At 37.9% G+C, this 232,783-nt stretch overlaps 3 protein-coding genes across 16 annotated transcripts in view; 2 read left to right on the top strand and 1 right to left on the bottom strand.

Annotated features, from left to right (window-relative positions):
• The first annotated feature begins 14,956 nt into the window (after positions 1-14,956).
• On the top strand, positions 14,957-177,651 carry PKHD1L1 (PKHD1 like 1). Its single transcript, XM_032858464.1, has 78 exons — positions 14,957-15,029; positions 16,929-17,018; positions 26,681-26,825; positions 27,793-27,901; positions 28,929-28,986; positions 30,133-30,226; positions 33,119-33,172; positions 33,779-33,852; positions 34,927-34,969; positions 39,226-39,296; positions 40,507-40,617; positions 43,996-44,085; positions 45,946-46,214; positions 47,693-47,784; positions 49,761-49,920; positions 50,229-50,364; positions 51,127-51,270; positions 52,887-53,044; positions 54,108-54,221; positions 54,949-55,098; positions 56,104-56,228; positions 59,593-59,756; positions 61,143-61,315; positions 66,449-66,596; positions 67,146-67,300; positions 69,453-69,575; positions 70,477-70,582; positions 73,299-73,409; positions 74,512-74,676; positions 75,864-75,985; positions 77,621-77,753; positions 78,252-78,447; positions 80,158-80,300; positions 81,179-81,283; positions 81,958-82,146; positions 82,915-83,085; positions 83,604-83,827; positions 84,834-85,818; positions 88,094-88,342; positions 89,046-89,195; positions 90,985-91,159; positions 92,138-92,294; positions 93,130-93,286; positions 94,544-94,623; positions 95,678-95,807; positions 96,825-96,954; positions 100,939-101,180; positions 102,212-102,348; positions 104,667-105,696; positions 106,201-106,392; positions 112,392-112,543; positions 113,454-113,613; positions 114,160-114,331; positions 117,777-117,865; positions 118,441-118,589; positions 120,655-120,784; positions 122,102-122,220; positions 122,896-123,025; positions 129,955-130,128; positions 133,460-133,563; positions 135,067-135,196; positions 136,206-136,327; positions 137,901-137,991; positions 141,195-141,343; positions 141,426-141,548; positions 142,133-142,244; positions 142,325-142,441; positions 146,135-146,300; positions 149,759-149,991; positions 150,177-150,344; positions 152,874-153,031; positions 155,116-155,251; positions 158,063-158,407; positions 162,051-162,202; positions 162,611-162,757; positions 163,294-163,447; positions 167,160-167,402; positions 177,440-177,651. The coding sequence occupies exons 1-78, from the start codon at positions 14,957-14,959 to the stop codon at positions 177,448-177,450; spliced, it is 12,738 nt and encodes a 4,245-aa protein (XP_032714355.1). The 3' UTR covers positions 177,451-177,651.
• Positions 177,652-184,720: 7,069 nt separating this feature from the next.
• On the top strand, positions 184,721-202,535 carry EBAG9 (estrogen receptor binding site associated antigen 9). Of its 2 annotated transcripts, none has more exons than XM_032858462.1 (7): positions 184,721-184,928; positions 189,585-189,682; positions 192,734-192,812; positions 193,546-193,704; positions 195,422-195,529; positions 199,372-199,463; positions 202,394-202,535. In XM_032858462.1, exons 2-7 carry the CDS (start codon positions 189,600-189,602, stop codon positions 202,512-202,514), a joined length of 642 nt encoding a protein of 213 aa, XP_032714353.1. In that variant the 5' UTR covers positions 184,721-184,928; positions 189,585-189,599; the 3' UTR covers positions 202,515-202,535. The 2 variants fall into 2 exon arrangements, with proteins under 2 accessions (XP_032714353.1, XP_032714354.1); XM_032858463.1 differs by lacking the exon at positions 184,721-184,928 and adding an exon at positions 185,487-185,503.
• Positions 202,536-212,304: 9,769 nt separating this feature from the next.
• Positions 212,305-232,783, bottom strand: part of SYBU (syntabulin) — a 110,539-nt gene continuing 90,060 nt past the window's right edge. For all 13 annotated transcript variants that reach the window (XM_032858456.1, XM_032858454.1, XM_032858457.1 and 10 more), the window contains 4 exons: positions 223,639-223,741; positions 217,296-217,499; positions 215,681-215,830; positions 212,305-214,163 (listed from right to left, as the gene is read on the bottom strand). In XM_032858456.1, coding sequence (XP_032714347.1) covers positions 213,059-214,163; positions 215,681-215,830; positions 217,296-217,499; positions 223,639-223,741 — 1,562 coding nt within the window. In that variant the 3' untranslated portion in view covers positions 212,305-213,058. The remainder of the gene's footprint in view (positions 214,164-215,680; positions 215,831-217,295; positions 217,500-223,638; positions 223,742-232,783) is intronic.

The following is a 232,783-nucleotide window of genomic DNA, read 5'->3' as shown; positions in this document are numbered from 1 at the left end:
AAGGAGACCACCTTAAATGGTGCGTCAGAAATGTTAAGAACAATAGTCCTTAATTTATAGTTCTGTATGTGAAAACAAACCAAAAATTGGTCATGAAGCTTAAAGAGAAAATGGAAATAAGAAAATATTTTGAAATGGAGCAAAAGAAAGTTGAATTGAAAATCTAACAACTGAAAGTACGAAAGAATATAGTTTTAAAGTGATAGTGTCAAAAACTGCCCACCTCTACGTCCACTACCTCTAGGTTTTTTTGACTGCTTGGAATAGTCTTGTTTGCATCTAGAACTATTGGTATTTCTCAAATAAACCAACTTCTTGGCTCCCATCATTGATTTATGTAAACGAGGAACATTCTTCAAAGGTCTTGCACCATCCCACGCTCAATGTCAGGAATTAAACAAAATACTGTCACACAACTGCACTGGGCGAGTAAAATACTAACTAAGATGACTATAAGCTTCTCTTGTTTAGGATTAAAGAAGACCCAACTGAATTATTTATGTAATCACTTTGCTTTGGTGTTACGAGTGTATCATTTGGTTGAACAGTGCCAAGCTAGGCCTGGGTGATGCTGGGGATTGGTAATTGGATACGGGACTTTTCATAACTTGATAAAAGACTCCATCTAACTCAAGAGAATTGTGACAGCTGCTCAGTAGCTGATGTTGGAAATGATCCAGTGCGCCTGTGTGTGTGTGCTTTAACCCTTCTTGTAAATGGCTATCTCATATTACTCAATGACTTCATAAAACCCTTCATATTACCATCAGAAACCACACAAAAGTCATTGGATGAATCTACCAAGAAAACTAACAGGTCCAGGCAGGCAATTAGAGTTCTTACTTCATCTATGACACTGAATTATCAGGTAAGACCAACTCTGCTGCGTAATAGGTCTGATAATTTTATATGGCAATGAAAATAAGTACAAATCTTTAATACTATTAAGATGATCATAAAAGCAATGTGGATTAGACTTACTCCTAGGAAAAACTAGATATATGTGGTTATTTACTATTTGTTTTCTAGATTTATATAGATAGATGAATTACACCTTATGTGGAAAATAGCTGCTTTTATTTTTCAGGAATTCCTATATAATATTAATTACCATGATAATATCTACAAGAATGAAGATAACCAACATATCTTGGTTGGAATAGAATACATCTATAACAGCACTTGGCAGGGAGGGTTGAAATTATTGTCGTCAGTTTTACCCTCATGCTTCTATGACACAGACTGTATACCATTTATCTTTCGATCCTAAGTGCCTAACAGAATAAATTCTCGATAACTTCTTTTCAAGAAATGAATAAATAAATGCAACAGAGAATGAAATTTAGCACGTGCCTGTTTATTCCAGACTTCAAATTGTATTTGGTTGTTCTGCTGCTCAGCCACCAGAGGGCACTTGAAGCCCGTATTTTGGTTCTACCTGGAGCTAACTGAAGTGTGTAATTTCAACAGGCTTAATTCCAATTCAAGCCCGATTTTTAGAGATGAAAGTGTTACTGAATTAAAATTTATATTTTTAAATTATTTTTATTAACATATAATGTATTACTTGCCCCAGGGGTACAGGTCTGTGAGTCATCAGGCTTACACATTTCACAGCACTCACCATAGCACATACCCTCCCCAATGTACATCACCCAACCACCCTATGCCTATTCCCCCCACCCCCAGCAACCCTCAGTTTGTTTTGTGAGATTGAGTCTGCTATGGTTTGTCTCCCTAATGCGAGGATCTCAGAATGTGCTTCTGGTATAAATTAAGATAAAGCTACTCTGAGATGTGTTATTTTACTGGTATCATTTTCTGAAGCCAATTCAGTATTTCTGGAAGCAATTTGATTAAAATAGCATATGTCATGACCGAAATAGTTCTATTTCAGCTATTTTGTTAAAAAAAAAAAAGAAGCATAGTAAATTTTTAATAAAAAGTGAAAGAAAATTTCCAGTGTCTTATTTCCCTGTCATCCTGTTCCCCTTTTATAGAGTTCTTTTAGAAGGAAATAATGCTCATATTTTCCTTTTTCATAGTATGTCAGTGTTTAAAAAAGGAAAGTATAAATAGAACATTATAGAGTGCCAAAACCCTGTAGACCTTCAATGAATGTTGGCTTATGTTGACAATGGTAAAGAATGTCAGTTAATGAAGGCAGATAGATTCTGCACTCAGAGTGCACTATTGTTCATAAAATAACTTTATGTGAAGGAACTGGTGCCAGTACTCACCACATTCATAAATGCTTTGGCTCCGTGCCTGGAATCACCAGAATTGAGTGCTAATTCATGGCTTCCAGTTACTGCATACCTCCTTAATCTAAAATTATTTGTTGAGGGCACATCTTTGAGAGTTTCTCCTTTTTAGGCAGCAACTTATATCAAAATTGCCCTTTGACAAAACAAGAGGCGTAATGTAGAGTAACTGAAATAGAGATGTCCATTAAACCCGGCAGGTGTGCAGACGATCTGGGTAGTGATGTACACCGGGTAATCTGAGGAGCATTCAGTTCAGCTACTCCGGTCTGGGAGTGCGCACTCTGGTTCTCTTCTCGGAGCTATCGCTGAGGGGCTTAAGGATTTCATTGGTCACAAGTTCTACCTGACAGTCGCCTACCAACAACTCGATTCCTTTCTGCTGGGGATGCTGAGAAGATGATGAAGTATGAGACTCATGAGTGCTCTTCTAGGAGGTGTAACATAAAGTCAAAATTATGGTAAAGGACTTTACAAGTCCTTATGTATAATATATGCTGTACTTCCAGCAATGGTGCTCATGAAACAGTTTTGTATATAGCATCTCTCTCCCGCATCTTATCTCAAGCGAAACGTTGGGCTTTCAGCAGACCTGTAGAGTGAAAAAGCACAGGTGTATTCACCGATCAGCCGCCTTTCCAATGTTCCTGACCCAATTCTTTTGTGTTACAGAGACTTTGTAGAGACCTCCACTCACCTAACCACCCTTGTATCATTACCCTCACTCTCTTCATGTTCTCTTTCCCTTTTTACCCATGTAGAGTTGAGGGTTTAATCATTCGAACTCCCTTACAATTACACTCCAATCACACACTGTCCTGCTTAAATGTAACAACCCTGAGAGCTTACTCCCTGCATCATCTGATCACCTGAACTTTGTTGAAGAAAATTACTCAAAATTTTGATAAGTCCCATTCTAAAATAACAATTACAACATTCTGAAAGACAGTTAACCTGGACTTATCAAAAATGTTAATGTCATGGGGACACCTGGGTAGCTCAGTCATTTAAGCCTTCAGCTCAGGTCATGATCCCAGGGTCGTGGGATAGAGTCCCACACAAGGCTCCCCACTCAGCGGGGAGCCTGCTTCTTCCCCTGCCTACCACTCTCCCTCTTTGTGCTCTCTCTCTCTGACAAATAAATATATAAAGTCTTTAAAAAAATGTTAATATCATGAAAGAATAAAAGACTAAAAAAATTAAAAAGGGAAAAAAGGAAAGAAATGAAGTTCAAGAACTGTTTTATGTTAAAAAGAGAACAAAGAGATATTTGTCTTTTTTTTAAGATTTTATTTATTTGACAGACAGAGATCATAAGTAGGCAGAGAGGCAGGCAGAGAGAGAGGAGGAAGCAGGCTCCCCGCTGAGCAGAGAGCCCGATGCGGGGCTTGATCCCAGGACCCTGGGACCACAACCTGAGCCAAAAGCAGAGGCTTTAATCCACTGAGCCACCGAGGCACCCCAAGATATTTGTCTTTAAAGGAATATGTCAGTCTTGATGAATAAAACGATAAAGAATATTATTAGGAGGCTCAGAAAATTATAAATATTGGCTATAGTATCAGTGTTTTAAATTTGCTGAGTGTTACACGTGTATTCACAAAGAATGACTTTATTCACGTTGATGTGTTCAGGAAATGAAGTGTTAAATAGTAACTAACTTTCAAACAGTTCGACAACAACAAAAACGCTTATACTTAATAAGGAGAAAGAGAGAATGATAAAGAATGTGAATCTAAGGGAAGGGTATACTTATCACAGACAGACTCGAAATTTTTCAAAATAAAAATTTAGGGGCATCTGGGTGGCTCAGTTGGTTAAGCCTCTGCCTTCAGCACAGGTCATGGTCTCAGGGTCCTGGGATTGAGCCCCGCATCACATCGGGCTCTCTACTCAGCAGGGAGCCTGCTTCCCTTCCTTTCTGTGCCTTCCTCTCTGCCTACTTGTGATCTCTCTGTGTCAAATAAATAAGTAAAATCTTAAAAAAAAAAAAAAAAGTAAAGGAAATAATGGTCGCAAATCTGAAAAGAACGCTTTGGACTGCCCCAGAATGCTACTACACCTCCCTCGTACACATTTTCCACCTCCCAAAATGCCCGTTTCACCCAGTCTCCCACACTAACAACACTGCTTCATGCTTTACCAAGGAACAGCAGCAATCGGGTAAGAACCCAGCATCATCCCATCACCAAACCTTATCAGCCTTCTTGAATCTGGACCCAGACTTCTGAAAGCCTTTCCTCCACTTGTGCTCTGAATCCCAGAACTCTCTCTTTCTCAGTAATTTCTCTCCTGAGATTATTCCACTTCTAGACTTTTCCATCAGAAGTGTCTCCCTGTTTTGCATCAGCCCTGACAGCAGTTATGTGGCCTGGTATCTTGCATCTTTTATTAAAAAAAAAAAAAAAAAAAAAAAAAGTCTTGGTCACAGCTCTCCCCCAAGGAACAGCCCCATTTCTTTGCTCCCATTCAAAGCAAGGAAAGCTTCTAAACTGAGTCGTCTATAGGTACTGTGTCCACTTCTTCTCTCCCAACTCGCTCACTCAACTTGGGGTTATGGAAACTGCCATTCCACTGAAGCTATTCATGTCAAGGTCAAGAGAAAGAACTACCTTCATAACCTCTTGGCAGCATTGGTAACAAATAACCACTCTCCTTCCTCAGACACATTCTTCTCTTGATTCTCATGTTGTGACACTATCCTACTTTTCTCTTAACTCATGGCTGCTTGCTGCCTCTGAGGATGCTAACGTCTCTTCTTCTAGACCTTGAACTTCTCAAATCCCCATCATGTGACTGAGCTCTTCTCTGTCTCAGGGGTCCCTGACTGTTTTGTGTTGCTTTGGCACTCACGTGAAGCCTATCAATTCTTTCTAATAATAATATATTTAAGACAAAATAAAATTATTCGAGTTACACAGGAAACTATATTAAAATATAAATATATTTCAAAATATATGTATGATATTCATCTTAACACAAAAATAAGGCAAGCATTTCAAATACAAGTAAGCTTAAAATCCTATCTTATTTTCGAAATAGCAATTTCAAATTTTTGTTTTAATGGTTGCAAGTACTGAAAATACTGATTAGTTAAGACACTTTTTTTTTTTTTTTTTGCAAATGGAATTAAAGTTTCTTTAGCTCACTTTGCAAGGCCAGGAAAGCTTGTTTCAAAGAACATCAGGATTCTCAAAGGCTTTTTGAGTTAAATTTCAACTATAATAAGATTTGGTCCTAAGATCAAAGATCATGGTCTTGGACAATACCTTCAATAGAGTTTATATCAGAAAGAAAAGGATTGTGGATCTGTGGTTCAGCTTTAATACTATCAGGATAAAAGTAACTTCTGAAAGAATCCTCAATAGTTTCCAATTGTCCATAGATTTCTCTTTTTGAAGAAATCGACAGTCATCTGAGGATGAAGCACCTTCTCCAGCATTTCAAAGTCTGGCATTTCTCACTAGCTGCTAATCCTAGAAACCTTATAATTTTTTTTATAGTAGAAGCCACATTGGACTTGAAAGCTTTATCTATTCATATGGTTAAAAATAACTGCCAGGTGAGCCAACTCATAGATAAATCATTTTTTTTTTCAAAGTGTTCCAAACATGAAGTTTCTTTTCTTTTAGAGAAATTAAAGCCAGCCATCCTTAATTCAGACAAGCATTTAAGTCTTGTTCTCGGGGAAAGTCAGTGAACTCTTTGGTAAAGATGTACCTCATATATATTTTTTAAAAATTAAATTAAATTAAAAATTTTTTCAGTGATCCATAATTCATTGTTTATGCACCACACCCAGTGCTCCATGCAGTACATGCCTCCTATAACACCCACCATTGGGCTCACCCAACCCCCACCCCCCTCCTCTCCAAAACCCTCAGTTTGTTTCTCAGAGTCCACAGTCTCTCATGGTTTGTCTCCCCCTCTGATTTCCCCCAATTCACTTCTCCTCTCCATCTCCCAATGTCCTCTGTGTTATTCCTTATGCTTCACAAATAAGCAAAACTATATGATAATTGACTCTCTCTGCTTGACTTATTGTACCTCATATTCTGATCCCTTTTCTTGACAATTTTTTAGATTCAATTTTTCAGAATAATTATCAGAGGATAATGTTGATGACTTTTATACATATTGGCAAAACTTCTCTTGAAACTGTAAGAATATTCTTAATTCCTAGCACATGTCTGTGTTAAAAAACAAAGTGATGACATCATGACGTGCTTCTTTTTTCATTAAGGCAAGAATACTGAATGTATTACCAAGTATTACCATGCTTCCCCCCGCCCCCGATTGAAGTTTTGTTTGGAAAAATAATCTTTACAAGAAAACAGAACAATAAAACTTTTCACAACTTTAAACCTGTCAACGGTCTTGGTCAGTTTCAAAAGAGACTCACAGGATAAGAATTCTTCCAACCACATACTCCAGGGGAACACTGAGGTTGTCAACTCCTCCACTGCTTGTTTCAAAATTTTACGATATTTTTATAATTCTACCCTGAATGAAAACATTTGACACAAGAACCTCTCCTGGATTTCTGTTGGTTTGCAACCTTGGGAGCTTCCAGATAAAATATGAAACTAGCCCCTGCACATGGAGGGGGAAGAGAAGGAAAAAAGAAGCAGGTCAGTCCAGATTAGTAGGTGGAAGTTTTTTTGTTTGTTTTTTTGTTTGTTTGTTTTTTGTTTTTGTTTTTGTTTTTTGCAGGTGGAAGTTTTAATAAGCAAGGGAACTTATATAGGAAGCTTGTCTTGGGCATCAGCAGAACAAGATTTCTGTACTATCTGCCAGAATCTTAAACGTTTATATAGAGATCTTAACTGGGTTCAGTCATGTATGCCATCCAGATGGTCTCAACAACACTCCACTCTTTCAAGGCTGCGTCCCTGTTCCCATTGTTCGCACTGTTCAAGGACACAGAAATGGTGGGCAGAGTGTACATTCCAAGGTCAGGGGAGGGTGTGAGGAGCCTCCAATGCCTGAGTCTAGCTCATGGGTCAACTGGTGGCCACAACCTCTCCATCACCTGCTGCAACAATTTCCTCTGTTCCACTTCAAAAACCAACCTGAACATTTTCAGTGAATATGGCTGAATTAGAGTCTCTCTCATTTTATAGGACATTAGAAAAAATAATTTTGTTAAATGGAAATTCCATTTTGGAAGTATCCTAGCTTTTTATCTTGAGATTTTTTGCATGAAGAAACTGCTATTTGTAAGAACTTTTACAAATAAAAACACTGGTGGCATGATCCATGAAAGAACTAATTGATGAATAGGACTTCATTCAAATTTAAAATTTCTGCTCTGCAAAAAATGCTGTCAAGAAATTCAAAAGAGAAGCTACAGACTGGGAAAAAATATTTGCACAAGGTATATCTGATTAAGGACTGTTATGCAAATATACAGAGTTTCTTAAACTCAACAATAAGAAACCAAACAACCCAATTAAAACATGGGCCAAAGACCCCACCAAAGAAGAAATATAAATGGCAAATAAGCATATGAAAAGTTGCTCCACGTCATTATTTCATCAGGGATATGCAAATAAATGAGATGCCATGATACATGCATTAGAATGGCCAAAATCTAGAACACGTCAAATGCTGGGGGAGATGTGGAGAAAGAGGAACCATCTTCATTCATCCCTGGTAAGAATGCAAAATGGTACCGTTACTTTGGAAGATAATTTGATGGTTTCTTACAAAACTAAACATACTCTACACCATGCACTCTAGTAATTAAACTCCTTGGTATTTATCCAAATGAGCTAAAAAGTATATTCACATAAAAAATGCATATGGAAATTTATAGGAATTTTACTCACAATTGCCAAAACTTAGAAGCAAACCAAGATGTCCTTCAGTAGGTGGATAGAAAAATACCCTGTGGTACATCCAGACAATGGAATATTATTCTGCGCTAGGAAGAAACGAGATATTTAGCGTATTAAAACTTAAAAGCATACTACTAAGTGAAACTTAAATGAATATTACTAAGTGAAAGAAACCAATTCAGAAAAGCTACATACTATATGATTCCAAATATATGATACTCCGGAAAAGAAAAACATTATGGAGACAGTAAAAAGATCAGGGTTGCCAGAGATTGTGGAGAAGGAGAGATGAATGGAGCAGCATAGAGGATTTTTAGGACAACAAAACTAGTCTTTTAAAAAAAAAAATTTATTTAAATTCAACTTAGTTATTAGTTTCAGGGCTAGAATTTAGTGATTCATCAGTTGCATATAATTCCCAGTGCTTGCTACATCAAGTGTCCTCCTTAATGCCCATAACCCCATTACTCCATGCCCCACCCACCTCTCCTCCAGCAACACTCTGTTTCCTAGAGTTAAGAGTCCCCTACAGTTTGCCTCCCTTCCTGTTTTTACCTTATTTTATTTTTCCTTCCCTTCCCTTAAATTCCATATATGAGTGAAATCATACTGTATTTGTCTTTCTCTGATTAATTTCACTTGGCATAATACCCTCTAGTTCCATCCACATCATTGCAAATGGCAAGATTTCATTCTTTTTGATGGCTGAATAATATTCCATTGTGTGTGAGTGTGTGTGTGTGTGTGTGTGTGTTTACAATTTTATTTATTTGAGAGAGAGACAGAGAGAGTATGAGCAGGGGGAGGGGCAGGCAGACTCCCTGCTGAGTGTGAAGGCTATCAATGGGCTTAATCCCAGGACCTTGAGATCATAATCTGAGCTGAAGTCAGATGCTTAAACTGACTGAGCCATCCAGGCACCCCATGACAGCGAAACTAGTTTTATGAAATTTTAACAGTGTATACATGTTGTTAAAAATTTGTCCAAGCCCACAGAATGTACAACATCAAGAGTGAACCCTAAATTATGGACTTTGGATGATAATGTGTCAATGTAAGTACATCAGTTAAAACAAATGTACCACTCTGGTGGGGGATGATGAGAATGGGGAAGTCTCTGCATATGTGATGTTGTGTTAATTCCTTTAAGTAGTGATGAGCATAAATGATGTTTCAAGATATCTCCTGCAATTATAATCTTATATGAAGATATCTATGATTTCCATTAATATCACAGATACCAACAACACTACTGTGGTTTGTTGTCTACTTTAGTAATTGAAGGGGATGCAAAATGAAGCTATAATTTTTTTCCCCATCTAAGTTCGTAAACATCTGCCCTCCTGAGATCTTAGCCAGTCTATGGTTTCAATTTCATCTATACACTGCTGAATAATTCCACATTTTATTTGTTTACTTAACTTGACATTTATACTCAGTCTCTAAGAATAGTTAGTGTTTATTGAGGGCTTAGTACATGCTAGGCACTATTATAAGTACTTTGCATTTACTAAGTAATTTACTTCCCCAAACACTATCCAGTAATGTTCTATTCTCATTTTACATAAAAAGAAACCTGAGGCACAAAGATGTTAAGTTGTTGGTCCAAGGTTTCCCCATTGCTGAGTGGCAGGGTGAAGCATGGGACACTGGAAGTCTGCCTCCAAAGCTCGTGCGCTTAGCCTGTAAGCAACCCTTCTCCTAATCAGCTGCTCACACTCAGGTTGGACAAATAAGGTGTCTGGATCATCTACTTCCAACTGTTTCTCCTCCAGGCTTTGCATATTGTAGTAAATGATGCACGATTCACCTAAGCATTAACGCCTCAAAGCTAAGGTGTCCTAGATTTCCCTTGCCTCATCACTAACCTATATCCAGGCATCTGCCCATTTCTTAACAATTCCAGTACTTCCTTTCTAATTCCATCCTCATCACCTCTAGTCAAGATGGCTACAACAGCATCCTAACCTGTCTTGTGTCCATTCTTGTCCCCAATTTAATCCCTTACCAAGAGTGCACTCTTGATGCACTCTTCCAAATCTACTCTTTCCACATTTTCACCAGCAGCTAATTTTCCATATCTAGATGTTGAGGACCAAACTCTTGCAGTTTTGTTGGCCCCCTCTTTTCCCTCTTACTTTGTCAGCAAATCCTATCAACTTAGTTCTCAAATATACACAGAACCTGACCTCTTTGCACTACCAACACTGTTACCATCCGGGTCCAAGATGCCATTATTTTTGCCTGGATTATTTGCATTTATCTCTGAATTGATCTCCCTGCATTGGCTCTTGCCCTAGTGCAGCAAAATAGCATCTGGGTATGTCTTTGAAAACATAAATTAGATCGTGTCATATTTCAGCTTAATATTCTACAATGGATTCCCATCTCACTCAGAGTCAAATACATGATCCTGCATGATCGGCCCCTCCTTACATTACTTCTCTGACTTCATATCTTATACCACACCAAACACACTCCCTCCTCCTGGCATTGGCAATTATTCTGAAATGCTTGGAATGCTCTTCTCCCAGATGTCCATGTGGCTAGTAATTCTCTTTAAACCTTTAGATCTTTACTCAAAATTCACCTTCCCTGTGACAACTTCCTGGTCCTCCTATATAAAACTACATCACACTCAATCCCAACCCCCCCCCCCCCGCCGCCCCGTCCACATACACGGGATATTCTTCCTTGCTTATTTGTCTCTCCCCAGCATGTATCACTATCTAACGTTTTTTATATTTCACTCACTTATCTTGTTTTTTGACTCTCTCCACTAAGAATGTAAGTTCTGTGAAGACAGATTTAAAAAAAAATTACTGCCCTATTCCTACTGCCTACATATTGAAAACTTGTTGAAGGCATAGGAAGAGAACAAACCTATTCTTGTGGGTACCTCCTTTTGTTCATCGTCTCTCACAATTAGGTCTAGAGTCAAAATCAGGCTCCAATACACAGATCATTTTCCAAGTTAAGTGAATTCACAAGTGAAGCCTTTATGCCTTTTAGCTCTGCAAGAGTTCTTACTCTTTATCACTTTCTAATTGCTCTTATTTCTTTTTTTTAATCAATTGATTCTTTAAGAGTTTATTTTTTTACTTGAGAGAGAAAGAGAAGGAGAGCACATGCACACCAGGGGGTGGGCAGAGGCAGACTCCCCACTGAGCAGGGATCCTGACATGGGGCTTGATCCCGGGACACTGGGATCATGACCTGAGCCAAAGACAGATGCTTAACCAACTGAACCACCCAGGTCCCCTTCCAATTACTTTTAAATAGAAGGATTGACAAATTTATCATCTGTCTCTTTTTTCATCATCAAGGCAAGCAGGACCAGGCAAAATAAAAATGGGGATTCCCTCATTCAAAAATTACTAAAGATTTTTCAATGATGCCAGCAGAGCATGAAACAAAGTATGGGGTCTATGAGACCACACGTGTCATATGCCCATGATGCTCGCCCTATAGTGGGCTTTTGTTAGAGCTGGATTTTTTTTTTTTTTTTTTAACTTACAGAAGCATGGACTTTAGTGATCAGGAGTTGCCTTTTCATGCCCATGGTCCATGATGAATCTGTATTATAAAGGTCTAAATATTCTAAAGACTAATATAATTTAAACCTTTAGTTATGTAAGCTACATAATCACTTTTTCTGGTTCCAAGTTGACTTTTTGGTTATACAAATTTCTACCTAGTTATAATTATTTGTCACATTATCCCTTCCACTTATTTAATAATCTAAGGTAAAAATACCACTGGTGGGATCTTTTGCTAGACATTGATTTATCATATAAGTAAGCACTTTTAATAGGAGAAATGTTAAAGATGCTCATTCATTCAAGAGTTGAGTAAAAATCTATATATGCAAATTACAGTGCTTGGCTTTTTAAGACATTTAGGTATATGACAGGAAAGTAGGCATTTTGCTGAAAGCCAGTTAGCCAAATGATCAATTTACTGAATGACCAATTTGACAAATTTGCCAAATTAGATGAATGTAATTTAACAGCTTGAACAAGTTGGTGAAATATATAGAAAAATTATACACACATTTTAATATTGACTATCATAATTGGATTATGGATTATACATGGATATGTGTATACTATATATATATATATATATATATATATATACTTGTTTCATACTTACATATATACATTTATTCATACATAGAGAGTTAACTTGTTATATATGCATATTATATGAAACGTATATAAGTTACACCTCAGTGTAAGCACTGGGTGGCTCAGTCCGTTACATACATATAAGAAGACTAGCTCTAAAGGAAGTAAAGATATCTGAAAGGGACTATTATAATCTAGAAGGGACCATATGGTTAGTATGAATTAAATAGAAAGATGAAATAGGACACGTGGGAGGAATCATATTATATACTAAATATTGTGTGACATTTTCTGGTTGGTATACTCTGAGGATTTTGTAAAAGAATCTTAAAAATATTAAAGCTTTGGCAAAACAGTAATCAATATACAATGGTTCCTTATCACTTATGAATATATCTAAAATGTAGAACAGTCTTCCTCTCTGTTATAAATAACATGGATTACTTCGACAGCAAAATCTGCCTATTTTAATGGTTCCTGATTGAAAACCACTCCAGGGGGTGCCTGGGTGGCTCAGAGGGTTCAGCCTTTGTCTTCTTCATGGTCTCAGGGTCCTGGGATCGAGCCCCACATCGGGCTCTCTAATGAGCAGGGAACCTGCTTCCCCCCCTCTCTCTCTCTGCCTGCCTCTCTGCCTACTTGTCATCTCTGTCTGTCAAATAAATAAATAAAATCTTAAAAAAAATAAAATAAAATAAGCCACTCCGGTATATGACATGGGACAGTTTTTCACCTACTTCTGATTTATTTCATAATACCTTTGAATGACATTTCCTACCTTTTTAATACTAAAAACATTTAAAATATTTTAGTATTATCTCACCTATTCTTCACACTCTGTTGTAATTTATAAATTCAAAAGCATCTGAAAAAAATCAGAATTTTGAATTAAATTGCACTTAAATTACTTTTTAATGAAATCATCCAAAATTTAATTTAGGTCAACTTAATTTAATCCTAATTTGAAAGCATCAGAAAAAAATCAAAATTAACCAATAATTCTAATTTTTATTCCCACATTACTTGGTTTTTGATATTGAAATACATACTTCTACACATTTCACAGCTAATAACTTGAATATTTTTGTTAATGCTGCTAACTAATTCTTGGTAAAGTTGCTAATTATTGCAAGACAACATTGCAGTCTTTACATTTAGTAATGTGGCAAAGAGTTAATCAACAAATTGGCATTCAACTAGCTGATTTTCTGCTAAGTGACCTACTTCCGGATGGAGGAGGAAAGGATGAGTAAAAGCTGCAGGAATAACAATTCTCAGGAAGATGTAAGAGAAAAATATGAGATAGAAGTGATGGGAGAGGGACGCCTGGGTGGCTCAGTTGGTTAAGCAGCTGCCTTCGGCTCAGGTCATGATCCCAGCGTCCTGGGATCGAGTCCCACATCGGGCTCCTTGCTCGGCAGGGAGCCTGCTTCTCCCTCTGCCTCTGCCTGCCATTCTGTCTGCCTGTGCTCGCTCTCTCTCCCTCTCTCTCTCTGGCAAATAAATAAATAAAATCTTTAAAAAAAAAAAAAAAAGAAGTGATGGGAGAGGTAGGAAGGCACCCAAGCCTCTTGAGAGGAATGGAATTTCAAGAAAGATGTTTAGGTGTCATATGCTGCAAAGGGTTCCAAGAGTAAGAAGGTCAGTGGTGCCTTGCAGGCACGTTTTCAGTAGGGTGGTGACAGGGGCAGTGAATTTGTAGAAAATTATGAGATGAATGTAATTAACCGAATCTAACAACAACAAACATTAACCCCCAATGAGACAGATAGAAACTCTTTAAGAGCGAGGATCTAATTGTATTAGTGTAGAGCTCTCTCTTCTATTTCTTCTCTCTTCCCTCCCAGCTAGAGTAGTCTGATTTGGTAAACACAGGATGCTGAGTTAAATGTGAATTTCAAAAAGACAACGAATCATTTTTAGTACAAGGATATCCCAAGCATTGCGAACCCTCCCTCGAAGTGTGCTAGATTGGGGACCATGGAGGGGATAAGAGCACTGACTGCTGGAGTCCTCACTTGCACGTAGACATAGGGCTGTGGGTAAGTTACCCAAACTTCCCGCGCCTCAGGCTCCAGGTTGGAACAACCGGGATAGTAACAGTCATCGTAAGGAGTAGTAACAGTAACAGCTCTTTGGGGATTATTGTGAGTTGACGTCTCTACAGCACGGGGCGTGGCGTTTGGGACAGGCAGAGAAATTGATACATGTAAGAACGGTTGTCAATGAAAGGCACAGCACTAATTCATATGAACGTGAGGGGGGAAAACGTGTGGGGTTTGTGTATTGAACGGACCTGTAGGTCCACCTGGGGATAGTTAATAGCCAAACCACGCAGGCAAATGAACGTATGTAGGCCTAGAATTTTAAAAAGGGGAGGCGCCGGGATTCACGGAAAACCTGCCCATTGATCCCTCTTACCAAAAGGAGCGGAGACATTACCCTCACCGGGACAGCCTTGAGACGTCAGCACCCAGGTCTAGGTGTGGAGGTCTCACGAACACAGGTTCGGTTCTCCAGGGCTGGGGTGGCTGTATGTGCCAGCAAATCGCAGAGGTGCCGCGGGACAGGCCGGGGCGGGGCGGGCCCCGGGTGGCGGAGTCCGCCTGCGCGCGTGGGAAGAGTCGCCAGCGCGAGCGAGTCGCGGTCCCGGAGCGGAGCCGGGCGCTGGCGGTGGCAGCGAGCGAGCGGCGCGCGCAGACTCTGTGCGACGGACGCGGCGATGGGACACCTGTGGCTCTTGGGAACCTGGGGCCTCTGGGGGCTGCTCCTAAGCGCCACGGACCCACGCGCAGGTAATTCATCCGGGGCTCCAGGGAGCAAGCAGAAGTCCGTGCAGACGCAACCCTGGCTTTCCCGGGCCGCGGGAGAGGAGGGACTGCCCGGCACCAGCTCTGCGTCAAGGCTGCGGGTGCGGTGGCTTGGCCATCCTGGGGACCTGGGACCCGGGACCTGCGAGGCAGGCCTAAGGGACAGGAAGGCAGGCAGACAGACACACACACACAGAAGAAAAGAAGAGGAGAAGGAAGGGAAGGGAAGGGAAGGGAAGGGAAGGGAAAAGAGGGATTGCTCTTAAGTCGTAAGAGTTACTGCTTGAATTATGGAACCGCACCGCCCCCACCCACAAGGGGCTCAGTTGAAAAAGACACTGAAACTTGGCTGGGGGTGGAGATAGGGGGCACAATCCGAGTCCTCTCTCTTCTCTTCTTGGGTGTCTTTCCCCCACCGAAGGGAGGGCAGTGTCCCCCAGTAGGACAAGAATGGGTGTCTGTGCCTGGTGTCAGTCACTTTAAGGGGCAGCTGCCCTCTGCCTTCAAAGTAATACCCAGGAGAGGGTTGGAAGAGCCTGATAAGATAAGAAATTGGAGTTGTCCGTGGAGATAAGGGAGGATGAACCTGAGATAGGTGGAGAGCAGCACGGTCTTGGAGATAGGATCCAGAGCCCTCTTTGGAGTTTCCTGCTCTTGGCTGTGGGTTGCTGGAAGTTATGAACGTGCCTGAAGCAGAATCAGCCTTGGAGCTCTTGGCAAAGTCAGACCCGTGACATTTGAAGTCCATGCTAAACTTTTTGCCAGCAGGAATGACCTGTATGATTATAATTTCTTTAACCTTTTCTCACACATCTACTTGAAATAGTAATTTCTATAGCTTTTCTTTTTGTCCACTTCAATTTTTCCTATTTCGAGAATTGTTACTGGATCTAATAATACAGATATGTACAGTTGAATAACCCTTTTAGCCACTGTGTATCTTTGAGTTGTTTAAAAGCATACTTACAGTTCAGAGAAGCAGCTCGCTTACCCCTGTATTTTGCATAGGCACCTACCTCCCTCTTTCTAGAGCTCTTTTTCTCTCTCCCATAGTTGGTCCAATCTAGCTATTCATATTTGCCCTCCAAGATGCTTCAGGGACAACCCTTCTTTCTAGAAGTCAGAAGGACATGAGCAGTGTAGTTGAAGTGCCCCTTCTTGGTCACCCATGGCCCCTCTGCTCTCCTGTCACGCTGTACTGTCTAAGCTAAGGTTTTGGGAGGTTGAGACTGTTAACACATTTTTATATCCCCAGGACACTTACACCATTCAGTGAATGAATTGGTAACCATTAAAGTAAGAACTTACTATAATCAGGAGGCTAAAAAGATCCCAGAAATTATCTTTCCTGAAGTCTTAGTCCATCACAGAAAACAATTTCTTCTTAAAGTACACCATTAGATTTTGTGCCTGGACTATACTCTTCATTTTCATTTATTCTTTGCATTTCTTATGTGCTTTTATGATGAATGACTTATTTCTCCACGGTGTTATTTCTCCAGCGTTGTCGGCTGCTGTGTGGGCTGCCAGCTGTAGTTAGTTACAGATCTGCAGTTAGTTGAGCACTATATGAAATTAAGGGTTTAATAAATGTTTTATAATATGATAATTAAGAATGGTGAAAATGATCATGGGTTATTACCACCCTTTGTGGCACCTCAGGTAGTGCTTTGCTTCAAGCCAATGAGTATTAATTAAGTGAATGACTTATTTCCCTGTCAAGTCATTGGTTAGTAGTAGAACCACAAGTAAAATATGAGCGTATTTACTTTCAGTCCTATCACCTTCATGATGTTTTTCTTATAACATTGTAAGATGTGATACCAAATTTGATGCTTGAAGTTCTTGATGCTTTTATCTTTACTGTGTTTTAATATCTTTCAGATGGCTCTAAGATAATTCCCAAAGTCACAGAAATAATACCTAAATATGGCAGCATAAATGGAGCAACAAGACTGACTATCAAAGGAGAAGGTATGGTTGCTTTTTCTTTTCTTTCTTCTTTTTTTAAGTCAAGATTGAGGTTCTTGTTGTTGTTTTTTTTTAAGATTTTATTTATTTATTTATTTGACAGAAAGAGACATCACAAGTAGGCAGAGAGGCAGGCAGAGAAAGAGGCAAAAGCAGACTCCCTGCTGAGCAGAGAGCCTGATGTGGGGCTCAATCCCAGGAACCTGAGATCATGACCTGAGCCGAAGGCAGAGGCTTAACCCAATGAGCCACCCAGGCACCCCAAGGTTGAGGTATTTTAAAGACTATTTCACATTTCACACTTATGGTTAAAAAACAAAGAAATTGGAGTTGATTTGTACTCTCTCACCCCTGCATTTTTTAAACTAATTTTTAATGGTTAAAAAACAAAAAAAAATCCGTAAGAGTTATTTCTCCATTTGGTGAGAGTTAGTAAAATTCTACCCCTTTGACAGCTAACAAAATCCCCAAGAGTCTCTACGAATTTGATCATCTGAGTTCATATTATAATTACTTGCTTAATTTAACTCCCAAGATCTGGATTATAATACCTGAACTGAAAGAAACATCTTTAACCCAACTTTGCAATTATTTGTTTTGTTCCTTATGGGTCTAATAACATTTAATTTATCTTTATATCAAATATAACATTTGGAGGGCCTTGGAGGTAGAAAGTTTAATAAGAGGAAATGATGGAGAAATAGAATGTCAATGAAGTCAGAAAGGCAGTTGAATGCAAAACTTTGGATCTCTTCTGCTGCCACTCTGTCCTTACCAAATGCTTCCTCAGAGCATGGGTTATGTATGACTGTTTCTCCTTGCCTGGTCTTGGGAGGAAACATAGTAGAAAAGCAGTGAATTTTTTTTTTTAAGATTTTATTTATTTATTTATTTGACAGAGATCACAAGTAGGCAGAGAGGCAGGCAGAGCGAGAGCGAGAGAGAGAGCGAGAGAGAGAGAGAGGGAAGCAGGCTCCCTGCCGAGCAGAGAGCCCAATGAGGGACTCGATCCCAGGACCCCTGAGATCATGACCCGAGCCGAAGGCAGGGGCTTAACCCACCGAGCTACCCAGGCACCCAACCAGTGAATTTATTTAATGAGCAACTCTTCCTAAGATTAAATACAAATATGTGGTTCTTTTAGCACCTAGGTCTTCGCAATCTTAAGAATAGTATTCAGTGTATGAATGAAGTTTTTGGAGTTAGAATCGACAGAGCAAGATATTTAAGTATTCTGTCAGATATATGGAAATGTCTTTCAGTACTTCCAAGTAACATTTCTGCTAAATTCAATCTCTCAGTGATACACTTTAAATGGTTTATGCCTCTAAATTGTGAAGAATATATTTTGGATTAAAGTTTGGTTGTCTTTATTTTTGTTGTATAAACACCCAAAGGCAACGTATTGTTAAAGACTATTTTAAAAGTGTCTTTATCCATGGTTCCCTTATATTGTAAATGTTGTTAAGATAATATGCTTTGAAAGCTATTAGGTTTTGTTTTTTTTTTTTTTTTTTTTAATTTTTTTTTTTTTTTTTTGACAGACAGAGATCAAAAGGGGGGGGGGGGGGGCAGGCTCCCTGCTGAGCAGAGAGCACAATGAGGGGCTTGATCCCAGGACCCTGGGATCATGACCTGAGCCGAAGGCAGAGGCTTTAACCCACTGAGCCATCCAGGCACCCCATGAAAGCTATTAGGTTTTTAACAGAGTTTTAAAAGCCGTGAGAGAAATGCCCCAATTAAAACAAAACAAAACAACCACTCAGCTATTTCTTCCTGTCTCCCACCTAAACTCCTTCAGATCCAGGAGCCATGGCTTGAGTTTAAGTACACAGACCCTGATGGCCTTTGGTTATAAATACAAAACAAAACATTCTCTTCTTAAGGCATTTTGGAGAACCCCCTTATGAATTTAACCCTAACCTTTGCTCTTTCATGGACTCTCTGAGTCACGGTGTATCCTGTGTCACTGGTGTCATGGTGAATTTCCAGTTTTCCCATCCATCTCAATTTCTGAATGCTCTTGACAGAGCATCATAGAATAGTTAAATCCTATTGGAATGGCAGATACCTGCATCCCCGCTGTGTTGACTTCCCTCTTCTTGCCTTAACCATATACTGTAGGTGACTAAAAATGTGTTAGCACCTGTCTTTCTCAGAAACTGAATTTAATACTATTTTATATAGGTTTTCAGGGCTCATGATATATAGAGAATGTGTATAGAGCAATGTAATGAATTTGCAAAACACACCAGACCTCCAAAACTCCATGAATGTGCTACTTGAACAAAATTTATTTGGAGGAACTGTATTCACATAATCAGATACATCAGTGCTGTCTCTGACCCATACTTCATGTTTAGAATTGCATGCAGAGCTAATTTATTAATCACACAAGAATATTTTCTACATGGAACTGTAACTGCCGGATGATTATTTAAGTGTTGGTCCCATAGGACTATAAAAATGTTTTATTTTTATAAAAGTCAAGATGAAAAAATTAAATGATAAAGAAATATTTGACTTAGAAAGTGAGTTCTCTGAGATTCCACTCTCTAGAAAGAACTAGTGTTCGTATTTTGGTGTATCCACATGGGTTTTCCATTTCCACATATTGTATTCACTTTTACAGGCCAAAATTTGCTAGTGCATTACTTTGTTCTAAAGGCTGTGCTTCAGGAGCCAAAGATACATAATTTTACAGTTATGATGCCCAAGTAAAGTGTTTTGAGCACTTTATTTCCATGATCATGGAAATAATTGTCTCCAACTAAGAGGACTGATTTAATGAGGAGTATTATCATTTTGATGATTAGTTCAGGAGTGTTTCTAAATTTATACCTGTATTTCTCAATTGTCTTTCTTAATAGTTCCCTTTACTGAAAAAAATCAGTAAGATGGAAGGAGTAGAATTTTACTTTTGGCTTTTTTCCCCTAGATATTTCCCTATTACACATACTTCTGTCTAACTGAAGCGTTGAGTTATGTAGTTTTTGTAATGTTTTGGGAAACCCAGGGACTTTGGTCCAGTCTGACTGGCTTTCGGTTCTGTCCTTGCCCCTTCCCACTCTGTGACTGGGGCAGGTTACTCCCCTAAGCCTCAGCTTCCTCATCAGTAAAGTAGGGTATTAATTCCTACCTGTTGGGGCTGTTGTGATGATCGAAAAGGATGATGTATCTAAGGTACCCATAGATACTATCTGTTTCATAAATTAGAGTTTTTTTATTTTTATTATTTTGTTTTATTTTTATCATTATCCTGCACTTATGTTATAAGTTTGGTTTCATTCTTTAGGAATCATCCTTCACCACACTGTACTTTTCCTTTTCATTGTTTTGCTGTTATAACTTTTCGAGTTGGTTTGTACTCTCTTACCCCCTGCATTTTTTTAACTAGAGAAATCCAAACAGCCCCATGTGGTATATGGTGACCGCCGCTTCAACAACACACATTTTCCATGATAGCAGCCCAGGCTGCTATCAGGAGAACCAGGTTTAGCGTGCCTGGCAAGTCTTGTCTCCAGTTTTTCTGCAAAAGAAAAAAAAGTACATCAATATGCCAGGAATTTCCATCTGAAAGCCTCAAACTTTTCTGTATCCAGGGTACACCCAACCCTTCCTGTAATCTTTGTCCCTTGGAGTACTTCCAGAGCTATCCTCTTTATACCCAATTTTTTATTTAGAATTATATTTTATTTTGAAATTCTTTTAGGAAGTGATTCCTTTGTGTGGCTTTTTAACTCTTTGGAATTAGCTAACAAATCAGAAATATTTCTATAGTTTTTTTTAAGCAATATTTGTAATGAGAATATTTACAAATCCTATTGATTTGGCTCATGTTTTCACTTCAGGGAGATAGGTCTATATATTTGACATAAGTATGTAAAAAATATGTATGAATATATGCCATTAAATATATGTATGTGACATTAAAAATATATATGGCATTAAAACAAAGCCAAAAACAATATCATCTTTTGTTGGTTTAATTTTTTTTCAATTGTATTTGTCTCAGGAGTGCTGAAATGCAGATCTGTGTTACCGTATCAATTTTGTGACATGTGCCTAAGAGGAAAATAAATACATGTATCACATCCTGAGCCACCCCACAAGTAAAACTTTCCATACTTTAGTTAGTTGCCAGCAGCCCTCTGTGTATTTCAAACTCAACATGAACACCAAAGATAAGCACAAGTTGGCAAAAGGAAAAGGCAGTAACTTGCTTACTTACAAGTAACTTGCTTTTCTGTGTTTTCCTGTATCTTTTCAAAATTCCATTTTAGCAGTAACTGCTGTCCTAGAATCAAAACTTCAGATCCAATGCAAGTGTCTTTCACATGTCAAATTGATGCTTATATTTGTACTTTAGCCTGTATTAGATGAGCTCTGTTTGGTTACGGTTTAAGCTTAGAGGCGGAAGTGGTGTTTATTAAAATCCCTACCCTTTGTTGAGTTTCTGCTTACTTTTTCTACCTATCAGGGATAGGAGAAGCGCTAAGAACATGGGTCTGGGACGCCTGGGTGGCTCAGTGGGTTAAGCCTCTGCCTTCAGCTCAGGTCATGATCTCAGAGTTCTGGGATAGAGTCCCACATCGGGCTCTCTGCTTGGCAGGGAGCCTGCTTCCTCCTCTCTCTCTCTCTCTACTCTCTCTCTCTCTCTGTGCCTACTCATGATCTCTCTCTGTCAAATAAATAAAATCTTAAAAAAAAAAAAGAACATGGGTCTTGAGGAACTTATATAAGGCAATGGCTAATAGCTTTATAATGTATGTTTTTAAATATTGCTTATCTCTGAATATCACAGGTGCCCAGTTGACATCGCCAACCTGAATTCAAATCCTAGCCATAACACTTATTAGTTCTGTGTTATTTTTAAAAAGGGATATCAACACTGAACTTAAATTTCAGGATTTTTGTGACCAATACTAAGAGCAAATATCAACCTAGCTCTTAACATATGAGCCAAGCACTATGTTATGCAATATATATAATCCTCATTTCCTCTTCCTGACAATCCAATAAGTAGGTGATTATGGTCATTTTCCATTTTATTTTATTTTATCTTATTTTATTTGAGAGAGAGAGAGTGAGAGAGAGCACAAGCAGGGGGAGTGTTGAGCAGGGACTCAATCCCAGTACCCTGGGATCATGACCTGAACCAAAGGCAGATGCTCAACCGAATGACCCACACAGGTGCCCCCTGGTCATTTTTCTGATGAGAAGATAAAAATGAGAGAGTTCATCTCTAAAATTTGAGTGCCTGAAGTCATACAGCAAGGATGTGCAGGAGTGGGATGCGAATCCAGGACATTAGGGTTCCTTTAAAGAGCACCATCCCAAAGAAGCAGCTTTATGAAAGCTAGAGTTTTAGGGGCGTTGGCATTTGGTGAACATCTGGCACCATGAAGTCCTTAAACTAGGCAATATTTGTGTTTTTAATGGACCTTTTTAGAACGCTGAAAATGTTCAATAATTTAAAAAGCAGTCACACCACAGATGTCTACTGACCCCAATTCAGCCACTTCAGCTAATAAAGATTATTTTTTAAAAAAATTTTTTTAAAGATTTTATTTATTTGACAGACAGAGATCACAAGTAGGCAGAGAGGCAGGCAGAGAGAGAGAGAGGGGAGGAAGCAGGCTTCCCACTGAGCAGAGAACCCGATGCAGGGCTCGATCCTAGGCAGAGGCTTTAACCCACTGAGCCACCCAGGTGTCCCTAATAAAGGTTATTTAATATGAGCCTATAAGGTAGGAGTGATTGCTTTCTGAATCATACTGCAAAACTACTTGACAATATGTTTTTTCTAATATAAATAATATATATACATTGAATTTAGAGTTAAATGTACATCTCTGAGTTTAACATTTTTTCTGGCTTACTGATTTTAAATTGTACTGTGGAACAATGTGGACTGTAGGTAATTAAGTGCTGAAATTCAAATAACTTATGAATTTATATTGATAACCTGGATGCAAAGGAAAAAATTTCATAACTTCAAAAATATTGTTAGTCATCAATTTGGCAATAGTGATGTTTTACTGTTAAGCACTTGCAGTATTTAGAGAAAAGTAACATTTAAAAATGCACATGCTTTTAGAACTCAGAATTTAGGAATTTTAGATTTTGAAGTGATCGAGGCAAAAATTGTTTCTTTACTAACTTCACTTTATTCTAGAAAATATTATAACATCTACAACTTCATAGATTTACTCTGCATATTAGAATACTATTAAGTATCTTTTAAACATTTTTATTAGGAGAATATTTAGTTATAGGGTTTAATCAATAGAATAGTATCCAATTAATCTTAACCATGGATTTTATTTCTTGGGTTTATTTTGAAATTGAATGTTGTTCTAGCAATATAAAATACTTTTATGTGGCATAAAATTACTTAATGGATATTTAACTACTTCCAAATCTAGTTTTGAATTTTCAGGTATTTATAGTAAGATTAAAATAATTTTCATCAATTAAAAAATAATTTTCTGCTCTGTTTCACATCCTCTGTTTCTCTGGTTCTGTCGAATCACACCCATTAGCATGCAAACACACTACTATTTCACCAACCTGAAAAAAAACAAGAGCTTTTTTCCTCTTGCTCCACACCCCTTCTACCTTCCACCCATGCCTCTGCTTCCATTGATAGTAAAATGCCCCCCAAAGGGACCAGTATTTGTTCCTTTCACTGGTTATCCTCCAATCTTCTCTTGACCCCATGTCAATCATGTATCCATTGCTCACTGTTGTCTATACTCTCAGAGCAGTTTATACTCTTTGTCTATACTCTCAGAGCAGCAGCTAGTGACTCTTGGCAAGTGTAAGTCACACCATGCCATGCCTCTGTTTGGGAAGTCTCCAGTGCTCCCTAATTCATAAAAATAATCTGAATGCCCTCAATTTTTGGTCTCATCTCTTACCACTCTCCTCACACATATTTCTCTAACCATGCTTGCTAAATCTTGAATCCAAAAATATGCTCCCACCACAGGGCCTGGAAGAGCATGTTCCCTCTATCTAAAATGTACTTGCCATAGGTATTCTCCGGGCTTACTCCTTCCAGAACGTTTCCTTGACCATTTATGTCACATGCCTCCTCTATCCCAGGAATAGGGTTGGGAAATCAGAAACAAGAAAGTCCTGAAAAGAGGCATGTGAAGGTGGTATGAGCACATGGTATGAACACATACCATGCAGGTCTATGTCTCAAGTTAATTCCTGCAAGAGAGGATCCCCCACAGAGGAAACAGAAACACCACGTTGATTGAATGACTCATTCAGGGGCTTCTCTCTTTGGCTACCTCAGAGCTTGTACAGTGGGCTCAGGAACAGAGGGGCCATGGGGTGAAAGCTGTGCAGGTTAACACCATGGACTTCCTTTCTCCAAGGCTAAGCTACCCACTGCAGTTGCTGATCTCTGGCCTGATCAACACTGAGCCCTCAGGAGGGGCCATTCCCCAAGAAGTATACCAGTTGCTAAGGGACAAATTGACTGCATCACTCTACTTCTCTCATGGAAAGAACAGAGATACATTATTGCTGGAACAGGTACTCCGGATACAGATTTTGCCTTCTCCATCCACAATGCCCCTGCCAGCCCCATCTTCCGAGAGCTCCCAGAGTCTGAGTTACTGCCAGAAGCATCTATAAAATAGTTTCTCAGAACAAGAAATGCAGTTCACAGAGAAAAAGTTGTGATTATGGGCACACGACCACGAAATCTGTGTTACTCTGAAACACATGGCCTAGTAGAATGATGGAATGGTCTATAAGAGACAAACCTAAGATCCCAGCTTGGGAACAACATCCTGTGGGATAGGATGCTGGCCTCTATCATATGCCATATGCCTTCATCCCATGGCAGATACATGCTCCTGTGTCCCGACAGACAGAGCACATGGAGCTGGAAAGGAACGGTTTCTCTCACTCATTATCACTCCCAGTGATCTGCAAACTGCATATGTGCTTTCTGCCCTTGCTGTTTTAGATTCTGCTGGATTTGGGGTCTGAGTTTCCAGTGAGAGAATGCTTTGGCCAGGGATCCCTATATGACTTCCAGTGAACGGGAGCTACCACTATGAACTGATCACTTTGAATTCATCAAACATAATTAGTAGCCTACCAGAGATAATCAGTTCTGATGATCATGAAGAGAGAGGGTTGCTTTACCTAATGGAGATAGGGAAGAATATGTCTGAAATTCAGGGTATTCATGAGGGAATCTCTTGGCTTCCATGTCCAGTGGAAGCAATTATAGCACAAATAGGCAATTGTAGCAACCAGAACTTAACAAGGGTAAAGCAGCAACCAAGGGTCCAGACCTTCAGGATGAAGGCTAGTGTCACTCCCTCAACTTAAGTGCTGGCAAAGGAAGTCTACAATGGGTGGTAAAGAGGGGCTATAGTGACTATTCATTATAGCCTCAGGAGCAATTGTATCTTGTACTAACTCTCTTGTATTAAATCTTTAGCAGAGCTTTTGGCTGGTTACCACCTTGGAGACTTGATAATGAATTATATTTAAAATATGGGGCCAGGGGCTGCCTGGGTAGCTCAGTGGGTTAAAGCCTCTGCCTTCAGCTCAGGTCATGATCCCAGGGTCCTGGGATTGAGCCCCACATTGGGCTCTCTGCTCAACAGGGAGCCTACTTTCCCCTCTCTCTCTCTCTGCCTCTCTGCCAACTTGTGATCTCTATCTGTCAAATAAATAGTCTTTAAAATGTGGGGCCAGAGCATGTCCATATGGTGCAGTGAGTTGCCTCTAAGAGAAGCCTTTTATACTCAGCTTCACAGTCTTTTGTTCTCACCTCGAATTCTAATCACAGCCATGACAGATAGTCCTCCCAAGACTGTGACCCAGTCTGTGCTCGCAGCTCTTGCCTTCTGTTCCCATAGCACATCTATGTCTACCGTCCCAGGGCTTCACTGATGCAGTGACTTGGGACATTGAAACCCCTATGGTGTATGGACGACATGTGTGTAGTCTGAAAGTTCAGGAGAAGCTATTTCCCCTGGAGAAACCTCAGTTAACCTCTTGGACAGGATTTGATGAAGAAAGGTTTGATTCTTTGATTCTGAGAGGTAGTCCATATTTTCCTTGGAAGTTTCCAGCAAGGTTGTGCTCCAGCTGTGCTCACAGCCCAGGTTGTCTTTCTTTAGGTCTTACTCTCTTTTGCCCCAAAGGGGTCACCACTCAAATAAACCATATGCTTGCAAGTCCTCACCTCAGATTTTGCTTTATAGGAACTCAAGGGAAAGATCCCATCTCTTATACTGTTCTCCTCATCTCTCTTTTCAGTCCATCTGTCCCCTTTTTTTCATAGTAGTTATCCTCAGCAGACATAGAGTCTGATGTGGAGGGAGGAGAGAGTATTTTCTCCAGCCCTTCACACCCTACCTCTGGAATATAAGCGATTTAATTCTGTGCCTGGCAAATAATAGGTTCTCAAACATTACTTTTGTGAATAAATGAATTGAAGGTGAATTTTTATGCTTCCAAAAAGGATTACAATCATAGGGATAAATACAAAATAGGTTAACTGCTAACTTATTTACTTACTAATATTCCTTATTATTTATTGATGATTCAGTACCAAATGACAATTGTTAGATCTTTGAAAAGAGAATTCTTTTAATAATAATTCAGTGTTTTTACTTTTCCAGGTTTTGCTCAAGCAAACCAGTTTAACTATGGAGTTGATAATGCTGAGTTGGGAAACAGTGTGCAATTAGTTTCTTCTTTCCGATCGATTTCTTGTGATGTAGAAAAAGATTCAAGTCATTCAACTCAAATTACATGCTATACTAGGTATGTTTTATAGTATGTTTAATAAGAGCATTTTTATCATGCACAGATTAGTATTATATAGTTTTTTATATACTCTGGCTATTATATTTTCTGATGATCAGCTGTTTTTTGTTTCATGATGTTTAGACTATCTTATAGCTTTATTTCATTCATTTGTAATCCTCTTTCCATGTATTGGCACAATAAAATAAACTCCATATCCTTTTCCAGGTTATTAGAGCTATTATCTTATCATTATTGATCTATTTCAGAAGACAAATGGCTACTATTAAATTGTAATGATGCTCCTCAAAATATCAAAATTGTGCTTTCCTGTCCAGTTTGATTAATTTCCTTCAAAATCTTGACATATTCATTAAGATTAAAGATGATCATTTTGTATAGTGACATTTCAAGTTCTTTACTATCAGTCCAGAATAATGTTTGTTATTAACAACTTATGGGAAAAATTAATCATTTTAAATGGTAATTTTTAATAATAAAACAGGTAGCACATATTCCAGAGGATTTCATCTTTATCAAGCTTATTGGCTCTTTCAGCAGCAAAAGCTCTCTTAGAGAGAAATTTAATCAGAATTTAAAAAAAAAAACAACAACAAAGCATAACATGACTGTACCAAGGTGATGTATTACTGTTTTAAGTGATTCTTCCTACCTTTGTTATTGTATTTGTTTTCCTTTTCAGTAAGCACCAGTGCACTTAGAATAAGCATTTGCCTGCGGTCCATGATGTTAGAATCTGCAATACAGAGTTCAGGATGGAGATCCTCCATAATTTAGAATGAAACTCTTTTAATTTAGAATTCTAATAATATAGAATGGAATTTAGCTGTACATTGATTAGAACTTTAGACACTTTTTTTTTTTTTCAAAATGACTTGTAGTCTGGTGCAGTATTTTTCCTTAATAGTATACATTAAATAAAAGGGTCATTGCATTCCTTACATGTTCTTCATTTGTTTTGCAGAGCAATGCCAGAAGATTCCTACACTGTGAGAGTCAGCGTGGATGGGGTTCCTATTACAGAAAGTAATACCTGCAGAGGTCGCGTCAAGAGCTGGGAATGCACCTTCAATGTATATGGGATCTCCTCTTTAACTTTTGGATGATTGGTCTTGTGCTTGCTTTCTTGCTGAACTGGCCTTTTATTTTTTAATTTTACAGATTGTTATCTATTTCCACATTAAAAAATATACTAGCATGTAGCAAAGGATAACTTCACTCAGTTTTAATCATCTTCTGTGGCAGTGGAATCTCTTTTCTCATATCTTATTTGTTTCCCTCTTTAAATTTATTATTGACTTAAACTTTTATACATTACATTTTTTTCTTGCTCACATTATTTTTTCTCTTTCTCTATTTCTACTCTGAGTTTAATTTTCCTTTTCTTATCTTCATCACACTCACCTTCATTTTAAATAGAATCATAACTCTTTTTCCTTTCTTTATAATTTCTAATGCAATGAGATAAAATATGACTGCACATAGCATTGAAGTCATTCAAAATATAGTTATCCTATATGTAGATATTTACAGTAACACATTTCTTCTAAGGACCATCCCATGTATTTTAAAAATTATGTCTGTCTATCAAAAGTATTAGAGTTTCCATCACCCTCATGGGCTCCCTGGGATTCTCCTCTTTCCCTATTCCCATTTGGTGTCACAATTCTTAAGAATTTTTCCTGCATTGCTCTAGAAAATTATCATTAGCTTCATTACTAAAGCTTACTTTGATGGACTTTTTCCAGGTTTTGTTTCTGTTTTGCAATGTGCTTTGTTAATTTTTCTTCATAGGCTTAAATAAAAGAAGGCCTTCTGTAATTTTATTCCTTCAAATTCCTGCTACCAGAGAGCCTTATTACTAGAGTTTGACATATGCTGCTAACAAAGGAAGATTGACTATTAAAGTTCTGAACTAAAAACACTGACAGAGAATTTTTAGTGGATAAGGAAAAGATCTTGAATAAGCAGAATAATAATATTCTAAACTTTATTTTTATATGTAAAAAGAGGTATTTTGACAGTTATATTATAGAATTATTTGAATATAAATAATGTAAGAACCAGAGATATTAGCTTATTGACAGTATTATTTTACAGGCAAGAAGTTTCAGAACCCCAATGATAATGAGCATCACACCTTTATCTGGAACTCCAGGTCTGTTATATGACAGCTGATATAATATCTTTTTTGGTTTGTGGTCATTAATTTAATTTTAAGTATATAAAATTAGTATATCTGATAATTTATAAATAACATATTTCTGATTGTATAGTAACTCCCAATATTATTTCAAAAAAGGATTTTCAGTGGTTATATCTGAATCTGCTATAAAGTATTTTACTATCCCCCTATTGGACATTTAGCTGGCTTCCACTTCATTATAATTATAATTATAGCAGTTTACAATCCCAAAAGGAATATGTGAGAATGCCCTTTTCTATACCCTTGACAATTTTAGGGACTAATTTTTTCAGGCATTTATATGAAAAATGTAGTAGCTTATTTCTAATTTTTCTAATTCTTAAAATTTATACAATTAAAAAAATTATACAATTAAATTTACTTATTTATATATATTTATTGACCCTTTGTATTTCTTCTTTTATAATTACTTGTTTATCTCCTTGGTTTTAACTTAATGCTAGTCAATTTTTTTCATATTAAGTTATAAGAATTCTTTATATTTTAAAGATATTAATGATTTGTATGTCATATATGTTGGAAATATATTCTTAACTTACCATTTGCTTTTAAATTTTATTAATGGATTTACCTGTCATTCAGACATTTTAAAATTTTTATATTAAATTAATCTATAGATTTTAATTATTGTTATTTCTTCCTTCATTTTTATAGTATAGAAGACCATACCATCCCAATTATATAAGTATTATATAAATTTATACTTAGTTACAAGAGTTTTTATTGTTTTATTTTTATATTTAATTTTTATTTCTCCTAGGATTTATTCACTTTTTGGGTATAAAGTAAAGTGGGATCTTATTTGTTTTTTCAAATATATCTTTCATGACCCAAGCAATATTTATTGAATAATTCATTGTTTTCCATGAAAAACTTCTTTAATTTACAAATACTTATAAATATCGCTTTAATACTATACGTACTCATGTTTTATTGTGTTTGTTAGAATGTTCAGCACAGTGTTAAATGATAGTGATGAACATGGGATATAAGTGTCTGGATCCTGGTTTCATTAGGAATACCTCTAATGTTTTGGTATTAAGTGTTGGGTGTATGGGTAGGTAATCTTATACAGAACTTTTTGTTTTTTTGTTTTAGGCACATTAGTAACTATCCAAGGCAGAATCTTCACTGATGTCTATGGAAGTAATACTGCATTAAGCTCAAATGGGAAAAATGTTAGGATTTTGAGGTAAATTTTTGATGTGGAAACGTATTCTTATCACTCAGGTGGGGTATGGTATTCCACAAACAATGGGCTCAATGATATTAAACATCACTACAGTGTGAGGGGATTAATCAGTGTATTTTCAGCCATATTATAGGAAGAAAAGGAGACTATTGGATGATTCATTGACATGGAAGCAGTGAGCAATGTGCCTTTCTTTTTTGGTCTGGCATAATTCTTTCGTTTTCTGTGACAGATTTTATTAATAGAAGGCACATGGAGACAAGCGCAATAGTAATTGAGTTAGTTATAGAATTTTATTACAGAATAACTTTGTTACTAATCTACCTCATTTTGCATATATATGTAACTATGTAGCCTAGAGGTCCATAGCTTAGTCAAGATCTGAGAACCAGAATCTCCTGATATGCAATTTGGCCTTTTTTCTTCTACTGTAGTTATGTGTGGGAGAGTGCTGAATTTAAAATGGTCAGTAACTTACTAACAGCCTCAGGGTTGAACACTGGTTCCTCCATTTACCAACTATGGATTAGACAGTAACAATGGCTAGTTACCTCATATCAAAAGATAATTGTCCACATTTTGGATTGGAAGCTAGCTTGGTCACTCATCTTTCTGTAGCATAGGTGTGGTTTTCTGAGTGCTGTCTTGAAAGACTGACAGCTGTGTTCATTCCCCATAGAAGGAAGTACAGAATCAGCTTTCAGAAGGCTCCATGCATATTAAATACAGGTGTAAAATGCATAAATAGATAAATTAGCTAACAGTTCATACAACAATTAGAGAATTTTTCTAACTACTAAAAAGGTGATATATATGTATATGTAAACACACATACACATATATAATTTTGTAAACCAAGTAATTTGGAAGGTTTTACTAAATGAAATCAAGGTAATTTAGGTGGCATTCTATGAGGTAGCACTCAATTAAATCATATTTGTATGCACCTATAATACTGTGGAAATGTTTGTATTGATTCCTTACATATAGTAAGTACTAAATAGAGAAACAAATGTTAGCATAAATAAAGATTTTGTTTGCCTCCATATGGTTGAATTTTACGAATGGTTTATATTCCACTTCTTAGATGGGGTTTTCTAAGTCATCCTTTTCTATAATAATGCTAAGAAATAGGAAGCTTAATCTTTAAGGACATTTCTCCCCACCCCCACTGTAACTGAAATTTACTTCTGTACAAAGAAATGCACAGAAATTATTTGATAAAGTCAAGAATTGAAGTCAGCAGGGACCTCAGAGTTCAGGCTACCTGGCCCATGTACTCTGAAACCTTGAGATACTATATATAAATGCACAAAAATTTTCACACACCTATTAATGTGAGAGGCAAAGACCTTAGAACTGTGTCTATCCCATTTCTACCATCTTAATTGTGACACTAGGCATTTTGGGCATTTCACTGGGCCTGAATCCCATTAGCAGGGAGCAATGGGCCATGTACTGGGCAGGAAGCAGGAAGTCAGGGACCCAGAGTGTTCAAGCTGCTTCTGCTTCTCACACATCTCGTCAAGTCAGCCTCATTTCCAAACCCAGACCAGGTACAAATTATAGAGGACATGCAAATACCAAAGGGTTTGGTGCCCACTAAAGAGATTTTGGTCTAAAAGATAAGATAAGAAAAACAACAACAACAACAAAATATATATATATATTTGGCCAGATACACACATATATACATGGCAAAATAGTGTAGTATTGCCATTGACAAGCAAACCCAGACCACTGTGGGGCTTATGGGGTGTGGGTAAGAGCACCGCTGGAGCCCAGCTGTCCAGGTTTGAATTCCTGCTCTATTCCTTTCTGCCTATAGGCTTGAACAAGCAACTTAACCTTCTTGCCTCAGTTTTTCATCTATGAAATGGAAGGGTAAAATGGTTGTAAGGATTAAACATAGTAAGTGCCATTGTTAGCTGCTAAATTTATTATTTAGGTGCAAGAAAGCAGGAGTTTAGAAGGAGGCTATGAATCCATAAATTTCTATAATGGGTACAGTAATTCAGTGTACTTGCATCACAAACCTAATGTAATAATAAATGAAAGGATTTGTGCATACACGTTTATTAAAACATTTAAAGTTCTCTGCAAGTGAAGTCCTTACTTTTTGGGAGTTCAGGTTTGTATCTGCAGTTACTTTGAATCTGGGATTTGTTGGCTCAGAAGCCAACAAATTTGTTGTTGTTTATTCTGAGTGTGACGAAGAGGACAGGACCTGTGGGTCCCACCTGCAAGCTTTCAATGGCATCAGGTTCTAACACCCCTAAAGCAGTAGCAGGCCTGGTCACATGGGGAAGTACAAAGGCAGTATTTCTCTGCAGCCCTATCCTGCCTCTTCTCAGCTTCAGATTTCTGTTTCAAAGGCACTAAGGATATTAGTTGCTCTCTTCATCCTAATTACTCTGTGGGGCTTGGCTATGGCCCTCCTTTAATTCCTGCCTATCGTTTGAAACTTACTGTGTGTTACAAAACACAAAACTGTTTTGTATTTGAGTTAATTGATCTGCAAGTGGAAGGGTCCACATTATCTATTTCCACATTGTCTCTTCCTGTGGTATTATCACTTTCTAACACACCAAATATCCTATGATTATCATACCTATTATCAGGTCTCCTCCTCCCCCACCACCTCCCCCACTCCCGGCTTAGAATGTCAGTCCCACAAGGGCAGGATTTTGTTTTCTTCCCTGATATGTGCCAGTATCTACAGCAGAGACTGCAACATAATAGGTAATATAATAGGTGTTTGTTGAATGAATGCATGATAGATAATAAGTGATTGAGAGAAAAATATAAGGTGAGTGAACTTGGTGGGAAGAAAGCATTTTGAAATGATTTACTAAACATAACTTCATCTTTCCCAATAAAATATTTATACAGAGTTTATGTTGGAGGAATGCCCTGTGAGCTTCTCATACCACAGTCTGATAATTTGTAAGTCACTCAAATAATTTTCTTTAGAAAATAAATAGAAGATATAAACATACCAGTTTAAGTAGTAATGTCTAGCAATACTGTATAGCTGAATCCTTTAAAATACAGTATAAATTATAATGTTTTATACAGTAAGTTAGTAATCATTTATATAGTTAGATGTAACCTGATATCCCCTATTGTCTCCAGTAGAATACAATATGAACTGTTATTTAGATTATTATGTTTTGAGATATTTTGAGAAATATCTTTATCACATAAATTGTTTCACTTGGTATTATTTAAAAGTATCTAAGAGGAATATCAATGGTGATAGCCAAATTAACTACAAAATATTTAATGATAAAAGGGAGCTTTATGCAAGTATCTCCAACCGAGGCTGGGAAATATTTCATTTCACAGAAATTTTTGTTGTAGAGACAGTTTCTAACCTGATACATGTTCAAAGTCCGTAAGGTGCTTTTAAGGAAAACAGTAATTTACTTACTTAATTTATTTATTTGCCAATAAATGCATCTTTGTTTTATAAATACTTAAGAAGGGAAACAGTATTTTAGAACTGTAGTGTCAATATAAACTTTAAAATTAACATATATATTTTATTAGGTACGGTCTAAAATTAGATCATCCAAATGGAGACATGGGTTCTATGGTTTGTAAGACGACTGGAACTTACATTGGTAAATGTTGATCACCATTCTTCGTAATTCTCAGAAATGCCTGACTCTGTTTCCTTGTTTTGTATTCTCTTAGACCTCCCCTGCACCTTTATCCCTTTCTTTAAAATTAACATTTCCTCTTTACCTTGGCTTCTTTTCAGTTTCATGTAAGCATGTATAAATCACTTTTTTCCTAAAGTTTACATTTAAGGTAAGCTTCTTCAAATTTCTTTTCTTCTCCTTTTTCTTTTTATTCTTCTGTCATCCAGAAAATTCCATTTACTAATTTAGCTGTTTTCCCTGTAGCTTTAATTTTATGTTGTTTCTTCCCCCTTGCTCTGTGTACTCCAGGCACTTAGACCTTATAGTCCTTTTTTTTTTCCCCAGTGTTATGTTGACATACATCATCATATGAGTTTAAGTCATATAACATGATGGCTTCATTTACGTATATTGTGGAAGGATTCCCGCAATAGGTTCGGCTAGCATCCATCATAATCTTTTAGTTCTAGAATGGAATTCATTTTATTTTGTCTCAGAGCTTTGTAAGCCTCCCACCCTGAGAATTGCAGAAAAAAATGTCATGTCGTCGAAAAAGCATTCCCTGATGCCCTGCCTTCCACTCTCCAAGTTCCCTCTCCTTTTCTTTGATAGCTTTATCATGGTTTTTAGTTCTCTCTATCACTGCTCTTGACTGACTGAATCCCTCTCCCCGCCATGCTCAGTTAGGAAAAGAGCAATCTTGTGCTCACCCTGCATGGCCCAACCCTCCAGCAGAGTGTCTCCTCCGATTAAGTAGCTGTTGAAAGAATGAAAGAAATTTGAGGGCAGATGGTTATGTATATGTTGTTTTTATAATTCTTCATTCATTATTATATTTCATCAAGTTTTTCTAGTTATAGCCCTGAGACATCTTAGTATGTGTATTTTAAAATGCCAGACACTTGTTTCAGATAGTTCATTGTCTTTAATAAATGGTTGTATAATTATAGTTTTAATTTTAAGTTTCTTTGCTTTTAAATCATCTTTATAATACATAGTTCTTGTTCTCCTGTGATTGGGAGTTTAATTAATTGTGTATTTAATTAATTCCAGGTCATCACAATGTCAGCTTCATCTTGGATAGTGATTATGGAAGGTGGGTCATTTTGTAAATAATAATTTCCATAATGGATTCAACTGGGTAAATAAAATAAAAGTATATGTTTACTTTGTGCTATAGATCCAGAGATTAAAAAACTAATCACTTGCTTCCCCCAAATTAACATTTAAGGGGTCTATCACTCCCTTTCTCTACTTTGTGCCTCAGACACAGCCTTTCAACTGTTGGGAACTTTAGCATTACCTAAACAACAAATCAATCTTTGATTGTGATATTGAAAGGGTTCTTTTTATGTCTTACAGCTCTTCTAACTTAATTGTCATTCTTTTGATAACCAAATAGTTCAGTTTTGATTTGAACTAATGTAAGAATAAATTAAATCCCATGATTAATACCTGGTGAAAATGTTCATTTAAAGTATCAAGACATATGGAGTGATGAAAGATAGTAGTTACAGCTCACAATTGTCCTCTAGGCACCATATGTTAATAACTTCTATTCACAATTTTTTAATAAAGCTAGAAATTGGTTCCAGATATCCTACATCCTAATTTCACTAAGAGAGATTACCATATGTTTAAGAAATACCAGAATATGCAAATCTCAACACATGTTGCAAACCTCCTATCATAGATAATCATATTACAGAACATTTCATGAGAGGCATGGTGCTAAGCACTTCATGTATATTGTCTGGTTGAAGACTCCCAAAGATTCTATAAAGTTGAGTGTTATCATCCCCCCTGTGTTGCACACCGGGAAAAGTGTGATTCAGGAAAGTTGAATAATTTGCCCATGGATATTCAGCTAGTTGGAAGAAGTGCTGGTGTGTGAACACACACAGCCGAGCTCCAGACCCTGAGCATTGCGTTCCAGGGCTCTGCCAAGGTGATGAAGTTTTAGAATATAAGTGAGATTCAGTGCGATGAGGTCCGGAGCTGATGACCAAGAAAGAGTTCTTGAGACATCTTTGGTGCAGAGTGGTGGTTTATTAAAGCATGGGGACAGGACCCATGGGAGGAAGAGCTGCTACCCCGGGGTTGTGAGGAGTGGTCCATTACATATTTGCAAGTTGGGAGGGGGTCAGGAATAGCATAAGCCTCTAAGGAATTTTGGAAGCAAGGTTTGCAGGATCTTGAGGGGCTAGCTGTTGCTGGCAAAAGGTCATTTATTATCATCTAATAAAACCTTAGTCATGAGACCCTTCAGATATATATATCGGTGGGCCATACACTTGGGGATGATTGCCAGCACGTATCTTGGAGGGCTGAGAGATAAAGGAAGTTTCCAAAGCAATGTTTATATGTTAAAGTAGACCCACAGGATCCTGGCTGGGGGTGAGAGGTAGTCAGACTAGGATTGCTTTTTGCTCTTAGCAAAATATTAAGGTGAAGGTAGTTGAGTGCCTAGAGGAATGTCACTCTGCCTGTTTCAAGGACTTGTCAGTGGGCTCTAGAGAGGAAGGAAATTTAGTAACTTTTCTTCTGCCTCTGTTTCCCACATCAGAGGATCTCAGCTGTAGAACCACATCTCCTTACTACTTAACATCCTGACACAGGATTCTTTAAGCATGGTAGGATTACCGCCCTTTTCTGTGCATTTGCGAATGTATGGGGGGGTATTTGTTGGCTTTTCCTGGGCAGGACCGAGATGCTCCAAACCTAAATGAATTATTCTGCCCAAAAATGTGATAGCGTGTCCCCATGAGAAAATGAGCTGATTAATAGAAATCCAAATAAATCACAATATTTAGCCATCCAACACTAATATATCTGTAGTAGATCAATGATAGGATATGTCTGTGGATTTTTTGTGTTTGTTTCTGAAGAGATATAAATGATTAGAAAAGATTGAAAAAGATTAAAAAGATTGAGAAGAATGGTAATATTACAATCAAAGTAGATGTTATTCCTGGTTAATGTTCACGGACTGCAAAAGAAGGATGATACTTGGTCCCTGTGTGCATGCAGCTGCTATTGGGGTGGTGAGCCCAAATCCATCATCATTGTATTTGAGGATCTTCTGGTTCCAGACACCTAGAGGCAATAGGTTATAACAAAATGATGACTGGGTTGCACACTTTCTTATAGACCAATGTAGACTGGACCAAAAAAACATGAAGAATATTATAACTCAAGGGCAAACCATTGTGGATGGTATGTAAATGGTATTAAGATTCATCTTTGTGATTTATATGGGGCAAATGACTTAGAGTCTCATGATTTACCAGTTATTTTCTGCAAGGATCCGACCTACATGCATACAACTTGATACGAATAAGGCAATAGGATTTTGTTGAAAATATTAGAAAATCATGTTAGAAGCAATAGTTATTGAGTTTTAAATGATTTCCTGAACTACATATACTTTTTATTTTTAATGCTCTCATTGTCATTCTTCTTCAGGTGAAAAAGATGAATTCTTAGTTCTGAGTCTGTATGAAAGGTACTAATTACCAAATCCATCATATATTTCTCAAAGAAATAATTATCCAAAAATAGGTTTGAGCAATCAAGCTTGAATGTGATTGATAAGTATATATAAATCAATGTGTTGCATTCACATGCCGTGAAACTTTCCGTTTTAAAAAGCCAGGAAACTTGCACACAATATAGGTAAAAATATAGCTTAAAATAGCTGGTTCTGTGATCTTGACTTATAATTCTTTTTCTTAAAGCCAGTGGCTGTTCTTTTGTATTAATGTCTCAGAACTGAGGAAACTGTGTTTCTATATAAAACAATCTTAGGAATGTGAGATAACTGTTAAAAATATGGCATTTACTACTTAAAAGTCTAGTTTCATGATTACATGGCATTTAAAAAAATGTTAAATCATTCTTTAAATTAAAAAAATCTATATTATACAAATTTCAGAAGCGTTCCTGAATATCAAATGAACCAATTAAAGGCCATTGTGGCTCCCATTCTGTATTTCTTTTAATAGCTAACCTTCTCTCCTCAATTACCCCAAGTTCAAACAACAGCTGTTCCAAACTGATAAGGTTCAGATGAGGCTGCCTTAATTGAGAAATGCCTAGTCATTATCAATGAATTAGTGAAAATCACCTCAGTGTCATACCAAATAAATTACATTCAAATTTTATTTCAGGAGGCAATTTTCCCACCAACTTGAGAAGCAGGGTTAATTTTTCAGATGCAGAATCTGACCACAGACAATATTGCTGGAGCTGGCATCATTTCAGATCTCTGAGAAATCAACTGAAAGGCTTGTAACATACCAATATAAATCCAGTATGAACTTCTTAAGTAACTAATTTAGCATGCAGGATTTCCAGAGACTCTTTAGTCTTGCAAATGCACGTTGTAGTGGTTGGGTTAGATTTATAGGAATTTACTGTTGGTCTCAACCACGAGATCTGCATTATCCTTTTAAATTCCAGTTCAGTATGTTATAAATATAATGAATGGACTTTGAGTCTTAACATTTGAATTTCTTAACTTCTCTATTATGAATTTCATTGAGGTAATTAAGGAAACGGCATTTAATTTCCAGGTTCGGATTCCTTCCCTTTCTTGCTCTCCAGGCTATGAAGTGCACGTCTACATCCATCAAAAAATATGAATAGGTTCTGTATTTATTGAGGGTGATTTAACTCTGGTGGATTATTGTTAACCTGCTTTCATTCATCGTGCTCTCATGCAGATTAGTGGCAGGAGAAAACTGTGTAAGACACAGGTGAGGAGCCAGGGTTCAGGACTCCAACTGCCTGGCTTCAAGTTCTATTTCTGCCACTTACTCTCTTTGTGATCTTGAGTAAGATAAATAGATTCTCTGAGCTGTACCTACCTCATGGGGCTGATGTAAGGGTAAAATGGTATAATAAATTAAAAGCTTTAAAAAATCTTAGGTTAGAAGCTTAAGAACTTTGCATGATATTTAAGTGTTCAGTAATGTTAGTTATTCTGATGTTAAATGGATTATAAGAGAGGAGAGAGGAGGGTAGTTAACACAAACGCCTTCAGGAAGGGGAATCCTGCTTTTTTTCTATTAATATGAATTCTTTATTGAGGTATAATTTGCATATAATAACATTGTAATTTAAGTGTGCAGTTCAGTAAGGTCTGACCAATGAATATTTGAATATCTGTATACTTGTATATTTGTGTAACCAGTAACTGTATCAAGATGTAGAACATTTTTATCTGCCCAAAATGTTCTGTCCAGCTCCTTTGCAAATTATGACATGATTTATACCACTAAAAAATAACATTTTCCTGAAATAAAGTTCATTTATAAAGTAAGGATTTTTACTTTTTTTTTTTTTACACAGGAGTTTCCCACAAAAAATGGCGTATTTTGTTTCTTCTCTAAATAAAATTTCAATGTTTCAAACATATGCAGGTATGTGAACCCTCTCACTCTATGTGTGTGTGTGTGTGTATGTGTATATGACGGAGAAAGAAAAAGAATGAGACAGAGAGACGTGTGTAATTTATTTCATCAACAATGACAATAAGGACTTAAGGCATAGTATATTATTTTATGTACTGCTAGGAAAGGAGAAACACATAAGATGGAGAGTCTAATAGGAAGCTCTGACATTAAGCTAGGACCCAGAAAACTATATTTTTAATATAAGGCTGATTGAGAAACCAGCTCATCACTCCAAAAGAGACAGAAGGGAAACTTGCATGTCTCCACTTGGGCCATTGGTGGAGGGAGGGAAAAAAATATCTCCACTGTCAATTTAAACTACAAGGCAGTGCTCTCTCAGATTTATAGCCTCACTGTGGTCCAAAAGAATACTCAAGTAGATTATTATTTATTTTAACTTACAGAGATCTAAGGTTGGCAGACTCCTCCGAGAGTGTGGGAAGCAAACACAAATCCTCCTGGAAGAATTACACTTCATTCTAGGTCAGGAGTGATGGAGTGGTACATTCAGATTTCAAATGTGAAAACAAGTGTCTTGGAATCAATCAAATAGGATATATCCTGGCTTTTTCTATTCAATGTAAAAGCCGTGTGTAAAAATACATAGACCTTTGATAGATAGAAGTAATAAGAATAAATTTTAATAGAATCTACCATGTATCATGCCTGGGGCTATTTTACTAATATATCTAAAACTTTTATATATGAAACCAGAAGACTTCTAGTCATAGTTAATGTATTACTATAGGAGGAAAGTATAAAATGTTGGCCCAGAAAGAGAAGAAAGATTTGTTCTTTAAGAGCATAGGGGAGAAGAGGAGAAGAGGCTGTTCTCCTGCCTTCCTGTTTTCTTTTGGAATCAAACATCTATCCTTAGCCCAGATTTTCCTTAATTCCTGTGTCCTCCATTACCAGTGTCTCTTTAGTACCAGTCACCACTAAAACCTGGTTCCCCTGAGCTGTAAGGCTTTGTAAAAGCCATGTTAACTGTCCTCTTTGCAGGATTGCATCAGAGACAAAATTGAAACACCCAGTTCATTCATTTGGTCAATCCACTACCTATGCTGTGCTATGTGTTAAGACTAGGTAATTTGGAAAATTCATAAAAATTAAGCATTGACTTGATGTGTAATATTCATGACATTTTATTTAATGTGCTTCTCCTCCCTCTCTGCAGAGGTCACTATGCTCTCCCCTTCACGAGGAAGCATTCAAGGTGGCACTGTGCTAACGATAAGTGGACGATTCTTTGATCAGACAGATTTCCCTGTCAGAGTTCTCATTGGAGGTATTTTATATGACTTTTAATATGTTACATTATAAGAACAAATCCTGGCTTTTATTTAATAATTTGTAAAAAGAATAATAGTCTTTTTTCAGTTAATGTCTTAAATTTAAGACTGCGTATTTTCATGTGGGCATTTGCTTCCAGGGAATGATACTTTTCCAGTGAGGGCCTGACATGACCACAACTTGGGTTCTGAGGTCATCATCAAAAAGCATTGTCTGGTAACAACTTGGCTAGCTTCCACAAATTCCTCGCCACACGTTGAGACACACGTACCCTTTATTTAACAAACTTATAAATGCCCTTCTTGAACTGTTGTTAATTCTCAATGGCTTGGTTAGTTAGGAGAAAATTTAAAGTATTTGGGGATACTCTTCTCATCCCCTTTTCATTTATTGTGACTTGTCTGGACATCATCAGGAATTACCGATGATATTGGCCTTGAAAAGAGCATTAATTGAGGTGTTCCGTTTTTACAAATGTGAATAGGGCTTGGTTCTCTGGTTATGTATCATTTTTATGTATGTAGATCTTTTCAAGGTAGGGAGCTGTGCGGCTCAAAAAGGAATGGAGGATGAATATAATAGTGGGAATCTTCCCACTCAGTCATAATGACCTTCTCTACCTTGAGCCAAGGACTCCGTGTTGGCCAGGCAACTGGACACATATTTTTTCTGATATAACCTTCTGCTTAGGTACTTTCTAATTTTAAGGAACCTGCCCATGAGCCTGCAAAAATGTGATTTCAAGAGAAGAAATTAATAATAAAGTAATTTCATCTAATATTTATACAATATATATCTCTTCTTGGCCTTTTGGCTAAGATCAAGTGTAACATTATTTTTTTAAGATTCTATTTATTTATTTGACAGACAGATCACAAGTAGGCAGAGATGCAGACAGAGGGAGAGGGGGAAGCAGGCTCCCTGCTGATGTGGGACTCAATCCCAGGACCCTGGGATCATGACCTGAGCCGAAGGCAGCAGCTTAACCAACTGAGCCACCTAGGTGCCCTCAAGTGTAACATTTATACAATATCTTTCCTATCCTGTGGATCCTTGCTGGTCACCTGCATAAATATTAAAACCTAGGCAGTAAGATTTTTAAATATCATATATGTTTTCTGAAATTTTAAATATAAATGTTTCAAATATTAAAATAGTGGCATAAAATCTCTTTATATGCTGTATTTTATGATATTGTGATAGTTGATATGCAAATACAACATGTTACTTTTGTGTCTTTCATTGCTATCAAATGTGACAAGTTTCGAGATTTTGAGTCCTCAGTAATTTCTTTATTAAATTTTCATTACTTTTTTCAAGGTTTTTTCGTTAATTTTAAATTCTAACTAATTTATTGGAGTATAATTACATATAGTAAACAGGGTGTATTTTATTTTTTTCTTCAAGTTTTTATTTAAATTCCAGCTAGTTAACATACAGTTTAATATTAGCTGCAGGTGTACGATACGACGATTCAGCACTTCCATACCACACCCAGTGCTCATCACAACAAGTGCACTCTTTAATCCTCATCACTTATTTAACACGTCTCCCCACCTCCTCTCTGGTAACCTGTCAGTTGTTTTCTATAGGTAAGAGTCTGTTTCTTGGTTTGCCTCACATTTTTCCCCCCTTTGTTTCTTAAATTCTACATATGAGTGAAATCATATGGTATTTTTCTTTCTCTGCCTGACTTACTTTGCATAGCTTAATACTCTCTCTCTCCATCCATGTCATCACAAATGGCAAGATTTCATTCTTTTTTTGTGGCTTTTATATATACTCGATCTTCTTTATCCATTCATCAGTTGATGGACACTTGGGCTCTTTCCACAATTTGGCTATTGTTGATAATGCTGCTAATTGGGGTGCATGTATTCCTTTAAATTAGTATTTTTGTATTCTTTGGTTAAATACCTAATAGTGTAATTGCTGGATAATAGACTAATTCTATTTTCAACTTTTTGAGGAACGTCCATATTGTCTTCCACATTGGATGTACCAGTTTGCATTCCTACCAACAGTGTAAGAACGTGCCCCTTTCTGCACATCCAATACAACACCTGTTGTTTCTTGTGTCATAGATTTTAGCCATTCTGACTGGTGTGAGGTGATATCTCATTGAAGTTTTGACTTGTATTTATTGATGATCAGTGATATTGAACATCTTTTCACATGTCTCTTGGCCATCTGTATGTCTTCTTTGGAAAAATATCCACTCATTTGCCCATTTTTTAAAAAGATTTTATTTATTTGACACAGAGAGAGAGAGAGAGAGATCACAAGTAGGCAGAGAGGCAGGCAGAGAGAGAGGGGGAAGCAGGCTCCCTGTTTAGGAGAGAGCCCAATGCGGGGTTCGATCCCAGGACACAGAGATCATGACCTGAGCTGAAGGCAGAGGCTTAACCCACTGAGCCATCCAGACACCCCTCATTTGCCCATTTTTTAATTAGATTATTCATTTTGGGGGTATTGAGGAATCCTCAATTAATTTCTTGAAAATAATGATTTGTCTATGGATCTTCCTTTGCTCCAAACAAAATGGGCTAAGTTGGTTTAATTTACTGTTTAAATGCATTGTTTTCTACCTTAATTATCTTGCATTCACAAAACATACAAAGTCGTGACAGGTAATGTTGAAGTAAGTTTTCCGAGCTACCGAACAAAACTTGGCAAAGATACCTTCCTCCATTTGCTACCCTTTGCCTCACTTTGCATCTGTGGGCTGTGATTCCCATTTCAGTAAATACTTAAGGCATTGATGGTGAGGGATATATGGAAGCCTAAAACCTAGACTCTTCACTCCATTTTAATTGTATTTTTATATAAGTGTCATCATTCTTGTTTAGAACCTTACTGTTTTGATTTCAGTCTGCCTCTGAAAAATACCATCTACACATTATTATCTCTGTTGTTTTCATTTGAAGACCTTGGACTAAAGCACCATCTTATTTATTTATTTATTTTACCTAAGAGGGCTGGGATCATCTGCTTTTGCAAAATTTTGAACATCATGGACTTATTTCAGCAACTTTTCTGTAGGGAAAAGAATATAAGACTTTACTCTGAACTCAGAAGTGAAATCTTTTACAGTGACATAGTTTTATCAAGTTTTTTATTTTGTTTCTCAGAAATCACAAAATTTCGTAACTCAGACTTGTGATGTGTTGCCAGGAGAACGTTGCCGTGTAAAAGTACGACAGTTAACAAGTGATAAGCTTTTATGCAGAACACAGAAAGGAAACGAAGAAACCCTGGCTTTGCTTCTTGCTTGTGCAACTTGATTTTCATCAGAAAGTACTTCCAGATAAGCTGATCGTGATTTGCATTCTGGAGCTCTGTAGTAATACCTCTGTACCTTGCTTCTCTCTAGGTCAAGCCTGTGATATTTTGAATGTCACAGAAAATAGCATAAGCTGCAAGACACCGCCTAAGCCTGAGGTTCTCAGAACTGTCTATCCAGGTAAATTACCAGAAGAGAGAATGGCCATTTCTACATTTACATAAGAAGACACACCCCATTAGTCTTTTAGTCCTTTGGGGCTGCTGTAACAGAACACCACAGACTGGGTAGCTTATAAACAACAAACACATATAGATCTTACAGTTCTGGAGCCTGGGAAGTCCCAGATCGCGATACCAGAAGATTAGGTGTTTGGTGAGGACGTGCTTCCTCCTAGATTGGCACCTTCTCGGGGCTACAGAGCTTTGTCGGGCCTCTTTTATAAGCCCTCATTCATGAGGGCTCCACTCTCGTGACCTAAGCACCTCCCAGGGGCCCTACCTGCTAATAACATCACATTAGCATTAGGCTTCAACATCTGAGTGTAGAGGGGATACAAATATTCAGCCCATAACAATTAGTAATAAAAAAATATTTGAACTTTTTAGAATTTGTAGTGAGAATGGTAAAAATTTCTTCCTGGTTTTTCTCCTTACACTTTCTGGATCAGGGAGTGTTTGTATTAAAATAGCTGCCTCAAAACTCCAGCATGGAAATAAACTCAGGCTGAATTCCCGAAATACCCTCCTGGAAACAGCCCTCCTCTGTTGAATGAGTTTGATGGGAACTTTATTTCAGGTTAAATGAGATTACTGAATGATGGTGCAGGCTACATGGACATTTTATAAATGCCTTTTTGTGCTTAAAACACAAATGGCAGAGGTTACATCCTTACTTGTTTAGAATATTTTAAGGGTGATAACAGGGGATGAGAGAAATGGAACTCAAAATTCTTTCCAGATTTTGGCCCGTGGCCCGTGGCCCATGGTAAGCGCTTGACATCTGTAGTGATGCCACTCACTGAGAGGCTGTGCATGGGTTTGAGGGTGTGTATCTCATATCTTGTTCACACACTGAAATTGGTTTATGGTTACACTACTGGTTGGGATTTGAAGCCAAGTAAATTATGTTTATCAACCTCTTAAATTTCCTTGTTTTGAATGACATTAGGGAAACAATGCCCAGTTTAAGACACTATTTTGATAATCACAATTGGTGACTTCAGTGAAAGTTGTATTTATCAGAGAACATTGCTGCTGCCGAAGTTTGAGGTGTTCAAGCTTTTCTCCAAAGAAACTTACCTGAAGAGGAGCCATCATCTAGGTCCAGCCCCTCGGACCAGCTTAGCGCTGCTGGAAGAAGACATGAGTCTGATTGTTGTAGTTTAGGGAAGAAAAAAAAAGTGAGATGGCTCCCTTATGATTAGGAAAAAACTTAAATCAGAGTTTATGTAGGTTCACTTTAATGGGAATGTTCTAATTCTCTCCAAGAAGGAGATGGAATCATAGAACAGAAGTAATGTTAAAAAGAAGAAGAAGAACAAATACTGACAAAAATCTTAAAGCCAACACTGTCCATTCTTGGATTAGTTGCAAACCATTAATTGGGTTACTTTCGTTAGAGAGTAATCAGGCAAAGTTTTTGAAATCAAATGGCCTGAATCATAAGGTTTTGAGATTTAACTATATAAAGCAATGTCGGTCATATCAGAGGTAAGAGTTAACATATTATCTTGTGTAAAGTACTTAGTAGTATCTAATCCCCATTGCAACCATGCAAATAATAATATTACTCCCATTTTTTAATAAATGTAGAAACTGAGCTGCAAATATATGAAATAATAATAAATTGTATGCTCTCTTAACAGCACTCTATGCTAGAGGTGCAGATACATGGAGGGTATGAGTCATTGTTTTGTTGACAAGCATGCTCCAAGAACGTGAATAGCATAGAATATCTATAACCACTATGCAAGTAGAAGGCCACTGAGACACCACATCAACATTCTGATGAAAGTATTCTTTTTTTTGTTATATTCAGGTGGGAGAGGTCTAAAGCTTGAGGTATGGAACAATAGTCGACCAGCGCGTCTTGAAGAGATACTTGAGTACAACGAAGAAACACCAGGGTACATGGGGGCCAGTTGGGTAGATTCAGCTTCCTATCTTTGGCCCATGGAGCAAGACACATTTGTTGCACGCTTCAGTGGATTTTTGGTGGCTCCGGACTCTGACGTCTACAGATTCTACATCAAAGGCGATGACCGTTATGCTATTTATTTCAGCCAAACTGGACATCCAAAAGATAAGGTAGGGAAGCTACAGAAAATTAATTACTATTATAAAAACAATAGGACAACCTTTATATGTAGCTCACTTTTGAGATATATTTTCATGTGGTTGGGTTCTTGGCTATTTTAACATGTGTAATATGAACTCTAAAGTCACCATAGAAAACCATGGCCTTAAAAAAAAAAAAAAAACACTTTCCTGTATCTATGTTTTCTCTAGGAAGGAAAAAATACATATATTTCCTTTAAAGATTATTTTATTTTTTTTAAAGATTTTATTTATTTATTTGACAGCGATCACAAGTAGGCAGAGAGGCAAGCAGAGAGAGAGAGAGAGGAGGAAGCAGGCTCTCTGCTGAGCAGAGAGCCCGACATGGGTCTCGATCCCAGGACCCCGGGATCACAACTGGAGCCGAAGGCAGAGGCTTTAACCCACTGAGCCACCCAGGCACCTCTAAAGATTATTTTAATTATGGAAGAGTTTTAATCATATGTAAGAAATTTGGAAAAGAGTAAACATAGTTCACTCTTCTACTAGATCTCTTTCACTATTATGTGGTTATGAGACCGAAGTCCATCATTTCTTTTTGTGTCTTTTTTATTTTTTATATAAATAACATCATACATCCAATTTCATAGTCATTTTGGTCACATATTAGTATTTCCGTATTTTATTAAATGATTTTCACAATACAATTTTTGATGACTGAATAGTTTAATTATTTATTTATTATTATTACTAAACCTGAATAACGTTATGCATACTGATAAGTTTTTAGCTTACTTCTGACTTTTTATGACCACAAATTTTACTCGAACATTTGTGTTCATTAAATTGTTCTGCCTAATTATTTCTTTGGGAGAGTTTTGCAAATGTGAAGTCAGCAAATCAAATCAAAAATACATTTTATGACTCAGCGTATATGGCAAGATCACCTCCCAAATGGGAGGAACAAGTTTAAGTTGCTGCCTGTAATATATGAATTCTAATTTTACTGTAGCTTTTCAGCATGTTTCCTCCAAGGATGGTATTATCATTCCTGGTGGGAAGCCCAGAGTTTTCTCATTCTAGCATGCAGACCCATTTAGTGATCTGTAGCATCTTTCAGATCCACTTTTAGTGACTTCATTTGGATTAAATCCCTTAAAACTCTCCACAGAGCAAAAGGGTATTTCATTTAACAATAACAATGGTATGCATCTTTCTATTTTCTATTGCGGTTCTAATTGTGAAAAACTGTAGCTTGTGTGTATTCATGGTATAGTGGTGCTGGTGTTAGATAACGTTGGAAGGTATGAAGTGGGCTTTGATGATTTTTAAAAACTTCATTTCACCATGGCTAATAGATCTTAGAAGAAAAATATGGTAGTTTCATAGTTTTCTATTTATAAAAGTTCTAGGATTGACAAATAAGTGAAAAATAAAGCTGAAAAGATCTAATAATAAATTCTCCTCTCTCTCTCTTTCTCTCTCCTTGTCTTTCTTTTTGGGATAAGGTGAGGATTGCATATCATTCTTCCAATGCCAATGGTTATTTTTCCAGTCCAACACAAAGATCAGATGACATTCATCTTCAGCAAGGAAAAGAGTAAGATTTTTTTTTCATTAAACTATTATGTGGTATTTAAAAACTGTAAGTTTATATCTAAAAATATTTTCAGTTGGCTTTATTGGTGGAAGTGATATTAGTTTATTGGCTTAATATATAATTCATCATTTTTTATAATTTTATTAAATATAATTTCTATATTTTCAAAAATATTGACCTCCAACCAACCTGGGAAATTTGCTATCTAAATTATCCCTATTGCAGAAATTATAATTTTGTGAAATTTACTTAATCCTGTTCTTAGTTTCCTACTAGGACCTTTCTGTCAATCTAGCTAGAGGGTTAGGATCAAAGTTCCCTGAAAGAAATCATACTCCGTGTTCTCACTGAAATCTTAGTACTAATGACATGAGGAAAGCATCCCATTCCCTTTCTCTTCTTCCTCCTACTATCAATTCTTTATATACTTAAAACTTAAACTTTGTTTTTTTAACCAGGATCACTGGGTCAGCAAGGGTAAGTGGAGTACCTAATTAATCCCTATTGCTATTAAGTGTTAATGTACCTTCAGGCTTTGCCCTCCCCTTGGAAAATGCATTCAGTTTACCTGCTTGGCAGGAGCACAGAGTCACATGAAAGTGACTCGTAATACATCTGCTGTCTGATATCTGTCCTTCCATGAGGTAGCTTGCAATTTATACACCGACACTTAAAATGATGACTGTGGATAAGCCACTCTAGCTGGCTTATTGCACAGTGGTCCCTGGGACCTTTCCAAAGGGAGCTCGTTTGCCAAATTCATCCTACTCAGATAATAAAGCCCCATTTCTAGGTATATATCTTTTCGGTCACCCTGTTCTACTTTGAATCATACCTCAGTTACTAACTTTTAAATAATCTTTCAATCTTTACAACTCTCTTAGTGTCTGTTATTCATATGAACAAAGAGAATGATAATATATATTTTACAGTATTTTGTGAAGGTTAAATATAATAATGTCTGCCAAGTGCTCAGTTCAGTGTCTCGTACATAGAAAGTACCTAATGAATATTGTAAGCTGCTAATAAGGATACAGAATTGAATAGTTCTTTGAGGTCTGCTTCTTAGTGTTGCCCACCTTGATCTGGCAGAGCTGGCCAACAGGTCCTCAAGGGCAGCGAAGAGCCTGATGTAATCCTCCAATATCAGTTCTAGGAGGAGGATGACCCAGAGCCCCATCATCCTAGAAGGATGAGAGGTGGTACATGGCCCTCATTCAGAGTCAATCATGAATTGTGAATACTTATCTTCACATACAAGGTTATCTGTTGAATGATGCCAGGCAATTTAGAGGAACTCCCAGCTGGCCTCTCCAAAGATGGGAGCAGTGGTGACATTGGTAGAGATTTAGGTAGGTAACCAATAGCTTTTCATCGCCTGTATCAGCTGGTCAAGGAAGGCCTTATCCTGGGTAGGCAGCTGGATGATCCAGCTTGTTGGAGGACCAGAGTCAATATAACTAATAACAGTTTCCTGAAATTATGTTTTATTTCCCAAGTTATAAGTGGAGCCATTATTGAAGGAACTAGAAAGAAACTTCCATCCCTGACACATTTAACCACTCTGATAAAAATACGTGATACATCTAAGTCTGCCTGTCATTTTCTTGTACATATGAAAGTATTTACACTCCACATGCCCTCTGTGTTTTATGCCAGGGAGTTTGCATTACAATGTAAATATAATTTTGTTTTAAGCTCCTTGAGGATAAGGAGTAGTATGTTTTTCAATAAATATTTACTGACAAAACTGAATGAATTAATCATGAATGGGGACAATTCTGTATCTTTCATGTAGATATCCTACACAATTCATTTTATTTTAACAAACCACTATGAAACTTTAATATTTAAAATCAGAGATACTATAAACAATAAAATAAAATCAGGAATACTACAATATAAATCATTTAGTAGGCTGGTGTTTTATATAGTGTTGAAATGTTATTCATTGGAGACAATTTCATACTTTCTAGATATTACCTTGAAATCTTGCTGCAAGAGTATATACTGAATGCCTTCGTTGATGTTGGCCTGTACCAGTATAAAAATGTCTATACGGAGCAACAGACAGAAGACGCAGTGAATGAAGAACAAGTTATCAGATCCCAGTCGACAATTGTCCAGGAAGTACAGGTTTGCTATGATGATAGATGTGCTTCGTGGAAAGTAAATGTTCAAAGATAGGAGCTCTATTTGCTTATTAATTTTACTCAGAAATATACTGTTTGGGGACAAGGCAGTCATGGAAGATTATTGACTTTGTGGCTTGGAGAATCTGTATTAAAATTCAAGAGGCTGTTATTGGATTAAGAGTGAACTTTAAAATATTTTATCATTTACAGTAAAATAGAGCAATCCAGAGGCATTGAGTAGTTGACTATCATGCTTTTACAATATATTTTTCTATGCAGTAAAGATATGTTTTTTAACTTGGAAAATAGGTTATAACACTAGAAAACTGGGAAACATCTAGTGCAACCAATGAAGTTCAAAAGATCACAGTGACCAGTCCATGTGTGGAAGCGAATTCATGTTCACGCTATCAGTATAGATTAATCTATAACATGGAAAAAACCGGTAAGCTGTATATAACAAAGGAGATTTTCTTTCTCTTCATTTATAAATGAAAGTAAAAAAGTTGGCTCTAGTCAAATTCTACTGTCTGGAAAATATCATTTTAATAGTATGCTAGACAAAGAAGCTAAAAATATATTGTGAAGAAAAACCTTTAGACTGGGATAAAAAAAATGACATCAGTAAAAACAACTTCCTGGTATATGATATCATTTTCTTTTATAAGGATCTTGATGAATGTATATCTAAGTGCACATATGGAATTTATATATCTCTGACTCACAGGTATAAGCTAATAAGAATTAAATTCACCATTACAGAGAATTAAACATTTCTTCCAGTTTCTCAAAGAAAGGGATAAAGCTATGAGACACTAATTTATCTGTTAACAAAGACATTGTATCTCTGTATTTTATAATAAACCAAAAAATATAATTTTTGTTATTTCTGTTAATTATTTCAATAAGTAAATATCAATAGGCACTTACTGTTTTCCAAACACAGTACTTAATCACTATGGGAATAAAAAAAAAAAAAAACCATGATCCTCCTCTTAAAGAGATCACAATCCAATTAAGTAGTCATTATTATTGAACTTGAATTAGTTTCAAAACAATTTAAGTGATAACATATGATACAGACTATGGGAACCTTAAAAAACTTAAATATAAAATATCAGTGTTGGCTATGGTAGTGCAAAAGGATTTTAATTTTTTTAATTAAAACCTCTAATCATTTGACTTTTTTTTTTTTTTAATCCAAAAGTCTTGCTACCTGGGGATGCTTCTGACTTCTTACTGCAATCAGCTTTAAATGACCTCTGGTCTATAAAACCAGATACAGTTCAAGTAATAAGAACACAAAAAGCCCAAAGCTATGTTTACATGGTAACTTTTATATCAACTCGAGGTAAGAATGTATATCATTTTGTACTTCTGTTAGGTTTTTTCTAAGAAACAAATTTGTATCCTGTACAACTCCACAAAAAAGGCAAAACTCCATAAAATGACAGAAGAAAAGCAGTGGATTCATAGTCTTGATTAATTTTAGGAGAAATAAAAATCAAATGGTTAATTTCTTGTATTATAATTAAAATTTTAGTTGTATTTTAAGTATTGTACATCTCCAGTGCATGGGAAATATACTATGTATACTACAGATACATTATCTGCATAATAGCCTACTGTAATTTAGCAAAAGTTAGTGAAGATATGAATACTGGAAATAAAGTTTAAGTGCTCAGTATTTCTCAGGAGACACTAGTCTGGCCAGATCTTGCCTGATGAAAAGATTGTGGTCACATCCACATGGGAAGCTGCATATGCCAGCTTCTTCATGAAGACTGACAGAGCTCCTTAGTATTAAAATCCCCAAGGATCCTTACAGTGAGAAAACAAACATACAAGAGCAAAACTGAAAGAAAACATTTGACCTGTGTTTAATATAGTACTGTCCAAAATTATTTGACTTCTCTCCTTTCCAAGTAACAACTATTAACTTCCTGTTAATGTTTTGCATTTTCAAGTCTTAAAGCCAAATTTAGCAAACAAGTTTAGTATTTCGACTATCTAGCTCGAAAGTAGGTTCCTGAATATGTATTTTCTTTCTTTCTTTCTTTCTTTCTTTCTTTCTTTCTTTCTTTCTTTCTTTCTTTCTTTCTTTCTTTCTTTTTCTACTTTTCTTTGGGAAATCATTATTTTCCAACTCATAAAAGTAAAATGTTACTTCATTGTTTATGTTTCATTTTATACAATTGTTGATTTGATTGTTGAGTGGAGGGCAAAGAATTTTATTTAATGAATTGAAGTTCTAATTTCCCAAGGGTTAGATTGTTGAAATGCTGCATAAATAAAGATATGATTATCCTTGTTCTCCCAGAAACACATCTACAATTAAGAGAGAAAGTTTAAGGCTTCAGCAGCAACTTTAAGAATTATAGTACTAAAATCATAACCAGGCAAATTCTAGGACAGAGAATCCAACAGAGAAGGTCAGTGGGATTCCACCAGCAAATCATCTTCCCAAAGCAGAGATACATCTGAGGACAAGCCCTTATTTCTCTCAGAGTGAGATTGTATAAACAGGACTCATAGACATGGGGCTATTTCCTGGAATTCAGTTTTGTGCTGTATTCATGTTCAAAGAAAATAGCAATATCCCAGCCTAGCCCTTTATTCTATAATAAAGGTGCTAGAACAAAACTAAAAGAATTTTTGGAATATCCCACTGCCTGCCCATTGATCTTTACCTCATGGTCCCAATACCACCTTCTGTTTATCTCATAATCCTTTCTTTGAAGCCATGGAAACGGAACCCAAAATGAATAGCACTTTATTTGCTGTTTTGCTATTTCTGCTGCAGTTAAATCTGCTCAAATTCAAGGATCCACGTCTTCCCATTCATCCTTTTTTTTGGTGATAATACAACTAAATAAAACTAATTTTGTTTACTTTGAGTGTCTATTATGAATATGTTGGTATTTTATTAATTAACATCTTCAAATTCCGATTGGTACTTCTTTGCAGGAGATTTTGATCTGCTTCGTTATGAAGCATTTGAAGGGGACAATGTCACACTAAATATTACAGAAGAGATCAAAGGAAAACCCAGTTTGGACACATTCACACTGAACTGGGATGGGATCACTTCCAAGCCTCTGGCCCCATGGTCATCACAAGCTGAAGTATGCTCTTTGTTAACAATTTCACAAGTAGAAAGCTATTTAAACATCACCTTTCTATTTAAAAAAAAAAAAAAAAGAACTCCCACACTTTAAGGAGTGGTACTATGCTCTTTTACTTGGCATAGTGGGTTGGAGCCAACACATAGAGAGCAGAGAAGGGAGGAAACAGCACAGAGACAGAGGGGTTAGAGGGTAGTTCTTAGAACTATGTCAACAGCTGTTCCTGTAGAAAGAATATTTCCTTGGGAATTACTGGATTTTGACAACTACATGCACAATGAGTTTAAGTTAATATTTGTTTGATGATTAAAGATCTTATATTATCTCCTTAATTCTAAACATTATATCTGTGCTTTGCCAGAGAAGTAGATGTGGAAATTATAGGAGAACTTGTGAATGTGTACCAATTCTTGAAGAATCCAAAATGATTTATTTTTTTAAATAAACATAAATATAGTATTAGAGTATCTGAATTTCTTCTTTTGAAAAACAGAATGCATTATTCTTTCCAGTTAATTTTGAGTTAATTGAGAAAACTATTCATTTGGAACATTGTTTAATTGGGTGCTAATTCGTTTAGGTTCACCTCATTGCCTTCTTCTTCTTTTTATTTTTTTTACTTTAAAAGTATTTTTTTAATTCAAATTCCAGTTACTTAGCATACAGTCTAATATTAATTTCAGCTGTACAATATAGTGATTCAACACTCCCATACAATAACCCAGTGCTCATCACAGTAAATGCAATCCTTTGCATTCTTTAAAAAAAACTGCTAAGCAAACATGTCTACCTTATGTAACAACTGTGTAAGCTAATATTACCCAACTGGATGTAACTATTGTCATTCTAAAATAGAACTCTTGAAAAAGACATTGGACACTAAAATTATGACAAATAAACTTAAAAATATTTAGGAAATGGTCTCATAATGATGGCTAAAGTATGGGAATTATATTATGCAAATGTCTTAATATAACTAAAATGAGTGAAATTAGTGGTAGAATTATGAATGTTGTAACCCTTCACGAAAAATAAGTCTCTAAAGTTCATGCTGTTGATTTAGTTTCAGGCAGCCGTGGAAGAAATGGTTACCGCCAAGTGTTCACCGCAAATTGCAAATTTTGAAGAAGGATTTGACGTGAAATACTTTAGAGATTATGAGACTGATTTTAACCTGGTATGGAATGTTAAATGAACTGTGACACTGGCCCAATAAGAATTCACATAAATGCTTGTAATTTTGTGATTTTCTTTGTACTAACACTAATTCCTATTGTCAATTTGCAAAAATAATTTTGTTATACATTTATTGATAAGGTCTGTTTTAGCATCTCCCTGCATCATAATGTGATTCATTTGTGAAAGCAACATTTCCACTGCATGTGAATTTTCTTGATCAAGGGAAAGTAAGCAAGATGGACAAATGTAAGACCTATAGGATATTTTATTTTTTTTTTCTTTGCTTGCAGAGTATATCCTGTTTCCTCATTGACTTCAGAGAGTACAATTTGTAGTAAGGAATTATATAATAAAATGCTTCCCTTGAAACTTGAAGATTAAACAAACAAACAAAAATCTGGCACACAGTCAGGTTTTTTTTTTTGTGGAAGGAATTTTTTTGTGGAAGGAATGAATAAATATCCTTAAGAGTTCATGATATAAGGAGAAAGATAAGATTTAAGAAATAGTCAAATACAGGTACTAAGGCTTATATGATTATGGAGCCAAAGGAGTGATAGAAGATGAGAGCTTTAGAATTTCAAAGAAGAGTGAGAATGTTTCAAGTTAAAGTGAGTGGGAAACAATGGATCCAATTTGGAACTTGAATAGCTTAAGTGGAGATGAGCGGGAATAAAGCAGGACCATAAAGCATGTTTTCATTCAAAATATTCTTGTTTCTGTAGGAACATGTTAACAGAGGGAAGAAGACAGCTGAAACTGATGCTTACTGTGGTCGCTATTCCCTAAAAAACCCAGCTGTTCTTTTTGATTCAGCAGATGTTAAACCAAACAGACTACCATATGGAGACATTTCATTATTTCCTTATAATCAGGTAAACCCAACAAAATGATATGCTAATTTAATCTATAAAATACTTTGGTAATAAAATTTCATGAAATTCTAAGACAGGGAAAAGTGCTTGTCATGTGAAATCATGTCACTTTGGACAGGTATTATGGTTCACATTCTGGTGCTTGTGATTTCCTCTTCTGATGGTTCTCAAAAAAAAGAAATTAAAAAAATATATAGTATCACCCACATGTGTTCTGCTTTATCTTATAATTTAAGAGGAAATTATTTGCACACAAATTTAAATACTAAATCCATTAAAAATGTATTACCTCTTCAATACTCTTCCGTTTGTTAAGAAGAAACAAAAATGGATAGCCATCATGGAGTGATCTTGGGTATCCAATCAAGGAAAAGCATGAGCAGAGATGGTAATTTTAGGGTAGGTATTTAAGACTAGTAATCATAGTCTTGTTTACCCTTTTTCCTGTTTTAAAATTTTCAAGTTGTGATGCATGTTTCCAAGTTCTAAGTTCTAAATATATTTGGTATGCTTAAGATGTTGTAGACCATTAAAATTGGTATTTAATTACTATTTTACAGTGATATTCATCTCCTTCTCTAAATGCTCAGCTACCATTCACAGCCCAATTAATCTCCTTGAGTGTTTATCTTCTCTTGGTGGGTGATGGGCTTTTAAATTCATTGCAGAGTTCACTTAGAGATGGATTTAAATTTTACATTGCTCCCTGACTATAGGAAGTGGATTAATTACATTTTTTAAGGAAACCATATCTAAGAAAACATTAAAGAATTAATCCTTAATTGTAAGATCACTTTAACTCCACTTCCTCTTCTAGAAAATCTTCCCCAATTCTTCTGTACCTAATCGGCTGAAATTAATTATTCTTTCTCTGTGTTCTGAAACATTTTGTACAGAAAATTCTCAATATTTATTTATTGCATTAGGTTAAATTAATTTGAATTGGTATAAAACAACCTAAAGGTAAGATATTATTATTGATTTCTTCTTTAATTTTCTGTGTAGTTATGTTTGGCATACAAAGGATTCCTGGCAAATTATATTGCTCTGAAATTCCAATACCAAGACAGAAGCAAGGTTACTAGAAGCAATGATATACAATTTACATATAACTTTGCTAATGGAAACAAGTAAGTTAATGCTATGAATTTAAAACTCAAGTTATATATGTGTATATATACATATATATAAATTTAAGTTCTACTATAGTATAGAAACTGAATGTAAACAAACCCATTTTTTGTCTTTTTTTCACTTTTTGTTAGTTTTTGAAAAATCATGTGCACTGTAGATCTGACTGAAATTTTCCTGTCTTCTATATAAGCATCCTAACAGAAATATTTGTGCCAAAAATAAATCTATAGATTGTGAAAATAAAAACTGGTCTAGCGTTATCACCCATAACTATTTAAAAGACAAAATAATGGTAAATTTTATAATTTAAATCATGTATTACTAAATTTAATGATGTTCCTACTTACTGAAGGAAGGTAGAAAGAGACTTCCTTATTAAAATATTGTCATTAGACTTTGATCACTGCAAAAAAAGGTGCTTTTCAAGTGTGAGTGGAGAAAATAAAATATTTCAATGAATATTCTAAACTTAAGGGAGAAAAGAGGCTTTTTAATGCTTGGTTTGCCAAAAGTTAGATACACAGAAATGCAAGTAGAAACTATAAGGGGAGAAACTAAATAAGCCCATAGAAAGCTATTTAATGATTATAATTTCCATACCCTCAAGCAAAATTTAGTTCTGCATAATTATGTTTTGATTTTTTTTTAAGATTTTATTTATTTATTTGAGAGAGTGAGAGAGAGCATGAGAGGGGAAAAGATCAGAGGGAGAATTAGACTCCCCATGGAGCGGGGAGCCTGATGCGGGACTTGATACCGGAACTCCAGGATCGTGACCTGAGCTGAAGGCAGTCACTTAGCCAACTGAGCCACCCAGACGCCCCATGCTTTGATTTTTATTAATGGTTATATCTTCTGAAATTTATGTCATCCACTTTTGCATTTCCACATACAAGACACAAAAGTTTCACATACAGTAAAAGCGGTAATGAGGACACATTCATACATATAAATACTTTTTTTTTAAAAAGATTTTATTTACTTATTTGACAGACAGAGATCACAAGTAGGCAAAGAGGCAGTCAGAGAGAGGAGGAAGCAGGCTCCCTGTGGAGCAGAGAGCCCAATGTGGGGCTTGATCCCAGGACCCTGGGATCATGACCTGAGCCAAAGGCAGAGGCTTTAACCCGCTGAGCCACCCAGGCGCCCCTAAATACTTTTTTATTTTAAAAAGTATTCCCCAGGTACATATTGCTCTAACCATTCCCTGTATACCTGAATTGAACAGTAGCATCACAATTTGAGTTTTGATGAGCACCACCTGCATGCATTTCACTCCTCCACCGTAATAGGATCTGGTAACATTTTACAGACCTCGGTTCTTCCTTGTTAGTCAAAGCATCACTTAGCTATATTGCTAAATAGGTCTTTCCTTTTAACTTGTCATGTATCTGCTGTGAGGTAATTTGAAGATGGACTCACTACATTTGGTAGAACTGATGGGCTTCCTTTACCCTAAATGCTATGAGATGTTTAAGCAATAATTTCACTATTTTTAAAGGAATAGGGTTCACTGGTTAAAACTGTTGCCAGTCAAGGCAAAGTAAACTCACCTGCTCCTATTGGGTATTTCTAGATCTGCTTTTTTTCTTTTTTTTAACCAGCATATGGCCAATTTTATTTCAACTATGATTTTTATATTCCCCTACCCCAATGGACTATGTTGAAACAAACTTCAGATAGCCCATTATTTTATGTTAGAGTTGAGTGTGCACTATAAAAAAAAATGAGGACCATTTTAGCATCATTACATTCCCCATAAAACAACAATTCTTAATATTACTAAATGTCAACTCAGTATCCTGATTTCCCTGATTATCTCAGAAATATCTCAGAAATATTTACAGTTGGTATTACTTAATCTAGATCTGCTTTTATTTAGGTCAGGCCACCTAGATCAAATAGATGTGTTAGCATTAGATTATTTTCAGTGCAATATTAATGTTAGAGGTGCCGTTTCCCCCCAAGAATCATTCTATAACCTTCCAAAAGCAGTGATGTTTGTAACTGTAAATCAAATTTCAAAATCTGATAAGTCATATCTGATTTTCTTTTAGAAAACCTGATTATCTATCCACAAAGGCCATGTACTGTTCACTTAAGGTCACCCCCTCTTTGGAAGGTGGGCTTCTGATTAGAAGATTTATTTATTTTATTATTATTATTATTATTTTAACATATAATGTATTATTTGCCCCAGGGGTACAGGTCTGTCAATCATCAGGCTTACAGATTTCACAGCACTCACCATAGCACATACACTTCACTTAAGTTTTGATACCACTGTATCAAATATATGTATTTGATGTATTTTGATACCGTCTATTTTGATACCATTTATAGTCTCCTTTTGTCTGGCAAAAGGTCCTGTTCAGTAAACCAAATTTTCTATGTAATAGTTTTTTAAACTACAGAATTATATAATTAGAGTAGAATTCTACTGAGACCCTAAGTACATTTTTTCATATTTATTTAAAGAGCACTTGAATGTACTGCAGTTTTGTGTATAATTTCCTAAAAATGATACACCAGTTTAAGCTAAGCTTGGATTCACTGAGTGGATCCTATCATGAGTTTATAAACCATGAAGGAAATTAGAATAGAAGGTGCCCAAGCAAACTAGTCATTTATTAAGTGCAGTAGTAGCTGATATAAAGATTATTGTTAAATTGTATTTAATTATTTCCGTGGCAATATTTATCTCTTTGTGGCAAACACTCATAGCTGAATTGCTTAATTAAAATTTATGGAATTCCAATGCAGTTAATATGTAGTGCAAAATCTGAGTTTAAATTACACATTTAAGAGGTGTTGTATGATAAATCATGTAACACTTCTTTGTCACTTAGAACAATAGGCAGTGTAACTGTAGTGAGCTCTTTTAGAAGTAATAACAAGTTCCAGTTTTGCATCTTAGTACTGACCTGAATTTACTCTTCTATCCCTCACATATTTTACTGAAATAGTTTACTTCATTCTTGTGTCTTGTTTTTATTTACACACTCTATACCAAGGTGCATACTCCTTAGTTTACTTACCTATTGCGACAGAATATTTCATGTCCCTATGGCTACTGCCAAGGCTACAGATAAAAGAAAACCTGTACTTGTAGGCAACATTAAATTGTTTACTTTATGCAATGTTAAATTTTGTATGCAAAATTAAATCTTAAACATTAAATTTAAGTTTCTGTCTGCTGTTCCTTGTTATGGCTGCTTTTCTGTACTAATGAAGTATGCTTGATGGTCTTGTGGGGAAAAACACTTTCACTCCTTGAAATTTGAATGCTTTTTATAGTGGACTGGTTTACGTTAAACATTACAACTGACCTATCCACCTAATTAATCAAACATATTTCAGCTGGACCTATACTTGCATAGACCTTTTGGACCTCATACAAACCAAATACATTGGGACAAATTTTTCTCTTCAGAGGATTGGTTTACAGAAAGCATCAGAAACACAGTCCTTCTATGTAGATGCAGTATACGTTGGACAGACTTCTACCGTCTTGGCGTGGGATGGTATGTTGTATCATTTCATATCTAGTTAAGCCTTCTAAATCTCTTGTAGTAAAATCTCACCATGGGAATTATTTCTATTCTTTAATTTAAATAGAAACATTGATCCCTAAATATTTATAACTCATTCTTTCACCTCAATGTTATTATTTAAATCATGTTGTTTTTTATTCTAAGGATAAATGTACCCTCAATGTAAACATTGTCATTATAGCAAGAAGTCTTAATAGACCTGGATTCTGTTTACAGATATACAAAGGGTGGCAAACATTTTCTTTTTATTTTGTTTGATTTTTGAGACACTAACTATGAAGATATCTGTTCCTAAAGGTCGGCTGTTAACTCTGACATCTGTTTGGTAAAATTCAGCCGAATATTTCCAGGGACTTAATGGTGATAATTAATAATACTTAAATGAAAACTTTATTTCTGGTAGTCTAAGCATTGTGTTTTAGTCATGTCATTAGACCCATGTATATGAGCTGTGATAATAAAATAATTAAAATTAAACTGTGACCTTTCAAAAAAGTCAACCTAATTCACCTTAAAAGGGACTACTACCATTTTTCAGAAGAATTTTGGAATCCTTTCCTTTGGAACTATTTTCAAGTGAAAGGTCATGAGTCAACTGGTAACAACTTAAATGTAACTATTTTATTTTTATTTATTTATAAGAATTTTATTTATTTATTTGACACAGAGAGAGAGACAGCAAGAGAAGGCATACAAGCAGGGGAGTGGGAGAGGGAGAAGCAGGCTTCCTGCTGAACAAGGAGCCCGATGTGGGGCTCGATCCCAGGACCCTAGGATCATGACCTGAGCCGAAGGCAGACACTTAACCACTGAGCCACCTAGGTGCCCCTAAATGTGACTATTTTAGAGTCCCTTCTTTTGAATCTGTTTTCACCAGACCTACATTATGATTGGTGGAGCCCATATATAAGATAGCTCACTTGTGTCCAGATAAATGTAGTTCATTAAATAACATGCCTTTAGCACCTATCATGTGGCAGGCACTGTGCTAGGTACTAAATAAATTGCTGTGAACAAGACTGTCCTCCTGGTCCTGTGCTCATGGAGCACACATCCCAGTGAGCACCTCTTTCAGGGAACCCAGAGCAGAGGAGAACTAACGTCCACAGAAGGCTACATGGATACCAGGGTTTTTAAATGTTTTCTTTTATCTGATGAGGCTTATATGTTGACTGACTTTAAAGCTTTATATTCTAGAAATAAAAGTTTACCAAGCTCCAACAACTACTTGCCTTAAGATCTTTCTAAAATTTAATTTTATACAGCTTATTCCATGACATGGATGTAATTTGAGGGTTTTCTTTTTAGCAGCAAAGCCCATGCAATTTTATTTCCCATTTATTCTATGTTATTTAGAAATGCCAAAGAGAAGACCTCCAGCATTAGCAAATAAAGGGATATTTTTAAAGAGCTTTCAGGTGAATCACACCAAAACTAATGGATCAAGTATGACCAACCAATATTCTATCACCATGACTTCATATAATTGCAGTTATAATATACCCATGATGGCTGTGAGCTTTGGGCAGGTAAGCCTAGAATTTTACAACTTACTGTTTTCAATTCATGGGAAATTAGCTTTGGTCTAGCAAACTTTCTTTTTTATTTTTTCAAATGGCTGACATACAGATGAAATATCTTTTAATAGGACAAGATAACTGTGCTAAAGATAAATGAAGAGTTAGAGACTTGTTGAACTTGAGCATGAAAATTCGTGTTCATTAAAAAATCTTCAAAGGGGGAGCCTGGGTGGCTCAGTGGGTTAAGCCTCTGCCTTCAGCTTGGGTCGTGATCCCAGGGTCCTGGGATCGAGCCCCAAGTTGGGCTTTCTGCTCAGCAGGGAGCCTGCTTCCCTTCCTCTCTCTCTGTCTGCCTCTCTGCCTGCTTGTGATCTCTCTCTCTGTCAAATAAATAAATAAATCTTTAAGGAAAAAAAATCTTCGAGAGATATATCTATGGAAAAAAAAACAAAGAGAAATATTCTTAAACAGTCAGATTTAAGTAGAGTTTTCACTGTTGACTTGAAAGGAAAAGTTGCAGGCTCTTTCAGTAAATGTTCTAAACAGAGATTGTTGAAAGAAAATTTGAGATTCTGCAATATTTTTAAAAATTGTTTCTGTTATTGGTCTGCCTGGGTGGCTTAGTTGGTTAGGCATCCAACTCTTGATTTTGGCTCAGGTCATGATCTCAAGGTTGTGAGATCAAGCGCCATGTTGAGCTCTGCATTGGGTGTGGAGCCTGCCTAAGATTCTCTTTCTCCCTCACTCTCTCTGCCTCTACCATCCCACCCCACTGTCACACACATGTGTTCTTTCTCTCAAAAAAAAAAAAAAATAGATAAAATAATAAATGAATAGTTTCTGTTCTAAACACCATTTTTTGTTTATATCAAAATGGGTACAGGGAAGAAAAAGATAGTTTTTTAAAATTCCAAAAGGATCTGAACAATTTTTTGTACTGCTTCAGTTATTTATAATAAGATCAGTATTAAATACTACAAGTATTTGTATTTTATTTTTATTTTTTAAAAGATTTTATGTATTTATTTTAGAAATAGTGTGTGTGTGTGTGTGTGTGTGTGTGTGTGCAAGCACAGGGAGGAGAAGAGGGAGAGGGACAGGGAAACTCTGACTCTTCTCTGAGCACAGAGCCTGACAGTGGGGTTTGATTCCATGACCTTGAGATCATGATCTGAGCCAAAATCAAGAGTTGGACACTTAACCGACTGAGCCACCCCGGAGCTCCCTATAAGTATTTTTAAATTTAATGTCCCATAAAAATATACAATGGATTAATATAATTTTCTACAATGAGCCAAAAAAATATAATAAGTTCAGGATTAGGGTTAAATAATAATTAAACATTATTATAGTCTCAAAGAGTGTTTTGCTTAATCACACTCTAATTCTGTGATTAAAAATACTGAAAAACTGTAAGTACCCCACAAAAATTGCTTTACCCTATGCTGGTGCAGTGTTTGAATCTTAGTATCTTCAAGATGAATGTCTTGGAAGTATTTTTCAGTCTTTTACTCTTAGCTCTGTGACAAAATGTAGTAACTAACTTAGGGGATTGTATTGTCAAAGCATCTGTGTCATCAGCTCCCAGTTTTCAAGATTGCTCATTAAAATTGGTAATTGTATGCTATAGCTTTGGTTATTCACTCAAGGGCAATTAAAGAATATGGGACATATGAGACATATGTTTGTGACCTTTAAGAAAAATTCAAATGAAAGATACATGCAGTAATGTGCACATATGTTAAATGTCCAGATCTATGAATTGTTTTTAAAAATTGTTACTTTGAAGAAATTGTAGATTCATATGCAGTTGTTAAAAAATAGTAAAAAAAAAAATTCCTTTTACTTTTAACCCATTTGTCCCCAACAGTAACATCTCGTATAACCATAACATAATAGCGCAACCAGGAAATTGATATTGATACAATCTACCAATCAGATTTTACCAGTCCTACATGCTTTCATTTGGGTGTATGTATATATTGTATATATATGTGTAGTTCTGTATAGTTTCTTTTTTAAAGATTTTATTTATTTATTTGGCAGAGAGGGAGACACAGCGAGAGAGCGAACACAAGCAGGGAGAGTGGGGGAGAGAGAAGCAGGCTTCCTGCTGAGGAGGGATCCCAATGCGGGACTTGATCCCAGGACGCTGGGATCATGACCTGAGCCGAGGGCAGATGCTTAGCAACTGAGCCATGCAGGCACCTCTAGTTCTGTAGAGTTTTATCACATGTGTACATTCACCTGTTGACCATAGAACAGTTCCATTCCAAGGATTCCTTGTGCTACCCTTTTATAACCACAGTCAGCTTCCTCCCTCCTGTTCCCCCTTAACTGGCAAACCTGCATCATGACAATCTTGTCTTTTCAACAATGTTATATAAAATGGAATCAGATCTTACATAATCATACCAGTATCCAGCCTTTTGAGATTGGCGTTTTTACTCAGCATATTTCCTTTGAGATTCCTCCAAGTTCTTGTGTGTGTGTGAATAATCTGTTCATTTTGATTATTGAGTAGTAGTGAATGGTATGGATGTACCACAGTTGGTTTAGCTACTTACTCATCAAAGGACATTTGAGTTGTTTCCAGGTTTTGGCTACTATAAATAAAGTTGCTGTGAATGTTTATCTGTAGGTCTTCGTGTGACATAAAATTTTCATTTTTCCAGATTAATTGCCAGTTGGTGCAATTATGGGGTCATGTGGTAAGGACATGTTTAGTTTTGTAAGAAGCTACCGTATTCTTTTACAAAGTGGCTGTACCCTTTTACATTCCCACCAATGTTTGAGTGATCAGTTTCTGCACAAACCTGTCAGCATTGACGTGATCACTACTTTTTTAATGTTAGCCCGTTCTGGTGGTAGGTACTGGAGCTCATTTTGGTGTTAATTTGCCTTAAACCCTATGGCTAATGATGTTGAACACCCATATATTCTCTTCTGTGAAATGTTTCTTCATATCTTTTGCACATTTTCTAGTTGGGTTATTTACCTATTGTTTTTAAAGCTCCTTTATATTCCAGATATAAGCCCTTTCTCAGATACATGGCTTTACAAATATTTTCTCTCAATGTGTACCTTGCCTTTCCATCTTCTTTATAAGGTCTTTCACAGAATGAAAGTTTTTTTAATTTTGGTAAGAGCCATTATATCAATTTTTCCTTCTATGAATGATGCTTTTTGATTTCAAGTTTAAGAACTTTTCACTTAGCCTGAAGTCCTAAATATTTTTCTATTTTTTTCTGAAAGTTTTATAGCTGTGCATTTTGTATTTAAGGTCATGATCCATTCTGAGTTAACTTTTGTACAAGATGTGAAGCTTTAGGTTGATGGTCCCTTGTTTGCCTGTGCTCCCGTTGATCTAACATCGTTTACTGAAAGAGCTGTTCTTCCTCCATTGAATTACTTGTGCACCTTTGTCAAGAGTCATTTGGGCATATTTGTGGAGGCATATTTCTGTATCCTCTATTCGGTTCCATTGCTCTATGTGTTGATTCATCGACCAGTCTCTCTCCTGTAAGTGTATAGTAGGACAGCGTTGGATAGAGTGATTCCTCTTACTTTATTCTTGTGAAAAATTGAGCTATACTAGGTGCTGTGTCTTTTCATATAAATTTTGGAACATACTTGTGTATGTCCACAAAAATCTTGCTGTCATTTTGATAAGAATTGCATTAAACTTATAAATCATTTTGGAGAGAATTGACACATTTATTGGGCTTGTAATTCACAAACAGGGTATGTCTCCATTTATTTAGATCTTCTTTACTCTCTTTCAGCAGCATATTTAGGTCCTCTTTGATGACTTCCGTCAACATTTTGCAATTTTCAGGTCAGATCCAGTACCTGTTTTGCTAGATTTGTATGTATTTCATTTTCTTTGAAGCAATTGTAAATGGTCTGTGTTGTTAATTTTGGTTTCTACATGCTTGCTTTTGTATATAGGAACGTGACTGGTTTTTGTGTTGATCTTATATCCTGCAGCCTTGCTGAATCCCATGACTTTTTACAAAGTAAATGTGCTCATGTAACCACTACTCAGGTCAAGATAAAGAAAATCGTTAGGTCCCTAAGAGCCTTCCTTGTGCCTTCCCCTAGTCATTAAATTATTCCGTCTCTACCCCTGGATAATCACTGTTTTGACTTCTACCACCAATAAATAGTTGTGCTTGTTTTAAATCTTCATATCAATAAATTATTATTTAATTTAATTATTATTAAACAATTTAAATTATTTAATTTTAAGCAGCATGTGCTTTTTTGCATCTAGCTCCTTTTATTTGCTGTTGTGAGATTTATGTGTTGCACGTAGCTGTAATTCATTCTTTGTCATTGCTTTACCATTTTCCATGGTGTGAATATACCACAATCTAACCATCCTATCAATGGGCTTTTGCCTTATTTCCAGTTTGGCACTATTAGGAATAAAGCTGTGATGAACATTCTTGCATAGGTCTTCCGGCAATTATGTTTAATCCCTTCAGCGGGCAACGAGGCTTACAGTTTTAAATTCCGCAAGATTCACAGACAACTGCGAGGGATCAGAAGCAGGAGACTAACATTTTCACTGTTACAATCTACAAATCTAATGTTACAATCTAGTTATAATCTATGAATTTTTATAGCACTGTTGCTTTTGTCAATTGATTGGCACTCAGCGTTAGGCTTTTCCTGAGTCTGGAACAGTTCTCTCTGCTGATTATATACTATCACATATTGTCAGTTTTATAGTCCCCATATGCTATTTCTCCAAAAAGAATTTTACTTGTTTGGTAGCTAAGACTGGATCCTGTGTTTCCCTGCCTCCCCACAGTGATTAGCACTGTGCCTTGAATGGAATGCCTGTTCAATAAATATTTGTTCATTGAGTGATGGAGGGTACACTGTGAATTAATGAGGTATTACTGTGGTTCCAGCTGATTGCTGCCCAGATGACTGAGTTGACTTTGGCCTCATTATTGCAGCTATACAGGGATGGCCCGTGTTGATTTATGTGACTCTCCTTAATGTTCTGAAGAGTCCTGCATACCTGAGGCTCATTTATGTCATGTCCCAGGATTGTACGATAGTGAAATAGAAATCATGTTAGCCGTTCTTATGTTTAATCATTTTATCAATATTTATTTTGGAAATTAGATAATCACAAACGAGACGGAGAATGAGACCGTTTACAAAGGAAATAATTGGCCAGGGGAGTCAAAGATTCGCATTCAAAGAATTCAAGCCGCGTCCCCACCTCTAAGGGGCAGTTTTGACATTCAAGCTTATGGACACATCCTCAAAGGTATAAGACAAAAGTTAAGAACATTGATGTGTATATATATATATGTGTATATATACACACATATATATATGTTGGACAGTGCCAGTCTATACAACCATAATAAACACTTTGGTGTATTTCTTTCTAGTATGGTTTCTCTACATAATTTATATAGTTGAGATAATGTTAGTGATGTAAAGCTAAGTTATCCAGAACAAACTATATTTTCACTTTTTCTTCATCACCTCTCCAGATATAATAGGTTATATTTCCAAAAGTTTTTCTTTTATATCGCTTGGCTTATAGGTTATCTATAAAGTTAATCAATATTAAAAATAAAAATATTTGAGCCCAAGTTATAACCTGAGGTATACTACTTATATAACTTTTGCTTCCAAGAGATACAGAAATTCTTGGCATAAATAAGATACAAATTTTGTTTTTACTATATTGGAGGAGGACAGTTGGCTTATAAGTAACAATATACAGTATGCATTTCCTGTATTTTAAGAGTGAAATTTATTTGTGAATTTTTGACTCCTCCCATTCCCTGTCCTTCTGTGTGATCAGGCCTTCCTGCCACGGTGTCAGCTACGGATTTACAATTTGCGCTCCAGAGTGTGGAAGAAGTGGGTCATGTCTCAGTGACACGCGAGGGAAACTGCGCTGGGTACTCGTGGAACATCAAGTGGAGAAGCACATGTGGAAAGCAGAATCTTCTACAGGTTCCCTCAGCTGACTTGGTTTTCATTCTCTTCTGTGTGTTGCTTGCTCATTCGCAGCCTGCCTCATTTTTTTTTTTTACCCTGTCCCATTTTTATGATATTTGAGACTATGTTTTAAAAAAAGCAAACAGTAGACTAAACATTAAAAAAAGGAAATTTGAGGAGAAGATTGTTCCCAATGAAGTTGACAAGATATTCTCTTTCATGGAGAATTGCTCTTGGTACTTTATTTACTGTCCCCTCTGGAAAGAGTCCAGGAAGATGTGTTAGAAGACCCTTGGCAAGGGCGGGAGGAGGTCAGGGAGCACTATTCTCAAAACTAAATCTGGGTATACTTTATGGGGGCACCAAGTATATCACCCTTGCTGTCTATAATTCTACCACTATCCCCTAGAGCTGTATGCTGGGGACTAGCATATTTTCTGGTTCTGAAAATGACTTTCAAGTTCATGAGGGAGTCACATGTTAGGTTGCATCTAATTACCTTTGCATAGTTAGAGTGTGAAGGGGGCAGGGATGAGGGGTCAGGCCCAGAGCATGTGAAGGAGAAGAGTCTAGAGGTGTCTGGGAGCTCAGATTGTCAAACATTAAAAAGGTAATACTTTCAAGTGATAGTGAGAATGTCAGGAAACAGTCTCTCTCATGCACCATTGGAAGAAAGTCAATTAGTATGACTTTTTAGGTGATTTAGTGGAGTCGGAATATAGATACCTTCTGATTTCACAGTCTCAACTATGTAACTCTATACTACTGAAATAATAACACAAATATGAAATGATGTAGGCACAGAGCTAGTCACTGCAGCTGTATCTGTAACAGTAAAAAAGTAGGAACCTATCCCGGTCAGTGGAAGAATTATTAAAATGCCACAGCCTTGGGGCGCCTGGGTGGCTTAGTGGGTTAAGCCTCTGCCTTCGGCTCAGGTCATGATCTCAGCATCCTGGGATCGAGCCCCACGTCAGGTTCTCTGCTCAGCAGGGAGTCGGCTTCCCCAATTCTCTCTCTGCCTGCCTCTCTGCCTACTTGTGGTCTCTCTCTGTCAAAAAATAAATAAAATCTTTAAAAAAATTAAAAAATAAAAAATAAATTACCACAGCCTTCGCATGACAGCCATGCAGCTACACGTAGACCCATGGGTATTGACCTGGAAAGATGTCCATGATGTAAGGTGGAAAAAATACAGCAGTCTCCTTATGAAACCATCATGGAAAAAAAAGGAGAGGGAGGGGAAAGAGGAGGAGAAAAAAAAGTGTGTAATTTTAGCATATATTGTACACACATAGACTATAGATGTGGAAAATAGTAAATCATAAAGATATGGGGGTTATTTAAGAAAATGCAATGAGACTTAGAAGATTCTGTAGCTGAGCAGCTCTAGTAACTGGTCTTCTTGGTATCTCTGCTGGGTCTGTGCACTTAGCCCCTTTGCCTCTTTTCTGACCAGTCTCCTCGGCTTGCTCATCATTTCTGCTTCTCATCACCACTACCATTATGGTAGGCTTCTGGTTTAGACAGTGGCTAACAAAGAGATAGGCACACACAAGGCCCAGCATGGAGACGCCTATCTCTTTGTTAGCCACTGTCTATACCAGAAGTCTACCATAATCGTAGAGAGATTTTGGAATGACCAAGTTCTACATAGTGATTTGATTTGATTCATTTTTATCATTGGCAAAAATATAATTCCACAAGTGGATGAAAAACCAGGATGTTCAGGGGTGAAAAATGGTGAAGGAGAAAAGTTGACTTTCAGGTGGGAAGAGGAATAAATTATTCTACTTTTCAACAATCATTTGTCAAAGCAGTCATATTCAGAAAAACATAGAATGTTCTGAGAAAATAAAATTTGGTAAATTCATTTACCTGAGACATATTTTATTCTAAAAATTCAGGTTAATTTTAGTCATTTGATTCAACTTGTAATGATGCAATATATGATAAGGCAATAATCTTAACATTTTATTGGGGATAGATTATGTTCACTTGTGAAGAGCCTCCTTTTTCAAAAAATGTTGACTAAAATGTTTTCAGATCCTTTTTTTTTTAATTCTTGGCTTTTATTCACTTTCAACTTTGCTTAATTTTAAAGAAAAATTTAGTGTGCTCATATTTATCATAGCCTTTCTAGTAAAATAATTTTGTGTAACAATAGATTAATGATTCCAATATTATTGGAGAAAAGGTTAATATGACAGTTATGAAGATAAAAGAAGGTGGCTTATTCAGACAACGCATACTTGGAGACCTACTTCGTATACCCAGCCAACAACCACAGGTATTTCTGAAACTTTCTTCATGACATTTAATACAATTTTAAATGTGTAACTACTTTGTAAGACATTAAAGACTAGATAAACAGCAGGGATGAGGTCTTATTTTCACATGAATTTTTGTGTCAATGGTTGATCAACTCAATAATACTATTTTATGACTCTTGGGGAAATTATCTTCTTTATGATAAAAGAGTGGATTTTTAAGCTTAACTACTTCCTGTTAGAATTTGAAAATATAGTCTTTTATTTAATCTTTACAGTTACTCTGTGATTATTAATATTCTTTAATGATGAGAAAATTACCATATGAGGAGTTTAGATGACTTTCTCAAGAGCAACCTTTATTTTCCTTCATAGCACTACTCACCCCTAGGTCATAATATGTATTTTATTTTTTTTAAAAGTGTATAGTCTTGGGATACCTGGGTGGCTCAGTCAGTTGAGTGTCTGACTTTGGTTCAGGTGATGATCTCGGGGTCCTGGGATGAAGCCCTGCATTGGACCCCCTGCTCAGCGGGGAGGCTGCTTGTTCCTCTCCCTCTGCCCCACTCGTTTCTCTCTCATGCACTCTCTCTCAAATACATAAATATAATCTTTATGAAAAACTGTATGGTTTTGTGCAATTATCTCTCCCCCACTAGAAGATAAATTGAGTGACATCAGGGATGTCATTGGTTGTTTTTAATGTTGTATTACTATATTTTAACATTTACAACTGTGCTTTTGCATAGTAGGCACATTTGCTGAATGAATAATGGTCAAAGCAGAAAAAGTATAAATGAATAGACTAATTTTTGTAAACAAACATGCAAACAAACAGAATTTCATCATTTGTTTATATCTTATGCATATTCTCCTTAGCCATGCTACCCCTGTTCTCCGTCTGTGTTTCTTTATTTGAAGGTTGAAGTCTATGTCAATGGAATTCCAGCTAAATGTTCAGGTGACTGTGGGTTTACATGGGATCCCATGGCCACACCATTAGTCGGAGCCATAAACCCATCTCAAGGTAATCTGCTTTTTAATGTAGAGTAGTGGGTGGAAGCCAACTAGCAAAAATGTAAACTACTAATGATTTTTTTAAACATACTAGTTTCACCAACTCTGGCAAGCAAACATTTATACACAGTTAAAAAAAAATCTATCAGATCAAAAAACTGTGAAAAGAGCACTTATTGCTTATTTTTGTTAAAAAAAAAATCACATTTGAAGTTGAACTCCCCAGTCTTCTGCTTCTGCAGTTTCACCATGTTAGATTCAGTCTCTAAAATTTCACTCTGATGAGCATTTTTGTGAAATTCTGCTTGCTGGGGTATTAACAGGAATCTTTCATTATATGAGATGACTTCTAGGAGATTTAGTACTAAAACACTGGTAATGAGACAGCTGCTGTTTAGTAAAAGAAAATAATTAGGTCCTAGGCTTGAGAACTGGAGAGAAAAATTATTGCCAAGAACTCGGTCTTGGGTGACACATTGTACCATATCTTCATAATATGTTATTACTTTAAAACACATGATTACACTTTGTGTCTGAATGCCCAAGTACTGAAATAAATAGCAGGACTAAAGATTGTTAGGAGTAGTCTTTTGTTTTGTTTCAGTCAGAAAGATAAGCTCAGATGCTATCATTACAGATTTAATCTTGGTGGACTAGTAGGAAAATTCATCTGCTAATTAAATATCGGGGAAAAAAGGGAAATTTTAAAAACACATGCTTGTGTTGAATGAATATGTTCTTCAGACTTTTTTACAATAATGATATTACTTTGGGACAATTCATGTCACAGGGGTCAAAACCGTCAAGAATAAGAATCTGATTAACTTTCATTTGGTTGTGGTCCTTTGATATTTATATTTTTACATCTATCTTTGTATCTTATAATGAATTTCCATTTTTATATGAACTTCCTGAAAAAAATGTTTCTTACTGTAAATAATAGCAATCTGAATTGCCTTTTGCCATATTTTGATAAATTTAAAAATAATGGAAATATAAGTATAAATAATGCTATAAAAACACCTATATTCTCTTGATTGAAAATTACCTCAGTTAACATTTTGTCATATTTACTACCAGTCATTAATTTAAGAAAGGAAATATTATAGGAATAGCTAATGTCCTCTTGAGACACAATCACTGGTTCTGGTGCCTACAGATCTCCCCAGAGGCTGTCACAATAATTAATTTTGTATGTATTCTTCCATGCCATTTTTGCCTTTTGTATATCAGATGCACATATGGTGATTTTGCCAGTTTTTTTAAGCTTATGAAAAAGATGTTGAAATGTAAATATCAGAGCTATTACCCTGTAAATATCATTTGCATATGATTTTTGTCATTCAGCATTCATTTTGAAAAATATTTATATGGTTTTATGCATGTCCAAATCATCATCTTAAAATACATTGTGAATATACCAATTTATTTTTGTCTCTATTGAGGGACATTTAGATTGTGTCCAACTTTTTGCTTTTACACTTGACTGTTTTGAGGTTTGCTGCATGAATCTCCTGTTGTATACATGCTGGAGCTTCTTTAGGGTATATGCCCAGAGAGAGAATTGCTGGATAATAAACAAGTTAGTGTGTATTCAGTGTTTTAGGTGACCAAATTGCTCCCCAGAGTGCCTGTACTTGCCGTAGGCATGAAAGTGCTGTATTCCCCACATCCTTTGTTGAAACTTGGAATCATCAGCTTCCTAATTTTGGTCAATTTGTTGGGTGAAGAGGTTCTCTCATCATCATCTTAATTTGTCTGTTCCCTGATGAGTAATGCATGTGAACATCTTCTCATATGTTTCTCAGATATTAGGGTCATTTCTTCTGCAAATGGCTTGTTAACATCTTCTCTCCACTTACCAGATTGTCTTTTTTCTGTTGACTTATAGCTGGGTATTATATATTATGTTGACCAATCCTATGCACACGTATGACACCTGAACTTTGTTTTAGTATCTTGTTGTAGGTATCTTGCTTATGGAGCCATTTCAGTCATTGATTTATTTCAATTTATTAATTTTTCCTCTATGGTTAACCATGACTTTTTAATCTCATGTAAGAGACCCATCTATGCATTAAAGTTAAGATGTTTACATTTTCTTCTAAAATTCTAGAGTATTGCATTTTTCATTCTTAGCTATTTAAATCCATGTGGAATCCATATTGTATGTGATGTCATATAGGTAGGGTGACTATACCATTTACCAATCAAATCTGGACGTTAGAGTGAATGGAAAAACAGTAAGTATAAGATGCTGAGACGGGGGGTGTACCCTGGTTGTATCTCAGGCACTTTAGCATATGTGTTACCCTAGACAGAAAGTGCCACAGCACATATGGTGCAGTTAATCCTTTTCTCATGATTTTGTGATAGCTCTTCTGTCATGGTATAATTTACCATATAGAGATGACTGTTTATTTGTCATCATAGTAATTTTCCTTTCCTTATGCCATTCCATACTTCAGTAGATAATTCTTCTGCTAATCTCTGTTAACATAGATTTAAAACATGAAGCAACAGAGAGGAATTCAATGGGAAAAAATTTACCATTGAGAAATATGTGTTTTCCCCCACTGCTTTCTTATAGGCTTATTGTTTATAGCCTCTAGAAGTTAGGCTTTTCTCTGCAAAGCATTTGATTTCATAACTACAGATTCTGTGGGTTTTGTTGTTGTTGTTGTTGTTGTCATTTTAATACTGTTGTTTAAAATCATCATTTTCAGGGTCCTATGAAGAAAGCACAGTTCTAACCATAACAGGCTCTGGATTTTCTCACAATTCAGTTATATCAGTCTCAGTTGGACCAATGGGTTGCTCTCTTCTCTCTGTGGTTGGTAAGTCCTTTGTAAAATTATTATTATTAGATCTAATTGTTTTTCTCTAAGAGAAAATGGGCTCAAAGAGCAGTATTATAATAATACTTCTTCTATGGAGTATGCTATGGGGGCATGAAATTGACAAACTTCTGTGGATGAATGCACTATCTTTTTAATCTTTGGTTATGACCACAAACTAATTCTTTCAGTGCTGTACTGTGTCTTTATCCCATAACAGCTAATTTTTGTTCTTTTCCCCTCATAGAGTGATTGTATAAAAGCTTTCTTTCTTTGGTATGTCTTTAGGACACAAAAATATAGACGCTGCCACGCTGCTGTTCCATGGTTCCTTCTGCCCATGCTTTGACAGTGTCACTTTAGTAAAGCAGCAAAAGGACATGGCTATCTTCCCTGACTACTAATCCAACAAAATATCTATCCATTAACCCAGAATTTCAAGATTATTCACATTTTCAACTCTTGAAAAAGTGAAAACCATGATTATTTATTTCCCTAAAAATTATCTTTCATAATCCTCGGTATTTTCCTTAACTGTAATAGGTTGGAATTACATAAGCAATGCACCTTCCATATAATTAAGTTGTTTTTAATTCAGATACTCTGTGCATTCTTGAGATCTAAGTCAATAATATATGTAATATAAATGTACATATACTGTTCTAAATAAAATGTGAAGGTTTTCATTTAGGTTTTCATCACCTTTTTTGATGAAACCTGGTATTTTTCTTAGTTTTGGACATAAATCGTCTGTTGAACCAACATTTTTAGAATTATTGGTATAATGATTTTACAGATTAGGATTTTTAAATTATTATTAAAATAACTTTTTTTTTTTTTTTTTTTGCCACAGTGGGAATCAGGAGCAAATTGTTCACTTTGCTTTGATTATTTTTTTCACCTAGCTTTTTTCTAACCATGTCTGATTCATAACATCAGGTAGCTTGTAAGGACTTTTGCCCAATTAATGTATGAGTAGTTTTCCTTAGATACATTTCTTGGGGTATAAAAATGAAGGCCAATGTTTATATTTGCAAATATAGAATTTCAGTAGTTTTTTCTTACAAACATATTTAATCATGTTTTTCTTTTTTATCACAAGAAAATGAGATCCAATGCCAGATTCTGAATGGAAGTGCTGGCCATTTCCCAGTTGCTGTGTCCGTAGCTGATGCTGGACTAGCATGGAATGTAGAGGGTGAGGAATTCTACTTCACTTACCAGAATCGGATCTCATACATCTGGCCTGCTTCTGGCAGCCTGGCAGGTAATAGTTAATTGTTCTAAACCAAGAAAATTGCATACATTCCTGTCATTTCATTGTACTGTTTCTAGAACAGGGTGGAAAGAAAGGAACCCCAGGTTCCCTCACATAGAACAAAGGAGGCTCCCCTTTTGGAAGGCACAGTGCTTAAATGGCTGACTAATTCTTTTGTTTCTTTTGAAGCACAAGTCAGGGTAACTGGTTGTACTTACATCTTAGGTTATTGAATTAATATCATCAATTATTACATGTTTCTATAACAAGCTCATCAATTATGTCAGGATAAGATTTATTAGTTATTATTCTGCTTACCAGCTGCTCCCTTTGTAACTACAGTCTCAGTGGAACTACTTGACCCAGAAAAAGTTCCAGGAACAAATCAGGGAAAGGAAGGCTGATGCAGAAGATGGAAAGAAAATAACACATTTTTCCTGTCCTGCTTCATTTCTTTTCCCTTTGTTAGACCATGCTTAGTTTTGGATTTTTGCTTTGGTCTTGATCTTTTCAGTGTGTTTTGTGTTTTTATTTTACTTTATTTTTGTTTTGTTGGGATTTTTTCTTAGTTCCTTTTACTTACAGATATTAAAATTTGAGATTTGGGAAGAATCTTAATTCACTTTCATTCCCGCCCACAGAATGGGTGAGCATATAGGAACAGCATAATTGGGTGCCTGGGTGGCTCAGTTGCTTAAGCCTCTGCCTTTGGCTCAGGTCATAATCTCAGGGTCCTGGGACTGAGCCCTGCAATGTGCTCTCTGCTCAGCGGGGAGCCTGCTTCCCAACCCCTTGCTCGCCTGCTGTTCTGCTTACTTGTGATCTCTCTCTCTCTCTCTCTCTGTTAAATAAATAAATAAATAAATAGAAACAGAAGAAACAGCATAATTTCTCTTTAGGATGGAGAGGACTGTATGGAAAATAGCAGTTCTTGCTAGTGATGCCCCAGAGCAAATGGTGGTTCCAAATATGTTGTTTCATTAAATCACTTAGCTCAGTTCCTTTATGGTTCCAGACTTTAAGAACTCTGGCTCCCAAATGTGGTGGTGATTATATACATCTCGAATCTGGTCCGTGATTATTTGCCAACACATCTCTTGATGATTAGAAAATTCTTGAATGATGAGTTAGATTCTTGACAAAGTTCCCTTTTGTTATTGTTGATCTGTTACCGTCATTGTTGTTTCCTTTTGAAGGTGGTACTCTTCTGACTGTATCTGGTTTTGGCTTTAATGAAAATTCAAGGGTATTAGTTGGAAATGAAACCTGCAATGTGATTGAAGGGGATTTGAATAAAATAACCTGCAGAACACCAAAAGTAAGGCATCTGATTTCAGTCTTTTTTCCCTCCCTGAAAACTTATGAAAATCCCAGTAGGTTAAACAGGTGACATTTTTACCTAGGAACTGTGGCATTACAGTGTTGTTCTGTATTTCTTCAACATTCTGCTGTCTATTTCTAGATACATTCTGCTAAGATGTATCTAGAATGTAGATATCATTCTAGATATCCACATTCTACATACATACCATTTAGAAAGACAGACACATAAACCAGTAATAATGTGTTCCACTTGAAATGATAGAAGTAGATACAAAGTAAAAATAAAATATAGTGAGGAGAGGCTGTCAGAAAGAGCCTATCAGAACTTGAAGGATGAATGAGAGTTGACCAGGTAAATCCAAGGATGAAAAAAATTCAGTACTAAGAATCTAAAAAAAAATTCAGAGAAACAAATCTAGATATTTTTTGTTTCTTAAAAAAGAATATATGTCTAAAATGTGTTAAAGTTTCAATTTGTCAACAATAAATAAATAAATAAATAAATACCTCCAAAAACCCGTGTGAAATTCCTCAAGTAATATTGTATTTTAGCACCAATTATTGTTTTTTATTTTAAAAAATAGTGTCTAAATTTAAACCAAAACTCTTGTTTGCTTATTATGTGCAAAAGGATGCTGAATCCAATAACTAAACACTAAAAAATTTGAGCAGACTCAATGTGGGTATTACATAGTTGAAATCTGTAGGAAAACTAAATTTGAGTATGTGTTGGACCATACTCAACTCAACTCAACTCAACAACCATACCAACTCATCATCAAATGATGATGAAAATTTGCAGGGTATGGTAAATAAAAACTTTGTTTAAATTATGTCATTCAATTAAACACTGAGTGCACCTAAAACAAATACTAGATATTGGAAAAGCATTTTTTTCCTAATTGGGGAGTGAATAGATATTAACATCAGTGAAAGCACCAAATATTTTTCCAAGTGTCTTAGTCTCAGATTCTGAAACTAGGTCAGCAAAAAAGATAAAATAATGTGATTCTTCAGTGAAGAGGAATAAAAAATTACATTTGAGTGTATTTTAAGAACAAAATGTCAAAACTTTTAACACCTTTGCTTTATCAATTTAAAAAAGTCCATTGTCCAGGGGCACTTGGGTGGCTCAGTCAGTTAGATGTCTGTCTTTTACACAAGTCATGATCCCAGGATTCTGGGATTGAGCCCTAAATTGGGCTCCCTGCTCAGTGGGGAGTCTTCTTCTCTCTCTCCCTCTGCCCCTCCCCCTGCTCCTGCACTTGCTCTCTCTCTCTCTCTCTCAAATAAATAAAATCTTTTTAAAAAATTAAAAACACAAGAGCCACTTGTCCAGAGCTTCTTAACTATATTGCAGAGCCCTTAGGAATCCAATAATATGTATGCATTTAAATTGGTCATAAACACCCTCAAAACCACTGTATCATATACCTTTACCTAAAAAATTAAAATATGTAGCCTACATTGGATACTACAGCTTTCTAATTATCTGAAGATGATTCTGATTCATGAGTTTGAAACCAAACATCTTCAGCAGTTTATTTTGAATAATTCTATTTGTCTTTAGCCATTGGATTTCTTCATCTCAACATTTAGTATTTTCTCATTTTTTTTCTTTTTGTTTCAGAGAATTGAGGGTACAGTTGATATTTCAGTTATTACCAACGGATTTCAAGCCACAGTAAAGGATGCTTATAGTTATAATTGTTTACAGACTCCAGTTATAACTGATTTTAGTCCAAAAGTACGAACAATACAAGGTAAGAAAAATTTCAATAAGATCAGACATTTGACATATATATGTTAAGTATATATATGTAAAATACATATGTATATGTAAGATGTATATACATCAAATAGATAAAGTAAACTATTTCTAGAAAGGTTTTGGAAACAGTTTCTTCTGCAGTTGTTTCTTAAAGAAAAACCAGCCACAAGTTTTATTTTTTTAAACATAGATTAGTCTATTTATTATTTCACTTTGAACATGTGTAATAAGGAAAAAAATATTAGGTTTTTCAGAAAGCACTTTGCCATCTTTTTTCCCCCTATGAAACAATTTAACATGAATTTTTCTCTACATGGTAGCTATCAATTCTTTCACTGATTTTATTTTTCTTGCCTCTGTAAGCATTAGGATTTCCTAAATCCAATAAAAGATAAGAAATGAGTTGGTTTACTTAATATGCAAATTTTATGCCACATAATGAGTTGAATCCTCTTGTAAAAAAAACTTTTATTCTCTTTCAAAATAATAGGAGAAGTTAATTTAACAATTAAGGGTTATAACTTTGGAAATGAACTTGCACAGAAGGTGGAGGTATATGTCGGAGGAAAACCCTGCCAGATTTTTCAATGGAATTTAACAGATATTAGATGTCTTTTGCCCAAGTTGTCTCCTGGAAAACATGATATCTATGTAGAAGTCAGAAACTGGGGCTTTGCATCAACAAGGTATAGTAATGACCATAAACTTGAGGAGTTGTGGAACATATGAGCTTAATGGTTTTGGGATAAGAAAAGAAATAGTCATTAACTTTATAATATTTCAGTTGCTTTTTCTACCTATCTACATCTCCTTTTGCAAAGTATTCTGAGAATATCCCATACTGTGCAGTATGTGCTTTGTTTTGAGGCCAATGCCATTCAGGTTAGGTTGTAAGATTCTCTGTGGAACTGGGTTTATGTATATATAACATACTTTTCATTCATTCTGGAAACACTTACCAAGCAGTTAGTAAGGGGCAGGCATTTGCTCGGTGCTGGATTTGCTGTGAAGAATAAGAGGGACTTGTCCTCCGCTGTGAATAATGCCCACGGTTTTGTTGGGAGGCAGATTTCAAACAGAAGATTATATCAGTAACTTAATTATAAGTGTGAAAAAGACTATGAGTAAGAGGTAGCAGGTCTGTAAGAGCATATAACAAAGAGCACTAACTTTTCCTAAGGGACAGAAAAGTGTTCTCTAAAAGGTGACAGTTAAGCCAAGAAATGGGTAGGAGCTGCCCATAAAGAAAAAAGATAGACTCCCTCTCCACCTGTTTCCTTTAGGTAACTGTTCAGTATTTTCTTCCTGGAAGCTGTTTGTCAAAATTTTAGTAATATTTTAGTTCTGGCCTCAGGAAAGTATTGGTTTAGAATACTTAGAAAATGAGGAAACTGAAATTTAGGGATTAAAAAAAAAAAAGGCAGGTACACCTGATGTCAGAATAGGAGGGATTATTACAGCAGAATCTTGAGGTGAAGGACGGTGAGCGACAGTAACTATGAAGCCCAGAGCTACATCCCTCTTCAATTCACAGGGCAGAGTTCACTTGGGTTCTAGAAGAGCTGTTGTTTGTGCTCTGGCATGATGGAGATAATGAACGGAATTGACAGCATACAAAACTGGGATATTTCAGTGACAGTTGAAGAAATATAAATTCAGTTATGCTGAGAAAGTGAAATAATAGTTAGCATAAAGACTCATCTTACTTACAGTGAGAGCTGGGTTGTAGGATTCTACTCTAAATATCAGGTCAGAAAGGCACTGTTCATTTTGATGGCCTCCTGGCAGACACATTAACTGTAACAAGGCAAAAGAAATTTTAAATTCTCTCACTGAAATAGTGGGAAGGGAGATCATGACAGGTCTCCAACATACATAGAATAATAAACTCAAATTAGTTGCACAAAACTTTTATTTCTTACATAAAATGTGTGGAATTTCATCTCTATTCTCAAAGATAAGGCATCCTTTATGGTTTACAGTAATGAATATATAAAATATCTTAAAGGACATCATATTTTTCTTGTGACCTGGGTTCTCATAACCATATCTTTCTCATAATATTTTACGATTCTCCATCTCAAATTTTTCTTGCCATGGGATTTTCAGAAATTTAATTTTCATTGTTAGGGAAAAATGATTATTATGTATTATTCTTATATGTAGTACATTGTTACTTATACAATATATGTTATTATTAAATATATACACACAGATACCATCCAACCAAATTAAGGTCATGCTAATTATCAGATTATCTAGTTCAAAAATGTAATGTCTAATTAAATATTCAACTACTTCCTCTTCCTAAATAAATCATATCCAATAAGAATTTAATAATAGGACCTCATAGAAAGCTCACTGAAGCATCTATTGATTTTTTTTTTTTTTTTCAGAGACAGGTTAAATGCTTCTATACAGTATATTTTGGAAGTGACCGCCATGTTTCCACAGAGAGGCTCTTTATATGGTGGAACTGAAATCACTATAATGGGTTTGGGGTTCAGCACGATACCAACTGAGAACACAGTGCTCTTAGGTAAGAACTCCCTCACAGAAGGGTGTTATTTTTTTCTCTTTAGAAGATGTGCTTAGGACACCTGGGTGGCTCAGTTGATTAAGCGTCTGCCTTTGACTCAGGTCATGATCCAGGACCCTGGGATTGAGTCCTACATTGGACTCCTTGCTCAGTGGGGAGCCTGCTTCTCCCTCTGCCCCTCTTCCCTTCCCCCGACCCTTCCCCCACCATGTGTGCTCACTCTCTCTCTCTCGCAAAAATAAGTAAATAAGCTCTTTAAAAAAATAAAGAATAAAATAAAAGATTTGTTTTTAGGTGCTGAGTTTTTACACAATACTCTCAATCATGGAAGCTTTATTTTGCTATTAATGTATAAAAGGTTAAGTGTCTTTGGTTAAGGTTGTAAAGAGAAATTGAATAACTGCTTTTGATTTCAATAAATAAATATTTATATTTGATGTCTGTGAAACACCTTACAGAGAAAAGTCTGTGTTCTAAAAGTAATCAGTACTCAAAGATGATAACTATCAGAAAAGTGTTAAAGATTCTACTAGATAATGGGGGGTTTTGCAGGACCTTAATTGTTTTTTGTGGGTTTTTTTTTTAAGATTTTATTTTATTTATTAGAGAGCGAGCAAGAAAAAGAGAGAAAGAAGCATGAACAGTAGGAATAGACAGAGGGAGAGGGAGAAGTAGACTCCTCACCAAACAGGAAGCCCGATGTGGGACTTGATCCCAGAATCCCAGGATCATGACTGGAGCCGAAGGCAGATGCTTAGCTGACTGAGACACCCAGGTGCCCCATGCAGGGCCTTAACTGTTTACTGATTATAATTCATCTCTATATTTTACAAAAAATATTTGAGAAAAATTTTTTCCCCTATCTTATTTCTTTCTAGGGCCCTTCCCTTGTGATGTGATTTCATCATCAGAAAATGTCATAAAATGTATTCTTCATTCAACAGGGAATACATTCAGGATTACCAATACTGGAGAAGATTCAGGTATTAGCCAACATTTATATATTATAAATAATGGAAGCCCTTTACCCTGAAATTGATTTGATTTTTGTTTATTTAATACTTCAAATATTCGGAGGAAAAACTGTTGCTTATGTCTTTCTATAATTTGTCAATAGTTTGTCTCTAATTTCTTTCCTTGACATCAGGGTGTATATATAGAATGAATCAGTGGTAGACTTGAGTCTACAAGGCTAGACAGTAATTTGCAAGTTGAGAAATTGTCATTAGGTTTCATTGCAGTACAGAACTTCCCAAGTTATGGTAGTTTGTTATTGGTCATGGGCTTCTAAATAAATATTCAAATTGAAGTTATATAGATTTTGGTATACCTCGATGCCTGAGAAAATTCTTATGTTTAAAGAATTGATCACAGCTTTAAAAGATATGCCATGTGATATTTCTGAACAACTTGCCTATTGACTTTCCAACTTTTTTTTTTTTTTAAATTGTCTCTTGATCATCAGTGTTGGAGGTGTGTGGTTAATTATTTTCCTTAGCTTCTCATTATCTTACTTTCCATTATTTCTGTTTATTTTTGTTACATGTTTCAATTATGCACATAAAAATTTAGAATGCCATACTTTCAAAGATAATTATTAAGAACTTTTATTCCTTTTCCTTTAAAAAAAAAAAAATGTCTCAATTCTTGCTTCCAGTACATGGATTAGGTTATGCCTGGTCACCATCAGTCTTAAACGTATCTGTGGGAGACACAGTGACGTGGCACTGGCAAGCCCATCCATTTCTTAGGGGAATAGGATATAGGGTTTTCTCTGTATCCAGTCCTGGAAGTGTAATTTATGATGGCAAAGGATTTACAAATGGAAGAGAAAAATCTGCTTCAGGTATGTTTCAACTTTGTTGCATTTGTGTCATGCTTCTCTTTCCTAGATATAATAAAAAGATGTCGTTTAGATTTAAGATACTTTTGCATAAATGATATGTGTAAATACACAAATAATTTAGTTGGCATTTTATTACTGTAGTGAAAATGTTGCAAATTTGTAAAAATATTATAAATGAATGTAAGCAAGGGATTTTATATATCAGAGATGAGTTCTGATTCAGAAATGTATTTATTTATTCTGGAATAATCAACCAATTCAAAAAAATATCAAAATAAGCAAAATACAAAGAAAATTGGAGTATGTGTTTTAATCATACCAACTTGGTAGCAAGTAACGAACTTCAACTGACTGGAATCAGCAAATTAGTATTTCTCCTAAGACAACTCAGTGAAAGTGTGCCTGGTAGACTGTATGTTTAGTTCTATATTTATAGCAGTTTGAATTTTTTCTCATGAAATCAAAGTATTGTTTGTTTTTCCACTGCATGTTGAAGTTTTCTTTAAAACGTGGTGAGTTATGCCAGACTGGATATAATTTTCTAGAAAAACTTATGCTGGATCTTGTCTTCCTGGAATGTAATTTCATTACAGAAGATAGTTCTTTTAGAGTCAGTGAGTCATTTCTTTACTACTTCCTGTCAAAATATCACGTGCATGAAAAATAAGAATCCTGTCACCTGCCTGTGTTTGAATGGTCACTTGAAATTTTTTTTAGAGGCTGTATTAATTGCTTGTGTTTATTATATACAATCTTATTTTATGGCAGGTTCATTTTCTTACCAGTTTACTTCACCTGGAACCCATTATTACAGCAGTGGATACGTTGATGAGGCTCACTCCATTTTTCTCCAAGGAGTCATTAATGTTTCACCAGCTGAAACCAGGCACATTCCCTTGCACCTGTTTGTGGGTAGCACTGAAGCCACTTATGATCAGGGTAAGAGGGTGAAAGAGGGAAACCCTGTTGCTCCTGTGACCTAGGGTGTATGTGACCTTTTTGGAGTAGGAAGCAGATGACTAGGTATAACCCTGCTTCTGTCTCTGACCAGCCACATGACCTTGGATAGACCTGGACAGTTCTGAGGCTAGAATCTATTCTATAAAATGAGGCCCATGTTATTGTTGTCCTCCCGTTCTCCCAGAATCCTTCTGTGCCTCAGATGAGATGTAGCATGAAGAAATTTTGACACACTGTATGTGCCCCTCAAAATATATCAAAATGTGAGATGATGTTATTGTTTTGTTTTCCCCATAGGACCTGGCTTTGACAAATTGAAAAATAAATTAATTTTTACATTCCCTCTTCTCTCTTTACCACCTATGTACTGCCTAAGCCCCTCTTGTCATTCAGACAAAACCAAAAAAATTAACAGAATATAAACCACTATCATTAAAATAAAGAGTAATGTAGTCTGAAAACAGTTCTTGTTTTAGAATATTATCCATGACTTACAGGACCTGTGAATTTGCACTTGGGGAGCTCTGTGGCAGGCTGCCTAGCAACAGAACCCTTGTGTGGCCCGAACAATACCAGGGTTAAAAATTCAGACTATTTGGTCTTTGAGCTTTCAAGTTGTTTTTCACCAACTATAAACAACATTAATCCATCTGCTGGAACACTGAATGAATTGGTAACAATTACTGGACGTGGCTTCAGTAATCTCACATGTGCTAATAAGGTAAGTATGTAAAGATCTCCTTTTTACTACCATATACTCAATAAAAAGAAAATGTTTCATCCATAACCTCATAGTTTAATTTCTAACAGATTTATTACAGTATGATTCATATGCCATACAATTCACCCATTCAAGGTGCATAGTTTGGTGGCCTTTCGTATATTCACAGAGTTGTGTATCCATCTCCACATTCAATTTTAGAACATTTTTATAACACCAGAAAGTAACCCCAACCCTTAGATATTACCATCAATCTCTTCAACCATACCAGACCTAAATAACCACTAATCTACTTTCTGTCTTTATGGGTTTGCCTATTCTGGACTTTCTTTGAAACTGAATAATATGTGTGGTCATTTGTGACCAACTTTATTCACTAAACATAATGTTTTCAAGGTTTAGCCATGTTGTTCCATGTTTATCAGTACCTCATTCCTTTCTTTCTTTCTTTCTTTCTTTCTTTCTTTCTTTTTTTTTTTTGATGCATTCAGCAGCTCCTGGTATAATAAAGAATCATTTCCCATAACACCTAAGTATTTTTTCTATAGCAGCATGTAGTACATCATTAGTTTTTGATGTGGTGTTCAACGATTCATCAGTTGCGTATAACAGCCAGTGCTCATCACAACACGTGCCCTCCTCAATACCCATCACCCGGTTATCCCATCCCCTAACCTCTCCCTTCTGTACTTCATTTCTTTTTATGGCTAAATAATATTCCATTATATAACATACATATTGTATTCATCCATTTACCAGTCATGGGCATTGAGATTGTTTTCATCTTTTTGACTGTTATGAATAATGTAGCTATGAATGTTCACGTGTGGCCATAATTTAGGTTTAAGATTAATCCAAAAGATGTCTTAACCAGCCCCCAAAATTATTTTTATGAATAAAAAAGTTTGCACGAGATCAAATTTTTAAAATTTCGTTGTTAATATAAAATTTAAGTTCACACTAGAGTAATGGTATTGACTTGTTTCCATATTCATTTTACTTTTAGGTTACAATTGGTAGCTACCCGTGTATTGTAGAAGAAAGTAGTGACAATTCCATTATATGTCGTATTGACCCTCAGAACTCAATGGATGTTGGTGTCAGGGAAATTGTCACATTAATGGTCTACAACCTGGGCACGGCTATCAACACGCTGTCCAATGAATTTGATAGGCGGTTTGTACTTTTGCCAAACATTGACATGGTGTTGCCATATGCAGGATCAACTGCAGGACTGACAAGAGTGACCATAAAAGGATCTGGGTTTGCAGCTTCTTCTGCGGGTATAGAAGTCTTCATGGGTCATTTTCCATGTAAGGTTCTCTCAGTGAATTACACAGCCATCGAGTGTGAAACGTCTCCTGCTCCCCAACAGCTTGTGAAAGTGGATCTTCTGGTACATGGAGTGCCTTCTCAGTGTCAGGGGAACTGCAGCTTTTCCTACTTAGAAAGCATCACTGCTGTTGTAACAAGAATCTTCCCAAACTCTATCGAAGGACCTGTCAAGGTTCTTATTGAAGGAGAAGGTTTTGGCACCATCTTGGAGGACATTGCTGTTTTCATTGGAAACCAACCGTTCAGAGCAATAGATGTTAATGAAAATAATATCACTGTTCTTGTGAGTCCTCTCCCAGCTGGACTTCATTCTCTTAGTGTTGTGGTGGGAAGTAAAGGCTTGGCTCTGGGAAACCTTACTGTTAGCAGCCCCGCAGTAGCATCTGTCACACCAACTTCTGGAAGCATTGCCGGTGGAACTACGTTGGTGATCACGGGAAATGGCTTCTACCCAGGCAACACCACAGTCACTGTTGGGGATGAACCTTGTGAAATTATTTCTGTCAACTCCAGTGAAGTCCACTGCTGTACCCCAGCAGGGACAGCTGGAAGGGTCAGTGTGAAGATCTTTGTTAATGCAGTTGCTTATCCACCTCTGTCATTTACATATGCCTTGGAAAATACTCCACTTCTCAGAGAACTTGTCCCAAATACAGGTACTCCAATACTTTCCATATGTTGTCTCGATATGTTATCATCAGTAATATTCATTAATGTAGAATTGGAATAATGTTTATAAATGATTATTAAAATGTGTTTTTAGACAATTCACTTAACCCAGTTAATACATGAGATTCTTCTGTGTAGTTTCCATTTTGTGATTATTTTTTGCACATTCTTGGCATAAAATTTTTAGTCAAGTTCCAACTTCCATTTTGAAACAAAAATCCCCTTTAACTTGATCTAAATTTCAAAATGAGGAAGAAATAGATGGATATCTATGAATTAAAATTGATTATTTATATCATTAATGTTGATATGGCATAGGAAACAACTGTTAAAATTCAGATGAAGGTTACTAAACATTGAGAATTTTTCTGTGTATCTCATTTCCATGAAACTACAATTGGATACTAACTTATTAACTTAAGAGAGTTCTTTTTAAGGAGGTAATTGGCCCATTCAAATAGAAAAAAGTATTATGAAATAAGATTTACTTAATGATGTAATATAACTTGTTTTTCTAAGCTGAGAATAGATTGAGATGTCTTCTTAATTTTTTGTCATTATTCTATGCTATTTCTGATCATCATGAATAATAGCAAAGACATAGTTTCCCCCATATATTTGTAATCATTGCAAATGGTGAACTGGGTATTGGCATATGTTTTTATTTCCATGAACCATTTCTGTCCCATCTCTTTCTTTGAATGTGTCTTTCAAACAACATATTTGAAGATACAAGGCTTGCAGACAAGTGAGAACTGAGCTGTTTTATTTACTAAGGTAACAAGGTAATAGATCACACTTAGAACAACACTTCAATTTGAAAGGTGAAAATGCTAGACAAAATAAAAATATAAGAACTAACAATAGCCAAACTATGGAAAGAACCTAGATGTCCATCAACAGATGAATGGATAAAAAAGCTGTGGTATATATATATATAATGGAATACTATGCAGCCATCAAAAGAGGTGGAATCTGACCATTTTGCAATGACGTGGATGGAACTAGAGGATATTATGCTAAGCGAATAAGTCAATCAGAGAAAGATAATTATCATATGATCTCTTTGATATGAGGAATTTGAGAGGCAGGGTGGGGAGGTGTGGGGGATAGGGAGGGAAAAGAATGAAACAAGGTGGGATCGGGAGGGAGACAAACCATAAGAGGCTCTTAATCTCAGGAAGCAAACTGAGGGTTGCTGGGCAAAGGGAGGTAGGGATAGGGTGGCTGGGTTATGGACAATGGGGAGGATATTTGCTATAGTGAGTGCTGTGAAATGTGTAAGTCTGATATTCACAGACCTGTACCCCTGGGGCAAATAATACATTATATGTTAATAGATAAAAAAAAATTTAAGGACACATTTTTTGGCTCATATCTTAAAACTATTCCTAAAATGAAAATCTCGTAAATATCTATGGTCTTTAAAATGACAATTTAAATGTCAGTACTCTTTACTATGGTCAGTGATACCGATCTTTTTACTCTTACTATTTGAATTAAAATCAACCTACTATTTGGTGACTCTGTATGTGTAACAAGTTATGTTGACTTGTACCTATTCACTTATTATTTACATATGTAGGTATTCATTTGGAAGACCTATGAAAAAAATTCTTTGTATTTAATGCCCTCAATACATTTTTGTCAAAAGGGGGAAAGAAGGGAACAGAAGAACTGAAGTACTTTGTTCTACGTACATTTATTCAAGGCATCAACATCAATATTCACTTATAATTCTTTAAATTAATTCCTTATTTCTGTATATACTATCTTACGTCTAATTATTTACCTATCATAATTTATCAAGTATATATATTAAAAATATTTAAGAAAACTAATCTATCCTCAAAAGAGTTGCCAATAGCAGGGAAGCACCAAAAATAAAAAACAGTAAACCCCATCCCTAAAATATACTCCAACTCATCACTCCTGCTGAGACATTCATACTTCTGGATTCCAATTTGTCTCTCTTCCCCTTTTTCCTCTTCTCCACTAGCCTGAACTAACATTAACAATAACAGTAGAATAACAATGCAGTGCAATGGACAGAAGGGCTGGGAAATAATGAATGTTGAGATAACTTATTGTAAATATGCTGTAGATTGTAACATATGGTATAGCTAAACTCTGTTTTGCTAAACTTATATTAGCTTTGAAATACTGGGTATTATTTTGTTTATGAGAGTAATTAAGTGTATCTATAAATGCATGTATAAGTACGGGAATTTAGATGTATTATTTGCTTTTTTTTTTTTAAAGGTCCACCAGGAACCAAAATTCAAATCACTGGATCTAATTTTGGTACCAATCTCTTGGACGTTTTGGTGATGATAGACACGATTCCGTGTAATGTAACCATGGTCAATGACAGTGTATTGCAGTGCTACACTGAAGATCATGCTGGGGGCACTTTCGCTGTTACGATGCATCATAAGACAAAAGGCTTTGCCGTGTCCACGGTTGTCTTTGAGTACCCACTTACTATTGAAAGTATTCATCCAAGCCAAGGTAGGTACAAATAATGTAAATATTCTGTATTATTTCAGTAAACATTTAACCTTATTTAGAAAAAAAAAATGTTCTTCAAACACTGCTAAAATTTGTAGCTCCTATAACACCTTAAAAATATTTTTATTTATGTATCAAATAAGCATGCATGTGTATCAATGAACCTTCTCGAAATATTTACTTATGACCTATATTTCTCTTAGTGTTATATAATTAACTTCAAATTTGATCCTACTTAAAATGTCCAGATTATATGTGAAATTTTTTTATAAACTCATGTTTAGACATCACTGGCCTATAGTTATGAATACACAGATAGGTATTTTTTTATTTGAAAATTATTTTAGTGGTTAAAAACCTTAAGGAAGGATAACCAATGTACCCTAATTAAATAATAATTTTATGTTTATGTTTTGACTACTCTGAAATTCTTTTTAACATCTCTCTTAAATAGTTTTAGCTCCTAGAAGTAGTTTAAATAAATGATGGGATGTAACATTTATTCGGTAAAAGTTTTAGAATACTACAATCAGAAGACATTCTATTGCATTAATATAGTACATTGTAATATACTATATGACTTCAGTTCTAAGAATTGTTTCATTTAGGGTAACTTACTTCCATTTCAGGTTTTAAAACAAATACACAGAGGAGGTTTTCTTTTCATTACCTGTGTTTTTTCTCTCTTGTATATCTTCATTAGGGAGCTTTGGTGGTGGTCAGACCATGACTGTGACCGGCACTGGGTTTAATCCACAAACCTCAACTATATTAGTGTGTGGCTTAGAATGTGCAGTTGACAGGCTTAAATCTGATCGCACAACGCTATTATGTAAAATTCCACAAAATGATGGTGAGTAGTCAGAAAAAATAATGGCAGTCTTTGAGAAATGATTGATGTTAAAGAAATCAGAGTCTGAATTTTTTCTTCCAAGTTTTTGTGTTTTGGGGGGCAATTGAATCACCTTTATGGCTATCTTGGTTTTAAACAATGTCTTCAGAACTTTGTTTCTTATGTCTTTAAAGATTCATAACATTTGGGCTAGGTTGAACTGTTTATAATAAATTGGAATTTTTCAGTTTATCACACAAACAGAGCATGCCAAATGGAGAACACATTTTTAATTCCTGTTGAACTCTTAACTTCCATTAAAGATAGTATGGTGTCATGGTTATGAGCGTAAGCCTTGCTAATGCATGGCCAAGATTCAGACCCAGGCTGTGTCTTTGGATAGGTTACTCAACCTCTCTGTTCCTCAGTGTCCTAATCCTCATCTGTAAAGTGAGATCACTTTTGCCTACTTTATAAACATTTAATAAGTTAATATATGTAAAGTGGATGGAACGATATCTGAAACATGATGTGTGATTTGCTGCTGTTATTACTATTACTCTTATTATTTAGTGGATAAAGAGCCCAGGCTCTCAGTGGCTCTGGAATCTTATTTTGCTACTTACTATGTCATCTCACCTAAGCAACTAAACTAACTCCTCTGTTTCAGTTTAATTCTTGGGTTTTTGTGAAGTTTAAATAGCTGGCATTTTAAGTGTACAACAAATTTTAACTGTCCAATGAAATTTAAGAACCCAAAGGAATGCCCTAGGTGAACAAAAGATATGGATTTTTAAAGAAAATCTAACGAAGCTTTTCTAAACATTTTTACTTCTTTTCTGACTTTTAAAAAAAGATTCCATTTATTCATTTGAAAGAGAGAGAGAGCTTGAGTGGGGGCTGGGGGTCAAAAGGGGAAGGAGAGGGAGAAGTAGATTCCCCGCTGAGCAGGGAGCCTGACACAGGGCTCGATCCCAGTTACCCGAGATCATGACGTGAGCTGAAGGCAGTCGCTTAACTGACTGAGCCACCCAGGTGCACCTCTTTTTTTTTTTTTTTTTAATTTATTTATTTGACAGAGAAAGAGAGAGCACAAGCAGGGGGGGCAGCAGGCAGAGGGAGAGGGAGAAGCAGGCTCACCGAGCAGGGAGCCCAATGCTAGGCTTGATTCCAGGACCCTGGAACCATGACCTGAGCTGAAGGCAGACACTTAATGACTAAACCACCCGGGGCCCCTCTTTTCTGACTTCTCAAAGAATATTGAAGGAAATACAACATTTCATGAATGAGCTTATTTATCATTTGAACATCACTTTATATGCTGATTTTTAAAGAAATACAGCAGTGCTACCAAGATTCGTTGAGGTTTTTGGATTGTCTGGACACCAGCTCTGCTGCTTCTTTGTACACTTTCGTACCAGGTGTCTGTGCTTTTTCTGTCTCATACTTGCTTCCAGCTGTCACTCCTCGCTACAGTCGTGTGCATGCCTTAGCAGTTCTTCCTCCTTTCCTGCTCTGATTTGCAGTGTTGGATCCTCTCGGGCTGGAACCCCACACAGGAAAGTTTGCAGAATTGTCTGCAATAAGAGGTTCAAGGGAGGATCTAAGGGGTTTATTCCTCTTTGATAACGTACATGAACTTTGTGATGTTTTTGGCTATTGCTAGAGATCCTTATTACTTGACACCCAGCCTGGGTATATTGGAAGTGATTTTAGGAAAAGGAAGATATTATGGAAAATGTTTGGGAGTTTTGGGGATGAATAAAAGCCTAATGGCAGAACTGTCCTCAGTTTGATTCTCTTCTCGTAGGCAGAGGACCCGAGCAAGCCTGTGAAGTGAGTGTGGTCAATGGGAAGGATTTATCCCTGTCCATGACTCCTTTTACGTACACTATGTTACTGACTCCACTTGTCACTGAAATCTGCCCCAGGAGAGGCAGTACAGCAGGGGGCACCAGACTCACAATCACGGGATCAGGCTTCAGGTACTGTCCTCCCACACACATACATCAGTGCGTCGTATGTGCGAGCTCACGCATGATCCTGCTTTCTCATGTGCAAGAACAGTGCTTAAATTTGGTCGCGTAGTGGGTACCCACCTCTCAGAAGTCATGCTAGAGGTACATCGTAGTACCAACAGCTAACATTTATCAAGACTTACTCTGTGTCAGGCACCTTCTTACCCCATGGAAACTTCCTGCCTTACCCACTTAGATATTTTTAGCCCATTTTAGGGTTAGGAGACTGAAATTAGAGAGGTTAAATAACTTGCCCTAAGTCCTGGTCAGATATCTCAAGAATAAATCACATCTTGTTATGCTTCCCTTACCACCTTATGGTCTGCTTCATTGGGTCAATGAAACATGTCTTCGTACATCACATCCATTTCACTATAAATGGCCAGATTCCTTCTTCCTAAACATTTTCATTATTTGGCTCAAATTTATGTACTGCGCTGTCATCATTCTTCAAATGGATAAGACTGACTTCAAAACCCCAGATCATTTAAATCATAGGAGGCAATTTTAATTCCTCAAGTATATAATTTCTCAGGACCCTGGGCTTACATTTTTACATGGATTTTAAATTCCAAAGTCTTTGAATGTGGTGAGGATATCACATAAACAGAAGGATCCCTGAAAGTCTCTTACAAAAGTAGCTGTTTAGAGACTAACAAAGAATCTCTCTACAAATTGAACCTAGGCAATTCTCTTCCAACGCTGGAATGCCTGCTAATTTTGTACAGTTTTATTTCTTGACTTCTTAATCTCTTTGTTTACATTTTTCTCAACAAATTCTTTGAAGTCTTACTGTTGAAAAAAGTTTCAGTCTGCACTTTGATGGATCATAGAGTAAGGTCTTTATTTTTGCAATAAGGTATATCAGTAATAGTGTTTGACAATGTGACCTAGAAATTTGAGAAAAAACATCAATTTTTTGTTTCCCCCCTTTTTTCTTTACAGTGAAAACATGCAAGATGTTCTTATCACCATAGCTGAAGCTAAATGTGATGTTGAGTATTCCAACAAGACATATATCCTCTGTATGACAAGTGCCCACACCTCTTCAGGGCGGGCTCCAGTGCGTGTGAACATCAGAGGCATTGGCATGGCCAGACTGGTAAAGTGCTGTTGGGTATAGTAATCATAGCAATAGAAAAGTGGGGGAGGGGGCAGGAAAAATAGAACATCATTATGGGAGATAAAGTAATTGGTAATGGACTTTTTACTTTGTTACTGTCTCCAAAAAAAATAACTGAGATGTAACTACACTAAATTTATTTTTTTTAAAGATTTTATTTATTTATTTGACAGATCACAAATAGGCAGAGAGGCAGGTAGAGAGAGAGGGGGAAGCAGGTTCCCCACTGAACAGAGAGCCCAATGGGGGGGCTTGATCTCAGGATCCTGAGATCATGACCTGAGCAGAAGACAGAATCTTAATCCACTGAGCCACCCAGGTGCCCTTAACTATACTAAATTTAAAGTTACATGTTTTTGTGGCTTATTGCTAACATTTTATGATTTTAGGTTTTGAATTATTTTGGATTGTGGGGCAACTGGTAATTGATTTTTCACTTTATGCTATTGTGAAATAAACCAATAGGCAGCTATAACATTTAAAGTAGATTATACTCTATCTCTAATGAAAATGTTTACTGGTTTAGATTTATTCGTTTTTGAGAAATTGAATGAAGAATTCTTTTTTTATTTTTAAAGACTTTATTTATTTATTTGTCAGAGAGAGAGTGAGCACAAGGAGGGGAAGCGGCAGGCAGAGGGAGAAGCAGGCTCCCTGCTGAGCAAGGAGCCTGGTGTGGGACTTGATCCCAGGACCGTGGGATCATGACCTGAGCACAGGCAGACATTTAACTGACTGAGCCACCCAGGTGTCCTTGAATGAAGAATTCTGATTAAAAACTCTGAATTTAAAAGTATCTCATGTTTTATTACAGGATGATTCTGACTTCCTGTATGTTGATGCTTGGTCCTCCAACTTCTCATGGGGAGGAAAATCTCCCCCAGAGGAAGGGTCTCTAGTTGTTATTACAAAAGGACAGACAGTTTTGCTGGATCAAAATACACCTATTCTGAAAATGTTGCTTATTCAGGGTAAGTTTCTGAAAGTCTGCTTGTTAGATTCTGACTATGGCATATTTTTGTGAAGTAAATTTAACTAAAACCCATGATTAGGAAAATCCATACTGGTATGAGGCTTTTAATGCAATATGTAGTATTGTGTTCTTTAAACTGAGCATTAGAATCTGTTTGCAGTATGCAGTTATTTAGTGTGTTGTAAGCAGAATCTTTTAAGGAAATAGAAAAGAAAATGTCAGTGTGTCTTGCATTTTTATGGGTAAGCATCTTTTAAAATTAAATGTTTTATGAAACGTTTGCTTTAAAAATAATGTGTGTGAAAAAAAAATAATAATGTGTGTCTGTGTGTATGTATGCCTCTTTACATGTGGTGGATCATAACTGAACAGTGTTTCCCACTTAGAAAAAGACTGGTATAGTGGGTCCCAGGGCTTATAAAATTATGGAGATTTGCTAAATTTTATACTAAATGACCCTCTGACTCCCATTGGATGCCAGTTGTGATTCTCACCTTTGCCTTTGAACATGCTTTCATTGTAGTTGGTGTTCTCTCTGCTTCTTGGTATTCTGTTATTGCTATAAAAGACTAAACAAGCAGAACTTGTATAATTGCATGTAAAAGCAATAATGATTGGCAAGCATGAAACGCTTTGGGCTTTCATGTGTAAAGTTTGCCGCAATGGTTTTAGCTGCTCAAAGACCTTTATGTTTTGTTTTTGTTTTACTTCTGAGATAACAATGTTTCAGTCATTTGAAGTTATTAACTATAGGACCTTTGGGCAAGTCAAGTTCTGCTGTTCGCAAACTTACATCAGTCTCATAAGAATATATCTTAGCACATTCTTTAATAATGCCAATCAGGCTATGGGTGTTGCTAGTGTAGATTAGTGGATAAAAGTGCAGAGGTAATGTCAGCATTACAATGATTTAATAAAAAGTGCAGTTTTTCATTTTAACTGTTTTTGTTCTTAATTTATATTTTGAGGCCCTGTGTTTATAGAACTTTAATTCATGTAGCTGCACTCTTTAAAAACACTGAAAATAACAATGATCAAGGGAAAATTATCTCCCTAGGGATTTAATTTTCTGTTAACTCCTAAGTCTTATGTAAAGTTTTTATACTTTATGTTGCCAAAGAACTGAAGTTAAGTAACGTGCATAATGTAAGAATATAAGAAGAAGATAAGAATTTAAATTTTTATGTATAATTTAATAAATATCATTTAATGATAATTTTCCTTGTGTTGTATTTCAAAATTATATGGTTCATAGGTGGGACTCTAATATTTGATGAAGCTGACATTGAATTGCAAGCAGAAAATATTCTAATCACAGATGGAGGCCTTCTTCAGGTATACGAGAGAACCTGATATATCATCATCAATAACCTCTCTCCATTTCTTTGTAAAATGCCAGGTGTAAAATGGATAACATAACAAACTCTCATAAATTTATCTTTATGCAGGTCTCTGTTATTAGTCTAAAATCATTTTTCTGGGGAAAAGTTTCCTAGAGTATTCTTGTGCTTTTTATGGAAAGATAATAGTGTATTGTCATAGAACAGAATTTTAAGTAGAACAAGAAAAACAATAGTTCTGAGATGTGGCTGAAGTCAATCAGTATTCTTCACAAAGATCTGACATAGTGTATGTGGCTTTCTAGAAATTTAAGCTTTGTCTTTCATAAGAAATGTAGTGATAACTGAACAATCAGTTTCTCAAAAGAAAGAATGACTTTAGAGTGGTTAGAATTGTGGATATTAAGTTTGAACTTTCAAAAAAAAACTTTTCTATTATGTTCAGTTAGCCACTGTATAGTATGTCATTAGTTTTTGATGTAGTATTCTTTGATTCATTAGTTGCATATAATACCCAGCGTTTATCACAACACATGCCCTCCTTAATACCCATCACCCTGTTACCCCCTCCCTACTGAAACTCTTGGTTTGTTTCCCAGGGTCCATAGTCCCTCATGGTTCTCTCCCTCTCTGATTTCTCCCCCTTCAGATTTCCCTTCCTTCCCTTATGGTCCTCCATGCTATAGCTTATGGTCCACATTGATTACTTCTCTTAGCATAATCCCCTCCAGTTCCATCCATGTCAAAGCAAATGGTGGTTATTTATCCTTTCTGATGACTGAATAATATTCCCTTATATAGGGACCACATCTTCTTTACCCATTCATCTGTTGAAGGGCATCTCGGCTCCTTCCACAGTTTGGCTATTGTGGACATTGCTGCTATGAACATTTGGATGCATGTGCCCCTTCTTTTTATTACATCTGTATCTTTGGGGTAAATACCCAGTAGTGCAATTGCTGGGTCGTAGGGTAGCTCTATTTTTAACATCTTGAGGAACCTCCATACTGTTTTAACTTTTTGAATGCTGCTTGTGAAATCCCTTGCAGATTGGGACAGAAGCATCCCCATTTCAACACAGGGCAGTCATTACTTTGCACGGACACCTGAGATCTCCTGAGCTCCCAGTATATGGCGCCAAAACTCTGGCTGTGCGAGAGGGAACCCTGGATCTGCATGGTAGGGCAGCCAATAGAACTTGGGGAATTAGTCCAGGAGATACTAGCTGGAAAACTAGAGATGATTCTCCTGATTATTCTCTCTAAATGAAAACTTATCTTTATGTGTCCTCTCTTTATCTCTGCCTTCCTCTTATCCAAGGAGGGTCAGCCCCTCAGACTACCAAGACTCATAACCAAGGTCACTCCTGGTGAAGCCCTTCTGAGTGCTTACTCCTTTCCATGTGTTTCCATAGCACCTTTTGCCCATTTTAGCACTTTGTGCATAGTATTGTTTACGGTATTCATTTTTCTATATAAAAAGGGCATTAAGTCTGGAAACAGAAGATTTTAACTTCTTATATTTATATTTTAAAATAGGCTGTTTCTAAAATATAAGTTTATAGTTGTACTTTTATATAACTGTATTCTGGAAAGGTATCAGCAAATAAAAACGATTATGGTCATGTTTGAGGTATCAGGGTTACTTATTTAAAGTAAGCATGGTGTGAATCCTTTTTATATTAAAGTCTTCTATATTACAATAATCTATTTCTCTTATAAATTTAGAGTGTATGAACATCCCTATCATGATGATAACTGTTGTCCTGCCTTGTGCTAAATAAATATCGTAATGTAATTTTCAGAAATTTACACATTTCATTTGTCTCTAGATTACCAATTTAAGTGAATTCTATCAACAGTGGCAAAGATAATAGGCCTCTGCCCATTTTAGCAATAGTATCACACCACATTTATATTGTGTTCCTATTAAGAAGGTTGTTTTATGTGGAGTATATCATTGCAGGCGGTTTTTTTTTTTAGTTCTCTAGACCCACATATGTTATCATAAACCTAGCTGTTACTTTTTTAAAGCAAGCATTCTAAATATTCCTTTTTCTTTTTCGAGAGAGTTATAAAATACTAAGGTCAAATGAGCCTTCCCAAAATTTATTCAATCCAGGCAAATACTGAAAATGCATAAAGCTCGTCTCACTATGCATCTTTAAGAAACACTCAGTGTGTATGTTGGCTTCAGGTCTGCCCGTGTCTGTGATCTGGACTCATCTGGCTCGTACTGCAAAGGCAGGGGAAAGAACTTTGATTTTACAAGAAGCAGTAACTTGGAAGCCAGGAGATAAGATTGTGATTGCAAGCACAGGTCACAGGTATGATGTCTTCTGGGCGGGATCACCTTCATTTAGGACAGAGATTTGTCAGACCATATAAAAGAGGGATGTTCAGAAGATCCACAACTATCTGATTTAAATTTGAAAGCTGTAATGAAGAAATGGGAACAGCCAAGAACCTGTTTGTTCAACACTGGGTTGAACACCAGTGTGTTGTTTTTGTTGATTAATTTACAATAAGGAAAAGTATAAATTTGGAACTATAAAATATGTACTAATGAAATGTTTTTCATGGTAGATTCTCATATAAGATTTTGCTTGAAAAAAGCATTCTGCTATTAAAAGTCATTTAGAAATCTCTGACTTACAATCAGAGAAAGACAATTACCATATGATCTCCCTGATATGAGGAATTTGAGAGCAGAGTGGAGGGTTTGGAGGGTAGGGAAGGAAAAAAATGAAACAAGATGGAATTAGGAGGGAAACAAAGCATAAGAGACTCTTAATCTCACAAAACAAATTGAGGATTGCTGGGGGGAGGAGGGTATGGAGAAGGTGGTTGGGTTATGGACATCAGGGAGGGTATGTGCTATGGTGAGTGCTGAGAAATGTGTAAGACTGACGATTCACAGACCTGTACCCCTGGGACAAATAATACATTATATGTTAATGAAAATAATTAATAAAAAAAGAAATGTCTAACTTAGAGCTTTAGCTAAATCCATTAATGAATGCAAAATGTAAATGAACAGCTTTATTGGGGGTTGAAAGCAGCTAGTGAACTCTTTCATATCTTACAGTCTTGGCTGTGGTTCCTATGGAGTAAGATTGTTAGTAATGAAAAGAAATTATTATAGAATGAATGATGATTAACATGACCTTTTACATGTCTGACATTTTACAATTGAAATGGCTTATGACCTTTAATTTCTGTTTAATTATATGTATTAACAAGCAAGAAATAAAAGGAACAGAAATTACATAGCGACCCCAAGTATATTGGTGAGGAAAGAGAGCAAGAGGAGCTTTATTTTTGCTTTATTATTCAAATTATGGGTAATAGCAAAATTGGATATGGTTATTCTTATCAGGTAACAAATAGTAATTTATGATAAGAAACAGCTAAATTATGTTAAGGTTGTGACTCAATTTAGAATTAAAATTCAAGATGGCATTTTGAGTTTGCCATTTTCCAAGTTAAAAATAGACTTGCAGATGTTAGGAAGAGTTAAATATATACTTAGCTTTATAAGCACCCTTTTATTTCTGCCTTTGGAAGAAATTTTAATTACATAATGGCAAAATAAAAAGCAGCAAAATGACAGGGCTTACTAATAGAATAGAGAATTCTCATTTATAGCTTTCCTATATGAAATAAGAGGGTAAGTTTAGAATTTAGCTGAGGGATATTCAGTTTTAAGAAACAAAAATTAAGAAATTTCCCACCAAATTTAACTTGCTGTTCACGATTTCATTTGTAAGTCGTATCTGAGAAATTGTAAAGTAAGTGGTCGAGAATACTCCTTCTAAAATTGATCAGCCTGGGTCCACCTCCAGCAAGACCACGTACCAGTCCCGCAGCCATATCATTTCAGCTCTTTGTGCTTCAGTACAACCAGAACGCTCTTTGTATCTATTTCAGAATTATCGTAAGACTTAAATGAGTTAGTTTGTATAACTGCTTAGAGTAGAACTGGCTCAAAGTAAGTGCTATGTAAATGTTAGATTAAAAATAAATGTTAGATAGCATTACAAAGGAAGGAAAAGTGTTTCTGGGTGCACACAACATGAAAGATGCTTTGCAGAACTTTCTTCTCTAAATAAATCTCTGTATCATCTGAATCCAAGAGAATTTGGGAGAGACCAGCCTAACCCCCTTTTCTATACCACCAGTGGGATCGGTGGTGTAGATACTATTGATACACCCTTAGCTCAAGTGCCCTTCATCCTGAACTCCCTCTGGCTTCCTTTCCCCACAATTCCTTACCTGGATCTTTAGGTCTTGTGGGTTTCTCCATCCACTTACTATCATGAAAAACAACTTTATTCTCCTATCCTTTCTAGCCACTTTCATCGTATCTTTTTATTTTTTAAAATTTTAAAAAGATTTATTATTATTATTATTTATTTATTTTTATGGAGAGAGGCAGTGGAGGGGTAGAGGGAGAAGGAGAGAGAGTCACAAGCAGACTGTGCTGAGTGCGGAGCCTGACTTGATCTCACAACCCTGAGATCATGACCTGAGCCAAAGCCAAGAGTCAGACACTTAACCGACTGTGCCACCCATTTTGTCTTTAAAAATATATGTATTAATTGCCTAATATTATGCCCATTTTTTCATTGCATTTTTGTTATCCATTTTTTCTCTTAAACCCCTATAGTCTAACTTCGATCTTCACATAAACTTTCTCGGTGACTTTCTGACAACCAGCATCCTTCATTTCCCACCCATCACCAGGTTCTTTGGGTTCTGCCCTCACAACATCTCTTTCTTCGTCTTTCCCTGCTCTCAGTTTAATTTAGACTCTGTCCCTCACACCTGGAATATGACATCACCTTCCTATCCACACTCCATTCCTTTTTTCTCCCCCCCATAAATCCGCTCTGCATTAATTCGTTGAATCCATCAACCACTGTTAGTGAGTTGTGCCTGGTACACTGTACTAAGTGCTCAGCCTACAGAATGACTTAATCTCTAGGGGCCTTACATGGAGGAGGAGACAGGTAGTGTCTCCTGTAGCAGATGCGAGGGAACCGCAGTGTGGTAAAAGTGAGCCCTGACAGGGCCTTGGGCAGAATGTGCTGGGACCAGAGGAAGGGCTGAGAAAGTCGAGAGAGGTGACTTTTTACCTAGTTCGCATGTGACCTCGTCATTTGAATTTATATTTAAAAGAGGGAAAAGACGTGTTAAGGGAGAGAAGAGTCAAAAAGGAATGTCAGGAGGACACAGAAATGACTCCCCTGAGCTTACCTCCTTTGCACCACCCGTACTGCAGCAGATAATGTACCACTGGGCACTGACACAGTCTCCTGAAAGTCAGGCTGCTTTCCACTTGGCCTCCTTAGCTCTGTGCCTAGAAAACAGGTGGGACATTCAGTAAATGTTTGCTGAACAATGAAATACATGAATGAGTATTATAGAATTGATCAATCTTTTGGCTGTGGCTGCACTTGGAGGTGTACTGAAAAAGTGGTAGAGGGGCGCCGGGGGGCTCAGTGGTTAAGTGTCTGCCCTTGGCTCAGGTCATGATCGGGTCCTGGGATTGAGCCCTGTGGTGGGCTCCCCGCTTGGCGGGAAGCCTTCTTCTCCCTCTCTCACTCCCCTTGCTTGTGTTCCCTCTCTCACTGTCTCTCTGTAATAAATAAATAAAATCTTAAAAAAAAAAAAAAAGGAGAGAGAGAGAGAAGAAGTAGTAGAAATGAGGCCTCTGAAACTTTACCTCAGCCTTTTCTTTCCCCTACTCAGGAACCTGCAGTGGATTCCTCTGTGAGGGCTTCTCAACTCCAGTGCTGTTGACACATTGAACCTGACAAGTCTTTGTTGTGTGGAGCTGCCTGTGTACCATAGGATGTTTCTAAAATCCTTGGCCACTCTCCACAAGATGCCAGTAGCACCCCCTGATTTGTGACAAGCAAAAATGTGTCCAGGTGTTGCCAAGTGTCTCATGGAGGGCGGTGGGGGGGAGGATATAATCGTCCTCAGTTGAGAACCACTATGTGTGATCTTCAAAGCTATAAATAAGTAGTTCTTTTGCATACTTTATAGGAATTAGTACAGTTTTCTGAACAACAGTAGCACTTAGAAAATAGTGATTTAATTGAAATTCATTTGTAAAATGTATTCAGTTACTCTAAGAAAGACTTAGAGACCATTTTCAAATTCCTCTTCAGAATATTATGTGACATTTTAAAATGTCCTATTTTACAGATGAAGTGTTTAAAGACCATAAGACCAAATGCTCTAAAACAAGATTATGTTGATTTAGATTAATTTTGAAAGTTTTTGTGTTAAAATTTTTACAGACACAGTCAAAGAGAGAATGAGAAAAGGACCATCGCATCTGTCTCTGCTGATGGCACGGAGATAATGCTAACTGATCCGCTAAATTACACACACTTAGGAATCATTGTCACACTTCCTGATGGAACGCTGTTCGAAGCGAGAGCCGAAGTCGGAATTCTTACAAGAAATATTTTAATAAGAGGATCTGACAACGTGGAGTGGAATAACAAAATTCCAGCATGTCCTGATGGATTTGACACTGGTAATTTTAGCAGCCAGAGTGTGTCAACTTAAATCGTTTCCAGGCATTGCAAAAACGGTCCCTGGGAGCAAAATCACCCCCAGTTGAAAACTGCCAGACTAAGCAAAGAAGCCCCAAATGGCAGTGATTTCAAATGAGAAAGATTTATTTCTCGTTCATGCTGCATGTGTCCAAAATGCTCACTGTAATGATTCCAAGATCTGGGCTGCTAGAGGCTCCCCCTCGAAAGAAGCCTCCATGATCTCTGGGACAGAAGAAGTCATGTGATGGCCAGGGAGTCAAGCAACAGCACTTAATTACTTTGGTCCTGAAGTGACATGTGTCTCTTCCACTCAAGTGTCATTAGACAGAACTGATAACATAGCTCTGCTTAACTTACCACAGTTCTATGTGTGCCTGTGTGTGGATGCAGGTAGATAGATAGGTGGGTGATTGATAGATAGATAGATACTTTTATGTAATAACTAATACCATTACAATCCGTCAAATACTAACAAACAGAGCTTAAGTATAGCCTTTCCTTCAATGGGATAAATGAGGCAAGGCTCCTTGGATAATAACCTACATTCTGATTCCAGTTCATGAAACCTCATTTCATCCTGTTTTAAATAAGAATATTTCCTGTTCTGTCCACTTACTACAGTTACAGGAATTAAGTGACAAAATGCATATTCTAGTGCTATACAAATAGAAGATTGCATTATGTTAATTCCCAAACCTTGGGGCAAAGCTTCAGAGATGATAATACAAAATACCTTTATCAGTATTCATTCAACCATTCAAATATTTATTTAGTGTCTTTGAAAGATTCTGTAATTGGTACTTTAGGAAATGCAAAGGGGAACAAGACAAGGTACATACCTTGCTTGCTATTTAGAGGAGGAAATGATATGCCCATAATTATGTCACAGGAGGAGATTAAAATGATATATGAATAAAAAGATGTAATTAGGTGTGGGAGAAATCTTAAAATAATTAGAGGATTTTTGCCATGGTTTTTCTTTATGTCGTCTTAAAAATTATTTTTAAAGGTGAATTTGCTACACAGACATGCTTCCAAGGAAAGTTTGGAGAGGAAATAGGAAGTGACCAGTTTGGAGGCTGCATTATGTTTCATGCTCCCATACCTGGTGCTAACGTGGTAACTGGGAGAATAGAATATGTCGAGGTAAGAAGCATTACTGTTACATCACGATGGTTGCCAAAGGTTATCCATAAATGAGTAAACACTGAACACCGGCTGTTTGTCAGCTGCTGCTTATAATCTGGTAGAGGAGACGGATAAGTAAACACGCAATTTTGAAACACCCAATTATTCACCCATTTAATCATGCCAAAATTTTGTTTCTCTGTTTTTCTCACACACCGCATCAAATTCATCAACAAGTTCTATCCACACTGCCCAAAAAATGCAAGGACCCGCATCGAATCTCTCTCCACCACTGCTACCTGATCCTCACCCAAGCCACTGTCCCCTCTGACCCAACTACTGTCATTTTCTCCTAACTCGTCATCTCGCATCTACCCTTTCTCTAATAGAATCTCCACACCACAACCAAATGAACATTTTTAAGTATACATTAGATGTTGTTGCCCTCTGTTTAATGGCTTCTTATTACACCTAAAACAAAAAGCCCAAGTTCTTCCCGTAGGACACACACAACCTGTCCCTCAGCCGGTCTCTGACTTTACCTCCTTTGATTCTACCCCTAGCTCATGCCATGCTGGCTACATGGGCCTTTATATCCACTGACCATGCCAGACATATTTCTGTCTCAGTTTCCTTGCCTTTGCTCTTCTTTGTGCTTGGAATTCTCCTCTACCAAATGCGTGTATGGTTCACATTCATTTCATTCAGTGTCTCCTCAAGGGTTCTCTCTTAAGAGAGACCTTTCCTCACCACCTTTACTTATAATAACTGCCCAAACCTGTTTTCCTTTATTTACTCATAACTCCTGACTTATATCTATTTTCGATCTCTCCCTCTAGAACAAAAATTCAATTAGTTCAGATTTTGTCTTTCTGGGTTTCTGCTGATTCTCATGTGGTTGAAACAGTGCTTGGCATATAACAGGTTCTCAACTGATTGTTAATTGAACCAACATATAAGTAAATTAATAAATATGCAAGTTTTCCCCAAGAGATTAGGAGCTCCTCTGTATTTTACTCATATTCAGTCTATATAATCAGAGTTTAGCCTAGTTTTTGTTAATATTCAATAGGGGAGAAGGGAGGAAGGAAAGAAGGTAAGTAGGTAGGAAGGAAGGAAGGAAGGAAGGAAAGGGGGCAGGGTGAGGGAGTGTAGGAGAGAGAGAGGGATAGTAAAATCTATAAATCTATTACACTGGGAATACCTATACTACAAATAACATATTGAGGGTGATAGAGTCCACATTTGTATTTTATGAAACTTCCCTTCCTCCTAGAACATGTTACACATACGTGACATCTGAGATATGGACTGAGTGAGGTTGCCAGGGTCAATCTTTGTGTAGGTTATTATTAATAGTTAATTTTAAAAGTTTAGATGAAGAATAAAAATAAGTAGGTGCCCTACCATCTTACTTCCTAACCTTCTGGGATCATCACACACACACACACACACACACACGCACACACTTGTACACGCACTCACACACTGACATCCTCTGTATTAAATTACTAGATCATAGACCTATTGAAAGAAAGCACAACACAGTGGTTAATAATGGCACCAAATGTAGAATCAGACCACCTTGGATTTATTTATTTATTTATTTTTAAAAGATTTTATTCATTCATTTGACAGACAGAGGTCACAAGCAGGCAGAGAGACAGGCAGAGAGAGGAAGGGAAGCAAGCTCCCTGCCGAGCAGAGAGCCTGATGCGGGGCTCGATCCCAGGACCCTGAGATCATGACCTGAGCCGAAGGCAGAGGCTTTAACCCACTGAGCCACCCAGGTGCCCCCCACCTTGGATTTAAATGGAGTTTTATAACCATGAACAAGATGCTTAGCCTTTGTGAACTTCAATGTCTTCATCTGTAAAATGAAGTTGATGATCCACTGGCTACTTGTAGGACCATGGTGACAGCTGTGATCATGCATACACAACACAGCACAATATTGGGCACATGGCAAACATTCAAGCGATGTTTCTGATTATTATATAAGAATCAGAGTGAAGGAGGAAAAAAAGTCTTTGGGAGGTTTTATTTTGCTAAACATGGAAATTTAGTAATAGACTGAAGTGAAAAGCAGAAGATCCAAAGGTGGGTTTTGTTCATTCATTTGGTAACAAGTATGGGCTGCTATATATTGAATATAAGAATGTGGGGTGAAGGTCACACAACATTTTCAAATGATGAATGTGAATGCTATGGAAGATATAAATGTATTAATTATTATTATTATTATATTGGAGATTATTTTGAGAAAAGAAGACAGAAGCCAGGCACATTATGAGTCTATGTATATCACTAATAGCCATGATTTCTGGGCTTGACAGATATTCCATGCTGGCCAGGCTTTCCGGTTGGGGCGTTATCCAATACACTGGCACCTTCTTGGAGATTTACAGTTTAACTCTTATGTAAAAGGCTGTGCAATTCACCAGACCTATAATAGAGCCGTCACCATCCATAACACGCATCACCTGCTGGTGGAGCGGAATGTTATATATGATATCAAGGGAGGAGCATTTTTCATAGAAGATGGTATTGAACATGGCAACATCTTGCAGTATAACTTGGCAGTATTTGTGCAGCAAAGTACAAGTCTTCTGAATGATGATGTGACCCCAGCTGCGTTTTGGGTAACGAACCCAAACAACACCATACGACACAATGCGGCTGCTGGTGGCACTCACTTTGGCTTTTGGTACCGAATGAACAACCACCCCGACGGGCCATCCTATGACCGAAACATTTGCCAAAAAAGAGTTCCTCTTGGAGAATTCTTTAACAACACTGTTCATTCTCAAGGTTGGTTTGGAATGTGGATATTTGAAGAGTATTTCCCCATGCAAACCGGAGCTTGTACTTCTACAGTGCCAGTGCCTGCTGTATTTAATTCGCTGACTACTTGGAATTGTGAAAAAGGAGCTGAATGGGTCAATGGAGGTGCCCTTCAGTTCCATAACTTTGTGATGGTAAATAATTTTGAGGCTGGAATAGAGACCAAGAGGATTCTGGCTCCTTATGTTGGAGGATGGGGTGAAACCAACGGAGCAGTGATTAAAAATGCCAAAATAGTTGGGCATCTCGATGAACTGGGAATGGGGTCAGCATTTTGCACAAGGAAAGGCCTGGTTCTCCCATTTAGTGAAGGCTTGACTGTATCATCTGTACAGTTTATGAACTTTGACCGTCCCAAGTGTGTGGCTTTGGGAGTGACGTCCATCACTGGAGTGTGTAATGAGAGATGTGGAGGCTGGAGTGCAAAATTTGTTGACATCCAGTATTTTCACACACCAAACAAGGCTGGTTTTCGATGGGAACATGAAGCGGTACTGATTGATGTTGATGGTTCCCTTACAGGTAAATGTTATGTTCTGATTTCTGATAATATACATTGTAAACATATTTGTGTTAACACAGAGAGTTGAATTGTCAAAGCAGATGCACATGAATCACAGATCTTACCCAGCACTGAACTTTGCAAGTGATTTGAGGACATGGGTCAACACTAGGCATAGATGAGACATTCTTTGATGGAAGAGATCCAAATGGTCAGATGCAGCCTCCTAAAATATCCTTTTTTCTTGCATTTGCACTTGGCTCCCTGACTGAAGAGTCCACTGCAAAGCCTTTGCATGGGGTCCTCTTGTCCCATGCTGAGCCCACACCCCCACCCCCCCCCCATTCCCCCGCCCCATCCCCACCCCTTCATCGCCCCCGGCGAAATGTACCAGGACTTTTAGATCTTGCTACTGGTACTATGGGTCACAGTAGCTATATGTTGTAGAGTTTGGGATCCTGTTTTGTTTTGTTTTTAGTTTTCTTATATGATACAGGAAATATGACGTTATGTCCATCTCCTAGGTCACAGAGGACACACTGTCATTCCACACAGCTCACTTCTGGACCCTTCTCACTGCACTCAAGAAGCCGAGTGGAGCATTGGGTTCCCGGGGGCTGTCTGTGATACCTCAGTCAGCTTCCACCGTTTGGCATTCAACAAACCTTCTCCAGTGTCTCTGCTTGAAAAGGATGTGGTTCTCTCAGACTCTTTTGGTAAGTGGAATATAATAGTTGAAGCGACTGACTTAAATATGGTTTTCTATTTTCATCACCATCTTTTTCAGTTGTCGGTCACTGTTTGGGAAAAGTATATTTTTATCAGTCAGTAACCAGGCAGGAAACAAATAACACGCCCCAAAATGGGCATGTGAGGAGTATTGAGTAAATACGTGGGCCAGCATGATGTTCTGCTTGCTCAAGAAGCCTCCAGACAATATTACAACAGAGAGTAGGAAAGTTGACATCGTCCTTGGAGCAAGATGATAAGATATACCATCATCCCTGCCGGTGAAGGCAGACCCTTTTGATTATCTTTGAGGATTGAAATGGGATGAGGGAGCATTTCTTAGGTCGGTAGCTGTATACCAGGTACCAAGGATTGCCGGTTTGCTCATCTGTTTCAGTAAAGCTAGCGTACTTGAAATACCAGATGAGCTCGACATCATCACCAGACTCGATTGCATTAATTTGCTGTCATTACTCATGATCTATCTGGCATTTGCACCAGCCAAACGAGGAAGGTAAATGGGGATGGCCCTTTGGTTGAGAGAGGCAGGAGCCCACCAAGAACCCCCTACAACCTCACAGGGAGAGAGCCAGGGGGAAGAAGTAGCTCATTTCACATTCCTCCTTGCCTTGCTTCTCCTTCTTGTGCCTCCCTTTGTCCAAACTCATGGAGAATGGCAAACAATGGATCTGTAAGAAAAACAGTAAGTATGCAGCACCTGTTTTATCATTTATTATGATGTTATCAGTTAGTATAGTTAACTTTAGAACATTCTTTTTTTTAAAATTTTTTATTTACTTTTATTTTTTATAAACATATAATATATTTTTATCCCCAGGGGTACAGATCTGTGAATCGCCAGGTTTACACACTTCACAGCACTCACCATAGCACATGGTGTCCATAACCCCACCCCCCTTCTCCCAACCCCCCTCCCTCCAGCAACCCTCAGTTTGTTTTGTGAGATTAAGAGTCACTTATGGTTTGTCTCCCTCCCAATCCCATCTTGTTTCATTTATTCTTCTACTACCCCCTTAACTCCCCATGTTGCATCTCCACTTCCTCATATCAGGGAGATTATATGATAGTTGTCTTTCTCTGATTGACTTATTTCGCTAAGCATGATACCCTCTAGTTCCATCCACGTCATCACAAATGGCAAGATTTCATTTCTTTTGATGGCTGCATAGTATTCCATTGTATATATATACCACATCTTCTTTATCCATTTGTCTGTTGATGGACATCTAGGTTCTTTCCATAGTTTGGCTATTGTAGACATTGCTGCTATAAACATTCGGGTGCACATGCCCCTTCGGATCACTACGTTTGTGTCTTTAGGGTAAATACCTAGTAGTGCAATTGCTGGGTCACAGGGTAGTTCTATTTTCAACATTTTGAGGAAGCTCCATGCTGTTTTCCAGAGTGGTTACACCAGCTTGCATTCCCACCAACAGTGTAGGAGGGTTCCCCGTTCTCCGCATCCTCGCCAGCATCTGTCATTTCCTGACTTGTTAATTTTAGCCATTCTGACTGGTGTGAGGTGATATCTCATTGTGGTTTTGATTTGTATTTCCCTGATGCCGAGTGATATGGAGCACTTTTTCATGTGTCTGTTGGCCATCTGGATGTCTTCTTTGCAGAAATGTCTGTTCATGTCTTCTGCCCATTTCTCGATTGGATTATTTGTTCTTTGGGTGTTGAGTTTGCTAAGTTCTTTATAGATTCTGGACACTAGCCCTTTATCTGATATGTCGTTTGCAAATATCTTCTCCCATTCTGTCATTTGTCTTTTGGTTTTGTTTACTGTTTCCTTTGCTGTGCAAAAGCTTTTGATCTTGATAAAATCCCAATAGTTCACTTTTGCCCTTGCTTCCCTTGCCTTTGACGATGTTCCTAGGAAGATGTTGCTGTGGCTGAGGTCAAAGAGGTTGCTGCCTGTGTTCTCCTCAAGGATTTTGATGGATTCCTTTCTCACATTGAGGTCCTTCATCCATTTTGAGTCTATTTTCGTGTGTGGTGTGAGGAAATGGTCCAATTTTATTTTTCTGCATGTGGCTGTCCAATTTTCCCAACACCATTTATTGAAGAGGCTGTCTTTTTTGCATTGGACTTTCTTCCCTGCTTTGTCAAAGATTAGTTGACCATAGAGTGGAGGGTCTATTTCTGGGCTCTCTATTCTGTTCCATTGATCTATGTGTCTGTTTTTGTGCCAGTACCATGCTGTCTTGATGATGACAGCTTTGTAATAGAGCTTGAAGTCCGGAATTGTGATGCCACCAACTTTGGCTTTCTTTTTCAATATTCCTTTGGCTATTCGTGGTCTTTTCTTGTTCCATATAAATTTTAGGATTATTTGTTCCATTTCTTTGAAAAAAGTGGATGGTATTTTGATAGGAATTGCATTAAATGTGTAGATTGCTTTAGGTAGCATAGACATTTTCACAATATTTATTCTTCCAATCCAGGAGCATGGAACATTTTTCCATTTCTTTGTGTCTTCCTCATTTTCTTTCATGAGTACTTTTCTCAGAAAAGTACTTTCATGAGTACTTACTCAGAAAACTCAATAGTTTTCTGAGTATAGATTCTTAGCCTCTTTGGTCAGGTTTATTCCTAAGTATCTTGTAGTTTTGGGTGCAATTGTAAATGGGATTGACTCCTTAATTTCTCTTTCTTCGGTTTTGTTGTTGGTGTAGAGAAATGCAACTGATTTCTGTGCTTTAATTTTATATCCTGACACTTTACTGAATTCCTGTACAAGTTCTAGCAGTTTTGGAGTGGAGTCTTTTGGCTTTTCCACATATAGTATCATATCATCTGCAAAGGGGTAATGGTTATACCCATTGCCTTGGTGACTTAATGATATGAACCTGGCAGCCATTTCTTTTCTTCTGATAATCCGATGTCCAGAGTGGAGCAACATTACTTAAACTTTTAGAGACTATGGTGAAATAAACAGTATTTTAAGCACAGTAGCTGTGAAAGTTTTCTGAGAGGCTAAAACGAAAAGGAGCCAAAACATCAAAAGCAAATGATGTTATTTTATCTGGTGAGGTAGTATGTTAGTATTTCCCATTACTATGTTATAAAATAGTTATTTATGATAAGACTTTTAATCATATCTCCAAATACTTTATGACATACCTGTGAATAGATTGAATATTAGATTTTTATAAAACAGTCTAAGATAATTTTACAATCTAAGAAAATATATCAGATACGTAGAACCACCCTGGGTAAATCATTTTAAATATACAACATGATAAGAAAGATATATACCTTACACAATTAATTTTTAAGCAGTAATATTTAAACATTTTAAATATTTTGGAGGTTTTTTTGTTGTTATTAGTGGTGGCGGTAGTGATGATTTTAGAGAGAATTTTGTGGTTTTATTTTTGATTCGACAAATCTAATACTTTTGAATTTATGAGATTGTAGCTTTCTTTTTTTTTTTTAAAGATTTTATTTATTTATTTGACAGAGACAGAGATCACAAGTAGGCAGAGAGGAAGGCAGAGAGGGAAGCAGGCTCCCTGCTGAGCAGAGAGCCCAATGCGGGGCTCGATCCAAGGACCCTGGGATCGAGCCCCACATCAGGCTCTCTGCTCAGCAGGGAGTCTGCTTCCCTTCCTCTCTCTCTCTCTCTGCCTCTCTGCCTACTTGTGATCTCTGTCAAATAAATAAATAAAATCTTTAAAAAAAAAAAGAATATTTAACTTTTTTATCTGCATTAAAGCCAAATAAAATGATTTAGTACTAAAAATTGAAAACAGAAAAAATAGAACACTTGTTTTCATTTTATATATATATATACTAAATGAATCAAAAGTTGAACAAATATACTAGAACAGTGGGAAATAAGATTGGATATATAACTTTACATATATCTTTAGATAATTTTATCGAAGTGTCTCATGCATGATGATATGATGTGTATAGCTTTATGTGTATATGTGTGCATATATGTATCTTTATGAATATCTTTGTAAAGTTAGACCAGATGGCAAATTAATTTGAGACACGTACTATTAGTGATATTATAGACTAGATGGTAGATTAATTTGAGACACTTATTCTTAGTAATATTTTTTTAAAATATCAACTTCAGATTTCAGTCCAAGATGCTTAAAATCAACATACTAAAAATGAGTGCTTCTGAAAAAATTAAGGAAACACAAATAACTATGAAAAATGACAATAAGTTTTTTTTTTAATGTATTTATCCATTTTAGAGAGAAGGGAAGAGCACAAGAAGGGAGGGACAGAAGAACAGAGAGAATTCCATGCAGGTGCCCTGCCCAGCAAGCATGGAGACTGATGTGGGGCTTGATATCATGACCCTGAGAGCATAGCCTTAGCCAAAATCAAGAGTTGAATGCTTAACTGAACCACCCAGGCACCTCACAATTAGTTTTATTTACAAAAAGAGAATTATCAAGCAAGTTCAGGTTAAAGTATAATTCCATGCATCAGAAAACTTCAGTGGAAGTTGGTTCTACCAAATGTAGAGCAAATTCTGGAGGTTTTGGATGATTTTCATGAACTCTTATGTAAGTCAGCTGTTGCTTCATGACAGACTATCCCCAAATTTAATAGCTTAAACCTACAATCATTGTTTTCACTCTCATGTCTGAGGACTGGATTGGTTGATTTTGGTTGTGCTCAGATAGGATGCCATGTTTGAAGGTGAGGATCCAATGGGCTTTGCTCCTCCCTCAAAGTTGAATTCAGTTTCTCACATGTATTTATTACAGAGCGCAGGCTTAACGGAGAGCCAGCTACCCAGGGCAGGCTCTTTACATTGCAGTGGTAGAGGTTCAAGATGGCAAGCTTCATCCAGCAAATACTTCTCAGATGTTTATTACTGTCCCATCCCCAACATCAACAGGTTAGGGAAGTCTACTCTGCACTCAAGGACGGGAAAGGAATGAATATTTACTGAGGAATCTAATCATAGTTTTCGTACCTGGCAGGTCTTTTGGAACTGTATATTTTTAAGGTCTTTGCTCATGGTCTTTTTAAATATAATGCTAATTCACAAGCATAAGAATTAATAAATTAATAAATTCCTCCTTGATATTGGAACTTTTTTGCCTTATTCTTCAAAGAAAAAGAATGACAGTTTATTTCCTAATCTTTCATCTAGCTTCCTCCCTGTAAATTTGCAAGGGAAGAGTTTGCAAATTTAACATGAAAGTCAATCAAAGATGAAAAGAGAGAGGGAATGGAGGGGAAAAAAATAGAATATGGGCAATTAATCATGTCTTCTTTATATTGTAAGAAATCTTTTCAAATCTTTATCTGAAGTTGTCAGGTACACTTTCATGAACAAAGCATTACCAAATTAAGTAGCTTTTTTTCCCATAACAAGTAATTTAGGTTGCAAGTTTGTCATTCACAAACCTTAGGGTGTCATGGCCAGTGTTCGTGGTAAGTCTGATGGTAGCCTAGATTCTTAAGAGCTTCAGATTAAAACTTTCTATTAGTACTTGTCATGCAGGTTTTGATAAACTTAACAAATACCGGAGAATCTAATAAAGAATTAGAACTTATATTTGAATAACCTATAAATCAAGCATCCTGAATTAATTAACACTCTTAAAAGAGCAACAATTTTATTTTAGATCAATGCTATTTAAAGAATTGTGTTAATATATTTAAGCACTTCTGTCATAGTAGTCACTAATCATCATGTTTGAATTTTATCTTCCCCAAGGAATAAAGACTTCATCCCAATTCAGAATTCCAAATGAGAAAGCACTTTATGTTTCAGTTAAGTGTAATATGAAACATTGGAACCTTCAGTTAACAAAGACATTTAGAACATAGTAATGAAATGCTATTCTGACCTCTTCAGACACTTCCAAAGACTAGGCTAATTTTTCCCATTTGCACTTGTTTGTAAAAAAATAAAAATAAAAATAATAATTTTCTAGAGGTAGAGATCACTGTTATTTGTTTGTTTTATATTCTGCTACAGGCACAAGCATTGTTCCCTTTCAGAAGAAACGACTGACTCATATGTCTGGATGGATGGCTCTGATTCCAAATGCAAAGCACATTAATTGGTATTTTAAAGATGTAGATCCCATAACGAATATATCCTATACATCAACATTCTATGGATTTAAGGTAAACAAAGAGCTATAAAGTTCATCTTCTAATAATGATGATTGTATATTATGCGAATGCAGCCTACTTCCTATCCTTAGACCAGTTGTTAAGCCCAGAATGTGCTTGCCTCACATGCTGACCTGTCGAAGTCCTCACACACTTCATGACCTACCCTAAATCTAAGAAGCAAGCTAAAAAAAGAAACTTTGTGAGGAATCAAAGCCATATCTTTGCCATATTCCCCAAAATACTAAGCTTGGGTCCTCTTATTATTACCATGAAAGTAACTAACATTTATTGATATTCCAGGTACCAGTTAAGGGCTTTAGAATTTGTATTTTAAATATACCAAATATAGACAATGACAGGCCAATTCCTGTCATAGGTGTGCCCACCACCGAGCTCTATCTGGATCATTCCGTGAATGTTTCTGTGAAACATTCTGTGAATCTTTACTTTTGATTTTTTTTTTTTAGAGACATAAGCATTTTTGATGAAATGGAAGCCCCCTCTATGGCATGCCCTGATTTCATTCCCCACTCTCCACCTCCAGTGGTCACCAATGAACTGGGTGTTTTCATCCCCATTTGTGTTCTTCTACTTACACTGCATATGTATAGCCAAAAACAAGACCTAGCATTGTTTTAAATCTTTTCAAATACTACAGAAATAAAATATTCTCCAAATACGTGTGTGTGTGTGTGTGTGTGTGTGTGTGTACAGAAAGCAATTTTCATTGCCTTCAGATAGAGTTAGCATTTTTGTCATAGGCATATAAAATGTTGCTAAACAAAATATGAATGTAGGATGACAAACTAAAACCAAAACTTAAGTCTAAATATAAGGGCTAATTGTATGTCATCAAAATTAATGTATGTTATGCAGGATATTGACATATAAAATCGTATTTGGGGGCAAACACTTCTAGGAAGAAGATTATGTAATCGTATCTCATAACTTCACTCAAAATCCTGATATGTTTAAAGTTATTGACATAAGGAATGGCTCTTCAAATCCGTTGAGTTGGAATACTAGCAAGAATGGAGACTGGCACCTTGAAGCAAACACAAGTACTCTATATTACTTGGGTATGTATTCATTAGGCAAAAGTGATTATTTTATCTAATGCTTTGTCTAAAAGAAGAGAAAAATTGCTTAATGGGCAAATATGTTATACAGTGTCCTCTGTATAGTATGATTCAAGAAATGTTTGTTGAGTAAAAGGATTGGAGATTAAATTTATGTTGAAAAAGACCTTGAGTTGAATTAAGAGCTTACATTTTATGTTTGGAGATAATGCCAACATGGTTACAAATGGCCCTAACATTTATTTCACAAAATTAGAGGAAATGAGTACAAAGGAAGCTGTCAAATATTTTGTTTCATTTTTTTAGTATTTTATTATTTGGCAGAACTAAAAAATATTCAAGAATAACTTTTGAGTTCCAAAATATTTTTTTTGTCAAGACATTTTGCGTGCTTCTCAATAAGACATGTGCTTTTCATCAGAATTTTTTCATACATATCCCATACATTTGAACCTCTACCAACTTATCTTCTAAAGAATATTTTCAAATTGCCATGATTTTGTCTACATTTCATCATCATATTAATTTAAATTGTTTCACTTTCAGTGTCAGGACGAAATGACGTTCAGCAGAGCCAGCCCATTTCTGGGACCCTGGATCCTGATGTGAAAGATGTTGTTATTAATTTCCAAGCTTACTGCTGCATTCTCCAGGACTGCTTTCCTGTACATCCCCCATCAAGAAAACCAGTTCCCAGGAAGCGACCAGCCACATATAAGTATATAGGCCTTTTGTTTGTTAATACCTTCCATAGCACTTGACAGAATTCTTTTCACATGTCACTCTTGGGTGAGAAAATAATGTCCTCATCCTGAACGATGCCTTGTAAGTCACAAGTCGCTTTCACACTCAGTACTTCACATGGGCCTTATAACCACCCTGATGAGAAAATGGAAAAAATCTCACAAAAGGTTTTGTGTGAATGTTACTGGTAATCTTAGACTTGCAGAATGTTGGATATGGACTATTAGACCAACCCTCTTATGATAAGGTGAGAAAGCTGAAGTCAGTGACCTTTAGTGAATTATCCAAGATCACAGAACTTCTTGATGACACCTCCAGAATAGCAAGAGAAATGAAGTCTCCTCTTAATCCAGTCCTTTCTTAGTAGGTAGTGTCTTTTTGTCTACAAGAACTGTCATGGCCAAATCTCATAATACAACTTTTTAAATTTTGTTTCAAATGTGTGATCCCCTAATATCTGTTAATTCTTACAGTTAAAAATGATTTTTCTATCTTTGAAACTTACATAATCCTTTATTTTTCATGTGGAACATTACTCTCTACCTTGTGTTATAGTAATCATCATACATCATGGAACTAGCATGTGATAGTTGGTACTAGTCTTTTAAGGCCGTTAAAGGTATTATCCTGATTTGATGTATATTTGTATCTGTTATGGACAGATGGTAATCATAAAAATAGCAATTGTGTTGAAAAAAGCTAACATTTAGTGGGCATGTAATAACCCGCTTCTATGCATCAAACACAACTCAGTGTTTTTTATTACTTGAATTACATTCCCAAAATATACAGATACAGCAGTAACTATTGTACATAAGAATAATAATTGAATTTTTTGATATATTAATTTGATCATTAAAAAATATTTGAGCACCTGCTATGGCCCAGGCACTGTGCTGAGCACTGGAGAGTAAATTGTAAACAACACAGATGTGGTCCTGGCCCTCATCACACTCCCATTCTAACCAAAAAGATAGATGCCAACACAAGCAAGCAAGGAAATAAAAGAGTAAATGAAAAAAAGTACATGAATTGTGATAAAGGTTATAAGGGGAATGGACAGGCAGCTGGGACAGAGAGTAGTATGGGAGGGACCTCCTTTTGGTACAGTGGTTAAGGATAGTCTCTCACAGGAGGGGACATTCCAGCTGATACCCAGAGGGTGAGGAAGAGCTGACCATGTGAAGGGTGGGGGAGGAGTGCTCTAGGCACAGAAAGCATCCTGGGCAGAGGCCCTGCTGTGGGAAAGAGTGTGGCATATCTAAGAACAGAGAAAACATGGGGGGAGGGGGGTTGGGGGGGTGGGGTTATTATGGACATTGGGGAGGGTATGTGCTATGGTGAGTGCAGTGAAGTGTGTAAACTTGGCGATTCACAGACCTGTACCCCTGGGGAAAAAAATATATGTTTATAAAAAATAAAATTAAAAAAAAAAAAGAACAGAGAAAACAGTGTGGCTGGACCCCTGTGAGCAGAGGAGAGTGGCCTGGAAATGGTGTTGGAAACAAGTGGAAATCAGACCAGTCAGGTCATACAGGCAGTTAGTCTTAAGAAATAGAAAAAGTTTTTAAATGATTTTCATCTGAGAAGTAACGTATTCCAAATTACATTTTGGAAGGCCCACTTCTGCTGCTCTGTCGGTATTACAGAGGGGCAGTGGAGAGAGCAGGAGGGCTCATGAAGACTTCAGAGAGCTGTAAACAACTCTCTGTATGAGAGCTGTATGAGACATACGCCATCAGGGTTATTGGCCAAAAAGTCCTTATATAGTCTAAGGTAGATAAAATTATTGAAAATTTAATTAGTATTATTTACTCACATGGTAGATTTAGATTGGTCTAGACCAGGATGTGATAGAGGAATATGTTGGTATGTTACATGTATATGCCTTAACATATAGATTCCCCCCCATCCCTCACAGTATGAGTTCTGCTCACTAGAAATAGCTATAATTGGATTTATTAATTTATATTATACAGATAGCTATCAGTGAAAACAAACAGAATCTTGATCCAGGATGGGTACCTCAAAATTAGGATATAAAGCTCTAGTATGCAACACACATATGGTTTGTTTAAGAGGTATTAGGCTCTATGGATGATAACAGTGGACAGTAAGAAGAACAATATATAACATGCATATGATGTTGGGGATAAGAATGAAAGGCTATTAATCTTGAGAAAAACTAGATAAAATCAATGATTGAATCCATACAATGCTGGTCAGGTTTTTTAATTAGAAAGATACAATTGTTAAACATAACCTTCTCGGAAATTGCTTCCTGAAAAATAATGTATTATTGTTAATTCTAAATTAACTGCAAATCTTTCTTTTAAACCTAGTAAAACAAATTTTTATAACAAATTTTAACACGTTTCTTAGTTATAAAACTTAATAATTCAAATGTGTAATGTAAGTACACTTTAACCAAACTATATGTTGACTGTTTTGTAGAATTCCAGAATTCGTATCATGGAATTTTTAAATTTCTTACTAGTTCTGGAAACAACCTCTGATTGTAAATGTTTTCCAGTGGGAAAATGTCATCAACTTTATAATAATATTCTTTACAACAATTTGCATTGGGATTTTTTTTCTGGAAGGTATGATGAAAAATAGAGCCTGCCTCTCCTCCAAAGCACTTTTTTTTTTTTAATCTCTTTCAGTTTAACATAACCTTCACTCTAGTTGCAGACATGCCATCCCTGATCCCAGCCCAGGGCATTAACCTCATTGACACATCCTTACCAGTTCAGAGACTACCTTTACATCCTTCCCTTCACAAAATCTAACAACCATATCCTCTCACCGCCTTCCCCCATGCAGTAGCACCATATGTAAGGATCTTTAAAAGGACAAGGGATGAATTTCTTTTCACTTTCTACCATTGAATTTTTTTTTTCTTTCAAGATTTATTTATTTGAGAGAGCAAGAGAGAGTGCAAGCCAGGAGAGGGGCAAAGAGAGGGAGCAAGAGAATCTCAAGCAGATTCCCCACTAGGCAAAGGGCCTGAAGTGGGGCTTAGTCTCCTCCTGAGATCTTCTCCTGAGCCAAAATCAAGAGTCCGATGCTTAATCCATTGAGCCACGAGGCACCCTTCTACCATGTGAAATCTTATAAGGAAATTAAATAATTTACATTTTAGCTAAAATTTGGGTATCACAATGAGGATTTAGTGGGAGAAAAGGTGATTCAGACTGTAGATGAAAAGGAAGTTTTCTTTAATGGAGAAAAAAAAAGCTGTACGTATAGTCATATGTGTTGTGTATTCTACCAATTGTACTTATTAGCTTGCCTACTTAGTGAAATTGTAAATTCTCTAATTTGCGTTCTGTCATCCCAAAACATATAGTATAAGGAGATGGTCATTAAGTATGTAAAGGTAATCGTTAGTGGAACTGTTTCTCTTCTCTTTTCAGCTTATGGTCCAATGATTCTTTCTGGCAATCATCTCGAGAAAATAATTACACTATACCTCACCCAGGAGCAAATGTGGTTATTCCTGAAGGTAAGAACATAAACATAAACAAAATGTCTGTGTTTGTGACATTAGGACAGATAGCACAGAGTTAGAATTCCACCTCTATGCCACAGCCCTTGAGAGAGCAAATGTGAAGAGATGGATTCTAGTAGTGTGTTGTGGATACCAGACCTAGCCTTCTGGGTTTTACGTGGATTTATTTATTTTTTATTTTTTATTTTTTTTCCTAAAAATTTTATTTATTTACTTGAGAGAGAGAAAGTGAGAGAGAGAACATGAGAGGGGAGAGGATCAGAAGAAGAAGCAGACTCCCTGCTCAGCAGGGAGCCCCATGTGGGACTCAATCCCAGGACTCCAGGATCATGACCTGAGCTGAAGGCAGTCACTTAACCAACTGAGCCACCCAGGCACCCCTGGGTTTTATGTGGATTTAAACGTGAATATTAAGGATAATAGATTTTCTGGAAGAGTCAAGAATAAGTCATTGTGTGGAAAAAGGGTTATAAACTTTGAAACCAAGACTCACTGGTAAGGGTGTCAGTGTTTTTATCTATAAGCTATATTATGAATTATATTTCTTATATTAAAGTATTGTTTTATAGGAACATGGGTTGTAGCAGACACAGATATTCCACCAATGGAAAGTCTCGTTATTTGGGGAGTTCTGGAACTGGAAGATAAACACAATGCGGGAGTTGCAGAGTCTTCTTACAGAAAAGTTGTTCTGAATGCTACCTACATATCACTTCAGGTAAGAGGGAGGGTCTCACAGTTTATACCTTTATTAGTCAAATTCTAAGATATTGGCGATTTCCTGAAAAAAATTATAAGAAAGCATATGCAGGGGCGCCTGGGTGGCTCAGTGGGTTAAGCCTCTGCCTTCGGTTCAGGTCACAATCTCAGAGTCCTGGGACCGAGTCCCGTATCGGGCTCTCTGCTCAGCAGAAAGCCTGCTTCCCTCTCTCTCTGCCCATGTCTCTGCCTACTTGTGATCTCTCTGTCAAATAAATAAATAAAATCTTAAAAAAAAAAAAAAGAAAACATATTCAATCGATATGAATAACAAACCCAATTGGCTCTAACCTATGAGACACAAGCCTCATTAAGTCCAACATATTTCCACTCTCCTTTCAACTGGTGGCTACATATTCCTTAGGGAGTAATTATGCTACTTCTTACTGTGAAGTTTGCCCATTTTTAATCCTATGTAGAATATTTGTATTACTATTAGGTAAACCTAAACCCACAACTTGGTCTAACTACCAGAAAATCCTCAGGAGTTCTGGAAAAAATTAAAAGATTTTAAGTCTTTTCCTTTTCTTAGAAAATAATGTTTCTTAAATGAATGGATGTAGATGGAATTATGAAAACATTTTTAGACTCCTAAAAATATTTCAACTGTTTGGAACAATCACCTCATTCTCTCATAAACCTCAAATGGTCTTGAACAAATAACAGTATAATTGGTTGAGTTGTTCTGTCAGTCTTTTATTACTGTTAATTAAAAAGAATGGCCTAACCAAAAGCTATGAAGTGCTCTTAAAAGTAAAAGAGTATAGGGGTGCCTGGGCAGTTCAGTCAGTTAAGGGTCTACCTTCTGCTCAGGTCATGATTCCAGGATCCTGGGATTGGGCTCCTGGCTTATCGGGGAGTCTGCTTTTCCCTCTTCCTTTGCCCCTCCCCCAGCTCATGCTCACTCTCGTTGCTCTCTATCTCAAATTTTTTTAAAAAGTAAAATTGGGCATCTGGGTGGCTCAGTTGGTTAAGCAACTGCCTTTGGCTCAGGTCATGATCCTGGAGTCCTGGGATTGAGTCCCACATCAGGCTCCCTGCTCGGCAGGAAGTCTGCTTCTCCCTCTGACCCTCTCCCCTTCTCGTGCTCTCTCTCTCACTCTCTCTCTGTCATAAATAAATAAAATCTTTTTTTTAAGTGTGTAGTAGCTTTTCTTTGATAAAAATAGGGCCTTACTGGGACACCTGAGTGGCTCAGTGGGTTAAGCCTCTGCCTTCGGCTCAGGTCGTGATCTCAGGGTCCTGGGATCAAGCCCCGCCTTGGGCTCTCTGCTCAGCAGGGAGCCTGCTTCCCTCTCTCTCTCTGCCTGCTGTTCTGCCTACTTGTGATCTCTGTCTCTCTGTCCAATAAATAAAATCTTTATAAAAAAATAGGGCTTTACTGCTTTAAAAATATGCAATATCTTGGTATTTAGATGCATGAGCTTTGAGGTAAATTAAAGTGTCAACTGAGTCCTTAAGCCTCACTGTCAGTTGGGAATTTGGGTAAGATATTTAACCACTTTGAGCACCAGTTTTCCTGCCTATCAAATGAGAATAATAATAGCAATTCATGGGTTTAATATAAAGGTCAAATGATATAATAGACATAAAGCCTTACACATTATGGCTGGCATGGAATCAGCAAGCATTTAGTAATAGCTGTTATTATTAACAATGAGGGCCCCTACTTGGCCATAGCATGGATGTAAGTGTAAAGAGTGTATTTCATATATGTCACATGGTGCAAAATAAAACGTGATCTGTCCAAATGGTACGAGTTTTGGTGTAAGCAGGTCTCAGTTTTAGGTACCACACTGACCATAAGTACCTACTGAAACTGACCTTGGAAAAGTCATTTAAGCTGCCCATCCCAAAGTGACAGAGTTAAATCAAGGTCACTTTCACATAGAATACTGTTCTTTGTATAACAGATTTCATTTGTTTTCACTAGAGGCTGCCAGTATCTTCCTAATTCCTTTTTTGCGGGTAAAATTCTTTTCTGCTCAATTTTTAAGTATTAACAATTTTCTGCTTCACTGCAGGGAGGTAGATTGATTGCTGGCTGGGAAGATAACCCTTTTAAAGGAGAATTACAGATTGTTCTTAGAGGAAATCATTCTACTCCAGAGTGGACTCTTCCAGAAGGACCAAATCAAGGATCAAAGGTCTTAGGTGTGTATCTCCAGATACTAAAAGTATCATATCGGTTTTGAAAATCTATTTTAAAACATATAGCACTAAAATACTTGTTATCCGTTCAAGATCAGTTCAAGATGTTATGGTATCAGAAACTTTTACAGACATTTATTTACACTAAAGGGTTATAAAAATAAATTTTAAAATTTTAATTAAAACATCTTACCCTAAAATAGGTATAACTGTGTGTATTTGAAACTAAAATGCAATCCATTGCAAAACTAACATAAATCTCTCTATATGTGTATTATTTCTCCAATCTGGTTTTCTTTATAATTTTCCCTGTATATAAACAAACGTACTTCTTCTTATTTTGGTGTCCTTTTCCTTAAAAGGTAACTTTTCTGTACATTATTCCACTTACAGTATTAATAATCTGTGAATCAACTGTCTCTACTATGAGTTATCTAATTGTAACTGAGGCTAAACTTTATATTTTCCAGTCAGATTTGTATGGCTGCACACATTCCTATCTAAGCCTGGAAAATAAAGGAACTGAAAGAGTTTATTTGCTCATAATTAGTAACCACATTCATTAACACTGATGGATATTTATTGGAAAGATACATACAAACATGTGCTACCATTGCTTTCCCACACAGTTTCTAAAACAGTGACAGTCAGGAAAGAGGAACATAAAAAATAACATCAGATTGAATCAGTCCGCTCCCCTACTGGTAAATGTCCCAAGACAGACAAATTCAATCTTGAAAAATATTTGCTTTTGTGAGTTTATTTTTTGTTTGTTTCAAAAGTAGCATTTCAAACAACACAAACAATATCAAGGAAAACTATTAAGAAAAAATATATGTCTTTCCGATTCTACCCCATCATGAGGAAACTAGTACCAATAGTTAGTAGTTTTTACGTGTCAAACAAGATATTGAGTTTTCTTACTCAGTTAACATATTATGGATATCTTCCCAGATCGATATTTATAGATAACCATCTTCCTTTTTAAAGTATATTATCCTACTGTATTAGTATAATTTATTCCATCATCCTCTTATTGATGTACACTAGAATTTTTCCAATATTTTCAAATATTACCATAGTAGGCATCCTTATTCACCATATCCTTGTGCACTGGCTCTAATTCTATTGACGAGATTCCTAGAAGTGGCTCAGAGGGTCAAAGTCTTCTTGTATAGCCCTGAGCAAATAATCCAAATTCATTCCATTCATTCTAAAATGTCCAATCACTTATTAAAGTATATCAATGTACTGTTTCATTTTATACTAGCACCTAACTCAGTACTATGTGGTAAATAAATAGAAGTTTTTCTCCTTCAGGAGTATTTGGCGAGCTGGATCTTCATGGAATTCCACGTTCAATATATAAAACTAAGCTCTCAGAAACTGCAGAGGCAGGTTCCAAAGTCCTCTCTCTAAAGGATGCTGTGGATTGGCAGGTACAGGAAATAGTATGTGGTGGGAACTGAATACACATAGTGGGTCAACTTAAAAAGGTTTCTTTCTTACTCTCACGGACATTTACTTTCTCCTAGGATTAATAAGATGAGAAATGTATATTTTGTATCAGCTTATACTCTAAAGCTTACCTCATAGCAGGTGTTTAATATTTGGATCTTTAAAGGGCCTTCAGAATATATAAAGATATTATTTATATATTAGTTATGAAAGGAAAATATGAAAGCTTTTGAGTAAAAAAAAGTTTTTTATGTGTGTCTTTCCCACATTTCAGAAATACCAATAAATAGTTAATGGTATAAAAAGAAAAAGTCTGGGGAAATTTTTTAAGTCTTAAGAATATTGTGCTGACCAGTTTTTAATAAAAATATGAATATATTTGCTTTGATCTATTTAATTTTTAAAAAGTATATTACCTATGATTTTATTTAATGACTGAATTAAATTTGAGGAAATGTTGAGATAAATCAAAATTTAGAATCCTTAATATCAAATTCAAGCATATTTATTTTTAGAGACTTCAATATATAGTTTCCTCTGATAATACCATGTTGCTAATCAGATATGAATTAAATTAGAATTTTTTAACTTATTATTAAGAAATAGAAACCTATTTTAAAAATTATTCTTGAATTTGGCACTTGAATTTTTCTAAGGAGGGAGAAGAGATTGTGATAACAACCACAAGCTATGATTTCCACCAGACAGAAACTAGAAGTATCATTAAAATCCTGCATGACCAGAAAATTCTCATTCTCAATGATACCCTTTCCTACACTCACCTTGGTAAGTGGCTGTTTTTTAACTAAATAGATTTGTAATTAAAATGTCTTGAAATACTCACATTTTTAGTGCTCTCCTTTGTAATGATTCAGCAAATATTCAGCAAAGACTACTGTATAATATCCCATGGGACAAGACTAGCACTTTCTGTCTTAAACAATCTTCTAGGTGATTTTTTAAAAGATTTATTTATTTACTTACTTATTTGAGAGAGTGTGAGCACTGGTGGTGGGGTGGGGTTGGGTGGAGGGGCAGAGGGAGAGGGGCAGAGAGACTCAAAGAATCTCAAGCAAACTATCTGCTGAGTGGGGAGCCCCACACAAGGGCTTGATCTCAGGACCCTGAGATCATGACCTCAGCCAAAATCAAGAATCAGACACTTAAATGACTGAGCCACCCAGGTACTTATGCACACTGAATTTTGAGAACCTTTGACTCAAGAGCATCTTTCTCCTAAATTTAAAAGTATCATGGGGTTATTATAAGATTGCTGATTATAATTTTTTGGTGTAAAGAGAAGAAATGCTTTTGATTGCATTTCATGTTATAAATTAAAAAGTATCATGGAGGGATCTAAGATGGTGATGTAGTAGGAGGACCCTAGACTCATCTCATCCCTCAAACACAACTAGATAACTATCAAGTCATTCTAAATATCCAAGAAATCATTCTGAAGTCTAACCGAAGAAAGTTCACAGATAGAAGGAGAGAAGAGGCCACGTTGAGGAAGGTAGTAAGTGCAGAGACTTGGTTTGGGGGAGAAACAGATCACAGGTTTTGCATAGGGGAGGAAGCCCTGGTAGCACAGAAAGGCAAGAGAGAGCATAGCACACAGGGGCAAGTATAAAATGAACACTTCCCCAAAACCATTGGCTATGGAAAACAGGAGCTGATTTTCATGAAGTTTTGCTACCAGTGGGTCTTGAAGACTGGAGTTTCAAAGGTTGGGGGATTGGCTGGGATGGAGCCCTGAGGGTATTGCTCTGTTTCTGAAGAGAAGGCAAGCAGACAAACAAGTGGGGTGATGGGGCAGAGATAGCAGGATCTGAAGAATGCGTAAAACACAGAGACTGTTCCCTCCTCTTGGAGCATTTCTGTAAGAGGTAGCTTTCAAGGAGATTTCTCTCCATGGACAAAAGAGCAGAAGGTGCCATTTCCCTCCCCTGCCCCTCAACATAGGTGCAGAGACACGTGTGGAATACAGTTCAGCCCAACACCCACTGCCTAGACTGCCTGCTCCAAGTCCCACAGCCCTGTGCTCTGGCATGACTACCCTTCTCAGTCAAGCCTGCCTCAATCCCAGCATAATGAGACCCTTCCCCAGAAAGCCAGCACAGCCCCTTGCCCACACCACCTCCACAAAGCTTGGAGTTTTAAAAAGTCAGCAGTCTTAGCTGAGATAGAGCCTGGAGGACACTGCACGGCTCCTGGAGAGAAGGCAAGCATACAACTGATGGGGGTAGACATTGTGTAACCAGTGATCTGAAAAACGCCTGGGACATACAGTGCAGAGATTATTTGTTCTTCTGGGAGTGCTTTCTTGAGATTCAGCATGCACAGTGACTCCTCTTTGGAGATAAAGGAGCTCCCTGGCACCACTTCCCACTCCCACCCCTCAGCATAAATGCAGAGCCAACTGGAGTAAAAAACACAGCACTGGCACTGGCTGTCTACCCTGCTTACACCAAGTCTCATACCCCTGTACTCTGCCAGTATGGCCCTTTGTGATCAAGTGTGCCTCACTCCCAATACAATAGGCCACTTCCACAGAAGACCATCAGAAACCCCTGCCCATACCATGTCTCCTAACCAGAGAGTTCTGCAGGGTTTCAGTTCTAGTGGAAGTAGCATCAGGTCTTACTTAATAAGCAGACCACAGAGCATACCCAGTTAAAACTCGCCATACCCTGGCCAAGGACCAAACACGATCTGCTGTAGGCAAGGAGAAACTCTGCAGATTACTGGCCTAAAGGATAGAGCAGTCAAAACACAACAGCAGAGTATACACAGGACACACTAGAGACACTGCTTTAAGTGCCAGGGCCTGGACACTAGATGACATCTTCTTCATTAAGCCATTATTCCAAGGAGCAGGACACATAACAGGCTTTTTGAACACACAGAAGAAGACAAAGATGTAGGCAAAATGGCAAGATGGAGGAATTCATCCCACAAGAAAGGATAAGATAAGATCATGGCCAGAGATCTAAGGGAAACATATAAGTGATGTGCCTGATGGAGAATTTAAAGCAACAATCATAAGGATATTTGCTGCACTTGAGAAAAGAATGGACAATTTCATGAGGCCCTTAAAAGATAAAATAGTAAAAAAGTTAAAACATGATCAGTCAGAAATGAAAAATGGAATAACTGAGATTCAAAACAGACTGGATGCAGTGAACACGAAGATGGAAGCAGAGGAAAAAATAAATAATATAGAAGATAGAATAATGGGGAAAATGAAGCTGAACAAAAGAGAAAGAAGAATTGTAGATCATGAGAATAGACTTAGGGAACTCAGTGACTCCATCAAATTCACTAATATTTGTATCATGAGAGTCCCAGAAGAGAGAGAGAAAAGGGGGCAGAAAATTTATTTAGAGAAATCATAGCAGAAAACTTCCCTAATCTGGAGAAGGAAACAGATATCCAGATCCAGGAGGCACAGAGAACTCCCATCAAAATCAACAAAAGTAGGCCAATGCCAAGACATATTGTAGTTAAATGTGCAAAATACAGTGATAAAGAAAAAAAATTCTAAAAGCAGGAAGACAAAAGAAGTCTCTAACTTCCAAGGGAGGACCTATTAAACTAGCTGCAGATCTCTCAACAGAAATTTAGCAAGCCAGAGAGAAAAGCATGATATATTCAACATGCTGAATGAGGAAAATCTGCAGCCAAGCATACTCTATCCAGCAAGGCTGTCATCCAAAGAGATGGAGAGATAGAGTTTCCCAGACAAACAAAGGAGTTTGTGACCACTAAACCAGATGTGTAAGAAATAGTAAAGGGAACTCTTTGAGTGGAAAGCAAAGACCAAAATTGATAAAGACAAGAAAGGAATGTAAAAATCTCCAGAAACAATGACAAAATAGGTAATAAAATGGCACTAAATGCATATATACCAACAATTACCCTGAATATAAATGTATTAAACACTCCAATCAAGACATAGGTTGTCAAAATGAACAAAAAAATAAGACCCATCTATATGCTGTCTGCAAAGTCTCATTTTAGACCTAAAGACATCTGCAGATTGAAAGTGGGGGGATGGAGAAATATTTATCATGCAAATGGATGTCAAAAGAAAGCTGGAGTAGTGGTACTTATATAGACAAACCAGCTTTTTTATTTTTTTAAGATTTTTTATTTATTTATTTGACAGACAGAGATCACAGGTAGGCAGAGAGGCAGGCAGAGAGAGAGGGGGAAGCAGGCTTCCCACTGAGCAGAGAGCCTGATGCAGGGCTTGATCCCAGGACCCTGAGAACATGACCCGAGCCAAAGGCAGTGGATTAACCCATTGAGCCACCCAGGCGCCCCATAGACAAACTAGCTTTTTAAAAGAAAGACTGTAACAAGAGATGAAGAAGGGCACTATATCATAATAAAAGAGACTATCCAACAAGAAGATCTAACAACTGTAAATACTTATGCCCTGAACATGGGAGCGCACAGATATATAAAACAATTAATAACAAACATAAAGGAACTCATTGATAGTAATACAAAAATAGTAGGGGACTTTAACACCCACTTATAGCAACAGATTATCTAAGCAGAAAATCAATAAGGAAACCATGGCTTTGAATGACACACTGGGCCAGATGGACTAAACAGACATATTCAGAGCATTTCATCCTAAACCAGCAGAATACACACTCTTTTCAAGTGCACATGGGACATTCACCAGAATAGATCACATACTAAGTCACAAATCAGGCCTCAACAAGTACAAAAAGATTAAGATCATATCATGCATATTTTCTGACCACAACACTGAGAAACTTGAAGTCTGTAACAGGAAAAAATTTGGAAAGGCCACAAATACATGGAGGTTAACCAACATGCTACCAAACAATGAATAGGTGAACCAGGAAATCAAAGAAGAAATTAAAAAATACATAGAAACAAATAAAAATGAAAATAAAATGGTCCAAAACCTTTAGAATACAGCAAAAGCAGCCATAAGAAGGAAGTATATAGCAATACAGGCCTATGTCAAGGAACAAGAGAAATCTCAAACAATCTAGCCTTATACCTAACAGAGATTGAGAAAGAACAAGAAACAAAGCCTAAACCCAGGAGAAGTAGGGAAATAATAAAGATTAGAGCAGAAATAGATGATATAGAAACTTAAAAAACAATAGAACAGATCAGTGAAACCAGGAGCTGATGCTTTGAAAAAATTAATATAAATTATAAACTCCTAGCCAGACTTATCAAAAAGAAACAAGAAAGAGCTGAAATAAAGTCACAAATGAGAGAGGAGAAATAATCAACACTACAGAAATACCAACAATTTTAAGAGAATATTATGAAAAACTATGCCAACAAATTGGACAACCTAGAAGAAATGAGTGAATTACTAGAAACTTGTAAACTTCCAAAATTGAAACAGGAAGAAATAGAAAACTTGAATAGGCCAATAACGAGCAAAGAAATTGAATCAGTAAACACAAATCTCCCAATAAACAAACATTAAGGATGGCACTTGATGTAATGAGCACTGGATGTTATATGCAACTGATGAATCACTAAATTATCTCTGAAATGAATAACACAGTATATGTTAATTAAATTTAATTAATTAACAAAAATTTTAAAAAATAGTACCTTCAAAAAATGGTGTTGGGAAAACTGGACAGCAACGTGCAAAAAATGAAACTGGACCACTTTATTACACTGTACACAAAAATAAAATCAAAATGGATGGGTGCCTGGGTGGCTCAGTTGACTGAGCATCTGACTCTTGATTTCAGATGAGGTCATAATCTCAGGGTCATGAGCTTGAGCCTCCATGCTCAGTGGGGAGTCTGCTTCTTTTTCTCTCTTTCTCTCCCTCTGCCCCCTCCAAATAAATAAATCTTTAAAAACAAGCCCCAAATCAGTGAAGGACCTAATTGTGAGACAGGAAACCCTTAAAATCCTAGAGAACACAGGAAACAATCTCTTTGACATAAGTCATGGCAACTTCTTACTAGACATGTTTCTAGAGGCAAGTAAAGAAAAGCAAAAATGAACTATTGGGACTTCATCAAGTTAAAAACCTTCTGCACAGTGAAGGAAACAATCAACAAAAGTGAAAGGCAACCTTTGGAATGGGAGGAGATATTTGCAAATGACATTTCTTTTTTTCTTTCTTTTTTTTTTTGCAAATGACATTTCTGATAAAGGGTTAGTATTCAAAATCTATAAAGAATTTATCAAACTTAACACCCAAAGAAGAGATACAAATGGCCAACAGACACATGAAAAGATACTCAACACCCTTTATCATCAGAGAAATACAAATCAAAACTACAATGAGATATCACCTCACACTTGTCAGAGTGGCTAAAATTAACAACGCAGCAAACAACATGTGTTGGTGAGGATGTGGAGAAAAGGGATCAGCCACTCTGGAAAACAGTATAGAGGTTCCTCAAAATGTTAAAAATAGAACTACCCTATGATCCAGCAATTGCTCTACTAGGTGTTTACCCAAAAGATACAAAAATACTAATTAAAAGGGATACAAGCTCCTCAGTGTTTATAGCTATATTACCAACAATAGCCAGATTATGGAAAGAGCCCAAGTGTGTCCATCAGCTAACAAGTGGATAAGGAAGAGGTGGAATAAACACACACACACACACACATGCACACACACACACACAGTAGATTATTACTCAGCCATCAAAAAGAATGAAATCTTACCATTTGCAATGATATGGATGGAGCTAGAGATATATATTGTGCTAAGTGAAATAAGTCAATCAGAGAAAGACAGATACCGTATGATTTCACTCATTCGTGGAATTTAAGAAACAAAACAAATAAACTTGGTGGGGGGAGAAGACATGAAAACCAAAAAAAGAGTCTTAACTAGAGAGAATCTGATGGTTACCAGAGGGGAGGTGGTCATGGGGATGGCTTTAATGGGGGACAGGAATTAAGGAGGGCACTTGTGAAGAGCACTGGATGTTGTATACAAGTGTTGAATCACTAAATTCTGCACCCCAAACCAATATTATACTGCATGTTTACTAACTGAAATCTAAATAAAAACTTAGAAAGAAAAAAAAATAAAAACAAAAGATATCATAATTTCATTCGGCTACCTGTGTATGTTTAAGCATGCAAATCTAATTCATGAATATTAGCCAAACTGTGGAAAGAACCAAGATGACCTTCAACAGACGAATGGATAAGGAAGATGTGGTCCATATACACTATGGAGTATTGTGCCTCCATCAGAAAGGATGAATACCCAACTTTTGTAGCAACATGGACGGGACTGGAAGAGATTATGCTGAGTGAAATAAGTCAAGCCGAGAGAGTCAATTATCATATGGTTTCCCTTATTTGTGGAGCATAACAAATAACACAGAGGACATGGAGAGATGGAGAGGAGAAAAGAGTTGAGGGAAATTGGAAGGGGAGGTGAACTCTGAGAGACTATGGACTCTGAAAAACAACCTGAGGGTTTTGAAGGGGTGGGGGTGGGTATTAAGGAGGGCACGTATTGCATAGAGCACTGGGTGTGGTGCAAAAACAATGAATACTGTTACGCTGAAAAGATATAAAATAAATAAAAAAAAATTTTAAAAAAAGAAAATTCACACAAAAAAAGAAAGAAAGAAAGTTACGTAGCCTGTGAATTACAAAGGAAATAATAAACTCAGGTGTTTTTCAGCATTGGTAATAATCTCCCTGTCCTTCTGTTGCAGCTGAAAGATACCATGTTCCTGGAACAGATCAGAGCTATACATTAGCAGCTGATGTTGGGATACTGAGTAGGAACATCAAAATACTTGGTGAAGATTATCCAGGTTGGTTCAAGGAATCTTTCGGCGCACGTGTCCTGGTCAGCTCATTCACTCAGAATATGATGACGTTTAAAGGTTGGTACAAATTTGGAATATAGCACAGTCTCTTCTGTGTTCAGTCATTTCTTAAATTACACTTCTTTTTTACGATCACTTGTGTTAAAAAATTCAGTGAGTACATTTTGAAGATCATAGTGGCTTTATTCAGTGACTCATGCATCAGGCAGTATCCGATCTAGGAGATAAAAAGGAGCTCCAAAGAGTTGTGCAAAATGAAAGACTTTTATAGGCAGAAGAGAACAGGAACCTGGGAGGTATACTAGGCAAAAAAAGCAAACTGGTTATTACAAGGTTACTTCCCTTTAGGGGTGGCAGGGGCTAATCAGGCACATTCCCTAACTAGTGCTGATATGGGGATTCCTGATGGACTGGTTTAAGATTCCATTTCCAGGAGAGGAACTGTAAATTCAGTCTTTGTTTGGTAACTTGGGTTGAACATAATCAGCTCTCAATTTGGGCTGGTTTTCTTGTTTTTAACACAGAATAATCTTCCTGGAGAGAGATTATGTAAGCTATCCAAAAGTTCCATTGCTCCAAAAGCAAATCTGTAATATTTTTCTACTCATTTTATCTTCACAGACAGTAAGAATTATCAAATTAACAATGACCTTAGGTGACAGCTAGCCCAGCCTCTCACCCAGACAGAAGTTGTTTATAAAAAGCACGATAGGTCTGTTATTTTTGTTTGAGGGAAAATTTAAAACATATACAAAATTTTCAAACATAGAGAGATGTATAACGTATCCCAGTGTACCCGTCACTAGTTACCACAGTGATCAACTTTGGTCAATCTTGTTTCAACTGTATTACCACCCACTCTCTTCAAGCCCCTGGGTTATTTTGAAACAACTGCATATATTTTTTTCTTGAAATATAATTGACATACAGCATTGTGTAAGTTTAAGGTATACACTGTATTTATTTTGATACATTTGTATATCACAATATGATTACCACTGTAGTGTCAGCTAACATCTCTATCATGTCACATTATGTTTTTTTTGTGGCAGGAACAATTAAGATCTGGTCTCCTAGCAACTCTGAAGTTTATAATACAGTATTTTTGACTGTAACCACTCTGTTTTACATTAGATCTCCAAGTCTTATTTCTCCACCAGTTCCAAGTTTGTACACTTAATCAACATCTTTCTAATTCCACCCCCCACCACCACCCTACCTCCTGGTAACCACCATTCTACTCTCTGCTTTTATGCATTTGGCCTTTTTGGAGTCTACGTATAAGCATCATATAGTATTTGTCTTTTTCTGATTACCCCACTTAGCAAAATGCCCTCAAGGTCCATCTGTATTGTAGCAAGTGGTGAGAGTTCTTTCTTCTTATGACTGAATAATATGCCATTGCTCATATATGCCTCATTTTAGAAATGCCCAATTACCATTGACAAATGAAAGTGCCCCATCAGTGACCTTCAGAACATCTTCATATTGATGCCTCTGCCTTTTGACTTAGGTTTCATCAACTTCTTCACTTTCTGTTATGAAAAATATATGGTTTTTGTTTTTCTGAGCCTGGAAATAAGTCATCCCTCCAAGTAATGCTGTTTTTTTTATTGGAAGCTGGTGTTTAGATCCCACAGTCTGGGTACCAGGAGCCAGTCATTTATTCTTACTTGTAATGTTTTAGCAGGTCCTCATTCATAATTCTGTCTATTGCATTTTGCAACAGCTCTAATTTCAGAAAACCTTTATATTGAGCAAGCAGCCATCCCACTATAGCTTCTACCTATTTGTCAACAGGAGCTTAACTAATGATGGTAATAGTAATGATGATCATATGGTATTCCAGGCACTGTACTAAGGATTTAACACATATTATCTCATTTAATCCTCATAGTGCTCTGCAGAGATATTGTCCCCTTTTAAAGTTAGATAGATTATTAGAGGGATCAAATTGCTCTGACCTTGGATACTAATCCACTTCAGATCCCATGATGGACCTGTTCCTATGACAACCTTTCCTTGCTTCTTGTAAATTGTTTAGTGATGTTAATGAACACCTACGGCTTTTGTAGGGCCAGATACTCTGTAGTAACCATTTCTTCTCTGTCTCAATCTTAGTATTATGTTCTCCGCCGTGTATCCAATTGCTGGCTCATTGATTTTGAGACAGGCTTTTCCCTTCTAGTACAAAGTAATTCCTCTCCAACACATTTTGTTAAATATCAGTTTTTCTTTTTCTTTTTTTTTAAGATTTTATTTATTTATTTGACAGACAGAGATCTACAAGCAGGCAGAGAGGCAGGGAGAGAGAGAGGAGGAAGCAGGCTCCCCACTGAGCAGAGAGCCCAATGCGGGGCTCGATCCCAGGACCCTGGGATCATGACCCAAGCCGAAGGCAGAGGCTTTAACCCACTGAGCCACCCAGGCGCCCCAAATATCAGTTTTTCGAACGAGGAATATCCCCTACTGCTTTTTACCAGCCATGAATCTCTGTGCCTCCAGGACGTTGTATGAGAATTCATTCACAAATTGCCTTTTAAGCACTTAGTACAGCCCTTGGCACAGAGTACTCTCTCATGGATTGTTCTCACTGTTTTTACCAATCTATGAAATTGCCTCTTGTCACCTCAGTAGTACTTATGACAAACTGATGAGCAGATACTTGGTAATGCATATTCTGGAAAGGATTATGTAAAGATAATGCCCTTCAAATCTCTTTAGAACATCAAAACTCAACTGTCAGGTAAATTATGTCTTGAGCTTTATGTCATGCTTCTCTAACAGGAACAGTATCACTACCAAAGGGAGGAAAACTGATTCTTGCAGAACAAAAAAAAATTATTTATTTAAGATTTTATTTATTTATTTAAGGGAGAGAAAGACGGTGAGCAAGGAAGAGAGAGAACATACAGGTGCATGAGAAGGGGGAGGGGCAGAAGGAAAGGGAGAAGCAGATTCCTAGTTGAGTAGGGAGCCCAAAACAGGCTCCATCCCAGGACCTGATCCCAAGGCAGACACTCAACCAACTGGGTCACCCAGGAGTCCCAGGACAGAAAAATTTATATGAGCAATAGTTTGTGGCCCTCCAAAGAGCCACCATACATTAAGAGATATGTAGTATAGCTGAGGTATTGAAATTCCATGGGGAGAGGAGGCTGTTGGGGAAAATAGTCTAAAGAGACTGTTGTAGGGGGCAGTGAAAAAAAAGTTCAGAAACACTGCCTGATTTGGATTAAAGGAGCAAAGAAGAATGAATGAGATATCCATGAAAAAGTTGAAAGCAAATTTGTGACTTGGAAAATTACAACTCGTGTAGATTTTCAAAAATTTTTATTGTGGGTCAAGAAAAAAAAATGTTGTCACTCTTCTCTCCCTACCCTGACAGGAAATGCAAGGATAAGTAATGTGGAATTTTATCACGGTGGTCAAGAAGGCTTCAGGGATAGCACAGATCCAAGATACGCTGTAACATTTCTTAACTTAGGACAGGTTTGTACTTGAATTTTTGCATATATTCAAAATAAAATATTTTGATTTTGATTTTATTTTCATTTAACTTTACTAAAAAGTCATATCTTAGAATTTCTTTTTTTTAAGATTTTATTTATTTATTTGACAGACAGAGATCACAAGTAGGCAGAGAGGCAGGCAGAGAGAGCGGAAGGGAAGCAGGCTCCCCACTGAGCAGAGATCCCCTGATGCCATGCGGGGTTCAATCGCAGGACCCTGGGACCATGACCTGAGCTGAAGGCAGAGACTTTAACTCACTGAGCCACCCAGGCTCCCCAATATCTTAGAATTTCTAAGATGATGATCTAATAAAACTTTCTTTGATACATTTTCCATCAACTTTTTTAGACTCATAGCAGCATCTGACTTACCCATTTCACACATTTATTTAAAATCAGTAAAAACAACAACAACAACAAAAAAAAAAACAGAAAAAAAGAGCACAGATGTAAAATAACTAAAGCTCTATGATATAATTTCATAATTCCACTTTATTTTGCAGTGATCAAAACTCTTTATAAATAGTTTCTATTGAACAAAGTGAGTATTGCTTATATTTCTCAAATGAAAACCTTATCTGTATATCCATGCTTCTGTCAAAAGTGGAAAAATAAATGTGCTTATAAGGCTTGTGGTTGAAGAAAAAATGAGAGAGAACATATTTTTTTATGAAAATAAAAAATAGTCTTGCAGGTTTGAGGTTACAGCCCCAAACTTACTCATTGGTTGGTTCCTACAGACCTTTCAATTATAACCTCCTGCTTAGAGTATTAACTTTTATAATTAAAAAAATTCCCTGCTCATCATATAATAAACTATTCTGAAAAAAATTTTTAGCTCCTTAGTATTTTATAGATAATGATAGAAATACAAAGGCAAAGAAAAGTACTTCAGAATTTTTATCTGCATTTAAATCTGCATTTTTGTTTTATTTAATCATAAATTGAAGATATATGGAAATTTCCCAGGATTAAAAGATCTACAGGGAAATCATATTTTTTCATGGAACATGAATTGAGTATTTTTTTTATTAACATATAATGTATTATTTGCCCCAAGGGTACAGGTCTGTGAATCATCAGTTTTACACACTTTACACACGCTTTACACAGTTTTTTTACACAGTTTTACACACACTTTACACAGCACTCACCATAGCACATACCCTCCCCAATGTCCATAACCCATCCACCCTATCCCTCTCCCCGCGCCAGCAGCCCTCAGTTTGTTTCCTGAGATTAAGAGTCTCTTATGGTTCATCTCCCTCCCCAGTCCCATCTTGTTTCTTTTTTTCCATCCCTTCCCTCCATGCCCCACCTCCATGCCTCTCAAATTCCTCTTATCGGAGAGATCATATAATTGTCTTTCTCTGAGTATTTTATTTATCAAGATTTGTCTTTGAAAATCACCTACTTCAAGTTTTTTCTTTAAATACATTTTAATTTTATTTTAAAATGTTCACTGAATCCTGATGTTTCATAGATTCGAGAACGTGGCTCATCTTATATTCGAGGCTGTGCCTTTCACAATGGCTTTTCCCCAGCAATTGGTGTGTTTGAGACAGATGGATTGGACATAGAGGACAACATCATTCACTTTACAGTGGGGGAAGGTAGTATAATAATATTTTTGTCCAAATAATGTGCTTTCTGAGACAATCTTATCTGAAGACTCTAGAGCCATGCTGTCCAGTTGATTGTTTTCAAAGAATGGAAGTGGCCTCTATCTGTACTGATATGGTAATTACTAAACCCTATGTGGCCACTGAGCACTTAAAATGTTGCTACTATGATTGAAGAACAAGAATTTTTAATTTTAATTGTACTTAATTTAATCATACTTACTTTACATTTAAGTTGTTACATGTGGCTATGGCTATCGTACTGGACAGTACAACTGTAGAAGAATTATTTACCAGACCATGATCGTGTGTGAATTTTCTAATCACCAGTAGTTTAAATTACTATGACATTTTTTACTATGACATTTAAAATACTCCTCACCTATCAATCAAAATAAAGAAAATCAAAATAACAAGTAAAGGTTACTATTTAATGGTACTTGGATTTGATGTAAGGAGGTTATCCTTTCTTGAATATCTGTACAAAGCATAATACAAACTCATTTAATGTATATGAAATTGATGTGTGTGTTTGTTAAAATCTGAGGTGGGGTCTCATATATGGAACCCACATATTTAACAGGCACCCCAGAAGAGTCTAAGGCAGTTAGACTATTTTTTTTATTCATTTTCAGCATAACAGTATTCATTGTTTTTGCACCACACCCAGTGCTCCATGCAGTCCGTGCCCTCCCTAATACCCACCACCTGGTTCCCCCAACCTCCCACCCCCTCACCTCTTCAAACCCTTCAGATTGTTTTTCAGAGTCCATAGTCTCTCATGGTTCACCTCCCCTTCCAATTTCCCCCAACTCCCTTCTCCTAACTCCCCATGTCTATTAAAGAGGTTGAGTTCAAAGGACATACTCTGAAATTTAAGAGGTTGATTTGTCAGGCTCAAACTAGAAAAACTGATTTCATGGGAACACAGAAGATGTCCCCTATAGTACTCATTACAAATCTGTATGTACTTTGGGGGGTTTTATTCACCTTCTTGCAGGCATCAGAATATGGGGGGATGCCAACAGAGTTTGTGGGAACTTGGTTGCACTCTCAGTTTGGCCAGGAACCTATCAAAACAGAAGAGATTTAAGTTCAACGCTCTGGCATGCAGCAATTGAGGTAGGGTGACTTATAACTATATAAAATAATGACATAATTTTATAAGAGTCTCCTAAAGTATAATTTGTAATTTCTTTACAGATTATATACCACAGAATATAAATTCTGTAGAAGCTGTAAGTCTCCAAATGTTATTGAAAACTGTTTCCTCTTTAGATAAGGATTGGTGAATTAATAAAATGAGCTAATGAAGGGAGTGAGCAAACTTCCTTGAGAGATGATGTGAGCTCCCACAGCCATCGAATTTTTCTTTGTGTTGATGTCCAGTGGTTTAAATAGTTCTCTTATTTCCTTGCTTTTCCAACCTTAATTGTCACTTACTTCCAAGTTCTGGTGTAGGGTCTCTCTGCTGCTAATTGACTGAATGGCTTACATATACTACTACTTAACTCTGACTTTGGTTTCCTTCGTCATATGGAAAACTAGAATGATAGACTACAGAATCTCCGAAATCCCTTTCTCGTCTAAAATGCTTATGATTATGTGAGTTTATTTACTTTTATCTGGTATTACTAACTGGACCCTTCTTGTTTCCCATGAAGTTTCTTCAATCACTGTAGGCCCTCTGGTGTAGGATGAGATCGCAGGCAAGCAAACAGAAAGTACAGGAAAAGGGTTTGGAGGACATATGGTTCCACCTTCTTTTTAGTCTACTAACTTATGCCACAGGAGCCAAAAGGAATTTTAAAAAGTAGCTCTTTTGGGAGATGGGATAAGGAGTGAGGTTTTGTTTTTGTGCAACTACTAATAATCACCTTAAAGTAAAACCTGAAAGCCTGGAACTTGGTATACATTTATGAGTGTTCTCCTTTCATCCTACCTATAGACGTGAGAATGTAATCCAGCATCAATTCCAGATCTTTGAATTTTCTGTACCTTTTGAAAGAAAAGGAACTTATTTTACTTTTATGAGTTTCATTTTACTGTTCTCTTATCATAATATATAAAAATAAAGGTGCTTAATACTTTAAATAGTTGAGATTTGGACTGTTTTGCTGACACCAGAGGCAAGAATTAAATCTTCTGTGCTCTATACTTTTCATTTTTGCCACCTTGCCTGGGCTCACAAAGTAAAATTGTTTAGTGACTACCTAACATTCATGTTCAACCAGTTTTAAATATAGCAGATTTTATTTAAACTAGTAAGTGCTTCTATTGAATCTTATGGTCCACTATAATTTCCTTAGTTTTTTCTTAATAAATCAAATTGGTAACATAATATAGCCAAAGAGTGATAAAATCCTACTAACCTTGCTATAATACTGGAATTTGTTCTATGGCTTATAATTTTGAATGATACTCAGTGGCTTTTGTGACTGAAATAACAAATCTCTTTAATGTAGTTTTCTAAAGAAATCTAAGGTGGTGTGTCTCGTGATGATTTTACACCAAAAACCTAAGGTAATTTCAATACTACATTTGTAATGTAAATTTGAGTGGGTTGAATAATGAAATTAATTTTTCCTCCCAAAGGGTAGTCATAATTAATTTTCCTATATATGCTGCATATTTGCTGTCATTGTACAGTTGTGTAATAGCCTGACCCATAACATTTTCCTTATCACTGTACTAGATAAACAGAGGGACCAATACAGTCTTGCAAAATAATGTCGTGGCTGGATTTGGAAGGGTGGGATACCGCATTGATGGTGAACCTTGCTCAAGTAAGTCTTTTGGCAAAGAGTCACTAAAACAAGGAAATACCTTGTCCAAATTTGTTAGAAAGAAATAATCATTGTTTGTTAGCTCAGTATGTAATATCCCCTCCTCCAGGATACTGAAAAAACTTAATAAGCTAAATTATTTGAAGATACCATTGAGTCTAGGAAAAAATGAATAGACTTTTTAAGAAAGATTTTATTTATTAAAAATGATAAAGAATTTATTTATTTATTTGAGAGAGAGTGAGAGAGCATGAGTAGGGGTGGGAGGGCGGCAGGGGGAGGGGCAGAAGGAGAAGCAGAATCCTCACTGAGCCAGGACCTGGGATCATGACCTGAGCTGAAGGCAGACGCTTAACCCACTGAACCACTCAGGCACTCCTGAATAGGATTTTAAAGATAATTTTGCATATTTATGATCCAAAAATTATAGCAGCCACTTTAATTCTTGATATGGCCAGTGTTGGAACAGTGAGTACCTCATCCCACTATCACTTTCATAAAGGCAACACTTTAGAGATACATGTCTATCAGGATATGGCACAATTGCATATTTCCTCTTGATAAGAATAAATTTATAATTTATAAATTTATTTACAAATTATAAAAATTGTATTTATAAATTATAAATAAACTAGTTGTGCATTTAAACCGACAAGCATGAAAAAGTCAAAGGACATGTACAGCTAGTTCTCAGATACATTTCTCTCTACTAGAGGAGTCAAACTCCAGAATTAACTGAGAATTAACAACTACTCTTTTGGCAACGCTAGGGAAACTAGAACATTTCCCCACTGCTAGTTGAATGACAAAACAATATAACCCCTACAGAGGGGAATTGGACAGTAGCTGCCAAAATTATAGGAGCATCTGCTTTTGGCTCAGCATTTCCACTTCTGGCAATCTAACTAACATTGTCCTCTGTAACACTTAACAAAATGTTTTGTCAACTAGGTGATTCATCACAATATTGTGTGTGCTAGCAGGAAACTGCAGGCTGCCTTGTGTCCAGTACAGTGGACTAGTTACATAAAGCCAGACAGTGGAACACCAGGCCCTGCTCAAAAAGAGAGAAGAAGATACATATATATACTGATATGGTGTATATCATACTATATGATATATATATATGTACATATATATACATACTATATGACATATATAAATGTATATGTATATGTATACTATGTATAAATATATGTGTTTATATATAAAATACTGTTTTGTTTATGGTATGTTTTGTGGAAGAAAAGAAAGAAAATAGGAATATATAGGGTTATTTGTGTTTATATAAAGTGACACAAAGTGTAAAAACAAAAAAACCAGCAACAGGGTGACCGGTGACTTATTATTGTATAACTTTTTATAACCTTTTGGTTTTCCAACTAGGTAAATGCATTATTAGATCAAAATAAAATAATAGAACTGCAGGGTTTACCTCTTGAGAAACTCAGAGGAAATGGGATTTTCTCTGAAAACTTTATATCTCTTGTACAGCTGGGTTTTTTTTTTTTATCTCAGTATAGTTATTTTTAAGATTCTCTGAATCAGCATTTTATCTGTAAATTCTGTAAATCAGCATTTTTCTGTAAATTCAAAAATTATTGAGCTTAAGCTAATTTTATTCTTGTGTAAAATACATTTTGGAATGTATTTTGGAAGGAATAAAACAACTGCCAACAAATTTAACTGATTCCTTGATATATGCTCTTATTGAATATTTTAGTTCCCAAGAGCTTAAAAGTTTTCTTTGACTACGATTTTAAAATATGTAATTTTTCTGCAACTTCTTTGAATTGTTGTCCTGGATTTTTTAAGTCAAAATATGACCTGTGAATATGAATATTTACTAATATGTATATTACACTGACTATATTGATATTCCTAAATAATTGAGAGTGTTTATAAGGAAGTTTAGGATTTAGAGAAATTGAAATAAGAGAGAACACTGAGGAATTGTGGGTTTAAGTTCCTGGAATGGGACACCAACCCATCCAGTGAACCTCCCAGGTAAGTGGAGTCTGGGAGGCCAGGAAGGGAACCATGACTCACACGGGGCCCCAGGGGCAACACTATGTGGAACCGAGGGAGAGACATGTGAACAGCTTCTTATGGAGAAAACAAAACAGAATCTAGGCAGTTGACAAGTGAAATTTCAATCCCAAAGTATTAGGAAGAAAGGAAACTCAATAGAGGAGAGGAGGAAATAAGATACCAGGAGACTTGGTCAAGAGAGCTGGTACCAAGTAAACTGCAGGGCGTGATCTGCTCTTTATTGGGAGCCCTCCAGTGTGTGCATGATTAGGAGGGAATTATTAAGATCGCTGATCTGATTTGGATGTAAGTAAAGTTTCATAAAAAATCTACTTCAGGTTTCCTACATGTTAGTAATGAGTATAGCTTCCATTTATTGAGGCATTTCAGGTGGGGTTACTTCATTTCATTTTGAGACTACTCTAAATTAGGCATTAGAACTTTTTATATTTGAGGAAACAGGTCTAAAAGGTTCAACAATGTTCCAAGGTCATACATACATCAGTTCAACAGATGGTTAACTGAACACCCATCTCTGCATTACCTGCTAGGCCTTGGGAATACAGTGGTGAGGGAGGTGGACACCGTGTCTTCTCTCATGCAGCTTGCATTCTAATAGGAAAGAGGAGATGGATAATTCATGATAAGGAATAATACAATTTCAAATAAAAATCATTTTAATGTCCATGTGAAGGAACCGAGGTGCTACTTTGAATCAGGTAGTGAGAGAAGGCCTTGTGAGGAGGGGACACTTGAAAATGGGATGACCGGGAGGCACCAGCAACAAAAAGATGTGGAGGGGAAGCATTTTATAAACAGCAGGTGGTACCATTGTGTTTCAGGGTTAGCCTTCTTTGAATCCAAACTTCACGCACTTTCTCATGAAATTCGTGTTTAATCAGATATAGTAAGTTAAATGTGCTAACAACTAAAGCAAAATTTGCAAATGAGTATACAGTCATTCTACCGGTCAATGGACAAATTAGATAAGATTAAATCCTGAGTAGAGTAAGCCATAAATGGCCGAGCCATAACAATATTTAATTATCATGTGAAAATTTGCACAAGATTCATATATTTAATTTTAAAAATTAACTTTAACTGATACTTCTTATAAAGCTCTAAGACATGACTTGTAATGTTAATTCCCTGTTTTCCTGTTCCCTTACAAGGTCAATCTAATCCCATGGAAAAGTGGTTTGACAATGAAGCCCATGGAGGTTTATATGGTATTTATATGAACCAAGATGGCCTTCCTGGGTGTTCTCTTATACAGGGATTTACCGTTTGGACATGCTGGGATTATGGAATTTATTTTCAGGTAAATGTGATCCAAGGTGGTGATTGTTTATCTTGTTTTACGATTGTACTTTGTACTATGTAACCTACAAGTTGTTTTGCAGACTACAGAGAGTGTGCATATCTATAATGTGACTCTGGTTGACAACGGGATGGCCATTTCTTCAATGATTTACATGCCAGCCTCTGTATCTCACAAAATTTCCAGTAAAACAGTGCAGATTAAGGTAAGAAATGAACACAGCCACAGTAAGGAGAAAGGTAAATTCAGTGAAGTTCTGGTAAGATTGATCTCCTTGACTCCGAAGCCAGGTGAGTCCAAACCTCCTTGCCTTTGTTCTCATTATATTCTGTCAGGAAGTGCTCTATCCCTCCCTCGCCTCCCTGGTCCCCTCACTTCTTTTTGTGTACCACCCCCTAGTCTTGCCACAAGTAGTGAAATTTTCATTTCCTCTACGAATCCTTTCCTGAACTAGCTTAGATAATATTGACACTCTCTCCTCTTTTTGTTCCTGCTGTTCCCTGGGCATATTTCTGTCACAGAAATATGTATAATGTATAATATGTATTATGTATAATAACATGTCATTATACATAATAATTTACTAGCCTAGTTTCCCCTTCCCAGTTTGTTGGTCATTCCACTTAAGGCATAAAGTCACATCCTTTTCATCTTGGCTTTATGAATAACCCCTTCCTCAGACTTCAAGGTTGTGTTTTGCTACGGTGGAATTCAGTATTATCCATTATTGTATTTTCCTTGAGGAAAAGCTATCATTTAAACTGTACTGTTTAATTTTTTTTTACATAGAGCTCATTAATTGTTGGAAGTAGCCCTGGATTTAATTGCTCTGATGTCCTAACTAATGATGATCCCAATATTGAACTTTCTGCCGCCCACCGGAGTGCTAGACCTCCATCAGGTGAAAATTTTATAAGTTTAATTTTGGTGTTCATGTGAGTGCATATTTAAATTTTATTAACTTTCTTTCTTTTATAAAAGGTGGGCGAAGTGGGATTTGCTGGCCTACCTTTGCTTCAGCACATAACATGGCACCCCGGAAACCCCATGCAGGGCTCATGAGTTACAATGCCATTAGTGGCCTTCTGGATATCTCAGGCAAGTTTAAACATAGTCTTGACAAATTTACTGTTAAGTTCTATAAAGAATATATAGAATATATCTAATAATGTTTCACTATTAGTAAAAAAAAGATCATGATTTAAATGAATCTGTATATGAATCTGCTCCGTGTGGAAAGCCAAGAAATCAGACATCAGTCAATTTCAAGAATGGTTCCCTATCAAAATTTGTATATGTTAAAGAAGTGACATTTAATTTTCCTTCTAAAACAGCAGAGGAAACACTGGTACAATGATTTAATGTTAGTTTCTATAAATCGTAAAAACCCTTTTATATAAGTAGGGTTATATATTATTATCTCTTTTTACAACAGAAGAAATTTAAATTCATATAACCCAAGAGCTAGTAACATCTATTGGCTCTGCCCACCTGTTCATTTATTTATTTCGTGCTTCTTCCATAGTTGATACTCTTTGGTAATCACTAACATGCCCTCTGTGCTTACTCCCAGAACTCCAAGCACATGCTTTTTCCTCAGTCTTCATTTTATCCAGTCATCCGGTTTTGTTCTTTCCAGGCCCCTGACTAATTAGCTAAGTCATTTTTTTTTTTTAAAAGATTTTATTTATTTATTTGACAGAGAGAGAGAGATCACAAGTAGGCAGACAGGCAGGCAGAGAGAGAGGAGGATGCAGGCTCCCCGCTGAGCAGAGAGCCCGATGCGGGCCTCGATCCCAGGACCCTGGGATCATGACCTGAGCCGAAGGCAGAGGCTTTAACCCACTGAGCCACCCAGGCGCCCGCTAAATCATTTTTTATGTTTATCCTTACCTCACACCACTTCTCTCTTCACACAAAGTGGGTCACCCTGGGTACTACCTAAATTTCTATCCCATAGTAGAATCTGCCCATGCCACTCTCTTCCAAGGCCATCCCCAGGTGGAGCTGAAATGCACTGGCATTATATAATAGACTCATTCCAATATTTCATTTTTCAGAGACTTTGACCCCTTCTCCTACAGTGTGCCATGGAAGTTCTTACCATTCTACTTCATTTAAAGTGGAACATGATGGGGCACCTGAGTGGCTCAGTGGGTTAAGTCTCTGCCTTCAGCTCGGGTCATGATCTCAGGGTCCTGGGATCGAGCCCCGCATCAGGCTCCCTGCTCAGCAGGGAGCTTGCTTCCACCCCTCCCCCACGCCTGCCTCTCTGCCTACTTATGATCTGTCTGTCAAATAAATTTAAAAAATCTTAAAAAAAAAATAAAGTGGAACATGATATTTTCCAAACTTAGAAAAGCCATGACAACAGCCCAGGAGAATACCCCCATCTGTAGTGATACTCTCCCTTATTCAGCTTTGTATTCTTTCCCCCTTGATCTAACACCATCACAATTTGCTCTCAGATATATATACTCCTGATTCCTGTCAGTACATGTTAGTTACTGAAGTTCCTTTGGCATACAATTCCTCTCATCCCATAGCAGGCTTATCACTTCCCCGGTCAGACCATGTTGAGACTTGACCGGACTGACTGCTCTGTCTTCCAGAAGGGGAGATGGGGACAGGTCCCGAGAAAGGCAAGGTTTGCCTTTTCTTTTGAGGTCTTGTCATGATTTCAACAAAGGGGGCAGGAAATAAGGGAGAAGCAGACCACTTATACAGATCTGGAAATAAGGGAGAATAAGGGAAATAAGGGAGAATAAGGGAAATAAGGGAGAAGCAGACCACTTATACAGATCTGGAACATTCAAGGGGAACCCTGGGTTTCAAGACTCAAATTCATGTTCCCTATATTCTCATCCTAACTCAGGTTCCATTCCTTTTCTATCAGAGCCCTGTCTTTGATGTAGGAGACTTGCCAGGGCTGAGAATTCAACCTTCTATGAATATTACATTGGTTTTGTTTTCAGATCCTGAGGTTTGCCTTGAATTTGTGATTGATTCTTTCTTCAGAGCATCAGTGACAGTCAATAGTCACCTACTATTAGTTTTTTTGTAACCACTGTTTCCCCTTTACCCCTCAAATGCCAAAGTTACTGTACCAGCCAGAGCACTTCCTTCCACCTAGATATTATCCCAGTCCACCATGAGAGAAATCTTTTTTTTTTTTTATTAACACATAATGTATTATTTGCTTCAGGGGTGCAGGTCTGTGACTCTCCAGTCTTATGCAATTCACAGCATTCACTGTAGCATATACCCTCCCCAGTGTCCATAACCCAATCACCCTAACCTTCCTCCTGCAACCCTCAGTTTGTTTCCTGATACCATGAGTGAAATCTTTACAATTTCATTGTTACAGCTTTCTAGGGGCTTCAAGGGGCTATCAGTATTCCACGTACCCTCAATAAGGGCATCCTCATTCTCATCCAGACAGCAACTGAGCTAAATTCATTATTGCATCATTACAGCCTGTATCCTAGGACCACTTCTGGTACTCACTGTCTAAATCAGATGGTCTAAAAGTAAAGCCAGAGATGGGATTCTCGTGCAAGTGGTTTATGAAGGGTGTGTTTTCACAAGAAAGGGAGTGAGGGAAGTAGGATGAGCAGAGCTAAGCAAGGATAGCGTCTCAGCTAGAGTCAAGCTCTTTCTTGATACCTCAGGGAGCTGTGTAGTTTAGTTGCCCCCTCTTGAGGCAAAGGGACCTTCTGTTCAGTTGTTGGTTAGGCATAGTAGCCCTTTGGTGGTGGATTGAGTGCAGAATCTCTTAGGAGAGGGAATTGTCATCTGGTCAAGGACAATTCTCTGGAAAAGGGGGCAGGTGCGAGTAGTGGGCAGTCAATACTTACGGGGGGGTGTGCTGAGGTGCCCAGTGCACTGGGCCAGTAAAGCAGATCTGTACAGGTTACAGTGTCTGCTACTGTGGTATTTTATTAATATTCATCTAAGGCTCATATTGATGTACATAAAATATCATCTTAGGAAAAAAATTTCACCAGAAAGGGTGGTGATATTACATAACTGATATAAGAATTTTGGAGTCACCTTTTGCTTTTTTTTTTCTATTTTTGAGTTATTGGATTTTAATTACAATGGAGATTAAATTTGAATTCAATAAATTTTATCTTTTGGTCACACAATATATGCAATAAGGCCAAAAGAACCAATGTTTCAATTAGTCTTTGCTGCATAACAAAATACCTCCAAAATTTAGGGTCTTTAAAGCATCATTTATTAGCTCCTGATTCTGCGGATTGACAGTTTGGGCTTTGTTCATTTGCACAGTTCTTCTGCTGGTCTCACCTGGGATTATTCCTTAGGCTGCCATCAGTTTATGGGATAGATAGTCTAGGATAGTCTCACTTCTGTGTCTGGTGGTTGGTTCTTGCCAGTGTTTGGGCTGGCCATTAGCTAGAGTAAGGGAGGTGATGGGGCCATATGTCTTCTGAGCTCATTCACATGCTGGAAGTCGCAGAATTCCCCAAGAGCACCAAGAGAGAGTGAGCCCTAATAGGCAAGCACTTTTCAGATCTGCTTATATCACAATTGCTCTTGTCCCATTGGTCAAACCAAATCACATAACTAAGCTCAGAGAAGATATGAGAAGACTATTCAATGGTATTAATGTAGGGAGGCAACAATCTAACACGAATAGTGGTGGACTGTCCACCACATAAGCTAAGAGCTCTATGTTCAAGGTGGTGTTATATGATGTATTTGCTGGAATATGCATGAAATGAAACTGATCTTATCACTTTCTCCATTCTGTTATTTATGTTTTAGGTTCAACATTTGTTGGATTTAAGAATGTTTGTTCAGGTGAAACTAATGTGGTATTCATTACTAACCCTTTGAATGAAGATTTACAGCATCCAATCCATGTGAAGAACATACAGCTGGTTGATACTACTGAACAATCAAAAATATTCATACACAGGCCTGATATAAGGTACAACATATGAAAGTCTGTTTTTTTTCTTTCATATTTATAGCTTTCTGTGTTTCTTTTTCCCCTGCCATAGATATGAGGAAGTTGCTATATTAAAGTAACTATTAATTTCTGTAAAATTTTAATCAGCACTATGAAAATTACGACTATTTAATGCATCTGTGTTTTCAGTTAAATTGAAGAAGCTAGGCTCTAATATATATATTTTTTCTCATACTTTTTTTTCCACGCATCCTAGGTAATACTATCATAAAAGATGGAGACCAGGTTAGAAGTGTGTTGTACATTAGTTTCTCTCCATTAATGGTTATAAGAAATGAGAGACATTCCTCTATCTTTTCCTCCCTTTTCCTTACCTCTTTTGTTTCCTGTTGCTTTCCAAATATCTTACCACACTCACCCCAGCATGCACTTTGAAATTTAATGTCAGCCATTATAATCACAGTGACTGAGAAGATGCAGAAACTCCAAACAGTGACTTTTCAATCACAAAAGTCAGTTGGAGTCAGAATATTTCTAGAAATTGAGCCACTTAGACCTTAAATCTTAAAAGAAGATAGCCAGTAACTGCTATACTTTTTAGAAAGTATATGGCCCAGTCACCCCCTGTACTCTAGCTAATGGCCAGCCCAAACACTGGCAAGCACCAACCACCAAACATGGAAGTGAGACTATCCTAGACTATCCATCCCATAAACTGATGGTAGCCTAAGGAGTAATCCCAGGTGAGACCAGCAGAAGAATTATCCAAATGAACAAAGCCCAAACTGCCAATCCATAGAAACAGGAGCTAATAAATGATGGTTTAAATACTAAACTTTGGAGGTATTTTGTTACGCAGCAAAGACTAATTGAAACATTGTTCTTATTGGATATATTGTGTGACCAAAAGATAACATATAGACCAGGAATTCAGATGTAAGACAGGATTGGAGGAAATACATTTTTTATGAGACATCTTTGAACCATTTTCAGTATGGGAAGAAGACGAGGAATAATGTTGTCTCATTAGATAGACATCTCTTTAGACAAATGCAGTGTTTCATCAACAGTTTGACTTCATCTGATTTTGTTTCGGTGACCACTGCACATCTCCTCATTTAGTAATTACGGAAGTGCTGTATTTTTTGGCTCAATAGAGCTTCTCCTCACTAGAATATTATTAGCTTCTGTTTAGTTATCATTGGATCTTTCAGATGTAATACATAATTTTAATACCTAGGTCATGAAGAAAATACTATTTTGTTTTATTTTGTTTTTGAAAAGAGAGAGATCATGCAAGTGGGAGGGGGGAGGGTGAGAGAGAATCTTAAGCAGGCTCCATGCCCAGTGCAGAGCCAGATGTGGGGCTCGATCTTAAGCCCTGCAATCATGACCTGAGTCGAAATCCAGAATTGGATGCTTAACCTACTGAGCCACCCAGACACCTCAGAAAATACCACATTTTAAAATAGAATGTCTTTGAGCTCTGTGCTTTTATTAAGATGCGCTGGCCTTTTCCCAGATCCCTTTTTACCCAAAGCTCTAAATATTGGGAAGAAGTTCACCCAGGCCCCCAAAGCTCTAAATATTGGCCAGTAATAACCTACAGTTGCTCTCTTTTCCAGAAAATTGCACTTAGCCGAATAGGAATAGCTAAAACCCTCCCTAACAGCATCTCCTTGCAGCCCATGGAAGATGACTAGTTTATACAGGAGTACAAAAGGCCAACCACCTTGTCTCAAGATGGGAGCAACCCTAGGTGCAATTGATGACCCAGAGGTGCCCCCTGGGATCAGAATGAAGCTAGTCCATAGACCACAGTAATCTCGTTTTCCTTCCGTTGTCTTATGTGGCTTCTCTCCTTCTTTTTTGCGAAAATTCCTTCAGTAAATCACTTGAACAAAAATCTGTGGGGCAGCTGGGTGGCTCAGTGGGTTAAAGCCTCTGCCTTCGGCTCAGGTCATGATCCTAGGGTCCTGGGATTGAGCCCTGCATGGGGCTCTCTCTGCTCAGAAGGGAGCCTGCTTCCCCCTCTCTCTCTGCCTGCCTCTCTGCCTGCTTGTGATCTCTCTCTGTGTGTCAAATAAATAAATAAAATCTTTTTTAAAAAATCTGCATTTCAGGCTCTGTTTCTTTGTGACATGAAGTAAAAACAGAGTCCTAAGTCTTAATATAAAAGTGTCACTGGGTACTCGACCTGCAGACTTGCTCACAATAGCATCTTCACATGCTTGAACACAAAGAACTCATGGGCTACAGAAATAGTTATTCAAGTTGTCTCCAAAGCTATTATTGTACAGTAGGGGGGCAGCTTACCTCTTCATATCTCTCTTACAGCAAAAAGGGAAAGAGATACTAAACAGTTTCTAATAGTTCTGAGAATTCCCCTATTATTTTGTTGTTACAACTTCAGAATAAGGCATATTTCCCTGTAGTATATATCATGACATAGTATAACTATACTGTATATCATGTATAGTATGTAATGTGCAGTATATTGCAAGTTAAGCATCTATTTTATTATTATTACCAGTTAACAATCAGCTACTCCAGGTAGCTCAAGATGAAGGCAGAATGCCATCGATGGTGCATGATAAGTATGTAGTATTTCATCTCTTACAGTTTGGGTATTTACAGAATGGTTACTAAAATACGTAGCATAGTGGGATGTCTGGGTGGCTCAGTGGGTTAAGCCACTGCTTTTGGCCTGGGTCATGATCTCAGGGTCCTGGGATCAGCCCCGCATTGGCTCTCTGCTCAGCAGGGAATCTGCTTCCCCCCCGCCCCTCTGTCTGCTGCTTTGCCTACTTGTGATCTCTTTCTCTCTCTGTCAAATAAATAAATAAAGTCTTTAAAAAAATATGTAGTATAGCAATCATAATCGAAGTATATCTCTTTGTATATACATAAACAAGTCTGTATAATACTAGGTACTAATCTGCAATTGGTGATGGCCTAATAAATTGAGATGAGGGACTGAACTTTAAGCATTTAGATTATTTAATAATAATCATACAATACTTTTATAAATTTTAAAGACCCATGTAAACAAGATGGGAGAGACTTCCAACACAGGGATTTTGTATGTCTTACAGAACAGACTGTTGGCCTGCTCAGTGGGGCAATATTAGTATACTGTGAGCCATGCGCAAGGTTGAAATCTATCATTTGACAAAATATGGAATAACAAAATGGAATTCTAATTTTATACCTTACAGGTATAACTTGTCCTTTTGAAATGTTAATGAATTAATAATAATAACATAACAAACCGAGAGAATGGAAAATCAGACCTTCTTACAATACTAGTTACATACGCTCCTTGTTCCCATTTTGAATCCTTTCTGAAATGATAAGATTCAGTGAGTCAAAACACTTTGGATACTCTCTTATCAAATCCTCAACTGAAACGCTCTCTGGAAACAGGGGAAGGATACTAACTATAAATATTCATGTGTTTTGCCTTTTCTCCGCAGTAAGGTGAATCCAGCTGATTGCATAGACATGGTTTGTGATGCCAAAAGGAAATCTTTTCTTAGAGATATGGACGGTTCCTTTCTGGGAAATTCTGGTTCAGTGATACCTCAAGCAGAATATGAATGGAACGGAAATAGTCAATTTGGAATTGGAGACTACAGGATTCCTAAGGTGATGCTCACATTCCCAAACGGCAGTAGGATGCCTGTCACTGAGAAAGCACCGTACAAAGGTTTGTTGGACATTCTTCTGTTAGTCCTCAAGTTTGTGAAACAAAACACATCTTTTATTTTTAGTAATTGGGGTAATCAACCAATAACATATTTTCTACTTACTAATCTTACATAAAAGAAGAAGTATATGGACATTTTTGGAGAGATTGCTTTTCCTCGCTAAAATGTATATACCTATTTTTAGGAATTATTAGAGATTCAACCTGTAAATACATTCCACAATGGCAGAGCTATCAGTGCTTTGGGATGGAATATGCAATGATGGTTATTGAAAGCCTGGATTCTGACACAGAAACTCGAAGACTCTCACCAGTGGCTATAGTGAGCAATGGTTATGTTGATCTCATTAATGGTACGTGTTCAGTATAGACAAACTAGTAGTTACTCAAAGCAGTCACTATTTATTACATGCATGGAGACATCTCACAAATTATTTATCACATTAAACTAACAAACATCAGGACTGCTTTCCTTCTGCTTGTAAGAGAAGATCTACATGCAGGAGGGCTGTTGGATGCTTCAGTGGACTCCCCTATTAGAAAACCAGGATAGTTATTCAAAATTAACCATTAGAAGAAGAGGAGAGTTATTCCTTGACTGATCTTCATACCTATATTAACAAGGTGGCATAAATATTTTAAGGAAAAATTGACCCGAGTGTCTCCAAAAAGACAATTTGCCTTACATAAATTAAAACACAGATAATGTGTTATTTGGAATACTTGAGAAGTTATTTTCAGCCTACTTGGTTTTTATTTTCGTGACTCCTTCTAAGACTTAATCTTGAATCAGTGTGTTTGGGGGCTTGTTTGTTTTCATTCCTGGTTCCTTTGACTGTCAGGAACATCTTGGCAAGTTCCAGAGTCTAGGCTCCTTACATTCTGGTCATGGGTGAGTCTAGTAGAGAGGGAAGACAGTGGTCTCCATAAGAATTCAGATCAACTTAGGAGCCCAGGACTTTTTGAATCAATAAGATGAATCTCTAGGAGCTGCAGAAAATAGAGGGAAGGGACTCATTGTATTACCCAGAAATAGTATGGGGGGGGGGGTTAAAGATTAGTCCCTAAGAAGGCTTAAGAGTCTTTCCAGGGCTGAAGGGGCATGTAACCTGGATGAGAAAGATTTCTGTGCCCTGGCAGTGTCAAAACATGGACTGAAATATCTTGATATTCAACAAAATAGCCAGTATCCCACAAAAAAATTCATTTTTTTTAATGTGTTAGCAAGGAAATTAAAGAACACTCAAAGAAATGGTGATATACCAAAAAAAAAAAATGTTTTCAAGAGAATAAAATGAACTAAATCAGGGATGTCCCAAAGTTACATGATTTCAAGTCTCTCCTCACTTCTGTTGCCTGCAACATGCAATTTGCCTGGTTTCTCTGGCCCATAATCAACCCAATTTTAAGGGCTGCCTCTCAAATCTTACAAAGCAGAGAGCTTGTGGGAAGAACTTTAGAGCATTCAGTGTCAATAATGGAGATATTTTCAAATTGCTCTGTTTTGTATGCTAGAGAAAGATTTTAGTCTATTTATTTTTATACTTTTCTTTTTTGAAAAGAATATAAGCTTTTGATTTACAATAGTGACGTGACATTTCTCTTAAAAATAAATTTAAATTTTTAAAAGTGACTGTCAGTTTAAAGAAGAGTCTTAAGTAAATGATGACAGTATTGCAAAAATTATGAAGATGTTGAAAGAATCACTGAGGCATAAGATACAACCACATTAGATTGGGGGGAAAAATCCCAAGGTAAAAGTTATTGCATATCACTAAAGTTTCCTTTAAAATTTTAAAACTCAATTTCATTTATTTTTAAAAAATGGCTTTTGCTACTCTGAATTTTTCATTTTATACATAGAAATTTCTATCTGTTTTCAAAACTCACAAAGAAGGTTTATCTAAAGCAGAATTTACATTTTGGATGCTAAGAGAAAGTTGATATTCTACACAAGCTTCAGAAGTTTATATTGATTTAAAATTTGATTGAAGTTCAGTTATAAATATTGATAAGAATTCCAAGTAAGCCAGGAAATTGAGCAAAGCTAATGAATGAATACATCAAGAAAGTTTATCACTCCATATCTCACTCAATGTTTTATAATCCCAGCCACTTTAAAACTGAAGTGAAGTAGAAAAGTTTGCTACAAGTCATGCTATGCCTGTTCTGGAAATGTCTGGATTCAGGTAGAAAAGCAGCCACTGTGTTTGGCTTTTTAGAGGTTTTATTGGAGTGTTATTTCTCTGATTATATCAGTTCGTTAATGATGTTGACCCTCCAATGGTACCTATAATTACAGTCTCTAATAAAAATCTATTTAAATAACAATGGAGGAAGATTATAAACTTCATAAAAAACAAACTTAAGAGTTTGTCGAATTTACAGATTAACTGATGAAGAAATGAGTATGTGAAAGAATTAACAAATCCATGGTTTAGCCATACAAATGTCCATATTTCTAAGTACAGGCTCTGTTTTTAAGAAATTAACTCTGTAACTTTACATTTAACATTAAACAGTCTGAGAAAATTGGCTCCCCACCTAAACTCGCATTTGATAGGTAGCATTTTCTTTCTTACCATGTGGCCGGGACTTAAATATGATTGTTGAAGTAGAGAATCATATAAAACCTACTGTTTCCTTCAAGGACCCTTCCTGTGCAAACTCAACACATTTGACCCTACAAGTAAACAAGTAAGGGTAGTAGGAAGGAGTTGCATCTTGCCTTCTTTTTAAGCTAAGGATAGATGGGTGGATGGAAAATGGATGTAAATGCTGAACTTGACCCTGCAATTTATTTTTAATACAATTACTCTTCAGAGTTCGTGCTAAATAATATTTGTGATATAGAATGTGAACTTTCATTTATGTGGCTTTAGGCCCACAGGATCATGGCTGGTGTGCTGGATACACATGCCAGAGAAGACTGTCCCTGTTTCATAGCATTGTGGCTCTGAACAAATCTTATGAAATTTACTTCACTGGTACCAGTCCTCAGAACCTTCGGCTGATGTTGCTTAATGTTGACCATAGAAAGGTAACACAAGATAGAAATGACTTCTTATCAGTGTTGGTTATTGACATCTATTTCTAAATGCTAAGGATTTATCTCCTCCCCTGTGCTCTTGAACATCATCACAAGGATCATCAGGGTATGACTAAAAATAAGCTTAATTCAGAAAGTTTTCATCAGCCTGAGAACATATATGCATACCACACATCTGTCCCCCATCATGACAGTGAAGCCTATGATTTACGTGATTGGCAGCAAAGTTGAACTTTTATGTAAAAGTAATGCATATCCAGGACCGGTGACTGGAATTATATATTTATTTTCCATGCTGCTATTTATCTATTTCAGGAGCACACCTTTGGAATTTACTTCAGCAATCACAGCACATTATTTTAAGTATCTTCAACAATATCAGATCTTTGCTATGAACTGCATTCAGCTGGAACAGTTAAGTTTATATACACTGTGCCAGTGGAAAGAGAGTATGAGGTTAAACAATAGTCTCATAACTGAATTTTTTTTTCCCCCAAGAGTATCAAAAGTCCCAGATTATTAGGAATGTGAAGAAAGGGTGTGGAGAAGATAAAGCAGAAAGAATAGTAGCAAAGAGAGACACACCTGCTCCTTCGCAGAGGATAGCAATCTCATCCTTTCAGTTGCTGGAGATAAAACTTTGGCCCTGTTCTTGATTTCTCCCTCTGGGTCCTATCCCTCACCGAGTCCATCTGCAAATCCTGTTGAATGTCCCTTCGAAATATCCAGAACCTGACACTTCTTACCACCATCACTGCTATCCCCCACTTTGAGCCAACATTATTTCTTCCCTGGATTAAGGCAGTTGGCTCCCAGTTCCTCCCACTGCTCTGCTTCTGCCTGCTCTATTGTCTGTTCTCACCTCAGCAGCCACAGAGAGACCTTCAAATTATAAGTCACACCAGGTCGCTCCTTGCCCCAAATGGTGCAGTAATTTCCCCACTGGGCTTTGTACAGAGCCAGAGTCCCCACATCCTTAGCTCTCTGACTGCAACTCTTCCAGCCACACTGAGCTCCCTGCTGTTCCAAACCACCTCACGCCTGTTACCACCTGGGCCTATGTTCCAGATGTTGAGTCTGTCTGGAACGTTCTGCCCTAGGTGCCTAACTCCTCCTCCCCGGGGCATTCCCTCCCCCAACCGCATTCCTCCAACAGGCCTAGCACATTCACCCCACCGCATTTGGCTCTCCCAATTATTTATATTCTGCTCTACCTTTCTTTTTTCCATGGCACTTAACCATCTTCTAACATGCTTCATATTTTGCTTATTATTGCCACTATTTATTTGTCTTTTTCCTCGCACTAGAATACAAGCTCAATGAGAGCAAGGGCTTATGACAGCTCCTAGAATAGGGCCTGGTTTAGACAGGCCCTCAAATTTTTGAATGGAAGATAATATTTTTAATTTTAAAAATAACTACGAAGTGATATGACTGTTAATGTCCTGAGCCTCTGAAGACAATCTCAAAAGAAGATTCCAAAACTATGTATAGTTTATTAGATTCCTTATTAATATCTCTCTGCCCTTGTAAAAGCTAGTCTCCTTACATTATGATTATACTGTAGCATGAGACGTGAGGAATATAAACATGGAAAATGAACAAAATTGAACCAGAGAATATAATTATTTTGATTAATTTTTAATCAATCTTACTACCAAATTTGTCTCAGAGGTAAGCATTTTTTTCAATATTAACTAATTTTGTGCGGTTGCATTACAGAGCACTACTAAATTCCCCGTTTTCTCCTGCATCTGGTGTTGAAAGCCTGTATTGGAATTTGTTATGTTTTAAAGAAAGTATTTCTTTTAGAGATACTCCTTTAATAATTCTTTCTTACATTATGCTTTTCTACTGAGAATCATCAATTAAGAGTTAAGTTGTAACGTCTGTATGAATGGTTGAATGCAAGGGCATTTACAAATTTTAACTCCATATTTATCATCGATCCATACAACTTAGTTTTACTATTTTACAGAAGGTGTATATAGTTGAAGGACATGTTTAAGTGCTAAATTCTAAAAATTCTGTTTCATTGTTCTCTTAAGAAACGAAATGTCGTTTATTTTTAACAGGCTGTGGTGGTAGGAATTTTTTTCCCCACACTTCAGCGTTTGGATGTCTTTGTGAACAATGCATTGGTTTGCCCCAAAAATACAGTATGGAACCCTCAACAGAAATACTGTGAATTTAATAGACATCTATACACAGGTATTTCCTCAGAAAAATAGAGTACACATTACATTTGTACTTAATTATATATGAAATTATTTGCAATGTTTCATTATTAATATTATTAGTTCCTTAGATATTGATGAACACAAGAGTAGATATTGTTAGCCAAAGTCCACCAATTTCTAAGGTGTGTTTATTTATGAGATATGTGTCCTGAAAGATTATTCCTGATGGAACTCTTATGTACCTGCATACATGCAGATATAAGCTTTTGTGTATCGTGCACATTCCTTTCCCCCCTGAGGACATTTATATTCTACATGCAGTTCAGCTATTTCTATACACAGAAGAGATTTGGCTTAGAATTTTTACCCTGTTTCCACTTTACTTCTGGTTAGAGCCAAAATTAATTAGCGGTTACCAGAAGTATTGTCAAGAAGGCTAGTATAACATCAGCTGAACATAATGAAGTCATATAAAAAACTCTGAATTTAAATGACATATATGGGAAAGGCTAAACTTACCCACTTACCAATATTTGCAAGACCAGGATTTATATCTGCTCATGGAAGTCCTTTTCTTAAACAAGGCCAGTAAATAAGGCCAGTACCTTCCATTCCACATGTGCTCTTATCATTTTTAGAAGTGCCCCATAATCTAGGTTAACAATGATATAAATCTGAGCTGCAGATCGTAACATCAGCTAGACACGAGAGTCGGAATGGATGACCCATATTCATTACTGTCTGTGGAGCCAGTCCTATTCCTACTAATCATCTGACTAGCTAGTGCTTCCAGAAATGTTACTATGTGCCAGGCACTGTTCTAAGTGCTTTGTAGATAATAACTCATTGTTACTATATTCTAATAATAGCCCTAGGAGCAAGGCACAGATGAGTAAACTGAGACAAAAGGAGGTGAATCTATTTGCTACAGTCTCTGCCTTAACTCTGAGAGCTGCCATAACAAAATACCACAAAGTGAGTGGCTTAAAAGCAGAAATTTATTTTGTCACAATTCTGGAGGCTAGAAGTATGAGGTCAGGGTGCTAGTAGGGTCAGGTTCTGGTGAAAGCTCTCTTCCTCCTGGCTTGCAGATGGCTGCCTTCTCACTGTGTCATCCCAGGGCAGACAGAGCAATGGCAGGCTATCAGCATCTCCTTTTATGAGAGCACTAATCCTTCGTGAAGTTCCCACCCTCATCGAAGGCTAATGACTTATCAAAGGCCCCATCTCCGAATACTCTAACATGGGGTGTTAGGGCTCTAACACGTGAATCTGGGGGGGGTGGTGGCACAATTCAGTCCATGGTAATTTAAAGATGGTGAGGGCAGAACAAGGACTTGAACCCAAGTCTGGCTCTAGAAGCCGTACACTTGACGATTATGTCATACTGCCTCCTTATAAGTTAAGAGAGTCCATGTTATCACGTTTTATATACAAATAACTACCCATATTTACAGCTTAATTTTCATCCCCTTTAATTATTTTTTTTGGTACCAAATACTCTATCATTCAAATCGGGGAAATAGAAACGATCTCAACAAACGGTATTTAAGATAGGGAATTGGAAAAAAAAATTAAGATAGGGAATTGGTTACATAAGTGTTGAAGGGCTGAAAAATACTACTACTACCACCTTCTTATCAACATTTTTTCTGATGCAGCATTGCTTTTAAATGAACATTTTGCTTTGGCACTTAGACTGCAAAATTGCTTCCCTGTATTATGAATCTATACATATTATTTTAGATTACCCAAAATGTTTTATTATGTGTGTCTCTGCTTCCTTCCATTACTGTGAAGGCATGAGGAAGTTACCCAGGATAAATGGTGCGTGCCCCCTCTAAATGTGGTTTGAGAGCATCTTCAATTCGTAATATAAAACCACAGTCTTCAGATTCACAGAATGTTTAAACCAAATTGCTTCTAGAACTCATACTAGTAGATATGAAAGAAATACTTGGTAATAATGAAATGCCTTCTTATTACCAATTGCAATGAATGTCTATTACATGCATAAAAAATTTCTTCTTCTTCCTAAAATTTTATTTTTCTTAGTAACCCTCACTGTGAAATGTGGTAGGAAGCTACGTGTCCCATTCCAGTACTGTTATATGATTTAGCCTTTGTCTGGGCTCAGTATTTGTTAGTGGATTTATTAGCTCTTAGACATTTTTGATACTCTGCTATAAACATATATATATTCATTCATTTTATATTTATGTAAAAAATCTCGGTCACTTTTACAAAACTCAGTTCCCTAGTAGAATGTTTTTTTCCATTAACCAAAAGTTTTCAGGCTGAAATGTAAACCTGTTTCATTGGTATAAAATCCCTCTGAAATATTTTAGTATATACTTCATTTGTATTGCTTCCTTTTGTCCTTGGTAAAAATAGAAGCACTGAATTGTAAATGCTCTTTAAGAGTTGATGTATAGCTCTGCATAAACTAGATGGCTATTAAAGTTAAATTTACATTTTTAAATTACCAAATGCCTTTGGTAAAGGCTTTAAAATTCTGAACATGTAAACAGTGCTACCAATATAATATAGGCTCTGGGTTCATAATTGGATTTTATTTCTCAATTATACTGTATCTATAGCTAATTGTTTTTAAAATAAAGGTAATGTGTAATGATGACTGATGGTATTATTTAAGTGGTTGCCTTTAATTTTGCATTCAGTTTTATAAGTGTTTTTTTTTAATATGCATACTTTCGTATGGAAGAATAGTATTGAATATTTTTAGAATTTCCTACATTTAAACAAATATTAAATACTACATGGTAATTGTGGTAACATAGATATTTTTAACTGTGCTGTTTTGGCTTTTTTTCCTCCATAGAGCAATTCCTTCCTAACCTGAATTCCACTGTCCTTGGTGAAAACTACTTTGATAGAACCTACCAGATGCTTTACCTTTTGGTTAAAGGAACTATACCTGTTGAAATCCACACCACTGCCGTCATATTTGTTTCTTTCCAATTACCTGCTGTAACAGAAGATGACTTCTATAGCTCTCATAATCTGGTTAGAAATCTTGCCTTGTTCCTAAAGATACCAAGTGACAAAATCCGTGTCAGCAAATTAATGCGAGGGGAGAGTCTGCGGAATAAAAGATCCACAGGACTCACGGTGGAATTGGAGATTGGCGATCCTCCTCCTCCGTTCTTAAGCAACGATACTGCAGGTATGAAGAGGAGACATTTGAGTTGGAAGAATGTAATACTAGATCCACATTCACAAATAACCCTTTCAGGGCCTGGTAAACCTGGCCTCAGGAAGTCCCACCAACCCCACATCCTGAGCCCTGTAGGGGCCTAGAGACTCTTTTCCCTACTCTATTCCTGTAATCCCAAAATATTTTGGAATTATGAAGGAACTTTAGCCTCCATTTTGTTATTATAGCAATTAGTGAATTCAACAAAAGGATTTGACCTACTTTAGAAGATTTGAGAGGTGACCTAAGTAATTGACCTTACAGCTGTGAGATTAAGCATAAAAAGAGTCAGTCAACGAAAAGAGGAATGTAAGAATGTTCAAGTCTAAGGAGAGAGTTGGTAGAAGTGGTGCATTAGAGGAACTGGAGAAGGTCTGACTGGTCTATGGTGTCAGGGGCCAGGAAGGCCAAGGTGGTGGAGGTGACGTTGAGAGGTAGGTAGGTGCTAGATCATGGGAAACCAAAAGAAGCTCTTTTCTCCATAAGCTAAAACGATTTTGGATATTTTCCCAAGGAATGCGTAAACATTTGGAGATTCTGAGCTGTAATAAAGTCACCAGTATACCCTAACAAATGCAGATGTGCAAAAATATGTTCTATCTTTAATTCCTATGACTGATCCAGTCACCGGCTGTCACATTTTCCTCTGTCCCTCACTCTCTACATCCCCGTTTTTTAGGTATCAGAAATAAAAACAAGCTCACTGGTCCGATCAGAGGTATCTTTGCTGCTTTAAATTATTTCCTTAGAATGACTCAGTTTGGGCGTTTAGGTAAATGTTCAGCCCTTTGGATTTTTTCTTTTCCATCTGCTTAAGTTGGTATCAGAATACCAAAGGGGCTTTCCAGTCTTCAGACGCCTATGTTGCCTCTTGTTCTCATAGTCTCTGTTACCGGGTAGGTGGTCTTCTCTGCTCTGCACTGCACTCGAGCTTGTCTTGAGGTGAACTGGACTTTCCTGGCCTTTTGGCATCCATCCCCAGCATGCATTTCCCACTGTGCCATTGTGTTTGGTAGTCAAGCACAAGTCTCAACTAGGCACACCCATCTCCAAAAAAATGAGACTTAGATCCCTGTCAGAGGAAGATTACGCCCAGCTAATGAAGCGTAAGCTTCAAGGCCTTATGCTTGTACAAGTCATAGGACAGACCTGGGAGAAGGGACCATTTAATAATGTGACCCAATCATTGTTACTATCAAAGTTGCAGAAGTAGGACTTTTCCTCATTCTTTTTCTTAAAGAGAGCTTCCAAACTGCATAACTTTCAGATTCAGAAAATCTGGATCTGCCTTATCTCTATCCAGCATCTTTTTCCTTATCTCCTAGGGCTCTCTTACATGTCAACCTGGGTACTGAGTGAATTTCTCGCCTCCTGCCTTTAGGGGTCATCACTCATGACCCCAGGAGGTTTGCTTCCAAGGATTGACCCAGTGCACCTGTCACATACTGTTCTGGAATTCTACCAGCTAGATACCTTCCCTTATGGAGGTAGGCCTGTGGAAAGGCTTTCTGGACTAGACTTGTTGAAGGAAACAGGAAGTATAGTCACTAAGATGTCCAAAGAAACTGACTTATTTCCTACATGTGATCTATATGTGATCTAAATTTCTTCACACACAACCTCTTCCATCCCCTTGTCCCCTTTAAGCAGTTTTATTTTGTTAGATTTATCCCAACAGGTATAAGACAGTCTAAGAACATGGAGATGGGGGCAGTCGGAGGGACAGGCTAATGGCTTATTTTTTCAGACATATTCTGGGTTATAGTTTCAAGTCTCAATGAAAGTCCTACAACTTGGCACAGAGGGATTTCATAGCAAAATATTGGGCAGTGACGAGGAACGTGTGCAGGTAGGAATACTGCGGGCTCTCCACAGCCTTTGGGTGGGTCAGGATATCCAGGAGTTCTCAGCTGTTGTAGAAAGGGGTGACTGAAGTACTGAGGGGATCTCTGGATAAATAGAGATTGATCAGGAGTAAAAGCTCTTCAGGTTAAGGACTTGGGTTTGTTAAGGTGGCAGTCAGCAGAACGGGATGCCTTCACATGTCAAGTGGTCGGAGAAAATCTGTGAACAGTGCAGGCAGGTCAAACATGCCATATTGCCCCAAAACCCAGTCAAGGCTAGTGGTAGCAGCAGTCAGGGGCTATGAGGCCCCTTTGTACCTGTGACTGGTCACATGAGCCCTCATACCTGGGAAGCCATTTGGAGAAGAATAGAAGGAAGGAGTCGGGCAGAGAAGAATAAATCTGAAAGACTAATCATTTATCTAGAGGGTCTGAGTCAACCAAAAGGGACATGTTGACCTGACGGGACTGAAATTCCCTGAGACCATGATTTTCAAAGTGTTATGTGAGATCAACAGCCTCCTCCTTCCTGAGCACCCTGAGCTTCATGGTTTAGCCTTAATGGAGGAGACTCAATGCTCAGAGTCCTCAAGGCAGGACTCTGGATATAGAAGGTGCTGGATAACTAGGCAGGCACTGTTGTCAAGTTCAGTACAGTACACCAAAAAGATCCTGGAGACAGTCGTTTTTTAAAAGATCACTCGGGGTGCCTGGGTGGCTCGGTGGGTTGAGGCCTCTGCCTTCGGCTCGGGTCGGGTCCTGGGATCAAGCCCCACATCAGGCTCTCTGCTCAGTGGGGAGCCTGCTTCCTCTCTCTCTCTGCCTGCCTCTCTGCCTACTTGTAATCTCTGCCTGTCAAATAAATAAATAAAATCTTTTAAAAAAATAAATTAAATAAAATAAAAGATCACTCAGACTACAATGTATAGAATGGAGAGGAATAAGGACAGAATAGATGTAAGAAAACTAGTTTTAAAGCTGTTTTAGTAAATGATGGCTTTGACTAGGATTTAGGCAATGGGGACAGAGAGCTCTAGAAGCTAGTAACTGATTATATGTTGCGGAGGAGAAATGAAACAGAAGAAGGGATCAGGCAAAAGTACCACAATCTGACAGATAAGTATGATGAACAGAGGTGCTACTTCCTAGGTACAGAGCATGGTGGGGCCAGTAAGTGTAAGAGGGCCTGCCAGGCTAGACAAAGACAAAAGAAACTGCCTGTTGTGTTAAAATTAACTTTGAAAATCATCAACGTCTAGAGCAAGCAACAGTTTGTGCGTAATGTAGTGTTAACTTCAGAACTTACTAATATACCTCGTGTAAATTCGATGATGCTAATTATCCTTACACTCCAAAATTAAAACTCTCTTTCTAGGAAATGGTACATGGTGATAGACTTGCATGATGGTGTTTCACTCCTCAATAAAAGATGGCGTGGGAAAGGATTAAATTAAGAGCCGTATATTTTTCTACTATGGTTTCTTTAACTTTTCTTGTATCTATTTTATCTACCTTTGGTTTTTCTTTAATTGCAGCTTAGAAACATATTCTACTGAGTTCTCCATTTTCCTAAGCTCATTCATAGGATTTTGTCATATTGATCTCATGGGTGGTGAAAAAGCTACAGAATTCCAGAATGTGGGTGGAGCCACGCAAAAAAAAAAAAAAAAAAAAGAAAAAAAGAAAAGAAAAGAAAAAGAAAGAAAATGAAAAACTCTCACAATCTTGTATTCTTATAAGCCATACGTCATGTTACTATTTCCCCATAGGTGGGATGCAGTTATCTGAACTCCAAAAAATCGCTGGGTCTCTTGGAAAAGCTGTAATTTCGGGAAAAACCAGTAGTATCCTTGGATTTAATATCTCTTCCATGTCTATTACCAATCCTATCCCCAGCCCAAGTGATTCTGCCTGGACTAAGGTAAGAAAAAGCAACCAGAAAAATACATCTTATCTATTTAAAACATTGCTGCTTCTTTCTTCTTTTAACTCTTTATAGTTCAATACAATAATTTAGATGGCATGTCTTCCTAATTAATGTTGGCTTTTCTTTTTATAGATATAACTAAGATGATAAAATAGTGGAGAAAGGAGCCTATCTTCTAAAAAAATTACTTATTTGTATAAAATGTGCTTTGCTTTGAGTATTTATAAGAATGCTTCATGAATTTGATCAGAGGGAATATTGCAATAAAACTAACTTCATGTATTGAACATATTTTTACACTTATTATTACATATTACACTTAGCCTAGCTAAGATGAATGTGCTCCTCACTGTAATTTATCACATGAAAACCACGTCATCACTCATGACCATTTATTTACAGGTGACCGCCCAACCTGTTGAAAGGTTTGCATTTCCCGTTCATCATGTGGCCTTTGTGTCCTTCCTGTCTGTGATCACTCAGCCCATGGCAGCTCAACCAGGACAGCCATTTTCTCAGCAGCCTTCAGTGAAGGCAGTAGATTCTGATGTAAGTTCTAACTGAAAGCTTTCGCTGAGTGAGGAAATTAAGCTACACATTTTGGAGAGTGAGCCAACTTCAGTAATCATGGTCCACTGGCAACTGAGGATGACACTGACTGCCTCTTAAAGGCTGAACTAGGGGCACCTGGGTGGCTCAGTGGGTTAAAGCCTCTGCCTTCAGCTCAGGTCATGATCCCAGGGTTCTGGGATCGAGCCCCACATCAGGCTCTCTGCTCAGCAGGGAGCCTGCTTCCCTTCCTCTCTCTCTGCCTGCCTCTCTGCCTACTTGTGATCTCTGTCAAATAAATAAATAAATCTTTAAAAGCTGGACTAACACCCATGGCTATAATCTTTCCCTGTTTTGAAAATGTTCCTTTTCAATGTGGCTCTAGTGCCCACCCGTACTTGTGAACTCCTCGTGCAGGGAAAGAAGCTACTGCAGATTTTAAATTTGCCGTGAGGCATTGTTTAAAAATGAAGTTTCACACATCTTGAGAAAACAAAGATGGGAACAGGACAATTCTGTGCTATTCTTTTCTTTAGGGTAATTGTGTATCTGTTGGGATTACTTCACTGACTTTGAAGGCCGTACTAAAGGACTCCAATAATAACCAAATCAGTGGTCTGAGTGGAAACACGACAATTCCATTTAGCAGCTGTTGGGCCAACTACACAGACCTTACTCTGCTTAGAACAGGTGAGTGTACTATTTTGGATCTTCACATATATATCCATAAATAGGAAAAATTATAATTGAACAAAGCGTTCTATAATACTCTGGTTAATAAATTAGATAAATTGGAACACTATAGGGGGGCACCTGAGTGGTACAGTTGGTTAAGCCTCTGACTCTTGGTTTTGGCTCAGGTCGTGATCTTACGGTCATGAGATCGAGCCCTGTGTTGGGCTCTGTGCTCAGCAGGGAGTCTGCTTGAGACTCTCTCCCCCTCTCCATTCTTCCCTTCACATTCATGCTCTCTCTCTCTCTCCCTCTCTCTCTCTCTCTCTCTCTTCCTCTAAAATGAATAAGTAAATCTTTAAAAAAAAATGGAACACTCTATCTTGTTTCAGAAAACAAGTCAGATAACTCTAGCTTATAAAAATATATTTAAGATGCAAAACAAAATAGAATTAGAACAAGAAATTAAGGAAATTAAACATAATCTGAGGCTATGCATCAAAATTACATCATGATTCATATTTTTCATCCATTTGTGTACCTTTGTAAATTTTCACTAAATATGCAGTACATTTATAATGAAAACAGTTAATATATAGATTTTCAAATTAAAGAAAAGGGAGGTTAATATAGGCTCACATAACTCTAATGCCCCATGCAAGGGTTCAGAGTTGGACTGAAAAGTGGTTTCTTTCAGAAAGACAGTGCAAAGGAGAAACATAAGTATTATCATGATTCCACAGTGCCCATCAGGTAAGCAAAGCAGTTGTTGTGGAGACTTCCAACCTGCTCTGAGATCCGAACAGATGTCTCCTGTGAGTTCTCATAAAATATACCCAATGAATCTGGACAAAGTGACATCTTCAGCATTATAGTAAATGTCATAACTTCCACTGTGATGTTTCTTACATTGTCTTCATATAGGTTGATGGCCTAACTTCAATTGGTAAAAGCCTTTCTATTGAGCCCAAAATAGATAGGTTGTAACGAGTATCTATTGGTGATAGATTGTAGAGTTTCTAAAAGAAAAATGGATACACTGCTTGTACCTGAGACAGGCTTCCATTAATCTGTTACCATTAATCTGGACCCATTTAAGACCTTTATACGACCTAACTTCTGAAAAGTTATATTGGTTCTCCCCACTTCTTACCACCATTCTCTCACACATATATACATACTAAAAGTCAAAATAAAAGTAAGAAGAGTAAAAGAAGTAAAAGGAATTCCAACAATAGTCAGATTTTTTTTCATATTAACAAATTATCAAACGCTAAAATCATTCCCCTAATTTTTTTCCTTATTTTTTGTTTTTTCTTGCTTTGATGGTGCCCTAACCCGCACAAGTTTGGTCTATCTGCTAGGCAGCAGTATCTCAACCGTGTTTGATGGGACTCAAATGGCAATGAGTCCAACGTTGTGTTCCCGGACAAATACTTAGAGTGATCTATGCACTTGCTGGTTAAGGGCAGTGCCACTTTCTTTAAGAGTCAGCCTAAATGAGGCTTTCCAGGAAATGAGGCTCTTTAACAAGAACTCTAGGTGAGAAGAAAGTTGCCCACTTCTCCATGAAGGTGGACCTAAAGGTGTCCAATGGCAAAGACCCAACCCGGAGACCATGTTCTTCAAACTACCACTTCCAAATAGCAATGTTACAAAATAACCAAGATCACTGGAGTGCTGAGGCAATAGTATAGCTTTGGTGTATTACTATGATAACAAAATATCATCCTCCTTTTATAGAATAAATTTTCCTTCATAGTTCAAAGTTTCCCTTAGAGTGTCTATCTGATCTGCTATGGCGAACCGCCATTCCTTCTAATCTCTTGCTTGCTTGCTTGCTTGCCCATTGTCTTACTTTCTTACTGTCATCAAATGTAGGGTCTCAGTTCTCTGGCTATGTATAATCAAGAGGACTAAATATAGTCATCTCTTCATTATCTTTAGATCAGTTAGCCAGCTGTAGTTGAACAACTATAAAATTGTAATAACAACAAAGCACATGAGAAAAAATGAACAAAGCATCATTTTTGTAACTCTTTCTAGTAGATAGCCTCCCCCCACCCCATTACTGCACGTGGGAAATCCCCTTGCGGATTAGACTGGAGCCTAACAGTATGGTCCCACACCCTCTTCTACTTACAGCTCAATAAAAAGCAAAGCAAGGGCCACGGATAGAGGAGGTATGGGTTGTGGTTTCTAACAAAGAAAATGGGGATGTGAGAATGAGGTGAGAAAAGGGTAGGAGAAGAAGAAAGTAGTAAAGAGCTGAGGCTGCATCTTCCTGCAACCTGGATAAAAACAGTATTACTACTGCATAATCACATTTGGGCCATGTTTACCTAGCATTCTAGATGATCTACAGTGCTTTTGGTACATAACAAACCAGCCCCAAATCTAATGACTCAAACAACAATCATTTCACTTGCTCACAAAAGTATGGGCCAGGAATTTGGGCTGGGATGGCTTCTGTCTGCTCAATGATGTCTGTGTTTTCAGCTGGATTAGCTTGATTGAAGTTATATCCCCAAAGTTTTGATTCTGGATTTTAGCTAGGTTCTTCAGTCCTCCTGCATGGAGTGACATCTCCACAAGGTTCCCTTGGGCTTCCTCATGGTACTGTGGGAGAAAAAAAGAAAACAACCTAAATTCTTTACAAAGGAAAATCATTAAGAAAAAAATACACCTGCTGCAAAAATTCAGTTTTTTTTTCCAAACTGAAAAAAGTAAATACTTAAATATGCCATTGTCATGAATTGTAATGGTGGCAGAAAATTCTGTAGAATAATGACCATCCATCGTGAAACTTATAGAATGCATTGGTATTGTTTGTGAAAGCACAACATTGTCAAGATCTAATTATATTGAATGAGAAAGAAAGAAAAGATTTTTTTTTAATATAACAGAGATAGGAATGAAAACCTCAGTGTTGTGACAAGGACTGCAAACTCTATGTGGTAACCACTATTGATGAGACAACAGTCCTGGAAAAAATTATATCAAGGAAAAATATATTAGTTATCTCATGTTTAAAACTGTGGGAAGATTTAACCTATGGATTAAAAAGTATTCAGATGATTTTTTATGTTTCACACTCAAAAATATCTAATAAGTTTCCTCAAACTTGTCTACCTGAAGTAAAAAGAAAGAAAGGGTCACAATCGTGCAACAAAAAAATAGTATCTGACTTAAAGGAAATGTGGAAAGTGGTGAAATCGCTGAATCAAAGTGGAGGGCATATGGGTGTTTGTTGTACTATTCTTTCAACTCTTCTGTGTGTTTGAAACTTCAAAATCAAAAGTTTGGAATCCATTCCCATCTCCCCCAACTGAGGCTGAGCCTTCTCTGCTCCAAGGTCAAGTATCCAGGGATGGAGCAGAGCCTCAACATCTTCATTCCCCTTCCCTACTGTTCCTCCCTTCAAGCAATCTCTCTCTAGTCCTGGTCACTAAGAAGGCATCCCTAGGGAGCAAGTACTGATGCTACAGAAAAAAAAAAAAAAAAATCTGCCCAGATTCTGTTTGCCCATAGTGGATGGGCAAATGGAACTCTAACTCTGAGATCGTCTTTCCACTTACTTTTATACTTAAACTAATCTCTTTGGGCTCAATTTGCAAAAATACTTCATGAGGAATTACATGGTATTTTCCAGTTGATGACAACCCAACAGGGACTGTGTGAACGCAAATCATAAAAGGAAGTCAGATTCTCTGATGGTTTTTCTTCCTAGGAAAAAATTACAAGATTGAATTTATACTGGATGATGTTGTCTGGGCGGAATCCGGGACTCTGAGCCTCGCAGCACAGTCTGTGTCTGGTGGTGGTGGCACCAGTGGTGGCGGCAACAACGGCAGAGCATCAACTGTGGGCACAGCTGCTCAGATAATGGTTCCAGTGATTAGCTGTCTGCTGGGAAGATTGGTGCTCTTGGAAGTATTTATGGCAACAGTTTTTATTTCAAACATAGATCTAGGTAAGCGTAGTTCATCTTTTCTGTAATGTATGCATACTGAGGTTCCAGTAAGTGTTTACTGAATAGAGCCTGAGGGCACAACCACCATGCATGGCACCACTGGGACATGGTCTTGGCCATTGAGAAAGGAATCACTTCAATGGTAGAGATAAGATGACTCTACAGGAAATGCCATTTACATTACACAGTGGCACATGAGAATGTAGGGAATGGGAAGGTAATGTTGGACTCTTTTTCTGTTACAAGGGGCAGAAGCTCAGCTCGAATTGGTTTTAGATGGTAAAGTGACTCTCACGGAACTGAGAAGTCCAGTTGTAGTGTGATTTCTGCTATAGCTAGACCTAAAGACTCACATGATATGATTGAAAACTTGTGTCTCTCCATCTCTTGGCTCCGTGCACCTTGGTGGGAGACTCACTTACAGGCAGACTCTTTACTAACCAACCCCCGCTCCCAGACCTCATGGCAAGGATACCACCTGTGTCTTCACGTACATTCTAACAGCCCAGCAACTGATGCAGAAAGAACAAAACTCTTTCTCAACTTCTTCAGCAAAATCGCAAAGCAATATCATTGACCTAGCTTGGTCACATGTCCATTCTCAGGCCAATCACTGGGCCACCTGTGTTCTAATTAGCCTGGCCTGGCTCACATGGAGGGAAGTGCCTGGGATGGTGGAGATGTGGTTCCACAAAGAGAATCCAAGTCCTAGTACCAGAACTGGCAGGCAGACAAAGATGGTGACTATGAGGGAGTTTCAAAGGAGGGAGAAGTCCCAGTGGGTGACAATGGGTAGGATCACAGTTGGTGTCACCCATCAGCAGCAGCACTTTATAGACAGGATTATAAAAGAGGAATAAAATGTGAAATGGAAGGGAAGGTGCTCCACAACAGGGACATGATAGGAGCAAAGCAAAAAGTGGGAGTGAAAAAGAACATCTTCGACTCTCCACGTTCAGCATGGAATTCCTCATCTCTTCCTTCCAAAGGTGTTTCCCTTCCTGCTGCCCGATCCTGGTTAGTGCCAGTGTCATCTTTCTTATCTCTTAGGCTGATACTTCTTAGACTTCTCTCTTCCCTTCAAGCTCCACGTTCCTTCAGGGTGCTCTGGGACATCTATCTCCATCCATAATGTCACATATCTCTTCCTCCTTTAAAGTCTTGCTGTTCCACTTATAACTCTCCTTTTTCACTCCTTGACCTCCTACAGTAGCCTCCTGAATTCCCTGCTTCTAAACTCCTCACTTGCAGCCTTTCTTCCGTATTGTTGTCATACTTACCTTCCTACAGGTTCATGTAGTAATGTGTCATGTCAAATCCTCGAAGATTTCTTACTACATGCCAGTTACAATCAACCCCAGAGTCCCTGAAGCCAGTCTGGAAGACTACCTCCTGTTCCAGATCATTCCTAGAGAAGATGCTTGCCGTCCCACATATTCCCTCCATCTGGGCTTTGCTTTACTCATCAGACTTACTTGTGGCGTGCTGCCTGGCCCTGCTCAAAATCTCCATCCTCCATCAGGTTTCCCTTCTTCCTTCCCACTCTGTGATCCATTTAATGCTCCTTTCCCTTGTTCCCCAGTTGTGCTTTGTTTCTACCATTGTTATGGCCTTTTCTGTGGTGTACTTTTATCTAACTTAGATATATTCAAATCTATCTTCTTTACTAAATTGTGAGCACTCAGAAGGTAAGACTACAAGCCATATTTATTATAGATGCTTTAATTGATTTTAACTCTAAAAAGGGAGATAAGTCCTGCTACTGAGGGGGAAATGAGGGGCATTATAGGCAAACTATAAGAAGCTTTGATTGGCAGATACTAATCAGTTTGCAGCTGATCTAATGGGGGGAAAGATGGGAGAGTTTCTGACAGAATAATGAGATGAAAGCATCACATAAGAAATACTGGTAAGGGGGGAGGAGTCAAGATGGCGGAGAAGTAGCAGGCTGAGACTACTTCAGGTAGCGGGAGATCAGCTAGATAGCTTATCTAAAGATTGCAAACACCTACAAATACAACGGGAGATCGAAGAGAAGAAGAACAGCAATTCTAGAAACAGAAAGTCAACCACTTTCTGAAAGGTAGGACTGGCGGAGAAGTGAATCCAAAGAGACGGGAAGGTAGACCGCGGGGGGAGGGGCCGGCTCCCGGCAAGCGGCAGAGCAACGGAGCACAAAATCGGGACATTTAAAAGTCTGTTCCGCTGGGGGACATCACTCCAGAGGCTTAACCGGGGTGAAGCCCACGCGGGGTCAGCGTGGCCTCAGGTCCCGCAGGGTCATAGAAGGATCGGGGGTGTCTGAGTGTCGCAGAGCTTACAGGTATTAGAACGGGGAAGCCGGCTACAGAGACAGAGCCAAGGAGCGAGCTCACAGCTTGGGGTTACCTTGAACCGGTCGCAGGCTCGGTGAGCTTGGAGCGCGGCCGGAGGCAGGGTGATGGGAGTAATTGGGCGCTGTTCTCTGAGGGCGCACTGAGGAGTGGGGCCCCGGGCTCTCAGCTCCTCCGGGCCGGAGACTGGGAGGCCGCCATCTTCATTCCCGTCCTCCGGACTCTACGGAAAGCGCTCAGGGAACAAAAGCTCCCGAAAGCAAACCCGAGTGGATTACTCAGCCCGGCCCCTGGTAAGGGCGGTGCAACTCCGCCTGGGGCAAAGACACTTGAGAATCACTACTACAGGCCCCTCCCCCAGAAGATCAACAAGAAACCCAGCCGGGACCAAGTTCAACTACCAAGGAGTGCAGTTTCAATACCAAGGAGAGCAGCGGAATTACAGAGGAGGAGAAAGCAAAGCACGGAACTCATGGCTTTCTCCCCATGATTCTTTAGCCTTGCAGTTAATTGAATTTAATTTTTTTTCTTCTTCTGCTAAATTTTTTTAACTTTTACCCTTTCCTTTTTTAACGTTTTTTAACTAGTTTATCTAACATATATATATATTTTTTCCTTTTTATATTTTTTCTTTATTAGTTTTTTTTTTAATTGTTTTTTTTTTTTTTTTTTTTTTTTTTTTTCTTTCTGAACCTTTTTATCCCCTTTCTCCCCCCTCACGATTTGGGATCTCTTCTGATTTGGCTAAAGCATATTTTCCTGGGGTTGTTGCCACCCTTTTAGTATTTTACTTGCTCCTTCATATACTCTTATCTGGACAAAATGACAAGGCGGAAAAATTCACCACAAAAAAAAGAACAAGAGGCAGTACCAAAGGCTAGGGACCTAATCAATACAGACATTGGTAATATGTCAGATCTAGACCTCAGAATGACGATTCTCAAGGTTCTAGCCGGGCTCGAAAAAGGCATGGAAGATATTAGAGAAACCCTCTCGGGAGATATAAAAGCCCTTTCTGGAGAAATAAAAGAACTAAAATCTAACCAAGTTGAAATCAAAAAAGCTATTAATGAGGTGCAATAAAAAATGGAGGCTCTGACTGCTAGGATAAATGAGGCAGAAGAAAGAATTAGCGATATAGAAGACCAAATGACAGAGAATAAAGAAGCTGAACAAAAGAGGGACAAACAGCTACTGGACCATGAGGGGAGAATTCAAGGAGCACTAAACGAGAAAAACATGCAGCCAAGAATACTATATCCAGCTAGGCTATCATTGAAAATAAAAGAGTTTAAAAGCTTCCAGGACAAACAAAAACTGAAAGAATTTGCAAACACCAAACCAGCTCTACAAGAAATATTGAAAGGGGTCCTCTAAGCAAAGAGAGACCCTAAAAGTAGTAGATCAGAAAGGAACAGAAACAATATACAATATCAGTCACCTTACAGGCAATACAATGGCACTAAATTCATATCTCTCAATAGTTACCCCAAATGTTAATGGGCTAAATGCCCCAATCAAAAGACACAGGGTATCAGAATGGATAAAAAAACAAAACCCATCTATATGTTGCCTACAAGAAACTCATTTTAAACCCAAAGACACCTCCAGATTTAAAGTGAGGGGGTGGAAAAGAATTTACCATGCTAATGGACATCAGAAGAAAGCAAGAGTGGCAATCCTTATATCAGATCAATTAGATTTTAAGCCAAAGACTATAATAAGAGATGAGGAAGGACACTATATCATACTCAAAGGAGCTGTCCAACAAGAAGATCTAACAATTTTAAATATCTATGCCCCTAACATGGGAGCAGCCAACTATATAAACCAATTAATAACAAAATCAAAGAAACACATCAAAAATAATACAATAATAGTAGGGGACTTTAACACTCCCCTCACTGAAATGGACAGATCATCCAAGCAAAAGATCAACAAGGAAATAAAGGCCTTAAATGACACACTGGACCAGATGGACATCACAGATATATTCAGAACATTTCATCCCAAAGCAACAGAATACACATTCTTCTCTAGTTACATGGAACATTCTCCAGAATAGATCACATCCTCAGTCCTAAATCAGGTCTCAACTGGTATCAAAAGACTGGGATCATTCCCTGCATATTTTCAAACCGCAATGCTCTGAAGCTAGAACTCAATCAGAAGAGGAAATTTGGAAAGAACCCAAATACATGGAGACTAAACAACATCCTTCTAAAGAATGAATGGATCAACCAGGAAATTAAAGAAGAATTGAAAAAATTCATGGAAACAAATGATAATGAAAACACAACGGTTCAAAATCTGTGGGACACAACAAAGGCAGTCCTGAGAGGAAAATATATAGCGGTACAAGCCTTTCTCAAGAAACAAGAAAGGTCTCAGGTACACAACCTAATCCTACACCTAAAGGAGCTGGAGAAAGAACAAGAAAGAAACCCTAAACCCAGCAGGAGAAGAGAAATCATAAAGATCAGAGCAGAAATCAATGAAATAGAGACCAAAAAAACAATAGAACAAATCAACGAAACTAGGAGCTGGTTCTTTGAAAGAATTAATAAGATTGATAAACCCCTGGCCAGACTTATCAAAAAGAAAAGAGAAAGGACCCAAATAAATAAAATCATGAATGAAAGAGGAGAGATCATAACTAACACCAAAGAAATACAGACAATTATAAGAACATACTATGAGCAACTCTACGCCAAGAAATTTGACAATCTGGAAGAAATGGATGAATTCCTAGAGACATATAAACTACCACAACTGAACCAGGAAGAAATAGAAAGCCTGAACAGACCCATAACCAGTAAGGAGATTGAAACAGTCATCAAAAATCTCCAAACAAACAAAAGCCCAGGGCCAGATGGCTTCCCGGGGGAATTCTACCAAACATTTAAAGAAGAACTAATTCCTATTCTCCTGAAACTGTTCCAAAAATTAGAAATGGAAGGCAAACTTCCAAACTCATTTTATGAGGCCAGCATCACCTTGATCCCAAAACCAGACAAGGATCCCATCAAAAAAGAGAACTACAGACCAATATCCTTGATGAACACAGATGCAAAAATTCTCACCAAAATACTAGCCAATAGGATTTAACAGTACATTAAAAGGATTATTCACCACGACCAAGTGGGATTTATTCCAGGGCTGCAAGGTTGGTTCAACATCTGCAAATCAATCAATGTGATACAACACATTAATGAAAGAAAGAACAAGAACCATATGATACTCTCCATAGATGCTGAGAAAGCATTTGACAAAGTACAGCATCCCTTCCTGGTCAAAACTCTTCAAAGCATAGGGATAGAGGGCACATACCTCAATATTATCAAAGCCATCTATGAAAAACCCACTGCAAATATCATTCTCAATGGAGAAAAACTGAAAGCTTTTCCGCTAAGGTCAGGAGCATGGCAGGGATGTCCGTTATCACCACTGCTATTCAACATAGTACTAGAAGTGCTATCCTCAGCAATCAGACAACAAAAGGAAATTAAAGGCATCCAAATCGGCAAAGAAGAAGTCAAACTATCACTCTTCACAGATGATATGATACTATATGTGGAAAACCCAAAAGACTCCACTCCAAAACTGCTAGAACTTGTACAGGAATTCAGTAAAGTGTCAGCATATAAAATCAATGCACAGAAATTAGTTGCATTTCTCTACACCAACAAGACAGAAGAAAGAGAAATTAAGGAGTCCATCCCATTTACAATTGCACCCACAACTATAAGATACCTAGGAATAAACCTAACCAAAGAGACTAAAAATCTATACACAGAAAACTATAAAGTACTCATGAAAGAAATTGAGGAAGACACAAAGAAATGGAAAAATGTTCCATGCTCCTGGATTGGAAGAATAAATATTGTGAAAATGTCTATGCTACCTAAAGCAATCTACACATTTAATGCAATTCCTATCAAAGTACCATCCATTTTTTTCAAAGACATGGAACAAATAATCCTAAAATTTATATGGAACCAGAAAAGACCTCGAATAGCCAAAGGAATATGGAAAAAGAAAGCCAAAGTTGGTGGCATCACAATTCCGGACTTCAGGGTCTATTACAAAGCTGTCATCATCAAGACAGCATGGTACTGGCACAAAAACAGACACATAGATCAATGGAACAGAATAGAGAGCCCAGAAATAGACCCTCAACTCTACGGTCAACTAATCTTTGACAAAGCAGGAAAGAATGTCCAATGGAAAAAAGAGAGCCTCTTCAATAAATGGTGTTGGGAAAATTGGACAGCCACATATAGAAAAATGAAATTGGATCATTTCCTTACACCACACACGAAAATAGACTCAAAATGGATGAAGGACCTCAATGTGAGAAAGGAATCCATCAAAATCCTTGAGGAGAACACAGGCAGCAACCTCTTTGACCTCAGCCGCAGCAACATCTTCCTATGAACATCGCCAAAGGCAAGGGAAGCAAGGGCAAAAATGAACTATTGGGATTTTATCAAGATCAAAAGCTTTTGCACAGCAAAGGAAACAGTTAACAAAACCAAAAGACAACTGACAGAATGGGAGACGATATTTGCAAATGACATATCAGATAAAGGGCTAGTGTCCAAAATCTGTAAAGAACTTAGCAAACTCAACACCCAAAGAACAAATAATCCAATTAAGAAATGGGCAGAAGACATGAACAGACATTTCTGCAAAGAAGACATCCAGATGGCCAACAGACACATGAAAAAGTGCTCCAGATCACTCGGCATCAGGGAAATACAAATCAAAACCACAATGAGATACCACCTCACACCAGTCAGAATGGCTAAAATTAACAAGTCCGGAAATGACAGATGCTGGTGAGGATGCGGAGAAAGGGGAACCCTCCTACACTGTTGGTGGGAATGCAAGCTGGTGCAACCACTCTGGAAAACAGCATGGAGCTTCCTCAAAATGTTGAAAATAGAACTACCCTGTGACCCAGCAATTGCAATACTGGGTATTTACCCTAAAGATACAAACGTAGTGATCCAAAGGGGCATGTGCACCCGAATGTTTATAGCAGCAATGTCCACAATAGCCAAACTATGGAAAGAACCTAGATGTCCATCAACAGACAAATGGATAAAGAAGATGTGGTATATATATACAATGGAATACTATGCAGCCATCAAAAGAAATGAAATCTTGCCATTTGTGATGACATGGATGGAACTAGAGGGTATCATGCTTAGCGAAATAAGTCAATCAGAGAAAGACAACTATCATATGATCTCCCTGATAGGAGGGAGAGGAGATGCAACATGGGGGGTTAAGGGGGTAGGAGAAGAGTAAATGAAACAAGATGGAATTGGGAGGGAGACAAACCATAAGTGACTCTTAATCTCACAAAACAAACTGAGGGTTGATGGGGGGAGGTGGGTTGGGAGAGGGGGCTTGGGGTTATGGACATTGGGGAGGGTATGTGCTATGGTGAGTGCTGTGAAGTGTGTAAACCTTGCGATTCACAGACCTGTACCCCTGCGGATAAAAATATATGTTTATAAAAAATAAAATTAAAAAAAAAAAAAAAGAAATACTGGTAAGACTTAAGAAGTTGAAAACAGTTCTGGGTATTGGTTGCACAGCCATGTGAAACTTAACACTACTGAGCTGTCCACTTTAAAAACGATTAAAATTTTATGTTCTATGGATTTCACCCCACCTAAAATAAAATTTTAAAAAAATCAGTATTGATCTACATACAACTAATACAGATCTCCAAAAGATGATAAATATCCTAAGTTATAAGATGCCTAGTTAGATTCTTGTATCTGAGTAAAAATCAAAATTAAAAGAAGGATCTAAGAAGAATTTGAGATGGGGTAGCACTTTAAAAGGATACTGAAAAATTTCGAGGAATAAAAGCCAAGATTATATTTTACATTTAAATATAGGTGAGGTCAGGATGAAGAGACACATTAAGGCTGGTTCTGGGAGTGGCAGAACAAACAGGAGAGGTTGGGGTTTCAAGAACAGTGATGGAACAGAAAGGAGTAATCCTTTCTTTCCTCTTAATGGCAGACGTTAATTAGGAGCCCGGTGTCAAGGGCAAAGTGTGGTTTGAGGAGACTCAGTCCTGGCCTCTCACAGCTGAACATGCAAGAGTGGGTTTGGAGCTACGGGACAATAGGTAAATGACCAGCCCACAAGTTATTGTATTTTAATGCAAGTTTTCTTATTTTTGGAATTCTTTTTTTTTTTTTTTAAGATTTTATTTATTTATTTGACAGAGAGAGAGATCACAAGTAGGCAGAGAGAGGCAGAGAGAGGAAGGGAAGCAGGCTCCCTGCCTAGCAGAGAGCCCGATGTGGGGCTCCATCCTAGTTCCCTGGGATCATGACCTGAGCTGAAGGCAGAGGCTTTAACCCACTGAGCCACCCAGGTGCCCCTATTTTCGGAATTCTAATAAAAGTAAAACCAGTTGTCCATTTTATACTAGCATCACAGGCATTGCTTAAATTTTTTTCAGAAGTATTAAAATCTAAGGTGTTAAGTACTGTATCTTTGTGCTTTTTTTATTTCCCCCGTTAAATGTATTGTTTTCTAATTGTATTCACTGACTTTCAGCCTGCTTATTCCTGACAACTTTGGGATTTTATAAAGTTCAGGAAATTCTATTTTCAAGTCATTAGTAAATGCTGTTTTTCTGGCATTTTCTTTAGGGCTTTTTTCCCAGATAGAAAAGTGAATCAACATCTTCTCCTTTTCTCCTAAATAATCTATCATTCTTCAATTAAAACATAAGGTGATTAAAAAAAAAATAAGGTGATTTAAATACCATTGTCCTAATCCATTTGGGCTGCTGTCACAAAATACCACCAACTGAGCGCTTATCAACAACAGAAATTTATTTCTCTCAGTTCTGAAGGCTGGAAGTCTGAGATCAGGGTGCCATGACCGTCAGGTGAGGGCCCACTTTCAGGTCACAGACTGTGTCCTCACAGTGTAAGGCCTAGGGAGCTCTGTGTGTCTCTTTTGTAAAAGCACTAATCCCATCATGAGGACTCCACCCTCAGGATGGAAGCACCTCCCAAAGGCCCCACCTCCAAACCATCTCATTGGGTGTTAGGTTTTCAACATAGGAATTTTTTTTTTTTTTTTAAGATTTTGTTTATTTGACAGAGAGAGAGAGAGACAGCCAGAGAGGGAAACACAAGCAGGGAGGAGTGGGAGAGGGAGATGAAGGCTCCCCCACTAAGCAGGGAGCCCAATGGGGTCTCTATCCCAGGACCCCAGGATCATGACCTGAGCTAAAGGCAGACCCTTAACTGACTGAGACACTCAGGTGCCCCTCAAATAGGAATTTGGGGGGAATGCATTCACACCATACTAACTATTAATGAAATGCAATGCTGGGATTTTTATAACTTTGCATTCTGAATTAACAATATTTTATTTGTAAGATGGCCACAGAGTTCCAGTAAATAAAATGACAACTTGAATGTGAAAAATACAAAGCTTAAGCACCGCTATTCTCTCTCCCCGGTTCTACAAAAAGAGAGCATTACTGATTCTAAACGTACACTGGTAAACTATGAAATACTAATTTTTAAATAGTACTTTTGCCTGATTAACCATACCAGGAAATATTAGAAGCATTAAATGAATGAAACCTATTTTAAACCACACTGGATGTTACTACCACTTAAAAATGATACTTCTGTTGTTTTCATTTTTCAGGATACAACTGAAGTGCTATCCTGGAGAACAGGCTGAAAACTTTTAAAGATATAAGAACTGCTTTTTATGAACTATTTTGTTGCAGAAGACAAAGCTATAGCACTTTCAAGAAAATAAGCTAAACATATTTTTGTAATATAGAAAATGTACTGATTAGCTTTAATCACAAAAATCAGATTTCTTCAAAATATAACTTTCCTTTTGATTCCTTACATTTGTATGTTCTTATTTCATTAAAAAAAAAAACCTTTAAGAAGTCTTTGATGTGGAAGCTGATATGCCACCTCCAAGTTGTTGTACCTACAAATCTTAGAGTCCTTTATTTATATTGTTAAAAGAGCTTATCTAGTTTGGACTTACCCACTCCTAGATCAGATTGGAAGTGTTTTGAATTTGTGTACGGACTGGGGTATCTGACCTCCTTTATCCATTCATGAAATTCCAATTTCCAGTGATCTAAGCCATTCTAATTTCCAAGGATTTTGGAGAAAGAGACTGTTTTAGACCTCTTCCAGACTAAGTTGCTGATTCTAAGATCCATAGTAATCTCAGAAATTCTAGATTGCCCTGCATTTCTGAGCCTACCAAACCCTGGCCATTCTTCTAAGAATAGTTTTTGTTGTTGCCTCTGGAACAACCTTTGGAACAAGGCCAAACTTTCTCTGCTTACCCTCATTCCCACTCAAAACTGCCTCCACTAAGAGTGTGACTTCGCTTAACCCCATGTTATACCATAAGAAATACTTATTTTCAGGAGAGTACTAAGGGAATGGAAGAAAATAAATAAAATAAGGGAATGCAAGAAAAGTCACAATTCCAAAGCTCTCATTTTGTAAAAATTGCACTTTTTACTCAGAAAATCCTAAAGGAGACTGCTTAATTTTGAGGAAGAACTCTCAGGAAAGGCATTGTAGCCATGTCCAGAGAAAGAAGAGCTGGTACTCAGAAAGTACCTGGTTCCTTCCAGCAAGTAACACTAAGGAAGCACTTGGAAATGGCCGAGAAAATTCAACTAAGCCCAGACCTTTCTCTTCTGTATGGAATTTCCTAGTATATTCACCCCACATTATTGTTAATCTTAAGAAAAATTATAAACATTTATTGGGTAGCAAATCCAAATATCTTTGTATATATATTTGGCATTTTCTTCAGTCAAAGAAACATTTAGTATTTACTAGATACCAGGCATTCTAGTGAGAAGACTACATGGCATAAGATGCTGTCTCTACCTTCTAACAGTTCCTAAGGTAATTGGGGAAGTAGTGGTGGAAAAGGTCACATTGATACAATATGGTATGTGCGGGCCATAGACAGAGGGTACTCAAGAGGCCCTTGGCTGATAAGAGGCGTCATCCTGAGAAGATCCATGATGGCCAGTTTCCAAAGATGAAGCCTGAGATGAGTGTTAGGAATAAAGCATGAGATGAGCCAAGGAGAAGAGTCCTGAAGATATGGTGGCAGGAATTAAGGCTGGAACACCAGTAGATAATGGGTTTCTTGAAGGCAGGCATTCCCTTTTTCATAATTTCTTCCTGCCATCTTTTTTTTTTCCTTAAAGATTTTACTTGACAGAGAGAGTACAAGCAGTGGGAGCAGCAGTGGAAGAGGGAGAAGCAGGCTCCATGCTGAGCAGGGAGCCCTGATGCAGGACTTGATCCCAGGACCCTGAGATCATGACCTGAGCCGAAGGCAGACGCTTACCCAACTGAACCACCCAGGCGCCCCCTTCCTGCCATCTAATAAAACATCTAGCACTAGTGGACCCTGATACACTGGCGAACAAATGAAGCATGGAGTGTGGGGACATCAGCCACAGTCTGCTATTCCTGGAGCGCCAGTGTGACCTGAGGAAAGGCATGAGGCAGGCTGGAAGGAGAGACAGCAGTCTTCTATGACATGCCATCAGAAGGGCTTGAATTTATTCTGTAGGTCCCAGGGATGCAGTGTTACTAAATGATGTATCTCCTTGTTTCATAAGATGCTTGAGGTAAGCAAAATTTGAAAAGAACACAAGAAAAGGGAATTAATCCTTCCCATCCAGGGAGGTGGGCGGGGACAATACTAGGGTAAGAAAATAGTGTCAAATACCATGTACATCTTTGACGTTATTTTACCTATATCCTTCAAAACAGAAATGCTTCAACCTTGATCTGAATCCATTTTGTATTCAATTTGGGAAACCTATTCAAAGCAGGTGGAGAGCCACATCTTTCTTCAGCGTTCGTCAGTGTGCATTTTCAGCCTCCTCAGCCTGGCACCAGCTGCCAGAAGTGTTCAACCTCTGATGAAAGAAACATTTCTATGGAGAGTAGCTACAGACACAGTGTGTAAGATTAAAAAGAAAAGGACCTGCCATAGGGGTTATAGTAGGTGCTTGAATACCTGGGGACAATCTGACAAGCTATAACCCTCTTGGCATCTTACTTACAGGTCCTACTACCCTACGTGAGTGATGATCCGATTATTCTAAAATTAGAGAACTCCCTATTAAAAAACTTCTCTTTCAGAAATTCTGTTCACCCATGACAAGCTGATTTCATTAGAGAAGTTCCTTTGGGTTAAGGGTTGTCTATGTCTTTGACTTCTCTAACATGCTTCACACACACTGTGCCCGTGGTAAGCGTGGAAGAAATGGTTTCATTAAACAAATGAATAAACTGCACGAAGAAACTTTTCCTCTACCAGATTTCTGAGATAAAAAAAGTCCTTCCAAAATATTATAGAAATTACACTTTATCCTAACTTACTGCCTTAACATTTCAAATAACAAGTGTATAAAATTCACATCCAGTTAGACAACACGAGTTATGGTTGCTATGGTAATGGGCTCAGAGCCTGTGAGCAGAAAAAAATGATTCTTTTTGGGCAGGATATTTATGAATGTGTCTGGTTACATGGCAAGAGTATTTTCCTTTGGCTTTTCTCTAGAGTAATTTATATATTCAGGCAGATGATCCTTTATGCATATAAGTTCTCCCTAGGAAGAGAGAAAATAAATATGTTAAGCTTTTTATACTGAAAATATCAAGTATGGTTATAACATGGATTTAATTCTCACTTGTAAAGGATTTAACTTCAGATAAAAACCACACCAAGAAATATATATTTCATGGTGAGGAGGTGAGTGAAGAAATATATAGTATATACAGACAAATGTTTCTAACAAGAATTGTCGGCACGTCTGATATTTTAACGGGCCAGAGGTGGTCACAGGGGGATTCAGGAACAGCAGTTTGAAATTAAGAGATTAAAAGCGAGACACATGATTACCCAAGTGAATTTGAATTGATGGACAATAGCAAATCTCTGTTTTGAACGGGACATTTATTGTGAAGAAGCTTTAAAAATACTTATATTAATCATACAGCAAAGTACCAAGCTGACTCAGAGGAAGGAAAACATAAAATACAAAAGTTAAGAGATCATTATGAGAATTCTGGTGTGCTAAAATGATGGACATGAAAAGAAAGAATGGACAGAACTTGGCAACAGACCCCGTTATGAGCAACATGTCCCATAAGAAGTGAGAAAAAGCACAGAGAGGGTAGGGTTGTGGGTGCTTTCCTTGTAACAGCTATTTTTTCCACCCTCTGTCTTTAAAATCAAAGAGACAAAGGAGGTAGGGGATGTACTCAGATCAAAACTTTAAAACTCTTCTTTCCCCTTTTTTATGTGTAACTAACAAAACGTGTCTATTTCTGGTTGCTGGTGACAGAAAATTTTCTCCTGTTTTCCTGGAAGCTCTATTCCCTGCTGTGAGCAGAAAGAAGATTCTATTGCACTTGAAGATGATAAAACTTTCATTGATCTGCTTTTGTTTCCAACACATTTCCATATACATTATGCCACTTTGTAAAATAATCCTATGAGGGAGGAATTATTAATCTAATTTTGTAGATGAGAAAATTAAGGCTCAAACGTGTTCAAGCTATAGCTATTGTTCATGTTATAGCTGAATGAACTGGGCTTTGTTGGTTTAGCGTTGTTTCATTTTTAAGTTTTCAATTCATGTATAAGACAGATCATGTTATACGTATGACAAGCTGTTACTTGTGTGAATCCCAATACATTTACCCTTAGAAATAATAAATGGCCCTACATTGCCAGATCTGCTCAGATCAAGTCTACTTAACTCATAATACAGCTGAACTAGATCATAGCTCTAATAACAATGTGGCCAAGAGGTAGTACATGGTTGCACCTCACTCCCGAAACACAGAAGTGAAGAATTCGTGATATCTTTTCATTTGAAGCCATTTCTGACAAAGGACATAGATTATTTTTCTCTATTCCTAGCGAGGCTTCTTCCAGAGGTTAACTTGGTTAACTCTAAATTGTTCTTAAACCTTGGATCTTCCTGTGTTTAGCAATAAAAATCATTATAAAGATACACTGTACTAATATTTATAATAGAAAATATTTAAATGCTTCAGAGAGAGTCAAGTTTATTTTAACAGAAAAATGTAAAAAGCTGCTTCAGACTTGCTGGTTTCTCTATTAAGCAACTGACCCTGTTAAATGGTGATGATGGAGATTAAAAAATGTTATGATTTTCCAGAATATTAAAATGTATGATTTTGAAAGGAAGCACAATTCTCTAGAATAGAAAGATCAATAAAACAATCCATTAAAATTATCATCAGAATATCCTTTGCTCTCAAACATATCTATTCAAAACTGTCCCTGTGAGCTCCAAGGCTTTGTGTTGCTTGCTCAAGAAATGAATGTGACTTTATAAACTGCATTCAACCGTGGACAGCTGCTCATTAACAAAAAGCCATTACAGTCCAAGTCAAAACAGCAGGTCTAAAATTATGCTTGAGGAAAAAAACCATCCCTTTAGTGAAAAGCCAGAGAACTGGGTTATGGAGATTGGGAAGTACTGGGCTGTGTTTGCAAGGTCTCCCTGTCTGCCCCAACTACTGGGCAGAGACGGGAGGTCTGTTGACAAAACACTGCCCAGACCCACTGGGAGAACTCAGAGCAACAAAGCTTATAAAGGCTTTGACTTGGGAAATTAAATGGTGAGTTGGATGCTGATAAAAGTGAATAAACCGAGCTGGTGATTGGGGATTGGGCAGAGGAAAATCAGAGAATTTAAAGTAGGCAAAGCAGTCTGAACAAAGAGCAGGTAGAATTAACTGTAACACACTGAGTACCGGCAATTAAGAAAGCTCTTTCAGGGCGCCTGGGTGGCTCAGTGGTTAAAGCCTCTGCCTTCCGCTCAGGTCACAATCTCAGGGTCCTGGGATCGAGCTCCACATCGGGCTCTCGGCTCAGCAGGGAGCCTGCTTCCTCCTCACTCTCTGCCTGCCTCTCTGCCTACTTGTGATCTGTCTGTCAAATAAATAAATAAAATCTTAAAAAAAAAAAGAAATCTTTCATATACCAAGTCCATCCCTTATCCTCCTCCCACTTGACATTTGGTGGGCCCCATCCCCACCACACCCAAGCCTTGGGCAGAGGACTGGACTTCAAATTGCACACTCTCAAGAGGTGGTCCCCATGCAACATCCCACATTATTGGCATCTATGATCCCCAATTATGGAATTACTACTCAGTGACTAAAGATGATTTTAAATTATTTCATAGATACTTTTAAAGTAAACTAAGTTTGCAATCTTTGACAATTTTTGTCTTTTATTGTATTGGAAACAAGTATTCACTAACTAGCTGCTTCTAGAAAAATATATATACCTTTTGTTTTATTTCATTTGGATATGGCAAATTTAATAAAGAAAAGTGAAGAATAAAGAAGAAACAGTATCATAGGGATATAATAATTTGAAGCAAAGATACGTGTCTAAGAAAAAACATTTTGACAAGGTTTATGTCAAGATGTAGCCTATTTTGGATTATTGATTAGGGGAATCAAAACAATTTAGAGACGCTGAATTCTTAGAATTTAGGGGTTTGAAGAGTTTAAGGTTAGAACAGGTGTTTAAAATGCTGTAGAGGATTTAGTGGATTTAAGGAGGCATAACCCGGAATGGTGATGCAATAGCGCAGTGGTGGTAGTGGTGGTGGTAGTAGTACTCCTAGTACTTGTACTACTACTACTACTAGCAGTAGCTGTAGTAGTAGTAGTAGTACAGCAGCAGCAGCTGGGGTAATAGCTATTAATACCCGGTGCGTTGGCTATGTGCCAGGCTCTGCCCTAAAAGCTTTGAAAGGGTTAGCCATCCTGTTAAGTTGTGTTATTATGGTCCTCTTACTGATGAGGAAGCTGAGCTTTCCAGATGAAATAATGTATCCAAGCTTACACAGAATCATTCTAGAGGAAAAGTTGTAAACATTCTTTCTTCCCCTCTTGGAGATAAACAGGTCAATGAATAGAAGGGTGGTACAGATCGGAGTGCAGGGGTGGGTGGATACTAGAAAGTAAGTGGGTAGATGGAAGCCAGTCAGGGTGACAGGACAAAGATAGTTGTAGTCACAAAACAGAAAAACATGAGCAGCTTTCAGCCTCTGACCACACAAATTGTCGCAGACAGTTTTCTGAGAGCCCCTCGCCCACAAGCAAAGAACTCTGGCCTTTTCATAGCATACAGGATAAAAAAAAAGAGACTTCAAAATTCAGGCAAAGTCCTGAATTAAACTCAACGTTTCAGGGGTACCAGGGTGGCTCAGTGGGTTAAGCCTCTGCCTTCGGCTCAGGTCATGATCTCAAGGTCCTGGGATCCAGCCCCGAATCGGGCTCTCTGCTCAGCAGGGAGCCTGCTTCCCCCTCTCTCTGCCTGCCTGCCTACTTGTGATCTCTTGTCTGTCAAATAAATAAATAAAATCTTAAAAAAAAAAAACAAAACCCTCAACGTTTCGCACTCCTAAATTGGAGGAACGATTCTGGCCTACCGACAGCCACATCGTCCTAAGACGGCCGCAGATCCCTCATTTTCTGCAGTCTAAACACGGCCTTCCTTTGGTTCCACCGGGTAGGGGGAGTCTGTAGGTAGAAAGGAAAGGGGCATGGTTGGGGCGGAGGTACTCCGCACAGAAAGCAGGACGACAGGGAAGAAGCCCAAGCACTTTTCAAAAAAACAGCCGGCACAGCCTGCAACCTTCACAGAAAACCTACCCGTGACCGAGGCCCGGCACAGCCACGCCGGCCGCTGCTCGCCCCGCCCCCGGCGCTCATTGGCTTAGCCCAGTCGCCGGACCCGCGGTCTCTCGTCTATTGGGCCAGACAGGATCTGGGCGGGGTGCGGAAGTGAGGGCCTGGAGACCACCGAGAACCGCCTTCCAAGAGGGCGAAGTGGGAGGGGTCGAGGGAGGGTTTCCCGAGGAGGGGGCGGCCATGGCAGCTGCGCTGAGGCAACGGCGGCTGCGACGGAGCGCGCGCCCAGCTTTGAATGAGCGGGGCTAGCACTGAACAGGCGGAGCGCGAGCTCGAGGAAGCAATCGGCAGTGCGCGTGCGCGCGCCTTGTGTGCGCGCGCGGCCCGCGGCAGCTCGGAGCCTCCGCCGGGCGGGCGGGGAGGGGGAGGGGCAGGTGAGTGTGTGCGACTCGCGCGTGCCCGCGAGGGGCTTCCCTCCCCAACTGCCCCCGAACCCAACCTAGTCCTTGGGTGGGGTGGGGGGGTCTTCTGCCTTTCCCTGGTCAGCCCTCCTCTTCGCCCCGCACTTCCCGCCCTCCCACCTTTTCGCCCCTCCACCCGGTTGCTCCCTTCCTCAGCCGACTGCCACTCGGGGGTACTGTTTCCGGGTCGGGTGACCCTTGGGGTGAAGGAACTGCGCCTGGGAGCGGGCCCCGGGCGTGCAGCCCTCATCATGCCGCGCTCACGCGTGGGAGACACGCCTGTGGGACGCGGGCGCAGAAACCCTCCAGTCCCGGAATGGGCCTCCAGCAGGGAAATTTGCTTGTCCTTCCTGGCCCTCCTTCACAGGCCTTGCTCCTACCCAGATTTTTACAAAATCCAAATTCCAACCTACCCTGAGCCTACCTCCAGCGATTTAGAGCGCCGAGTGCATGGCGTCGGATTGTGTAACCTGAAAACGCTCTTGCCTTTTTTCTCATCTGTACAGTGGGTATGATTTTTTTTTTTTTTTTCCATCAGCCAATTTCAGGTGCGTAATCAGAAGTTAAAGCATTTTAGTTATGGGACTCTTGCCTTTTGAGTCATTCAGGAGACCTTAACTCTGCCCACCTAAGAGTCTCCGTGTCACATATTGAGGGCCTGACTTTGAGTGGCCAGAGTTGGTACCGTCCACTTTACAACCCGCTCCCACGTTCTCCTCTGAGTTCCCTTTCTCCTTGGCTTTTCACACAAGTGAGTTAAGGTAAATTTTATTTTTGGAGCCTTGTGATATTCCTTAATCAACTTGAGAGTTACAAACTGAATTTGAGGCTGCTCTGTACTGTGCTAAGTCATACGGTTTTTTTAAAATTTTCGTATTGAAAATTTTCAGAAATATATTTTTAGAATTTCAGCTATTGAAGACTGACTTACTGTAGTGTGCGCTAAAAGATTTTGGCTTGGCTTTTTTAATAAATTGTAATATAGTGACTCTGTTGAAAGGATCTCACCCGCAGTTCACAGGGAATTCCAAGGAAGAAAGATACATTTAATCTTGCAGCTTCCAAGTAAGGTAGTGTTTTTTGAAAATGTAGGTGAGTCTTCCTCACTTGACCTCACTGAGCTCTCATTCCTGTTGATTTCCTAGAGGTCATTTCTCCAACAGCCCTTAGGATAGGTTGCTTCGTAATTCGATCCTTTTTCTGCTATAGCTCAAGTTTTTGTATTTTCCTCCTAACTTTAAAGGAAATTTTCATTTGAAAATTAGGTTATATTAGTAATTCTCAGTTTCAGAAAGTATTTTGAAGTAACCAAAGTGCAAAGTAGCCTAAGATGCATACTGAAGTTGGCTACCTAGAGGGCATTCCAAAAATCAAACTGAGGCAAATGAGTATAAAATAAAAAGGTTTATCAAGGAGGATGGAGTGTGGGGAGAGCCTAGGCTTTGGGTCAGTCTCTTTATTTATTTATTTTTAAATGTTATTTATTTGTTTGACAGAGAGAGATCACAAGTAGTCAGGGAGGCAGGCAGAGAGGGGGAGAAGCAGGCTCCCTCCTGAGCAGAGAGCCCAATGTGGGGCTCAATCCCAGGACCCTGAGGTCATGTGCATCAATCTCTTTAAATCTTGGGTGACTAAATCTTCTGGAGCCTCACTGTCAGCCTCATTTATTAAACCGGTATAGTGGAACTTACCTCTTTTGTTCTTAGGATTCCAGTGATATGATAGAAGATACATTGTGTAGAACTATGTTTTGAACATACTGAGTGGTCAAGGAATGTTAATTTCCCTTCAACAAATAGCTGAGTACCTACTATGTGCTTGGCATTGGCTAAGACCTAGGCATACCAGACTGGTTGGGGCTCTGTCTCCTCACTCCCTTGCATTGTCACTAGCCTGTGACAACTGAGCAACAAACAAGGGTTTCTCTGTACTGGGTCAGTAGTTTTTCCCATTCCTCAGGGTAGCATCTGTTAGATAGTAGGTGCTAAAGATATATATGCTTGTTGAACTGAATTAGAACTGTGGGTCCCAAAGAATACTCCAGTCTGCAAACCAATGTAATTGGTAAAATCAGAAGTCTTGATAGCTAACTTGATTGCATTTTCCCCATTTCACTATAGCTGGTTGGAAAATTTAGTCTGGAAATTATAATATCATCACTGAATTAGTAAGAATGTTTATTGTTAGTGAGATGTTCTTGGCTTTTGTATTAAATAGACCCAGATTTAAATTTGAGTCATTGGTTGTGGGAACATGGAAACATGTACAAAGTAGAGAATTTAGGTGTGGTAAGAGAAAAATACTGGAATTAAGAAGACTTGATAGTAGGGGCACCTGGGTGACTTAGTCGATTAAGCGTCTGACTCTTGGTTTCTGCTTAAGTCCAAGATCTCATGCGTGGGTGGTGGGATCAAGCCCTGCATAGGGCTCTGTGGTCAGCAGGGACTCTGCTTGAAGATTCTCTCCCTCTGCCCCTTCCCACATTCATTCTCTCTCTCTCTCAAATAAATCAATATTAAAAAAAAAAAAAACAAAAAACAACCAACCAGCAAGAAGTAATAAAGGCTTATGCTAGGGAGATTGCAGTGGAAATAGGAAAGAATATGGTCAGTATTAGGAAATGGAATAAGGTCTTTTGACAGTTTGGACATAAGGGGCTAAGAGAAAGGAGAAGTCAAAATTGTTGCATTTTTTGAAACCTAGTAAACCGTTAATTGGGTTTTTTTTGGTCAGAAGTATTTAAGTTACTCAAATAGCGAAATTCTTAAATTTTTTTGGTTCATACCTTAAGAGTCACTTGTTTACGTCCTCTCAGTAAGTCAACTCCAAATACAGGCATTCAGTACATCATTGAACTCACGTGGAGCTGTAACCTCAATGTATGAGCATTTTGCTAAGGCAGCCTTTTGGAACTCTTACTGCAAAGAGTCTACTGGGCCTTTCTATATTTGTAATTCTAGAAATAAAGAGCTAGCTATGTGTTTCACACTTTGAAGGGAATGGCAGTAGTGGCTCCACAGAGTAGTTAGGATCAGGTACAAGAGTTAACTATGTTTCCTTGCTTTGTGTTTCTGTTTTGTTTATATATTTTTGTTTGAGCTTTTATATGAGGCATAACATACAAACAGTATATGTAGTATACTGGTATTGCTACTACTCAGACTGAAATATAGATCTATATGCCTATAGATGTAGGCATAAAGTTGTTTGTAATATTTTATCAGTAGCCTTTTAATATCTGTAGACTCTCTGGTAGTGTCACCTCTCTATGATATTGGCGTAATTCTGTTAGGGACTTAACATATTTTGAATTGTGCTTTTGATTTACTGACCCTTTTATCATTATGAAAGGACCATTTTTATGCCTGCTAATGTTTTCTCTGAAATCTGTTCTTTGACATTGGAATAGTCACTTCAGCTTCTTTTTGATTAGTGTTGGCATGGTATATTTTACCTATTCTTGTCCCCTCTGGTATTTGTTCCTCTTTACCTTGTTTTCTGTTCTTCCCTGCCTCCCCCCACTTTTCTGTTGACTATATTTTGTCTCTTTTGTAGTCTTATTAGTGTAACTGGAATTTGCCCCTTAGAGAATATGATTTAATTGATTTACTGGAGTTAGACTCAGATATCATTATTTCTGTAAAGGATCCCCATTATATGTGAACCACTGGACTAGATGATCTCTATTGTTACTTTCAAGTTAGCTTTGTGACTTTGGGCAAGTTATTTGACTTCTCTAAATTAAATTTCCTCATCACTAAAATGGGCATAATAAAATGTATCTATCTAAAAGTTAAAACTGTTTAACAATATTTTAAAGAATAGTGTTATGTTCATATGGTTCAAACTTCAAAAGGTACCAAAGACTCAATATATACTGTTTTATGCTTTTTTATATTTCATAGAAAATAATACATAAATAGGTAATTGAAGTTCAGTTTAAAATATTCTGAGAATATTTCAAAAAGGGTTTTTCCTCTCAACTACTGAAAACTTAAAAATCTTGTTTCTTGAATTGTCAATATGATTTACATTTTATTTTTATTTTTTTAAAAGATTTTATTTATTCATGAAAGAGAGAGAATGGCAGAGGGAGAAGCACATTCCCTGTTGAGCAGAGAGCCCGACAGTGGGGCTGGATCACAGGACCCTGGAATCATGACCTGAGCCAAAGGCAGACGATAACGACTGAGCCGCCCAGGTGCCCCATGATTTACATTTTAATTTTAAAATTTGCTGAGTCTGAGGTAACTGGGTGACTCAGTTGGCTGAGTGCCTGACTCTTGATTTTGACCCAGGTCAATGATGTTAGGGTTGTGAGATCAAACAGAGTCTGCTTGAGATTCTTTCTCTCCCTCTGCTTCTCCCCACCCCTTTTTCACAGGCGCTCTCACTCTCTCAAATAAACAAATAAAATCCTTAAGATAAAATAAAATTTACATGTTATATTTGTGGTTTCTAAAGAAAAGTAAAAAAGTCTGATTTTCACAGCTCATAATAGGACTTTTTAGCTTGGGAATGGGAATTTAGATTATGAAATCAGAATGGGATTATAGAGTGTATTATTTAGAATGGGAATACAGCTTATGAAATCAGCTCAGTGCATTTATTTTTGTGCTTTTTCCACAGGATTTGATCCCCACCATGGCTATCACACAGTTTCGGTTATTTAAAGTTTGCACCTGCCTTGCAACAGTATTCTCATTCCTAAAGAGGTTAATATGCAGGTAAACAAATTTTATGTTCAAATTGACTTGTTTATCTTCTTGCTGGTTTTGGATGCCTTCATAATTACAAAAAGGCAGTTCAAACTATATTTAAGCTAAATAACTTGATTATAGTATTTATTCATTACTCTCTGATATTTTGTTTTGTGTATTTCCTCTATTTCATATCTAGAAAGTAGAGTTTCACTTCTTTTCATTTTTTTTGAATTCTTACATCTTTAATTAAAATCATATTCTTATTCCTATAGAATTTCAGAAAAATCAAATCTCTTTCATTGTAATAAGACAGTTTTTACATATATAATTATTTCAGAATTATTTCAGAATTATTTCATAATTATTACCAGAATGTTTTAAGATGGTTAGGTGGAATTAGGAATAAATATTTCTTTATATAGTATAATATGAATGTTGTTTTTATATTTTAAAAAATAACTTGAGCAGAAAAACCTCACACAAAATAGATTTTTTTTTTTGTCTCTTAAAAAATATTCCAGAATGTGGAATGTGGAATATGTAGTCCTAGTCAGATAAGTTATTCTGCTTCTTCAGTAAGTCATCCGAAGATTTGAATTCCTTCTGTTTTTGTCACACAACTATACCCTAGAGCTATAGTTCCGTACTGTACCCTAGAGCTATGTGCTGAGGCACTACAGGGGTTCACATTAAACTCACAGGGGTATCATCAGGATTTTTTTTTTAATTTCTAGCAAAACACAGTGAATGGGATAATCAACATCTGTTAAACGTTGCACAAACTGCTAGATCAAGGTAGTTCACGTTTGTAACATTAGATCATGCAGCATTACTTTGGCAGATATTCTTGAATGTTTGAGATAAGTTTTTGTTTACTTGTATTTTTGGTGACCTGTCTTTGCAAAGCTAGCATTTAGGTTGTAATTAAAGCAAGTACTGAACCTAAAATTAATGTGAAACAGAAAATGAGGACGGTAGTACCCAATCTGATTTTGAGTTTTGAGGAACCGTGCAGTATCCAGTAGCCCCACACATGTGTGCCATTAATGATTGTGGTTCTTTAAGAATGAAATAAAAATATTATTTTTCTTTATATGTAGTAGTTTTGCAAATGGCTACTGTGTAGTTAGGACATAAGTATTAAACTGTTTGGGTGTAACTATGTAATCAGTGAAACTGTTAGGTATTTGCTTTGGCCAGGGGTACTGTGAAAAAAAAAAAAAAAAGTACTGACACACAGAGTAGGGTATAGTAAAAGAGGAAGTAGAAGGCTGTCAGCTCTCTTTTTTAGCAGCCCTGATTTAGAAGTTACACACAAACACTTCTCAGCTTACTGTCCAGAGCTTAGTCATATGGCCATCTAGCTTCAAAGGAGGCCAGGAAATACATGCTCTGGCTAAGTAGCCCTTTATAACTATTAAAACTCTGAGGATTAAGGACATTTATTGTTAGAAGTAGAGTGATTTGGGATTTTCCAAAAAGTAGGGCCATAGTATGGCAAAGGGAATGAGTAGATGAAATAGAATGAAGATGACCACTGGAGGAAGAAAGGTCAAGAAAAATACAGAAAATTTAGGTTATTGAACTTATCCAGGAATAGGACAGGATTTGGGGAGTAGGGAAAATAGTGAACTAAGTGCTCAGATCAGCAGTGTGGGAAGAAATGGCCAGAAAGATAAGCTAGGATAAGAATGGGTGTTAATTGCCAGGAGGCTGGAGGTTAACAAAGATAAATTATGGGTATTTTTCTCTTCACATATGTATTTTCTAAAACTAAAATATTTTTGGAAAAAGAATGCATTTGATTTTTAAAAAATTTAAGGACAGTAGTTGCCACACTATAAATTTCACAATAATATATTTAGGATTGATTGTATGTTCACTTTAAAAAAGAAAACTGATTCGTTGTTAGAGTAACTTTTCTTACGTGTCAAAGGGAACCTAGATCATGTGCTCTAAAAGTATCACATCTACATCATAAATTTAGTGGTAGATTGTATTTTCTATTTATCCTTTAAATAAAATATGATTTCTAATCTTGTAGTAAAAATAACTACCTTGCCAGTTTGCTCTAAGTAGATGCTGTATAAATTATCTGAAATGAAGCAAGTGAATAATCATTTATAATAGCTACCATTTTTTTAGTGTCATTTTATATACCGGTCAGTGCTAGTGTGTAGCTGCTTTAAATATGTCACTTAGTTAAATCCTTACAACAACTCTACAAAATTAGGTTTGAATACCTACATTTTGCAGGTGAGGATATTGAAACTAAGAGGCTAGTTGATTCCTACTAGACTCATAATTAGTAGAAGTTAACTTTTAAAACTATGGTTTACATGGTTTCTATGCTCTTAGCACCTGAGTTATGATACCTATTTGATATGATACCTACCAATCCTTATCAATTAATTACAGTTTAGTTCAACCCAGTGATTTTCAAACTTTTTAATAGTTTGATCGGTAATCTTACCAAAAAACTACATCAGTATAACAAACAAAAGCCAAGCCATCCTGGTTAAAACGGCATCGGTGGGGACGCCTGAGCGGCTCAGTTGGCTGAGCATCCAGCTCTTGGTTTGGCTCAGGTCATGATCTCATGGGTCACGGGACCGAGCTCCATGGCGAGTCTGCTTAATGATTCTCCCCCTCTGCTCCTACCCCTGCTTGTGGGCTCGAGTGTGTTCTCTCTCTCTCTCAAATACTCTTAAAAAAAAAAAAAAAAGGGTAAGTGTCCCAGAGCTTCACCAACAGAGTGTGGTTTAAAGGAATATAGTTTGAAATCACTTTGCATTTTTGTTTTTATTTTTATATTCTCCCTGAGTGTATCTATAATTCTGAGTCCTAAGCCAAAAAGCAGTTTTGTTGTCCTTCCCAAGATTTTAAACACATTTAAAAAATATTTGATGCATGCCTTTTCTTTTCATATGTTAATGAGCAACTCTTAATTATTAAAATAAATAATTGTAAAATTATAAAAGATCTTCTTTTATAAACCTCCAGTTACTGTCCATTGTGCTTCTACCTGACTTGTTTGGGTAATTATTGAAATAAGTTATTTCATTTTTATTTTAGATCTGGCAGAGGACGGAAATTAAGTGGAGACCAAATAACTCTGCCAACTACAGTTGATTATTCATCAGTTCCTAAACAGGTAATTTTTTTTTTTTTTTTAAGTTTGAATAAGTGTTCCAGAACCATGGTTTTCAAACTGGACTGCAGATCATTAATTAATATGTCATGAAGTTAATTTGGTAGTCAGGTCAGGCTTTTGCTGTTGTTACATTTTTTAATGCTAAAATTTTTTTTGGTTCTTCATAGTATTTTCTATTTACTTTGCTGAAATTTCCTATTTTATTTTTCCATAGATTTGATTCAAGAGTGTTTGCTTTTGCTTGTAAAGTATTTTTATAACTATTTTAAAGTCTTAGATAATTATAACATTTATATTATTCCGTGTGAGTTGATATTTACTGATTGTTTATGGAATAAACATGGACATTTTGAAGATTATATTTAAGACTCTGTCTTATATAAATTCTATCAAGAATGTTTTTTTTGTTTTGTTTTTTATTTAAGTCAGGCAATCAACCCAATTAGGCTTAGGATGCAAGTTTCAATGTTCTTTCTTGGACTATAGTTCTAAATGTCAGTTCAGGTTTTAAAGCATTTGCTTTTGTTTCATTTTTTTGTTTTTAATGTCTAACTTCTAGTAAAAGTGTTTTTATAAACTTTTGATCTAGTTTTGGTATGTTCTATAAAATTTATGTTTTTCTGTTGGTCAAAAAATTTGAAAACCAGAATTTTAGAAAGCCTGTTTTTCTAATGAATGAGATATTGATTAGGTTACCCCTTTATGGTTGACACTGTTGATGGATTCAATGTAGACTGATGTTGAAGAGTGGACTTCCTGGGATGAAGACGCCCCCACAAGTGTAAAGATTGAAGGAGGCAATGGGAATGTAGCAACACAGCAAAATGCTTTGGAACAACTGGAACCTGACTATTTTAAGGACATGACACCAACTATAAGGAAAACTCAGAAAGTATGTAAAAGATTTGTGGTTTGGGAGGTTAAATAATTAAACTGCTTTTCAGCTTCCTATATTTAAATCAGACAGTACAATTAGTATTTCTGAGAAATCCTATTTCTGATAATCAGTTTGTTGTGTTTTCTAACATATTAAACAAGCTTACATATTCAAGTGACCTAGACGTAGATCTAGTAAGTTGCACCCCCAAGTCTTTTAAAGTTATATATGCATTTACTGAAATCCAACCATAGACCAGATTCTAGACTGCAGTTTCTGCTATAGAGACTAAGCTGATTAAGATAAAGTTCTGACCTGAAAAGAGTTCCCAGTTTAGTGATGCCTACAAACTGGTAAGTGTAGTTTCCATTATTGATAATCATTATAAAATGATGCAGGACTCTCAGAACAGAATAATTGTTGTGGGCTTATGATAGTCATCCATACTTTACTTAATCCCTTTTGAATTGGGTCTGGAAGATCAATTAAAGGTGGAGGGAATTATTGGGAAAAGAATAGTGACTGAATATTTTCCTTTCTTTTTATCAAAAATAGTACATGTATTTTTTAAAAAAATATTTAAATCAAAGAATAGAAGAGCTTATAATGAGAAGCAAAGGACTTCTGCCCCATCATTCCCCTTGGACACTTCTAATTCTCAGAAGCAACCACTGATAACTTTTCCTGTTTAGGCTTATAATGTTTTTTAAAATCATATCTATATGTAATATGCTTATGTTGCTATGCCTTGATTTGCTAATCACAGACATTGTCCATTGATTTCATACTGTGGTAGATGGGGGTTTATTTCATACTACCCTCGCTGCCCTTCCCCCTCTTCCTAACATTATGATGTTGTTATTCCAGTCTACCTCACTAGTCACCCTGCTATTTAAAAACAAACAAAACAAAATAAAACAAAAACAAACTAATAAAAAAGCATGCTTAGGGTTCCATTTCTTGTTCAGTCATGCATAGAAAATATTTCTTAAAAATGCAGTTTATAAAATGAGGACATTATTTATTCCACCATTCCTTAATAGGGTTTCTTACCCACTTCTGCCTCCCCACCAGTTTCAGCTATTAATTTGTTTTTATAATTTCAAGGCTGATAACGTTTACATTCTGTACTCAGGATTTTGTCAATTTGTTCAAATGTCTCAGTGCTAAAGAGCATAAAATTGTGTATTTTTCAAGGAGTTTGTGTGTATTACTAGATGAATACCTTATATTTTGGAAGTAATTGCTGTCTTAAGAGGAACCTAGAATATTACAATAGTACCTTAATAAATTAGTTAGACTGAAAATGTTTTTAAGCTACAAAGTTACCACTGCTGCCTTGAAAGAGCAAATGGATTCATAGATAACCATATGAAGAGAGCGGCCATATTTTGTAGGATGTGACATGTGTTCTTATTTAATATGGTGACTAAAAGTGTGAACTTATATTTTGTGGGTCTAGAGAGAGAAGAGGAAAATTTGTTTTTTTTTTTTTTTTTAGAAAAAGGAAGATGGAATTTTTCTTAGTATGTAAGTGATTTGTGTGACAATTGCCTAGGAATTTTGATAGTCTTTACAGACTTAAAAAAAAATCTTAACATTATAAATTTTAAAAGAAGAAAGGTAGGGCATATTTGAAATAATTACAGAATACTTTGGTCACTTAATTATCTTGTCTATTTTTATATAATGCATAAAATATTCCTATGATTCTATTTCAATTATCTTTCAGATCATTATTAAGAAGAGGGAACCATTAAATTTTGGCATCCCAGATGGTAGCACAGGTTTCTCTAGTAGATTAGCAGCTACACAGGATATGCCTTTCATTCATCAATCTGTAAGTATGTTAATAATATATAGGCAAGGGTTTGTTTTGTTTCCTTGAAAGAAGAAAATCAAAGTGAACATTATATTTGTACTTCTGTGCTTCATAACAGGCTTGGCAGATGAGAGACGTTAATCTTGAGTTTTGCCAGTCTTATCCTTTTAAGAGATTGTAAATTACATCAGCTACTAATATCAGAGTCCCACTGTACACATAAAAGATAAATACAGTATGTTACTTAACAAATGTGACCTTTAGGTGCACCTGGGTGGCTCAATTCGTTGAGTGCCTGACTCTTGATTTTGGTCCAGGTCATGATCTCAGGGTTGTGAGATTGAGCCCACCTTGGGCTTCGCGCTGGGCATGGAACCTGCTGAAGATTCTCCCTCTCCTTTTCCTTCTGCCCTTCTCCTTTTTGCCTCTGTGTGCACCTGCATGCTTTCTCTCTTTCCCTCTTTAAAAGAAAATAATTTTTTTTTAAAAAGTGACCTTTAAAGAGATTACCACTGAAATTTAAACTTAAAAGCAGGGTATTTTTAAGTGAGTCATGAATTGTTTCCCTAGTAGGTTATACTTACATTTAAAGTATATTTTGACTTGTAGTAGGTTTGATTTAAATGCATCAATTTGAAGGACAAAAGTAGTGTAATCAACATTGGAAGTATCTCAGAATCAGCTTTGAATTTTCTTAAAAACACCTATGTCCAGGGTCACTTGGGTGGCTCGGTCTGTTGAGCATCTGCCTTAGGCTCAGGTCATCATCTCTGGGTCCTGGGATGGAGCCCTGCATCTGGCTCCCTGCTTGGCGGGGAGTCTGCTTCTCCCCACTGTTTGTGCGTGCTCTCTCTCTCTCTCTCTCTCCCTGTCTCGCTCTCAAATAAATAAAATATTTAAAAAGAAAACTTTCAGTCTGGCACTCCAGATAGTCATAATGATCATCAAAGAACTCTCCATAACTTAAAAAAAAAAACCTACAATGTTCAGACTTCTCTGCGGATCTAAGCTTAAGTATGTTTTGATTGCAAGATTATTGATTAATAATTGTTGACTAATTTATTATGTTATTATTATATAACAGCCCCACAGCTAGTGGCTTAAAACAATCAACATTCTTTATCTCATATAGTTTCTATGGATGGTTTATGTATGTTTTTAATTCATTGGTCAAAAATGATTCCTACTAATGCGAGACAGGGTGCTCGGTGCTAGTACTATAGTGGAAAGTGAGAAAAACAGGCAGAGTCCTTGCTTCAAAAAAATGCATTCTAGTGGGGAAAGTGCAGTCTTAAATAAATGATCATCCGTAAATAATGGAAATTTTGGTAACTCCTCTGCATTTATTTATTTTTATTGAAGATTTGATTTATGTATTTGAGAGGACAGAGAGAGCATGAGTGGAGAGAGTGTGGGGCTCCATCCCAGGACCTTGAGATCATGACCTGAGCCAAAGACAGACACTTAACCAACTGAGCCACCCAGGTGCCCCTCCTCCTGTGCATTTACATTATGCTATGAGAACACAATAGCACCATAGATATTCCTCTAAAGTAGCACAGCGTGTTTAATTTTTTATTTCATATTTCTAAATTTTCTACTTTATTCATATGTGTTTGATCCTAATTGATAAAGCGGTTCAGACTTACCCAGTGAATTAGTAAATGTTTCCCACTTACTTACAAGTTTTTATAACACCAGTATAGCTTATGAAGTTGTAAATATATACCTCCTTACAGAGTTGAAAGGGTAAATAGGATAGATGGAGAATGTCTTCAGTGCTATTTTCACGTATTTTCCTCTCAGCAGATGAAATAAGGGGCATTGCTTAGGCGAGAATGGTAATCTACCGCACATTGTGCTCTACTCTAAAAATATCTTACCACCCATTCTACCAATTAGTTTCTTCTTTTAAATTCCATATTCTGGTTTGTTTTTTTTCTGGAGTTTAATCATTCGTGTTGTTGTAATAGCTTTTTATACTAAGGATATTAACTTTTTTCTGTTGTCTTTTATAATTTTTTGATTTGTTGTTGGCTTTATAATTTGGTTTGGATATTTTGACAGGCCGATGTGTTTAGGTTTTTTTTTTTTTCTTTTATAAGTAAGTTCCATGCCCAGCGTGGAGTCCGTGTGGTGCTTGAACTCACAACCCTGAGATCAAGACCTGAGCTGCGATTAAGAGTTGGACACTTGGGGTGCCTGGGTGGCTCAGTGGGTTAAAGCCTCTGCCTTCAGCTCAGTTCATGATCCCAGGGTCGTGGGATCAAGCCCCACATCGGGCGCTCTGCTCAGCAGGAGCCTGCTTCCACCTCTCTCTCTCTCTCTCTGCCTGCCTCTCTGCCTACTTGTGATCTCTCTCTGTCATATAAATAAATAAAAATCTTCAAAAAAAAATACATAAAATGTTTAAAAAAAAAAAAAAGAGTTGGACACTTAACCAGCTGAGCCACCCAGGTGCCCTGTGTTTAGTTTTTATGTAGCAGCCCTACCTATCTTATCCTTTAAAACTTTTTAATTTGAAAGGCCATCTCTACTAAAGGATCAGATATCACTCTCTTTGTGGTTTTAGTTCACTTTTTTTATGTCTAAATGTTTTGATTACAGAAAGTCAAACACCTCAGTGGAAAAATGGATACATTGACAAATAAGAAATAGACTTAGCCTAATAACATGAAGAAAAGTTTGATCTTATTACTTCTCAAAGAAATCCAAAGTAAAATAACAGTACATCATTATCAAATCTTAACCAATTAGCAAAGAGGAAAGAAGACTATTACCAGTATTGACAAAGGTACAGGGAAGGAAGACTTGTACCTGTTCCTGTCAGTAGGATAAGTTGGTATAGGTTTTTAAGAGGGTCATTTGAATTTTGGTTCAGTGGCTTGAAAAAAATTTTTTTATTTGATTTTGGTATTCTACTTTTAGAGACTTATATTAAAGAGATTATCAGAAATACACTAGAAAGTTTTAACAGAGAATGGTATTACGTTTATGGTTAGGAGGAGAAAACCACACATTTTATTTCAGTTTTAAGTATAAGTGCTCAAAAGTATACTAAATCTATTCATAGATTGGTGCCACTTATTTTATGCTCATAGTCACTTCCGTACCTAACTAAACACTCCAGAATGAGCATTTTTATTGGTTTGTGGAAGAAAAAGTGAACTTTCAGAGGTCCAGCCTGGGAGATATTGGAAAGTATAATGGAAGAAGTAGTGAAAGGCCAGACTACTGGGGTCAGGTAAGTAGGACAGGCCAAAAAAAAAAAAAAAACAAACAAAAAAAAAACTCACTATATGGAATTACTCTGGTGAAGAGTAAATTTTGTCCAGTTTGTTGTTTTGCCTTAGGCCCACCTAGTAAGAACCACTGAAAAATCTATAAATCACTTATGCTTACATGAAAATGGCTGTGCTAATTTGGAAACTTCAGGTGCTGTGGTTCATCTTTGCACCGAGTAGTTCGGCATCTCCAATTCCATCTGTAGTCAGTCTCTTCTCTTGCCCCCACCCCTACCCTCTCCTCTCACTGAAAGGAGAGAAATGGGAAGAAGAAACTTCCTATTCTTGTCCATTCCCACTTAAAGTAGGCAGAAAAAAACAACCATTATAAAACATAAAATAGGAAGAAAGCTGGACCTGCCCAGGACCGTTGAGTACTGGAAGTCACGTGTCCCCGGAAACAGCTCAGTTCCAGGCAGACCCAGCGCCTGGTCATCCAGGCCTTATATAGGACGTGAAGAAGACACAGAGGAGTGACGAGGTCTGACCCATGTTGTAAAAGACACTCCCCTGGACTGCTAAGTGGAGAAAGAGGAGCTCTTTACTATCATAATTTTGTTTTGTACTTTGTTGTAGCCTGAGTTAGGTGACTTAGATACCTGGCAGGAAAATACCAACGCATGGGAAGAAGAAGAAGATGCGGCCTGGCAAGCAGAAGAAGTTCTGAGGTATTTTAGTCATACTTACATTGCAGCTTGAGTAGAAGAACTCAATTTGTTCATGTGGCATTTGAGGTCAGGAAAGCTAATTATGCCAAAAGTTGTATTTTTCTTCATTCTTTCTCACTCAAGCTTAGGTAATAGAAGATTTTTTTAAAAATTTCAGACTGTATATACTATTTTATATGATTAAAACGTCACAGAAACCAAGAATTTAAAGTTTTAGAGGAACAAAAGAGTAATAAGATTAATGGCAAATGAGATCTTCTATATTTATACATCATATCATATTATTTGCTTTGTATTATGTTCCCTGTAAAGCATAGTTATCTCTTGAAACATGAGCCACCACTATATATTCCTCTAGATCAGAACTTATACCTCTATTTTTGTTTCCCTGTGGCCTAGAATAGTACCCAGCACTGCACATTCAAATGGAAATAACTTACATAGCACTCTACAATTGTATATATAGTTCAATTGATGCGCTCATAAAGCCCTACAAGGTAAATAATTATGTCAGGTCCTATCCATTCTACCGAGAAGAAAATATTATTCCTGAGGTCTTCAAGTTTGTTTTTTTGGTGTTATGTTCTTTTTTCTTTGTTTTTGTGAGCAATAAACTTAATTCTTGTTACTGTTGCATTAGGTCAAAGAGTAAACAGAGTATTTACCCTAACAAAGTTTGTGACCATCATCACTGGTGATATTTAAATGTATCTAAATCATTTTTTATTTTTAAAGATGAAACACAGTGATGTAAGTTTTTTTTTTAAAGATTGTTTCTATAATAGGGATAGAAAATAAATAACAAAACAATCTGATTTCATTTTTGTATTTTGCCTTGTCTTCATCAATTAACTATAATTACCTTGAAGAGCCAGCAGAGGGTGTAGTTGAGTTATGGCTGACCTTTTTTTTTTTTTTTTTTTTTGGTCTTATCCTTCCTATTTTCAGCTTTTTTTGAATAAGGTTGTGTCACATTTTAACAGTCAGTAAAGTTATGAGAGCTTTAAATATTTAGTTTTTATTTAATCATTATTCACTGTGAAAGGAGTACTTTGAAAATTGTAAACAGCAACATTTATGTTGCATGGGTCATCAAAAAAAGATCCATTTCTTTTATTCTTTTGGATAAATCATAGATATAGAAGTCCAAGTGTTTTAGAACATTTTGGGGGGTTCTAGTGATTTTTTGTGTCATTAACCATAGGATAAGGGAGGGGTCTGTTCATTCTGAATCCATTCATCTTAACAACAGCACTACAAAGTTGATGAGTTCACAAGTATCTTAATACTCACTGTACCAAAACATTTTTTCCATGCTACTTTCTTGCACTCTGAACGAAACAAGACAAAAACTAAAAACAAAACCCTAAACCTAGTGCTCCGTGTTACATGACAGCTTGGGAGAGGGAGCTTATCAGTCATTAATACACATGCTTCCTGCTACCACTTGCATAAGTTAGAGTCAAAGAGACGGGGAAGACTCGTGTGCTGTTACTGCCCCCAGAAGAACACTGCGACGTTTCCAAGTGTAGTCATGCTCCGTATCCTCTCACTCAGTCTGTTTCCCATTGCCACTTTAATACTGCCCAGTACTGGAATCAGTAAAGTTAAGGAAGGAGATTCTGATACTTCAGTGATTCCAGGTGTATATCTGGAGAGGGAAAAACAGATTTTGTCTGTAGTCATCTCTAAATTCCCTCATTTTCCAGGAACATTAACTGTTGGTGTTTATACTTTACCTAGTGACCCGGTGAAAGCTTGGAGATCTTGTTTGTCTGTAAGCTAGCCTGCTCTTGATAATTTTTTTCCTAGCTCCCTTTTGTCACCAGCATTTTGACTTTTGGGGGCAGATTATCAGTTTTTCTAGGAAGTGATCAGAGCTAGTGAAAAGTAGATTTCTTTTAACCTATTCTTGGTGAATGTGAAAACACTGCCTAAAATAAGTCTCTCCACTTCTTGAAATTTGGTCACAGGCACCTCTGCTCATTGCACTTATGATGAGAATGGCATATACATTTTGCTCGCCAGAGCTTGCTTTGAGCTGTCCCATACATAGCTAATCCACACTGGATTTTTCTGTTTTATAACCTGATGTTGCCCATCCCATGTACAACTGTGACCTGAGGAAGCTTCCGTCCTCAACCTTATATGCTTCTTCACTTACTTTCTCATATTTTAAGCCTCAGATCCAGGACCAGCTTCTGTTCTTTGTCCTATCTCGTCACCCCTGCTACTCCCATTCCCCACACAGGTTGATCAGTAACAGAAGAGAGGCTAGTGGTTCTAGCTCGTGGAGTCAGGGAGGGGCTGGGGAGGAGGGAAGGATCTCATAATGTGTAATCGGCAAGTACCCACCGTTCTGCCCCTTCCTCAGGAGAGCTGGCCAAATGCTAATCCTTAAATAGATTTCTAGCTTCCAGTTGGGAGGCTTGTGCTGCTTTTCTGTTTTCTTTGGGCATTGTGTTCTGCACATCTTGTGTTCTTGACTTCCTTTAGCAGAGTTTTTCTAACGATTATAATAACAGGAGATTTAGTCCTCAACATCAGAATGGTTTCTCAACATCTTTTCAGAATGGTATCAGAAAGGTATAGTCCAATGGAGGTAGTGTTTTAGTGAAAATAATCCGAAGTAGAGGGATTAGAGGATGTGGGTTCTTCTCCTTGTACTTAATCTTGTGACTTTGGATAAGTCACTTAGCCTTTGAGTCTCATTTTACTTTTTGTAACATAGAGACAATACTCTTTTATCGTGTAAGTCCTGTTCTAAGGATTAAAAGAAATACCATTTTGGAAAATCTGAAATTTTCCAAACAGTGAGAAGGAAGATGTGATGTTGGTAAAAAGGCACTGCTATTTCTGTCTGGAATTTATTCTCCATTTTACCTGTGTGGTATTTCCTAAAAGTAAAACTAGGAATATATTTTGTTCAGGCAGCAAAAGATAGCAGACAGAGAAAAGAGAGCAGCAGAACAACAAAGGAAGAAAATGGAGAAGGAGGCACAGCGGCTAATGAAAAAGGAACAGAGCAAAATTGGCGTGAAGCTTTCATAACGGATGTCCTTCCCGCGCCATAGCGCCGGTGGAGAGATACGAGCTCCGCAATTCAAGCACCATTTATATGGATTTAAGACTGTTTTCAGAATACAAACACATTGCTTGATTTTATTGCATTCATCAGACCATCTAGGAGACCAGGATTCTCTCAAAGTACCTTGAGCTCTTGTGATTGAGACTCAAAAAAACAAAGACCTATGAGGCAATATTTTTTTCAACATGCTCCAAGTGTACGACACTTGTTTGCTGTAGAGAAATTATTACAAATGGAATATACCAGTACCTCTTCTAGCTAGTGTTTCTAGCTAAATAAATGGGTGTAAATAATTTTATGGTGGGAAAGAACTCTGCTCTCTATAATGCTTTCCTTCATTGTGCATAATGATAAAATAAATAATTTTAAATATTCCTTTGTTTCCATGATTATCTGACCTAATTCAGACAAACTGGCAGGGCTTTAACCTCTTTATTTTTGTTTTCAGAAGCTGGTATTGGCATACATTTCTTCTAGTCTGAACTGGTATTGTTTACGTTTAATATGACATTAAGGAATTTGATGACTTTGCTTTTTAAGAAAATGACATTAAATGCAATAATTTTATTTATCATCAAGATTTTATACATCATTGTTTTCTTTTAGATGGTGTTGTAATGGTATACATATTTGTAATTTATACTGCATGTATAAACATTGAAAATCAGCAAAAATGACAAATTTGTTTTGCGTTATTATAATTTGTGACTTTTAGAAAATTAGCATTAGTAGTTTTTTCCTTTAGTTGTAGATTTTAAGATGTTACAGTGTTTTAAGTACCTTAGTCCCTTCCCCCACAAAAGCCACTAATTTACAAACACAGAAAGCCTTTGGTTCTAATATTTTAAAGCTTTCAGATGATTACTCTGCCAGTTTTATATATCTGACATAATGCAGTTTACTGTGTTGTTGGCTAAGATAATACTGATTCATTACATTTTGAATTGAGAGAGGAATAATATTTTTATTTTGGGTTGTTGACTGGCTCTAAAATATTTTGAAGGAAATAGATACACACTGTATTCACAGGAGAATAATAGATTTGATAGTTTAAATCCCATTAATTTTTTCTCCATGATTAAAATACATTCAGACTGATTTTCTATGACTTTAGAATTTTTAAAGATTTTTACTTTCATAAAAGTTGTTGCCCAAAGTTAACTTTCTGTGGGTTTTTTTTGTGTCGTAGATACTCTGCAGGCTAACTACTGCTGATATGTTTGAATTAAAATATTTCATAGTAAAATCATAACCTGTACAGTGAGATCACCCTAAGTCCTTAGCCTAAGCTCCTAGACTAAATGTGATTGTAGAATCCAGTTGACGTTTAACTTTGGTAAAAATCTGCTTTTTATAGTCCCAAGCCACATTTTCAGTTATCATGTTTATTAGAGTTTCTGCCAATAAACTTCCAATTAAATAGAATTAGACTCAAATTTTTAGTAACAAATATATTCCCTTCCCTTATTTGTATTTATTTATTTTTAGCTATGGAATGCTACATGATTTCTCTAAATTTGGGATTCATAAAGGGTAACTTCTCTTTTAGTACAATAAATTTTACTGCTTTTCCCCAGTAGTTGAGAAGTATTGAAGTCTGCTTTGGTCATGACTTTCATGATGTGGGATTTTGTTTTTTGTTGGCTTTTTAAATTTTTGATTAGAAGTGAAGACTGGGGAAAAAAAAAGAAGAAAAGACGTAAAGACTGATTAGAAATTGTTCTTTGTATGATTAATTAGAAAGAAAGATTTTTTTTAAGGAAAAGAATAAATAGCAATTTGGGGATTTTTTTTTAAACTTCTGTTGGTATATAAACTGAATTCCTGTGTTAAGCTGGGTATAATATAGTCCCAAAAGAAGTTGTGAAGTAAGTTAAATATATATGATATGAAAAACACTTCATGCTGACAAGCTGACTTTTAGCTTTGAAATTTACAGTTTTTCTTTTAATTTTAATTAGGAATTGTCAGTCTTAGAAGCCTATTAGTAAAAGTAAAGAAGAAATATGGGTAGGCATAGATAGAATTAGTGAAATGCTGCCCATTATCTGAATTGTGTATTTCATGTACTGAGATACCAAGTGATAAGCAGAATGTGAAACTTTGTGTTTTGTGTGTGTGTCTCTCTCTATATATGTATGGTTTCACTCTTATTAAGCTGTAGCTGAGGATATCTTCTAGTTGATGTTTGGCTCTTTTTTAGTAGCATATTTAAGTCAATCAACATTTTAGATCTGCGAATTTAAAATTCAGCTTCTAAATTCCTCGGTTTTGACATGCACGCACCTCTAACCAGGATGGCAACTATTCTTCAGATGAAGATCAGTGGTTGGGAGGATGGGGGTAGCTGTAGGAACCGGCATCCAGATGGAGCTTCCAACAGTTCTGTGTACGCTACCGGGGAGGTGCAAATCTGACCGTGGCCAGTGTTCCAAAAAGCCTGTTTTGTCACTAATGATGTAATCACCAAAGGGATGGTCTGGACCAGATATAGCTAACACACATCTTGTTGAATCCTACATAGCTCAGCTTTAACCTACTGCAACGATTTTCACAGCCTTTAGCCCCTTGTTCCAAAGAAATCTTTCATAAGGTGTGTAAGCAAACAGTTACCGTGGTGAGTTTTGGCTGAAGCCACTTTAGGGGTAGCTGTGCACTAGGGCTTACAGATTGTTTATGGGAAGAATTTTCTCAGATGAGTTGGAGGGATGAGGAAGGTGAGTTCATGAAGAGCTTATTTTAGTAGTGAATAACTTAGTAAACTTGTTTTCTGTTTACATAGATTTTTAAAATTTGAGGTAATTTGTCCTGATATCAAAAGGGACATCTTTTTATCTTCATATAATTTACTTTGCTTCAGTAAAACCAACGGTGTTCCAAGGTTAATAGGATTAGTTTGTGGCTCCTTTTGTATATAACTTTTTTTTTTTTAAATTTTGCTTCTCACCTTTTATTTTCCGTGCCCCTTAGTCGTGGCTATTGGGCATGATCAGTAAGGAACCAGGGTAAGTTTTGAGAGTAATAGTTTCTTTTCACCAAAAGCTTTGATCTTCCAGAGCTAGAAACAGACACTATTCCAGAACACCCTCTTACATACATACCTCCCCTCACTCCCCAGAGTTCTACCCTGCATACCTGCTACTGACACCTGCTAATTCACCAAGCAGGAGCTTTTGCACAGAAACTTAGGCTAGAAGTCTGTGGCCAACCAGGGTAATTACAGCCTTCCCTTCTGGAAACTTCCATGGATATTCATACAGGTGCTTTGCCTATATATTGATCTGATTGCATCAATTCTGAGAGCTCAGAGTTCTCAGCTGTAGAAATGGTGCAGTATTAAACTGCCTGAGTTTGCACATCATTTAAATGGAGATGATGGTTTTAAGGATTGACTGAGACTCTTAAGTGTTCATTATAGTGCCCGTGGCACATACATGAACACTCAGCAAATGGTAGTTGTTATGATTCCACATTTTGCTGTGCACTCTTGGCAGCCCCCACCCTGTGGACGATGGGAGAGGTTGGCTGATCTTACCATGTTAATCTTTAAACACCTTTATGGTGAACTGCAAGTTTAATTAAGAAGGGGAAAGCATTATGTGTTCAGCAGTGTCTGAGAGCCTAATTATATCAATGACTCTTCCCAAGCCAGTGAGGTAGGCACTACCCCATTTCACATAAGAAGAAACCAAAGCTTAGAGAGGCGGTGCTTAATTATAGCAAGCTTTGAGGGCAGGTTACCTTAGTGGTTAATCAGTATTCATCGTGGACTATGATTTCAAAGTCCTCTTTGCTAGAAACTGCCAGCTACCAAAGGTTCACCATTAGAATTTCCTTTCTAATTCTTAAAGAATTCAGTGACAATGATGTTACAGATTATAGTAGATAACACCTATGTGTGTTTTCTAAGAAGTTATTTAATAAGTAAGGAAATTGGTTTGCTTTTATTGTCATGAGAATAACAACTGTTGTTGAATGTCAATGCCATTATGACTATTTCCAGTTTACTTGGGTCAGATATTCAAGACGAAATGTGGTTCATATTCACACAGTTGCAAAAATGGGCCAATTAGCTCACTTGATTGGATCATTGTTCACTTGATCATTGGCCAAGGTCACAGGTTTTGTGTATATGCAGACCACAGCTGTACCCAGAGACTGTCCTGCCACAAACTGTGTCCCTGACTTTGCCTGGTTATCTTCTGAACGTGTGTCTTTAGGATCTGATTGAGAGTGTAAATGGCACAGAAAAAGTCATTTCCATGCATAGGAAATTCTAAGGACATACTCTAAGCTGGTGGTATGTTGAGGGAAATCATTATGGTTTCTTACTCTTATGTCAATTTTGGCTCATTTTAAGGTATTAACTTCTTCCCCAAATCAGTTTCATTTGCTAAAATAGTCAATCCTTAGTTTATATATCAAGGCAGTTTTCAAACCTGTTGATTATTCCCAAATAAAACCAGTGCTTACCTACTTTATGGAGAAAAATGTCATCATCATTAGATATATTGGCTTATGAAATAAATTTTTAAAAAATGTTTTGACTATTTCTTTTAGTGGTAAATGAACTAAGATGTACGTAAGGCTACAGATATATTTAACTTCCTTCATTTAAGTTTAAAGTACAGAAGAATACAGGTGCTTTGTATTTCTTTCCAGAGCTTCACAGCACATGTGAACCTCATAGCTGATTAGAAGGAACCCTCATGGAGTAAGATGATTACATGGGTCATCATTTTCAAGACTTTTTTCCATGGACTGCTTTCAGTGCGAGATGTGGAAATTATGACGAACGCTTTCGTTGCTCGTTTTCTCTGTATAACCAACAAGCCAGAAGTAATGGGCTGGTTCGGAAGAATTAAAGGTCAGTTTAAAATGCTAGCACCTATTGTCTACTGTAGACAGTAAGGCAGGCACACCATGTCAAACACTGTGAGTTGTTTGATTGCCAGGAAAGGGAGGGAGGGCCTTACTGCACCATCAGATTGCAGAAACACTGCCGTTGTTCACGGTTTTCATATTCCAGTTCATTACAGCGCCAGTCTGGCAAAAATGCAATTTTTCAAAGGTATTCAAAAGCCCTTTGATCAAACACCTTCAGGGAATGAGAGTGAAACTCTCCCTGACCTTGGGTCAGATAAGATCACTATGGGGAGGAACTCCAGGGCAGTGAGGAGTCGCGGGTCGGATGCCTGCCTTTAAGAGCATTCGAGAGGGAGGCCGACGGGTGTTCAAGCCAGCAGCAGCCCTCAGCTGCGGCAGAGTCCCAGGCGCTGATACAAACTAGGGGGCGAGATCCTCTTCACAGTTAAGCCAGCAGATCACTGGCAAACAAGGTTGTGTGAGGAAAGATTAGGAAACAGCTCCATGAAGCATTCATCTGTTTAGAACTGTAGAGGATGGAGCTCTTTAGCATCGCCCAGAATACTAATCAGGGGGACTGGGAGTCTCCCTGAAGGTGGCAGGTGGGTTTCCAAGCCCCCCCCCCCCATATTTAGTGAACTGTTTTCCTAGCTCTTCTCCGAGGTGATGCTGAGACCGCTGCAGAGGACAAGTGGGAGGTGAATGGCAGGGCTCCAAGCCCAGCACCCCCGTGTCCAAACCTCACTTTCATGTGGCTTACGTATGGGGATTTTTATGTCGTAAACATCTTTAAAAAGAGAGACACATTTACAAAACTTAAACAGTAGGGAAGTATTCCAATCTTAATACAAACTCTTCTGAGTAAGATTTGATACAAACTTTCGGAGATTTTAAAAACTGCTTGGAATGACTGCTGTAACCATTAGTCACCACAGCCATTGTGACTGCAAGAGAATCAGTAGTCACAGCACAGCACGTCCTCCGGTGGTTTAAAAATAGTACCTCATAGCCACCTGTTTTATTCCATGCGGACTTTCTAATTGTGTTCGTTTGGGACAACAGGGAGTTTGACATTCTTTTAAGATCTGATTGCTAAAAACCATTATTTTTAATTTCCTAGGGTACTGCTTCTTTGTGCACACTTTGCCTGGTAAGACAGGGAATAGATGAATTTTGTAGACGTGCTCACTGTGCCAAAATGGAAATTGGAAACTGCCCCTAAACCTTTTAAAATGAAAAGTCCTCAAGAGAAAAACGTATCAGACCTAACCACTACTTAGGCAGGGCCTGCGATAGATGCAAATCACAGACTTCCTTTTTCTCCTGCCACAAATGTCAGAAACGCTTGGCATCTGAGTGCAATGCGTTTTTCCCCCTTTCTGAACAGCTCAGCTTGGAAAGGTCAGCATATCCCTTTGGGGGAAAAAAAAATCTTTTCTTATAAATTGGAATGTTTGCACACAGAACTGTAGGAAATGCTTAACATTTGCTTTGATGGGACAGCAATTTGTTCAATAGGGTGGAATTGTTCCTCTTTTTCCATTTTCCTGCCTATTTGTGCATCACAGGCACACGAATTACTGAATGCAACTTTGAGCGCTTCTGAGATCACATCATCCTGTCCACAAAACCAGCCAACGCCTTGGGCTTCCGAAAGGCAAGCTACGTTCCATCTTTTATTTACTCCAAGGGACTCATTTGTGAGAGACTGCTCTGAATAAAAGCAGTAATTTTCCACACACTATACATACTGAAACCCTGAAGAAGGAGGAGGAAGGGCGGGGAGGCAGAGGGTGAGGAAAAGAAAAACAGAACAACGGGTCCAGGATGTCTCGTTTCACCTTTGTCCACATTTGTTTCAGTGTGGATAGGACATCCAGTGTCCCATGTCTCAGATGAGGTCATTTTGTTTGACTCCTCTGGTTTACTAAAAGAGGGATACAAATCATTATTACAAAGCAAGTCACTGTTCGTGATCAGCTGCCTCCAATGTGATAATCAACATAAATATTTGTGGTTTATGGAGAATTCTTCACCAGAGCCCATCTTTCCATCCATCTTGAACCAATGAAGAACAGTGCTGAATTTGTGTGTTATATTGGTTTCTCTAGCAACAGGGGATCCCAAAAACAAGCTCATAATTTTTCTTAAGGTAAAAATACTTTAATTTAGCAATAGCCAAAAATAGTCGCAAGGAGGGACTGTAAGGAAGATAATGGCATCGAGGTATTGGTTGAGGCTGGGGCTGGACTACAGGAAGGGACCTGAGTCAGCATGGCTCCTTATTTTGGGACACTTCCGATTAGTCACCTCCAGAAATAGTTTCCCTTCCATTTCAGCCAAATTGCTCTGCAGCGTGCTAAGTGGCCATGTGTGTCCTGAGGCGCATGTGTACTCCAAGAGAAGACACGCCCTATCAGAGACAAATCGCCTCTCTCCACACCTACATCCTTGTGCCTGACGTCCCATCCCTTCTGCCCTTTTAAAGGGCTTCTTTCCTTCAATGAGCCCTTCCTCCTCTGGATTAAGTTTCTTTTTCTCCATCGCTCAGCTACAAAAGCACACAAACAACATTCTATCTCCTCTCCATATTGAAAAATAAATGCTTGTAACTCGTATCTCCGTGTAATTACACCCACGTCCCAGCAACCTTTCAAAATAAAATTTATTTTTAAAAAAATTAGCAGTACACATTGATTTCTACTTTTCCTCCTGGATTCACTCTCCGGCCCACTTCAATCTGGCTTCCATCTCCACTTCTCCAAAGAAAAGGATCTTGACAGTTGCTAAGACCTCATCAATGCCAGTGGGCATGTATCTGTTCTCATGTTACTCAGCTCCATGTTTGGATTTCCACACAGTTGACCACTCCTCTCTTAAATCACTGTCTCCTCTTGGTTTTCACAATACCACCTTCCACTGGTTCTTCTCCTACCTTTGGACTGCCTCTTCTCAGCTTTTTTGTTGGTTCTCTATCCTCTATCTCTATCTGAACGTGGACGTGCCCTAGGTCTGTCTTTGGCTTTCTTTCCTTCTTTCCACACTCTGGATGATTTCATCCAGCTCATGGTTTTAAATAATCTGTAAAGGCTGAGGAATCCCAATTTTATGACTCTAGCCCTGACAATGCCTATGGCTTCCACATTCATATATGCAATGACTCGCTTGGCATTTCCACATACATATTTACTCAACATCTCAAACTTACACTCCCAAACATGTTTCTCTTTCCATTCTCAGTAAATGACACCATCACTGACCCATGTGCTCAAATAAAAACCTGAGAGTCATCCTTAATTTCTCTCTACCTTTAACTCTACTGCATCGCCTCCCCGCATCAATCTCTCTGCAAATCACCTCAGTTCGGTTTTCGAGTTTTATCTTTAGTCAACTTAATCTCTAGGTTCACTTCCAGCACCAAGTTGTCATAATCACTCAACCAGACGATTCCAGCCATCTCCCTGCTCCCACTCCTGCCTGCTTACGATGCATTCCACACACAGATGTAGTTTAAAAAAAAAAAAAAAAAAAGGTAAAAACAAAAGGCAGATCATGTCATTGTCCTGTTTAAAGTCCGTTCATATTTCTTACTGCACTTGAGATAAATTCAGACCGACTCTAGCATGGTCTACCTGGCCCCAAACGGACTAGCCTCTTGTCCACTTCTCTGATAGCCCGCCTCCCCCACTTCTTTCCGCGCTCTAGTCACTCGGGCCTCCTTGTTGCCCCTGTAACATGTCCTGCCCTTTTCTGACTCAGGGCCTTTGCATTTGTTCTTTTTGAAACATTTTTTCCTTGTATCTTAACATATGTGGCTCTTTTTAATCCATTAGTACTAACGTTATTTCTTCAGAGATTTGTTCCTTACCTTTACCCCTGTCACTCTTGGTTGAGACACTTTATTTGCTTAGAGGTACTTACCATCTAAAATGATTTTCTTCATTTGTAGGCATGTTCTGGGGCTTTACAGACAGAACCTAAGCTCCCTGGGGGCAGAAGCTTTGTCTGCCTCCTTTAGTACTGATGGCTGATCTGTTAAAGTGCCTACCACCCAGTAAGTATTTATTTGTTGGATGAATTAATTCATTCAAAAGCTATTTTTAGAAGCCCTACTATGTGCCACCTACTGTTCTACGTTCTTGATATACATCTGTGAACAAAACAGAACACAGATCCCTGCCCTCAGAAACCTAATACTTTAGTGGGAGAGATGGGCAATAATCAAGTAAATCAAGTAAAAACACAGTATATTTAAAAGTGGTAAGTGCTAGAGAAGGAGCGTTTCTGGGTGCAAACTTAGTCCCATCTCTTTTTTCTTTTACAGTGGAAAAAAACATTTGCTTTGCAGACACTTGACATCTGGTTTCTGAGGTGAACCATGGAATTGTGAGTGGTTTACCTCATTGAGATTTAGCTCCCTTACCTGTAAAACAGACTAATACCCACCTCACAAGGTAAGTGTGGGGAATAAATAAGCTAATATAAAATCAAATATTATCTCATCCTTCCCAGCCACCCACCCACCCTCATCCTATCATTCCAAGGGGAGGAAGCATACAGTGTTAGCATGTTCTCCTTCTCTGTATCCCTAACATACTAAAAAAAAATCAACCCAACTTTTCTGCAAATACTCAACACATCCTTAGCGAATAAATATATGACCAAACAAATGTATGGGTAATTTCAGAGCAAACAATCAAAGCTACTTTTATTCAGAAGCAAAGTTTTTTTAAAGACAGTAGGAAATCCTCACCTCTCTTTAATAATATTTCCCCTCTTTCTCATTCCTTAAGTTAATTCCATTTTACAGACCCCTATTGATAAAGAAGAAAGGACCTATCCATTTAGTCTTTCTTACCATATACAGGAGTAAAACTAAACAGATAATTATTTTACAGGAGGATAAAACATTTATTTATATGGAAACACTAATCTTTATTTTCATCATGCTGAAGTGTATGGTTACAAACAATTCCCAATAAAACACTATATAATAAGCAAAAAATAAGTTAATACATTGTGAACTTACATACAGTTTCATCAATTAACAGGTTTAGGAACAAACAAGCCATTTTACGACTCTGGAGCTACATTTAGTAAAAAAACCCCAAACACTCAAACCTTATCAACCCCAAGTAAGACACTAAGGAGCTATTCAAGACTTCTTCAAACCAATTACACGAGTACAGTTTTATTTTTGGTTACAGTCCCCTGCTGTGCACAAGACCACTGGAATGCTGTAACAATTACACATTTTTAAACGGCACAAAGCGAAGCAAGGAGCGAACATGCCGGCCTTACAGAAGCTGTCTTGAAAGTGCAAACTCTGCATTTTCTCTTCCTGAACCACTAGGAGAAGCACAGGTACCTCGGACGACACGGCAGGGTCAGGAGCATGCTTTCTCTACCACTGGTGGGACACTGAACTTGAACCACGTCTCCATGCCTTTGAAGATACCTCTCGTTTTAGACAGCGAACAGGTGTCAACTAAATATAGTGCAAATCAAATACCGAGGAGCAAAACGACAGAGCACAGACCGCCACAGGTTGACCCGCTGTCTCCCCCCCATCCCCCCCCCCCCCCCCACCCCAGGGCAGCACGGGACACCGGACAGACTGGCACACGGCGACAACTTCTCTTCAGGTTTTGATGTGAAAGGCGGTGCGGCGGAGCGAATGCAGGGCGACCACGCAGCAGCCCCGCAGCAGCGCCCCGATGTTGTAGACGGGATCTGTCCCCCCTCTCTGAGTACTGAATGCCCACAGAACCGTGGGGACCACGGGGGCGGCCACGGCCAGGAGATCCACCAGGAAGCTGCTGCTCCAGTACTGCCTCCCAGCGACCCCCCGCGGCAGCGGGACGACGACGTCCAGTCTCTCCTCCACGGAGCCTGCAAAATCCAGCTCTCTCATGAGGCGGTTTGCAGGGGCCGCCGGACCCCCCGCGGCGGACGGGGTCTCCACGGGAGACAAAAGGATGGCGGAGTTGGGATTTCTTGGCGTCAGATCAACCAGGCATGCCAAGAAGGACTCCGGGAAGCTCTCGGTCGAGTCAGCCCCGGACTCATCGGGAGACGCCGGGCTGGAGGGGCAGGGGTCCTGGAGCTTGAGCACGTGCTGAATGAGCTCGGAGACCGCGGGGCTGTAGGGCACCACGTCAGTCTGCACGGCCTGCTCCACCAGCACGCCGCCCTCCTCAGGACCCCCCGCCAGGGGGAGCAGCTCCAGGGCCTCGGCCCCACGCGGGGAGCGAAGAAGCTCCAGGTCGGGGGCCTCGCCGGTGGCGGCTGTCACCATCCCATCAAACAGATCTGTGCCATCGGCCCTGCCACCTCCCACCAGCAGCTCGCGGTCAGCCCCTTCCTCCACGACCTGCTCTTCCAGAGCCAGCCCATCCGCCATCTTGCCAAAAGGGGTGCCGAGGGGCAAGCTCTTCTCCGGGGAATCGCAGGGGAAGTCCAGGCACAGCTCGTCCCTCAGAGAGCCGCTGTGCGCCATCTCCATGCTCTGAAGCAGAGACTCCAACTTCTTGTTCTGGATGTTTATGTCCACGAAGTATTTCTGGATGCCTTTATCTTTATCAACCAAGCTGCTCCGCATCGTTTCAATGACCTGCCTGAGCTGTTTGATCTCTTTCCTGGCTTCCTTCAGGGCCAGCTGGGCCTCCACGCGGTGGCACTCTTCCTCGATCCAGTCTTCCCTCATGCGGGCCAGCTGCGACTTGAGCTCCACGATCTCGCTTTCCCTGCGGGGAGAAGACAAGCGGGGCTAAGGGAAATGTCGGCTTTCAGCCGGGCACACAGACCGCCATGCCCACACTCGGCCAAGAGCCCGTGCTCTTCCCCTTGAAACGCAGAGGTTAAATCAGTTTTGAGGGTTTTTTTCCTCACAGGGATTAGCCCGGAACCGTCCCCCCTTATTTGTAAAATAGCCAAAATGAGGATAACTAGAATCAGAATAAAAAATGGTTTTTCTTTCTGAGGGCTTACTACCTGTCAGGCAGGGTGGTAAGTATAAGCACCATCCTCTGTTCAGTACTTAATATTTGAAATTTTGTTATAGGAATGCATTAGAGCTTCTTTGCCTGCTTGTACATCCATCGCCTACCCTTTCCTACGTCTACACCGTGTGGAAGGAAAGTTCGTTTCACTTTTAATCATCCACCACAGACACAAGGCAGACTGGTTAAGTCTTAGCCCTGCAGCGTTGTTCTGATCATAGAATAACCTGAAAATTTTTTAAATTAAAAATGCTGCATGTCACAAGGACTTTGTGAAAAGCTGATTATTCTGACTCTTCTCAAGGGAAGAGGACGTGGGAGCCATCCCACACTGAAGAAGATCCGTCCCACTATTTCAGATCTTTCACGGGCCCCTATCTCAAGATCTTTGTCGAAAAATTCTTCCTGACCTCTCATTTCTTCACAGTCAATGTAAATACAAGTCCTCACAGTCTCCGTGGATATGAAGACCAGGCAGTCAGGATCGTGATCTGTATGAAGGGATGGTCAGTTTTGCTTCTCTCAGTTCAGATGGGACTATGCTCCAGTTCCATTCATTGCCTTCCCATGCTCAACCCCTCCAGTAGATTCCCCAAATCATAAACAAAGATTTCCAGAAAGTGAGGTCTGACTCATGCTACCCTCACCCTGAGTTCACAGCTACCCTGGTCAGAGCTTGGTGTGGCTATGCCAGAATGTTCCAGGGGAAAATCATTAAGCAGAAAATCTGGCCTGCCCAAGATGTCAAAGGTCTTTTCTGAGATAAGATCTCTTAAGTACGGGCTGGTTTTTTTTTGTTTTGTTTTGTTTTTTTGTTTTTTACCTTAACACTTAGCCAAGAATAACGAACCTCTTCCTTCAGCACAGAAATTGCCTGCAGGAATCACAATACACAGGCCATCCACACTCTCAGAGAGAGAAACAGGGCTAGAGAGGGGCCCCTCTGTGTGACCCTTTCTGCTGGAACTGTTCCTGCCAGGGTTCCTGCCGTGTAAAAATAGCCACGCACACGCCCAGCACTTCACGTCAAAGCCGTACACACCTAGAGAAAGCAGGGGATCCCCTCTAACCTGAAAGGGTCCCTCAACCTCCTGAAGGAGCAAATCAGGCAGGAACATGGAATGGCTCTTTTGAAAAGAAATTTGGCAAAAATTCAGTGAAATCATTTTTCTTCTTGTCTATTTCTCTAGAGCGTGGGCTTGGATTTTACTTGATGGGAAAAGAAAGTGTCCTGCATTGGGGTGAAAGGCACACAGATTCACCTTTCATGAAGCCGCCGCTCGGATTCCTTCAGCTTGGTCTTCAGGTGCCTCACGGTGACCTCTTTCTGCTGCAGAGGTGTCAAATACTGCTCTGGGTTTGGGGGCTTGACACCGTGATTTTCACCACAGGACATGTACCTTCCAGAGCGCCTGAAACAATCCAAGCAATGAAATGTTCCTTCTTCTGTGAGAACAGTTAGGGCACAGCTAACAGCCTGAGAAGGAATGGTAGCCGTGTCCGGGGGTCTTCAACCTCGGTAAAGGTGCTTCACTTGGGAAGGGGGACTGGAACCTACCTGCCAACTTAGGACCTCACATTACTTGGGAGACTGCGGGGAGGGTGTTTGTGGAGAAGGTGGGGGCAGTGGAGAGGGAGGATTCTCTATGGCTTAGGGATGAGCTCATACAAAATAATGCACAATTGTGCACGGGCCTGCCTGTGGGTTCAGAGTAACCCACTGTTAGATCAGAGGACAATGAGTGGGGTCGGGGGGAGATGGGGGGAAGAGTGAGATGTCCTGACTTTCCACACAGTGTGCCACTGCCTAAACATCCTGATTGTTAGGAGCTGGATTCAAATTGTTTCTTGATCAGTCCCTGGGTGAGGGTGCCGATCTGGCGGAAGTTTCCTTCTTCCAATGGGTAAAGGCTACTGCACCGTCACCAGAGTGTGGTTTGTAAGAGAGGTGCCCAGGGTTCGAAAAAACTTCCTGAGCTGGAATGTCAGCCTCTCTCAGGCCTGGCCAAGCTCGGGGCATCCCTGCTGTACCAGAGCGATGAGCGAGAATGACCACCCAGAAGGAAGAAGACAAGGGAGGAAAGTTGGCAGCTTCTGCCCCGACTCTGGAGCCCATCCAGGCCGCTACACTGGCTCTGCTCCCCCGAGCATGCGCTCCGTCCAAGATGACCCGTGTCCAGCTCCTAACCTTCTAGCGCTTCTGTTGTGGCCCCTTAGCTTGCATAGGTCCTTTTTTCCAGAACCTCCTGCCCTCCAGCCCCCACCCCCAGACTAATGAATTACTTGCTTGACCTTCAGATTTCATTTCAATATCATTTCCTCAGGGAGGCCTCCTCTGATCCCTCCAGACTGAGCTGGATCCCCTCCTGACCTCTTAAAAACACATACAGCAAATGGTACTCACAGGATAACCTTAAATGTGTTTGTCATTAGATGAGCAATGTCTTTAGTGTCCTCCGGGCAGTAAGCCCAGGGACCCTCTCTGCCATTCACTGTCCCATTCCCAGTGCTCTACACAGTGCCTGGCACAATGTGGTACTCAACCCCTATCTGATGTTTGAATGAATGAACCAACCCCTGAATGACTCTTTCCTGTTCTGAGGGAAAGACGTCGGTCTCCCCCTACTGCCCCTGTGCCATTTTCCTCCCTGGCCTGTCACTCCTTGGACTGTTAAGCCGAACTGTTAAGCTATGCTTTGTGTTCTTTCTGCAGCTGCCCTTGAGGGATTAGCTGAGTTGGGGAAAGGAAAGAGAAGTGACTTTACCACAGAATAAGGCTCAAGAGTTGTATACCTTTTTTTTTTTTTTTTTAAGTTTCTAAGTTTTTGCAAGAAAACTTACCAAGGAGGGCAAATTCATACCCTGGAGCCCACTCACCTCATGACTGGGCTGCCGTCGCTTCCTTTGTAGGAGCCTGAGTTGCTACTACTTGGGGAGGAGGGCGCGTAACTGGGATGGATGTTAACGGGACTCAGCTGATTCCTGCACAGCATGGACAGAAAGTCTTTCTCCCGTGGGGAGGGCGGGCTGTTGCCAGACTTGTATGACGAAGCTCCATTACTCCGCCCATGGGGCCCTCGGCTGGGAGAAAAGCATGTAAAATGTTCACATGCCTGGGGCGACCAGGGTTCCAATGCTAGTTACTACTAAGCAAATCCAATGCATAGAGTTGAAAGGGCAACATAATTATTAGCAAACTGTCCTTCTGAGCAGCCCTCTTCCCACCTGCCCGAGATTTCTTTCCATCTGCCGTTAGCACGGACAACCTCATTGCCTGCCATTCGTGCAAATAGTTTCTGACCATAAAGCTTGCTTTGGATTAATCCCAAATGGCTGTTAAGAGCACACTCCACGTCAAATATTGATTTGGTTGAGATCCCCTCTGAAGGCTGTGCCAGGACACCTGTTTCAGCTTCAACATGTTTGGGTTTGGTTCATGCTGGCGTAAGAAAACCAGGGTGGTTCATTTGGAGGACAAAGAGAAAGGGGATTGCCCGCAGAGGAGGAGGAGAAAAGAGGAGAAATGAACATAGCCCACACAAATGTCTCAAGTCTATAGTTTAACCACCTATTTTCTTTCCTTTTCTTTCCACCCCCAATGACTTAACACAGCCTTTGTCATTTAGCTGCTGAAATGGAACAGCCCTCTCCTGGCTTCCTGGCCTGTCGTCTTGCCCTCTCAGCAACTGGAGTGGCCTTTCCAAAATGGAACTGGATGTCACTGTCCTCAATGGCTGTCATGGCTGCCCCCATGCCTCATGAGGTCCTATCCCACCTCCCCATCCAACCCATCCTCTGCCACTCCTCCCTCCTCCCTCTGTATTCCAGAAGTCCAAACAACTTACAGTTTCCTGATGATCCAAGCTCTCCATCATCTTTATGTGTTTGAACTTACAGTTTTCTCTGCCTAGAATGTCCTCCTGCTCCCTACCCTAAGCCTTGGGATATCTCCAACTTCGAGACCAATGGGAACCTACTCCAGGCAGCCTTCCTGGATTCTTCCTTCTCTAGACTTGTGTACATGGGGCTCCTTAGTGGTCCCTAGTACTCTGAAATTTATCTCATGGCATCACAACCACACACTGTGTGTCCTTCCTGCTAGACGAGGGCATTCTGAGGGCCGGAGCATAGTCTGTTCTGTCCCCACTACTTGGTGGCACATGGTGGGAGCTCCTGAAATAATGACTATTAAATGAATAAACTGGGTTGGAGCCTTGGCACTGCCACTTACTAGGAACTTAGGCAAGTAAGCTACTTAATACAAGGGGATCTGTAATAACCTTTCTTGCCTCCCTCGCAGAGTTGATGTGAATCAAAGAATGTATGCGAGTGTGTTTGATAAGATGTGAAGGGCGATTCAGCTGCAGGATAGTATGACAGGATCAACTTGTTTGGATTTCCCTATTCATTTACTTCCAGAGATTTGACACCCACTATGTAAGGAAGCAACTTGAGAATGTTGAAATTACTTAAATAGGATAACAGTTCGGTGTCAGGAATATTTCTTGATGACATTACAAGGAAACAGAAGAGAACAAGATACTTTCATACAGAAGTACTGCTTTTTGACCATCCCCCCTGCCCTTGCAGTTTCAAGTACAGCTGCACCCAATGGACACATGTCAATGAGAAACGTGTGTAAATGTGTGTGTGCGTGTGGGTAAACTTGGCTCCAAAACTGCACTTATTTAAAATCAAATGTAATTTCAACTAGCTGTCAACCCAGTAAATCACATATAAATGAAACATCACCAAATTCTAAAGTTAAAAAGTTCTTTCCTTTTGAAATCATCCAGATAGACTCTGCCTCCTTTTCGTGAGAAGGGGACACTTTATATGGAACAGATGGACTGATGGCTTTGTGACAAACCAACTTTAGCAGCCCAGGGGTGCTGGGCTGAGCAGCAGAAAAGAACATGGGCTCTGGCTTGGATCCGATTCTCCACACTTCACTTCTGAGCCTAGTCAGCTGGCCTGACTATTTCTGAATGTGACAGTGAGAAATATGCAGGATTAACCACTACAAGCCAGGGCTGAAAGTAAAGAGCTAGCCCTGAGTTTGACCTGGGCAATCCCCTTCTGAGTCGACCTTCACTAACGACCTGAGACCCTAGCCCTGTTCCAGATGCTTTGAGAGCACAGTTTTACTTAATTTCAACCACCATGCTATAAAGCTGGTACAATTATTACCTCTCATTTACATTACATTAAGTATTCAGTTATGTGAAATAACTGTGGTTCAGGGGAAAATCTGGTCCAAAAATGCACAGCCGAACTAAGATTTAAATACAGATTTTTTTTTTTTTAACTCTGAAGAAATGTCTCCTCACTTTACACAAAGAGAATATATTGTCTGGGGCTTGTAAACAGTATGTAGGTACTGGCTATGGATGTGGTTATTACCTGAAGAATTCACCACTGACTTTTACTGCAGAGCAGTCATTAAGATACAAATGAAATTAGATGGGGATTTTGAAGAACTCATCTGGTATACTGAATGAAGCAAAATCCCGTCAAGTACTAAACACTACTAAAGTACAATTAAATCTTCAATTATATTTCAGGAAATGAGTGGTTAGAATATAATAGCTAACTTATAAAAAAGAAACTACATGCTTAAAAGTATCAGTCTTATTCCTTACATTTAGTTCAGTTCAAATGCTAACACATGGAGGTACAAAGTCATGGCAAAACATTTTCAAGGAGAGGCCAGGGGTCCATGTTTGCCATGGCCATGGCCGGGCAAACGCGATGCTACTTTCCTCAGCCCACACTAAACCCCTCGGTGTGGTGGACAAGAAGAATGCAGTCCACAAGGAGGAGACAGAATTCTGCTGCCCCTGCCCCCTCCTGCACACCTGAATACAGTGAATGGAAATGAAGAGAAAGAGAAGAAAGGAACCTCACAAGGGGCCAAGGAGAATGTCTATTTGCCTGATGCTGTCTTTTACTCCACGGCAACATTACCATTATCATTGTCATCATCATGGCCACTGTTATGGGCTAAACTGTGCCCCACTCCAAATTCATAATATAGAAGTCCCACCCCCAGTCCCTAAGAATGTGACTGTATTTGGAAACATCGCTTTTAAGAAAGGTAATGAAATCCAATTAAATCCTATCCAATTCGCCTAGTGTCCTTTTAAGAAGAGGAAACGTGGACACAGGCACAGAGAAAGGTTCTGCTGATGAAGCAGAGGCAAGATGGCCATCTCTAAACCAAGGAGCGAGGCTTCCAAAGAAGCCAATCCTGCAGACATCTGGTTCTTGGACTTCCAGACTCCAGAATTGTGAGAGGGTGACTTCCTGCTGTGTGAGCCCCCAAGTCTGTGCTCTTTTGTGACAGTAGCCCGAGCAAAATAAAACGATCATCACCACCACCGTCATCATTTCATCCTCATGGCCATCAATATTATTCTTACCACTACTGATGAAAATATCCACTTATGACCCTTTTACAAAATTCTAGGCACCATGTTAAGCACCCATACGTTAGCTCATTTAACTCGGTGAGGAAGATGCCACTATTACCCCATTTTCCAGAGCAGTAAGGCTCGGAGCTTTGGCGTGTGTGCCAATAAATAATGGTGGCTAAACTCAAGCCATATCTCTCTGACTCCAAATTCCAAACCTTTTTTTTTTTTTTCTTTCTCACTTCTATCTGCCCTTGGTCAGATTAGGATTTTAGTTTAAGAAAGAGAATTCCTCAGGGGCACCTGGATGATGAACTCAGTTAAAGTCCAACTCTTGATTCGGGCTCAGGTCATGATCTCGGGGTCATGGGACTGAGCCCTGAGCTCAGCCTGGAGTCCGCTTAAGACTCCTTCTTCCTCTCTCCTTCCTCTTTCTCACTCTCTCGTTCTCTCTAAAATAAATAAATAAATCTTCAAAAAAAAAAAAAGAGAGAGAGAGAAAGAATTTCTCAGAAATGTCAGCAGAGTTGGCCTTCTGTAAGAAGAGATCATTTGTAAATCCTTAAGTCTTGTTTTTAAAATCCCACCAAAAATATTCTCACCAATTCCACCTGTCACTTACTTTTCCCACCCCTTCACCCAGTGTTTCTGCTCACCTTCCTCCCAGAAGCTGATTCTCCACAGAGAAAATTCATTTATTATAAGAGGAACAAGACATTTAAAAGGATTATAAGCTATTACAAGGTTGACAAGGATACCCAACCCATCTAGGGGAGTCGTCCTCGATGCACAGCCCTGTAGAACACAAAAATTACGTGAAATGCCCAAGATACCACCTCACATAAATCTACTGACTATGCTCTGTGCCTGGGCCTGATTAAAAAAAAAATGTTAACATAATGGATAGAACACTGCCAATTCCAATTTTCCATCTATTAAGCATGCATCTGATTTGCACATAATTCTACTTAGCTATTTTAGGTTTCACATAACAGTTTTTAGTCACTCGGAGAAACCACAGATTCCAGACTAGACAATTTTCTCTAAGTCACTCAGTATTGTGGACATTACCTTGGAACTTAACCACAAACACAAATTCTTTTGAAATGTTTAATAAAATTGGCTTCTTTGACAGGCCATTTCTTTTTTCCTCTTGTTCTCTGCTCTTTGAGACTTGTACTATAGGTATGTGCTAATTTTCTTGAATGGGTTAGATAAATGGTTTATTCTCAGAGGAAGCCACAACTGATTTATACAGAAAGTGCTTATATTCATATTCTGTGGTCCTAGAGGTACTTTATTTCCAAAATAGATTATGTTTGGGGCTAGAACAACTGTGCTTTTTCATTGTGGACTTCACTCTTTAGTCACAGTTTTGTCTGGCTTCAGTATTGTTTTTAACAGTAAAACTCTGCACTTGGGTGTCTCAGAGGTCCCTTTATAAACATCGGCTAAATGTTCTGCTCACTGAAAAGAAATAGGAATTATTTGCTTGCTGAATCCCAAGAATGCAACTTTTTAGTAACTAATCAGTTTTTCTCCATGAAGGAAGGGACCTTAAAAATTATGTGGTCCAACCCTCTTTTTACAAACTTGGACACTGTGGCCCACCGAAGTGAAGGGATTTGCCTAAAATCTAAAGACAAATCATCCTCAGAGGTCTTGCTGCTCACTCCATTGAACTGTTTGGGTCCCTGGCTCAGAGCTCACCGTATCACAGAGGTCTCTTGGAAACAGCCTATCTTAAACAAGCGATACATCCTATTAGTCTCAGTGGCCTTTCTCTGTGTGTTTTTTAAAAAATAATTTTATTATTTATGTATTTATTGTCTTTCTTTTCCTACTAGTGAATATAATTTCCATGAAGTTTTGTTTATTGCCCTATCTCTAGACCCTCATAGTAGATGCTCAATAAATACCTATTGAATGAATAAGGTCACTGATAGTAGGAGAGAATCCTAGGCTTACCACTTTTCCCGCCAAATGTGAATGGTAGCTCATGACTTCCCACAGCCCCTCTCTTCCTGCAACCCAAATAGCATCCATGGCGAACATCTGTTGATGCTTGCTACGCTCTAAGCACGGACCCACACTCTACATGTATGAACTAATAAACCCTACGAAGTGGGTATGACTGTAGCCCTATTTTATAGATGAGGAAACTGAGGCAAAGAGAAGTTAAGCAACTTGCTCAGGGCCACACAGACTGTAGGGGGTGGAGCGGGCCCTCACACCCCGGCACCTCGGGCTCCAGAGCCCACATCTGTAGCATTTCTGCTCTCACGCCTCTTGTGGTGATGGCCACCATGTCTATGAACTTTATTATCTTTTCACCCCTTCCCCAAGTGAATGCTGGGAGTAATCAGGGCTCACTTTGTCTTTTTCATGAGGATAAAATGCAAACTCAGCTAGTGGAAAGAAATGGTGAAGTCAGAGGCTTCACAGCTGAGATAACAGATTCATGAAGGGGAGGCAGGTAGGAAGTGGAAACTGGTAGCTGGATACCAGGTAAGTACACAGGTGAGTGAGAGAAGGGGAAGGGAGAGAAGGGTGAGTGGCCACACAGCCAAGGCCTGGATGAGAGATGGCCACGGGCAGACATACCCTGGCCAAGCTCTGTGGCCGCAGCTGGGAAGACAGTGAAAAGTTCCAATTTCAAATCATTATAGAAAACAAAAACTGCTCACTGAGTAATAACAAAGTATGAACTGACGGTTCATCCAGGTGGTTCCACAGGAACGTAAAGGACAGGTAAAGTCACCTGTGTAAAGCGTCTTAATAATTACAGAGCAGAAAACCGTGCCTACTTGCGTGAAAAAGAGGACCGCTTGCTTCCCGGGGCAGACATATGGACCTCAGGAGCGGAAATGCTTCCCGTGCTGCTGGAGGAGCTAAAATCCGCTTCACTACCTGAAAAACAACAGGCGGGGGGGAGAGAGAGGCGTGAAGGAAAGAAACCTGAGACCAGGCTGGCCACTTCCCTGCCTGGCCAGGCCCCCAGGTCCCCTGCAGGGGCACACTCCAGCTCAGCAAGTGGCAGGATTCCAGAGCTTCCCGGCTCTCAGACCCTTTCCTCAAAGCAAACAAGAGAAGGTGCGAGAACGAGGACAATATTTCATAAACACAGCTTAGAAGCCCAGCGGGGCTGGTTTCATAAAGACCGATCTTCCTGTGGACACTCCCTGGTGGCCGAGGTGGGGACAGACACGCAGGGCTCTTCCTGTGCGTCCTCAGCCCTCCCTCGGCCATAGGAACGTTCCGGCCCAAACTTAAGGCAGAAGGAAGAGCATGCCTGTCAGTCCCAGAGTCGTTTTTCCAGAAGAGTGTATCTTTGGGCTTTTGTAGTCAGCTAGCCATTCCTGAATCTGCCCTTGTAGGTCTGGAGAGAATCAGCCGGGGAGAAGCAACAGGGAGGACAGTGAGGAGGGTTACAGACATGTCCTTGAACCTGCTTTCTGGTGAGTGACTCTGACTGCTCTGATGCTTTTCTTTTCTTTTCTTTTTAAAGATTTTATTTATTTATTTGATGGACGGAGATCACAAGTAGGCAGAGAAGTAGGCAGAGATAGAGGAGGAAGCAGGCTCCCTGCTGAGCAGAGAGCCCGACCCGGGGCTTGAACCCAGGTCCCTGGGATCATGACCTGAGCTGAAGGCAGAGGCTTTAAACCACTGAGCCACCCAGGCGCCCCTGCTGCTTTTCTACTAAGAACACAACCTTCACGGGGGACCTGGGTGGCTCAGTCATTAAATGTTTGCCTTGAGCTCAGGTCATGATCCCAGGGTCCTGGGATCAAGCCCTGCATTGGGCTCCCTGCTCAGTGGAGAGCCTACTTCTCCCTCTTCTCCCTCTCGCACTCCCACTGCTTGTGTTCCCTCTCCCTGTGTCTCTCTCTGTCAAATAAATAAATAAAATCTTAAAAAAAAAAAACAAAACAACAACAACAAAAAAAACCACATCCTTCACAAAAAGCCAGAACTGAACATTTCCAAGCAGAATGAAGAAAGTTCACAGTGACAGTGATGGAAACTGGGGTTATAGGGATGTGTGACATTGTAGTCAGGGGAAGAGGAGGGAGATTGTTCATTAGTTTACAAAATCACGTTACATTTTGAGTACAGACTACAGATTGTTATGTAATTAGAAACATGTTGTGTGGCAGAATAATTAATATAAATTCATTTCTAACAAAAACATACAGAGTTCTGAAATGGTAATAATAGAACTATTCCATGGATTGCCTTGGGGAGTGAAGGAGAGTGGAAGAGGCAAAAAAAGGACAAATGGGAAGAAGGAAGAGACGATTTTTTAAAAAGGTAAAATTCTATAAGCTTTCGGAAAATAAATCTAGGTGTACAGCTTTATTTGACCTTATCTCTCAACTCCTACAATAGTTTGTGACTCTTCTGGTCTAGAACCCAGAGCCAGCTCACATTTCTGGGTTGAGAAAAATTGGAATGACATAAAACCTTTGAGTTTCTTTTTTATTTTTTATTTTTTACTTTTCAGTGTACTAGAATTCATTGTTTATGCACCACACCCAGTGCTCCATGCAATACGTGCCCTCCACAATACCCACCACCAGACTGACACAACTTCCCACCTCCCACCCCTCAAAACCCTCAGATTGTTTTTCAGAGTCTGTAATCTCTCATGGTTCATCTCCCCCTCCAATTTCCCTCAACTCCCCTCTCTTCTCCATCTCCCCATGTCCTCCGTGTTAAAAACCTTTGAGTTTCTAACAAGCAGTAAGCTATAATTATCATCACAATAATAACTATTTATTGAGTGCCTACTAGGCACCAGATCCTCTAGGACAAGTTTTCTATTCTTTGTATCTGTTAATCTTGACAGCTCTGTAAAGCAGACGTCAATCTCTCTATTCTACTACTGAAGAAATCAAAACTGATTTGCCCAAGGCTTGTGGGGAACAAATCCTGGTCAGGACCAATCTCCATGCCACTTCTCCACACCATGCTGCATCCTCAAGAAGGCAGTGGGAAGGACGCCTGGGTGGCTCAGTAGGTTAAAGCCTCTGCCTTCGGCTCAGGTCATGATCCCAGGGTCCTGGGATCGAGCCCTGCATCGGGCTCTCTGCTCGGCGGGGAGCCTGCTTCCTCCTCACTCTCTCTCTGCCTGCTTCTCTGCCTACTTGTGATCTCTGTCTGTCAAATAAATTAAAAAAAAAAAAAGGCAGTGGGAAGAAGGAGGGCTCCGGGGAGCTTCCTGGATACACTATATACTCCTGTTTCCCTAATGGCCAAGAGGACCCACTGGTACAAGATGCAGCCAGACTGGCCCACTAGTGAACAGATTCTCTCACTGACAAGTTGTATTAATTTTGCTAGAAGGAAAGGCAATGGCAGGGCAGAGACAGAAGTCCCTTCCTGGACTCCCAGCACCTCTCTGGAAGTTCATCCTCTTCTGGAAAAGACACCAAAAATGGCCACTTAGCACAGATGATGGCAGTGAATCATAATTCCCAACAGAAGTCCAGGAGAATTAGGCAGTTTATCAGGACTGAGAGTGGCTATTCCTTCCGGATTTCAGAGACTCTGTCTAATGTTGTAACAGGCTCCCCAAATGTAATTAGTTCCCTCTGAGTAACACACTAGCTAAACCCCAGTATTTTACAGTCTCAAGGATTCATGATTGGTAGTGCTATCCGGCAATATGCTAGTCCTGACCTCCTAATTCCACCGGCCCTGTCTGCTAGTAAGTCATCAGGTTAGTGACTAAGTGATAAAGGCAGACAGTTTTCAAAAAACAGATCCTGTGGGTGCAGCCACCAGGCTCGAGAGACGATTTTCTAACGTAAGATTTTGACTCCGAAACACCCAATTTTCATCCCTTAAAAGAAATGCAAAATCCCACCAATTATAACTTAACTACCTGAATAAAAACAGAAATTCTACAACAGAAACAGACCAGAAAACTGCTGAAAATCCATTGTTTCCTCAAGATGCCTTTGATCTGTGGTAATTATGTACTCTGAACTGAAGGGACGAGTTTGCTCTCCACCTCACTGCTATTGGAACTCGACGTACTGACTCCTAGGTATGGGCGGGGCCCATGTTTGTTCCTATACTTCTCTATCTTACCTTCTGGAAGAGGTTAGAAGATTCATGAAGGGTACCCAGCGGCTGCATGCAGGATTGAGTAAGAGGATAGAGAAAAACATTGACGCTACTTAATGCCATTTCACTTTGCTATGTTTTAAAATATATTTTCAGTTTGGTTAATGCAAGGTAAAGTCAACACACTCTTCTTAAGGGATACGCAGAAAGGTCAATTGTACTACATTATCTGATACCCAAACTCTTTCCATTTACTAAGCAAGATAACTAAGAGGAAGACTGGAGATCTGAAAGTCCCCGTTTACCTACCAGCTGGCAACAAAGACTCCAGGAAGGAGAGGCTCTCTCTACTCGTTTCCTTTAATCAGCGTGTGCAACTAGGTTAGTGCTGTGGGGATTGTAGCTTTTTAAGGATCATCGATATTATTCAAACCATACAAAGACAGCACCTAACCTAAAAACACAGGCCTTGCGTCAGACAGCCCGGGTTCAAATCCCGCCACTACTCCTCACTAGATGGGGGCCTTCCGGCAAGTTACTTCACCTTTCTGCACTTCAGTTTCTCCATCTGTTACACGGAGATGATAATCATGGATTCTGCCTCTTAACATTATTGTAAGCAAGGAATGTGTGTGTGTGTGTTTGTGTGTGTGTGTATTTACAAACACATGCATACACACACACACACACACACATATAAACCACTTGATCCTTTGTAAGGTCTCAATAAATGTTAGCCATTCTTCTCCTGCAGAGGTTAAAAAGACAAATTTATTACACATTTCCTTTGTAGGAAATTTAGAAAACAGCAATGATCTGCAAGACAAAATGCAGTCTATTATTCCATCACCAAAAAATAACTAAAGTTAACCTTTTGGTGTATAATTACTCAGCATTCCTAGTTAATACATTACTATGTAGCCTAATTGCTTTTCTTTTAATATGTGAATATCTTGAAAATATACTACATTATAGGTCTATATATATATAGATATACACACACACACATATAAATATATATTTAAGATATATTTATATATATATTTAAGATTTATTTGAGAGATTGAGAGAGCAGGGGGAGGGACAGAGGGAGGAGAGGGAGAGAGAAACTCAAGCAGACTCTGTGTTGAGTGTAGAGTATGAAGTGGGGCTCGATCTCACAACCTTGAGATCACGACCTGAGAGGAAAACAAGAGTCAGATGCTTAACTGAGCCACCCAGGTGCCCCTGTGTTGTGTTCTATTAAATCAGTGAGTATATAGGCTATGTTCAATTTTTCTATTATGAGTAACAAACACTATGTGCCAGAAACCATTCTAAGCATATTTACTTACCAACTCATTTACTTCCCATTATAGTACAGACCTTATGAGGTAGGGACAATTATCAGTCCCTGTTGCAGACGAGGCAGAAAAGTTGAGTGACATGCACAAGGGGAGACAACTATCAAGAGGTGGAGGCAAGACTTGTACTTAGGCCAAGAAGGCCAAGGAGACTCCTCGCTGAGCTGGGAGCCCAAGGCAGGGCTCAATGCAGGACCCTGAGATCATGACCCGAGCTGAAGGCAGACGCTTAACCAACTGAGCCACCCAGGTGCCCCCTTGTCTGCTATTCTTTAGAATCAATGCCTGAAGGAATTTTTAAGCCAAAGGATATGCTCAATTTCAAGAAATTTCATATTGCATAGCATATATTTTTGGATGGCATTAGCCTAAAACAGTTTTTGTGGTCAAGAGCGTGTTTGTCTCCACGTGCCTGTGTGTAGACCTCGAATCTGATGTCACAGAGAATACTCGGAAAGAGCGCAGGACACAGTATTTGCTATCACAGACTTGTGTTTGAACAGCTAAAGGGAGTTTTAAATGCATGCCTAAGTTATCCTCATCAGTATTGTCTCTGATCAGCTGCTGGCGTTGGTGGAGCAGGATTCCAGGACTGAAAGCAGTGGATGAACCTGATGACCTCTACTTCCTGATGCCAATGTCTTGGTGACTGCACATCCTGCGGCAGAAGGCATTCTCCAACTAGTGAACTCTGCTCCCTGGCCTCCAGAAACTCTGGTGGCCTTTGCTTGTAGTACCACTGGTTCTCTTGAGAGACATGACTCTTTTTCATGTTAGGGCAATAAGCATTCTGTGCATGTGATGGTGAGGCCAGGAATGAGAGAAGGAAGGAAAAATGGAAACAAAAAGAGTATGTGCAAAAACTGATAACTAGACTTCTTTTTTTGAAACACTGCCTGCGAACTGGTCTCTTAGGACATTATTATTTTTGCTTTCAGGAGACTATGGAGTCCTCAGACATCAGAACATCACAAGCCTCTGAAAACAGAGTCTACTAAGCTGTGTTAAGCCATTCTAAACCACTGATTGAAGCAACCCCAAACCTTCCTTTATCCTTTGTCACCACAAAGCTATCAAATTAATTCAGGTTGGCCACCTACATCCCTACCTCAAACAGAGGCAACAAATTAAAAAGGGAAAAAACAAAAACAAAAAAATAGTTCCCCATCCCTTCTCCCCCACCCCCAACACACAACACACACACAGATACACAGATCTTTTATTTAAAGGTCTCTAGGGAGGACAGGAGCCATTTCCACTGAAGCCAAGCAGAGCTATTAAAGAGCAGCTGGGGAAGTGGACACATGTAATTAAAGAAGACACTATTTACAAAAAAAAAAAAAAAAAAGCTTCTTTAAAGTAGATTCTGTAGAACGGACTCTTAGCTGTGAAGCTCTGGGGCACCCAGCCAGTGAATCCAAGAAATGCTTCACAAACTAAACAGGATTTTTGTTTTAGTTTCTGCAAACTATTCTCTAAAACCCCTATAGGCATTTACCTTAGAAAAGGGATATTTGATCAAAAGATCAATAAACCGATTGTATATATATATACGCAAGTTTTCTTGCATTGCAGAACAGAAGACTTTCTGAAAAAGTATAAATGCATTTTCATTTGTATCATAATTTAGAAAGGATTTACCTTCATTATGATTGAGGTTTAATGGATGGAGCAACCATAAACTTAAAATACACAATTAGGGGCGCCTGGGTGGCTCAGTGGGTTAAAGCCTCTGCTTTAGGCTCAGGTCATGATCCCAGGGTCCTGGGATCAAGCCCCGCATCAGGCGGGGAGCTTGCTTCCCTGTCTCTCTGCCTGTTTGTGATCTCTGTCTGTCAAATAAATAAATAAAATATATATATATATATATATATATACACACATACACACACACACACACACATACACACACAATTAAAAACAAAAAGAAGTTCAAATTTAAAGTATTTGGAAGATAGTTTTGTATTTAAAAAATCTGACTACATAACAGCAAAATTCCTTATAGGAAAATAGCAGTTAAAGACAAATAATAAACCAAAGGAAAATATTTACAACAGAAGACAGACAAACGGCAATCTCCTTAATTTACCAAAAACTCATACAAATTGGAAAAAAAAGAAAACCCTAACAGAAAAATGGGCAAAGGACATGAACAAGCAGATGGTAGATATAGAGAAAAATAAATGACCAATACACATGGACAGACATTCAATCTCATATGTAACATAAAAAATGTAAATGTAAACAAGGAGATTTTTTTCAGTTATCAGATTGGCAAAAAATTTAAAAATCTAAGTTTGAGAATACTAGCTCTGTTGAAGGTTTGAGAAAAACACTCTGATAAGAGTCAAGAAGAGTGTGAGGAGAAATTTCTCCCGCACATGAGCATTGAACAAACAACCTAAATGCCCATCAGTGATGACTGGTGAAGTCAGGTGGTACAGCCACCTAGGAGAATACCTATCAAGGAGTGACATGAACCTGTCCGTGCTAAATGAAAACATCTCGAAGCCATGTGGCTAGATAAGAAAAACAAGATGCAGAATAGTGGGTGCGGCATGTCTGCTGCTTCATAAATAAATCTTTAAATAATATATAACTGGCTATATCCACAGAACAGTTTCACTGAGGGATTAAAAAAAAGATCTGTTAATAGTGGTTTCCCTTTGGAATGGGACAGTAGGGATCTAAAGAGACCCTCATCTTCACTTTATATCTTTCTGAGCCATTTCGCTCCTCTAACCATGTGCTTATTACTCTTCTTATAAAAAAATGATAGGATACACTAAAATAATGGGCAATTGATTTTTCCTTTGAAAAAGATCTAAAATTTTTAAAGAAAAAGGATTTTATAGTAAAAAGCAATCATACCATTTATAGTAGTGTTAAGAGGGCTTTGGAGTCAAGTCACTTGGGTTTGAGGAATCATGCCTCTTCTACTAACTCTGTAAAGCTTAGGCAAATTATTTACCTTCTCTCTGCCTTAGTTTCCTTATCTGTGAAATGGAGATAAAGATATTAATAGTAAGCATCGTTAAGGGATTCCAGGAATTAGACGATGCATACAAGAAAGTTAGAACAGTGCTTGGCACGTAGCAAGCACTCAATCTATGTTAGTTGTTATAATTTCTAGTTAGAACTACTGGTACAGTGGCTTGAAGGCCAGAAAAAGCTTTTAAACATCTTTCCCCTAAAAAGACCCACAATACAAAATGCCTTATCCTACTTAAGTCAAACGTTCTTACAAACACTCTTTACAAAAGGTGGTTTTCCTTCAGCCATTTATCAGTGGAGACTATGTTTCTATTTTTTACTGTGTGTGTGTGTGCACAACAGAGTATGTCTCAAAAATCTGTTGTCCTAAAACAAACTCTCCATGGCCTCCTCCGAATGTCTTTATAGAGTTGCTCCTGGGTTACAACCCACTTTAAGTAAGCCCCAGGGGAAATGCACGTAGGTTGCTTGACCTATTCTTACCAAAGGCCAGTCCCCTGAGCTAGGAAGCTTTGAAGGTCTTTGAGAAAGAAGGGAAGGAGCATGGGAGACGAGGCCCAAGAGGACAGAGAGGGTCAAAGACATCTCCATCTGTTCACTCCTTCATCTTGGGCTGGTTCAACTACCTGTCTTGATGATAGAAACACAGGGAATACACCTGCTGACCAAGAAAGCAGATGAAAGAAAGAATAAAGCGATCTAAAGAAACTTCCAAAAAGCAGGGGGAGTGAACATTTCTGACAGAAACCCCAGATACATCTAGTCTCCCTTTGCATCACCATCAGCGAAAAATAACACTATGCATTGGCCAACCTGAGTAGAGTACAGGAAAGACAACGGGTGCTGTTTGGTTTTGTGAATGACCACCCAACTTCCGTGGGCCTGTTCTCGTGATCAGTAATAAATAAATATGTGTCCCTGTTATCTTACCCCAGATGGCCAAAAAGAGAAAGCAGGCAAGAGATCCGTCAGTTCAACCTAAGGCCAATCAGGTGCCTCTGGAATCTTCTATAACCACAGCCCCACACTACCCAGCATCACCAGAAGGAGGCGCCAGCCTTCAAAGTCACACACCAACAAGCTCCACCCAAAGAAGGCACTATAAACTCTGGCTCCATCTCTCAGCAGCTGTGTGTTCTTGTCCAGGTGATTTTAACCTCACCAAGCCTTAGTTTTCCTATTTATGTATATATGTATGTATTTTTTAAATGACTAACTTGTTTAACAAAAATTTATTGAGCATCTGCTATGTTGTTATGCGTCAGGCCCCACTCTAGGTGGAGAGCAAATCCTATCTTGGAGAGTTGTTGTGAAATTGAAATAAATCAAAAGTGAAATGTGTGGGAAGTGCTTGACAGGCTCATAAATACTCACTTTATAATTATTATTAATAATACAATGATTCCTAAATCTTACTACCTAAAGATCATCAGGAAAGTTAAGTAATAGCGTGTATGTCTGGTTAACACTCACAAAAATTCCAGTTCAGAAGGTTTGGGGGGAATCCAGGAATGTGCATTTTCAGTCATTACCACAGATG

This window comes from Lontra canadensis, unplaced genomic scaffold, assembly GCF_010015895.1.
Source record: "Lontra canadensis isolate GAN:19392208 unplaced genomic scaffold, GSC_riverotter_1.0 scaffold15, whole genome shotgun sequence".
Taxonomy (NCBI): Eukaryota; Metazoa; Chordata; class Mammalia; order Carnivora; family Mustelidae; genus Lontra; species Lontra canadensis.
Note: the sequence above shows the minus strand (reverse complement) of the source record. Positions and strands in the feature narration are given on the sequence as shown.

Coding starts and splice junctions, on each gene's coding strand:
- PKHD1L1 (XM_032858464.1), top strand. CDS start 14,957: ATGGGACACCTGTGGCTCTTGGGAACCTGGGGCCTCTGGGGGCTGCTC. Junction 67,301..69,452: donor GAAAGCAGAATCTTCTACAG/GTTCCCTCAGCT, acceptor GTGTAACAATAG/ATTAATGATTCCAATATTAT. Junction 85,819..88,093: donor AGAACTTGTCCCAAATACAG/GTACTCCAATAC, acceptor TTTTTTTTAAAG/GTCCACCAGGAACCAAAATT.
- EBAG9 (XM_032858462.1), top strand. CDS start 189,600: ATGGCTATCACACAGTTTCGGTTATTTAAAGTTTGCACCTGCCTTGCA. Junction 193,705..195,421: donor CTATAAGGAAAACTCAGAAA/GTATGTAAAAGA, acceptor ATTATCTTTCAG/ATCATTATTAAGAAGAGGGA. Junction 199,464..202,393: donor CAAGCAGAAGAAGTTCTGAG/GTATTTTAGTCA, acceptor TATTTTGTTCAG/GCAGCAAAAGATAGCAGACA.